At 44.7% G+C, this 286696-nt stretch overlaps 1 protein-coding gene across 3 annotated transcripts; it reads left to right on the top strand.

Annotated features, from left to right (window-relative positions):
• Positions 1 to 95895: 95895 nt before the first annotated feature.
• FGFRL1 (fibroblast growth factor receptor like 1) lies at positions 95896 to 262760 on the top strand. 3 transcript variants are annotated; one of them, XM_056489153.1, is made up of 7 exons: positions 95896 to 96547; positions 97851 to 97960; positions 176385 to 176657; positions 246150 to 246230; positions 251607 to 251891; positions 254320 to 254673; positions 257990 to 262760. In XM_056489153.1, the coding sequence occupies exons 2-7, from the start codon at positions 97900 to 97902 to the stop codon at positions 258388 to 258390; spliced, it is 1455 nt and encodes a 484-aa protein (XP_056345128.1). In that variant the 5' UTR covers positions 95896 to 96547; positions 97851 to 97899; the 3' UTR covers positions 258391 to 262760. The 3 variants fall into 3 exon arrangements, with proteins under 3 accessions (XP_056345128.1, XP_056345129.1, XP_056345126.1); XM_056489154.1 differs by lacking the exon at positions 95896 to 96547 and adding an exon at positions 96917 to 97146; XM_056489151.1 differs by lacking the exon at positions 95896 to 96547 and adding an exon at positions 96959 to 97718.
• Positions 262761 to 286696: the final 23936 nt, after the last annotated feature.

Raw genomic sequence — 286696 nt, 5'->3', positions numbered from 1 at the left:
GGACTTCAGGAGATCCTTTGAAAGTTTAAAAAGTATCTCTGTTATTTAGGCAGCTGGCTTTTCAAGCCGTCTAAACCCCTTAGACATTGAGTTGTACTGAGAATCAATGGGATGCAAGCTGTGAGATGCTTGAATTCATAGCAGTGAAAGGGACGTTGATTCTTTACCCTACTCCTCCTCCTCTTCCCGTGGTATGACAACCTAGCAGCCATCAGCACTATGTGGAGTGAGGAGAAGGAGCTTCTATTGACCTCGTGTAGGTCCGTGATGCAAGACGAGCTCTGCCTGATGACTCATTTCCTCTTGCTACTGTGACCAGGCTGCCCAGAGCAGACACTGCAAGGCTTTCTTCACGTGGAGAAAGCAGAGGTTGTGAAGAAAGTACTGGAGAAGATGTGCTGAGCCCTGGTTCAGCACCGTATCTGTGACAGCGGTGCTGCCTCCTCCATTCCATCCCGTGTCCCTCCATTGCATCCCGCGTAACTGCGGTTTTATTTTCCTTTGCAGAAGGACTTTAGGTGAGTCAGTTGAACCCAGAAGTGCCTGACTTCCCAGTGTGGGTAGCATCACTCCCCTGCCTTGTGGTGGTGCTGGCAAACTGCCCTGATATCCTCAGCTAGAGCCTGTGAATTGCTGCTAATGCTAGGACATGCCTTAATGACTATTTTCTCCATCTTTCATCTTAGTTCCTCTAACTTTCAAAGCTGAGAGCCAGCAAAGGGATTTTCGGTTGACAGTGTTTCTCCCAAGCATCTCAGTGAGTCGCAGTAGCACCAGCCCCTCCAGCAAGGTCTACATTCAGTGGGAGCCTCTGTTAAACATTTGGTGGCTCTTCTCATGAGAGGAAGACCTTGGCCCAAAATTACAGTCTCAGCCATTAAATTCTGCCTCCCCAAAATCCTCTTGCTCTTCCAGCTTGACTCCCTGAAGCAAATCCATTCAGGCAGTAAACAGATGAAGGCCATTAAAACCAAAGGCATTTGCAGCCATTTACACCATTTTTTTTCTCGTTTTGCCCCTAAGGCATGTTTATCTTCTCAGTGCTGGTTATGTAGCTGCTCCCTTGGCGGTCGCTGCGTTACGGAGTGCTTCCAAGAAGAAACCTAAACCTGAGTGTCCCTAGTCACATACCCGCCTGTCAGACCTTCCCCTTCTCTCCTTTTAGTATCCCTGTGGTCATGGGTATCACAGGATGGCCGGGGTGGCCCAGCTCAGGGCTGAGTCACCATGGGCCCCGTCCCTTGGTGTGACGCACGGAGCGGAACGCGCAGCCCGTCCCTGTGCCCTGATCACAGGGTGCAGCATGACAGCTGCCAGAGCAGAGCCCAGCCTCTGTGAGCACACAGACCTGCTCCCCCTGTGCTCACCTTCCTTTGCTGCCACAGCCAAAGCAGGGCAAACTCTCTGTCGCCGTCCAGTTGGGCTGCTTGAGATTGAAAATGAAACTTGCTTGGGACTAGATTGAAGGGAGAGATGATTTAAACTGCAGTGAAAGAGTTCATGCAACCTCTTCTACCTGCTTAAGTTGTTTAGATGAAGGTTAACTCTTTCAATTAAGCAAAGTTTAAACTTTGCTTAAGTTCAGAGTTTCCTGAAGAGCAAACCCATCCCTTCAGCCCATGCCATGGTAGCCCCAGAGCCACTGATGTGCCTTCCACATGCCATGGAGATGGGCAGTGATGCCTGAGCTCATCACCTGGCCTCTGGAAAGAAGAGCATTGTGGCTGTGCTGGCATTGGAATTTGGGCTAGGAGCAGTGTGTCCTCGTGCAATGCCACCAGAGAAACATGATTTTTGGGAGCAAATACAAAAAAATCTGCAGGTGGTGCTGACTGCTCTGTGCCATATGGATGCAGCAGCTCATCCTGCTACATAGTGCCTATGTGCCAAAGTGATGGCATGAGGGGAACAACAGATGGAGGGAATCACCTGGCTGTGGGGGAGTAATGCAGAGTGACAGGACCATGGCTGTGACTTGTAGTGAAACTTCTGACCTCTCCTTTCTGCAAACCACGTTATGTCAGCCTTCTCTGCACTCTGAGCTGTGTCATTTTAGCAGTCCTGCTGTGTCCTGTTGATGGCCTTGGGTTTTAGCTTTTATATTTTTCAGATTTTCTGCTGCTTGGTATGTAACTCTGAAACTTCATGTTAGGTGTTAGTAAGTTCTCTTCACAGGGTGGTTGGGCAAAATAATCCCTTCCCAGCTAGAGAATCAAGGACACCCGTTACCCAAAAAGCAGGAACAATGGCAAGGGATAGAGGGCAGAGGACAAGCCAGGGGGCTGAGGCTTCACAGCCTGGGGCTGTGGTTGGACAATGTGTAGATGAACCAAAACTTATAAAAGTGCGAAAACTCCTAACTGGAATCCATCTTCGATTTGATTTGGGTGTAGCCCCCCAGGCTCTTGCACTGCTCAAGGTGTATCCTTTCAATAAATACCTATTTTATTCCTTTTGCTCTGCCTAGTCTCTGTTCTAGGTCAGCCTTTCCAGGCATCACTATGGGTTCGTTTTTCTCAGATATGGGTAAGGCAGGTGCTTGCAGGACACAGACACACTCCAAGGAAGGTTTCATCTCTGGCAGAGCCAAGCTGATGGTGCTGCTGTCCTATCCCATTGCCCTTTTTCCTTCTTGCTGTACTCCCATTTCCTCCCTTGGCCAGCTCTGAGGTTCTCTATGCTTGGGGTGAGCAAAGCTGTTTGACATGCCTGGCATTTTTTGATGTGGTGGTGTGGCCATGGCTGCACAGTGGTGAGGTGGGAAAAGAGTTGCACCTCTGCTTTGAGACCTGCTGAAGAAATAACTTCAGCATAAGCACCAGCACCACTTGCCATGCAACTCTGCTACCTCTGCCTTCAAGGGTAAATAAAGGACAAGAGGAAATGGCCTCAGATTACTCCAGGGGAGATTTATGTTGGATATTAAGAAAAATGTTGTGACCAAAAGGGTTGTCAGGCATTGGAAATAAGGAAATAAACCCTTTGCCAGCCCTCTGTGAAGGACATAAGAGTTCTGGGTAAAAATCACCCAGAAGTGTTGCATTTGAGCTACAGGAGTGGCAAGAAGGATATAGCAACAAGGTTCTTTGTGCAATGGAGGAGCAGAAAGAGAGTTTTTATTTAAAAAAACACTACACTTATATGTAGTAGTTCTTGTAATACAGAACAGAAAAGGCTCATTGGTCCAAGAAGGCAACACCTCTTTGAAAACATGCTTTCTGCAAAACATCATGAGAAGTGTTAACCTCTCCTCCCAGCATCCTCTGTCACTGAGCTACTCCAAGTCTTGGATTAACTCCACCCATATGGGGTCAAGCTCTCCCTGGCACTGCAGCCCCATACCCAAATCAGTCTCTGCCTTCTGCCAGTGGGTGACACACCCTGTTGGGTGGCTCTCTGCCCTCATAAAAACTAATGTGGTTGTAAGAAATGACTCTGAAACCCCAAAATGTGTCTTTACACAATGTCTTTTTTTAAAAAAAAGATAAGTAAATAGGAAGGAATATGAAATGGAAATAATCTGCTAGGTGGCAAGAATTATTTGTAGGTGCTGGGATGTTTGAAAGGCTTGTTTTCAGAGCCCAGGAAAGACATGCTCCAGGTGGGTGCCAGGGAGATGCCTCCAAAGCAGTGCCCAAGGGACGGGACATTTTCCTTAGGAAAGCACCCTGAACATTTCTGAATAAGCTGGTAACAGCTTTGTACTTCTGAAAACCAGAACACACTCCAAATCCTGTGAAAAACCAGAGCTCTGCACTTGTTAAAAAGGAACATCTACTCTCATGTGCAGTTTCCAACATTCTCCTTAGGCAAGTGGAATTATTTTAAAATGCTGTTGAAGAGCAAAACCAGAAGTCTGATCACAAATGGCATGTTGAGGATATCAATGTAAAGTTGAATCATCAAAGTGAGACTGAGATGCAGCCTTAATCCTTCTTCTTTTAATGTTTAAATATGTGTCATGTAGTCTGACATTATCATTAATAGTCTGACAGCATGTGAGCAGCCTCAGGAGGTTTCAGTTTCAGTGTGTGTTTCAAAATGCACAAGATATAAGAAAGAAGAAAGGGAGAACTTTTCTTTTTGCAGTAAAAATTCCATTGGGATCACATTCTTTTATTGTGAAGTATTTAAATAACAACCAAAAAAAAAAAGAAAAAAAAAGAAAGCATAAGCTTGGCAGGCTGAAAGTTTTGTCCAGTCCTTAATCTGAGGATAAAAAAAAAAAAAAAAAAAAAGAAAATGAAAAAAAAAAAAAGAAAAAATGTATCTGGTTTTATAGTTCTATGAAAAATACATCTTAAAGTGCAGCAATTTGAGAATATAGGCAGGCTAGGAGAGGAAGAGTGAGGAAAGGCTGCTGAAACACATGTCTGTTATTAGTAAAGAGAAGTGAAATTTCTCCAGCATTAGGAAAACCCTGTAGCATTTCTAAATGCCCATAAAATGTACAGTGGGAGTTGTAAGAACCTGAAAAGTTGGTGGTCTCTCATCAGTGGGTTTTTTTAAAGCTATTTGGAGACTTGGCAAATGTGCATGGGCAGGATTATGGGAGTCCTCTTGGATAATATGAAATGGAGGAAGGATAGTGAAATGAGGTAGGAAATGAGAATTATTCACACACAATGTAATGTGGAGTCACATCTGTCATTGACTTAAAATTGTATTTCTTTTTAAATTATTTTTTTTTTTGCTTGGCACAGTCAATATGCATTCAGAGTAAAAAAAGGGTGAGATTCTTCTGCTCACATCCCCATGAGGAGGACATTGCTGCTGTCCTGTGGCTTTCCTGTCTATCAGAAAGAAGTGCAACAGTACCCAGAGGAGAACAAATAAGGCTTGTGAGAAGAGCAATGCAGTTATGCCAAACATAATGATCTTTGCAATGCAATACATAAAAGAATAGTGGAGTCTCTACTGTTTGAATGGTATAAGTAAAGACTGGACACATTTCAAAAATAGATTTTAAGCTGGGGACAAGGTGCAGGAGTTACTGTCTGAATTTGTGTGGAAAGCTGGACTAAATAATCATACAGGATCCCTCTAGCCCTACTGTCACTGGATCCCCAACAGGTGTCTGACTTTCTGATACAGCACCATACTTCTTGGTGGGAAACACTGGGTCCTTGGCAGTCCTGCAAATCAGTTTGGATGCACTCTGCTGCAGGTGGAGAGGCTCAATTTTATAAAGAAGCAATGTTGTTTAAAACTAAAAGAAGCCGAATTTCTCAGTCTAGCCCTAGTGGAAGTACTACCTTACCCAAACCAGGGTCTCAGTGCCTCCCTCCAGCCAAGGCAGGGCAATAGATGTCTCCAGTGACCTGTCAGGAGCTGGGCATGCTGTGGCAGCCTGGACAGTGACCCTGGGGCCATCAAAGCCACAGACAACTCACCCATGGACTTCAGCAAGAGCAGTGCTGGCTCCAAAATTGGTGTGAGATGTATGTGAGGTTGAATGGCTGGGTAAGGACCTGCAAAAACCTCAACTGTTTCTCCATCTGTGAGCCAATGCACTGATTTATGCACAGTTGCACTGGCAGCTGGTCTGGCTTCAGCTCCATCTGACCTCATATGTCGTTAAAACCAGTAAAAATTCTCCCATTTATTTGCTTAGGACCTGTCTTGAGGCTGGGAAGTTGTTCCTGTGGTCAGGAGAGGGGCTGTGTGTGGAGATGGACATGAGGAATAGTCCCAGCTCTGCCAAAATCCCCTGGTGGGCCATTCCCTGTAGTGTCCCTGGTTTCCTGGATCCTGGTGAGCAGCAGGAATGTCCTTCCTTGCCCCAGCCCACCTCCTCTCTGTGCTCCCTGGCCCCTACAGCACCAACAGGATGCCCAGTATCAACATTAGCTCAAACTTTGTTACCCCATGTGCATGCAACATTCTTTAGGCTCTTCTCTTTTGAAGTTTCAGGTCCCCTGAAAAAAAAAAGAAGAAAAAAGTGAAAAGGATGAAGTCTGAAGATATTAAACTCTTTCACTTAATATTCTTTTGTTTTAGAAAAAGGATCGTTGACCTTAAATAGGACATAGGTACAGGACAGACTCTCTTTTAGTTAAAACCTATAAATTTTGGGTGGAAGTTTACTTTTGTGGGTGAGGGCAATGCAAACATTTGTTTGCCAGATTTTTCAGTGTGGCTGTTGACTGTGGTCAGCAAGGTCCCAAGGATTCCCAGTGACTCTTAGTGGTTATGTAAATAGTGTGCAATTAGAGGCATGTTTATTCCAAAGTCTCTGGTCAGATTCTCCAGGTGTAAAAGAGCTTTTAATGGTGAAAAGGGAAGAGTACTATCACTGACAGCTTCACTTACATGACCTAATATGCCCACATCTCCAGTGGGCTGTTCCCACCATGGTGGAGAAATTAAGGTTTTGGGAAGGCAGAGGATGCTTAGAGAGGCTCCTCTTCATGCATTACCACCTGCTGAAGTTTATTGTTTTCTTCTATTAATCATTCGTCGGAAAGGCTGAATTTATTATTATTAGATTATACCAATTGTGTATTTTTCCACAAAATCCAGGTAGTACCTTGTCTCTGGTTAAGTTTGAACTTCACATTGGGATACATTTCTTTAGAGGCATGTTAGTGAATAAGGACATGGGGTCCAGGATCATGCTGCTATGACTCATCTTGAAATCATAAAATAGAAATATTCTAAGACACTGGGGAAAAGCCAGAACAAGTAAGAAGCACAGAGTGCAGAGTGGTGCTGCCTGTGGTGCATCATTCCAGCTCCTGGCAGTCAGCAGCTGAGGGATCTCCTGAGGTTGAGTTTGGATTGTGGTGTTTAACAGCCCTGCTGGAAAGAGCCACCATTACTCTTTTAATCCCATTTGTACTAATTTGTAATTTTTAGTGCCCACGACAGTCCCATAACTCATTTGTGAGAATAATGTCCTTTTTTTTCTGTTCTTAACTTGATGTCTCATAATTTCATTAGTTAGTGTCTGTCTGGCCCTTGAAGTTTTGAGAAATGGTGCACAGTTATTTCCTGTTCACCTTCTCCATGCAAGCTGTGACTTCACAGACCTCTCTCAGATCCCCTCTGCTGTTTTTTCTCACAAGACAAAGGGGTTTAGCCTATTCTGGCTCTTTTGTCTGCAAACTGCTCCCTGTCTCTGGTGTCTTGTTGCCCTTCCTTGCCTTTTGTAGTTTTGCTCTATCCTGTGTGAGATTGGTGCATTGGAGTTGTGAGCAAAAATTTGTGATATTGCTCTGAAGTCTTTTCCTACTAGTTTTTAATTTTCTCTTTGCTTTGTTAATTCCCATGGAGCACTAAGTTCTCACTTTTGGAAAACCATCCAGGGTAGCTCTTACCTTGAAATTTTTCATATATTCTCACATTTGTAAAGCCAAGAGAATGGCATCACTCACATCCCCATTCCCTCAGTGTCAGCCTCAAAAAACTCAATTTGTGAAACAGAATTTTGTCCCATAGATACAACCCTTGACTCTTCCCCATTACACCTTGCTCTCTGATGTCTCTAATGTTCTTTTTCAGAGTGTTTATCAGTTTATCTTACACAGAATCACACTTGTCTCTTTTCATTCCTTCTCTGGAAACTGCTTTTTCATTTTGCATCACATTTATTGCTTCTATTCTTTTGGCATAGGCTGCTTTAAACAGCAAGCTGGCTCTGCACCATGGATAACCATTCAGCAATTTCCTCTTTGGATTTCCATAGAGCTCTTAGGTGAATGCTGTCTGCTCTTGCAGACTGGTCTTACTCATTTTATCAGTTTGTTTGAAAATCTTTTCTATGGACGCTTCAGTCTGAGGCATCTCTTCACATGTGTTCTTGAGAAGGAAAGGCTGCAGTGTGGGATGATCCTCAGTATTTATTTGACTTTGCTATCACAAGATAATGTGTCTTGAGTGCTCATCTATCACATATTGATCATTATCAGTCTGAACAGCTGTCTGGAAAACTACTTGCTTTGAGGCAGCTTTTGTTATTAGTTTCAGAGCTTTAGAAAATTGCTCTTCAGAAGGTTTTTTAATACATTTATATTGACTTCTAACAGTGGCTTACCTGTGTGAATGTTTCTTCCATGTTCTCTTTCTGAACTTCATTCCCATACTTTGCTTCTGATAGACTTTATTCTGTTTTTCAGTCTACTAACATTTAGATACTGTTTAAATAAAGTCTGTGAGTCCTGAAGCCATTTGACTCCTAACTTTCCCTTTCAGCTTCCTTTCAGTACAACTCTTCAGTTTTGTGTTACTGCCTGTCAGCATCCTGCAAGTAGAGAAAAAGCTCAATTACTTAAAATATGAAAGATGTGACTGGTAACCGATACATCAGTTTAATGCAGGACTTGGGTTAGTACTATCCAGTAAATGTCTTCTTACATTTAATATGATATAAAATACAACCCCTGCCAAAATTCAAGGCAGTTCTGCAATACAGTTTCTCCACTTTGGCCTCCTAACATGTTTCACAGCACATAAATGCATACTCTGTGGGCATTATCAACTTTCTGACAGTTTGGTCTGTGAACTTCCCACTTCTATCATGATCAGGGCTCTGCTGAGCAGTGCAAAAAGAACACAGGGAAAGAGAATTAGGCTGAGTATCTCAGCAAGGTGGCCAGGATTGGGCAGGGCTCAAAAGAAGTGAATGAGAACAAATGTGGTCAATGGATATGAATTTGAAAAATACAGTGGTCTGGATAAGCAAGACGACAGGCCAGAAATTTGGCCAAAATACATCTAGGAACTCTTTCAAGAGGAAAATAAAAGTTTAACCTGGGATTAAGTTGAAGACTGTGAAGAGCAGTGACAGGGGGGACCCAGGACAAGGACAGATGGAATGGGAATGAAGCCAGGGAGGTGTGAATCAGGGGTGGGAGAGGTCATGCTCAGAAGATGCAATCACAACTCAGAAGGACAGTGAGGAACAGAAAGCAGTGAAAAGGACTCCTTGAACAGTGACTGGTTGAGGCAAACCTGCAATCAAACCTTCAAGAAAACACCCAGGTGCTTAGGCACTTCTTTTTTTTTTCCTCCCTGGCTTCAGACCTCAAAACTAAGGCAGAAGTCAGCACTAATATGGGAAATATTTTGGGATGCAGCCAGAGAGGACATGAGAGACAGTGACACAGAGACTTCAGGTTCCATGAATAACTCTGAAAATGGGCTGTGAGTACTTGCCTATGTTTGTGAAACATGTTGATATTTATTCATGATATCAGTGGTGTCACCCAAAGCAAAAATAGCCACAGATCTAACTCATATGAGTTTGAGCAATAGCTTGTCAGTGATATTTCTGGGCTTCTCTAAATGTGATGAGACCAACCTTTGCCTAGGTGCCCAGATGTTTTGTTGGAATGTGTTTGCTGCTGGTTGAGTGCTTGTTCAAAGGATGAACACCTTCCACCAAAGCTGTAGAAAGCAGTTTTTTAAATAAAGTCTTGCAGTTTTAGGCATGATCCAAAACTATCTTTCCATTGGTTCTCAAAGGCTTTTAGATTAACCTTCCTATGCAGATTTGCCAGTGCTCTCAGATGAAAAAACAGTGAAGGATATGAAGAGCCAGATGGCATTAAGTGGATTTTATTTGGTTTGGAAGTAACACAAATCCTAACCAGAGTGGACCCAGAAATTCTGGCTGCTGAAGTGTGATTCCCCATCTGTACTGAACATCAAGGTGGCTCAAATAAAGGTCAGGGACCCACATTACCATTCTCTGTTCCACTGGTGGCTTAAAAAATATTTTAGGATACATTGAGTGGGCTGTATAGGAACAGGCTGACTAGTTTAGCAGATGTCAGCACTAGAAGAATGTCTGCCATGATCTGGTGTCTTGTCCTTTGATAGCTGTTCAAAGAGCAGGCAGGAAATTGCACTGCTGAAAAATAAATTGGATATTAGCACACCAGAAAGAGCTGATAATGTTTCTCTTTGTGATACCAGGGCTGAGCTGATCAGAAAGCCAACCTCAGCTGCTCTGAAACAGGAGCCTGGTGAAATATGTGCTGTGGACCTGACTCCAGTTTTCATGTGGACATTTTTATTCCTGCTTTCCACCCACCTTTGAGCAGAGCCAAACATGATGCACAGTCAAACAAGACATTTAATTTTTGCATTTACCGTAACTTAAAATCATTTTCCTGCTACTGATTGCTCCTAATGACATCCAGAGCCCCTGATAAATAGTAATTTGCTTTCAAATCTACAGATATGTCATGATAAGTATCAACCTGGTCACAATCAAGGTGGAAATGGGATGGGAGGAAAGCATGGAATCATTATGAGGATCTATTATAGAGCTTACCTGGAAGGGAGGATGATAAAGTTTTCTCTACTTAAAGGTCCTGATGTCAGTGTTCCAACTGATATTTAAAATAGGTAATGTGCACTGCACTGAGCTAGGCAAAAGAGCATTTCCAGGGCTGCTCCAAAATATTTACCTCTCAAATGCTTTCTTCAGAAAAAGCCTTTGTGATTAAGCAATTTTTTTCCTTTAGAAGTGTCTGGTTTTGGCATGAAATGAAATTTCAGATGTTTACAGAAGTTTTATATCTAAAAACAGAAAGTTTATTTTTAGCTATTTCTATTTATTTTAAGTAAAAGTCAGAATTTTTGTGAGAGAAGGAAACTCAATTTTCAGACCAGTTGTAATCCACTCACTTGTCCAGATGAAGAAGACCCTGAATAATGCAATTTGGAGGTGTCAAGCTCTGTTTGAGCATTGGAAAGTCTTAGTGGGGTCTTGACTGTCACAAGATTTCACTCCCTGTAATGGGAGAGACTGAAGAAAAACAACAACAACTATTATTATTATTATTATTATTATTATTATTATTATTATTATTATTTCTGACAAGCTCCTAAAACTTGTCAATATAATGTGTGCATGTTAAATGTACGACTGCCCTTAATGTGAAATATTTTCACTCATGAAGGCTCTTGGAGAGGTTGGTTGAGTGGCTCCTGTTCTTGATGGTGGAGACTTGATGGGTTTCCCAAATTTGCCTTGCTCTCCTGTCACAAGCTCTAGGTGCCTGCTGCTGCTGCTCAGCCAAGTAATGCTCTTCAGTGCCAAATCTCATGAGGGCTGGATGAACCAGAAAATTAGTTTGGCAGTGTAGATACTGCAAGAATTTGAGAGTATCTTTCTGTTTGGAGATAAGGGCTTGTACAAGGTACAACGCCCTGTGGTGGGGAAGGGGAAACCCAGTTCTGCAATGGAGAGGAGTGTTTTGCACATCCTCACATGAGGGTGGATGTGTTATTTGGGACTGCTCAGTCACAAATCCTGGGGCAGTTCAGGTTTTTAAGCTCCTTCAAGAGCTCCTCATGGGAGCCAAGCCTCCAGCCCTGAGTTGAGATTTGCCTGAGGGAATGACTGCTCCTTCTCCCTGTCACCTCTGCTGCCCTCAAACACTCTCAGCCCCACAGATCTGCCCCCCGTGGGGTCCCAGCCAAACACTGACACTGCACCCAGGGCTGGGGTACGTGTCTCCAGGCATGGCACACTGGAAGTGCTCAGTCATTGTTTGATCGTTTGGTTCCACAAACAATCCTGCTCCCTCTGCAGGAGGAATTATCCTGTTTTCCATCAGTTGATTTTGGATCTTCCCACTGCGAAGCCATCCAAGCAGTGAGGAGCTCCTAAATCCCGTTACTGCAGAGTTCTGAATAAACTGGTACAAGAGGTAGGGGCTGCTGCTGCTGCTGAAAGGCTCTGCAGAAAAAGGAGAGGTTTAGTTCTCCAGGGCTGATGCACAGCCTCTGTTCTGTGCTGAATTCCCGTGTGACCCTGCTTGGTGCTCCTGCCCCAGGGCTGAGGAGGCAGCACCTCTTGGCTCTGCCTTGTGCAATCCTCTTGGCCACTGATGTGTTGGATCTGCGGGGGGAGCTGCTGGAAGTGATGTGGGAAGCTCAAACCTGAAGTCATCCTTCCCTGCTTGCCAGCATGAATCATTAAATCATTTGCTTTTGCAGGCTGTGGCCAGCTGTAAGCACCCATGGAAAGGGAGAATTCACTCTCCTTCTGCCTCTGCAGCCACACGGGGCCAGATCCCAGCCTGGTGCCAGTGGCTTTACACTAATGATATTTATTCTTTTCAAAACTAAGGAAAAAGTGGGTTTTGTTTGTTTATTTAGGTTTTTTCCCCCTCAAATATGGCCTCACCCAAAATTTCTTCAAGGTATTTTATAAAGTGCTATTTGGGAGGGGTCAAGGACATCTCTCGATGTGTTTGAGCATCTCTCCAGAGATTCCTCCCACTTACCCACCTTGGCAATGTAGGGTAAGAAGGGCAAAAAGAACATGAAGGAAGTACCTGCATGCAGCTGGAGCTCCCCAGAGCTCCCCAGGGTCTTTCCTCCCTGGCACCTGATGGTCTGCCAGAAAGTGTCCTGTGTCCACTGAAGATGAAGCTGGGCTGCCACAGCTGGCAATGGGTGAGCTAAAGCTGTCAGACCTGGTTTTGGTTTCTGTTGGATGATCCTTCTGGCAGTGGGAAGGAGGAACTTGTTGAGAAGATGATTTTGTTTAGATTCAACAACTTTTCTAAGCACAGGTTCCTTCAGAAAATCCAAAAATGGTGGCAAGCGGAGGCTTTGGTTGATTTTCTCATCTCCTTTCCTATTTTTGGGTGGAAACAAAGTGATTATTTTTCTCTCAATTACTGAGACAACTTTCTTTAATGCCAGACTACAAAGGTGGAAAGGTACAACAAAGGCAAAACATAGAAATACCCCAGCAGGCTATGGACACCAAAACACAGAAAAATCTCTTGAGGTGTAGGATAACCACAACTGGCACGTGACTTATGGATTACACCCGTCATATGATCACCCTTAGCTAGTTACAAATATTATATTAGAAGTATTAGTGAAACCAGATGGGTTGCAACCAGTCCAAAATGTGGTGAGCCTGCGGCCTGAAATAAAGAGGGATGAAGCACAATGCTTTGGCATTAAAAATCATCTTCATGCAAGAACCAAGAACTGATGAGGAAAAAGAGGAAAAGTCACATAGCTGGCTGTGCTGTGCACATGATGCTTGGGAAATCATTTTTCTGTGTCTCAAGGCACAAAATATAATTCCTGAGAGTGTGCAGTCTATGTTGGATGTTTCATCCTGATGCTAATTAGCTCTGGTAATTAGTCAGGTTGCTCTTACTTTGGGTGAGCAGTGAAAGGAGAGGCAGAATTTGAAGGCCATCACTCAGTGAATGTTTCCTGCAAAGGGACTGGACATAGCAGGACTTTTCCTCTGGATGTACAAGGATTGCTCAGGCTGGTGCCCAGGTTGTTCTCGAGGGGGTGATATGTATGTAAATGCAGCTTTCTCTATCAATGGAGTCCATAACCTCACATGTGACCATTCTCCATTGACAGAGAAATCTGTATTTACATATCCCCCATGTCTGAGAAGATTTTAGCCCCCAAACAGTCAGTGCCTGCTGCAGCTCTTTCCTTTTGGTACTAAACACACTTCACATCTTGTGTTAGTAGTCCTTGTGTTAGCACTTCTCACAGAAATTTATGCTGGCCTCATATTTGCTTGGAGGATCCCAAACATTCAGCAATGGCATCAGGAGCTGCATCAGCTGCAGGGGTTGGACCAGGAGCATTGAGACTCCCATGATCCAGGCTGGCTGCATGTCTTGGGCTGCAATACAGGATGTGGCCAGAAATGTGAATTCTGTCCCCATCTGCTGCAGCCGGGTGGGGCAGTGACCCTGATCTCCTGGCACACATTATCTGCTCATGGGCCATCTTTAAACCAGCTGGACAATCATCTTTATCTTTCCACAGCCCATCCTCCCTCCAGGAGATATCTCCTGTTAATGGCCACTGAGTCCCAGGGCATGACTGATAAAATTCCATCATCCCACTGGGAGATGCTCCAGCCAGGGGAGGAGCCAAGCCTTTCCTACCCAGATAAAAACTGAGATTTTGGACACCAAGGTACCTTCTTTGCACTGCATTCCAGAGGAAAGCCAGACCTTTCCACATCATCCCTGGAGCTTCAGAGGAAACTGCACCTTCTCCAGGAGCACTGCTCCAGCTGAACCACATCTGCCACTGCAGGAGGATGCAGCCACCATTGAATGGGACTGCTGCCAACACCCTGACTGAGTGACAGGATGTACTCTGACTGTACTTTGTGACTCTATGACTGTACTCTGACTCTATCAGGATTGAGATTGTTCTTTGTAATACTGTATTTCTATTTTAATTTTCCTAGTAATGAGCTGTTATTCCTAATTCTGATATCTTTGCCTGAGAGACCCTTAATTTCAAAATTATAATAATTTGGAGGGAGGGGATTTACATTCTCCATTTCAAAGAGAATCTTCTGCCTTTATTGGCAGAACCAGGACACTGCACACCTCGAACCCTGACGAGGAGTGAGCATTGGGTGCATTTAGCATTTGCTTCAGTCCTGGCTGCAGCAGAGCCCCAGGTTCTCAGAGGGGAGGCTGATTCACCCTGTGCCCCAGGTTCTCAGAGGGGAGGCTGATTTACCCTGTGCCCCAGGTTCTCAGAGGGGAGGCTGATTCAGCCCTTTGCCCCAGGTTCTCAGAGGGGAGGCTGATTTACCCCTGTGCCCCAGGTTCTCAGAGGGGTGGCTGATTCACCGTGTGCCCAGGACAGGGTGCCCAGCGATCAGAGCTGTGGCTGCTGTCAGTAGCGGGTGGCGCGGGGTTGCGCAGGTGCACGGCCAGCCCGTGTGACAGCCCACAGCCCTCACAGCTGACAAAATATGCCTGGCATCTGGCACTGTGCTGGTGTCTGGGCCTCCAGGCTGGCATGCCAGCCCTGCACAGCCGGTGCCTGCAGCACAGCCAGCCTGGATCCTTACACAAACACCGGGGGAGCGCTGCCAGCGGCGGATTTGGCCCCGCCGTGCAAAGCAGCTCTCGGTCGTGCTTCCAGCCCTGTTTGTGAGCTCCTCAGGAACCTCACCTCCCCTGCTTCCCCCAGCCAAATGTGAGTCACCCACCTGGTCCTCTGGAGATGCCCAGCTCTCCAGCTGGTCCCCAGGCAGGTCCCTCTGCTGCTCGTGTCCCTCTCCAGCCCTGCTGGGAGGCTCATGGAGCTGCTGGGGCTTGCAGGCTTGGTGAGGGCTGCTTGCTGCCATCCTGCCCGAGCCATCACAGGGAAATTACCTGGCAGCCTCTCCTCATTCCCCATTGCAAGGTCGAGCTGCTGGGTTGGGTGACTTCAGGCTGTGCCCTTGCTTTGGTGGGTTGTTGAGGGCTGTACGCACTTGCAGCAATACATGGATACAAATGACTAATAATAGGAAAGCATGTGCTGGGTCTATGTCCACTCCTTTCCGTCCCAAAAAGGAATGGGCTCTCTCCAAGAGCCCTAACCTTGTCTTGAAGGCCAGGTCAACATGCTTTGCTGATGAGGTGGCCTGAATTTCATCTCCCTCATATCACTTTTGGTTCTTGGCAGACATGAGAGTCCGTTGCTTATAATACAACTTACCTCTTTAAAAGGGCTGTTCATGTGAAAGGCCTTTAAAAAGAAGCTAAGATAATTATTTCCCTGTTCCAGATGGGGAAACTGAGGTATGGGAAACAAAAGCTATTTTCCCAAGCTACAGAGCAGCACTGAGGCAGGGGAAGCAAACAGCTCAGTCCTCTGCTGGCCACCCTGGCTTGATCCGCAGCCCTGGAGCACAGGGCTGGGTGGCAGAACTCACTGTGACATTTATCCTTGGGGTGATTGAGTGTGTCCTCACTTTGCTTCCTCACTGCCCATCAGTGCTCCCTTGGACCACACTGAGAGTGTTCTGGGAGGAAGGAGCCACTTGCAGGCAATTAAGTGTCAAGGTTGAATGGACAACTACAGCACCTAGAGCAGCTGTGTGGGCTGGACACACCTGTGTGATACTTTTTACAAGAATTAATTGTTTGGAAAAGGAGTTGGTGAAATGTTTTTTTTCCCCAATACATTGTCAGGAAGTTTGCTATTTTGTTAAATAATGGTTAAAGGTACTTTACAATAAAACCAAATAATTATTTTGCCATGCATACACTTTGTGTGAGACAGTCTCTTTCTTGAGACTAAAAAAGCACAGCAAGGAAAAGTTATAATATCCATTTTACAGTTGCAGGATCTGGGGAAATGAGATTCTTCTTAAGATCACACAAGAAACTGGTGACTGACCTTAGAATGCAATCCATTTTAAATAAAGCCTTGGTCCAGTGATCTAATGACAAGCTCTTGTTCAAAGTATGAATCTTAATAAGATGAAAATGGATGCAGAAAAGGAGAGTGATGGAGACCTTGAATGCTGAGGGCATTTTAGTTCATTTCCCCCATAGCTGGACCAAGAGTCAAAACCAGGATGAAAATGTTGATGGAGAGACAAGATTGATCAAGCTAAAACCATCCTTGCTGGACCAATGACTCTGGAAACCAAAAGTGGGGGGAAAAAAGCTGTTTCAAGTGGGCATTGTGTCCTGAGCTAGTGTTGCAGGTCAAAGCTTGATGGTCTTTGGGCTTGGGTGGGCTGGTGGTCGTGTCACTGGGCACCATGGCACGACAGTGTCAGGGCAGGAGACAACAGAAGAGGACAGATCCTGCTTAGGACACCCCTCAGGGATCCCTACCTGCTGACCAAAGCTGTGATTTGCCTCCAAATATCTGTACTTTCTCCCCACTTTTTTCATGGATTGATAAGATTTGTCTTTCGCCTCTCTTTCATCAGCATCAATCTCCTGGGTGACTTTTTCCTGTGGAGGGATGAAATTGTGGTGGAAATTGGGTGGGAGTGGTGAAATTGTGGTGGAAATTGGGTGGGTGTGGTGGTGGGATTTAGCTGTGGAAATGCTTCAGAGTGGGGCAGAGCCCTGCAAGTTTGGAGCCTCAGGTTAAACTTGGTCTTTGGATTTGGTTTCACAAGAGGTGCTCTCCCTCTCACACATTGGGTTTTATTCATGTGGATGGAGAAGGCAACAACGAGGGCAGTTTTAGGGCTCCTTTTTACCTCTGGAGAGCCGCCAGGGCCGGCATCAGCCCATCATGTGCTGGTGACTGCGCTGCATTCATCTGCTGGCTCAACATGATTCCCTGATGCTGTTTGCTGCTGGTCAGCCACCACCTCGTTTAGAGCCTCTCCTGCTGGGACACTTTCCCTCCTGGCCTTCTCGGGCTCTATGTGCAGCCTGGCACACAATATCAAATGATATAGAAATGAAAAACTACAAATGTGCAGACAAAAATGCCTGTTGGGTCTTTCCCTCCTCCTGTGCTGTGGGGAGTTAATGGACATTGCTCATTAGGGGAAATTTTTGTTTTTGTCTTTTACCTAATTTCTCCACTCCCATAAAGCATATTGACCTTGAAAAAAAAAAAAAATTCCAACTGCTTCCCGAAAATATAAACAAAAGTCTTTTCTGTAGTGTTTGATACTTGTTGCTGGAGGAAAAATTCTGGCTTGCTGAGGGTATTTTTGGAGGTGCTGTTACCCGATTTTTCTGCTCCATCCCCAAGTCCCTGGCACTGTGCTGCATCTGCTGCCTTGTGCAGCAGGCAGGGCTCAGCCTCATCCATCCCAGCGCAGCCACTTCTGCCAGATGTCACCGCTGTGCAGCTGAGCAGACCCACGGGGGTATTCCTGCAGGAACGTGCCTCTCAGAAATACCATTCCCCAGCTCCCCAGCCTCAAAACTGCTGGGGCTCTGTTTGCCTAGCAAGAAAAAAAAAAAAAAAAAAAAAAAAAAAGCAACATGCACACACAAGGAAAAAAAAAAAATCTGAAGGCATCCAGTTGCTCCTGGGCAAATTGCCAGTGATTGAGTGACCTGCTGCTTCCCCAATATTGCATTCCGCTGGCATGTCTTTAGCCCTGGCTGACGCCAGCCATCTAACTCACCCCCAAAGCAAACATTTCCAGTTGGCACCGCTGCCTTGTTTTTCTGAAGAACCGATTCATGCCTCCCTTAAAAAGTTTTACTATATCCATTTTTTTTTCTATTTTTTTTCCTTTTTTTTTTTTTTTTTTTTTTCCCCCGGTGTGTTGAGCCACCGGGGAACTGCCGCCGCTCCAGGGATTTCTCCTTAAAATACAGTAGAAATTAAAAAAAAAGAGAGAAGGGTGGGGGGATTTTTTTGCCACCTCCCTTTTTAGCAAGCATGATAAATCCATTCAGAGCGCTCCTTGTGCGCGAGTGTGGAAACCTTCTGCTAAAAGAGTTATTCTGTTCTCATTCACAGATAATTGCTCCCCGAGGGGCCGGGCAGAGAGCGAGGAGGAGAGACTGATAATCCGGGAGGACATGCACACAAATATCAGGCTGCGGCGCTGAGTGCCTGCTTAATTTATTGGGAACGAGCTGTTACTCAGCACTTCGCAGGATTAGACCCTCTGTAATTCTGTTATTTAAGGAGAGGCAGAGCCGAACGACAACAACAACCCACCCGGGGCCCTTGTGGAGACGGGGAGAGAGAGGAGCACATGCTGGTTTATTTTTTACGCTATGGAAAGAATGAGCTTTTAGGACACAAAGTCCTGGCGGGCGGCGAGGGGGAGGTGGGAGGGGATGGGGGGACAGCCTGGCTCCGAGCTGGGCTGGGGTGGCAGCCCAGGGGCTCCCCGAGAAGGGGCAGTCGTGCCAGGCAGGTGGGTGACAGCAGCCAGGTGACAATGCTGACCACCCCCGGTGCCGGCTGGCTCCTGCTTGGAGCGCAGAGTGGGTGTTGTGCTGGTTGTACCTAACTGTGTATGAGCCAGCATCCCTCTGGGGGGCTATTCTTACCTAGGACTTCACTGAAAAAGGGAGAATTCAACCCCCTTCCTCCTTCAGGTTTTCCTCGGGCTCTCTCTGCATCCCCAAAATGGGGGCAAATTACCCAGCAGAGTGCCAAGAAGCTTGAACAGAGCAAAGAAAGATGCCTTCTCTTTGCCTTCTCTTTGCCTTCTCTTTCTCTTCTCTTCCTTGTCCTGATAGATCTCTTCTTTCAACCTGAAACCCTTGCAGTATTCAATGCAATTATCTGAATTTTCACTAGCCAGTGACAAACCCCCACATTCTGGGAAATCAAAAGCCTGGAAAGAAATGTTTAGACTTGCTATTGGAAGTTGCAGTGACATTAAAATATAGTGGCCTTTTCTGCAGGAGATTTCTTTCTTTGGGGAAAGTGAATGTATTTATCTGATTTTCTATTAAAGCATCTAATAGAAAGAGCCTGAACATGATATGCTGGTTTTTTGTGGAGTGGTCAAACAAGGACTCCCTCTCTAGTAATTTGGGCTATTTACTTCTCCCAGGTTCTTGGGAATCTTTCTTACCTGACTCTCTGGATGTTTGAGTGCCCATTCAGCAGGGGAAAGAAAATCAAGTGGCTCTTAGGAAAGTTATTTTCTCCTCTGACACATCTTGACACACACTGTCAAACCAGAAGCTCCCACTCTGTCCAGCTTACAGGTGGGAAAACTGAGGCAGCAGAGATGAAATAAATTGCTTAAAGAGAATTCTGTTGGATAAGGCAGTCACAGAGCACTGTCAATCTTTGTTTAATACAGCTGTTGCAATAAGAGAACTGAATGCCACTTTAGGGTTTCTCCACATATCAAATTATTTTGGAAGAGAAGAGGTCTCTTTGTGGCAGAAGGATTAGAGAACCCTGGTGATGCTAGGATAGATGCTTGCTAGCAATTCCCTTGAATGTATTATTGGGTGAGATTAATGGTGATTTTCAATCTGGAGGCTGAGGGTTACAACCCTCAATTGAGGATATTTTCCCAGCTTTCTCCAATTTTCCCTTCGAAGATTAGCAATTGCTCCCCTCCTCCTCTGCTTCTTGATCCTTGAGTGGTTTTTGGCCAAAACGACCCTGTGCTCATTTCATAGTAGCAGCTAGAAGAAAAGCTGACAGCTATGAGATAGTAAAGACAAATGGTGGAAGGGAGAGTTTGGGAAAGAGGGTCTCAGGCTGTGCTTATGAGGAGTGATGACAGCAAACCCGTTTCTCCAGCAGAGTGATATGAAAAGGGGAATACTTTGCTCTTTCAGATTGCTAATGTAAATAAAAGGCACACAGAGGGACATGGGTAGGTTAACAATCAATTAAAAGCAAATTTCCCTCCCTGTGTGATGGTAGAAGGCTGTGAGTGATATAACATGAGACAGGGATGAGACACCATGGCCAGGTTCTTCAGCAGTGCAGAGACTTTAAGCACATTACTGAACTGGGAGAACCAGCCCAGCAGTGGGGTTTCCCCTTTGGTTTGCAGTTTCACCTTCTGTGAGTGCTCAAATACCTCTAAATTCATACAAACAATTCTTTTGATTTCAACAAGAAGAAAAATGGTAATGATTCCACTGATGTCTCAAAACAGGCTGCAGGTCTAATGTGATCTGACTGTGTCCCTTAAATACTGTAATAGTGCTGAAGCACAGGCTTAGTTCCCTGGATATATCATTCTTCAGCTGTTGTCTGATTGGTTGGTTTAGTGATGATGTTGTAATTCCATGACATCATATCTAAGTTCTTCAAAGCATTTCCATCTGGTTTCAATGGCATCATCAGGCAGGAGCAGAATGGGAACATGTGTCACCAACAAAACCAAGGTTAAAGGAGCCAAAATAAGTGGTTGCTTTCAGTCCTTGATATCAAGGCACATAAGTGCAGTGCCCATAATACCCACCTGGATTTCCATGATTTACAAGCCATGGTTTTTGCTCTGCTCTGCTCTGCTCCTCATTGATACTCCTGGTGGGGTGAGGCATGGCTTGCCCAGTGGCTGGTAGCCACACCACATTTAGGAAGAGCTAGCCACTGGAGATGTGCCCACCTTGTGCTTGGCCCCATCATGCCTGATCCAGCCTTGGGAGCTGTGGTTTGGTGGGTCCCTGGGCTGATCCTGCAGCCTGGTGGGATGGGGGAGCCGCAGCTGTGCAGGCTCCAGCCCCTGCTGCATGGGCAGCATGAGACCAAACCCTTGTGGAGTTGGCACCTGGGGAAGCTGCTGTCCTGCCATGGCAGGCAAGAGGAGGAGGGGTGCTGGCTGCCAGCTGTGTCCCCAGGACTATCCCCAAGGCTGCCCTGTGTCCCAGGACTATCCCCAAGGCTGCCCTGTGTCCCTGTGTGCCAGTGGCTGCTCCAGCTGTCAGCAGCAGTTGCTGTCTGTGGCTCAGTGTCACCTTGTGCCATCCCACACCTTGTTCACCCCATGGAGAGGCACAGCTGGGCAGCATCCCTCACAGCACCAGTGCCATGAAAATACTGCTGATTTGGATCACAGCATCACAGAATATTCACAGAATATTGGAAGAGACCCACAAGGATCATCAAGTCTGGCTCTGAAGCGAGTGGCTCACACAGGGTTGTACCCACAAGGTTGGTGTTAATAGCGCCAGGCTCTATGGCTGCCCTATAAACACCTGGGTCTTGTAGAGCCCAGTGCAGCCCCACAGCTGAGCTGTCACCAAGGGAAAGTGCCTGTATCATCCTTGTTGTGCTGCCAGCTCTGTGTGCCTTGGTTCCCTGGGACATCCCACGTCCTTGGGCACTTGGCAGGAGAAGGTTTCTCTCCAAGAGCCTGTCCTCACATGGTGCAGCTGCTGGTGACAAAATGACCCATTGATGTTGATGCCAGGGCCATCTCTGAGGTGAAGAGCAGCTCATGTGCTTTTCCTTTCTGCACATAACAGGACACATTCCCAGCCCAACCCAACTGAACCAGCTGAAGATTCCCTCTGCCCTCAATGACATGAGAAAACCTCTTGCTGGGTGCAGGCTGCCCTGGTCTCCCTGAAACCTTCCTCTCCCAGCATGTGCTCCTGCCAAAAAAATTACTCCAGTTGTTAGCAGACATAGAACTGTACAACTCCCTACTCTGTGTCCTAATTGTCTTTCTCATCTGGTGAGAAAGGTGGTTTCCAAGGATGGTTTCTGTCTGGTTTCCAAGGGTGGTTTCTTTACTTTGGATGGTTTAAAACCAAACTTCCATACTCTCCCTAGTCAGGTCTGAGCTGTGGTTTGAACTTTGTTGCTCAGACCATGCCTGGCTCTGATCTTTTAGTACCCAGCACTCCCATGCTTTCCTAGGGAACACATAAATAGCATCATAACAGTCCTCGGGCTTAGGAGCCAGAGTGAAAATAAAAGTACACTTAAAAAAAATTATATATCCCCTGTTTTTGAAGGCAGTGTCATGACCTTAGTGCTTGACTCGTGAGTGTGAAATCTTGCCCCTGGCAACAAGCAGCAACTTCTCATCACCCAGGGAGGAAGAGGGATGAGCAGTGCCAGCAGCCCGTCTGAAACTGCTGAAAATGGAGATGCTGGATGCAGATTTTGCTGTTACACTGTACAAAAATAAATGGTACATGGAGGGAATTTGTGGGGATGCAGCCCCGGAGCTGCCTAAGAGCATTCTCTAGCACCATCTAGTGCTCTGAGAGCCCAGGTTCTTTAGGAATGCAGAGGTTTAATCATCGTATAGATCAATACCATGGGCAATTTGAGCACCGTGCAGAACCGTGAAGTGATGCATGTCTTGCAATATATTACATGAAAGGGTGAGCATTAAATTAAGTGTTGGCCGTGAACCAAGGTAATAAAATGTGGCATGTATATATTGCAGACAATGCAGATTTGTGATTTATGCTGGCTGGGCTCTGAAAGCAAGAATCCATATTGTTAAAGTACGTGTTCAATCATTTCAGGGAATCAGAATGGATTAATACATTTAGACTTCAGGGGCTGGACCTGCATGTCCCTGAAGCATTAAAATGTCTTCTCCCTTTTCCCCTGGGCATTGCTCCTTTTTTCTCAATGTATCTTTGTCTCTCTCCAGACATGTCCTATCTTAGTATGATAGAAAGGTTTAGGTTGGAAGGGACTTGAAAAACCATTTAGTTTCAACTCCTCCCCATGGACAGGGACACCCTCCACTACACCAGGTTGTTCAGAGCACCATCCAGCCCTGAACACTTCCAGGGGTGTGTAATCCCCAGCTTCTCTGGGCAATGTGTTCCTTAATTTACACAATTCCTATAAAAATAAGAATTATGACTACCTTCAAGACTGATGGGATTAATTCCCAGAGAAGAACTGAAAGAAAAAAAAGAAATAGCAACAAGAAACCATCAACACTTCCAGCAGCTGGAAGGAGAGTTGCAGTGTCTGTGGCTGTTGAAGTGGACAGGACTGGGGACAATTAATTCTATAGAAGATACCAACTGTTTACTGAAAAGCCCAAAACTCAAGTTTGTCAGACACATTCTCAGTAGTCAATGAAATGCACAGTAGATATGGGGCCAAGTTTTGAGTGCCAGGAAGGAAAACAATGGCCCTAATGCTTTTCTTTAAATATTTAGTTTTCCTTATTCATTTGGTAGATGAGGTTGTGTGGAGATGTTGTTGAGCTGTGAACCAAACATGCAATTTTTCTGTTTGGTTTTATGCCTGAATACTTATTACATGATGTACCTTAGCTCAATGTTTTCAGGACTTGTCCAGCTCTGATGGAGGAGATATTTCTTAATAACATATGTCATTTCTCTGGCACAGTATTTACCCAACACCACCATTTTGAATGTGGTAAAACTGGTAATAGGGAGATGGTGCTAATGGTTCTTAGAACAAATCTTGTTAGTTATCAAGTGTTTTTTTTTTTTTTTTTTTTTTTTTTTCCTGAGAGTCCTTGCAGTAACAGAAGTAACCAATAGCCAAGGACAGGTGGATCTTGTCTGCCTATTTCCTTTGTTCAGCTGGTCATTTTCTCTTCTCCATCACCACAGCTAAGCCAAAGCAAGAGACTCAGGGGTGCATGCTTTACCCATTAAGCCATTACAGTCCTAATCAGTAAGTTAGTTCAACTCATCTGCATTCACTTCTCAGACTTTTGTTTATATATTCATTTTTTTTCAGGGTCAATGGCAGTGAAGTTTTGGCTGGAAAGTCATGAGTGAGAGTTATTAAGGCTTCATGAAATTTCAACACAAAAGCAAATCAGCCTCTAAGGCAGACACAGCAGCCTGCTGCATGATTTGTGCTGGTGCCAGGGGTTACAGGAGGACAAGGAGCCTGCACTTGAGATGTAGCCCACAATATTTTGGCATGCAAGTGGGGATGGGACACTGCACCTCCTTATGGCATCCCCATCACCAGCACTGCTGGAAGTCTCTCTTTAATGAAAACCCTCCTGAGCCAAACTGGCACAAAACAAAAGGAGTTAAAAAGACAGCAAGAGGTGTGTGGTCATGCAGGTTACTCTAACCCTCCCAACATGGGCTAGCAGTGTTCTGCACAGTAAAGAGTACAGGGTTCTCTTTATTAAAGTTAGGTGCCAAAATTATTTGCATGGACCCACACGATCATGAAGAAGAAATGGTGATAGGCTCAGCACACAAAATCCTTGAATGGTTTGTGTTGGAAGGTATCTTTTAAACTAGATGAGACAAAATGCATGAAATTGTGGTGATGGGGAGGAATCAGAGATGAGAAGCACATGGCCAGGCAGCATCCCATATGGTACAGTGGGTCTGACTGTCTGCACTAAGGATGGTGTCCTAGTTTGGACAAACTTAGGGGAAAAAAAACCCCAGAAGAGCTCCCCAGGGAATAAACCCCCAATTCTTTATCCCACTAGACTTAAGAAAAAAATACTTCACTCAGGGGGAAAAGTGGAAAAAACCTATTTATTAACACATACAAGGGAAACACTTCCCAGCACAGATCCAGATGAAAAAAAAAAATTTCACCGGGGGAGAAAAAAAAAACGTGGACGATTCGATCTTCACCAGAAGGACGAGATGCTTCTCTGGCCGGTGTCCAGAGGCAGCCGCAGGGTTCCTCCGGAGCGAGCTGGTGCTGATCCTCGGGAGGTGAGGGGGGGGGGGGAAAGGGAGAGGGGGAGAGAGAGAAAGGGAGAGAGAAAAAGGAAAGAAAAAACAGCCAGCAAGCCTTAAACAACAGCGAGCAGGCAACGAACTACTACCACAGCAGCGAAAAGCCAGCAGCAGCAGCAGCAGCAGCAGCCAGAGCCAAGCGAGCCACCGCAAGAAGAAAAAAGAAAAAAAAAAACCAAGGCCAGTCCACAGAGCCGAGCCCAGGCGGCCCCTCCCCCGGGAGCAGACAGCTTCATGGCCAAGGGGGGCAGGGTGAGGAGTCAGTCAAAACACCAACCCAGGACATTCCACCCCTTATCCCATATCGTGATCATTGACACACGATTGGGATATACACTCATTAAACACAATATGAACACTTCCTCTGACTTGCTCAAACCTTCAACATTTACATATTCCTTCTGTCTCATCCCACAGTCAGATCTCCCTGAGGTACACAGCGGGTTGTTCCATCTTTCTGCATTATCCACCAAGTACATCCAGGTCCTTGAGCAAAGGCAATCCCCCGAATGGGTTTGCCTGTACTCGAGGTAGGATTAATCCATACTGTCTTCCCTAGCAATCCTCTGACATGGGCCGCTGGGACTTTGTCTCCATCTACTGTATTAAGGCACTCAGATTGGGCAGGACCTGCTCGGTTGGTGGAACCTCGAGTGTTGACTAACCAGGTGGCCTTTGCCAAATGCTGCTCCCAATTCTTAAAGGATCCCCCACCCAATGCCTTTAAGGTGGTCTTTAACAATCCATTGTACCTCTCCACTTTACCTGCAGCTGGTGCATGGTAAGGGATGTGGTACACCCACTCAATACCGTGTTCCCTAGCCCAGGTGTTGACAAGGTTATTCTTAAAATGAGTCCCATTGTCTGATTCGATCCTCTCAGGAGTACCATGCCTCCAAAGGACCTGTTTTTCCAGGCCCAGGATGGTGTTGCGGGCAGTGGCGTGAGATACAGGGTAAGTCTCCAACCATCCGGTGGTGGCTTCCACCATGGTCAGCACATAACGTTTACCCTGGCGGGTCTGAGGCAGTGCGATGTAATCAATCTGCCAAACCTCCCCATACCTGTACTTGGACCACCGTCCTCCATACCAGAGGGGCTTCACCCGCTTGGCCTGCTTGATGGCAGCGCAAGTGTCACAATCATGAATAACTTGAGTAATGCTGTCCATGGTTAGATCCACCCCTCGGTCTCGTGCCCACTTGTAGGTAGCATCCCTCCCCTGATGGCCTGAGGCATCATGGGCCCATCGAGCCAGGAACAACTCTCCCTTATGTTTCCAATCTAAATCTATTTCCAACCCCCCTATTTTTGCTGCTTGATCTACTTGATGGTTATTTCGCTGTTCTTCGTTAGCTCTACTTCTGGGGACATGGGCGTCCACATGGCGAACCTTCACGGGTAGCTTGTCTAACCGAGTAGCTATGTCTTTCCACTCTTCTGCAGCCCAGATTGGTCTTCCTCTGCGCTGCCAGTTCGTCTCTTTCCATCTCTGCAGCCATCCCCACAAAGCGTTGGCTACCATCCAGGAATCAGTGTAAAGATAGAGCTTTGGCCACCTTTCTCTTTCGGCAATATTCAAAGCCAGTTGGACAGCTTTGAGTTCAGCGAATTGACTAGACCCTCCTTCTCCTTCAGTAGCTTCTGCAACCCGTCGTGTAGGGCTCCATACAGCTGCTTTCCATTTCCGATTTGTCCCTACAATGCGACAGGAACCGTCGGTGAACAGGGCATAACGGATTTCCTCTGCCGGTAGCTGGTTGTAAGGTGGTGCTTCTTCAGCCCGGGTCACTGGTTCTTGTTCCTCGTCTGTCACACCAAAACTTTCTCCCTCTGGCCAGTTGGTAATTATTTCTAAGATCCCTGGGCGATTTAATTTCCCGATCCGGGCGCGCTGCGTAATGAGGGCTATCCACTTGCTCCATGTGGCACTGGTGGCATGGTGGGTGGAGGGAACCTTCCCACTGAACATCCACCCCAGCACTGGCAACCGGGGTGCCAGAAAGAGTTGTGCTTCTGTGCCAATCACCTCTGAAGCAGCTTGGACTCCCTCATAAGCAGCCAGGATTTCCTTTTCTGTCGGGGTATAATTACCTTCAGACCCTCTGTAACTTCTGCTCCAGAATCCCAGGGGTCGGCCTCGGGTCTCACCTGACACCTTCTGCCACAGACTCCAAGACAGACCGTGGTTTCCAGCTGCAGAATAGAGCACATTCTTCACATCTGGCCCCGTCCTGACGGGACCAAGAGCTACTGCATGGGCGATCTCTTGTTTAATCTGGATGAAGGCTTGTTGTTGTTCTGGGCCCCAATGAAAATCATTCTTCTTCCGAGTAACCTGGTAAAGAGGGCTCACAATCTGACTGTACTCGGGGATGTGCATTCTCCAAAAGCCTATAGCACCCAAGAAAGCTTGTGTCTCCTTCTTGTTAGTAGGTGGAGACATAGCTGTGATTTTATTAATAACATCAGTAGGAATCTGACGTCTTCCATCTTGCCACTTCACTCCTAGGAACTGGATCTCACGAGCAGGTCCCTTAACTTTATTCTTTTTGATGGCAAAACCGGCTTCCAGGAGAATTCGGATAATTTCCTTTCCTTTCTCAAACACTTCTTCTGCTGTGTTTCCCCACACAATGATGTCATCGATGTACTGCAAATGTTCTGGAGCCTCACCCTTTTCCAGTGCAGCCTGGATCAGCCCATGGCAGATGGTGGGGCTGTGTTTCCACCCCTGGGGCAGTCGGTTCCAGGTGTACTGCACGCCCCTCCAGGTGAAAGCAAACTGCGGCCTGCACTCTGCTGCCAAAGGAATGGAGAAAAACGCATTGGCGATGTCAATGGTGGCATACCACCTTGCTGCCTTGGACTCCAGCTCGTACTGCAGCTCCAGCATGTCCGGCACGGCAGCGCTCAGCGGTGGGGTGACTTCATTCAATGCACGGTAGTCTACTGTCAATCTCCATTCTCCTTCAGACTTGCGCACAGGCCAGATGGGACTGTTGAAGGGTGAGTGGGTTTTGCTCACCACCCCTTGGCGCTCCAGCTCCCGGATCATCTCATGGATCGGGATCACAGCATCCCGAGTTGTCCTATATTGCCGGCGATGTACTATTGAAGTGGCAATTGGTACTCTCTGCTCCTCTACCCTCAGGAGTCCCACGGCAATTGGATTCTCGCATAGTCCGGGCAGGGTGTTCAATTGCTGGATTCTCTCTGCCATCACAGCCGCTATCCCAAATGCCCACTTGAAGCCTTTTGGGTCCTTAAAATACCCGCTTCGAAGGAAATCTATTCCCAAAATACACGGGGCCTCTGGGCCAGTCACAATCGAGTATCTCTTCCACTCTCCTCCAGTTAGACTCACTTCCGCTTCCACTATGGTAAAGTCCTGTGATCCACCTGTTACACCAGCAATAGAAACGGTCTCTTTTCCGACACATTTTGATGGAAATATAGTACATTGCGATCCAGTGTCCACTAAAGCTTTATACTTCTGTGGTTTCAATGTGCCAGGCCACCGAATCCACACAGTCCAAAACACTCGGTTTTCCCTGGCCTCACCCTGGCTAGAGGCAGGGTCTCCCTAAGCCTGTTTATCCTTTTTGACGGGGGCATAGGTCTTAGAAGTTCCTTCAAGTGAATCAGACATGTCGTCATCATCCTCCTCATACGTGGCACTGTGATTCCGGGCGACTGGAGCTGCTCTCTTTCTGATGGAACCTTCTTGTTGAGCCTTGTCTTCCTTCAAATCACGCACTCGTCGTGCCAGAACAGCTGTGGGCTTTCCATCCCACCTCTTCATGTTTTCTCCGCAGTCACGCAAGAAAAACCACAACTCCGCACGTGGGGTGTACCTTCTCTCCTCAGCAGAGGAGCGTCTGCATTGACTGCCAGGACGTCCGATTTGCACAGCTGAGATTTGGAGGAGATCCTCCTTGATTTCCTCTCTCAGCTTCTTATGGTTTTCCTCCAACTTATCCTCCAAGTTCTGTAAACGTGTTTCTACGGCTGCAATCCTGGCATGCGTTGGGCCATGCACAGCATCAGCGTACGCCCGAAGCTTCTTTGCCATATCAAGCACTGTCTCGTATATGTCTTCTCGTTTCATGATTGCAAGAGCTGAGGCATATTCAGATGGTCCAAGCCTCACAAGCTTCCTCCACATAATCGGTGTGCATGGTACCAGATCTGGATTTCTAGTTGTTACGTCATCTGAGAAAATAATTTCTGTCACGGCCATCTCTCTCAAACGTTGGACTCCCTGCTCGATGGTTTTCCATTTGGTCTGCTGCATGTACAGGTCATCAGCGCAGAGATATCTTTGTGCCACACTGTCCAATACACGTGACCAGAGGCTCTGAGGATTAGCTCCCCTCATCATACCTTGATCGATGACTGGATCTTGAGACAGGGATCCCAAATGTCTCGCTTCCGTGCCATCCAGGATGGTTGCCTCACCAGCCGCATCCCAAAGCCGAACTAGCCAACTAATTATGGATTCATCAGGTCGCCTTGTATAGTCTTTTCTTAGTCCACGAAGATCTTTCAGAGAAAGGGACTCATTATTAGTTTCTGATCTCCCATCAGTCACTTTAGCTTCAGATTTTACATCAGGGGGAGTTGAAGGTCCTTCTCCTGCATCCTCCTCATCCTCATCCTCCCCCGGCCGATCTGTTTTCTTTGTGCACTTTCTACTCCTGGTACTGGTAGCCACAGCCATAGGTTGAGGCTTGCTGTCTAATTTTGCCCCTGTCCTGGAGCCTGAGGAGTTAACTGCAGTCTGAGTAACTGGAATAGTGGCTACGTTATCTCCCTGTTCCCTCTCCTTTGTTTGTTGTCCTGTACTATCTAACAGGGTTCGATAAGCGTACGCCAGAGCCCAGCTTACTGCAGTGATTTTCTTTTCTTTAGAATTGTCCTGACACTTTTCTTTTAAGTACTTTGCAATCTTGACTGGGTCTTGAATTTGTTCAGATGAAAAATCCCAGATTATAGGTTCAGAAAACTCTTTTAGAATTTGGCCCAGTTCCTCCCATTTGCCACACCACTCAGAATTCTTCCCACTCTGCTTTGCTACCAAATCAGGGGTTGTAACACCTGCATCCCTAGAAATCTCAGCTTTCATTCTGTATAAACTGCAGACAGTATAGAAAAAACTTACTAAATTAAATACCAGAAAGATGGTTTCCTTTACACTCAGGGAGAGCTGAACATTTTCTAACAGAGATGTAAATAATTCAGGGGAGAAGAAGGAAAATAAAGGCAAGAAATCCTCTTTGCTTGCTTCTCCTCTAATGAATTGAGTGCACAACACAAACCACGACTTGTACATCCCTGAAGTGGATTCTAACACCTTCATAAACTTCTGGCAGATCATAACAACCAAGCCTAGCCCAATGAGTATTTTGGTTAATACCCCTTTCATGAAAAAACTACGTGCTAGAGACAACACTGGGGCTATCTCTGAGTAAGAGAACAGGCCCAAAGACCACAGGGGTATTAAGATTTCAAAAAACTCTAAAGAGCAAACATACAGACAGGCTTCCAATCCAAAAGACATCATGGCTTCAAAAAACATACTGATATCAATACAAGCAAATTAAAAACAAGATGTTATTAAAGTTTTTTCCACTTTCTCCTTCCCCGTACGGGCCACCAAATAAGAAATGTCCTAGTTTGGACAAACTTAGGGGAAAAAAAACCCCAGAAGAGCTCCCCAGGGAATAAACCCCCAATTCTTTATCCCACTAGACTTAAGAAAAAAATACTTCACTCAGGGGGAAAAGTGGAAAAAACCTATTTATTAACACATACAAGGGAAACACTTCCCAGCACAGATCCAGATGAAAAAAAAAAATTTCACCGGGGGAGAAAAAAAAACGTGGACGATTCGATCTTCACCAGAAGGACGAGATGCTTCTCTGGCCGGTGTCCAGAGGCAGCCGCAGGGTTCCTCCGGAGCGAGCTGGTGCTGATCCTCGGGAGGTGAGGGGGGGGGGGGAAAGGGAGAGGGGGAGAGAGAGAAAGGGAGAGAGAAAAAGGAAAGAAAAAACAGCCAGCAAGCCTTAAACAACAGCGAGCAGGCAACGAACTACTACCACAGCAGCGAAAAGCCAGCAGCAGCAGCAGCAGCAGCAGCCAGAGCCAAGCGAGCCACCGCAAGAAGAAAAAAGAAAAAAAAAACCAAGGCCAGTCCACAGAGCCGAGCCCAGGCGGCCCCTCCCCCGGGAGCAGACAGCTTCATGGCCAAGGGGGGCAGGGTGAGGAGTCAGTCAAAACACCAACCCAGGACAGATGGGAACTCCAGATTTTGCCTTACCAGCATTGAATAAGTGGCATCACCCCTCTGGACCTGCTGGCAGTGCTTTGCTAATGCAGCCCAGGATGCCACTGACCTTGACCACAAGAGTATATTGCTGGTTCATGCTCAGTTTGGGGTTCAGCAGCACCCACAGGTCCTTTTCCATGAAGCTGCTTTCCCACTGGGGTGGTCTCCAGCATGTCCTGGTAACTGCATTTTTTCCTCACCAGTGCAGGATTTGGCACTTCTCATGACTGAGCTCCATGAGGTTCCTGTTGTCCCATTTCTGCAGCCCACTCCAGGCTGGACTCCAGGTGTGACCCCTGGGGTTCAATCATTAGTTGTTACCCTCCAGACTCCACACCACTGACCACCAAACTCTGGTCCCAGCCTCTCAACCCCCTCTCAAGCCAAATCACTGCCTGCTTATCCATGATGCCTTAAGTTTTAGCTTTTATATTTTTCAGATTCTGTACTGCCTTAGTACATAACTCTGAACTTCATATAAAGCGTTAGCAAGTTCTCCTCACAGTTCAGTCACACAAAACAATCCTTTTCCAGCCTGAGAAAGAAGGACAACAGTGAATTGAGGAGAGCAATCTGGGAGAATGGGACTGCATAACCTGAGCTGTAACTGGACAATTAACCCCAATATGTAAATGGACCAAAACTTACAAAAGTGTGAAAACTCATGATTTGGAGTCCAACTTGGGTGTAGCCATGGCTGGGCTCTTGTACTGCCCAAGGTGAATCCTTTGAAGGTGTTCTAATAAATCCCTACTTTATTCCTTTAACTCTGCCTAGCCTCTGTTCCAGGTAGACTCTCAAGGCATCAACAGTACTTAAAACAACAGCTTCTCTATAAGGATCTTAAGTGAGACAGTGTCAAAGGCCTCCCTGGAATGCAGGCAATGTCTATCAGTAATGCTCTTGAAATGAGGCTTTCTTTTTCAGGGGTAACTTTTAAAAAAATCTGATTCAGAGCTGACCCACACTAGCTGTGGTTTAGGAGAATTCCAGTGGTTTGGGGATATAGGCAACTGCAGAAAAACAAGCATCACCAGAAATGCCCAGCAGAAAGCAAAATGAAAAAAATTGCAGTCTGAGTTTACACTCTGTCCGGGCAATTGTGCTACTGTCATAATGCATAATTACTCCATTTACTTGTAATGGAGTGAATGCTTGTTGAAAAAGGTGCCAAGCAAATGCATTCTCAGCTTTTGAGGTCAGACCTTCCTATAATGTAAAAACTCTCACTGAAGATCTGGGACTCAGGATTTCTCTTCTTGTGCCTGGTTCTTCAGATAGAGAAGAACCATCACCTTGGGAAAGCAGTCCTCTGCAGACTGTGATTGCTATTTAATTTAAAGAAAATTCTCCCAAATATTTAAGAATGTTTATTAAAAAAAGCACAAACCCCAAAACCTTCAAATCAAAATAATTGGATTTTCACTTACTGGAAAAAAATTCTCATAAACAGTTTATTTCTGGCTCCATTTTGGCAATATGCATCACCAAAAGCTATTTGAAAAACTTGCCAAAAATCCAAAAATCAAATCTGTTTAAAAACATTTTTATTCTTGTCTTTCTCTGCTGTAATTAAATGCCCCCTTTTCAACATTTAAAAACCTACATTTTTAAAATACATTTAAGGATGCAGGATACAGTGGAGCAGGTAGAATATTTTACAGCAACAGACTTGACCTTGGCTAGAAAACCTTGAGTCTGAATCTAAACAAGAATGTCTCCAAAGCTGTGGGGTTCGGGTTTTCTTGAAATAGCAGGTGGCTGTTCAGATAAGAAATGCTGGTTCTGCCCATTACACAGACAGGAACCAGGTGCAAGGTGCAGATCTGCACTGGAACTTCCTGAAAATTTGGGAGTCTGCAGCCAAAATGCTTCTTGGATCTGATCACTGCTGCACTTCCAGTTCCAATTATTGTATTATAGTGTGTCAAATTGCAACTGAAAGCAGAGGCTGAAAACATACATACTTCATTATGGCAATTAGAACTGTGCTAATGAACAATTACTAATGAGCAATGCTGTACTTTGGATATTGTTTGCCTTCAAAGATGAGTGCTGCTGTTTTGCCATGTGCTGTGACAGTCACAGAATCATGGAGTGGTTGAGTTTGGAGGCAGCTCTTGAGATCCAGCCCAACCTTGAGATCTAGTTCAACACTGCTCAAACAAGGTTATCCAGAGAGGTTTTCTCAGAGCTGTGTCCAGTCTGGTTTGAATTATCTCCAGATCATCACCAGGCAACCTGGTCCAGTGCTTGACCTTCCTCACAGTAAATATTTAATGTGTTTTAGTTTGTGCCCAGTCACTCTGGTCCTGTCAGGGAAGTCTAATCCCTTGTCTTCATTCTCTTCCATGGGGTATTTATAGACATTGATAAGATCCCCATGAGCCTTCTCCTCTCCTGGCTGAGCAGTCCCAGCTGTCTCAGTATCTCCTGAAATGAAAGATGCTCCAATCCAGTAATCATCTGGGCTGGGTCACAATAAATAAAGCTCCAATAAATCTGTCACTCTTGCACTCTTTTTCTGGGACACATCCTCAGTGATTTTCCTCCTACTTGGCTTTGTGTCACTGGTCACAGCCCCCTGGGTTTAGTGGTGCAACCAGCTTTTAATCCATTTTACTGTCCAGGTGTTGAACACATAATTTGCCATCCTATCTTTGGTGATATTATGGGAGACAATGACAAAAGTCAAAGTGAACAACATCCACTGCTCTCCCCCTGTGCATCAAGGGGAGAAATTGATTTTGGGGGAAATCAGGTTGGTCAAGCTTGTAAATCATTGTAAATCATTGCTGGCTACCCCTGAATACACTTCATGTTTTGAAGTCAAGGTGTGGGGGAGAGAAAAAAAAAAGAATATGATCTCCAGTGGGAGACCTTTGGAAATGCAAACATTCACTTGGGCCACTGAAGAACCTCAGCACAACCCCACCACTACAAGGAGATAATGCAAGGAGAATTTAAGTCTAAGAAAACACCCACAGAGTAGGGAGCTGAGAGCAATTTATGTGTGAAAAGGCTGGCTGCCAAATAAGCAAAATTGGGCTATGGACTTCTGAGGATATATTTGTCCTTGTGCATCCCTTGCCATGGCTTGGAATGGTGGTGAGTGCTGGATTCCTGTGCTGTCAGCCCCAGACCTGAACCTGGCAGCTCAGTCCTACACTGACCTTGACTTGTTTCATTGCTCTGTTTGCTTCAGCCCCATCACCCCCAACTAAATGTCAATTTGCATGCAGAGAACATTTTAATTATCATTCCTTCACCACTCACTCAACATATTTAACCAGGACAAACATTCAGAGGTGTAAACTTTCCAGTATCCTGTGCTCCTTCTGTGTACAGGGAAATCAACTCTGTTCCTGCCAGGGAGGAGGAAGAGGTAAGGTCATGAGCAGCTAAAAAATGTGCAGGGGGAATTCTCAGCTGGTGTAAGCTTGCTTTCTCCTCTATCTTTACAACTTATTTTTAAATAAATACTGAGGCCTCAGCCACAGCCCAAGAAACTCATCTTTATAAACAAATCATCTATTTTCCACTTGGAATGCACACTAGACAAATCAGATGATGTCTGGTTAAGCTGGAGCATGTATTATTTTTTAGAGTAGACAAGACATTAACAATCTGAGTGGGACTGCAGGAATTTGTGTTGTTCAGGATGTAGTTACCACCTGAGGATATGCAAAAGCCTCATCTGCAGTAGGTATTTGATGATGGTGTAACCCAGGTGTGTGATCAGAGCCCCACTGAAGTTTCCAAGAGGTCTGTATTTATAAAATATATCACATAAAATCACTGAAGATGAGAAGTAAAGAAACAGTGGATTTAATTCTGAGAGAAATCTTGCTGTGACATTGGATAGTCCATTTCACCCCATCCTCAGAGCCCTGCACCACTGAACCAGGCAGTCACAACCCATCTTCAGCCTCTGCCTCCAGATGGCTTTCCATTGCCTCAAGTGTATTTAAAGAGTTCTTCTGAGAAAATGGAAAAGCAGTACATGACTGACTCATTGCAAGAGCTTTCCAGAAATGGCTAACACCTCTGTTATGGAAAAATTCACATCCCTGGAGGAGATCATATAAAAAACTTTGACAAGACTTTATCCAGCTGAAATAAACTAACTCAAGAAATTGGGTGAAAGTACTGCAGATTTATACCACTTGTTTAAAATAATGTTTTCTTTAGGTTGTTATATATTATTTCACACTTCATCTCACTTTTGTACATCCTAACTTTAGCACTTTCTCATGTTTGTGGGTCTGATTTTACACTTACTGAAAATCAAACATTTGAATTTGCTATTAAACAACTGGAGCAGCATTTCCTTGGGTTTCTGAAGCAAACATCTAACTACCTAATTTCACTCAGCACTTTGCACAAAGGTCTGACTCATCTTGAGATTCAGATGAATGAAGGAGTTTTAAGACACTTTGGAGCTGGATAAACTCAGACCTAAACTCAGAAGAAACTTGCCACTTATATCAAGAATCCCCTAAAGTGTGCACCCAGTGCATTTATTTTTTTCAAGATAGCATTGAGCTAGGAGTCAAGTTTGAAGCTCTGAGCTGCTTTGCACTTCTGTAGAATCTGAAGAAGGAAGGGATCCTGTGAAATATGCTGGGCAGAGAGTTATTTTATTAACATCTGGGAAAAGCAACCTCAAAAATCCAGTTAGTGACTCTCAGGTTTTCTCTTCTGCTCCATCCTGCTGATGATCACATCACCTCTATGGGATTATGTTGGACACCTTGACCTCAAAACCAGGGCCAAACCCTGCTCAGCTCAGGAGGGGAAGCTCTTGACCATCCACAGGCTTGAAAGGCCTGGAAATAAATGGGGCATGTAGTGCAAGAAAATTTGCTTTTCCAGGGTGACCTGCATGGTTTTTCCCCCCTTAACTCCCTGCTCTCCAAGGCAGGTCACTGTGCCCCATATTGGTTCACATGAAACTAATGAAATCACACCATAATATTTTCCATACCTCATATTGTGTCCTTGCTACAGTGGCTTACATGTTGCTTGTAAAATATTGGCTCCATCTGCTTCAAGGGGAGGAGTGGGGGTGGAGAGAGAGTCCCTTTCACTTGCCTGATTTATATGTCAAATATAAAACTGAAATGAAACATGTGGCTGATTGCCTACAAAGTTTTATGTCAGGTGTAGAAGTCAGTGGCCCCACTCATAAATCACATTGCTCATTTGTAGCTGTTGCAGCAGATTTATGGAATTTATAACTGGGTTATTGAGCTATGTCATCAGTGCAGGCATTTTCTTATTAATAAAAGCACTGTAAATTGAGAGGTGGTTTGTAAAGCAATTGGCCATAACTTTTTTGATGGGAGGAGGGAGACACCTTATTGTTTGTAATCCACTAAAACAAAATGCTTGTGGAAGTCCTGGGCCCCTCCCTGATATCTCCAAGAGCTTTATTTCTTCTCTGGGGACCTGCAAAACAAGCTCCTTATTCATAACTGTGAGATGAAGCTGTGAGGATGATGTTTCCACTGGTGATTCATGTGATTTACTCAGAATGTTTGATTCATCCATGAAGAAAAACAACCTCTGGCTGAGGGACAGATGCTCATGGGGATTTGACATTTGATTTTAGCTGGGTTATACAGGGATATGAACAGGGATGGTTTTTCTCTATAAAACATCTTTCCCTGCAGCAGGAAGCCAGATTAATGCCCTAAAATTTTGCCTCTGGTCTGTATTTGCAAAGGCAAGGGGGCATTTCTGTAATATTTCAGTTGGGCTCTGTCTCCTGAAATTCCTCTTCTGAAGGTTTGCATTGTGCCTTAGGGTGGAAGATGCTATGTGATATTTGCTACATCTCAAGATCCTCAAGCCAAAGTGAGGTTCTGCACACAGATTGGGAAATAGAATGAACTGAAATTCCCAGGAGTGGCTTCAAAAGGGACCCAGCAGGTCCTCTGACCCCATAGTTAGAGTCAGACAATACTGCTCATAAACTGGAACTTCCTAGTTCTTATTCATAACAGGTAATTTCAAAGTCCTGGGTCTGAGCACACAGAGTTCTAACTGAGTTTGAGTTCAAATTTATGTTAAAATTTCACAATTGGGTGTTCTTTCTAATATCTTTCATTAAAATTTAAAAATGTGTGTAATATCAATCTTCTAATCCGAAAGTTTTTAAAAATAACTTTATGTTTGAAGCCTCTTAGCAAGAAAAATTACTGAAAAGGCACAGATCTACAGTGATTTGAAACTCCATTTTTATGAGAGCTTTCAAGAAAATGTCCCCCAAAGACTATATTTGAATCTTATATCATTATGATTATCTGTAAAAAATGAGAGAGACCCTCCTCTAGTGATCTCTGTCAGATCATTAAAACTAAAACTCAAGTCAGATTTCATTGTGGCTGCAGCTTGTACAGCAAATGAGGAAACAAAACTCTGCCCTTTAAGAGATGAGTTTCTGAGTGAAGGTTATGAAAAAATCTCAGCATGTTCATTAAAGCCTGTCATAGGTGACAATATATTTTAATGGAAATCTTAGATTTGTTTTAATTAATTTAATATTTTTTAATTGGAAATTGTTTACTTCGTTGTTTAGCTGGGAATATACACAGGGCTGGGAAGGGGAGTGAGGACACACAGGTGTTGGTGTTTCTCAGGGCACAAACCAAGGTTTAAAAACTTGGTGGAAGTTGGATTGGAGGTTTGTGGTCATGCAATGGTTTTGGGGATGTATCACTTGTGTTTCCTCTTTGAACAATGCATAGAATCACAGAATGGTTTGGGTTGGAAAGGACCTTGAAGATTATCTAGCTCCAACCTTCCTCCAGAATCCTATTCCACGTGTCTTGATCAATGCAGAAGAGGAAGGAAAGCAAAAAATCTTCATGACTGAGCCTAGGTCTGAGTATTTGGTCTCTGAAGTCAGTGATGGTGTTGGATCCAGCAATGAGGATGAGCTTGAATTGATCTAAAGCAAGCAGAATCCAAACACAAGCCTTAAAGGGAAGTGGCTGCATGCATGTTTTGTTGCATCTTGGGTGTAGAGAGGAAAAGCAAAACCTGGTTGGGAAGACAGAGAGGGAAATGTGATCCTAATGCTCCTGCTAGTTCCATTTATTGCAATGAGCAAGGCCAGCTTGGAAGTTTGGCCTGGCAAAGGGAATGAGGACCCTGGTGTCTGTGCTGCTCTGGAGGTAGGTTGGGCAAGATGTGGATACCCCCAAATCTTGAGACAGTGCCCACCATCCATTAACTTCAACTCCATTGAACTGCAGCCTTCCCCTGCCATGCACATTTTTCCTCATGTGCTTCATTGTTTGTGAAACATCCTAAGAATCTAGATTTTTGTAAAGTAAGAAAAAGAAAAAAAGCAGAAGCATTCCTCCCAGATTTTTCCTTTTCCATCTGGCAAACTTTGCTTTTCCGCCCCGCTGTTTCCTATGGAGCTGCAGCCAGCACAACTTTCCAGCTTGTTGATTTCCTTGTGCCATAATTTTTAGAATTGCCATAAATATCAGCTCTGCTCTGGGGAGTAGGGGCAATTCATCCTGTCCTCTCTGCTGGCTGCCTGTCCTGCTGCAAGAACAGAGTGAACTCCTGGCCAGACGAGGATCCACATCCTGCAGTCTCTTTGCTTATCATAGATAAGGATGGTTTCAATAAAATACTGGGCACTGTTCTCTTCCACTTTTAACATTTGTGGATTCTTTATGGCCTTTCTGGAGGCTGGCAGAAATAGCTTCTGCTCTGGCATCAATACAAGTCCTAGTTTGTGCTGGTGGGAAGGAGTTCAGGCAGCTGCCAGCAAGGAAGAGATCACAGAGATCTCCAGCACATGGAATCGTGGGGGGCAATCCCACAGGAGAAAAGGCAATGGAAGTCTTTCCTCCTCCTACCACAGGCTGTTAAAGTCTTTAGTATTGATTGCTAAGTGTTCATTTGCTCTACCAGAGAGAGTCCTAGGGAGGAAGAACTTGAGCTTTTTGGGGGAGATTAATTTCCCTTTGCATTCCAGGTGAATCCATCTGTCAGCTGCAATGTGATGTGTGAACATCCTCATTTTAAATGATTTGCCACAAGTGGATTTTCTTTTTTTGATCACAAAGTTAATGTTCTTGTAACTTTTTGGGAAAAGGGAGCACATCACATGTGGACTTAGACTGGGAAATAAAAAGATCTGTCTAAAACTGAAGCTAAATGCCCATGGCATCTTTGGGAGCATTGGAACGTGGGTCTTCACTGCAGAAAATATTACCTTAAATATGTGAACAGGCTGCTAGGGCTGCAGTTTGCAGGCTGCACTATTACCCCCTCTCCAAACAGGGGGATCATAAATCCAGACTTCCTTCTGTGCCCTGTGCCTCTGGTCTCTGCCTTCTGGCACGTTGCCATTTCTGACTACAAAAACAAGACATAAGCACACATATTTTTTTAAAGAAACTCCCCATTCCATCTTTTTAAAAAGGTTTGTGCCAAAGAATTCTGGAAAATGAGGCCAAATGACAGATATTGAGGAGACAGATTTGTCTTCTTCATTTTTTCCTACAGTAGAAGCAAAACATACAGATAGAACAGTGTTGTCATGAGTCTGATGATGGACTGTGAGGGGAAGGACCATGATCCCCAGTCCAGAAAATCCTAACAAGTTGCAAATTAATGTTAAATGCCCTGGACGATTTTAGCAACTCTTCACTCAAATTTTGAATTGCCAAGGATCAACTTTTATTTTCTATTTCACACTGGTCTTTCTGAGCACTAAGACCATGACTCCAAAATACCCTTTCCAGTGGCCTTTGTGCTGCACCCAAGTCTATGTGCCTGCTGTGCAGTGAAGTTCCACACTAAAGACATGCCTAAAAAGCACAAAATTCTCAATTATATTGCTCCCATCCACAGGACATGCCAAGAAGAAATGAAGAAATCCCCATGGAGAGGATGGTGATGTTCAGGTGTGGAGGATCAGGAGTCTGGGGAGGATTGGGGCAGAGGAGGGATGTGCTGGAGGTGGAAGACAGCAAAATGCAAAATGGGAGGGTGTCAACCTCCATGTGGCAATCTCCATCCCTTGTACTATTTAAATAGGAGCACAATGGAGTGACAATTCACAGCCATGTCAAACCCAGGGACACCTTGTGTGGTCCTCTCTCACTGTTTGCAGCTTCCCAGGGCAGGAGCACAGAGTTACTGGGGGGAAATTGCCTTTTAACCTGGCTGGCATCTGCTCCAGGCCCTCCAAGGTTTCAGAGCAGTGTTGCTCCAGAGGAATGGGTTCAGTATCAATTTCATTTTTATATATTTTATTAGAGCTGTTAAATAAACTAACCTAAGACCAAGAAAACATCTCTGAAGTTAAGCTTCTTATTAATAAAATATTGAACTAACCCAACAATAGAATCCTTGAACTACCAAATGGACTGGCTGGGACAAGACACTTTCAGAGCTGGGCTGGAGTTGAATTATCAGTGTTGAAAGTGTAGAAGAGAGTCACTCTTCTGTAAGTCTGAAGTGGGATTCTAAGAATATGGCTAATTGTAAATGGTTAGTCTGGAATTTTACCACTGTCATTCAAATTAAAAAAAATCTGATTAAGTCACTTAAATATCCCTTGTCTGAACCACAACACTTCCAGCTTTTTATATTTCAGTTCTAGTGTTCAGTTTCAGCTTCCTCTGCTCTCTCTCCCAGAAGAGATAACATAATTCAGACATCAACATTTTAGACAGGTGGCTCAGAACTTTTATTTGCTTTGATTTCAACCTCAATTCCAGCTCAAATTTTGAGAGCTTCTACACACAGGACATGTTTCACCAAGTGCCTGTGTTGATTTAGTTAGGAATATGGGATCTGGAGGACTTTTTAATCTGACACAACCTTTTCCCATGGCAGTTTCTGAGTGCCCTGGAGTGCACTGACATCCTAAAGCTAAAAGGGGTCAGAGGACAATTTGGGCAGAAGTTCTGGTGAATTTCTGGCAGATTCTGGTGAAGTTCTGGGACGTATCTAGCACACTGGAGCCCTGTAGCTTCCTCCAGTCAAATGTGAATTAGGTCACTGTTGGTCATCACTGAGCAGGAAAAGTCCTGCACATGCCAAGGATTTTTAAAACGTTTAGCAATTTGCATAGCAGAGATGACTGCTAGGTTTCCCTCCTAGTAAATAAACAAATAAACAATGAAATACAATATCTTGGGACATCAGGTCACTTTGGAGTAATTTTCCATGGCCTTATTTGAGTTACTAGCTTTAAGTTTTCTGAGAAGTTGTCACAACCTTCCCCAGGCAGGGCAAACAGGAAAATCCCAGCCTAGGTGGATCAGCTGCCCAAACACCCATTCATCAGCAAAACCAAAATAAATTCACAGAAGCAGGAAAGCTCAGCATCATCCTTCTGTCCCTTGCCTCTGGAGCTGACAAAAAGGCTGATTCTTTGTGTGACAGGGTGATATTGCTGCTCCTCTTCCCACCCCTTCCCAGCTCTCCACTGGTTGTGTCCATCTTTCCTCAATACCCACAAAATATTCCTTAATTTGTGAGCTGCCCCTTATTTAATGAAAGGCACTGTGCTGCTGCTCTGTATTTTGCTTTGGTCATTGTATAAAATCCCTTTAAAGGATGGGCTTATGACAGGAACAAAACCCAGGGCATGAATGAAGAAATCCCCTGACTGGTAAAGAAATCTCTGCAGTGCCAAGTGCTCAGCTGGCATTCATTGTGCATCCTCCCCTGGGTTTATTGCCTCACATATTGGTTTTCAGCTGTGATACCTGTTGGAATCCTGGAAACTGAGAATTTTAGACTTTCTGTGCTAACAAGCACTGACACCCAAGAAAATACTACTTTTAACCTGAGGCCGTTAAAAAGCTTCCAAAATGAAATAATAGAACTAAAAATTATAAATATATAGTTTAATATAAAAAAATATGTAACTATATACATTATATATAATATTATATTTTTATATATAAATATATAAATATATAATTTAAATAAAAATGTATATCACATAGTAAAAAACTTAAAATTTTAAAATATAGTTATATATAGATAACAAAATAAAAATTTTAAAACAAATGTTTTACCCTCCTTCTTCACCTTCTTCTTCATATGTTTAAATAGGCTTTTGTAATTAAATAAAAAAATCCGCATTACAAACCACAAATAATTAATTATTAAATTAAAAGTAAAAATAATTTAAATATCCATTCTTAATTAAACAATTTACCCTTAAAAAACCTTGTAGAAAAAAATGCAACTACATTTTTAGCTTGTTCACTTAAAGTAATACGAAACTCACTGTAATATTAATAAAATTTAATAAACATCTAAATCCAAGCAAAAAATACTGTCTCAAATATTTAATACCAACTCTAACAAAAAAAAAACAAACAAAAAAACAAAAAAACAAAAAAACAAAAAAAACAAAAAACAAAAAAAAAAGAACCAAGAAAACACAATAGCTGCCCACACAGGATAATGGCTCTGTCCCATCATAGGTACCACATGAATTGAGTGTGGTGGTATTAATGTGTATTTAGGTCAAAACCCAGCTGATGCATCATTTTTGTGTTTCTCCCTCACCCAGGCACTGTGGATAGGACCTGCAATGATCTGGACATCCAGGGTAGGTCAGACCTCCCAGAATTGGGAAGGTAGCCTGAGGTTGGACAAAACAAATAGAAACAGGGCTATGGAGGACCTGCCACAAGGGATGGGATGTCTGGATTTGGCTTGTTTAGTTTAGCAAAACAAAAGCTCAAGGGAGGATGTGACGACTGTCTATAAATATACCAGGGAGAAAAAGAGTTATTTCAGCCTAGGGACAATGTTGGCACAAGAACAAATGGGCATGAAGTGGCTGTGAATAAATCTAGGTGAGGATTTGGGAAGGTTGTTAGCAATTGGGGTAATGAACTCCCTCCTAAGCAGGAGGGAAGAAAACAGGTGTTGACAGGAGATGGAGCAGGGTTGATTTATAGAAGGATTTTCATGCTGGTTTTGCTTAGGATTGCAAGTGTCAGCAGCACAGGAGGTTCTCCAGTGCTGTGTCCCGTGCTCACTGGTTGGGGTGTGCTGGTGATGCAGTTGTTGGGCTGAAATGAAGTGCAGGTGTTTATTTTACAGACTTTCAAAGCCAAATCAGAATCTAACACCCAGCTGCTGTGACCTCTCCCCAGCCCAGGAGACACCTGTATCAAATTCAGTGTTTCTGTCATGAGCATGTCCTTCCTTCAGCAAAGACTCAGAATGCTGGGGAGTTCAGATGCCTGTGGGATCCTGTTCCTCAGGGTCACACACAAACCAGGCTGTGCTCCAAGGAGCAGCCCTGAGCAAACACCTCTGTGCTGGTCTTTGCAACAGCTGCTGTGGTGTCTCCTACAAAATATAAAGACTCTGAGGCTAAGAGAGGGCAAACAAGCTCTTCCTTGTGGATATTCTGCACTTCCTGGTGTGGTCATCAATTCACATAGTGCTTCCAGGAACCTTGCAGAGCACTAGGATCAGGACAGACAGTTTCAGGAACACTCCTGCCTGCTGCACTGATGGAAGGGTTAAGGTCTGATATTTCCTCCAGCTTGTTCTGCTGTGGCTCTGTACAGCAGCTGAAGGAGGGACAGGCTGGGGACAAACAGAGGAGGAGGTTATTTTTTCCTGGATGGTTTATCAGGCTCAGTTTCTTGCAGTGGAGGGCTGTTCCTGGCTGTTCCTGGCTGCTCTGGCCATGACTCATGGGGATGGGCTGCAATCAGCACCCTGATGGTTTTGTCCCTGCAAGTGGGGAGGTCAGGAAACCACTCAGACTTTTTTCATTCCTCCAGCCCTGGAGATGAGACAGGGCTGAAGGATGGGAGATGTAGTACAGATTTTGGAAACCGTGGAGGTGTTGGGCAGATTTGGGTTCTCTTGCAGGTCTGGAGCATGTAAACCCACTTGACAGCTCTTTAACAGTGGCTTTTGCCACTCAGCCTCATCCTGCAGCTGGGCCAGTTGTCACTCTGCAAACCCACTCATTCCTGGGTTGCATGAGGAAATCATGAGTGGGCTGTGACTGTGCCAAGACCTTAGAGCCCAACAAGAACATGGAATTTTTGGTAATTTCTCCTCCTAGGATTTCTCAGAGAAGGCAGAAGAAGCGATTGCTTTCAGGATGAAAACCCTGGATCCTGGGAAATGGTCATGTCAGCAGAGACAGTGTGTCCTAGTGATGCAAAGTTGACTCAATATTGATGTGATAACAGCCTGAAAAGGGCCAGAGCTGCAGATCAAACACCTTGTGGGCAGAGCAGCCCAAGGAAAGGCTGCACTCAGCTCATGGACATGGACTGAGCTGTGATTTTTCCAGGCATTCTGGTGGAAAATTAGATTTTCATTGTTTTCTATGTATCCTTACACAGCAAGTTGAGCGGAGGATGCTGGCCCCATGTGTTTCTGGAAGACAGAGAGATAAGAAGCAGTGTCCTGTGCTTACCATGGCTGTTTCCCATCTGTTTCCTTTTGAGGTAACAGCTCCACAGAGAAGGCTCTGTAGTACTGAGGGAGGTGCTGGAATATGGCTTGGAGCAAGCATATTGTGGACAGGTGAAAAAAAATGCCCCACATGATGACAGGAAGGTCAGGAGTGCATTGTGTCTCTGCCTTGAAATGTGCTGAAACAAAACAAAACAAAAAGAAATGTATTTCTGAAAACCCTGGGAGGATATCAAGGTTTAGAAGTGCTAGACAGCACTTTGGTGATATTTTTTCCACATGAGTTGTATAAAATTAATGTATTTGAGTTGATAAAAAGAGGAAAATTCTTTGAATAATAATAAAAAATGTTTAAAAAGCATAAAAGTTAGGTTTTTGTGGATCTGATGATGGAACACAGCCATTTTAGTCAGATATTTTTATCATATCATTGAAGCCATGATCAAACTATTTTGATTAAAACACTCCATCTTGTCAAAGAGTGTTCTCTGTATTTTCCAGGAAACAGGAGAGCTGAAAATAGTCTGCCTAACAGCAAGACCTTCACTGCTGTGTTTGTCTTAATTGTACATTTACAAAATTACTTTTTTTGATTCCCTGGACACGCTCCAGGAAATGCTGTCCTGAAAGCCATTTCTTGGAAGGGCTGTGGTTTTCCCATCTCTTGTTCTTCCAGTTCCACCCAGAGACCTAGGTCATCTTTGCAGGTGATGACTCTCCAGTTTGTGTCAGCCAAGCTGTGGAAGATGCTGAACAGACTCAGTGCACAACTGCTTCTGTTTCCAGCTCTGATCTCAAGATGGAGAGATTGTATTTCTCCAGCTTGTGAAAGCTGTTCCCATTTTTCCTTGTACTCTGAGGGGTTTTTTTTGGGTATTAATAAGCTTTTTGAATGCTTTTCTGCAAGGGCTCCTCTCTCTAGAGAAAAGCAGGGCTATGCTCTGGAGGGATGCACATAAAAGTGTAGGGGAAAGGGCAGCTGAAAAGTTTACATGACCTCAAGTGCTGGTTGAGCTTAACATGGTGAAGTTCTCCTTGCCCACAAGAATTTATATTGGGAGGAGAAATCCTGCCAGAATAACCTGGGGCAAAGACAAACACTTGAGTGCAAAAGCCAGTGCCAAGCCAAGCAGTGTGGGGTAGCAGTCAAGCACTTTCCAGCAGTGAAAGCAGTAGGAGTCTGTCCACAGCAGCCCAGCAAGAAAAAATTGTCCACAAAGTAAAGTAACCTGTGATCCAAAGAGGCTTAACTACAGCCAATTGACCTGGGTGAAAAGCAGGTTGTGTGCAAAAGGCATTTCAGCATAAACTAGCCAAGGAGGTTGTTGCTGTTATTTCCTGGGATCCTTCACAGTGAGGTGGTAGTTGAGTAATTCAGCAAAACTTCCAACTCTTCTCACAAAACAGAAATCAGCTGTCGCTGGACATTAATGGAGTGAGAAAAGTAATTAGGTCTAATTTCAAATGTCTAAGCCAATTAAATAACAGTGAGAAAAGTTGTGCAATTTAGCTCTGCTCATCAAAAATAAATCTGTCAGATTGTCCACATTTACAAATCCCATGCTGACTTCTTGGATGGCTTAGGGAGGGCTTGTTTGGGAAACACGCAAATTGTGCACAAGGTGTCAACACCGAGTGCACCTTGTGTTTTTCTGGTTCATAAAACTTGGAACTTTTGAGTTTAAATGCTTCACAGCTCAGCTCTGCCCTCAGACATTCCCGAAAAACCGAGGTGAGCCTGGCCAAACCTGGAGCTGTCACCAGGTCTGAGAAGAAGCCTTTGATTTGTACATGTGCCCCCCAAAATTCAGGTGTGTGTGTGCTCAGCTGCCAGTGGCTGGGCACTCAGAACCACTCATCCTTGAGCCAAACTTTACAATAGAGGTGTTTGCAGCTGCAGAGCCAGATCCTGGCTGTGGTTGTGCCACCTCCATGTGTGGTGCTGAATTTGGTGGAGGTGTTCAGATTCAAGCTCATGTAACTAAGGCTGGAGAGTGGCTCCCAGACTCCAGCCCTGCCTGAGGTCTGTGCTGGAGCTGGGCCAGCCCTGCTGCAGATATCTCAGATATCACTGTTTTCTGTTTGCCTGAAAACATCTTGGACAACTCAGAATAGCACTGCAAGGGACAAGGCTCAGTGTGCAGAGCTGCAGTGGAGAGTGTGGAAAGCCCAGGAGTGGAGCACAAGAAAGATTTGTGGTGCCTGTACCTTTGAAGGGACAAAGCCAGCAGCTCATGGGGCCTGCCACCCTTAAGGACTAGGTTGGCTATTTTCAGTAGATAAGCCTGGACCAAGTCTCAGACCCACCTTTGGGTCTAGCATGAGACCCATGCTCAGGACAGATCCACCTGCAGCTCCTGAGGACAGTGAAGATTTTATGCTCAGTAACAGGATTTGTTTTCCTTTGGCTGCCTGAAGGGTGTTCAGATGGGGGATTCACAGTGTAAATTTGCATGGCAATATCAGAAACTGTTCATTCTGTTGAAAGCCAGAGGATGAGTATGGAGGAGAAGAGGAGCTTGGATGTGTTTCTACTCCAGTTGATCAGTCTTGGCTGTTAAGCCCCTTAACCAGGAGTGCATGTGTACTGCTGGTTTTATGAAAATAAATTATTTTCTCAACACCTTTCCTCCTGGCCCTGCTGAGATTACTGGTGGAGTCATCCAGATGCAGTGGACTCAGGAGCCTGGCATCTGCCTGCTGGGCAATAAATGAAGGCAACCAAACTAATGTCACCTCCACCCCTGAGGGCTCATTGGATGAAGGCAACTTATATCCACTGTTTACCTGTTCTGGATTTGAATTGGTGACCCCGGGATGAAAGGCTTTCTGTCCCGGTGCCAGTACTTTGACTTGCTCTACTGCAACAATAAATATGCCCCAAATCCCTTGGAGCTCCCAAGCAATTACAGCCTTAAAATAAACTTGTAGCATAGGCTAGTGATTACCAAATGTTTCTTATTGTTTCCCCTCCGGGAGACATGTATCCCTCAGGAAATGAGTTTCTAATTACACAGGAGAAGCAGGGAAGTAACCATAGTGTGGGAAAGCTAAATTAATACAAGCTTCTAGGTGCTCTCTGACCACCCCTTTAAGGAAAATGATTAGATGTGAGTGGTCTGAGAGTTTTACTTTGTCTCTTCTTGGGATGCCTAGACCAGCTGTGGCAGAAGAGATTTGAGTAGGGAAAGAGAGGAGAGAAACAAAGATGCTGTTGAAGACCCCAGGAAAAAGCTGCACTGAGCAGCCCGCAGGAATTGCTCATCCTGAAAACCCCAGACCATGTGGTACCATCTGGGCAGGGCCTGAGGTTCTAATACATTGGGAAGGTTAATAAAACAGGTGTGCATCCTTTATCCTCTTGAGAGGATAAATACTGGGCTATTTCAGAGCCCAGTATTCCTTTTAAATATACAGTTTTAAGGAGTGAATCCAGTCCAAGCCTGTGCACCCATTCAGGGAGAGCTGGGGCTGAAACATTCTTTGGGCACTGTATGTCTCAAAGAGCCTGAGATCAGTGAGGCTGGAAAGCCAATAACACACAATAATAATAAATGTGATGGTTCATCATGCCAGCTGGAATCTCCAGGGCTGGCTTTGTTTCTCAGTGCAAGAGGAAGTCCTCTCCATCCCTTGCTTGTACTTGTTTCATTTCCCACAGTACACACCATTTATAAACCTTGGGAATGCAAGTAGTCCCTTGGAAAATATCTCACTCCCATCCATGCAACAGTGGTACCCAGAGCAGAAAAATGGCTCCAAATGCACTCAGTGCCTCTGGGAGTGAATGTCAGGCTCTATCCCCCACTCAGGTGCTGCCCTCCTGTCTGCTGCTGCTGGAGGACAAATCTTCAAGCTGCAGCTTTCTGGGAAAGATAAGGCTCATCCTTTTTCAGGAATTGTCTCCCTTGGCATGAAATGTGTTGCTCTGGTGGAAGACACACCAGCATAAGAAGAAATGTGCCCTAAGGTGGGAGCCAAACTGTGGATGTCACATTCCAAAACACCCATCCTGTAGTCTGCATGTTTGCAGAGTGGGTGTCTAATGTGAGATTGTTTATGGGGAGCCCCTCGAAGTCTTGCAATGCAATTTACTCAATATTAAAGAGTGGAGAAATCCCGTTTGTGTGTGTACACAGCTCAGAAGCAAAGAAGACAGTAACATAAATTCAGAACAAAATTTTGAGGAGAGAATAGGATTTAATTGTAGGTGAGAATGTTGCCTTTCTCTGGGCAGTGGAGTGCTTTATTTTGAGATTGAAAACACAGTAGTCCCTATATGGCTGAGGATGTTTTTATTCTGAAGTCAGGCAAACTATTTTTGCTGAATTTATGCTTAGCCTTCAAATTGAAGCAAATTGCATGGATCCCAAAACCTCTCATACTGAAGTCAAGAAGGACAAAATTAGCTTTGTTCTCTTGGAACCAAAGCCACAGGATCTCAGCCTGTCACAGCTGTCCTTAAGATAACTAAATATTTTGTTCTTAGGATTATGCTCCCCATTTTGATCAAATCCACAGTTAAAATCTGTGGTTGTTGCAAATTTAGTCAGTCAGTACCCATCCTAAATCCCCAATATATACATTTTTGTTATTCTTCTACTGCACAATTTGCCAGATGGGCCTTTATGCTTGAGATACACAGTGAGGAGCACCATCACCTCTCCTGGCAGTGCTAAACCACACTGCTTAGGAATTGTCTTTGGGTATTAATTGAATTTGAAATGGTGGTGCCAGCAAAACAACAGAATTTCAGCCGCATATGCTGAAATGACATCAATATAGGCTGTGTATATATAGATAATATGTTCAATCTGCCTCTTGGGGAATGAGAATTTAAGCTTCTGCTGATGCATTCCATCCCAAAGGTTAGGGTAGGATCAGAGAGCAAATCATCACATTGGCATATGACAAGGATTTACTCTCCTGCAGCTGTAATTATGTTCATCCTGGCTGGTGAGAGTGTAAAATAAGACAGGACACATTCATAATAGCTCAAGGAAGCCCATTTTACTTTGCTGCTGCTGCACATGAGGAGTTTTCATTATGTTAGAGAAGGGGTTACCTGTTCAGGTCACTCAAACCCCATTGCTCATGCTCTTTTGTAGTTCCTCCTAAATCATCCTGTCCCAGGGTAGGACTCTTCTCCAGCACATGAGAATAACAATTGGTTTTCTCTACTCTAGCTGTAAATAAGCACCAGCAATAAACACCTGCAGTGTCCCTGGAGAACCTGTTTCACAGCCAGTGGGGTGTTGCTATATCCCAGCATAGAGACAGGATTTTTATTGTAAGTACAAAGACTACAGTGTTGGTCTTCAGGAAGGATAAATTATTTGGAACAAGATTAGACACTAACACCAGCAGAGAACAAATGGAAAAATCACTGGACAGAAGCACTGAAAATTGCCTGCAGCACTGATTTGTGATTTAGTGTCCTCCTGCCTTGTGGTACCAACTTCATCTGTTTAATGTGCCCCAACAGTAACTCAAATTTAGCTGTGGTTGGATTTTCTCCCTCCATGTTTTCTGTTTATTGATTATTAACACAATGCACAGAGCACAAAGGGGAAAAGATGTAGCTGTGGAGAGCAGTGGTGCCTCTCCCTCTGTCCCATCCTGGATTGTTATTCACACAGATAAGAACATGTAGCAACCTGCCACTCCTTTCATGCTTAGACTGTCAGACTCCTGGTTCTGTATTTGTGAGACACAATAAACCAGCAAATAGCAGGGCATGACCAGCTCGATCAAAATCCACAAATGTCTTGAATTTTCATTTTGCTGGATTGATTCTGCTCTGAGTGTTACATAATCCTAGGCTGTAAGAGGTAGCTGTTCTTAGAAGGATCAACCTTCTTGAGCTATTTTCCCCTCTTGTTAACAATTTCCATCTCATTTCCTATTTCCGGCTCCAACTCCTGCCGATAATTCTGCTCAGCTAATACTGAAACCAAGAGGGAAAAATATATGAATAGTGGACATCCGATCCAAGCTTTGTGTGTGCAACTCAGGGATGGAATGTTCTTGAGAACAAGATGGGTTTTTTAAATAGCAAAAGAGTGCTTGTTTAGGAAGAAAACTTGCACTGACACCTATATGTGGTACAGCTGATGTTTGTTCCCACAGTGCTCTTAGGTCAAATATAGCCACCCTCTTGAGAATGATTTTTTTTTTTTTGGTGGTTTGTTTGCTTGCATCAAGAGGTTCTCCATGCTGTGTAGGTCTGCATGGGCCTTTGCTGCATGTCTGCATCTTGTACAGACATCTTCATGCCAGCTGAAGAAGGTGAACTTGCAAATGCCATAGCAGTCACCAGCTGTGTTTGTGATGGCATGCAGTGCTGTTCTTCAGTCAGCAATATTGGCCTGCCATGCCCTTGCCTCCTGCTCTGGCTCCTCCATCTCCTGCTGCTCCTCAGTTGGGTCAGCAGCATTTTGTGCAGTTGTTCCAAGCCACCCAGCCCCTTCACTTCCAGAAAATGCAATTTTTCTGCACACCTGCCACAGTTCTTGGTTGTGCAGATGTTCAGTTGCAGGTGGAAATGAGCAGCCAGGGCTATAAGTGCATGGGGAAGATCCATCCTCTCCTGTATAACTGCAGCTAGAAGACATTCAGAACTAATCTGGCCATTCCCAGGTGAGTTCCTTTTTGCAGAAGAGATAAAAGCAAATATATTATTTGTGTAATGATGAGTACCCATGCAGGAGGTGGGTGTGGGAAGTCCTCCCTGAGCAGGGATCATGTGAGGGTCTCTCTGTGCAGAAGTTTTATAACCTACACTGGAAATACATCAAAGAGACCTTGGCTATGAAAGGCAGGAAGGGAGTGTTCTGAGGAACTGCAGCTACACCAGCGAGTTGAGCAGAGCCAAGGAATGTCCTCAGGCATTGCAGCTCAATTGTGCTGTTAAATTGTCAGCAAAGGCCAGCACGGCCTGGGAGCTGGCTGGGGCTCAGGAGTGAGCCCATGGCAGCTTGGACATGTCCCTCCCTCCTGGAGGATGTGCATGAACATGAGTTGTGTGCCCCTGGGCTTCCATGCCAGGAGCCACCCTGGGCATGAGCACTGGGATGGGCAGCTGCTGGTGGGAAGGACAAACTGGACTTTGTGGATTCATTTCTTTGGTATTAATATTCCCAAGTTTCTCTCAAGGGAGAGGGAATATATGGCTCAGAGTCTGGTAGTGGAATTTGGAATTTACAGAGCCATCCAATCTCATGCTGTTTGAAGATCTGTCTCTCCTCTATGTGTAAGTCAGTGCTTGCTTGGGGCTCAGTTTTTCCAGTGGATATTCAGCTATTCCAGCACTGTGCTGCACAGGGGGAAGTTCTGCTTGTGTGTAACACTGCCCAGGTCTGCCTCTACTGCTGGTGGCCCTGGCTGGCAAAGACAGGTCCCCAAGACACAGCACGGTTCAAATTCAAATGTGCACCTTCCTCCTGCTGGGTCCTGGGCACCTACTCTCTGTGACTGGTTCCCTGGGGGACACTGAGGGGAGTGGAACATTTCTGGGACCGTGATTTCTAGAAGCAAGCCTTCATTTGGGTGTTATGCTTGATGTCCTCACAGACTGATACAACCCTGTGGGAAGGCTCTTACCCCTCAGCTTCACCTGAGCCAGGTGTTGGTCAGTGTGGAAGGAGGTGGGCCCGGGGCATCATGCCCAAACCCAGGTTTTTTACAGCCAGGGGAGGTTGAGTGGGGGCTCTTGGTTTGTAAATTGAGGGTCTGAGAATCTCATCTGTGAAGGTGAGTGTGGGGGCACAAGGCAGGAAATGGAGAGTTTTGAGCTGAGGTAAAGTTTTGCCTTGTGGTGGTGAGGGAAGATGTTTTAGGGTTATCTGCAGCATGTGTGACTGAGAGAAGACCCTGCTTAGCTGCCAGGAGTGAAAATGGTGCCCATTGCTGGATACTAATAAGTCCTTTTGATTTTTGTAAATTCAAACCCTGAGGAGTCTCATTCTGAAATTCAGCAGTGAATGTCAAAATCCTTCTCATGTGAAATGATTGTCTCCTGTTTTTTCCTGGCAAAGCACACAGGTGCTCCTCAGGACCCCAGGAAGCCTCCAAATCACTTCTTTTACCAGGTTGCTTTGGTTGCTTTGACACGAACACTGCAACATGCCCTGAGCCCAGCAGATCTGCCAGAAATGGACAGGGCTGAGTCTTCAGCAAAGCTCATTACTGAGTGTTCATTAGCCTATGGTTGTGTTCTGGTAGCTGGAAAAGGCTCTTCTTCCGGGGTAACAAGTGGTAGGAGAAGAGGAAGTGTCCTCAGGTTGCCTCAGGGAGGGTTTAGATTGGATATTAGGAAACATTTCTTCACTGAAAGGGTGATCAAGCCTTGGAAAAGGCTGGCCAGGGAAGTGATGGTGTCACTGTCCCTGGAAGTGCTCCAAAAATAGGTAAACATGGCACTTTAAGGACATAGTTTAGTACTTGGCAGTGCAAGGCTAACAGATGGACTCAATGATCTTAAAGGTCTTTTCCAAACTAAATGATTCTGTGAAAACCTTCCCTGGAGCCCATGGCAGGGGGAAAGTCTGGTTGGAGAGTGAGGGATGGGGCTGGGGAGGCAGTGGAAGACATTGCAGAGATGTCTGTGAGAAAGAGAAAGGAACTGGGTCTCCCCTGCTGGCCCAGGAAGGGCCCAGGATGCCCCTTCTAGAGAGTGATTGTTTTCTTGACAGTCCTCCCCAGAAGAAAGGCATTTGGGGAGCTTGAGCCTGAGCTGTGGGACAGGAGCTCTCTGCTGGGGAAGCTCAAAGGAGCTTGTGGACAGGCCTGAACTTTCTCAAAGGCTTTTGGAGATGTGTGGAGCTGAGTGGGAGAAGCACAAGGAGAGCTCTGCCAGCTGGACCAGCTCCTCTGCTCACGCTGGGCCCTCAGCCCTGGCAGCTTCCACACAGCCATGTAGGATGTCCTCTAGGAGAAGGCATCACCAGGTTGCTTTGCACCCCTGAAAGTCCAGAATCAGCACTGCTGGCAGGGATAAATACAATTTCTTTCCAGTACTCCTTTCATGGGCAAGAGTGGGCCTTTCCAACATCTTTTCAGATGCCTCAGGCTGTGAATGTCCCCATGAAGCATGAGAGGGGCTGGGAAATGACAGTACTTACTTTCAAAACAAAACAAAAAACAACAGAACAAAAAGTCCTCCTGAGACAGGATCAGCAAACCTTATATCTACCCAAATCCAGGAAAGAATCAAGACTGTGGATGCCTCATGTGAAACAACCCCAGCACAAAGAACAGAACAGAATCTTGGCCACAAGATTTGCAGCTGACCCATGTTATGGAAAGCTGAAGAGCAGCCAAGATGGGTGAGAACAGGGGAGCCCAAGTCTGGGCTCTGAAATTTCATTTTGGATACCTGAGAAAGCAAGAGGCTGCTCAAACACCCTGACTGCAGTGGGTGCTGGCAGTGCTCACTACAGAACTGCTTCCAGGCTGAGCACTTTGGTTTTTTTTTCCATCAGAAAATGCCAATTCCTTACAATGGAAACACTCTGCAGGGTTGTATCGCTGCTGACTCTGTGAGAGAAGCCAGGCTGTTTTCTTACCCAATTCCCTGGCTCCTCACAGCCCACCCTGGCAGGACCTGCAGAGCCAGAGCCTCCATCCTCCACATTAACCCTTTGCCCCATCCCACACCTTGTGTCCCTCCTTGCTCACTGGCCAAGCTCCTGCTGGTCTCTAAAGGTGAAGCAGTGGTGTAGTTTTCTGCTCCCCAGTTTGATAAACTTCTGGCTCAGGAGTTGGTGTGACTTTCTAATTGTGCAGCTTTTGGGAAGTCAACCAGGGATTAATTTCATTCCTGTCTTCACAGGGTGGTTGGGAGATGCTGTTTCAGGACTGCCTGCTTTCCTACTGGAAGCTGGTCTGTTTCCAGGCAAATGGTATGTAAATGGTGTCTAGAGGGATGCTATTAAAATTACTTAATCTAAGGAAATATTTTCATGAAATTGTCTTTCGAGGGGGAGAGCTAAGCTGTTGACTTGAAGCTTTCACAAAATAAATGTCTCCATGCAAAAATTACTTCTCTTGGGCCAGCAGTGGTGGGAAACCAGAGTATTTTTATTTCAGCAGGATGTCACTGCAACAGCTTGAGGATCTGGTTGGGTTGCTTCACACCTTTTTTCCCCTGTCAGTGACAAGATACCCAGGGCCAAAGACTCAGAGGTAAAATCTGAATTGCCCTGTTTTGAGATAGAGAGTAGGTGACTCATGTCCCAAACTTGCCTCCAACCAGCATTTCCAAATGGAGGCAGTTTTCTGTTTGAAACTTTCAAACCTTGAAACTTTCTAACCCAAACTTTGGTTTCCCTGCAGATCCAAAGGGCCTGAACAGTTGAAAGCCTATTTTGGCTGAAATTCAGAGCAATTCTGTTCACAATCACTTCTCTCAATAAACAGCATTGACATCTGGTGAGAAATCCCTGGGCTGAGCACAACATAGCTGCAGCACCATGCTTGAGCTGAGCTCAGCTTGATCCAGAGACAGAGCAGTGTGAGCTGAGCCAAGAGCAAGGAGGGGAGAAAACAGCAAATGGAAAAATTAATTGCATAGTAAAAAATTCCAACACTCCAACTTCCATCATCTCAGGAGTTCACAACTGGCAGGGAGTCTTTAGTAAACTAATTAGTGGCTATGGCAAATCGTGGAGGAGTCTGTAAGTTGTTGTAGTTGAACAGAAGTCAACAGTGTCTGATTTGCAGTAGCCAAACTCTTGCTCATGATTTTGTACTGCACAACCTTATAAAAAGTGGAAGTTATTTACCTTTTCTCTGTTAAGATATTGCTGGTTTTAATTGAGCCTTTCCTTTAGAGCTCTAATTTAGATAGAATTTTGTTACAGATATATAAAATTAAAACATATGTATTTAAGTTATCTGTATAATATATAAAAAAATAAGTTTACTCAGAGCCCTAAACTAGCTATGAGAGTGCAATCACCTCCCATGATTTAGGGATTTAATTTGCTGCTGCTTGGAGGGGTGCAGCAGCAGGTCAGGCTCTCCAGGTTGCATGGCACAGCACAGGACAATTGCCAGTGTAAATAAACTTTGCCTGGGTCTCCTTAAGCAACATTTCACTCTGAATAATCCTGGTGATTTAGCTCCCACTAGAACATTAGTTTTAGTTCCACTTTGCTTTATTGCTGCCATGCTTAATTGATTCAGCACCAGGATGGAACTGCATAATAAGGCTACTTAAGTGTAATGAAACCCTTGCATTGTCAAAAATGAATGTTTTGTCTACATATTCTGGAAAGATCTCTAATTATACACTTTAAAACTTAGATATATGCAGACATAGGAATTTATTTAGTCCCCTATTTCCCTTTTTCATCCAGGCCTTCTCCAAATAATTTCTTTGTTAAACAAATTTCAGAGGCCTAGTTTGGTTTTTTTTTTAAAGATCCAGCTGTGAAATTTCTCTGCTTGGAGATGTCTATCACTGAGACACTTGTTTGTAGGCTGATGTTAGCTGCCTGGTTGGCTCCTGACAAGTCCTTGGAGGCTGCTGTTTATTTTATTTTTGTGATAAAATAAAACAAGCTGTTTAAGAGGAGGCTGCTGGATGTTCCCCACCAAGGGTGTCTCTGCTGGCCACGTGGGAGTGGGTTTATTGTGGGAGATCTGAACTAAACTGCTTGGTCCCAGTGTGTTTTTCACCCTCTCTGAGCACTTCTTGAAAATGACTGGAAAATTCAGTTTCTATAGGAAAATATGCCTGAATAGTCCCGTTCCATCTTTATCCTCTTTCCCTGTGTTTCCTGACAAACCTTTGCAGCCCCACTCTGGAGAAGCAGAGCAAATTTGGCTTTCTCCACCAGGTGGTACTATTAAGCTGTCATAGAGGGAAGATTTGCTCTCTCCATCCCAATCCCCCCAGTTATCTCTGCCAGCTGAGGCTTCCAAATAATTTCCCTCTTGGTGTACTGAAGCTAAGGAGGAGCCCCGGTTAACTGCAGCTGAATAGAACATTCCTACCCTGTTCCCCTTCCCACTGCAGACCAAATAGGATCTTTTTTTTTTTTTTTTCCCATCCCTAATGAAAAGAATGGTCTGGAATCTCCTGGTGAGCCCATTCTCACAGTGTGCACTTGGGATTGTTGCTTTTCTGAAGATATTTTCCATATCAGCAGTGTAACTCCCTGATAGCTGTGGAAGATGCATCATCTTTAACGTGCCTGAGGACAGAGCAAGGTTAACACAAGTTTGTGCTCCTGATCTGATGTTCAGTTTCCCTGGGTGCAGTGGATAATGTCAGGCTCTGCCTGCAGGGATAGCAAGGGATGCTGAGGTCCTGTTTGGCTTCCTGGGCTTCTCTCATGCAGGACTAATATCTGTCCATATCTCAGACAGCTTTTGCTATCACCTAGAAATCCTGTCCAGGAAGACTCTTGAAGGTGTTTTTCTATGAGTTTGGTCCCTCTGATGCCTGCAATGGCTGAGTGGCTGTGCATGGGCTGCTGTGTGTCCTCAGCTCCCAGGCACAGCCACAGGGCACAGGCTTGTGTGGCTCTGTGCAAAAAGCCAGAGGCACTTGCACAATTATTCTGTCAAGTTGCAGATGTGTCAGATTTAGTGTTGGTATTGTTCACCTGGGAGGGAAGAGGACACAGGTACATGAAGGGGCAGCTGCCTCACTTCTATTGAACTATTAAAATGCTACAGGAGCAGTGCAGTTGCTGATGTCCCTGAAGACTCAACCCCTTAAAATCTGAGGGCATCAGCATTGTCTGATAGATACTGCAGCTCTCATCTCCACAGGTAAATTGCCAGCAGCGTGCTCCATCCACTGGGATTATTTATAGACTTGCCCAGGTAAGCATGATGCATATTTTTTTGTGCTTAGTCAACCATGAATTTGTGTATGTCTGAGCAAACACAGTTCTTATCTACTGCTGACTGTCCACAGTGCCCTTTGAACACTTCTCTAGTTCTCTTCTTGAGAAAAGGCCTTTGCATGTGCTGTGATGGGCTGGCTGACACAGGGTTTCTGCTGTGAGGCCAGTGCTGTTTATAGAGCTGGAGGTCTTGCCACAGGGGTGATGAAAGGACACTTAAACTGGAAGATCAGGTGTTTTCCAGGGCATAACCAGCTGGCTGGCAGAATTGGGATGGTAGGAGTATTGTCAGCACTGCTTTTGGAGAGTTGCAGCTCTGGGAGGACTTTGTTTTTTGAGCCACCCCTGCTCACATGGTGTTCATGGCACTGTGACAGTCACACAAAAGCCCTGTGATCAGAAGGGCAGCACAGGCAGCATGAGGGGCTTGGAAGAAAAAACTCTGCTGTAAAACAGTTTTGCTGAGCAGGGAAAAACTCCTCCAGATTTGGCCAAATGGTGGCATAATGTGCTAGGTTACCCCAAGAATCCAGATGCCATAACATAAACCTGTATGTTTCAGGACTGAGAAGGTTTTTTCTTTCATTTTATCAGCCATGCAAATAAAAAAAAAAAAAACTACCTACAAAGCCCAGTGGGCCTTGTCATGAACCACTGAGAATGGTCTTGCATCCTTAAAATTGTGGGTAGGGTAAAAGAGTCTCTTTTGTCCCCCCTCCTTCACCAAAGAACACACTGTAAGATTTAGGCTGGTAAATCAACAGAGGGGAATGAAATACTTCAATGAGAGTCTCCAAATTGGCCATTTTTTCCTGCTGTCTTGTGAAATTGTGGTAATTTGTAAATGAGACATCTGTTGCTACTCATGTTTGAGCACTCCATTCTTGCCATTGGCTGTGTGATGGTGTGACTGTGTGTGATGTTGGTCTGTGGAGAGAGGAGAGCTCAACCTGCTGCATGGGGAGATGCAAGGGAAATGGGGCTCTTGATGAAGGAGCAGAGGAAATTACTTGGAATGTTTTTGCAATGAATAGATGGAGAAATCTTCCTTTCCTTGGTCATTAGGGGTTTCTCAGAATGTGGTGCATCCCACGTTAATTTGGATTATGTTATTTTTTAATGGAGCATCCTGCTGGACTCAGCCCTTTCTCTTTCTGCACAGGGTGTGCACTCTTGAAGTGGAGCAGGGATACCTGCAGAAAGACAATTGCTGAAGGCTGAGAGCCCTCTTGGGGCAGAGAGTTCACAGCAGGAGCTGCCATGTCATCTGTAGCTGCCCATTCCTGCTTCCTCTCAATTTAATTTCTTCCTGGCTTAATTTGCTGGTGCCCTGTCCATAACCCCACTTTTCCCTGGTGTCATTTCTCTGTGTTCTGTGCTCTGGCTGCATCTCCTCCTCTGCATTTGTGGACCAGTGGAACGAGTTTCACAAGTTTCTGGCTGCACAATGCTGATGTGCCAAAGGGATTTGGTTCCCACATATTGAAATCTGTGTTGCAAGTGGTGGGGTCGTGGGGTTTTTTTGTCTTTGGGGCTCTTTCGTACCAGTCCTTTCACTCTCCTTCCACATTTCTATTCCTTGTGATCATTGTTTTAGAAATATCCACCTGCAGCACTTCTCAACATAATCATATTTGTGTGTCTGGCTACAGTTTTTCTTAGGGCTTAAACAGCACCAAAAAATTCCTTACAGCTGAAATGTTCCTTTTTGATCTAAGGATTTATCATGCTTCTTTTACAGTGCATTTCCCCCAGATATGGCAGGTGATCTATATAATCCCTTTTATCCTTTTTTTTCCCCTGCTTCTGTTCTCAAAAATTGAAAAGAGCTGGTATTTCTTCAGTGCACTTGCACAATGGAGGAAGGTGTTACCAGCATCTCTTGCAAGTATCATTTGGATTGCAGTGCTCAGAACATTGTGCAAAGCCCCAGTGGGCTCTGAGTGATGCACAGCTTTAACATCTGATTACTGGGGTTTGGTAACAAATGCACCCACATATTCCTACTGAACAGCACGTAAATTAATGACACTGATATTCACTAAATAAACACTTTTGTTTAAAGCCTTTTCCTACCTGGTGAAATGGAGTCTGGTTTTTTTTGGAAGAAATTCTTCTCTGTGAGGGTGGTGAGGCACATGGTGCCCAGAGAAGCTGTTGATGCCCCATCCCTGACAGTGTCCAAGGCCAGGTTAGATGGAGCTTGGAGCAACCTGGAATAGTGGAAGGTGGGAGGTTTGGAACAAGGTTGGTCCCTTCCAACCCAGTTTGTAATTCTGTAATTTCAGTCTGTTGCTCTGAAGCAACTATACAGGAATCATTTTTACCTGGTTTGACTGGGCAAATGCAATCACTGTTGCATCACTGGCAGTACTTTGAAATGGAACTATTTGCAGCCATGCTGGCCCTGAGCTGGTGCTGCATGGAGAGGGTGAAGGGATAAAGGGGGTGTGGGCAGGCAAGTTTCTCTGGTGCTTGGCAGGCTCAGGGGTGTGTCAGCCAGCACAGGGGCAGGAACTGCACAGAAACATTGAGGTTACCCTGAAATAAATAGCCTATAGCAAATGTAGGCGCTAGGAGGAAGATTTTACAAATGCTCCTAAGCTCTGTGATTCCTTATAATTTTTAGGAACTGGTTATCCTCTGCTTGCAAACAGTCTGCAGGATTAGCCATTACCTTCACTGGCAAAAGTAAGCATTTGGTATAGTAATAAAAGATTTAAAATGGGGACTGGAATCCCACCATGCATCTTTTGAAAGTGTGGCCAGGCCCCACTTTCAAAATTGCTTGTCCATCCCTGAAAAATCATGAGCATTTTTTTTCTTTTTCTCCCCAGATCTCATGTTTAAGCCAAATACTTTGAAAATTTGAATTTCACAGATCACATCCATCAGTCTGAACGTATCTATCAATATGAGAGTTATCAATCAAGCAGCTCTATAATCTGCACCTACCATGCATGTACATGTAGAATCATGGAATCATTGAGGTTGGAAAAGGCCTCTAAGATAATTGAGTCCAATTACTTAATTAACTTACCACTGCAAGGTCCACCATGAAACCATGTCTCTAAGCACCACATCTACATGCTGTCTGAACAGTTTCAGGGGCTGTGATCTCACCACTTCCCTGGTGCATTCTGTCCATCAAGACACCTTCCTGTAGATGGATGCTTGAAAGTTTACTTTATTCCATCAGAAAGTGAGTTTGTTGCAAGAGTATCAGGCTGCTGGAATCCCAGGGAGAGCACCAAGTTTAATCTTCAAACACAGCCTGTGCCTTCATGGTACAGGAACCTGTTACCATTCTGCAATGCTAATTCTGTAGCATAATTCACCTTCTGTCCTTCAGCCTTTCTGGCAGCACAATGTAACTGTAATTGCTGCTTTTTCCTTATTTTTTTCTTTCTTTGCCATCCATCTCCCTTGCAGGCTCCTGAAGGTGCTACCAAGGATCATGTGCTGGTGACCTTGCTTTGCTTGGGTACCCTTTGGGTATCTAAGGCAGTGCAGTGAGGAATATGACATTTCCCTGGGGTGGAGGGTGTCAGAAGAACCAGTTCTGGAAGGGCTGTGAGCTAACAGCCTGTGCAGCAAATCTGGGGCAGAAGGAGCTTTTCTGCAGTGTCACAAACCCTCTGCTCAGCTCTTTCCTCTTGAGAAACGCTTCATGGCTCACAGAATGTTTCCTAGAAAGTAGCTTAGAAAATCAGTTTTGCCGTTTCAAAAACTAAATGAGAGCTTTTGTGTGAGGCTTTCTGTGCCATTTTGGGAGATTGATATCTTGCTCACATCTAAGGAAAGCTGTACAAAATTACTGCTTCAACACACACAAACAAAATGTTTTGGCCAAACTGATGGATTAATGATTCTCAGTCCTACTTGTACGCTGAAAAGAGATTTATTTTTCCCCTGTAGGATAAACCCTGTAACTGAGAGGTGTGTGTTTTTCAGGAGTCTAATTGCTCTTCACAGCTCTGCAAGCTGTGGTCAACAGCTTGGGCAACACAGCGCATTACACAGAGCCAGTCTGCAATAATAATAATTAAAAAAAGAGGGGAGTTACGTGTCATATGCAGATTGCTCACTGGAGGTGACTCAGTGGCCTGATGATGCCTCTCCTTTTGGTCAGAATCTTGGCTCTCAGGATTGAGTCATTACAGGAACTGGCAATATTATGAACAGTGCCTGGAAAGGAGGAGGGTGCTGGTTGTAGAGTGCAATTCAAATTTTAAAGTTTCTTGGTAATGGATAAGCTGAACTATTTGAAGTTCAACAGAGGCAAATGGAGGGTCTTGCTCCTGGGGAAGAATAACCCTAGTCTAGCACAGAGAACTGACCTGCTGGAAATCAGCTCTGCAGAGAAGGACCTGAGTGTCCTGGTAGACAGCAAGCTGTCCATGAGCCAGCAGTGCCCTGGGTGTCAAAAAGGCCAATGGTGCATTTGGGGTGCATCAGGGAGAGCATTGCCAGGATTGCCTGCAGACACAGCCAGTTGTGGAGGAAGAATCAGCAGGTCCAAGGAGGAGCTGAACAAATTCATTGACAGTAGAAGGTTTCAGTGCTCACTGATGTGGCAAGCACTGGCTGGAAACATGAAATATATTTCCTCTATTTGTACAGCTAAAGCTTGAATGTAAGTGGAGCAGGAATCTGAAATGACAGCAAGATTGCCCAAGCTGAATTAATTCATAGCCTTCAAGGAAAACGTGTATGGAAAACACTTTGGAGCTGACCCACACCTCAGCCTCCACTCTGCAAACGGGATCTGCATCCTGCTGTGCTGTGGCCACATCTGTTTGAACTTGGCTGCACTGGAGGCAGCCTATGAGCTTGCTGGAGAATTGTGGGTGCCAGGCTCTTGCCTGGCCTCTCCTGTCCTTGCTTGGTGTGGAAAAGATGTAGGTCTGGTGTGGAGAAGAGTTATAAAGTGACTGGTTGCTGCTGGGGGCTTGTTCGTGCTCTTGCTGCTCTGTGCTGTGGGTACACGCTGTGGAAAGACTGTCAAACCAACAGCAGCACTAGGGGAGAAAGAACAGAGCTATTTTTCATCTGGCTGGAGTTATTTCTGTATGCACAGCCCCTCTGTTGTGCTTCTCTGAGTGCTGCCTAGGCATGTGCAAGCTATGGGGTGAAACTGGGGTGAATAGACCTGGGTCTCTTCTCGAATAGCTGCAGAAAATTCCTTTGGAGGTGTTATGTGTACACAGAGGCTATTGCAGGCTTCCTGAAGGCTGCTACACCTTCCCTCCTTGATGAATCCATGGGGTTTTGTGCACTGGATTATTGCAGGGTGCCCTTTTAGCCCCTTCTAACACGACACCATTTGCATTTGTTCTCCCTCTGGAGAACAGGAGGGAAAGAACAGTGAGATATTCAGGGATTTAAAACCCCTGCACTTAACACAAATGAAATGGGATCTCATGCCAACTGTGTGATTCGCACTTTCCTTGCTTTGTGTGCAGTGCTGGGGCTCTCCCCCCGTCCTCTTTTAGGTGATTAATTCCACCTCCTGCTAAATAAATTTACAATTAAAATGGGCTTATTTGTAACAGCCACTGAATTTCCACTCTCTCTCCCTCTCTCTTTTTTTTTTTCTTCAATATATAATTGAAAACACACCAAAACTCTAGTCGCCTGTAAGTATTAATTTTCATTTCCACAGAATGCTCTGTCTCCGGGGCAAGGAAGGAAATTCCAGAGAGTTAGCCAAGACAATCAGGGTTAATGTGCTCTTTGAAAAGTGTGGTGCAAGCAGGACCCTTGCTTCTCATCCAGAGGTCAGGCCTGCTGCTGGGACAATGGTCTGGGTATAGGATGGAGAGGGCATGGGTCTGGCCCAATGTGCCGTTTGCCTGGGATACAGTTTGGGAGACCATGTGCAGCAAGGATGGGAATAGTGAAATGAATTTTCAGCAAGGCTGTGGGCTGCTCAGGGGGAGCATGTGCTCCTTCACAGAGGAACAAAGGCTGTTTTCAGTTGTGTGGGGGTGCCTGACTTCAGAGCATGGGTGTTGTACATTCACAAGTGTAGGAAGCACTCGTGGGGCTGGTGTTTTTTGGTTGTGTCCCCTTGACAACAAAAGAATAAATGTAGGCTGTGGCCTTACCACCTTGTTAGTCTAAATTATATTGATCACTCCATGAATACTTATTTACAGAATCCCAGAATAAGCTGAGTTAGAAGGGACCCACAAGGACCATCCAGTGCAGCTCCTGGCCCTGCCCAGCCCCATCCCCAGAGTCCCACCCTGTGCCCAGAGCATTGTCCAAACCCTCCTGGAGCTCTGTCAGCCTGTGCTGTGCCCACTGCCCTGGGGAGCCTGGGCAGTGCCAAACACCCTCTGGGGGAAGAACCTTTTCCTGATATCCAACCTAAACCTGCCTGGCACAGCTCCAGGCCATTCCCTCAGCCTGTCCCTGTCACCACAGAGCAGAGATCAGTGTCTGTCCCTCCTCTTCCCCTCTCAGGAATTTGTGCCTGCACTGAGCTCTCCCCTCAGTCTCCTCCAGGCTGAACAGGCCCAGTGCCCTCAGCCTCTCCTCACACAGCTTCTCCTCAAGGCCCTTCCCCATCTCTGTTGCCCTCCTTTGGACACTCTCTAACTGTTTAATGTCATTTTTGTGCTGAGGTGCCCAAAGCTGCCCCAGCACTGAGGTGAGGCCGCCCCAGCCCAGAGCAGAGCGGGACAATCCCTCCCTTGCCCGGCTGTGCTGCTGTGCCTGATGTCCCCAGCACAGGGATGTCCCTCCTGGCTGCCAGGGCTCTGCTGGCTCATGTTCACTTGTCCCTGACAGCACCCCCAGGTCCCTTTCCATGGCCCTGCTCTCAGCCCCTCATTCCCAGTCTGTCCATCCAGGGCTGCCCCATCCCAGCTGCAGAATCCGGCACTTTCCCTGTTGAACCTCACATGGCTGGAGATTGCCCAGCCCTCCCATTTTGGGGTCTCTCTGCAGGGCCTCCCTGCCTTTGGGGGAGTCAACAGCCCCTCCCAGCTCTGCATCATCTGTGAACTTGCTCACTGTCCCTTCCAGTCCTCATCCAAGAGGTGACCAAGGGCACCTCAGTGCTCTGGATACAAGGAGGGCTGACTTTATGGCTCCTCACTCCATGATGCTCAAGATGGGTTCATCTTCCTTCGGTGCTGTGCTGTCCAAAAAAGTCATCCATGAGCATTACAGACCCTTTCCTCTGCAAATGTGCTTTTGCAGTGTTCTGTGAACAGTCAGTGCCTTCTGTCCCTCCATCCTCATCATACCAACAGATGTGATTTCATCTCCACCTAGAGACCACACTGCCAGAATTATGTTTTGAAGAGCACTAGGGCTTCTTTAAAATAAAATTTCAATAAATATTTTTAATGAAAAGACCCCTCTCTTCCTTCCCACAGCTGCTTTAGGCCTGGAAACCTAAATACAAACGTGTTTTTGTGCATTGACATAAAATCCTCAAAGTGAGACTAACTTACTGTTTTTCCTTCTCTTCGGTTAATCAAATTTGGTTTGTGTGTTTTTTAGGTCTCGCTCTGTTTCCTGGCTGGCTCCCCTCTCCCCCTTTGGAAATGGGTAGGAACACCAAGTCCTGATTGCAGGATAAGTTTCATGGTCATTCACCCACATTCCTTTTCTCCTCCTGGTCCCAATAGCCAAACTGCAGAGCAGTGCCAGTGCTTGTAAGGACACTTTCAGCTCCCCTGCAGCCAGCAGTGTGAGGGCTCTAACACAGCAACAAGGTTTTTTTCCTCCCTGCCCCTTACCTCCTGTTGTCAATGAGGATAAGGAGTGGTTTTGATCAATTACCAAATATTTTTCCCTGATGAAATCTGCAGTAATACTTAGATTGAGATAAGAATCAAAACTGCACTTACCCCATATCCCTCCATGCTCTGGGGTAGCAGCATTTTGAAATACCCTGCCTTAACAACAACACAAAGATTTTTTTGGGAAGTTTTGTAACAGTTTGGGGAAGATGTCCAGCAGTGCTGATGCTCTCCTGAGTGTCCTCCACTGCTCCCACATCCTGTGGACAAAGAGTGACTTTAGTTAATGGAAACTTTTTTAGAAACACACTGCCATGAAAGCCTTCTAAAACACTTTTTTTCCCCATTACAGTTTTTCTTTTGGACAGATCCACAGGCCTAGGGTCTAGATAAGCTGTTCCTCATGGGCACATTGCTCTGTTGCTCACTTGATTTTAAATGCCATCTTTCACCAAATCCCCAAATGGTTTGAGTGTGAAATGGGGACAACACCAATCAGAAATAAAAGGAACAACTTTTGCTTAAAAAGAGGAGTTGAAGAGGTGAGGAAAAGCAGTGTTACTGTTCAGTAGGGTCATGTGCAAAATCTGCTTTCCTGGACTCTTCCTGGAAGTGACAGCACTATGGATAAAGCTTGTAAAGCTGGTTTTATGCAGTTGCTGTGAGACTGATCTGGTGGCTTGATAATTAATAATCTAATTTAGAAACCGTTTATGTCTCTTGGAGAACTAAGAAGGAATGGAGCAGCGTGGTAAATTGGGCACGTTTACTCATATGCTCTTCAAAAAAAAAGAAACTTGTAATAGATCCAGACATTGATCTCTTGACCCCAAGTATTTTCTTATGTACAAAGATAAAATTAGACTTTGTTTCTCTATGAAAATGCAAATGGAAGCCTTCACTAATATCTGAAAAAAATTCTTGTTTCTCAATGCCTGCTTGTCTTTGAAATGCTTCAGGCTGTTTGCATTGATAGCATGTTGCCTGTGTGAAATCTTAAGACTATGTACACCTTTGACCAAAAAATAGTGTATAAATCACGAGTGTGCAATTATGACAATGAGTAGTTTTATTTCTTTTAATATGCAAAAACATTTAAACAGTAGAATGAAAGTGGGTTTGTTTTTTTCCCTTAGTCCCTTCTAGGCAGATGTTTTATTTGAGTGAAATGCTGAAGCCCTACTGGTGGCAAAAGAAAGAACAGACCTGCATACAGCCTTTGAGAAATGGGTTGGGAGAAGGGATCTCTGGAGAGAGAATGATGGAATGGTTTGGGCTGGAAGGGACTTTAAAGATCATCACGTTCCAATCCCCCAACTGTCAGACCTCCTGCCCAGATCTCAAAGCATCAGCCTTGAATTTTTTGGGATAGAACTGACTGCATCAACAGGTCTGTTAATTGTTACAGCAAGTGCAAAGTAGCTGAACAGACCAACACTGATTTCTTCCCAAATTCACTCATCTGAACTCGAGATGATTTAAGTTTGCTGTGAGGACCATTGGTGTGGATGTGGCTGCATTTTGGGCAGTTTGTGGTTCTCCAGTTCAGCATTCCTGCACCTTTAGCCTGTGTACATTGAGGCAGCTGTGCTCTTTCTCTAGCAACATTGAGAGCTCTGTAACCTGAAGAGGTTGGGATGCCCCTTGGGAGAAAATGCTGTCCCATCCAGAAAGTGACTATGCATTAGAATAAAATGTATCAGTTCAGTTCCTACACAGCACAGTAAAACTCAGTTTTGTGGTGTCAGAGCAGTGGCTTCAGGCAAGGTAATTTTAGCAGGGTTATTATTTTTTTCCTACCTTTGCAGCAGCAAATTTGGTTAGGAGTCTGGGGTATTGCTTTGACAATAATGAATAGTAGAACCTTATTCCTTTCAGGTCTTTACACAGAACCAATCAATCTAAGAAAATGCATATTTAGATAGCATGCCAAAAAGTGATTACGTCTAACACTGAACTTTTTTGTATTTAAAAAAAAATAAAAAAATTCCATGTTAGAAAAAGACTGGTTCAACTTTATAAAGTTGTCATTTATATCAAGCCAGGCTGATAAACTATGCTATGGGTGGGGTCAAACTAAACAGGAAAAAAATGAAGGAGAAATGCAGTTAGTGCCCTGCTCTGGTCCCCTTTGTACTGGGGAATCCAAGCCAGTTTGAGGATGAGTCTTCTTTTAAAGCATTTGTCCCCACGACTGCAGCCAGGTCTTTGTGGACCAGCGTTTACAAATCTGATGCAGATCTTCTAAAAAGCTCATTTGTGTTTGGTCAGTCTGTAGGTTTATTCCATTCAGATTCCAACTGTGCAGATCTCGCCACAGAAAAAGCCCTCCCTGTGAGAAGTGACATTCACCACCGTGAGAGCTCTCCTGTTACAAAACCCCCTCCAGCTGACTGGCAGAAACAACTCCCTTTCCCCCAGAACATGGAAAACTAAGGCAGATAACCCAAACCCTTCCCCTTAGGCAGGACTGTAAGACTTGCAGTAGAGATTTAACAAACTGCTCTATGAACTTCATGACAGCTGAATTCTACAAAAACTATCATTCCTGTTCATGTGCTGAGGGTATATATCAAGAGCAGCTTGTGCAGGAAACCATCTCACAGGCCTGGTGTGCTGGCCAAGGAGAAACACATTTATGTGGAATGTTTAAAATGCAAAAGACACTTTGGAGATGCTGTGTATTTCTCCCATCACCTTGTGGCTTTGCCTGTTGAAAGCAGTGAAACAGGCACTTGGAGTGGCTGCAATCTCTTTTTCTCCAAACTGATGTGGTTGAGGCGAGGGAAAAAAAAAAGAAAATTCTCAAATTGTCTTGAACAGCTCATGGGGAATGGGGTTTGAGGAGAGCTGGTCCCAGAGGCAGACCCAGCAAGCCCTGGCAGGGGTGTGTGGCCATGGAAGGGACAGCTGTGTGTCTCTGTGCTCTGCTGTCCCCCACGGCTGCAGCTGTCGGAGCAGGAAATGATCCGGGGGTCGGCAGAGTGGGATAGATTAAATAAACCCCTTCCCAGCCTGGGGGCTCCCAGCCCTGCTCTTGCTTGCTTGGTAAGAAATAGCTGTGGCCATTTGTTATCTCTCTGCCGTGTGCTTCCCTGTGGTTGTTGAAATGTGGCCCAGAAAGGCAAGTGCATCCTGGGCTGCTCCAAAGGACCAGCAGGTCGAAGGAGGTGATTGTCCTCATCTTTTCCTTGTGAGACCACACCTGGAGTACAGGGGTCCCCAAAACAAGAAGAGTGTGGACCTGTTGGAGGAAATCCAGAGGAGGCCATGAAGATGCTGGGAGGGCTGGAGGCCTATGGAGACAGGCTGAGAGAGCTGGGGGTGTCCAGCCTGGAAAACAGAAGGCTCGAGGGAAACCTCATGGAGGCTTTTCAGGGGGCTCATAAAACAGAAGGAGAGCTGGATTGAAGACAATGTCTTCTCCATTGTCACCAGTCCTGGCTTCATCTTGGTGAAGCCTACCTTCACTTTTTGTCTCATCCTCCCACTTAGTCCATCTTCTTCTTCCTTCAGATGTTGTTTGTGTGCAGATGAAGGGACCACCTTTAGCTTTGCAGGTCTGAGGGCAGGGAAAGCATTAATATGATTAAAACTGTAGGATTGCCATGAAAATGCCCCAGAAATGAGGTAAGAAATCTTGAAAAGTTTTGAGAATCATAAAGCCTTAACTCATCATTTCATCTTCTTCTTGAGACTGCTTGTCTATTAATTTCAAATTTGCCAGCCTTTTCTGGCACATTGGTACCCCAAGAACCCAGAAGCATGCTAAAAGTTAGAAAAATCTGTTGAGATTTCATCTGAATCAATCATCAAGCTATAAGTGACATTTCTGATAGGGATATTTCCTTTTCATGGTGTAACCAAGAAGACATAGGTTACAAAAAATCACATCAAAATCTCCCTTTTCTCTGTAATAAAGGTCAGATGATTTCAGGGGCTCTATCAAATCTCTGGATCAACAATTCCTCCTTTCCTATTCTCCTCTTTTCCTGTTGTACTTGCTCAGCCCTTCAGGTCAGCAGGTGAGTGATGGTTCCCAGGTCTCAGGCTCCTCTAGGAGATTTCCTTAGAGCCTTCCTGGCTTCAGGCTTGTGTGAAAGATGAACCCATCCACATCCCTGAGCACACAGACCTGTGTGCCTACAGTTGGGAATGGGTTTGTTTTGGCTTTTTTTCCCTTTATTCAGCCCCTGGTGACATCTAGTGAAGAGTTCAGTGTTTGGCTGTGACTGACAAATGGATTGCTGGTATGGAAGAAAGCAATTCCAATTGAGCTGATAAAATATACCTGCTACCTGTCATTTGTCAGGAAATATCCCAAAGAAAGGTCCAAATATTCATGCTATATTTTTAAATGGATTCTCAGTGTAAAACTGAGAAATGAGAGGGGCATTAAATTAACAGCTGCAGAATATTTTTCTCCTAAGTGTCACACAAAATGGGTGAAGGGCCCTGAAATGTACTAAGCAAGTAAGATTTCTCCTTCTCCTCCTCATGGCTGTGGTTGCTCCATTGCTCTCCTTCTTGCTCTTTGTGCCCACACAGAGGTCAGATTGAAGATGTGGAGATGAAATGCAGCAGTCCTTGCACTGTTTTTCCCCACCCTGATGGAACTGAACCCAAAATCTTGCACTGCACAAGCAAATCTTACACTTACCTTGCTCTAGTGGTGGGTGCCTTCTCCCAGCATTTCTGCCTTGGAAGGAGACCTGAGACTCTTGGGAAGAAAGAGCTGCAGAGATGATTTAGCACCTAAACTGGAGAAAGGGCTGGGGCTGCAGCTGTGTCCCTGTGCCTGGTGTTACCCTGAGCCCAGAAACATCAGATTCCTGCTGGCACCAAATTGTATTTCTCCCCTGAATTCAGGGAGGACACCTCACTTCCAGCCTCTGAGTGAGCTGGTCAAGGCAAGTGCCTATGTTATAGCTGGAATGTCTGAAGGTTTGAATTTCAGCTGATGTCCATCCTAAGGGAAATACCAAATCTCATCATCTCCCAGACCACTGAAATCAATTCTCCACAGATCCCTTCCCAGAAGTTCCTCAGCCTGGAAATGCCTTTGCTGGGAGGAGTGAGAGGTGGAACTGGGTCTGGTCTAACATGCTGGGTAGAGTGGGGATGAACCCCAGCTCATTTCATGGCTTGGAGCCTGTACTTGGAGCCTAGCAGAGGCTGTAATTCTGAAACTACTGCTCCACAAGCACAATCCTTACCAGTCTGGGCTTGTGGCACAGGAATCAGTGACGCTGACTCCTCTAGCAGAGGGCAGGAGGGAAGAGCATGTAGGAGCATGTAACTGCACACATGCACTCACACTCGTGTTCTTCACAGCCTGAAAATGAATGGAAGGCAAATGCCATTGCCTGAAAATGAACAAAAGGCAAATGCCATTGCCTGAAAGTGAACAAAAGGCAAATGCCACCCCACCTGGAGGGACTGCTGCCAGCACACTCAGAGCTCTGCAAGACCCACTGCAGCACTGCTGGTGACAGCCAACAGGTTAAAGCACATGGAGTGCCTCTAAAACCTGCTGTGCATTGCTCTGCCTCCCTTGCTCCACGCTCCAGGACACTCGTGGCATCAGGATGGCTGAAGGATGGCAGGAGGGGTGAAGGTCAGCAGCACAGGGCAGTAAAACACAAGGCTGGGGCGGGGTGGGGGAGGGAGTAAACTTCTAAATTAGGGGACATTTGGAAATAATTTCCTTAGCACTTTGCAATGTGGCAGATGGGAAGGGGCTCCCTGTCTCTGTACTTCCCCCACCAAACACCTGCTGAGCTCTTCAGAGGTCCCGAGGTCTGGAACTCACTTTTATTACAAAGCCAGGCTGAAGGAGCTGCTGGGCTTGGGGTGCTTACAATGAAGGTAGTGTCACCAATGCCAGTAAACTTGCCAGATTAGGCAGAAAAGCTTCCTAGAGCCTTATCTTAAACAAAGCTGCAGTTTAGTGATCTGAAATCATTAATCAAGCTAATTGCAGCTCATATTTTTTGGCCTGTAGCTGCTGTGTAGCCACGAACAGCTGAACACACTGAACTTATCAGTTGAGTAATTGTCTCTGATAAATGAATTGCCTTCAAAAGAAAACAAGTGATGCCAGCAATCCATCATCAAAATGTCTGCGGGAAACCACTGGATGTGCTGGTTTCATACAGGCACAACCCCACTTGGTGTTAAATAAGGAGCAAGGGCACGTTCCTACAAGGCCCTAAATCCTGCACTTACACCCTGAGGTCACAGGGCATTTGGTGCTTATGATGGATTCCTTCACAGAAAGAGAAAATATATATATTATTTATGTATCTATGTGAGTCTGACAGTGCCCTTGCCATCTGCTTTCTTTCTTTTATGCTTTTCCCACTGCATCTTCTGTCTCATAGACCCATGGGACTAAAGGTTTGGCCATGAGGGGCAAACACACAGGCAAAAGCTCTGGATTTAAAGAGGTGATGCCATAGCTTTCCCAGCTATCTCTTCTTCTTCACAGTGATTTTTTCTGGATGTCTACTTCAGCCTCAGAATCACCCCAGAAATGAAGGAGAATTTTGCAACTGTAAGTACTGACTCTCATTATGATTGTAAGTTTATTGAGTAATAAACCATGATACTGCAGGCAAATGTTATGGAAAGATAGAAATAGGACTTGGAGAGATGGAAGAAAAATGCCTCCCAAACCAAGAGAGCCCAAACCTAAGCAAACCTCCATCCCTGTCCCATAAAACTGCAGCAAGGACTTGTAGCTTGTTAGCAGCAAAGAGTGCAAGGGCTGGGTGTTTTTTTTCTTCTGAAATGGCCACATGAATCATGTGTGTGAGCAATGAAATAACTGGAAAAAGAAGGCACACATACCTGCCTGCAAAGAAAAGCCTGTTTGTGCTGCTAGCACACTGGAGGAAATTGTTGAAGAACAGTTCATCCATGTGAAAATACGAGCGGCACGAGGCTGCCAGGGGTAGTTAGGGCTGAGCGGGTTGGGCGTCTAAACGCGGGTCAGACAAATTATTGGTGTCTGGGGGCAGCTTTCAGTTACACACAGCATTTTTTCTGCCATCATTTATAAAACTTATGGACAGCAGGATACAGGCAAATGGCTCATTGGGGTCCCAGTTACTCCTTCCTCTTTCAAATTCTTTGGCCTCCTTGTGGAAATGCCCTTGCTATCGCTGTGTTTATCTTTAGACTTGGAGCAGTTCCTCTGGCTGGGCTGGGCTGGGCTGGCAGATGTGTCCTTTTTTTGGAAGAGAATTCACCTTTATGTTCCCTTCTTTTCCTCTTTAGTAATAGGGAGTACAAACAGTAACTTGCTCTGGTGGATTTTATGCCTTTAGTTAGCAGGAATATATCATAAACTTGTCAGACTGTTTGGAAGTGATGCTTCAATGATCTGCTCTCACTTCCCAGATAACACAGCACTCATTCCTGCAACAAGCCCATAACTCCTGCTATCACAGTTGTTTTTCAAATATGGCTATGATGTGAGAACTTCAAAAGGCAGCAAGTGCCCCAAAATGTCCACACAGTCAATTTCAAACAAATGTTCCAAGTCTCAAGATTAAGAATCCATATTTCTATTGCTGTCCTAATTGTAAAGCAGCTCAAATAAAAGGAAAAGTTGTGCTGCCACCCTTCTGCTTGCTTAATTTCTGTTTTATAGAGAAAAATGGTTTACAGCCATGGGTTAAGAGTCAAGACTCCTGGGTTCTTTTCCCAACTTAGCTACTGACTCATATTACATTTGGCAAGTCATTTAACATCTTTGCTTGACTTTCTCCTCCATAAGAGAGATGTAATAATACTTCAGCAGCTTAATTAGCTAAACCTTGCAAAGCACGTTGTGATCTTTGGATGAAATTGTTCTAAATGGCGTTAGAATATTGAAATGGCAGAAACAATAAGATAGCAAAGCACAGAATTTACCAGCTGGTGTGGCAAGAGAGTCTGGTGAAGGTACTGAGGATGCTTGGGAGGAAGGAGCCTGAAAAGTTCACCTCTGCTGCCAAGGAATTCTTGCCCTGGTGGATAGTGAATGTCATGTTTTTGGAGGTGGGGGGAAGATATTTAGGCAACTTAGAACAGTAGGGCTGAACCTCATGCCCTTCAATTCAGGTTCAAAGCAAGATGGAGCAGTTCAGTAGGGGAAGAATAGGGCAACTCTCCATGCCTTGGTTATTCATTTGGCAAAAAAAAATCTTTCCAAAAGCTGCTGTCCTTTTCCATTTTTGCAATTCATTGAAGAGATGGAGCAGTTTATGCATATCTGGTCCCTGGTCCCCCAGGGAGTACAGATGGCTCCAATGCATCCTTCAAACAAAGATGCTGGAAGGAAACAAGGGTGCTGGGGCTCCTGTGCCATTCAGTGCCAGCCCATAAACCATTTCCACTGTGTTTCCTCAGTCAGAGGACAGCAAAGTTAAAAATTGGGCTGTAGAGCCTCAGCTCCTCAACCAGGTCTGGGGGTGATGGATTACAGATGTAGGAGCCCTTCCCAAGGCACACCCTGTGTGCAGCACAAGGCACTCCAAAGTTCACACCATTCCAAAGAAGTGTCCCATGCTGTGCTGCTCCTTAATATCCATATTGCCTTGGACTTAAAAAAAAAAAAAAGGAGGCCATGGGGTCTTGCAGCAGTGATTATGTGCTGATGAGAGGTCCCACCATCCCCAAGCAGGACCAGGCACTACCAGGTGGGCACAGGGGAAAGCCAAGTGCATGCTTCCTATGCCTTTAAGTTTTAATTTTGACAAGGAATCTGGCCTGCAGCAAGGAGTGAATGAAACAGCCAACAGGGAATATCAGGGAGAGAGTAGGAGCTGTGAGGCATGTGGTTTCACAGACTTGCTGGGTGCACAGCCAGGGGGTGTTGAAATGTTTAAAGGGATTCAAGATAAATAAATCTCACTCAGGCCCCGTCTCAGCAATGCCTGTTAGTGAAACTCAGTGCTGGAGCAGAAAGCAACCTGCTCTTCATAAAGAGTGTGACTCAGAAGGGTTAATCCATCACTCACTCCCCCCTGCCCTCACCCTGCTCTGTCTGGGACACTCCTAATCAGTGCCTGGGCCCAGACATGGTCTCAGCAGCTGGCCACGACTCCATAGAGCAGCAGCCCCTCCACCCCTGCCAAAAGCAAACCCCATCCTTGCTTTAGTGAGCCCAGAGCCAGCCCCAGCCCTGCACCCAGCCCTGAGCCCAGAGCTGTGCTTGGCTGCCTCTCAGCCCTGGAACAGCCCCTCCAGACTCTCCTGATGCCCACCAGCAATGAGAGAGCTGCAGCCTCTCCCAGTTTTCCATGGCTGGTGGGGTCTGTGCTATGCTGCAGTTGGACACACTTGGTGCTGGCAGCAAGCTGAGGGATGGGGGGTTTATTTTCCCACTCCAATCTCCTTTTGGCAGTGTCAGGTGTCCCATAAGCAGAGCCATGTATTCTGTGTTAGTTTCAAGGCAAAACTGCCTCTTTGGGAATGAATTCTCCAGAACTTGCCCATTTTCCTGTAAAACTGACATGGCCCTTCCAGGCCCCCAAGGTGTCATTGCCTCCTGTGAGATGCCCAGCCTGGTTGGGGTAGGGTGCTAGGTAAGCAGGGAGGGACTTCAATGGACAAAGACATGCAAGAGAGCAGAGGACAGGGATGTAACAAGGAGCTGCTGGTTTTATAACTGGTTTTATAACAGGATTTATAACAGTTTTCCATACTCCCTTGCTTGACTCTCTCCTTTGAACAGTGGATGTGAAAGAAGGTACAGTTTTTTACATGTGATTTGTAAAAGCAGCACGAAATGCAAAAGATGGGTCACTTGGGCTCTGTAAATGGCAAACAGGGGAGAGTTATTGAGAGTAAAGTAATGGATGTAAAGCAAATGTTTCTGGAAGCAAAAGGGATGTATTCTCCCTCTTGTGCAGCTGCTTTCAAGGGCTCATTGAGTGCATCTCCCAGAAATATCATTGGAGCACATCTGGTTCTCTCCAACACAGATATTACATGGGTCACAGTGGAGCCAACATGACGTGGGTCTAATGAATTTTCCACCTCTGACTGAGGAAAGCCCATCTTGGCCCATTTCTTGAATGTTCCCACTGAGTCTTTCCTGTAATTTAGGAAGAAATTCAGCAAAAATTTCCAGTCCCCACTTCCACTGGTTGCCACCAGTTTACTTTGCAATGATCTGGTTCAGCCTTGAAGCATCCATACCCTCTGGATATCCTGGTCCATGGATCAGATTGTATCACTTGCCTCTTCATGGCAATGTTATCTCTGCCTCAGGAGAAGGATGCATTTCTCCACTACCCACTGCTCTGCTCCATCACCCTGATGGGCTGCAAGGGCATTTTCCTGCATCATGTGTGGGACTGCCCTGTCCTCCCATGGAATTCAACCTCTGTGCTTTTGAATCATTTTTCACCTCTGGGTGCTTCCCTCCCCTCACTCTGAATGCCACTACATGAGTCATTCCTCAGTTTTCTTGGCAGACAGACCCCTGAGGAGCAACAAGTCAGTCCACATTGCTGGAGAGTGTGTTGTGTGACTGAAATTGTGCTGAGAGATTCTCTGCCAGGCGAAAAAGGACAAACAGTCTTCCCCTGAGGATGCTTTGCCCTCCCCTCATGGATGGTTTCACTGTGAAGCTGGACTTCTTCCAGCATGATACAAATTGGACATGGGCTTTAGTGGGCACAACTCAAGTTCCATTTCACCTCTGTCCTGCTGGGAAACAGTGTCCCAGGAGAAAATCTTCTCTCTCTGCAAAATACTTGGCAAAGCAACAGAATTTTCTTGGTCTGAGCTCATTGATGGAGTTGACTTCTGTGGGATTGCACTGGACTCTCATCCCACTGGGCCAATCCAAAGCCCTGTGTTTATCATCTGGAGGTGTCAGTTTGATAACTACCAGTGCCATGTGGATAATAACATTTTCCTGATATATTTTGCTTCCCCTTTTTTTTCCTGACAAGTTATGTTAACTAAAAGAGAAAGTCTGGTGTACAAGCACTTAACCATGCATGTGGGTGCCCCCTTACATTTGTATTTTGTACATAAAGGCAAGAAAAGTGGATCTTAAGTGATGATTCCTGCAAAACAGGAGAGAGGAAAAGATGTCCCAGCCCAGGGCTGATCCATGTGCAGTAGGTGGGGAGAGGGTTGGGGCAGACACCTTTGGGGCTTGCACTGTGCAGGGAAGGCAAATCCCTCAGGTTGACATCCATGGTGCTGGATCAGGGGAGCAAGCAGGAATGATTTCAAGGCATGGTGTGGGATATCTTCTCTGCCATACACTCAGTGACCTTACTGAGTTATCTGTGATATGCCTGAGGGCTTGACTTGATGTCCAAGAGGGATTTATAATCATTCACAAAGAATACCTCAAGAGTATTAAAAAATTTTAATTCAACCCAAGAAGTTTTCACAGAGCCAGGGCTTGTAATGAAGCCCCTTAACCAGTGCCACACATTGGGAGTCATCCTTCTTGCCTCAGTGGAGTTGGTGAATTCAGTCTAATACACAGATTTTAACCAAAGGCTCCTTACGTGCTAGGAGGGGTCCTGCTGCTTTTAAAGGGAAGTTCACAGGCAATGAGAACCACTTGTGTTTGATGTCCAGCCAAGGTATCTCCCAACAGGATCATTGCCTATGTCTGCAAATTAAAAGTGCAAGATGTAGAAGGGTGAGTGCTCTGCTCTCCATCTGACCTCTCATGGGCATCGTGTCATGCTAATTGCAAATAACTTTTGTTCTGTGAGCAGAGTTTACATTTTGTTGGGTCCTATGGTAATATTATTTTAAGAAATATCTCGGCGTTCTTGCACTTTCTCTTGTTGTTCACACAGATCAGATCCAGGTTGGCTTTAGGAAGCTGAATTTTTTTAAGATAAGGAGGTTTATTTTGGCTTATTCTGTGTCCCCACTTATCACTTGGTCTGAGTGCAGAGTGTTGTTTCTGAAGTGAGACGAACATTTCAGGAACGACAAGACCATTGTGTCTTCAGCCGCCTTGTCTTTTCACACTTGGCTGTTTTTGTTTCTCCACCAAGGCAAAATAACCATTTCTCACATAAATCAATAGATGTAATGCACCTAGGGGAGCTAAAAAAAGCCAGAGCTGTGTCCTCTAGCCCTAGATCAGCCAAAATCCTCTCTGATGCCAGTGGGAATTGGACAACATGAAAGGATCACACATCTAGTGAGAAAAAAAATGCCAGAAAAAATCAAGGCAGTGAACCTCCAGGTCAAAGACATCTGAAGACTGGCAGCAAACAAATATGCCACCTGCATTTAAGAACATGGTGAAATCAGGTCTTGGCATCTTCTGTGTAATTAGCTTGTTTGTTTTGGGGAAGTGTCCAGACTTCACAGTATGTTGAAGGAGTTTGTGCAACAACTGCCAGGAAAGTATCCAGTGGCAGGCAGACAACATGGGCACTTTAAAACCAAATCATGCCAAAAATAATGTACAGTTGCCTTCCCAGTTTGGTAGAGGCAGTGAATCCAGTGCACCCATGACGTATTTGGGATTTGTCAGGGTATTTGATATCGCTCTGTGCTAGAAACTGGATAAAAATGCCCTTGCTCAGACTATATTTTCCAGAGCAGAGAGCTGCTGCTGCTGGTGAGCTCCCCTGGGCACAGCAGGGTGCCAAGGAGGTCAGCAGTAGAGGTGACTCTGATTTCAGGTCTTCAAGACCATGCCAGTGCCTGGTCATCTGGGGACTTGCTCCTGTTCTTGGTCCCAGAGAGCATCAGGGAGATCCATGGGCTGTGAGGACCATCTGCAATGCCTGGGGACAGGGAATGGGGTCTCACCAGGGATATCAGACCAGGATCTGGTGACAGGAACTCCCCTGTTTTGGAATGCTGGAATGCTGCAGGTGATAAGCAGCGAAATGGCAAAGAGAAGGATGGGTCAGAAACTCCAGCCACAATCAGAGCAGTGAATGGAGACAGAATGAAATGGGATAGTTCTTTAGGAAGGGGAGCAAGGCCAAGGGACCCTGTAAAATGCACAGAGTGCTAAGGACCTGGAAGAAAACCTTAACTGTCAGCTTGTAATGCCAGAAGTGTGGGAGGACAGAACCAAGCTGGAGTGGAGAGGAGGAAAACTGTTACAGCAATGAATGAACAGCTACCCATAAGTAGATTCAGTGGAAAAAAAAAACAGTTCAAAGAAAGTTTGAAAGTTGCAGTAAATAACAAAATAATTACATGTTTAGATTGTTGATTTCAGAAGCCCACAGCCCTGACCTCCATATGGAATATTTGAGTCAGTCAGTCTATGCAATCATAGAAATGTAGGCATAGAAATGATCAAAAGAAAAATGCTGTGAGGTTTAAAAGCTGATACTTAAGGGGGACTTATATTTGGTACACTTGCAAGAAGAAAAAGCACTTCATATATTACTACCAATGTGTTCAAGCAATGATGCAATGAGTAGGGAGGGACATTCTTGGGAGATAACAGCAATGGTCAGACCCTAGCAAAGCTCAAAGCTCCTTGCTGGGAGATACTTGTGTGCTTCATTTCTCATTTGTACCCACCAAGCATTCAACTTCAGACCCCAAATGCTTCTTGTGCTGTTGGTGATCTGGATGCAAGTATAGCTCAGGCCCAGAGAGCATTTCCTGCTCTCCATGCAATGCCAGAGACCTCAGGCAGGGCTGGGCTCAGCACGCTGCAACCCCAGCTCCCCATTGTGCCAAATCACCCAGGCACAGACAGAGGGAATCACTTCCAAACCTGGACAACTCCCAAATCTCCTCCTGGTGACAGACTTGAGCAAGGAGATACATGGCATGTTAGGAAGTGCAGGCAGATTATAAGTGGGCAGACCAGGCTGAAGTAAAAATCTCTGCTTCTCCAGCTTCAGTTAAACTAACAACAAAACAGTGCCTTGACACTGGCTGATACCTGTGTGTAACATCATCAGACTGCTTTCATAACAACCCTGATTACTCCAAATTTCAGAGTGCTATAAAAAGACATTTTGAGACTAAACACATTTGCAGAGCTCATTACAGAAAAGTAATTAAATATTACTAGGATGGCAAATGCAGCCCCAGGTCTGTCAGGTCCCAAGCTGCAGGGTCTGAAATGTAGTGGCTATTTCCCTTTCTTGGAACAGGAGGTGATTTCATCCTTTCACACTATTTCCTGTAGCAGCATCATTATGTGCCAGCTTTTTGGTGGGGGCTGCTGTGCACCTAATTCATCCAGCTCACACAAGTGCTGCTTATGACAATCCTTAGCACGGATCTTCCCTGAAGCTGTGTTTGCTTAACCAGTATTTAGTAAAGTCTTTGTTTCTAATTTGTCTGTCTATGTGCCTAATTAGCTCCTTTTGAACTCATCATCCTGCACACCTACTTCTGCAAAATGATCCTGTAGGTGGAGAAATGCTGCTGTTGAAATCGAGTGAGCTGTGTTGGTGCAAGTGAGGTCAGAATTGGGTGGGATGTGGCTGTGCTGGAAATTACTCCTCTTTCAGGAGCCATTTTTCAAAACTTACATTATAAATTGTGCTGCTGAAAAAGCAAGAGGATTTGTCAGTTAATTTTTTTTTGCATCAAGTCTAGGCTTGCACATTCAGACCAGTTATTTCTCTGCAAAGAGCTCTCTTTCCAAGATCATATATCCCCCTGCAGTTTTGTATCTTCATTTTTCTGCAGCAAAGGGTGGGTTGGGAACATCCAGTTCCCCATATTCATGATCCACATGAGTAATTGGCAGTGGCTCTGAACATGTGTCCTCATGCATTTATGGATATTTATGATCTTACTGGAGAGATGAACATGTCCTGTCTCTGAGGACCCTGCTGAGTCTACTTCCTCTTTGACTTTCCTGTGGGTTTGCTCATCACTGACAGGTGGTTCATAAGTGCACAGCCAGCCAAATGGGTATAAGGGTATCTCAATGTCTCACTGAAAAGACATGCCCAAATGTTATTTCTCCTGCAGGCCAGAACACCAGGCTTGGCAGAGCAGGGCTGTGCTTGGCAGCTCCTACATCCCCATGATCCTCAGGAACTGCCTTGGGCTTGTGGCTCCTTTCTGCAGGTGATGTTACACCACAGCACCGAGCTGCCCAGACAGCTCCAGACCTCACTTCTTCAAGGCACAGGAAAACATCTTTCCTTTTGTGCCGGAGGGAAGCAGGACTCTGGATCCAGAGGAGACCTCAGCCTTTAACCAGAAGATGGCACAATGTAACTGCAGTATGAACCTGGACCATCGGGAGCTCTCTAAGGAAGAGTGGAGAGCAGCTAGGAGGAGAGCTGAATGGCCAGGCATTTTCCAAAGGCTGTGGTGGCTCTCAGCTGATGGCTTCTGTGTTGATGGTCACTCATCTTTCTTCCTGGGGTCTTCTTGTGCTTCTGCAAATGCATCCAAGCCAGCACTACACTCACCTTTTCCCTCTCCCCATGTGTTTATGTGCATGCACAGGTGAGGATATTGCACATTCATCCACGTGCCTGCATGATTTCCATGGGGTTGCACCCCCTCCAGTCTGCCTGAACCTGGCAGGCATGCTGGACAGCCAGCAGCCCAGCTGCTCACTGACCCCCACAGCAAACCTCAAACCCTCCAGCAGATGTGTGTGAGACCCCAAAAGTTGATGTATCAGGGACCCTGGGCTGTCAATGCTGGATAATGGCCCCTGGTCCCCCTGCTGCTGTGGTGCACTCCTGGCCTTGCTGGCAATATGGGGTCCCAGGTCCTGTCCTGTCCTGTCCTGTCCTGTCCTGTCCTGTCCTGTCCTGTCCTGTCCTGTCCTCTCCTCTCCTCTCCTCTCCTCTCCTCTCCTCTCCTCTCCTCTCCTCTCCTCTCCTCTCCTCTCCTCTCCTCTCCTCTCCTCTCCTCTCCTCTCCTCTCCTCTCCTCTCCTCTCCTCTCCTCTCCTCTCCTCTCCTCTCCTCTCCTCTCCTCTCCTCTCCTCTCCTCTCCTCTCCTCTCCTCTCCTCTCCTCTCCTCTCCTCTCCTCTCCTCTCCTCTCCTCTCCTCTCCTCTCCTCACTGCCCTTGGAAAGGCTGAAAGGCTGAAGTTCCATTTACAAATGGGAAACTGAGGCTGATAACAAAACCTGGGGCTGGGCATGCAGAATTAGAGCTGGAGCCCTCCCTCTGTTCCTCGAGCAGCCTGTGACCACAGGCAAGCGTGTGACTGTCTTGTGGCAAACACAGCTACCCCTCTTGTGCCTCTGACCAAATTCTTGGGCACAGGGTATTGCTTGAGCAGTCAGGACATGCAAAGCCTCTGGAGTCTTGAATGAACAGGCCCGTAGGAGTGCGAAGAGCTGTGGAGCTCAGGATGGATTATTTTAAAGGCAGGGCACAATTAGTGTGGTTGATGGTGATGGTCTGACAGGCAGTGGCATAATAATCCTAGAGCTCACCAGGGTGAATGAGTGAGCAGAGGCTGGACATGCCAATAATTCCCTTCAATTCCTTTTCTTTTAGCTCAGGACTGACACCAAAGTTGCACTTCGGTGTCACCATGAGAGACGTGTGCCAGAGGTTTTGTGTCTGTCTTCAAGGACAGAGCTGATTCCCAAGGTTTCTGATTGCCTCTGATACTTTGCATCATACTTAAACACAAACTCTTTGCCTATCTAGTGCAATTCAAATCCAAGAAAACTGTGGTGCCAAAACAAGCTTGAAAAAGAAAAATTAAAATTATTCGCTCACATTTTTTCTTGTATTGGGGAAATTTGCTTTTTGGTGTGCTTGATAATATTTGCATTAAATTATCCTCCTCTGAACAGAAATTGTTGGGACTAATTTAGATTTCAGGGCACAAATCCAAACTTAGAAGACTATAATAACGTGGCAGCTCTTTGCCATTGAATTACATGTTAAGTATCTTACAGTGGAACTGTAATTACATGCTCACTCTGAGCATTGACAAGTAAACAGGATTATAACAGTCTCTGGAACCAATGTTTGCATGAATACTTCAAGAGAAAAGAGATACTTGAGGACACATATGGGGTTTATTTTCTGGCTGAAAGCATATCATTGTTATTTATTATTCACACACTACTGCTGTACATGGCAGAACAGAGGCTGTGCAGCACTTATTAGCTAAGAGGGAGAGGTGGATAAAGAAAGAATAAACAAAAGTAAATCTTGGCATTTTCAGTGTTTCCTTTAGCTGTGAAGGGAAGGGAGGGATAATCAGACATTGACAGGAATTGAGGTGGCTCTGGAGTGCACTGGGAGCACAATGGAGACGTGCCTGCACAGAGTCTGCACCAAGCCAGCACTCCAGGGATCATCAATACCCATCTCAGCACATGTGGAAGGCTCTCTGCAGAGCTTCCAACCTGCTTTTCCTTTTGCTCACTAGCACTTCAGGCTGTCAGAGGACTTATTCCCATGTGGCATCTTGCCAGTAAGTTTTGATGTGGCCTTGGAAATAACTCAGTTCCCATGGTAAGAGATGTGAGGAGCAGAGGGGTGGCATAATGCCTCTGATGGAGCTCAGATGGATGTCCCTGCACCACAAGGAGAGCTCAGCACCAGAGGAATAAAACACCCCTCTGTTGCCCTCCCATAACTGAGACTCAGAGGCATTTATTTCTCCCTTTCTCTTTTGTCTTAATGCCATGGGTAGCTCCTTATAGCCTAGAATAATGTCATTTCCTAGGCCACCTTCAGGACAAACTGGGATGAGGAAATAAATTCCCAGCAAAGCTGAGAAGTGTTTGCAAAGCTTCTCTAAACACAACACAAACTGAAGTGAGTTGGTGAGGACATGCCAGGACAAAGGGAGGGGAAGAGGAAGATGCTGGCAGGGCCATGTGCTCACACAGGTACTTGGATCAGGCACTAGAAACCACTGTGACCCAGTGTCTCTGTGAGACTGTCTGTCTCCACAGGATGAAGGACAGCTCCAGGCCCAAGTGCTCCTGAGTGTGGAAGAGACCTGGGCCCAGAGATGAATTCTGTGGCTGCAGCTCACTCTGCCCAGCAGTTTGTCAGCCTTATCCCAAATGCTCAGTCTGCTCTCTGTGCAAACTGTGCTTGTTAGGGGTTGATGGTGCCAGGCACTTGCCCTACACCTACACCTTTCACACCATGTGTCCTGCACTCTGTGGTGGCATCTGGGGCTTCACACAGGCATTCTCACTTCCAGCTCACAACAGTGGTGGCATGAACTGCTGTAAATCAGGAGCCTGCATGTGATTGACATCTGAAGTGGCAGCAAGAGGAAAAGGGCAGGGATCTGCCTTGCCCATGATCTGTGCTGCAGCTTGGGTATATCCTGGGTGGAAAACTCTCCTCCAGTGAAAACCTGTGCTGCCCAACTGACCCAAGTACATGGTTCACTGCTCTGATGCCTAGGACTCAATTACTAAATGGACTCAATTACTAAATTACATTTCCAGGTCTGTGGACAACCACTCTACCAAAGTTCATCACTGTAATCAACTGCAATTCTGCCTTCAAAGGGACTTATCAGAAATGGCACTGGGATAACACTTTGAGTTTTGTGTCACTTCTGAGTGGCCCACAAGGCTTATTTAGATCCAATAAACATGTTTTAACTATTAAGTTACAGGACACCTCTGAGAGCTGTGTGAAAAGCAGCTACTAATAACTAAGATGTTCTTAAACACGCCAGACTAAACTTCTTGGGCTGTATCTTAGGAAGAGCATGGACCCATGTTTAGGAAAAGTAATTCTACAAGGATACATGTGCTAGCAATAATGTTTCTCTACTCAAATAGAAGGTCTTTTGTTTTCTTCTTATAGACACCATTCCAGATGCTCTCCTGTTCCACTTTCTCTTGATAAGCCATTTTTCACATAAAAAGCTTTTCCTGGACACCTGAGTTTCAAGCCATGCAGCCCTGATTCCTGCACCCAAATTTCCTCCAGCCGATCTTGAAGCACCTTCCAGGGGCTTCTCATGAGGCACAGCTTGTGCTGCTTGGAGTTTTCAGCAGGAGTGTGCCCTGCAACATCACACGAAACACATTTTGGGAGTAAATCTTGGCCAGGTGAAAGCAAGGAGTCACTCTAGGACTGGTTGTAAGGAGCTTTAGGCTGGTGAAAGCAGCAGCTCTGGCAGGCCCTGCTTGCACTAATGCCCATTTTCCCCTGCACAGGGGCTCACAGAGCTGAGTGTCCTGCCAGAGAACACCCCTGGCATGGCTCTTCCCCCCAGGAGTCATGGTCAGGGATTTGGAAGTGCTGACCTGCAGTTTTAATGCTCTCTTTGATTTGAATCTTTTCTGAACTGGTGCCCTGAGGACCCTTTCACACAGATGACTTTGGTGTCCATAACCCAAGTCCCTCACCTTGGTGCTGGATCACACAACAGAGTCACACCTACTCCACTTTGTTGGAAAATATGGCTGAGTTTAGGCACCTTGAATTATTCAGATTGATCATCCTGCTAATTCAGCCTGGCCTTGAAATGTATTCACTTTTCCCCTAATGCCTGGCCTGGATTTCCTTGTCTGAGGCTCAGGATGTTGTATTCCTTGAAGAATTCTTTTGCACTGTATAACTTTACAATATGTGGAATTCCTACTCTCCATTTATTCACTTTAAGTGCTGTGCACAAGTAGGAGTGGTTGTGTCTGTGATCTGGGTATCTCAATTTATGGCCACATCAGGACTCAGAAATGTTCAAACGTTCTTACCCTTTTCATAATAGCAAATGATTTATGAAGAAGGCACTTAGAGCCTGGTTAGAAAAATGCCTGCAGAAAATTGTGTATTTTTAGCCTTCCTGCACTTGTATGTCTTTCAGCTGAAATGATGATCCCTATTCCCTTGTTAGCAGAGGAGAGGCAATACATCCATAAAGCTGAGCCAACACATAACAATGTTGTGTATTGTCAAAACTCTTTGTTAAAGCCCTGTCACTAATGTCACTGTAGAAATGAGGAAGAGAACTTCATTTTTGGCTCCCAGATTCACTGTGCCATTTTCCCCTAGGAGGGACCCTCACACCTTTAAAGTGCTGAGAATTTCCTCTGCAGCTGATGGGAAACAAATGTCCCCACATCATGCACAATGTGCTTTTTCTGATGGCACTGCATGAAAATGTGGATGTCAGCTCTGAAATGAGACTCCACATATGCTTTACCCCACTTGGATATTTAATGCTCATATGAGCAGTATGAAAGTTGATTTTGATTTTTTTTCCCCTGTTCTCTGCAGGCCAACCCAGGGCTGGAGACAAACCAGGATCCACCATGGATTATACAGGAGTGAGCACAGCCAAAATCAGCCACTGGCTTGCAAACAAATGTTTTTTCTTCTTTTGGTCCTGGAGAGGTGAGTGCCCCATTTCTCTTGCAGTGCTCCTGGGGTACAAATTCACAGTGAGCAGAGGGGGAATGCAGTGCTTTCAGCTGCTTCTCAGCTTTTTGCTGGGGGTAAAACTGCCTGTGAAGGAAGGCAAATCAATTGACTTTACAGCTGAGCTGATTGATGATGTCAGCTCACCATTCCCAAAGTCGGAAACTTTGCACTCAGGCTGCCAGGGAATATTGAATCTTCCCAGGTCTCTCTCCTGCCTTAGGACATTGTGCTGCTGGCTACTCCTGTAGGATTCCCTGTGCTAGGAAAATCCCCTTACTGCTTCAAACATCAAATATGCTCCTGGCTTTGCCAGAGAAGTGTGGAGGAAAAGGGGAGGTGAAGTTGAGAACTCAACCTGCCACTCCAGGTTGAGCTTCAGGGCTGGCAGTAAGGAAAGAAAATAATATTTCTGCTGCTAAACAGATTTGATCTAGAATCAGTGAGAAACTACCTGGAGCTAACCTGGCTTTCTATACACTCATCTTGGGAAACTTGTGCAGATCATTCAGAAACTGGATGGTTTCCACCCCAGCACAAGCTTGGCTGCTACAGGGAGCTCGTGTCTTCTCTTTTCTTTTCTTTTCTTTTCTTTTCTTTTCTTTTCTTTTCTTTTCTTTTCTTTTCTTTTCTTTTCTTTTCTTTCCTTTCCTTTCCTTTCCTTTCCTTTCCTTTCCTTTCCTTTCCTTTCCTTTCCTTTCCTTTCCTTTCCTTTCCTTTCCTTTCCTTTCCTTTCCTTTCCTTTCCTTTCCTTTCCTTTCCTTTCCTTTCCTTTCCTTTCCTTTCCTTTCCTTTCCTTTCCTTTCCTTTCCTTTCCTTTCCTTTCCTTTCCTTTCCTTTCCTTTCCTTTCCTTTCCTTTCCTTTCCTTTCCTTTCCTTTCCTTTCCTTTCCTTTCCTTTCCTTTCCTTTCCTTTCCTTTCCTTTCCTTTCCTTTCCTTTCCTTTCCTTTCCTTTCCTTTCCTTTCCTTTCCTTTCCTTTCCTTTCCTTCCTTTCCTTTCCTTTCCTTTCCTTTCCTTTCCTTTCCTTTCCTTTCCTTTCCTTTCCTTTCCTTTCCTTTCCTTTCCTTTCCTTTCCTTTCCTTTCCTTTCCTTTCCTTTCCTTTCCTTTCCTTTCCTTTCCTTTCCTTTCCTTTCCTTTCCTTTCCTTTCCTTTCCTTTCCTTTCCTTTCCTTTCCTTTCCTTTCCTTTCCTTTCCTTTCCTTTCCTTTCCTTTCCTTTCCTTTCCTTTCCTTTCCTTTCCTTTCCTTTCCTTTCCTTTCCTTTCCTTTCCTTTCCTTTCCTTTCCTTTCCTTTCCTTTCCTTTCCTTTCCTTTCCTTTCCTTTCCTTTCCTTTCCTTTCCTTTCCTTTCCTTTCCTTTCCTTTCCTTTCCTTTCCTTTCCTTTCCTTTCCTTTCCTTTCCTTTCCTTTCCTTTCCTTTCCTTTCCTTTCCTTTCCTTTCCTTTCCTTTCCTTTCCTTTCCTTTCCTTTCCTTTCCTTTCCTTTCCTTTCCTTTCCTTTCCTTTCCTTTCCTTTCCTTTCCTTTCCTTTCCTTTCCTTTCCTTTCCTTTCCTTTCCTTTCCTTTCCTTTCCTTTCCTTTCCTTTCCTTTCCTTTCCTTTCCTTTCCTTTCCTTTCCTTTCCTTTCCTTTCCTTTCCTTTCCTTTCCTTTCCTTTCCTTTCCTTTCCTTTCCTTTCCTTTCCTTTCCTTTCCTTTCCTTTCCTTTCCTTTCCTTTCCTTTCCTTTCCTTTCCTTTCCCTTCCCCTTCCCCTTCCCCTTCCCCTTCCCCTTCCCCTTCCCCTTTCCCTTTCCCTTTCCCTTTCCCTTCCCTTCCCTTCCCTTCCCTTCCCTTCCCTTCCCTTCCCTTCCCTTCCCTTCCCTTCCCTTCCCTTCCCTTCCCTTCCCTTCCCTTCCCTTCCCTTCCCTTCCCTTCCCTTCCCTTCCCTTCCCTTCCCTTCCCTTCCCTTCCCTTCCCTTCCCTTCCCTTCCCTTCCCTTCCCTTCCCTTCCCTTCCCTTCCCTTCCCTTCCCTTCCCTTCCCTTCCCTTCCCTTCCCTTCCCTTCCCTTCCCTTCCCTTCCCTTCCCTTCCCTTCCCTTCCCTTCCCTTCCCTTCCCTTCCCTTCCCTTCCCTTCCCTTCCCTTCCCTTCCCTTCCCTTCCCTTCCCTTCCCTTCCCTTCCCTTCCCTTCCCTTCCCTTTCCTTTTCTTTTCTTTTCTTTTCTTTTCTTTTCTTTTCTTTTCTTTTCTTTTCTTTTCTTTTCTTTTCTTTTCTTTTCTTTTCTTTTCTTTTCTTTTCTTTTCTTTTCTTTTCTTTTCTTTTCTTTTCTTTTCTTTTCTTTTCTTTTCTTTTCTTTTCTTTTCTTTCTTTTCTTTTCTTTCTTTTAGACTTCCTTTTTTTGGGTACTGTTTCTAGTATGGATTTGTGGATAGCTCCAGAGCATCCTCTGCTCCCCTCTGGGTTTTGTTGGTTCTCTTTCTTGCAGAGACAAATACCCATGTGCAGATTTTAGTGAGGGCACTATTTCCTCTTTGATTTACCACGACCGGAGTTATTCCATTATACCCAGACTTGTCTATTTACTCTTTAAAGCATGTTCCTTTTATTTACTCCTCCAGAACTGCCTGTTTAATCCAATCTCTTTTCCACTGAATTACACTAGCACAATACCACAGGCCAAACAGGTTCAGCCTGGGTCATGGGTGACAGAGTGAGGGCTATATTCTCACCAGATAATAACTGTAGTGTTAAAAGAAAATCAGTATTTCCTCGGGCCAGTGAGATTTACAGCTAAAAAGGGAGTTTCTATTCCCAGTATTTGTAGTGGTTCTGCAGCACATATCTATGTAAAAATGAAGCAAATGATCTGAAAATTAAAGTGAAGTCCAGTTCATTTTTGCAGGAAGCCTGAGATTTGACAACTCCGGCAAATTGGTAATTTCTGGTCAGTCAGATGTAGGACGTTGTGGAGCAGGCATGCCCCAAAGCCCCACCAAAGCTCCACACCCAAACCCTTGGATGACATTGATCTGTTGGAACTCACAGTTGTGTAGAACGTGGACAAAAGCACCCCAGTGAACAGACCTTGGAGTTCAGAGCCAGCACTGCAGTGGGTGCTGTGCCTTGTGTCCTGACATCTCTCTTCCCTCTGGCCTTGGGTTACAAACTTTGTGACAGCCAAGGACACCTTTTTATGTATTTATGCCACCTTTTGCCCTCTCACTATTGCATTACATCTGCCTTGCCACGCAGGATTTTTGTGTTTATTATTCTTTTTTGAGTAGCCGGTTTTTTTCATTCTTCGTTATTAACACTGTATCTCAATAGCTCTCTCAAGTAAACAGACACCTGCACTTTACAGAAACCTGAGAAGGTAAGTCCTCTGGCCCATGGGGGTTAAGTTCTTATTTATTTCTATCATACATGATTTACTATCCAGCCGTTTTTCTCATGAGATACGTTGTCACCTCCTCACTGCCCCGTGTGCATCTGCTGCTCACCAGGACACCAGCCAGCCCTACTCTGCTCTGTTATTCTGGAAACCCAGAGCTGTGAGTTTCGTAAAGGCTGGGTTAAGTAAGCAACAGATTTATCTTTGTCGAAAGATAAAAGTGTTTGGCAGCAAACGTTGGCAGCTCCTTGCATATTTCCAAGGCTCCTTAGCGTGCTCTCTGCTCTTCCCTTTGCTGGGGATGGCTGAGGGGGCTGCTGCCCATCCAGCCCCCAGCAGACTTGGTGTGGTTGAGATTTAACCCTCCCTGTGCCTGGGGAGGGTGGCCCAGGTGCTGCCCAAGCAGTGTCTGGTGCATCATGCCATGGTGGATTTTTATTCATCCTCCTTGGGCAGAGCTCCTCAGATCCACCAAGGTTTGTCCTGTTGGTGTGAGAGTGCCCCCAGCCTTGCCTGCTCACCCCAACAGTGCTGCTGGATGAAGCCATGGGCACAGCACCAGGACAAGGTCAGATGAACATTTGAGCAACTGCAGGGCCAAGAAGACCCCACTGAATTCAGGGTTTTCAACCATCAGGAATAAAACCAGGGCTGAGCCATTGTGGTGGCATGGGCTGAGGTCACCCACAAGCTTCAGGAAAATTGCATCTCCGAGAGGAATGTCCTAGACTGAAAGTATTGAGGCGATGGATTCATCTTCACTGCAAACTCTATTTCTGTACCACAGCAGCCCTGGCTGGATGTCAGTTTGAGGGAGAGTTTTTCGGACAAAGCCTGGGCAAAGCAAAGCTCCTGCCAGTCCAGGCAGGCTGGAACAAGATGCTCACTGGGAGAAGGCAGCACAGCCCTCCCACCCCATTTCTCAGCAAGCATCCCATTCCAGTGTCTCCTATTGTTTCTACTTGCATACAGACAGAAATTTCCTATGAGGATCATTTCCATGTGGTTTTTACACGTGAGAGTAAACAAGACATAGCTGTTGACTGTATAGTTAACATATTTCTGGTGATGTTCCCATCCAGAAAATGCAGCTGCATTATATTCCTGATAGAGTGGAACTAAAGTTTGTCTTCAGCAAGAATGTTAATAAATGAAAGACATTTCAAACAACACTGAAAGCATCAGCCCCTCTTGCCCCTACCTACCCCCCACAAGGCTTAATTTTTTTGCAGGGTTGCAAAAACTCTGACATCTGTCCTGGAAATCAGCAAATTTCTGCTCCTGGTTACTCTTCTATGAATCTGAAGTGGCTTTATTGGTTTCAGAGAGTGGCCAGCACCATGGGCACTGAGAGCAGGGGCTGTGCTGCTGCTTCACTGCAGGCTTGTCCTTCAGATAATTTGGTTTCTCTTTGTTATCAAGAGGCAGCCAGAAAAGGGGGAGGTTGTGCTTGTACCACCCAAACTTAGTCAGTGCCCCTGACATGATGCATGTGGCTCTTGCCTAATCTGCCATTGCTGACAATTAAAACACAAACATATAGTCATATTTTTGGATGAAACTGTACAAACATTTCAAAACAGTTTATGCATGCAGATTTGTATGTTATCAGAGAGCACCACACATGCACATGGAATTTATGGAAAACGCTGAGAGATTTGAAAGGAAATAGTTTGGGAAGTTGTCTTATTTTTCTGAACATAAATCCCCAAACAGTTTCCCTTAACATTCCTCACGTCTGTTCAGCAATTAATACTTGACATTTCTGTTTTTCATTCTGTCTGATGATATTGGCCTTTTTTTTCTTTTCTTTTTTTTTTTTTTTTTTTTTTTTTTTTGTTATTTTTCACAACTCTTCTTTCATGTTTGCTACATTTGTTTGCTAAACCCAGCATCAACATGTACAAATTTCCTTCAACAGAAGGATGATGTGAGGAAGCAGTTAAAGGAGATTTAGGCCTTCAAAATTGTGGTCTCCTCCCAGAATGAGATATTTAGATTCAAAGGTTGCATATTCAGTCTTCAGCTCAGCCTACCTGGGCTGAATAGTGGCTGCTCATGTGAGTCTGTTGGTTTGATCAGGTTTTTTTTCTCACTTAGAATGATTCCAATGGCTCCAGTGGGATTATTCTTGTTCTAGCCAGATGTAGAAGGAAAGCAAAATCAAATCCTTCATACATCAGTGTCAGACTGACTCCAAGAAACCAGTGTTGAGTGATATAAAGGATAAGGGGCCTGAGGAAGGATGTGTTTATGGAGAACATTTGGAAACTTTAACTACTTGTAGTTTGAACAACCGCAGAGTTACAGAACTGCCTGCAAATATTTAAGAGTGGAAAGAAGCACGGAGTGATGCAAAGGGATATGAAAAAGAGGAATGAGATACAATTAACAAAAGGAGGAGTATAAGTCTTAAACAAATGGTGACCTAGTCTGCCATAAGCTTTTTGTACCATGTACTTCATCCTGAACAGGTGAGCACCGTTCAGGAGTGTGAAATGGTGCACAGATGTGGTTTATTGCTGTGATCATTGTGCAGTTGTTGGGTAGAAGGGAATCAGATTTTGTTGGGGATGTAGTATCTTTTCTTAGATCTACTGAGAGCAGACAGAAAAAGCAGATGAGGTCTGGGCCCATGTGTCTAAAACCTGTATGATTTTCCATCTAGATTGCTTGATCTAAACCTCTTCCTTTTTCTTACCTTTCCTGCAAGGAAGGAGAATTTTGCATGGATGCAGTGTTTTATTACACTAGGACCTTCTTATATACCCTTTTGGGGCAGAGAAGGTTGTTTGAAGCTGTCACCCAGGGAATGTTGGTTTGTATTTTGTGCTGTGCTCTGGGATGCTGTTTGCCTGTACAAGTGAGCTTTGCCTTCAGGAGGAGAATTCAGCTTAGCCTGGAGCAAGGAGTTCTCTTCTGCTGTCACCCACCTTGGAGACACAAGCTAAGCAGCTGAGTAGAGTGTCCTAGACTCTGAGACCTTGAAATTCAGTTGGCAGGTGCTGGGAGGGCAGCATGAGGAACTCACACTGACAGTGAGATGCATCCCCTGGGCTGGGCTGGGCTGGGCTGGGCTGGGTTGGCATGCCCTGAGCACCTCTTGGACTCTGCTCAGGGCTGTCATGTTTCCCTGGTGCCAGGGAGTGCTGACACAGCGTGCCTAACCTGGCCAAGAGAGACAGGGCCTCCTGCCCAACTGGGAATGGTGGAAGTGATTTCCTGCAGATGCCGTCATGGGCAAATTTAGCACCCATGAGAAATCCAAGCATGTTCTCCAGGCACAGTGAGCTCTGTGTGCAACCAGTCCTCGGTGAAAGGGCTGGGAACTGTCTCCTGGTGGTGCTTCAGACCAACACAGAGAGCACAAGGCAGCAGAGGGATCATTTGTGCCTGTGGAAAGCCCTGGTACAATGGCCATGGGCAAGTGGGACCTCCCAGCATTCTGCACAGGACCCAAGGTTTGGATGATAGGACATCTAACCCTGTTACCATCCTTTCCCTCTGTCAGACACTGGCATTCATGCTTCATGTATAAAAGTGAACCATCTGCATATGACAAACCCTGTTTCTTTGCAAAACCGCTTAGAGCAAAGCAACTCCAGGGGACTAAATGTATATTTACATGACATAGATTTCAGTACTGTGTCACCCTGTTTGATCTTTCCATCTGCCTGTTCATCCCCCTTGAATATTATCTAGGTTATAGCTAGGTCTCAGTTGCCACATATAGAAGATGGTGATTCTGCTCTCATACAACAGTGCTTTCTCTGAAAAACACCATTTCAGCCTTAACTACAGACCCAAATGGAGCAGTGACTGGAGCTGGGCAAATGGAAAAGTGAGTTTTGTGCTCCTTGTCTTCCCAGCTGTGACATCTTCTGTGCTGCCCTGCCACAATGCCAAATGCTTTATCAGAACTGATCCACCCAGGGAAACCTGCCCTCTGCCCCATCAACCACTCACCTTTCCCTTGATCCAGAGCACCCCCCTGTCCCAGGCATCCGGCAGGGATGCTCAGGTTGGCCCCACGTGGCTGGGTAACCAGAGGAGGGCTGCATGGACGGGGTGGCAGGTGGAGGGAATGTGCTAATCCTGGCCATGCCCTTCCACCACCTTCACGTGCTCCGTCAGCTGCGCGGAGCCGCCCAGCCCCGCTGGCATGTCCCCATGGACCTGTGCCACGGGCCCCGTGCTCCTGGGGCAAGGCACTGCTGCCAGCACCAGCCCCTGGGGTCACTGCAGCCCTGTGGAGCGCTGGCTGTCACCTGCAGTTGGAAAAGGAATCACTGGAGCAGGTTAGGAATTACAGTCTGGAGGTGCTGCGTCTCATCTGCTGGGGAAGAGAAAATGCTGAACAGTCAAGCTGGAAGGGAGAAAATGCAGGAAAATGGAGCTCTGTGATGGTAGAGGTGAGCAGCTCCTGTGAGAAAAGAGGTAAAAAAGCTGGAAAAAGTCCAGTTTGTGGTTTTGGAGACATAAGGAAAGTCACCCTGGGGATGGATGTTCACTAGACCATCACAGCTATGCAAAATTTGAAAAGCCATGGTCCAGAAACAGGGCTTTGGGGACAACTGGGATACAAATGGACTGTTAGGCTGCTTCTCAGGCCATGTGGAGACACGTATTTCGTTGCTTAGCATTCGTTTTTGTTTGTCAGCTCCAGAAACTGCTTTCCCACAGCCTTGTCTCAGGACTGTGGGGTGCAGGAGCAAACTGGAGCTGTTGACTTTCAGACTACTCAATCATCCTGCAAATTACAGCCAGCCCAGAAGAAAAACACAGCGCTGCGTGTTTCCTATTTTAGGTAGAAGTGTTGAGAAAACAACATTTTGAGATTTTGTTTCTGATAAACTAGGAGCTGTTTTAGAAATATTAATTATTTTTCTTGTATCAATATTTTACATTTATTCCTCTGCTATGGTGTTGGTATTGAGATGGATGAAGCCTACAGCATGGTTTCAGACTTTCTTTCAGGCTCTCACAAGCCTGTGAAAAAAAAATTAAAAAATAGTGCTGACATTTTGATGTCAGGAAGGTTTATTTTCCGGTTACTTTAGCCTGGGGTATGGAAGTTGTGGGCTCCATGTAATCCCTTTGCAACATTACTTGGAATCAGATTCTTAACGAGTTTCTGTAAGCCTAAGGAAGGGGCCCAAAGGGCATCTGAAGGTGTTGAGGCACCTGAATGATTTTTAACATCTTGTGTACCACCTCTGTAATCCTTCATCTCCCAGAACTTCACACTGGTGGAAGGCAGCAGGAGAGATTTTGCTGCTTTATAATTGCACTGTGAGGAGAAATTCTCAGTCTGGGAGATGCTGGAGCCTCCAAAGGCACACATGTGATTTTCAATCACGAAGAGAAGATGGGAGGAGTGGTACTCCCTGAGGGGAGTTTTATCCTCTATGTCCAACCTGAGCTGGGTGCTTTGTGCTGGGCTTGGGCACAGCCTGGGTTGGAAGAAGATCTTTTCTTCCAGAGCTGACTGAGGCCCAGAGACAGCTCACCCAAATCTAGACAGTCTGAGACAAGATATTCATGGTGTATCTGGGATTTAAGCTTTGGTCTCTGAGCGTGACACAAAAAACAAGATGAGGAGTAGGAGCTCAGTCAGGTCCCTCTAACCTGGTGGGAAACCTGCCTGTGAACCAATGTCCCACATCTGCACCAGAACTGAGGCTGCTTTGGGCTTCAGTCTGCACGGAAAGAGAGGTTGTGTAGGTAGTTTTAGTGCTGGATCACCTGTGTGGTGATGTCCTTGGGACAGAGACCTTGACTCCTTTGGGGTGCAATGGCTGGAAAATGTTACAAAAAGGTGTTTTATATCTCACCCCCTCAGATGCAGCATGAAGCTGAGCTCTCATTCTGGTGCAAGTTAGAGAGATTTTATCAGAAGGCATGGCATGAACACGACGATGTAGGTTAGGTCCTGAAGGTTTCCCTCAGTCAACACTGTCTTTGAACTCAATGAGGCTGAAGTTATTGCCTGATAGGAGGAGGAGTCCATCTGGGATTTCTCAGCTGAATTGACTTTAATGATAAAAATGATGATATAAATATGTGAAATATAAAAACAGTGTTGTCAGCCACTTTGTTTCTGGCTCAAGGGGTTTATATGTTTAGTCTTATGTATTTTTCACATTGATTTTGTGTATCAAGATTTTATGTTGTCAGGAACCACTCAGTAAAAATATTTAGTAATAACAATAAAAACAGAGGGTGTGATTTCATAATACTAACAAAATAGAGAAGATAGATGTTCAAACTAATTCTTGGCTTGTGTTTAGGCATTCTCCTGGTGCCTATCACATTGAATTAGTATTGAGACAACTTTGTTTTCAAGGAGGTCTTCATGCTGGAGCATATCAAGTGAGAGATCTAAGAAACTATAACATCAACAGTAATGATGTTTCTTTTGAGGTACAAAAAGTTTAGCCATTGAGACAGTATTTTTTCTTGTCGTTTGTTTAGTCTGTTTGGTGAATTCTGCCAGGTTGGTTTTGATCCTGTGCGAAGAGTGATTTGCTGTAAGAGCGGATGCATCAGCCGAGTCACGTTTGAAAGTAAATAATAAATAACTGTAACAGTTAATATAAGGAACCGACATCTCCGCAGTTTATTTTCCACTTGGCTTAGTTTAGTTCAGGCCAGCTTCTTTCTGGCATCATTCGCCTCCCAGCCGAGATACCAACACGGGGCAGCCGCCCCCGTCTGTGCCCGCTGCCTGCGCGGTGGGTTCGCACGGCCGGGGGAGGGACCTGCTTCGGCAGCACGTTTGCTTTTGGGATGGTTCTGGGGTGCGGGGGGCTGCGGGCTCGGAGGTCTCCACCGCCGCTGGGCTCAGGGGGGTGCGGGCAGGGGAAGGTTCTGGGGCGCGGCGAGCTCGGCTCGGAGCGGCGGGTCCGGAGCGCGGCGGGGCTCGGGAGGCGCTCCCGCCGCCGGGCGCTCCGCCGCCGCCCGCAAAGGGTTAAGGGGAGCGGGCCCGGCGGAGGGCGGGGGCTCCCGGGGGCTCCCGGGGATTGGTGCGAAGTTTGGAGCGGGGCGGCCCCGCACCGCCCTCCGCGGCGGCTCGGCCCCCACCGCCACAAAGCCCTGCAGGGAAAGTTGCTTTATCGTCGGTTTCTCTCTCCCCGGTTATCCCCCCCCCTCCCCTCCCCTTCCCCAGCCCCTTTCCCCTCCTCCCCTCGCTCCTTAAACGGGATTCCGGCTGGGCGAGCCGCCGGACGGCATCACCGGGCATCCCGCGGCGCCGAGCCCCGGAGCCTCTGGCAGGTCCCCGCTGTCCCTCCCCGCACACACACGCTCAGCCCGGCCCGGAAAGCAGGAAAAAAAAAAAAAAAAATTTACAAGGTTTTCCCGTTTTCCCTGACCTCCTCGCCCGTGACTCTCGAGTGGAAAAAAATCGCCCGCGGGGGCGAAGGGGGGGAGGTTGTTAAAAAGCCGGTGAAGGGGCAGAGCCGCTCCGTGGGGAGGGCACCCCCGGCACCCCCCGGCACCCCGGGGAGGGGGGATGAGGTAGAGGCCGGCCGGGATGAGGAGCGCCCGCCGGGCGCCGTGGCCGCGGAGGGCATGAGGCGGCGAGCGGCGGGGATGGGCTCCGGAGCGCGGTGCTAGAGCCGGCAGCAGCCAAGGTAAGTGTGCCTCGGGCCGGGACACCCCGGGCAGGGACAGCCCCGGGTGGGGATACCCCGAACCGGGACAGCCCGGGCAGGGACACCCCGAACCGGGACAGCCCGGGCAGGGACACCCCGAACCGGGACAGCCCCGGGCGGGGACAGCCCGGGCAGGGACAGCCCGGGCAGGGACACCCCAAACCGGGACAGCCCGGGCAGGGACACCCCGAACTGGGACAGCGCCGGGCGGGGACACCAGCGGGCCGGGACACCAGCGGGCCGGGACACCCCGGGCCGGGACACCCCGAGCTGGGACACCCCGAACCGGGACACCCCGCCGTAGCACAGCACAGCTGGGAGCCGCCAGCGCAGCCCCGGGGCGCGGGGCAGCACCAGGTGGCATCGCTCCGGGTGTCCCCCCGCGCGTCCCTCCCTTCCGCGACCCCGTTCCCGGCGGCGAATGTCCCGAATATCCCGTTACCGCCGGCGGCCCCGCTCGCCCCGCTCCCCTGCCCGCCGCGAACGGCGGAGCGGCCGCGCTGCCTTTGCTGGATGCTGTACGCGCGTTGTTGTGTGTCCTGGGGGCACGGGGTGTTTAAACCGGGGAGTTTACAAGGGTGAGGAATCCAGACAGTGTTTAGAGAGTGAGAGTTTTAGGAGGGGAATAGGGTGTAATTAACGTAAACCTGATCTTCCCCGGGTGTGCGTATCGCAGCGAAGGCATCTTCAAGAATCTGGGTAATTAAGTGCGGTTGCGCTTTGCGACGCACCTCTGGAGCCCACGGAGTGGGGCTGTTCGTGGGGGGAGACGGGGGGAAGAAGAGGAAAGGAGGAATCAGTGCTGTGCAGAGAAGTCTCGGAGTGGAGGAAGGAGCGTACCCAGAGTAGAGCCTGGCTGAGGGGCACTGGAGCAGCAAAGTTTTCTGGGCTGCTGATGGGAGAGGTAACTTTCCTCCTCCCCCTTCCACCAAGTTCCTCCGCAAATTGTTAACCTGAAATCTTGTTTTATGGCCACTTGCTAGCGTTTTGTTTGCCTTCCAGACTGGTTCTGTACAGGATACCAAAGAATTATGCATTAACTGTAAACTTAGAGGAGCTTACTGGCCTCAGTGGGTTCTTGATTTATATCAGGCAAAAGCAGAGAGGAGGGCAAAGTTTTACTCACTGAGCACTAAGGAATGAATTACAAGTACGTTGCTCTTTAATTTGCTGTTTCTTCTTGTCAGTCTTCTCAGTAGGATTTAAAACTCTGCGAAGTTGAGGGCTGTTTGGGATGTTTTCCCTCCAGTAACTATTTTGCTCTCCTTTTTCCTGTCTCCAGGTCTGAGAGGGCAGTAGCCTGTGCGATACGGCGGGATCTGATTTTCAAAATGGAATTGCAGCTGGCGCTCCTTCTCGCAGGGATAATTGCATTTTCGGACTCGGCGAGAGGTAAGGGGCCGGCGCTTGCTGCGGCTGCCCTGGGACTCTCTCCCTTCCCTCTGCTCTGTGGGCTCTGTAAACGCCTGTGGCACCCCTGGATGGACTTCCCAGGGGAGCTGCTGTCAGCAGGGACTCATCCCCTGCACATTTTTATCTGCACAGAGGTGCAGGCTCGTGCCCACTTGTGGTGCTTCCTTACCTGCATGGTTGGGGGCCGTTGTTTGGGATGGAGCGCGGTCGCTGCGGCTTTGCTGAGGCCTCTTAGGCACAGGTGAACTTCCAGGGGCTTTTCTTGTGCCTGTGTAAAAATACACAGACAATTTTAAAGAAAAGCAACTGCATTCCTCTGTGGATCAGAAATACCTCTGCCCTCCTGTAATCCCTCCAGCCTCTGCCCTGTGTATTCCCACTTACAAACTAAACAAACGCATCCATTAACTTCCCCGGTGACAGACAAATGACAGTTCCCAACAGCGAGAGCATATTTTAGCATTGAGGCTCCAGCACTTGATCAGATTTCAATAAACAGGTTACCCTTTCAGAATAGGTTGACCTGGGAATGATGGGGGTAGGAAAAAAGAAGTTTCTTTATGGCAAGGTGCTTTTAGCAAAGCTCTGGGATCAGAGTGCAGGGAGTGGTGGCGCTTCCTGCACTTTTGCCCGTGTTGTACTTTGGTGGGTGCTGTCCTTACAGAAAGCCTGAATGGGAATCCAGGCTTTCAGCTCTCCCACCTCTGGTCACAAAGTAAGGGCTGCATTGTTCCAGGAGAATGGGGGTTCAACTTCAGGATGCAGATTGCTCCAGCTGCAATTCCCAACAGTCTCACAGTTTTTAGAATTGTTGTAAGACCTGCAAATTGCCCAGCGTGATGGACTTGCCAGTTAAAAGGTTTAAATTTGCCCTTTACTTTGGCTGTAACTTGCCAAAAATAAATATTGGGGGATGAGGGTGGGAAAGGAGAGGGGGAGCATTACTCTGAAAACCCAAGTTTGGTTGAGTGCACTGCTTTTTTTTTTTTTTTTTCCTTCTTGGCATTGGCTCCCAAGCAAATATTTTATGGAGGCAAAAGCGCTATAAAATTATTTGGCTGGAAGCTGAATGAAAAAGAAAACAGTATATAGGCTATAATTCCTGCAAGTCTGAATTCCAGGCAAGGCTTACAATGGAGACTCAGTTTAAGTTGTGGGCGATGGGCAGCAGTGTATGAATTAAGATGACTTCATGGATGTATATTATTGCAATGGACCTGAGAAGTTGGTGGAGTTCCGGAAAAGATCTGAAGTGGGCAGGAGAAGACAAAAAGATTCTTGTCTCTGATGTGAGCTGAGTATCGGCTGCTTTACTGGCTGACCCTGTTTAAATTTGGTTTGCAATTGTCTTGCTTGTGGGCTGTTGTAATGAGAAGAAGTGACAGAAAATTAGCAGCAGTAATTTCAGGACACCATTGTTTTTCCTGTGGAAAGGTCTTTTAAATATAACTTTGTTAGCATCATGTTGGTAATTGGGTTATTTGAACACTTTTCAGAGCTGGAAAATCCCATCCTGTAAGTGTATGGGGAGATGGTTCTGGTTATTTAAAATTATCTAGAAAGAGAGGTTAAAAGCCATGGCCAAATCCATGAAAAGTGTCATTCATTCATGTGCTGATTTAAGAGAGGGGAAGCAGAGAAGCAAAAGGAGTCATTGCTGTGAAAACAGACAAAATTCTAACATTTAAGTCCTGCTTTAGACCTCCTTAAGGAGAACATTTTTTGATAGTGAAGGAGGTAGATGGAAGATCAAACTTGTGAGCAGAGATGAGACACTTCCCAGAACTTTGAAACTTTGTGCTGACAAATATCTCCAATTATTAGGTGTTTACATTGGGGAAATTTCAGGTTCTTGGAAAAATGTGCCAGGCTTTTTCTGTGCCTGCAGAGTTTTTTTGGACGCCTCATACGAGGGCTTTGGCCGCTGGAGATGTGTAAATGTTACCTGCTGCAGTCACTCAGGTTTTATAGGCAGTCCTTCAGCCAAATCTCAGCCTGAGGTTGGGACTCTGCAGGAAGAAGGGCTCTTTGTTTTGGTCAAACAGCATTTAATATCTGTGTCCTGATTGCAGATTAGACGTGAGTGGCCTGAAGTGTGCCAGCACCTCCTGCTCTGAGGCATCAGAAGTTAAATAGGTGCTTGCTGGCTGGTGGTCAAGTGAGGAAGGTGGCTGAGGAGGCTCTCTGGGAAAGTGCTAGTCCTTCTTTTCTACCCATTTTAGGCAAAAGCAGGTTATGCTGTAATTAGGGAGTTAATTTGGAGCCGACTGAATGCTGTGCCTGTGCTCGGGGTAGGGCTGTGCATCTGCACAAGGGGGCAGAGTTAAGTTGCCCACGCGCTCCAGCTTTGATATTTCCTGACACTTGAATGCTCAGCTGCAATCTTGCATTAAATGTTACATTGTATTATTTTTACATCTTTATTTAGGTGACACCTTTTAAGGCAAAGGGCCCTGAAAGGAATGACTGATTGGTTTATGTGGCAGGGTTGTTTTTTTTTTTCCACCTCCCAGCAAAAAGGGGCATTTTTCCAGGGTCGGATCTGTGCCTGCTGGCTCTGTCCCACCAATGTATCTCATCACCGATGTAGAAGACATTGTAAAAAAGAGAATATCTTAGCAGACCAAGATAAACTCTTAAGAAGGAGGCAATACTTTTGAAGCATCCAGGCAAAACAGAGAGCATGTTTGATTTTAGGGGTACAGGTGGTAGAACTGTCTGTGTTTGAAGGGATGAGGTAGCTCTGGCTGTGTTTGAACCAATGCATTTGGGGTTGAAACAGAAAGACTTTGACTAAAGGCTTGTGTACACCTGAAAATGAACTGGAATAACCCTTCCAAAAAACTTAGTCTGGAATAGCTCTCAGTGGCCAATCTTATTCCAGGATAAGGATCTCCTGAAGGAAGCCTGTCCCATAAAAGTCCTTCTTGGGAGCTATTTCAGTAGATATCTAAGCCCCTTCTTTCCCTTGTGGCTAAAGACTAGAACGCCTGTGTGCTCAGAACCCACTCTTGGAGAGCAAAACCCGTGTGCTGTGGTTTTTCCAAGAGGGACTGTGCCTTCCAGCTGACAGCCAAGGCGTGGGGTGGCAGCTTCAACCTGGTTCCTGCCGTGACAGAAAACGTCTGCTCTGAACCTGGGATAACAGCGCAGGTCCAGTGGCTCACCCCCCGTGTTATTCCATCCCTGCTCTCGCCAAGCAGCCCCATACTGGGCATAAAAGTCTTCAGTGTCCTGCCCTGGCCCTCCTCTGCGGGGATTAATGCCATCTTGGGTCACTAACCTTTAGTGACTACGTCCTGCAGCAATGTAGCTCCTGCCACGCCACACCTCCACTTGGACACAGGTAATACAATCTGATATTTTCCTGCCTATGTTATCTCAGTGACAGACAACGCAATATTTGTTCCAAATCTGTCAAGTTGCCATCATATTCACGTTGGTGACCGTATATGGTAACATTGGGATGTGCCTGGCTTGGGCCCGTGGCTTAAGCAAGATTTTGTATGGTATGTTTAGAAGTTTTTGGTAAGAGCAGTAACCACCCTCCTGTTAGCAAGTAAACTGATATTCTGCTGGAAACTAATTAGTTTGCATGTTGATTTCATTTTCGGTGCATTGCGTAGGGAGGGGAGGAACGGGACTTTAACTGCTTTCTGTTCTGGCATTCTCTAGGCGACCTTGGCTTGCAAAGCTGCTTGGTGCCTGCTTTACAAGGAATTTGCTGATTGGGCCACCTCAAAATTCAATGGTTTCATGCAGAAATAATGTTATGGGCCATTTTGGTTTCTCATAATATTGAAGACAAGGGAATAGGATCGTAGAGGTGTTTTTTTGTTTGTTGGAAGTTGAGTTCTTCATTCTCATGAACAGAATTCCCATTCTGTAACTTTGGGGTTTATAAGAGTTCTTCAGTAAGCACAGAGAATATAAATAATGGTAATGTGGGAGAGATGGTTATTGGTTTCTGTTTTACGCCTTTATTCTTGTTGAGTGGTTGTTACCAGATAGAACGATTAGGTAATTTCTCGCTTGTGAAAGAGAAGCATGTTCAGATCTAACAGCCTGATTCAGATTTTATGGATTCACAGCACATCTTCTGATGAAGTTTGGGGCATTTTTTGGATCTTGTTCTTGGGGAACTTGTTCATGAATAATCTGTCAGCATGACTTGTACCTAGAGTCAACATGACGATCTAAGAAAATCCTGGTTGTTTTTTTAAATGCTAGTTCCTTCCTTCTTCTGAGGCTGCTTTAAATTGTGGCTGAGTTTAAACATAAAATTCAGTGTGCGTCATACTGGAAAATTAGGGTTGATTTTATTTGTTTTTAATTAGGAATATTACAAAACTCAGCAAGTTGCTCAAATACATTGAGATTTTCCCTAAAGTTTTTATGAGTCTGTTTTCCAAGTCCATATGTTTCTTTGACCTTCATTAAAAGACACAAGCAGCAAATCAAAATGTGTCTTTTCTGGGATGAACTTGCACACAGCAAAGGCTGGACTCCAAAGCCTGAGTCTTAGCCACAGAAGCAACTTCATATGCCATGAGGTGGTGCTTGAGATATTACAGGAAAGTGTTTTTTTCAGGAAAAGAATATCACTTGAAATTGAAAAAGAAGTGAAACTTGCTAGCAAGTAGGAACTCCCTTTTCAAGATTTGGGACCATTGGTGCCAATTTATTAACTAAAGCTGAAGTTTTTAATTTGACATGAATTGGCTGATAGAGCTGATCTTTCCCACTATCCTCTCTGATGATTCCTTTTTGAGTGTCTGTCTCACCATAAGAGATGCTGAAACATCTGGGTGCAGAACACTCGTCATGGAATAGTGTGAGTGCAGTAGAGTCTGTCTGTGCATTTTTGGATTAATTACTGGAAGAGATAAAAATTTCCACTGAAACTGGAAAATAATGATGCAGAGATGCTCTTGTGCCTAGGCTGAATTAAAAAAAAAACAAAACCAACAACCTTTAGTCTTAGCTTTATTTATTCAATGAGATTGGAACTGGTGCAGCTGATTTTCCTAAGGTGTGAAGGTCCTACTTGTGTCTGCAGTCTTGTAAAACTAAGCTGCCAAAAGGGTCTGTGCAAATGTATCCCAGCAGTACAGGAGTTGGTGGAAATGCTCTTTTCTCACATTTCTTTCATTACCCTCCTCATTTTGTCTTGTTTCAAGTAATTTGTCTTTCATCTGACCTCTTCCTGTATTTTCTGGTGGACTGGTCAAGCTAAAATGCGTTTGATATTGTTTGGATATTTAATTTGGATTTCTGTTCCTTGTCTTGTTCTCTGTAATCAGGCTTTACTTTGAGCTTTCACTAATAATAACACCCCTACCTATATAGCTGTGTTCACCTGTTCTGATCTTTTGCTACAAGGTGAAACATTTTTGGTCATATAAGGGACTTTTTAAGAGTGGAGCCAGCAGAAGTTGCTGTCTGATGCAAGTCTGTTCAGTCTGCTGCTCTTTCTTAGCAACTATGGCACTATGGTAAAAGAAAAATATTTCCAAAAGCAAGCTTGATTAATCTGATGGTGCTGTCCTGATGTCGTATGAGATAGGCAGATGTTGCCCATGCCAGTTGTGGCAGGTTAGGACCTGATTCAGAGCCTGTGAGTGCTGGTGCTGTGACTCCTACTCACTGCCAGAGGCTTTGGATCCATCCCTGAAGGATGAGTTACACAGATTATCTGTGATACCCACCTCAAGTGTGACAGCAGAGGGATGTGGGCTAAGTGTGCCACTTGCCTGCTTGACTGCATGCCTTGGACTCACTTTTTTATGGTAGAAAAGCACCTTTTACTGCTGCTGCTGACTGCCAGCTCTGGCTGGTGGGTGGAGTGTGCACTGCTGGGGCTGAAAACGTTTGGAAATTCACTGCTTGGACTTTGGGTTGCTGCAGAGAGGTTTATCCCCAAAGACAGAGAGCCATCCTGTGGGCAGTGTTCTGGGTGTGGAGGGGCTGAAGGCTTGCCTGAGTGCTATTTAATAAATGAGTGTATGCTGTTTGTTGCCAAATCCATTCCCATCTCTGATTTTTTTCACCCCCTTCCCAGTCAGCTAAACCTGGGCTGTGTGGAGTTTGGTTGGTTGCTCTGATTCCTCAGTGTTCCCTCTGTATCACAGCAGAAACACAGCATCCTGCAGTGCTGCAAGAAACCTGATGTTGCTGTTTCATCCCAGCCACTCCAATTTTCATGAAGAAATTCAGCCAGTAACTCCAGGCTACTTCTTCCATTAAGTGTTCAAACTTAATTTTGAGCTTCACTAAGGAAAGAAGAAAAATGTAAATTGGGAACAGAGGCTCCTTGGAGCAGGTTAATGTTTCTCAGGATGGCTGCACCTCTATGCTCAGCTTCTCTACAGGTGGTTTCCAGCATGATGGGACACAAAATAATTTCTTCTCATATGTGGTAAATTTATTCATGAGAGATTCACACAGTCTTGGGTATCCTGTCAAGTGAGTAATGCAAGAGGTGTCATACCCTAGATGCCACTTGGGTGGCATTGACCTGGGTGGGTATTTTAGGAGCCATCAGTATTTGTGCCTGTCTGATAAAAACACAGCAACAGCAGATGAGTAGGGAAATGTGGACTTAATTTGTGCAATAGGCATTTTAAAAAAATATGTATTCTCCTTGCTGGGTTTGCTCCACACACCCCCTGAATTGATGACTCTAAGGGTTAGGTATTAGTGTGGACTGGCACAAGATCTCTGTGGTAACTTTGTGCTTGTTAGCTCTGCCCAGGACGCTGGGAGAGGAAAAAAGCTGGAGAGGAGTGTGGAGGGAAATGTGCTAGCCAACCCCCAAGAGAAAATTTAGTCCAGATTAATTAGTAATTTAGTCCAGATTAATTAGTGCAGCCCTGCTCTGAGGCCTGCTGGTGCCTGGGAGAGGATCATGAGCTGGCAGTGTGTGACTGAAGGGGATGTTGGGATGCAGCTTTTCCAAGTCTGTGCTGTAGTTCTCTCATCTCCTGTGTCTTCCCAGGTGCCCTCATGTACAGGTGTGAAACTCAGTTGGCTTTTGACCAATATGTGACTTTGAGTAAAAGCCTTGTAATGTAAAAATGTGCTAGCCACTGTTTTTCTACTGCTTTATATGGATTTTAATCTCCTTTGTTGTAGACAGCAGTGAATGGGGTGAGGCCAAATCAAGCACAGAGGAGGGAAAAGGGAAAGCTGCTCAGACTCACCAGTCTCTCAAGGCTGCACAAACCAAAGGACTGGAGTGAGGCTGCTGTGGATGCTGGAGCAGTGTGAACAGGGTCCTTTCCCCCCTTCTTCCTCTCTAGTGGATTTGTGTGCAGTAACAGAGGAAGGTTTTTTTCTCAGTGGCTGTTCTCAGCTCTGTTACTCAGACCTGTGACTGACCTGTACCTGCTGGTTAAGCAGGGTGAGTGCCAGATGAGCTACAGGTGTGTGAACTGCGTGTCAAGGATGGAGGAGTTAATGAGTAACAGGATGAACCTCTGAACATTGTGGAATATCTCCCCAGGGATACTCTGTGCAAGGAAGGTGCTGGTTTGTCATTGACCAGTCAGTGTTGAACTGGTGGCTCTGACTGCTGCAGGGTGTGGATCCCTTCAGAGAGAGGGTGCTGTGAGCCACCCTGCTCACCTTCTGGGTGAATCTAAATCCTCCCTGTTCTTCTGCAAACTAACACAACATTTTGGTGGCAATAAAAGTGTCTCTTTATCCAGATGAGTAGTATTGGGGAGTGTTTAATGGATTTTTGGGCAGTCTGAAATGGAAAAACTGGGGAGGAGTTGACAGCTCCTCTAGCACAGGGAGATCAGGCTCCATGCTCTGATAAGTCATTTCATATTTTAATGTTCAGCATTGGATTACAAAGGTGATAGTTCCTTTAGGTTCAGTGAGTTGTGGCTGAGTAGGTGTGAGTAGCATTTAAATATATAATCCTATCAGAGAGCAGAAACTGGAGCCTTGTAAGACCAGGCTGAGTTTCAGTTCTGTGCAGGGTGGCACCACACCATGGGAGGGTTCATCACGATCTGCAATAGTTAATATAAAACTAGAATAACAGATCAGAGCTGATGAGTATCTTTCCTCCTCCCTGCTATTCCCAACCAATCAGAAATGCAGTATTGCCAGGGCTAATTTCATTAGGGGCTAATGAGAGTGAAACTTTCAACTTAATCATGGCCAGGACAGTAAGCAGGTGTTTACTTTGCCTGGTTTGATTGACAAGGAATCATAAACCTGTTGTGGATATATTTGCATATGCAGGGAGCTGGCTTTGGACAGGTGATTGCTAATTGCTGGATTTGTTCTTTGAAGGTGTTCCCCACTGCTGTGAGCACACAGCTATTGTTTCTGGGATACAAAGAGGCACAAAGAAGTAGTAGAGGCTGGTGAGAGCATTTTGCTCAGGAGCTGCAGAAACCATTAGGTGGGGATGGGTCAGTGTTTTATCTAGACCAAAGTCCTGCTTGTATTCCTAAGGCAGAATGCTTTTCCTGATTTCCTGCCTGCTCAAACAGGAGTAGGCCAGAGGATTTGGAGGATTTCAAGCAGTATTTTGTGATGGTGATGTGCACAGGTTTATTCTTGTCCTTGGAAATTCATTGGAAACATCAGACTGGTAGTCCTTGTAAAGTAGCCTCTGGATATTTAAATTGAAGTTAAATTCAGGGCTTTCTTCCCCTTGAGTGTTCCTGTTTGGAGGAGGATGGTAGATTCACAGGTTTAGGAATCTGTCCCTTACTTTACTATCAGTACCAAAGAAGAAAAGTACTGCAAGGTGCTACTCAAAAGTAATCATAGTAATTAAACTGCATATTTATAATAATTATGAGTATTTATTGAGAGTTTCCAGTACTTTAAAAGAGACCCAAAAAGTGCTGCTCAGCATAGGCAGTCTTCCTCTGTCAGGAGGATACTGTCAGGAGAAAAAGCTTGTCTTTCTGAAGGCCACAGACTAAATGGAGTTCCAAGCTTATTTTTCTTTTATCCTAGAAAATCCAATAAATCCAGTAAATTCTTTCAGTGTGGTCTTCCAAGAGTTTTTCAACTTGGTCTGACTCACAGATTATTTGAGTGCCATTATAGACTAGGGGTCAAGCAAGTTAATTCCCAGAACAGTATGCTGCCCTGTTTTCAAACTGTGCTAATCAGGGTTTTGAGTCAAAGCATGGCAGTTTGCTCAGTGAAATTATTTTCCTGTTAGAAAATCACAAATGGGCTCTGACTATTGGTGTTGGCTTTGGTCACTGGAGCACTCACATCACATGCAGTGCAAAGCCTGCAGGGATGCAGTCGCTGTGGATCAGGGCACTGGTGGGGGCTCATTTCCCATTTCACAAGATTGAACTCGTGAAAACAGGCTGAGACCTTATGAAAGGGAGGAAAGGAATCGTTGCTGTTACATTTCCACCTCCACAGGACGGCGGGAGGGCTGTGTGGGGCTGTCTGAGCTGGACGTGCATGTCCTTCCCCAGAGGAGACATTTGGTGCAGTTATTTGGTCACCTCTCCCCCTCACCTTTTTGTAATGGACCCTTGTTTACTTTTCCCTCCTCCTTTCCTGAAGCTTATTAGCAGTGTTTAGGCAGAGGAAATGAATTAACATAATTTACTGTTGTTCAGAGCAGGACACATTCCCTGCATGGATGTACACACAGGCTGGCATTCGCCCTCCCAGAGTGTGCAGAGCAGCTTGTTTGCAGAGTCTGGCTCCATTTAGGGAGAACAATACCCTGATTATAGAGGACAGCCTTTCTTCCCACAAACCAGAAGGAACCCTTTGCTTCGAGCAGCTACTGCCCCTTGAAGGTGCAGGCAAAGGGGGAATAAATCTGCTGTGGACACAAACCCCCAGCATTGTTCTCCACGGAAGTTGGTTTAGGGCTGGGGGTGAGGAATGGTGTGGGGATAATCCAAATGCCAAGTGTAAGATCTGCTGTGTGCAGTGAGGTGTCCTGACTTCCAATTTAATTTTCACATAACAGCTGTGAGGCTTCATGGGGAGTTATTTGGTGCTGCTCGAGCTGGGGAGGCTGGGTGGGAAGAAAATGGTAATTGAGTCTCAGAGTGGTTTTGGATGGGCTGAGTTGGGTTGAAAGATGCTGTTATGTGTGAAATGCTGGTCATTTCTAATTGCAGTCGTGCACCTGTGCCTGGTAGATAATGCTGGAGTCGTGTCATACAGAGCATTTGCTTCACATGATGTTGAGAAAGGTCAAGCACTTGGTTTCTGTCCTGCTGAGCTGGGTCATTAGATGCACAAATAGGACCCCCCTTCCTTTGCCTGACTGCAAAGGTCCTGGCAGTAAATCCTTCTCAGGTGTGATTTCATGGCAGCTGAAAATGGCTGAACTTGACCCCATCACTGGCCTGTCCTTGTCCTCCTTTGCTCCCAGCCTGGTAACTCCCCTGTGCCAGGGGAAGAGCTCCTCTGACCTTGCTGGGGATGTTTTGGGGAGGAAACTTGGGCAGGAAGCCAACCTGGAAAAAAGTGTGATGGTTTAAATTCTTAGAGGAGCATGGGCTGAGCTTGTGGAATATCACAGTGTCTCCAAAGGCAACGAGTCCTTTCTTCCATCCCTGCTTGTCAGGAAGGCTCAGTACTTTGAAGGACTGGATATTTATGGGAACACTTTTATAAATGGCTCTTTAGGAATCTCAAAAGCATCAAGGTCCACAGGGCAAAATGTAACATAGCCTGGGGGCAGTGAATGTGAAGACTGAAAAGTCATATTTGGCTTTTGGTTCAGCTCAGGGGAAGTGCATTGCTGGACCTTCTGCACTGGGAGATTGCACCTTTCACACTCTGCATCATGACAATCTTGTTTGTCTCAATGATCCCTTGAAATTTGGAGTGTTTTATAGGGAAATGGGTGACATCTTCCTTCCTCTGCCTCTGCTTGTGTCTTCTGAGGCAGAAGGATAATTTTGGGGAGGTGGAAAATGGCAAATTAATTCTGTCAGTGTTTGCTGGCCTGTCTGTGGCATTGCCTGCTGCAGGGAAGGAGCTGCTCCACAGTGGGCAGCAAAGGTGGCACCAGTGCTGCTGGTGACCAGGAGCACAGTGTGTCTCCACCCTGGAGCCAAGGTGAATGTGGATGACACCCAGAAGTTTCTCCTCAAGCTTGGCTTTGTGTCTACAAAACTTCTGGCTACTGACACAGATGCAGCAGGTTGCAAAAATAAGGCAGATAAAACAACTTGGGAAAAATACTTCCTGTGGGTGAAAATATTTTTCCAAGGAGGGTAACAGGGCCAGCAGGCTAAACAGGTAACACTGCAGGGCTGCATCACCAGCACTTTTAGGGGGTTTCTGGAAGGGGCTGTCTATGTTTGCAACCATATATGTGGTGCAGGAGTTCTGTCCAGGGATGACTGACACATGTCTAACCTTCTGAAACATGACCCAGCACCCTGGAGAAGCTGTGACTTTTGCCTCTTGACCCAGTTTTTTGTAAAGGGGGAAGGATCCTGGTGTGTGTATCAGTATCCATATGGAGGCTGCTGGGGTTACTCTGCCTTGGAAAACTAAACTCTGCTACAGGTGTGAAAATTAACACCTGGCACTCAACTCTACTTATTGAAAGAAAAAAAAAATTTTTTTCTTAAATATGCTTTAAAATCTGCCAAACCTGGACAATGGGTCCCACCTGGCAATGCAAGAGGGACAAGTGTAGTTCCCATGTTGGCTCATGGACTGCAAGGACACAGGAACAGGGCAGTAAGAGCCTCTCCAGGGTCCATCCCTGGATCTGTGATGGCTTTAGCTGAGGGTGTGTGGTGATCTGGGGAAAATGTGAATCTTGTCAACAGTCCCTGATTCAAAATATCTGGGAAACACTGAGCCAGGAGGTTGAAAATACATCTCTGGGGTTTTTTCTCCAGAAGGAAAAACAGCATCAGACTTTCACTGAGACAAATGTTTGAAAGGAAAAAAGGGAACAGCTTAGTTATCAGACACTAACTGAAATAACAGCAGTGAGAAATAACCCTGAATGAATTTTAATGGCATTTTGATTTGGATCTTTTTCTTTGTGTACTCACAGGTGCTTTCCCTTTTACCTCTGCATGGGTAAGGCAGATACTGTAAAGTGCAAAATAACCCCAAACTGAACACCCAGTAACTTGTCTGATGGAGATGAAAAATGCTACAAACTAATTGAACAGGTTTTCTGCTGTAATTAACTCGGTGTTAGAACTGACTCAGGGCCTTCTGTCTGTGGCATGTGTTGGAGGGTATTTACAAGATAGATATTAAAGTGGAGCTTGAGGAGGACTGAAACATCTGAGATATTAAATATTGCTCCCAGAGAACAGGTCAGCAATGAGCAGTGGTTTTGGTTGGTACAATGAACACAGCAGAAGGCAAAGTTGTTATTATAGCTGGTGTGATTTCATTATTTTATTTTTTTTTAGTTTGGGGTTAGTGCCTGGAAGTCCTCATTGCACCAAAGCACTGTCATTGTGGTGAGGGCTGTCAAACTCAGAACAAGAGCTACAGTGTTAAATTCAACTTTGGGATAGAGACTTTGTTTTACTGTAACAAAGGGCCCTTCCAAAACCAGAGCCGTTGTTCAGCTGAGTTTTATTTGCCGTGTACCCCCACAATGGTGACGTGCCTTTGCACCCTGTACAAAGCAGATGTTGCCCTGACAAGGATTTCTTGCTGCTGCTACAATGCAGAGCCACCAGGCAATAATTCTGTCCCCAAACCTTGTTTCAGTGCCCAAGGTGAAACAGAAGCAAAGGTTTGTTCATGCCCAGGCTGGAGCACTGAGCACCCACCATGGTTCTTGTGTGTGAATTGCAAGTTCAGGTGTCCCCTCTCTGCTGGGCACAAGGCATCACTGACTTCAGGGAGAATGGCATCACACCATGCTTGTTTTTATGGAAACAACCATCAAAAATCCTGAAATGACTACAGAAAATTACACAGATTATTCAGGCATAATTACTATTATTATCACCCTTGTCATCATCAAAGTGTCTTCACCTATGCTACCAACAAGGTCTGGCTGCTCCCAAGTGTTGCTCCACATCCTGCTGGAGCCCACCATGGGTTTCCACCTCCTGGAGAGGTGGAAAGAGCAACCAACCTAAAATATTGGAGTAGGAAAGAGAGTTGAGAGAGGCAAATTTTGACACAGTCACAGAAAAAAGAGATCTTCCAAAAGATTTCATTTTTCTTGCAAAGGCTTCTGGTGGTTGTTGAAAGGGCATTTCAGTGGAAAAGGGCCAAGCAGCCCTAGGCAGAACCAACACCCTCAATTGAGAAAGATTTTTTTTCAAACAGCACTACTGTTAAGAAGTAATTAAAGTCAAATAAAACACGGAAAATAGTGTATGACACATCTATTTGAATTCATCCCAGTTTGGATCCACTGAAACCCATGTAGCACAACACTGGAGGCACAAAGGGGAGGTCCAAACCCAAGGATTTCAATGCACTTTTGCAACTAGAGAAGTCTCTGTTCTCAGACACCATTTTCCCAAGCTTCAAGCACCTGGAGATTGCTTGTATTTAAAGAAATACTTGCTGAGGGCTTTCCACTCTTGCAGTTCCCTTTGCAGTGTTGTCTTGGGCAAAACTTGAAAATAAAATAGAGAAAATGGTCATTTTGGGAGCCCAGCTGTGTCACTTGAGGTTTTGCTAGCTGTTGAGGAAGGCTTGTGAGGACTCTGGGGGAGAAAGAATCGGGTCAGAGGTAGAAAGCCACTCACCCTCTATCAGAGAGGCTTATAATGCCAGGGCAGCTCTCCAGGGAATGTCTGTCTGTCTGTCTGTCCTTCCCTCTGGGGTTGACAAGAGGATGATTCCTTCCCCCAGCTGTTCCCTCTGTCACATTTCAAATGAGACTGAAAAGCAGCCCTTGGCCTTGCTGACATGTTTTACCCATCAATTACTGTCAAGTAAAGATGTTTTATAACTATTTTATAATTTTTTCAAGAGCAGGACCTTCATGCCTTTGCATAGGAGAAGTCCAACTCCTGTGTGAGGTGGCTGCCAAAATGCACAGTGCACAGTGAGTAGGTGTGGGAGCAAACAGAACTTTTGCTTTTCATGAAAGAAGTGCTCCTTAACATCCAAATTCTTCCATGGAGACCTTATCCAAAAGGAGCATCTTCTTTATAAGTGAAGATGAGGACAAAACATCTTTGTCCTCCCCATCAGGACAGTGGCACTTAAAACCAGCATCAGCCATGATCAGAAGATCTTCCATTTTTGATGAGCTTGAAAGCTTGGTGTAAGGAGCTGGTGGCTTTGCCTGGATTCTATCCTCATTCCATTCCACTCTCATTCCTAATGTGAGCAAGCAGCATTTCGAGCCATTGTTCACCCCTGTAGCTCTTGGCCTGTGCAGTGGGTGTGAAACTATGGAGGAGTGAATTATGAACAAATAATTAAAAATCTCACATGGCAGTGTATTTCCTGAGAGGGAACAGCAAGACCATAGTGGGGGCTTTCAGACCATCCCTGCCCCACTCCCCCTTTCCTCTTGTACCAACTTCCAGCAATTTGGCTGCCTGTTTGTTTAGGAACTAACTTCCACCCAAAGACTACTGAATTTTTCTTAAATGCCAGGTTCTGTCAGAGCTGATAAGGCAGCAGCCAGCCTGCAAAGATAACACAAGGTATCAAGGCTGCTTGGGTTTGTCTTTATTTGGATTTTTTAGCAAGCATTTGACAGACGCTGAAAGCTGTCTGGAGACTTTGGGTTTAGTGGGTCCTCTCTGCTTTTCTTTTTGTCTCTAGTACCAAAATGCTTTTAGGTTTATTTGGAAGAAAAAAAAAAAGCCTGATGGAGCTGGGGAATTAGTAGTGTTTACTGAAGGAAGTGGGGAAGGTGGGCAGTGGGGGCTGGATGCTGAGGGTGGCTCTGGGATCTGTTGTTTTGATGTCTCCACTTGGAAAATATTCCCCCCAAACAGGTTTAAAGGGGGTCAGGAGCACAGAGTCACTCTAAATGCCTGATCACTGGCAGGAATGTGTTAAGGTGTATGAAAACCTGTGATTAATTGTCTCTTCAACTTCTCCCTGACTCCCACTCTGCTTTTCCTACAGAGTTGTCCCTGTTTGGGCTGCTGGCTTTTGTTAACCTCTGAGGCAGTGTTTATGCTTGCCTTATGTTAAGCAGAAGGGAAAATTTTCCAGTCAGATCTATCTGTTGATGCTCATAACTTTGTAATAGGGAGTTTGGGGAGCAAAGCAGACGTGGATAGAAGACACAGCCCATGCCCTTAGGCAGAGATGTCTTCTGTCACCCTTAGAGTGAGATATTAGCAGCCATTTTTAGCCCAGGTGAGCCCTTAGGGAAGGAAGGTGCTCCCCCCATGCCCACCTCTCTGTAATGACCCCATGTGCCCCCAGTTTTGTAGAATCATAGAATCCTAGACTAGTTTGGGTTGGCAGACTCCTTAAAAATCGTCTTGTCCTAACCCCCTGCCTTAGGCAGGGACACATTCCACCAGGTTGCCCCCTTGACTTGCCCTTGAACACTTCCAGAGATGGGGCAACCTGTTCCAGTGCTTCACTACCCTCACTGGGAAGAATTTCTTCCTAATACCTTGCCCTCTGTCTGATGCAACTCTCTGGGTGGTTGTACCATGGGTCAGATTAGGACATAGATATGACTGGAAATCTTATTTAAAAAAAAAAAAAAAGGAAAGACTAAAAGTCATGGCATAGCCCTACAGCACTGGATTTTATATACCTGGCTGTTGCTTGTAGTACCCCTCAGGTGCTTTGTACCAAGCAGGCTGTTACTTGCTGATATTTAATATTCATTGTTTTGTCAGTGGTGTTTCACCATGGCTGCAATTACAACGCCAAACTAAGTCCCCTTTTCAAATTTCAGTGCAATTTGTGGGCATGCTTTAATTAAGCCTCACAGAACTGCTTGGAGGAACATATTTTGTGCCTACAGACCTCATAGAGGGTCAGGAGCAGTATGGGGGCACTGGTTTTGTTACGTGCTTCTGCCCAGCAAATCTTCCTTGCTCTTTAATGCAACCTGTCACATATGAAATTAATTTCCAACATGCATTTGCTTACAAAATAGCATTCTTCACACCAGAAATCTGTAGCAGTAGAAGAAACCACTGCCAGATGTCTATATTTATAGAAAACTGGCGTGTTCTGTCTGGTGATGACAGAATATTTCAGTGTATTTATGAAGTGCTCATGTTTTTAGAAGTATTGAAATCCAGTCAATATCAGTAGAATCTTGCTTTTCTTATTGTAACCAGCAGAACATGTTTCTTTAGTAGATACAGCACTAAAAAACTAGGGAAAAAGCTTTCCCTGCCCCTCTGTTGTCACTGGTTTGTTTGTTTTGGTTTTTTTTTCTCCACAGCTTCACAGACCTCATTTTAAAGGGACATCTCTGTCTTTAAACAAACATTGCTAGAATCTCATGCAGCTTTGATTATATATTTCTTCACCAGGCATTTTCACTTGAGAGATAGCTGTTCATAAAGCTGGAAAAATAATTTTCACTCTAACAGTAGGTTATTTTTCAGTTAATTATTTTGAACAATGAATTAATATTTTCAATGATTAATTTTTAACATTTTTCAGTTTTCAGACTGAGGTATTTCTTTTGCTTAGATGTCCTTCTTTTGGGTTGTTATCATGCAAAGGTTCTCACATTTGGATCTGAACCCTTTGAATGTTAAATTTGGATGAAGCTAGAATTTGGAGGTTGCAGAAGCCCTGGCATGGCTGGTGGCTGCATGAAGCCCATCAGAAGTAGTGTCCTACAGACAGTTCAGTTGTTTTCCAGACTGTCTGTAAACAGCTCTGTTGAGCCACTCAGTGCCTCAGGGTCAAGGTTTCTGTTTATTTTCCTGACATGGACACTGGAGAGTTTTCAGAACTAAAATCTGCAGGGATCTGGGCAGATCCTGGTTGGAAGGTGCTGTTGGAATCCAGGGCTGCATACCTGGCAGTAAATAAATGGAAGGGATTTAGATAGGTGCCTTTACATATTCAGGTAACAAATGAGGAGCTGTACAGAATGTAAGCAAGAGGGGCTCCTTGTGGGATTTACCACTGGAACACAATTGCTAATCTGTGCAATCTACAAATCAAATTAATTGGGTTTGCTCAGGCTGTTGCTCACACGATTGCTGAGCACAGTAGCTTGAAGGCAATGAGAGTTTGGCCTCCCAATCTCTGCTGTGTACTTGGTTTTTTTTGCAGCAAATGCCTTTGATATATGTAAGTTATATTTCCCTACATTACAAATGATAGATTCCTCCCCCATATCCTGTGACAGCCTTCCCTGGAGACAGACAGTCTGTGTTGTTTTAGTGAGATGGAGGAAGATTAACGGGAAAGGTTTTGCTAGTGTTTGCAAAGACTTTTAGCAAAAGGGAAAGGTTTGGATAGAGGATTTAGTGAGAATGAAAGTGTTTCTGAAAAGTCTTGCCTGCCCACAGGGCTCCCCTCTCTGCCTCCCCTCTTGTGCTGCTTTCTGCCTGCAAGGAGCATCAGGACAGAGGAACCCACGGGCTTGGCTCCCTCCCTGTGCTCCTGCTCAGGGAGAACAAATCCCATTGCATCTGCAGGTCTGCAGGTGATTTTCTGATCCAGCTGTGCTGGTGCTTTGAGTTTCTGGGTGGGCAGGGAGCCTCTGCCCCACTGGGGAGGGTGAGGAGGTGGGTACAAGTGGGGAAGGGGCTCCAGGGGATCCCTTTGTCCTCTCCATGGGGCTCACCCCACCAGGCATGGGAATGCTGTCCTGCAGCCTGAAGCCAGGGCACCACGAGAAGTGTTCAGCTCATGGATAGAATAATTTATGTGTGGGTGTCTGAGCTGATGGGGATGTTGGTAAGCAGGGCATTGAGCCAGAATTGACCATCTCTCTGCAGACTGTAATGGGAGTTTGACACCTCAATTTAGATGCACCCAAGAGCTGAGTCCTGGCCATTTTAAAGTTCCTGGGATAGCTAATGGTGATACTGCCATAGTCATATATAGCTCATGTATATCTGCATATAATACTGCACTGCCAGTAATAAAAGCCCACAGGTAAATCACAGGCAAGCCCCCACTGGAATTTTTGCCCCCAGTGAGTTTTTAGAGCTGGATAGGCTCTATCTCACTCCATAGCCATTGATATCCTCAGCCTCTCTTACCCAGAGCCCCCAGCTCCTCCCTGCCAGGTGTGCCTGAGGACACATCACAGTTAAACATCCAAGGATGTTCCTATGATATGTATTCCTGTGATATGTTTTGGTCACTGTCCACAAAACATCTGTGTCTGGGAGCTTCACACACAGTCTCCTATGTGTGTAATATGTATTTAAGGGAAGAGGTGGTTTTCCTTCCTCCTGGTGATCAGTTTATACCCCAGACTGGGAAGGACTGATAGCCCTTGGGGCTTTCTCATCACCATGCAGGAATTAGCATCACAAGAAGGAGGGGCTCAGAGGGCTGACCTGCAGCCTTGTGTGGTGTTTTCATTGTGAAGTACAGACAGGATGTACAGTAAATTAGGTTCAGGCAGTTCTGCTTGCTGAAAACAACATCATTTCACAGTGACCCTGAAAACAACTTTTTTTTGGAGTCCTAGCAGAGGGATCCAGGAGGAGGAGTTGTGGGTGGTGGATCAGTTTTGCTGGGTTAGTGCTGCAAATCCTGCCCTTGCTGACAAGGCTGGTGATGCTTGCAGACCTGGTGCCCTTCACTGTGGCCTGATGCAGGGCTGATGGAGCAGCTCCTGCTTCATGTGGACTGAAAGAGATGGGCGCCATGGCCTGGAGTCCCCCTGTCACAAAAGGAGGCATCCAGTCGTGGCAGCAATTGCAAAAAGCCACCAACAGAAAGTGCTCTGTGCAGAGCCCCAATGGTGCCTCCAACAATGGGAGAGGGAGAAGCTCATCCAGCCCCTGCTGGATTTATTTATCCCACTCTTTACCTGCATGGGACTGAGATGCTTCATGCCCTGAAAGCACCTTTCCCTCCTGTAAGGAGAGATGAGGACCCCTCAGTGCCTCTGCTCTGTTTGTCTGAAGTTAGAGTGAAGGAGGCTTGTTGTAATCTGGTATTGAGCATGTTCTGGTGTAAATCAGGAATGGCTTCTTTGAAGTGGAAAAGGAAGGGCTAATTTAAAGCCAATATATGTGAATTTGCCCTCAGGCTTCAGTGAGAGTTAGAAGGATTAATATGTGAGCCAGACCATTTCCTTACACAGACAAAACTTTTCCTTATGGCATGAGATTCAGCTCATTGCAGGATGCTCAGGTACCACCAAACTCCTCTCTGAATGGGAGGCATAATGTCTGTAGACATTGTGTAGCCTGTCTGTCTGCACAGGGAGAAGTGTCATGGTAAATGAATCCATTATTCATGATTGTTGATATAACACCTTTCTTCTACCTCTGAAAGAAACTTCCTTTTAGGTCTTTAAATCTGTGTTATCTTCAGCTCCCTCGGTGTAATTGAGGGATTTGGGGATTAGAGGATGGAGCCAACGTCACTGCTGCTTTTCTGCATTTTTGGAATGTGAGGGAAGAGGCTGGGGGTGGAATGGTTCTGGGGTGTGCAGTTTAGTGGTGTGTCTTTGGTAGAGCTTTATGGCTTTGTTAAAAGACGTTGAGCTCTATGATTTATTAGCCCTGCCAGAGAGTGCATTAATGATTATTTCACATTCCGTGAGATCTTAGTGGGTCCTGCCCATGGGAAGGTCAGAACGAAGGGGCATTTGACATGCTTACAATAACAACTGATAACCAGCCTAGAAAATAAGTAAGTTCCTTTGACTTCAGGCTGTGTTATCTTGCAGCAGATATCAACACAGCCTTCCAGAGGGAACTGTTGACCCTTTGCTGTGTGTTGTCAGATCTCTAAGAAAGTGCCATGGCAAAACCTGCATGCACATGTGCCCTTGGAAGTGCTTTTACTTGCTTAGGAGCTGGCACTCCAACATCAGCAATTATTCCTGGCAGATGCAGCACTCTGCTAAGCATGCAGGATCATGGTTGGGAATGGACAGACCCAGCTGGCATGAAAAAGGACTTGTGAACATTCGCTTTTCTTTTTTGGGGGTATTCTCTAGTAAAAGTCAACCTGGCCCATTTGGTGCCTTCCAGAGCTAAAGGGCCAGTCCCCAGTCTGGATCTTGTTAGTCTTAGCTTTATATCTGGTCCATTGACTATTTCTGGTGCACGTTCAGAGTTCTCTGAAAAACATGGGTGTTTTTTGACTGTAACTTCTGCACTGCACAGCAGCTGGAGCTTTAAGAAAATCAGTGATTATTACAACTCTGTTAATGAAAAACACCCAGACATCTGTTTGCAGAGAACTCTGTTTTGGGTGATGGCCACCCAGCATTGCAGACCCATTCTGTTGTGGATTTGCTTAGGCTGTCTCAGAGTGACAGCTGTCTGTGGGTCAGCCTTGCCCTTGCAGCATCTGTACTGGTGGAGATAAGACAGCAATCACCCCTCAGCTCTCCCTGCTTCCAAAGCCGATTTTACAATGTTGTTTTAATTTTTCACAGGCTACTGCTGGCCAAGTGGAGACATTCCTTGTCTGTTATTCATGGGCAGAAATGCTTGATTAGGGCTTCTCTTCCTGGAAACATCAGTGAAGTTGATGCACTGGATCCTCTTCCACAGATAAGATTAAGAGCATGGAAATGGGCACGCTTCTGGCAGTGGTTTTCACTGGCTCCAGGTGGTAGCTGCAGAGAGGGAATTTTGGATGATCTGTATCATTTGTCAAGCACCATTCGCTGGTGAGTGGTTCTGGAGGCAGAGAACTCACCAAATTGACACAGATTTTTCTTTTTCCACGTTGTTTCTTTGGCTGGCAGGGGCTGTGAGGGTTGCTGCTGTGAAGGGAATGAGTCACTCGTTTGTTTGAAGCAATGAAAAAAGGTTCTGCGTGTTCCCATTGATATTAAACACGGAGCTGTGATGGTGGTTTCCTTTTCTCCTGCTTTCAGTGTATTTGGTTTTCATATCAGGGAGGTCAGGAATTTGTGTTTGCTGCCTCTGAGGAGGGAGGTTTTGGGTCTTTGGCTCTTTCTGGCTGCCCATCCCAAGCTGCTGCCATTGAAGCACAGTGGAACCTGTCAGCTGGGGATATTTTAGTTGCTGTTTTTGTGGGGAACCTGTCTGAGCTTTCAGCCTCATGGATCTATTTTACTTTGCTTGTTTTTATTAAAGTCAGTGACCAGTGCAGCCCTGGAAGGCAGCCAGGCTTTATTTCATGGCATTACAATTTGAAGGATGTGAGGATCAGCGTGTGCCATTAGAGTGGCTGGTTTGTCCTGCCTGGCACAGAGCTGGGAGCTTCATCTGCTGGATCTCTTATGGGGGCACAAAGTTTTGTGTTTGATCCATTCTAGCATCTCTCTATATGATTATTTCCCTGCAGGCAAGTGAAGGATATAAGTGAGCCTCATATCTGGTAGTCTTCTCTCAATAAGCAGGAAACCTAATTTCCCAGTTTTTCTTGTAATAATCCCACTGACTTTACCCCAGTGAGTTTTTCCTCTTTAGGGTGTCTTGTTCAGGAAAATGCAGAAGTGATTCCCCTGGTGCAAGGATGGGAAAGCTGCTTTTCCTGACCATTGGTGATGTAACAGACTGCATCCTCCTCTCTTTCACTCCCCACAGGTAAATTTTCTTCAGAGTAGTCACCTGGGGACACATGTGTGCATATTTAATATAAGATACAAACCCCAGACACTGTCTTGTAAGTGCTTCTGTTGGCTGCTAAAAGCTGGAACAGCAGATTTCACTCTCCAAGTAAAATTGGTCCCCTGAGGGGCACAGCTCCACCTGACATCAGCAGCACCCTATGGTTCCCCCATTGTTTTTACTTTTGCTGTGTCTGTAATTAAAAGAGCAAAACCAATCCCGTCCTCACCCCCACAGAGACCATATGTGGAAGTGCCTCTCTGTGCTTGATGCAAATGCAGAAAATGGGTCTGAAAATAGATTTCAAGTGATGTAAAAGCTGTGCTCGTCAAAGGAGAATGCCAACCCAGTTTGCCCTCGTGGTTCTGGAAGGGATTTTTTCTTGTGCAGAATGTGCTTCCCCCTCGTCCCCCTCCTCTCCCCTGGAGCTCTAAGTCCCCTTTTGTTAGGCCACTGTCAGCAGAGCTAAATCCTGGAAACGTAATTTATTCAAAGTGTTCTGCACACATGTAAATGGGCAAAACTTATTGACAGCTGAGTTAAAGTATCTCTTTCTTTTGGTAACAAGGCACTTCTGCTGGATCTTTCAGCCCCTGGCTTTGTTCCCTGGCGGGTGAAAGGAGCCTGTGGGGGAGAAGCAGGCACACAGCAGAATGGCTGGGCTGTGCTGTGTGTCTGCACAGCCCCAGGTTTGTGTGGGGACAGCCTGGCAGCCCCTCTCCCCACGCAAGAGCAGGGTGGCACACAAATCTCAGCATGTTCTTGGTGTAAGAGGATGCTGTGTGTGTCCCTGGTCCTTTGAAAGGCTGCATGTCCACCTTTAGCTGTGGGAAATGACAGGTCCCAAAAGGAGCTTGGTATTTGTCTATTGAATTCCAAGTACACAGCAAATTCAGCTGAACTTTCTGCTGCTTAAGCACTACTCTTTCCTCCTCCATACAAGGCCTTGAATTAGCTAATTAAAGTCTAGGGGAGAGAGGGAACAGCCTGCAATGGAGTGAACTCACAAGATTTCTGAGGTCATTGCTGGTACAGAGTTCCCTTACTCTGTCCCATGAAAAGATTTTTAAGTATTCATTGGAAATCTCCCATGGATTTAACTTCTTCCTTTGTTTTCCTTTGCAGTAAAAGCTTGATTGAAAGTGGCTGTGGCAGCAGTAATGCCTGGCTGAGTTTGGAGAAAACAAGCTCTAGGCCCATTTAGACATTTCATTTGAAAGCAGCTTCCATTATCTCCTGTTAGGAGCTGTGCTTAGTAAGGAGCAGGGTGAATGCATATGTGTGTTCATCCATTATGACTTCTTTATCATTTTTTTATCACTGTTTTTTAGGAAGAGTGAGATTATTTTTTTTAATGTAGGTATTAATGTCTGATAAACCTGACTCCAGTTTTCTTGGAATAATCTTGGATGGAGGATCCTGGCAGTATTAAGTGAGTTGATTCCAGAGTTAAAATACAATCTATTCTATTCTATTCTATCAATTAATCTTTTAGGATATCATCCATATCCCATGAAAGAAAACTGACAAAAATTTGGGGTTTTTTCCCCCCCACACGTAAGATTTTTTTTTTTTTTTTGGGAGATACAGTTCTTAAAACTTAATTTATATGCTGGAATTTAAGGTGTCAATTACTGTGGCCTGATCAAAGCTACATCATGTTTTATCAATGTTTCCTGAGCCCCAGTTAACGCAGATGAGGCTTTGAGGAGAAGAGTGGTTCTGCCTGAGTCCCAGCAGTGCAGCCCCAGTGGGACTGGAGGAAGGTTTTGAGTTTGTCTGAGCAAAAGTGGAGCAGATCAATGCACAAAGTGGAGAAGTTTATTTATGTAAGGACAGGACTGGAAGTGTTGTCTTCACCCCAGAGCAGGTAGGGCACATGGAGGCAGCCCTGGCTTCTGCAGCAGATCTTGAGCAGGGAATTGCGTGGGGGAAATTCTGTCTTAGCAACTCATGCCTGAAGCATGCTCTTTGTGTTGGGACAAAGAACTATTTGTCAGCAGAGGCTGTTTCATATAAAAATGGTATTTTCCATTGAGTTTTGTTTTGGAGGCCCTTCTCTCCTTGCATCCTTTCCTGCTGCTGGCTGCCCTGCTGCACCTCACTCTTCTTTGCCTGCACTGGGCCAAGCAGACTCATTGCACTACTGAAAAGTAATGAAACAAACTATTTCTGGGTGATTTGGTGATTAGAATCTTCCTTCTCACCACATAGGAATGACCACACAATGAGGAGAGGAAGGAGTCTGTTTTTTGCTTTAGTGTTGCTTTGAACTTAGATCTCTCCCAGTTCATAGGGGCATCCAAATGTTTTTGTGGTGCTGTTGGGGGTTTCTTGTTTTCATCTTTGCAGCCTGAGCCTGAGTGTGGAAGAGCCCAGGCCTGAGTTCTTTGTGGAAGTGAGAGGTCTGACACTGTGGTGCCTTGTGCTTTCTATTTTTGTTGGGCTAATGATAGGGAAATGCCACTTGCTCTTCAGATTGATAGGAGGAAACAGCTCCTAAAAATACCGTTTTTGTGAGGGTTTTCCCAGTCTGCTGGAGAGATGTTGGGAAGACTCTCTGCTGGAACAATATCTGTGCTAGAAGTGACCTGAAGTGTGTGGGGACAGGCAGTCAGTCTGCACTCCCAGAGTCTGCCCAAGGCACTGGGAGGAGTGGGATGAAACCCATGACAATTGTAGGTTCTCCTCTTGGGTCATCCTTGTCTTGACCAGATGAGGTGGACTTGGGATCATGTTAGACCTTGTTCACCAGTCACACAGAGTGTCCTTGAACTGGAGTTACCTTTGAATTGTGTAAGGATTTCAGAGTGCTGGGCAAAGCAGGGAGCATTAAGAAGAGACATAAGGCAGGAAGGACCTCCAGTTTGGGATGGATCGGATTTTAGTCCTACCCCATGATGGGCAAGAAGATGCCTGACTATTGTCTTATGAATCAATCTTTTTTTGACTCTTTTCAAGAGTGAGAGACTTGGGCTCACCAAGCAACAAGCTCTGAGAATTGATTGTAGATTAGCCCAAACCAAATGACTTAGTGAAGCCTCATTCTTGAGAGGGTGCTGATGCTGTCAGGCTTGGACAGGGCCTCCCTGTGGCTGCTCTGCCTTCTGTCAGCTTTATGACTGCAGCCATGAAATCAGCCATTTAACCATGTCATGACTTTATTTCATTTAATCTTCCAAAAAGCGCTATTTGTGCGCAAACGCAGGGAGCGCCGTGGTTTCTGCTCTAGCCTGTCTCTGGCTCGTTTCCTGCCCAGCTGTTGTTCTCTCTGCACATCTGCAGGGACACCTCAGGCACTGCAGCTCGTCGTGGAGCTGGAGCTGAGGGTGCTGTGACCATTGCTGGCTTCCTTCAGCCGTCATTCCCTCCCTTTATCAAAGCTTTATCTCTGGACCTGCTGTCTGATGAGGCCATGGTGGGGCAGGAGCACTTACTGGAAAATGATTTATACTAATTAGGCAGCCTGGAGGTTTCTTGTGGAACAGTAGGAGGGAAGACACAGAGGTCAGTTGTCTTTATTCTCCAAAAAGCCATCATCACCTGATAAAGATTCAACTGCCTTAGGTTTTGAAGAGGATGTTTCATGCTGCTTCAGCCAAAGCAGGGAGTGAAGACTTCAATCTAGTGACCTTTGTTCTCTAAAAGAGCGTGTCAAGTTTTGGCTGTGCTGCTGGCCTTGACTTTTAATTGTTGGAGAGGATGTGAGATCAGCCCAAAGCCTTTGTGCTGCAGCTTACCCGGTGAGAGAGGGGAAGTGCTGTGCTTCTCTGCACACCACTGCCACAGTTTAATGGGGAAAAAACAGAGGCAGCCTCCCCTTCCCCCCAAATAATGAGCTAGCTCTTATCAGCAAAAATTAAAGCAAGAGAAGAGCAAGATGAGCGTTAGGGATGGGAAACCTGATTGTATCAAGAGCTGTGTTTTCATGCAGGTTGTTACACCATGATGCACAGGGGGGTTATCCTGACTTTACCTTGTCTTTAGCATCAATTTCATCCCCATGTGAAGGGCTAAATCCCTGTTCCCTTGTGCAATGATGGCATGTGCTTGTGAGGTATCTGAATTTGACCTAATCCCCCTCATGCCTCAGAACCACTTCTCACCCTGTGTGATCCAGCTGAAGCTGATGGAGCAGGTGCTGGAGAGGGAGGACAGAGTGGGAAGGGTTTTCACAATTTGGGGAAAAGGACCTTGTATCAATATTGATCTCTGAGACTCATTTCTCTGCCTTGCTGCCTGCCCATCATGTGTTACTCTGCTGGAGGAAAGACACCTGTGGTGGTTTGCAGTCCCTTTAGAAGCATGTCTATAAATGAAGGCCCTGCAGACCACATGGGCCACCCACTGATGCTCCATGGCTCTTCAGAGTGCCATCCTCTGGTTCCCTGGCAACCTGCCCTTGTCTCTTGGGCTGGTGTTTGCAAGAACCCTTGGAAGGTGCCCTGTGCTCCACTGTCTTTTCTAGACAGCATGGATGATTTGCACCCTTTTTATGCCTCTTTGGCCCTTCTACTTGACAGAAAAGCACTAAAACATGACTCAAAATTTCTGTGCTCCCCTGCAAAAAACAGCCAGGCCTAGGAGGTGCTTTCTCCTTCATCCCCAGCATGGCAGCCCTCTGACTTGTGGTGGTGGGCAGTCATTTCTGGCTGACCTCACTAAGGATAGTTCACAAAGTGTTGACTAGTTACTATCTTGGTTTCAGGGTTGCTGAGATGTGTCCAACAGGGAACAGCACTCAGGAACTATTTTTTTTCTGGACAAATGTCTCCTTACAACCTTGCTGCTCACGTGGGTTATGTGATTTCCAAGCTGGCTGGGAGCCTGGAAGTGAACTCATAGGCCTCAAGGAGCAATAAGTGCTGTGGTGTTTTAACCAGCCCAGCCAAATTCAGCATGCATGTGTGTGTGTGTGTTTATTGCATGTGTGAAAGCACTTTCCAGCAGAACATCTATCTGTAATGATAACCTAGCTCCACTCAGTTGTGATATCAGCAGCAGTTCCATGCTCCCATCAAAAAACCCAAGCCAAACAAGGAAATATACTCCTGAAAACAGCCTGTTCTAAACTGCACATGTCACCTGTGGGTCTGTGTGAATAGAGCAAGTCTCTCAAACACAGCTTTTGGTGACAAAAGGTCAGCTGGAAAAGCTGAGCTCTGAGCTGGTACCTTTACATCAGTGAGGTGTGTCCAGGAATCCATCCACCTCTGAAATCAGCTCTCATTCCTCTTCCAAGTGCTGCCCTTTTTGCAAGGGTTGTGGCAAGGAGCTTTGAAGGCAGCTAATAAGCCTGTGATGGATTTGGAGGTTCTCTAAGCAAAGCCTCTGATGTGTGGTTGTAAACAGAGTCTGTTCTTTTGTGCTTGTGTTGTGCTCTCCTATAACTGGCTCTGCAGATGCTGGGCTGGCTTCTTTGAGAAACCAAGGAACTTGCAAAGGTGTTGAATGGTTCTAGTAGGAGCTGAAAGGAGCTGTGAGTGCTTCACAAGCCCATGAGGAGTGAAAAGTCTGTCTTAAGGTACCAAGGCAGTTTCATAGTTGGCTCGAGCCCAAGAACGAGAGAGGAGAGAAAAGCAAAGTAATGTCTTTTCCAAAGGTCTCTTAGAGCTTCAAATTGTAGGACTGATGAAGTCTTTCATTTGGGACCAAATTATTTGACAGAGTGTGCCCTTTTTGCTTTGTTGCTGCCTGAAGAGCCTGTCAAATGGGGGTGTGCTGGGCTGTGGGCTGAGACCTGGTGTGGCAATCATCTGCTGTGGGATGAGCAGAGTCCTCTGTACTTGTACAGGGAGCTGAAGGGAACTGGCTTGAACATGAACAGCTGCATTGGGGAAATCTGGGCTTTTGTTTGCTTTTCTGAGCACAGATAACTGTGCATGGAACTTTTTCCCAAGGCTCTGTTACCCTGCAGGAATATAGGCATTCCATAGGTTCAGGGTCCTGTGTGCCAGCTCCATATGGATGACCTGCTGTGTCTTCTGCTGCTCTGGATGTCTCATGTTTGGAGTGACTCAAGGCCCTGGAGCCAGAAGACCTGTTCTCCATTTCTGCCTCAGTCCATGGCTCTGCCACTGATTTATCCTGGCATGGTGGCAATTCCATCTAATTATTGTGGGTCTTGGAATATTCCCTTCTTTTATGACCTTGTGAAAAATCGAAGAAATGGGAGTAGATTAAAATCCTCTGTTTCATATTTTTAAGTATTTTTTTTAGACCTGAAGCAAGACAGAAAAGTTTTGTAAGCTTGCTAAGCTACAGGAACTCCAAAGCCTGGAAGATGAGATGCTATTGGGAAACATAGTTTGTGTAAAACTGAACAGGTGAATTTTGGACTGATGAAGAGTGACAGCCTTTCATCTGTGGCTTCAGTGCTCTGCAACCATAGCCATGACCCTGGCTGACAAAATCATGCACTGAGGTAAGGCAGGGCACTGCCCCTGCCCGTTCCTGGGCATCTCTTGCAGAGCTCCCAAAAGAAGCGATTTCTGAACCACCACCTTTCTGAGCCTCTGATCTCTACCCACCTCCTCAGTCTATACAGTTGAAAAATACAGTGAAAAGGCTGGAAAATGCTGTTCAAGAGAGCTCCAGAATTCCCCATTTACCAGGACCAGCCTGCCCTGACGAGCCCTTGAGCTGTCGAAGCTTTTCTCTCTCAGCTTCCTGACAGAGGGTGCGCAGCGTTTCCCAAAGAGACTGCTGCCAGTGCCAGGAAAGGAGACAGTGTTGCTTTGCTCAGAGTTGTCCTTGTGCTTTTTCCTCCCTCTTGTTACTGAGATAAGGAGTCCGTGAAAGACTGTGCAAAGCACCATGTCGGTTTAATCAGTGTACGAGGGAGAAACTCGATATGCCCTGTTAGTGTAGTCACAGTCCAAGCATGAAATTAAGTGGAGGTGGGGGTGGATGCAATGGAGAGAAATGCTGTCCATCTCCCAGGCATGAGGCTGAGTCCACAGGAAGGGAGAATTGAGGGAATGCCCTTGCAGAAAGCCTCCTGGAGCCTGGCAGACCGGGACTGTGGTGTCTTATAATTATTGCACATAATAACCCAAAGTGGGTCACGAAGCAGTTTTGTGTGACGGTATTAAATGGCACCTTGGGAGAGTGTGCATGCTGATTACAGCTGGTGAGGAATGCCATCACTTTAAGAGGGGTGAAAAAGAAGTGAGAATGAAAAGATTTTCTTTGTGCCTTGGGGGATGTGAGGATAGTGTTTTCCCCATCACTGCAGGGATCGGTGGAGAGTTACACTCACTCAACCCAGACATCAGAGCCTGAGGCTGCATGTTGACATGGGATTTAATGTAACCTGTCTGCTTAAACTCTGCTTGCCTGTGTCCTGGTGGTGGTGCTTCCTAGCCTGAATTACACTGAGCAGTGCTGTGCACTACCAAATGTTATCTGTCCTTTGGCCTGGAGCTGGCAGTGTTTAAAACTGGTACTTTCAGCCTCCACAGACTGGCACTGCTACAGAGAGAAGTGGTCCCACCTGCTTGCTGCCCTGTCCTGGTCTATCTCTCCCTGGGAGAATGTTATTCAAGATCTCCACTGCAATCAGAAAAGGCTTTCTTGGGACACTAATTTTGCCATTGAGTCTGACTTTCTGTGTTTTCTGCAGGGATTTCAATGTGCTCTTTACGCTTAGAAATCGCAAAAGTTCCACTACTCTTACTAGATGTTGTAGGTCTGACAGTTTCTGACATGACAGTTATATGGGGAACCTGCAAACAAGACTGTCAAGATGGCATTCCATGCTGCCCTGATCTCTACTGTTTAATTATACTTCATCTTGTTCAGAATGAACAGATTAAGAGAATACTTTTATTTGTATCTTTTTGTTTGAAAGCAAAGGATGATGTTAGTAGCCTCTGGTTACCCTCTGAGCTCTGCCTTATTCAGGCAACAGTCCTGCTAAAATTAGTGGGTATTGCACCTTGTATTGGAGAAGTCTTAAAATGCTTTAGAGAGGTAGTTGGCACCCTTGTCCCTGCTTTACAAACCCAAGGCACAGAGGGAAGAGCTTCCACCAAACCAAGCAGCAAGGGAAAGATAACATGACCTAGCTGATAGTGACAGCACTGTAGCTCAGTGTTGGATTTCCCCAGCTGTGTCAATTTGGAGATATGGAGTCAATTCCCCAAAACAGGGCCATGGCTAGGTAAAATTTCAGAGATGAGTGAGGACAAGGATGCTCTGGTAAATAACTTCTCCTGAGTGCTGGAGAACTTGACATTCTCACTGCTGCTGCTCACTTGACATTCCTACTGCTGTTTCACTGGGGAAATCATGCATGTCTTTTTTTGTTTCTTATTCTTAGTTATTCTTGTTATTTCTCTCAGAGCTTCAGTCCAGCCCTGGCAGGATCTTTAGTCCTGCTGTGGGATTGAGCTCTCTGTAGGCTGTATGAAACCATGGGGTGGCTGTGCTTGTTCTGATCACCCTCACTGGTGATCTCTGTGTTTCCCCAGCCTGCTATCCTGAATTCCCCACTGCCTGCCTGCCAGGCCTGTACATGCAGTGCAGGGGTGAGCTGCAGGGCTGGGCAGAGTGCTGCTGTCCCTGCCAGCTCTGGGGAGTGCTGCTGTCCCTGCCATGCTCTGGGGAGTGCTGCCAGCTGCCCCTGGTGCTGCCTTGAGCTGGGGCTGCTGCTGGAGGAAGTGTGTGCAGGTCCCAGGGGGAAAGGAGAGCCAGCACTTTGTTTCACTTGAGAGGAAGGCCTCTGCTGGACAAAGGAGCACTGCTGACAGGCTCCAAAAAGCAGCCTGGGGCTTACATTTCCTGAGCCAGCAAGGCATCCCCAGCCTCAGTGCAGAGGGTTAGAGAGGTGGGAGTGAGAGTGGGGTCTGTGGGTGTCAGCAGAGTGTGACAGGTGTGTTACTGACCTGTGCATGCTCCCAAAAGGTGAAGCTGCCACCCATCCCTTCCAGCCTCTGGTTCCTGTGCAGCCACTGGGGATGCCTGCAGTTTGGGGAGCACTTGCCAGATTTTTCACTCCCCCCTCTGCTCCCCACTCCCAGGCTCGCACAGCAGTGCAGGAATCTGTGACATTCAGACAGCGGGAAGGGGAAGCTGCTGCAAAATAAAATAACAGCATCAGGAAGCAGCACTGTGCTTTTTCCCACTCCCAGCTGGGAAATGACAACACTTCATTCAGCTGCTCAGAGCCCGGCGCCAGTGCAGCCCTCGCCGAGCAGGGCTGGCCAGTGTGCCTTCCCTGGCCAGCCAGTGTACCTTCCCTGGCTGGCCAGTGTGCCTTCCCTGGCTGGCCAGTGCACCTTCCCTGGCTGGCCAGTACCTTCCCTGGCTGGCCAGTGTGCCTTCCCTGGCCGGCCAGTGTACCTTCCCTGGCTGGCCAGTGTGCCTTCCCTGGCTGGCCAGTGTGCCTTCCCTGGCTGGCCAGTGCGCCTTCCCTGGCTGGCCAGTACACCTTCCCTGGCTGGCCAGTGTGCCTTCCCTGGCTGGCCAGTACACCTTCCCTGGCTGGCCAGTGTGCCTTCCCTGGCTGGCCAGCTCAGCACTGCCTGCCCAGTGGGCTCAGGGGCACCAGGAAGATGAGACAGGCGAGGTGCCAGCAGAGAGTCACTCTAACAGCAGGCACTGCACAGAAACACCTGGCAAAACAGTTCCTGTGTTTATAGCTTCTGTGAAGACCCTGGAGGGTGTTTCTTTTACATTTTAATTCTGCTAGTTACATTTTGCAGGATACCTGGACTTTCTCCCCTTCCTTTTCTGGTGGCTGTTACTTTTACAGATGTATTGCAAGGTGAAGTTTCACAGCCCAAATCCAGTGTGTGATGTGCCAGAGACTGCTGGAGGCAAGCTGACTGCTTGGACAGGTGGCGTGTGAGTTTGGAGACAGGTTTCTCTCTCTTCTTCCCATTCTTGTCACAAAGCAACCCCTGGGTGGAAGGCACTGCCTCTCAACACAGGTGTCTGAGTGCAGGAGCTTGGTCCCTGTGCTCTTTCCATTTTTAAAACATTAGGTGAGGGGAAAAAAATCAACCTGGCACATCAGATCTGATGATGGCACCAGGCAAGCACCTTAACCTGGACAGCAACATCCACAGACTTTAAAACCTCAAAAGCAGATTATATTCTTTGTTTATGTATGACTGGAATGTAAAAATAAGTAAGGCAGAGCCTCCCTTTTAGGGCTGGAGTCCTAAACCACAGATCTGCTGTGGATTTAATGCCCATTCTCCTCATTGGTATCTGAAGGGACACAAAAGACCCAGCACCTGCTGATGGGCTTGAAGGTCATGGTGAGTGTTAAAGTAATTTTGTGTTTTGCACCTGGTTTTTATCACCCAGAGCCCATCACTGTCAATCCTCCTGCAATTGTTTAGGTTAATCCTCTGGCTGGCTAGTTCTTTTCCTCTACCCAGCACTGGTCTCCCCAGGCTTCTCATGCTTCAGTACAGCTAAATCCTGAGAGCACTGGTCCTGCATCCCAAATAAACAAAAATGCCTGCTGTTTTTCTTGGCCAGGTGCACTAAGAATGCAAAGGTATTAAATGATATCACTATCTACTGATGTTCTTTTGGCCCTGATTTGCCACAGAAAGCAGGAGTGGAGCTGTGGACTGTAAAAAGGAGGCCCCTGGCACATATATCTGAGCTCTTGGTGCCCCAAACTCATGTCTCCTTGTGCAGTGAGTCTGATTTTAAAGTGTCAGTTGTGCAAAGCTTGGTGTGACCTGCCCTTGGGGTGACTCCTGGCCCTAGAAGTGATCTCCTGTGGCCAATTAATTTCATAGTTCTGTTCATCTTCCTGATTTGTTTCTGGTCTGTCCATTTGGACAGTCTCTCTTTTTGTGTGTTTGCACTGTACCTCATTCAGTCTGGGGCTCTGGTCCTGACTGGGACCTTGGGAGAATTGCCACAGTAGTCATGTAAAATCTTGCTGTGTTCATGTGACAGAGATCTAACCTGTTTTACATCACTGCAAATGACTGCCCTGGGCATCAAAGAATGACAAATATACACGCTTCTATTTTCTGTGCATGTAATTACATTACCTCTGATACAGAGAGTAAAAAAAATATATATAAAGGAAAATAACTATTTTCCTTCAGAAATTGCAATCCTATCCCATTGAAATTAAAGCACCTCCCAGAGCTGTGTGGACTTTGCTGAACCTGAGACATAGACAATCCTATTGAAAATCATCACAGAATTGTAGAATGCCTTGGACTGGAAGGGATGTTATGGTTCATTTCATTCCAACCCCCCTGCCTGGACAAGGGTGCCACCCATGAGACGAGGGTGCTCAAAGCCCCATCCAACCTGGCTTTGAACACTTCCAGGGATGGAGCATCCACAGCTTGCTGGGCAGCCTGTTCCAGAATTTCTTATTAACATTTAATCTAAGTCTCTCCTTTTTTTTTAGTTTAAAGCCATTCCCCCTTGTCCTATCTGCCTGTCCAAGATTCTTTTTTAAAAGTGTTTTTTATTAATCCCCTTTAGATACTGGAAGGTCTCCAGGAACCTTCTCTTTTCCAGGCTCAACACCCCCAGCTCTCCCAGCTTATCTCCACAGCAGAGGTGCTCCAGCCCTCTGAGCATCTCTGTGGCCTCCTCTGTACTCTCTACAACAGGTCCATTGTTTTCTAAAGGAACATGATTTTCCTTGTAAGACAATTTCCACACTTCACGTGTTGCTGCTGCTCCACTTCTGTCCGGGTTTCAAAATCTCTGAAACTGTGTGTGGAACAAACACCAAACCCTGGGTTGTGCCAAAGCCTGGATGGAGGAGGCTCCCAGTGCCCTGTACAGTGTGCTGAGCTCCTGAGGGAGCAGCTGGGAGCAGGGACACAGCTCAGGGAGCCAAGTGCTTTCAGTTCTGTTCCCACCTCGGTGCAGCTCCACGTTCAGCCCGGGTCAGCAGCCCTGTCTGCAGATAAAGAGCTATTCTGGTGGAGTGTGCTGAGAGGGCATGTGTAAATGCAATAAACCCTTGCATTTATGCAATATATCAACTCAGCCTCCACTCCCCTGCAGCTGGAGCTCCTGATGAATGGGCTGGTGTGGCATGGAGAGGAGCTCTGCTGTGGGGACACTGCCTGCCCCCGATGGCTCCAGCTGTTAATCTGGAACCCTGTGCCAGCCTTGGGACAGGTTTTAAATAGCAAGTCAAGAGGGAAGCCACGTTTGTCTGGGGCTGAGGGGGAGCCAAGCTGAGGTAGTGCTGCTTGCCAGTGTCTGGACAGCAGGGAGAGAAAAAGGCCCCTCTTCCCAGCATCCAGCCCCCAAACGGGGTTTGGCTTCAAAGGTGACTTTTTCAGATGGATGTCTGCTGGTGAGGAGGTTGGGGGAGGCAGAGAAGGGATTGTGCTTTGTTGTGTGTGCTGAGGGAGTGATCTGGAGTGCTGCAGGGTGTGCTGTGAGGGGCTGGCGTGGGCAGGGTGTGACATGGGGAGATGTGTGACATGGGGAGATGTGTGACATGGGGATGGAGCACAGGGAAGGGCTGCTGTGCCCTGTGTGTGGGCATGGCCAGTGCTGGTGGGCAAGGTGGGCCATGACAGAAGAGAGAGAGGGGAAGGTCCTGGTGACTGGGAGCCAGCTCTGGAGCTGTGAGCAGCGAGGACACCACGGGCTTCAGGAGGAAAAAGGGATGGAAGTGTGGTGGAAGATTTCTGTAGAGCAAGATTTCTGAGCCACTGCAGTTGGAGCCTTTCTTTATCGTGTTTCTGGCCAGGGTCAGCTCTTGTCCCATCATTACTTTTATTTAATGGGTGTTTATGGGATTTGTGCCAGCATAAGTTGCACTAGTGAATTAGGCTTCAGAAGCAAAGCAGCTCCAAGAGGGCCAAAAGAATAGGATCAGTTCCTGCTCCTGGAAAAAAATGTGGAGTGACTGTTTAAAGTCATCTCTTTCCAAGGTGAGAAGAGACTGTGGTGAACCCAACAGCCAAAAGCAGTCCTCAAAAGTGCTTTTACTCGACCTACATAGTGGCTGTTTTCACATGAGACTGTTCTCTCCCTTCTCTCAGGGTTTGACCTTGCAGCAAGGCCAAGGTGGGAGCTGGAGCCTGGTGCCTGTCTCAGTCTGAAGGGTGCACTGGGGTCCCATCCCTGGAGGTGTTTGGAGAGACTGCACGTGGCACTTGGTGCTGTGCTGGTGCTGGATCTCGGGTTGGACTGGGTGATCTCAGAGGTCTTTTCCAGCCTCACTGATGCTGTGGCTCTGTGCTGTGTGGCTGGGTGCTGCATGCCCTGCTGCTGGCTGCATCCTCCCAGATGTGAACTGAGCCATTTGGAGTTTATATCCACTTCTGTGGGCCTGTTTGGACCGAGCAGATCAGAGGGAAACCTTTGGCCAAGGGCGCTCTCCTCATTTATTAGAGCCTTGACAAGTTAAATAGAGGTAGAGATTAAATATGAATGGCACTTATGTTGGAAAGCTCAGCCTTAGAGACATTAAAGAAAGGGAAGTTGAGTCAACAGGGCTGGCAAACAGGAGGAAAATCTAAGTATGAGGGGGATGCTGATGGTCCCACTTCCCTTGTGGAGCAGGGGAGATGGGGCAGAACACCTGAAAGGTGCCTGGCAGATGTGGCATTGTCCTGCTCAGGGGAGAGCTGCAGCCACAGATAAGCATCATCATTTTAAACTCTCTTATAAGTTTGTCTTTCTGAAAAACAAAGCAGTAAAAGCTGTCTCCTTTTGCAACTTATGTGCAATGCAATTAGTGGATCCTTTCCATGTGCTGACAGATTTCATCTGCCTCTGTCTTTAGTTATTAGTTGCTTAAGATTTAAGCACAAGTTTCTCATTCTTTATCTTTATTTATAATCAATACTTGTCTGATGGTATGAATAGCTGTCAAATTGAGCTAAGTATTACCAAATCATGGAAGATTTGTATATTATTTGCATGAGAACAGCTTTGTGCTGCCTGTGTAAATTAGAGTGACTGAGGAGTCATGTTAAGGACAAGATCAGGATGAGTCCAACTTTGTGTCAGCCTAACAGCAAAACTTGGATTGCAAGCTATTTTTTGCCATTGCATAGGAAGGTGCTTTCTTTTTTTCCCCCCTTGTAATTGATGGTCTATTCTGTTTCTTTTTCTAAAGCATTTACTGAAAATGTGAATGCCATTTTAAGAGTGTTTCTTTAGCAAGGAAGTGTGTGATAAATAGAAGGCAAAGTTCTTCATTCCAAGAAAGCACTGCAAATCCACACCACATCTGCTGACTTCAGCAGAGTCTCACCAGGTTTGCACAACACACACATTGCAGCTGGGCTCACATTGTGCATACTTAGGGAAAGTTCACTTACCACGAGAGATGATGGAAATATTTTTTGGGAAATGAGGCTTTCCTGAAATTGTTTTAGTACTTTTATTGAGACCAAGATACTTGTATAAGAAGAAAACATAAATAGAATTATCTCCAAAAATGCCAAGACACAGGAAGAACAGGATGGTGAGGTGCTCCTCATCTTGAGTTCAGGTTGCTGGCTCAGGATATGGATCTCCATGATCAGATCTCTGATCTGGAATGAAATGTATTTTCCCTTTTTTAAAGGAGGGAAAGTGAGAGACAATTGACCCTGCATCTTGGACAGGTGGCAAACTGTGACCTTCTTCCTGAGAAAAAGCTGAAATAAAATGAGAGAAACAGGAGACCAAGGAGGCAGCTGTCCCTAGCTGGTGTGTGTGCATTACCTGTGCTGCTTGTGGAGACACACAGCCTTCCTTCTGGTCTCCCTGTCCAAATATTTTTCTCTCTCCAGCATGGAAAACATGAGGTTCCCAAATATGATTGATTTCTGTTTGCAACAAACACTGAAATAGTGTCATGTTTATGGGGGACTCAGTCCTGCATTCAGGACTCAGAACCAGAACCCTACAGGGCTTGGTATGTGGCTTTTCCACTGTGCTGATCACGTTGTTCATATTTTATTTTATTTTATTTTTAAATGAGCAGTTAAAAAAAAGATGGCAAGAGAGTGATAATTCTTCCTCACCCCTGTTGTTTTTTCTGTGGAGATTTTCCACTTGGCGAGGCAGGGGCTGTCTCTGGAGCACAGAGAGCTGCTGATTCTGCTGACATCCTTGGGAAGATGTGTTATAAACAGGAAGGAAGGAGGGAAGAGCCCAGGTCTTGTTGACAGGGAGCATGTGGCTATTTTTGTGGGTGGGAAACCTTACCAGACCCAAGTTTGGAATCCGGGTGTGCTTCTGAGAGGTAGCCAACCTCTCCAGCACTGTTGCTGTTGAAATCCCCATTCTGACATCCTAACCCTGCTGCAGTGCAGCCTTTTCATTTCTTGGATGTGCCAGCAAGCTTTATTTTCCCTTCCTTTATTTTTAAGTCTCCCAGTCAGTCCATTCAGTCCCTCTTGGGACAGGCTGTGCTGCTGGGGTGTTGCACTGCAATGAGATGTTAGGAGTCAGGAGCAGATAATGGCCAGGCACGTATCAGAGAGGATGGCACTTAGCTAATCACTGGCTCCATTTATCTTACAGGCTATTTTAGGGAAAAACAACAACAATGCAAGAAAGCTGCCACTGTGTGTCTGTGGTTGAGGTTGGCTGCTCTTGCTTTGGGGCTGTGTTGGCATTTCCACTCTGGCTTCATGTGGTGCTTTCCCAATGGCCTTGTTTTCACAGCTGCCCCATGACCAGGCAGGAGCCCAGAGGCAGATGAATTCAGCCACAACTCTGGCCAGACCTCGTTGTCAGCACTTCTGGCTTCTGCTGGATCACTTCTGTGTTGCCTTGTTTTTTTACTCCTGGAAAGGCAGGAACCTGGGTGTGGAGGTGTATGGGAAAGGGAGATGAGCTTTAGTGATAATTTGCATCATCCATGAAACTTCCACATTTTATATGCCTGTTACATCAGAAGCTTTTAGGGTTGAAGTTGCATCTTTAGCATTTTAGTATATTTAACACTTGACTCTCTGAATCTCCAGCATCTGCCTGGTTTGGGTGTCTTACATAATCTTTCTGGAATCTCTTTCAGCAGCAGAGAAGAAAAAAGTACATTGAACAAAACATAGGATGGCTGACCTTACATACACAGATTATTTTTCAAACATTCTTTGCCTGAAACTAATTACCCCATACTAATTAGCCCTTCCTAAGTGGTGCATTGCTGGGCAGGCAGCTGTGAATGTTGTCAGTCTAGCTCCTGGTGAAATGAGAGCCTGGTTGAGCCTCTCCAGTGTGCATGAGGAGTGTTACTCCAAGGATTTGCCCTGGGTACCTCATCTGGTTGAAACAGTGGAGAAAAACCAGGGTGAGCTGTATATGTGTGACAGTTTTGGGAAAACAGCTTTGAAGAGAAATGGAAATTCCTTCTTGCTGCTTGCTGCTGTCCCATGCAAAAAAGAAATCTTGCCATGTAACCCCTGAATTGCAGGAATTCCTGGAGCCCCAGCAAACCCTGTCTAATCTCTGCCAGTCCCTCACGTATCGCCTCTGAATGTTTTCAGTGAGTTCCCAGACCTCGTGCTTGCTTGCTCCTGATAACTAGCCATTGCTGGGATGCCAGAACCACTGCACTGCATAGCTCAGCTATCAGCAAAAATATGGTGAGATAAAGGGGGTGGTTAATACTAGAGTGTCTGTGGTAGTGCCGATGTCAGAGATACTCAACTGGCTTTCCTGGAGAAGTTCTTTAAATGAGTCAAGTTACTTTGGGAAAATAGTATCTAGCCCTTTTGACTGTGAACATCCCTAAGAGCATCATACAAACATTTCTTCCTGTTGAAGAGTTAGGCGGCCATGAAATGGGCACTCAGTGCTTCAGAGTCTTGGCAAGGTAATGCCACCTCCCCTGGGACTTCCCAAAGGTGGCTCTTGGGTGCTGAGCACATTTGGGAAGATCACAGTTGCAACTGAAAATGAAAATCTGGCCTGAATGATGGGCAGTGAGTTCTTTTCAGAATTATGCCCATAAAATAATGAAACCAGGTAGAGGAGCTGAAGGATTTATTGAAATGACTGAGCAATTGTAGGATCACAGATGCCAAAGAGGAAGAATAGGGCTATTGGGTTTTCCTGCCAGGTCAGGACTGCTGCCTGTAGTGTCTAGTCTAGCAGCCTGCTCAGTTGTTTTGAGTGATCATTTCCATTGCTTCCCTTCTGAGACCCTTGTATTTCCTGAGAGGAAAGCTTAGTAACAATGAGACCTAACTGCCAGGCTAAATTTTTCTTCTGTCTAATTGCTGGTTAATATTCTTACCCATTTAATGGGAAATGCATACCAGAAGAGAGAGAAGAGATCCCATGGGGTCCCTTACAAGACATGCCATTGTCCACAGTGTTTTCTCCAGCACATCACTGGGGAGTCCCTCTTGGCATTTCTGTCCATGTGAGGATTTGGTGGCTGAGACATTTTATACAGCCTGGTGTGAAGAATGATGTTTTGGGTTGAGCTTTGTGGCCTGTGAGGTTAAATAACACAGGAGTGGTGGTCTTGGTGTTGAAACTGATTTCTGGGAACCAGTCTCTTGCTGACCTTGCTACTAACTTGGGCAAATATCCTTCAGCTATGTTGAACTCATGATTGAAATAAGGTTTTGTTCCTCCTGATGCCCATCAGATGGATACACAGTCTCTTGGCACCCTAAATATCAATGTGTAAGGCACTCCTGATGTGTCTGAGCTTTTGGCACGTGGGAAGAGCAGTGCAGTGTATCCACTTAATTCCTAGTAAAAGGAGCTGAGAGATCTGCATTTGAGATGTCTGTGGAGCAGTGTTCACCACTGAGCAGTGGTGGATTGATCATTGCTGGGAGTTTGTGGCTGCTCTGGGCAATGCCCAGGGAATGATTGGAGCATCTTGTGCTGAAGAAGATCTGCAAAAATGCAAAAGACAATGATTACACTAGTCCAGGGTTTTATCCATGGGTCTCTGGGTCAATGTGGGTCTTGTATGCCTTTGTGCTCAGTAGGGGAGGAAGCAGAAAAGAAGGGATTGCAGCCACCTCCTCCATTCGTGGGGATGCTGAGCTTCCCCATTTTTGGAGGGGGATTGGCCTCAGCTGTGAGGGCAGCTCCAGTCTGCCCCTCCTGACCAATACTTAATGCTTGCTGAATGAGCACAACCTTTAGTTTAGGTTCAGCATTTCTCTTGATAGCTCTCTGAGCAGCCACTGGTGCTGGGAAAAGGGAGAGGAGAGGAATCCCAAGAGCAGAAGAGGGACAGAGGAGAATAGTAAGGGGAAGGGGAAAAAAAATATAAGGCCATTGTTTCTAACAGCACTTAGTGGCCTAGATTTTCCTTTCACAGCTATTTCCAAAGTGTGCTCTATTGCAGATCCATTCAGCTTTTATTGGTATTTAGTACACTGTGTAGCAGCAGCCACTGTTGTCTGCTCAGCCCTTAACATGATACTCTGCCAGATGGCAAGGATATAAACCTGCATTTGTACTCTGGGCTTGATCAAAGTTTTTTTGCTATTGTCATCCCTGCAGCATTGTCACAGATGTAAGGCCACTTCACCCCAGCTCTCATCCCTGCAACCTTCCCGTGCAAAAATTCAGTACAGTGCCCCTTTTCATAGCAATATAATGTCCACATTCCTGAAATCCCAAGAATAGCCCTGTGTAGGGGAGGATGCACAGCGAGGTCTTGCCAGGAGTTTTCTAGAGGAGGCTTGTGCAGGGTGAGCCCAGGGAGTGGAGCTGGCAGGGAGGAGGGAGGGTCTCCAGGAGATGTAAATCAGCAGCCCAGTTTCAGTAGCTGGGCTGATTTACTCCAGTGGAGAGCCCAGCTTGGGATCTCAGCAGGAATCCTCCAAAGGAAAGGCATTTGGAAATGATTAAAATAATACTCAAGGCAATGATTGTTCAGTGGTTTTGGATGAGCAAAACCTTGCAGAGGAGAAAAGCTGTTTTGGGAGGGGATGTGGAGATGCAGGGAGATGACACAGGGGTCCTGCTCTGTGCAGACTGTTTGCTCAGGGCAATTTAATTAATCTTTAATACATCTTTACCTTCCCATCTGCTTATTCCCAGTCTCCTATGGCTTTCACTCCCTATTCTGACACCCTTTTTTTTTGTGCTGAGGGCTTGTGTGTGCCAACAAGCTTCTGCAAAGACCTGTAGGATTTTTGGGTGGCTGCACCATGGGCTGGACTCAGCTCCTTCCCCTAAGGCAGGGGAGGTTTGGTGTCCTGATCCCCCTCCCTGCCTGCTGGAGGGACAGCACTTGCATTACAGCATGAAAACCCAGGGATATGGGCTGTGCTCAGAGAGCAGATAGTCTTGCTCTAAGAGAAGGAGGCTGACCTGTGGCCAAAGGTCATGTGCCCACACTGGACAGGGAGAAGCAGATGAGAAGAGAGAGCATCAAGAGCAATCTTCCTCCCCCTGCCCTCTAAGGAGACTTCTAGTTGTGAATAGCAGGGAGAGGGAAAAACATGTCCAGAGGTCTGTAGGGCTGCAGAGAGAGCAGTGGGCACTAGGCTGGAAATTAAAGGGGTCTAGAGAATTGAATCAGATGCCAGTACCCAGGCTGTGCTGGAAGAAGTTCTGGGACTGTTACTTTTAATGGTTTTTACAAGACTACACTGTTTTAATCCTGCCTCACTCTGCTGAACCAGAGCCTCACTGTATGGCAAGGGCAGATGAGCCCCTCCAACATATTGCTGTGTATGAATTCCCTCTGGGAAGCTCGTGCTGATGCATTTTTTGAGAAAGGTTAAAGCTGCCAGTTTTGTCCTCCTGACATTCACAAAACTGGCAACTTTCTTTTTTTTTTTTTAATTTTTATTTTAAGTTTGGGTTTTTCTCACATTGGTGGGGATGAGGGCAGAAGCAGCCCAGTTTGGGATGATTTATGGCTCCAGGAGTGGTTAATTTTTGGCAGAGTTTGCAGGGAGAGCCCCCTGAGCGTGCCAGCTGTAATCAGCCGAGCTTTCGAGAGACACACGGACAGAGATAACGTGTTATTTATCCTCACACACACAGGCTGATGGAAAACGTGCATGTCCCAGACAAGGAAATTCTCCCTCCTCCCTCTGCCCCCTCGCCTCAGTTCAGGCTCCCCGGGAGCAGCTGGCCTCTCTTACTCCTGCAGTCCCCAACAGCTTCAAATTCACTTCCCTCAGCGCCTTCAAAGGAGGTTTTGATAAATGCACTGCACTTTGCAGCCAGCCAGGCTCTAATTGCCAGGAGGATTATGATAAGCTTTTTTTCTTGTTGTTTCAAAACAATCTGGAGGACAGCGTGCCCTCCTGGTGCAGACAGCCCCCAGCCCCGCTGGGCCACGAGGTGCCAAATTCAGCCTGATTATTGCATTAAATGGGGGTGGCTTGGTGGCAGTCCAGCCACAGGGACTGACACTGTGGGCTGGCACTCAGTGCAGACCCGGGGGTGACCTGTGCTGGAGGGGAGCCCTGTGCCAAGGCAGCTCCTCTGCTGTCGCCAAAGGTCCTGGCACCCCTGGGCAGCGGGAGCCCAGCAGCAGAGCTGCCTCGTGGGCCACTCAAGTGGAAACTCAAGAGCTCTGTCAGCCCCTGCCAGTGATTTTCTTTCTCCAGCCATGTGGTTATTCTGCTTGTATAGTGGTTTGGTTTTTTTAGATTTTTTTTTTTTTTTCCCTTTAAAGGGCGCTCTTGTTTCTTTGCCTGCTAAGTTTAATAACCATGGTCTGGTTAGAAAATAATGCAGGGGAAAAAGCAGAGCTGCCTTAATTTGTGATCTAAAAATAGGGAAACCTACACCATTAAATTGAGAGGATTTAGAAGCATAACCATAAAGCCAGGAAGAGTTTGCCAGGAGCTATCGAGTGACACAGATTTCAGCTCCCCCCTTCTTCTAGTTTTCTTCTTTTAAAGGTGAACTGAACAGGCTTAGATTACTATTTTGCTGCTTTTTATTACAAATGTAGTTTAGGGAGTTCTCACTGTGACAGTTATCAGTAGAGCTTCCTTTGTAATTTTAAAAAATTTATTTGTAATAGATTTTGAATGTTTTACCACCAGCAGAGAAAATGCTTTGTAATCCCTATTTAACCCTTGAATATCCCAATGTAGGATCTGTTCCAGTAGAGGAGTTCAAGGAGAGAAAGACTGATGGTTGCTGTTCTCATCTGACACTTGACAAACCATCATTTAAATCTTTGTGAAATTGTCACTTTCCTGCTGATCTGAGAGAAATCCCTTTTGTCTTTGCCATCAGCAGCACATGGATGAGTTTCTCAGGTGTGAAAAAAAGATAATGATGCTTCATAGAAATACTTCTGGTGGAAAATGGCAGGTTGCCTGTAATCAGCTTTCTCTGGAGAGATGTGGCATCCAGCTCTGCTCCTGGAGTGCTGAACGGGTTGGAGACCCTGACACAGAGTCTTTCAGCCTCTAAAAACTCTGTTATGCTCTGCCAAGAGTGCTAGTGATTTCCTTTAGCAACCTTTACCTGTGGATCATTTGGAAGGACTCTGCTGGGGAAGGTCCTGGAGGTTGACCTTTATTCCCTGATGCTGGGTGGTTTCCTGCCCAGGGACTGACCAGTTCTCCTTGCTGGTGCCCATCTCTTCATGCTCACTGATAATTTCCAGCATGGCTCTGTGAGGTGCTTTCAGACAAGATGAGTTCCACTCAATTTCTCTGTGCCAATGATGCTTTCTTCAAACTCAGCACCACCTTTTCATATGTACAAAATCAATCAGTTTTCATATCAAAAGCAGGTTCATGGTTAGCTGGCATCTTTGATTAAGAAATATTGCATTTTACCTGATTTTATTGGCTAATTAACCCTTTTGGATTGCTTGGGGCTTCAAGATCTGCTATAAAGCCCTGTATGGTACTGAGATGGTTTCCTTGGTCTGGTGCTCACCTCAGATGATACTGTCCTGGTTTCACTAATGCTGTGTTTCAGATAGCTTGCTGTCCAGGAGAGCCTCATCTGCCTTCTTTTTCTTTTCAGTGTCTTAGAATAGTTGGAATCTGTTTCTTGGATGCCTTGAGTATGAACAGAGCTGTCCAGAAAGCCAAAGGCAGCCTGACAGACAAACAAGGAAATATTCAGGGAACTTTGAAGGTGATGAAAAGCAAAGTTATTCCAGATAAACTCTGGAACACACTGCCATGAGATAATACCAGGACCACATGCTGATTGGGATTAACAAATGTGTAGATATGTTGATGATGGGAATATATGCTCTCATATTACTCAGATTTTCTTTTTTAAGGGATGTTAATCCTGATGCTTTAAAGGCATATGCTGAATCCTGAGGATACAGTTATTTAAGGAGCACTTTGCTGGTAAATAAGGGGAGGGTTAGTGCCTGGATGGTGACCTGGCTGAAGGGACCTTCAGGCTGTAGATGTGAGACAATACCTACAGACCTGATCCATGCTGAGCATTCTCACACTTGCCAGGAGTGATGAGCTTTGCTTAGTGTGCCCTTGCCAAAAACCTAAGGGAGCCCAAGCACAGGATAGAACCATGGAATTGTTATGGGTGTGGAACAGCTCCAGCATCACTGAGCCCAGCTGTTCACCCAGCACTGCTGTGTTCACCACCAAACCATGTCCCCACATCCACAGGCCTTTGGGACACTCCAGGGATGGTGATTCCAGCTCTTCCCTGGGCAGCCTGTTCCAATGATGTGGTGCAGGTGGTACTGAGAGTCCAAACTGTGATGTGCAGGAATGAACACACCATCAGATTTAAAAACACCTTTCTATCCCCCATGCTTGCCAACTGGGTGCTGTTGGGATGATTAACTTGAATTTTGGTGGAAAAGAGATTCTTAAATATAAGCTGCCCTCCTTAACCAAACTGTATGGGTGAAGCCACTACTGCCTGCATGGCTGAAGTACCTGGGCATTTCCAGAGTGCTGGAAATGGAGATGAAACAGGAGAAAGAGCAGTATGGCTTGTCTGGGTGTTTAGGAGAGTGCTTCAGTCTGAACTGGAAACATGAACTTTGGATAGCTGTGTTCTGCATGCTTGAAAACTGGGTCAGAGATGTCAGAAGAAGGTTTTCTATTGATTCAAAGGGATTTGCCTCTGTGTGCTGACCCACAACAATCTCTCTGGAGTTCCTCTCACTACTCTCATTTCAGCACAATCCCATTGTTTCTAACTCCCCCTCCCTGTCCCCATCACACCAGCACTCAGCAGTTTATTTAGCAGATGTTGGCCCAAACTTTGGAAGCAAGGGTAAACAGAGCTAAGGTCAATCTGAGAAACACAGCACCCCAGGAGAGCTGCTGCTTCTCACTGCTGCTGGTGAGCCTGGATCCAACTGGAACTGGAGGGAATCTGAAAAGACATGGATAGAATTTGTCCCTGCAAGGATAGCAGGGTTTACGTATTAAAAAAAAATAAAAATCACACAGGACAAAAGTGTGGAACCTTAAGGTGAACTGGGTGAAACTATACCCTTCTTATATTTCCTCCCTTTGAAGACATTGCATTGTGTGTTCACAGCCATTACCATATGAATCAATGATTAAAAAAAACCCAAACCCAACATCTTGATAAGAATCCAACTTTGCTTTACCAGTCCATCCTCTGAGGTAACCAGAGCGAGCTCCTTTCACTCCAGCCATTGTTGGCAGCACAGATTATGTTCTTCAAAGACTGTCTGTCTCGTTCAAACACAAGGTCCATATCTCACTGAGCATTAATGTCACCTGATAGGCCCCATGTCCAGCTCCACCTTGCCCTTCCCAGAGAACCAGGCTTTATAGCAGAGCCACAGCACGAGCAGAGGGAATAAAGAGCCTTTGTGCTCCTCCTGGGTCCATCCCCTGGAGCTGGTCAGGCACCAGGATTGATTACCAGGCAGGTAAAGACCTGATAACCTACCAAATCTGCATGAAGACCCCTCTCTGACGACTTCTTCCCCTGATTTGCATTTCAGGCCTCCTTCTCATTTTAGAAATGATTTTATCTGGCTTTCACTACAGTCCAGACTGCAGGAAGTTCACATGAGAAGAGGCAGCAGGGAAGCTTGAAGGCTGCTACTCTGGTACCATGCAAATAGAAATGAAGGACATAATCTGTTACTTAATGAGCAGCAATGATTGAATCAACTCCTCTGCTTGCCAAACAATAGGAATTAGCATTCACTTCCCATCACATTACCAAATTAAATAACTTTACAAATACATAAAATCAAACTGAACAATTTAGCAAGGTTGCAAAACAGAGAATTGAAGATGTCCTTTTCTGCCTTAATTCAGCTCGTGTGTGAATATGCCAAATCATAGAATTTCTAATTAGATGTTCTCCTGCTATTTTTCTCTCATAAGAATGGAGTTATACATCCCAGGCATTGGAAAGTCTTAGCCCAAATGGTTGTGTGGCAAAATTGTGAGCAATTAAACTTTTGTCTTCATCAGTATAAGCAATATGTTGATTCTCACCACAACCACAGGGATTTGTGTGGAAGTGCCATATAAAACTCCTCAGTTTCTTTTGTTTGGGAGAGCAATAGCCCTTGAAAAAGATTTGTATAGAAAGGGTAGGTTTTTTTAAAAAAAATATATTTATTTTTAAAAAGGCCACTTCAGTTTAAAAATGCTGGGGTTTTTTTTATGGATTTATGGAAATCCTGGCAAACAGTGATGACTTTTGTTCAGTGCCTCTTGTCTGTCTGCAAAGTTGGTGCCTAGTGGCTCCCAGAAATGGGCATGGTTTGTGCAAAGGGCTGTGAAAGTGGGACTGTCCTCTGTGCTGTTTGTGTCAGCCTGCTGCAGGATCCCTGCCAAAACATGTGAAAGAACCCAAGGAAAATTTCTCCTATTTTCTCTGTTTGGGAAGTGACCCAACGGGCCCCAAAGCTGCATAGCAGGATCTGTAAGAAGAGGTGAAGCCTCTCTCGCCCAAATCCAACAATTATAAACAAGCCACTTAGCCAGAACATAAAAGATGGTGTAAATGGAAGCTATGCCTTCCTTCCCTTAGGGTTTTCCATCAGAGGGTCTGTTTCCCTGACATCCAGCCCTGGGATGGGTGGATGACATCCAGCCTGCTCTTTTGTGAGCGATTCCTGCGGGAGGTCTGAGGAATTTTGAAGCTGTCAGGCTGTAATACCCCGGGTTTAGCTTTTTGGAGAAAGCACTCTGTTTTCCAGAGAGCAAAGCCAGATTGCTGGTTTAAAGCTGCTACATTTCACCAAAAGAATGCTGATTATTTCACAGTCATGCGAGCGCCTGACCGGTAAAACGTGTGGGCAGTCTGTCCACTTTTTTTTTTTTTTTTTTTTTTTTTTTTTCCTGTTTTCTCACCAATTTGGCTTCTTAATACAATGCCTGAAGATCTTTTGAGAGGGCCAGAAAAATCTGCTGACGGCTCATGCAGCTGATTTGACCCAGAGAGCCTGCTTGGCTGAGCAGAAAGATGACACTGCAGCAAAAATGTTACTTTAAGGGAAAAGAAAACAGGCACAATGCTCCTGCCATTGTTCCCAGGCTCTGTTCTGGTGCCAAGCTCTGCACTTAGGAAAACAGAGGTACCAGGTTTTAACCTTTCGCCTGCTTCCCGCAGGTGTTGTCCTTTGCTCTGAATAGGCAGGATGAGGTCCACAAATCACAGTCGAGCCTCTAGCAGCCCCTCTGGCTATAAAAAGACAAATTTAGTGGGTTTTGTAGGGAGGAGCTTTACAAGATTTTCAGCAAAAAGTCATTTGCTCAGTTTTATTCTTTCTAGGTTTCAGTGTAATGGGTGAAGCCCATGGGTGAAGCACTGTTGCCTTCCCTCCCAGCACTAAAGTACATGGAAATAGTTTAGTGCTGGGATATCAAACCTATGATGCAGTTATCTCTTTTTTTGTGATTTAACTATACTTTACCGCTGACAAAGAAGTTAAAAAAAAAAAAAAAAAAAAAAAAAATCTGGAATGGCTTTGGTGAGGCTCCCACTTAAATAGTTATTGTTCTGAGTGAAAATGGTTTGTGGAAGGAGAGCAAAGTGCTCTGACTTCAAAGCTTGTCATTGTAAAGAAATCTGATGGTGAGTGGTCACGCATACCTGAACGTCACTCTTACTGCAGCAAAGCCAGAAGTGCTGGCAAGCAGCCTGGTCGTGTTCCCATTGCAGGCAGGGTGAGAGATCCTCAGCTGGTGTAAATCACAATAGCTGGATTTAAGCTGGAGATTTCTTTTTCAAAAACTTACTGCACTGGGGGCTGGATCAAGATCCTTGTGTGAGTCGATGGGAGCGTCTTAAACCCTTTGATCCTATTACTTGTTCAAATCTTAGAGAAACCCTTTGAGACTAAGAAAATTTGGTACAAGCACGAGCAGGACTTGTGTTTTGATTAGTTTTCCAGGCTGGCTTGCCATCCTGTTGCTCTTGACAGGACATTGATAACTGTCCAGGTGGTGTTTGTGCCCCTCATATCAGCTTCAAGAAACTGAAACTGCTCCTTCAGCCCTGTTTAATAGTCCTTTTTTGGCTCTACCATGCACATTCCTGAAACTCAGCTTGTGCCATTCTGGGCTGTTGGGGCAGGGATTAGAGTTCAACAATGTGTCTCCCTGCAATATCTGAGCAGTCTTGGTGTTCAGCTTGTTATAGACACACCACAAACTGTTTTTTCCCTCCCCAGTAGATACACACACAAGGTAAGAGGCATGCACACTCCCACCCTGCAGGTCAGGCAGCTCCAGCATGCAAGGATGATGCATTTTCAGGGATAATGCAGCAGTGATGACAAATGGGTGCCTCTGAGTATTTAGAGAGTGCCTGGAAGGCAGACAGATTATCTCAGAAGCACCTCAAGCTAATCCTGCTCAAGAAAACCAGTTTTTCTTAGCCTCTAATTTAACTGCTGAAACTAGGGTGGATTTGGTGTGCCTTGTTTTCGAAGAAGTGGGAAGTAAGATGACATGCAAACTGTCAGTTCAAGTCTGGAGATTTGATTTCTGGGTGTGGAAAAATTGGAAAGACATCTAACAGTCATTGACCAGTAGTCATTTTTAGTGTGAATATCCTCCTGTGCACTTGGAAGAGAGAGCTGTGGATGAAAATCCACTGCCACAAAGCAGTGCTCAGTGAGGGCACTGTGTATCATTCTGCACTGGTCATGCTTTATGAGAGATTTGAAATTATTCAAATTTTGCTTCTCAGCCTCTTTTTTGAGCACAGTCAATGAAAGTGTCAGAGGTGATGTTCACCCAACTGGGAAGATGGTACAGGAGGAGCTGTTACTACAGCAGCCCAAAGGATGGCAGATCTATCTTCCATGGTCTCTTTTGGTCTCTTTTCTGAGACCAAAAAAACCCCTACTGTTCTACACTGGAACAAACCCAAAATGTTTCACTTTATTTTCCCCCCACAAGATGGAATGTCAACAAAATGTCTCTCTTGGCCTGAAAAATCTTGACCTTTTCCATTCCTCCTGGCCACTGCACAAGCTCACTGAAGCACACAGTTACTTATCCCAACTTCTTCAGGAACAATCACCTGAGGCCATCCTGGCAGTAGGAGGCTCAGCTGTGCCTGTTCAGCATGTCCTGGATCCCAGTGACCTCTCCTCTGGTAACAGTGATGCCTTCCCATGTGAAGCTGTAGCTCAGTTTTTTGTCAGAATTCTCCTTTTTTGTAGATGAACCCATTAATTGTCACTTAAACACCCCTCGGCCCCCACCTGCAACTTATAGTTTAAATAAACATGAAGTTATTTCCCACCCACTAAAATAAATCTTCTAGCACTCTAGCTGGCTCATTCAGGGTTATTTTTGTCCTTGCTGGTTTTGTTGTCAGGTCATGCTAACCTGACCATAAATATATATTTTAGTGGAAGGAAACTTGGGGCTGATTCTTCATCTGATGTTCAAGGCTGAGTTAGAATTGATTAGCTGCACAAATTTGCTTTAAACAAGCGTCTGTGACTTTTTAAAGAGACCCAATTCCTAAGGAAACAGTTTCAAGAAACAAGATGTGTTCACACCAACCTGTTGAGGTGGAGGGAGTGGAAAAGAAGAGAGAAAAAAGGCATAACCTGTGCTGCTGCAGAACTCTTTGGTAGTGGTGTTAGCTGGGATTGTTCTGGCGCTTTCCCTTCGTAAAATCTAGCCACTGAATTAAAAAAAAAAAAAAAGGAAAAGAGAAATGCCACCATCTCCATTATATAGATGGGGAAATGAGGCAGAGAAAGATGAAAGGACTTTGGCCTATTCATCCCACCAGGAAAACAACAACATCCAGGTCAGCCAAGTCCCTGTCTTTGCACTTTGCTCCTTAGGCTTCCCTCGCACCTGTGCAAACAGGGAGGCAGGTGCAAAGTCCCTGTGCTGGGGAGGGCAGGGACGCCCAGAGACATCCCCAGAGGGTGGCTGGGCAGTGTCCTTGTCCTCCCTCTGCCCCAGACAGCAGATCTGTGTCCTCCCGGGCAGGAGGCACTGCTCTGGCACTGTAGTCAGCACCAGAGATTTCATGCTCTGTCTCCTGAAATCCAATATGAAGCAGTTGCCTTCTCTCCATCCCACAGGCTCATTACACAGCTCTGTGTGTGGCCTCTCCCCATAATTAACCTGAGGGGGTTACTTTCCTTTTCTAATTTGTAGGAAATGGCTCATGACATCTGTTGCAGCCCGAGGCTCCTTCCTGCAAACCTTTAGCTGGGTCTCGTTGAAAGAAAAGGCAGCACAAAGAGGTGTAACAATTAACTGGGATGAGTCCTGGCTTTGAAAGCAGCATCTCTCAATTGCTTGATAAAATCTGCTGAGAGCAGAGGACAGTGAGTATGCTTTTTAAAGGGAACCATGGGCTTAAAACTCATGACTAAGTATTTCTCTTCTTCACACTTCAGGGAAAACTAATGTACAACAAAATCAGCCGACCTAAGAAGAGTTTTAATGTGTTTTGCTTTTTTATTCTGTTTGTCTCAGGGTACAAAATTATAATAGTGCTCTTCCCCACAGTTCAGCCTTTCTGCTTTGGAGACTTGCACTTGTTGCATTTTACCTAAACTGGGGCTTAATACTGCAGGGAACTCCCCTATAAAAGCCACTATAGAGTTTGATCCTGAAACTTAAGTTTGAGCCTAAGATTTTTGGAAGTGAGAAACATCTTTCCTAGATTCTAAAGGAAAAAGAGATCATTTGGGTTCTTTTATCACAAGAAAGCTTCTCAGTTTTTTCATTTTATTTGGAGTTAGGTGATGTTCTGGCAAGGAAAAAAGCCAAAAGAGACAGAAAGGTGCACCAGCCTATTCTATGAGAGGGAAATCACTGGGGTGGGTGGGAAGCTGGTTCTCACCAGCTAGTTTGAGGTGATGCTGCTCTTGCAGCTCTTTATTATTCTTATAAAGTCAGTGTTCCTCAGGGCATGAAGAGAGGAAAGCTGTACAGGTGCATCTGTGTGAATTAGAGATGTGAGAACATATGTAACTCTTATTGTCACTGATTTATTACAGGGCTTGCAATGAGATTTTTCTCATCTGGGCTTTGGCTGTTCTGAGAAACATAAATTTCTATCCTAGACCTAAAACATTTTTTACAGTAGATGAATTTTGATGTACTTTCATACCAAATTTGTACTTCCCCTCAAATTGACATCTTCTGACTGAAATGTAGGCAGCTGGAAATGGTTGACTGTAATCTCAGCCCACCTCTTGCATAATGTGCTGCACAAAACCTCTCATGGTCCTTGCTGCAGCGTTTCTGTTGGGCACATGAGCTGTGTGCAGATAAAAACCCTTTTAGAAAGCTGTCTGCCCTGTGTTTGAGCAGGCAGCTCTGACCTCAGCCAAGGCTGGTGATACCTTAACAGCAGTTGTGTGTGTGTGTGTGCTGCCCTAACAGCAACTGAATGAAAAAGGCTTTGAAGTTGCTGGCTGGCTGGGGAGCAAGAGTCCCTTCGTCTTTCAGCACCAGTGGTGCTTGCCAGGCCATCCAGTGCTACTGGAAACCCCCTCCCTGCTCCTGATTGTGAGTGTAATGAAGATTGATAGTCCAAGTGCCATTTGCCTCCTGCCCTCCACGCACAATGGGAGCAGCCTGGTGGGTCCTGCTGGGATTCCCGCCTCTGTAGGGCTTTTTAGGGTGATGGTTCTTGCTGGAGAGTTTTACAGGAAAGGAATCCCTTCCTGCATGGGCTGAGCTCTTGTGTGAGGGCTTGCAGGTGCCTGAAGTTCAGAGTTTTGTGAGGCACTTCATGCTGGCTTGGTCCAGAGCAGTTTCAGATCCAAGAGCAGTGACTCCAAGAGCTGAGTGCAATTCTCCTGCAAAATTAAGAATCATCCAGTGTGATGAAGCCAGGTCTGATAAGGGTGGACTGTGCCCTGCCACATCCAGGCCATGGAGTTGTCCTCTTGGGAATGGAGCTGTGCCCCCACCCTGCTCCCTGTGCCCTGGGATAACAGCAGCACTATCCCTGCACAGCCCTTGGCTCCCCATGAGCAAGGCTGGAGCTGTACCTGGGCTACAACCTGTGTCAGGAAAGAAACATTTCTCCTCACAACACTGCACAACTACAAGGGCCCTTTTAGTTTTAACACTGTGTGTTTGAAAGGTCTGCTTGGCAGAGAGCTGAATGGCCCCATGAGCTGTCTGAAGGGGAAACACACTTGGCAGGAAATATATGACTCTGTTAATAAATAACAAGGGTTATGTGAATGCTGTGTAGGGGGCTGCAGCAGGACCAGGCTGTGGGGATGCAGAATGGAGGGTTCTGATCCAAGAGGAGGGGGGCTTTTGTGTGGGATGGTGATATGGAGGAAGGGGAATCTCTGCCATGTCCCTCAGCATGTCACACTTTGCTTTTGGAACATCAGAAAATTATTTTGTGAGTTCCTCCAGAAGTGCTGCTTGCTTATGTTTTGGGAGGAGAGGTGAGGGTGGAGGGTCAGGGGACAGTAAAAAGTACAGCTGACATGTCTTCAAGTGATGTGATAACATTACCTATGTACATATAATGATAACATTACCTTGTTACGTTGCTGGTACAAAATATTTCATCCACTGCTCATCTCATTCAATTTCAGGTTACTCTACAGGCACTAGAATAATTTCATGATGCTGTGGTTGAGACATAGATTTAAATTTAGACCTGAGTGATATGGAAGAAATAACATTAAGAAGCTGGGGTCCAAGCCTTCAAACTCAAATGTTTAATAGTAGATGCCTAAATCTGAACAGGCAATTAAATGCATTGACTTTTCCTGATTTGTGAAAACTGTTAAGCACTTAATTCTATTTATTTAATGTGAATTTAATAGGCAGGCATCCTCTGCTACTTGCTGGGGACCATCCCCTCTGCATAGGGAGCACAGGCTCCAAATCATTACAGAAAACCTCTGATTTCATCCCAGCCAAGTCTTGCAGCAGACCATAAAGCTGTAATGTTACCCTTCCCAGAACCATGACTCAGTCTCCAATACTCAAGAGGATATTAAGGTATTTAAAAATTCACATTTAGGCATTGGTCACTTGTTTTCTGGCTAAGCATTCAAATTCTCAAGCTTTCCACAAGCTTGTCACCACCACAGCTAAAACATTCCTTCAGGTTTATCCTTTTGTGTCATCCCATGACTCCAGAAGCTGTGACTACATGAAAACATACTACATACCACTAACTCAGGGTGAAAAGAGCACAGTTGGCATCTTGGATGGTTTTATGTAAGCCTTAATATTACCAGCTTGGCTCTGCTCTTGTAAACTAAGTTGCACCAAGAAGTGGCACCTTCTTGTTCAGTTGCCTTTTTTCAGGAATTTTTTAAGTCAGAGCAGCTGAGAGGGGCTGAGATCACTCCTCCTCTGCCTTGTGCCCCCATCAACAATAAAAGCATGTGAGCATTGACTGCAGATTTTTCTTTAATTAGGTGAGATGGTCTGGAGAGAAGCAGCTGCTGTTCCTCCTCGCCAGAGAAGGTTTTGGGCTGACATAACCCACAGCAGGGGAGGTGGGTAGGTGTGGGAAGGCAGAGCAGGTCCCACGCCTCCCCAGACTGAATTACACGTCTGTCAGTGCCTGCTTGAAGGAGATGGCTCAGGCAGCAGTTGACATGGGTTAAGCACTGCAAGAGCAGGACAAGTGCATGTCTCAAGTGTCAGCATGGGTCTGGGTCAGTGTCACTGTGGAGGCACCACATCCCACCCTCAAGGCTCCCTGGCAGCAGTGAATGCTCCTTTATCACCCCAAATAAAAGTGTGGCTGTGCAGTCACCATAGAGCTTGGCCCTGGCTAAGCTTGGTGGTTGGTAATGAGGCTCAGGGAATTCCAGGCACAAGTGCTTTGTCATCTCCCTGTGCTTTTATCTGGATGCCAGAAGCAATCTGTGCAGAGGAATGGAAGATCTTGGAGACCAGGCAGATAACTGTGCCCGGGGCAGCCTCCAGGTGCTGCACAAGGGAGGTCACTTTGCAGTGCTCTCACTTTCCCTGGAAGGGAACTGAGGGATAGGGACTTACCAAGGGAAGGGGTGCCTTGCTGATGTGTTCATCCATCTCTGCATGCCAGTGAAATGATAAGGTGCATCTGGAATGAGGGCTCAGAGCGTTTCTTCCCCCCAGCTGATGTGAGGAGCTGCTGTGCTGCCCTGTGTCACAGCTCAGTGGCTCTGGCCGTGCAAGAATTCAGTTAATTTCATTTCTCATTCACATTGCCACGTAGGGGAAGGGGTTCCTCTTGCTTTTTAAAGTCTGATGTGCATGAAATCTTGCATATTCTGTGTTTTAGAGGAGCAGCCAGTGGCTGTTCCAGCGCACAGCTGCAGCAGCACCATGGAATGACATAACAGCCGTGAACTGCTGTGAGACATGGAGCTTCAGGATGCTCCTGCATCACCCTTGGGCCTAGCTGAGAATTTTTGGAGGTAGCACTTCCAGGGTGCAAGATGTCAGCTCATCATAGCTAAAATTTTGAGGGAATGATTGATTTTGGTCATTCATCAGGTTCGTTTTAAAAACCCAGCACTTGGCTATTATCATGTTTCACAACTGTGCCTGGGGGACTTTATCTTGGATCAGAAAAAGGCTAATTGTTGTACAAATAAAGAATAGTAGGAATAAAATTGTCTCCCAGGGAGGTTGTGATTGCCATTTACTTTCTTCAAATGAAATTTAAGATTGTCTGATTTGGCATGGTTTAGGTTTGATCTGCAATTTAGGTTACTTTTTACCAAAAAGCTTGAAAAGATAAAAAATGAATAGCAGCTGCCAGGATTGAAATTAAACACTCCCAAACTGCTGATAGAATCTCTGACCAGATAGAAAAATATTCACAGATTGAAGTTTTAAGAAAATGCTGAGGTTCTTACTTTTCATTATTTTTTTGTTATCACTTTTTGTAACAGAATTTTTCTTTTGACATTTCACCAAAATATCTGGGAACTGTGAAAACTTTTTGCCCTCACTTTCTTCAGGGCTGCTGCAATTAGACTATGGCAAGGGTTTTTGGGGTGTGGGAGCTTTTTCCCATGGTTTTTCTTACCCCACTCTGAGCAGAATTAGATGATCCAACACTAAAAACAGCTGAGTTCAGTATTGCATTAAAGTGCTGCTCTTGCTGCTACTGGCTGAACTGCACTGTTATTTTTTTTTTAAAATATGGGCCCAGTTTTTGCAGTGCAGACATGATTATTCTCTGAATGTGGGGGTGGTGATGTCATGCTGTTGCAGAAAGTAGGCTCTGCCTGTGCTAAAATAACCATGTACTTCATGATACAGAGAGAGAGCCCTCGTGGCTGTGGAGTAACACCACACTTTTCATTAATACAGTGCTAAAGCTCTACTTTCACAAAATATGTGGCAATACACACACATGGATTTTTTTGTGTGTATGTTGATGTCATGTCCTGATTTGCAGAATTTTTACATGCTGTTCATGTGTGCATACATATACATATGCAGAGGAGCCAGTGTTAAAATATTAAGCTTTGCAATAATTTTTTTTTAATTTATAAAAATAGATTTTAAATAATTGTTAGTATCTTTGTTGCATTGTTTAAACATCCCCTTTTGCCTATGCCCTTTCCACTTTGGCTTCACTTCCAGCAGCAGCCACCATATTTTAGCAGAGCCTGGATGGCTCATGGGCATTTCCAGGGTCAGAGGGGTTGAGTGGAGATCAGCAGGAGCCTCCAGGCTGTGCAGGAGCAGCAGTGTGTTGCTGCATGGGTGTATCAGCAGAGGTGCATCAGCACCAGCCAGAGCACAGTGAGCCTTCCTAAAGGCACTGGAGGGTGGGGGAGAGAAGGTGCACTCTGTTTCTTTCCTTGAGCACCAGCCAGAGGTTGTCCAAGGCACACATTTTGGCTGCTGATCTGTGCAGAAGGCCAGCACACCTGTGCCATGTCCTGCAGGTGCCTGGCTTTGTGCACAGCCCCACACTGCAGCTCAGAGGGGCCCTGCAGATGTTCACCCTGCACTGGGTGTGTTCCTGACACCCTGGGCTTGCAGGATGACACAGCCTTACTCACCAGGAGCAGCGTGTTCACACAGGGCAGAGGGACAGAGCCACTTCTGTATGAAATCCTCAGGGGCTGCTTTGCCTTAAGGCTGCTGCACAAAGTTCCTTCCAGGTCACACTGCTGCCCTTTAGTCCAACCTGGCTCTTGCTCAAGGGTGAAAATAGAGGGTTTCTTGTTCCAAAACAGCAGCAGAGCTGGTGGCCTCAGTCCAATGCACCTCCCAAACCAGAGGTGGCACTTGTTTTCCTTACCTATTTAGCCATGATTTATCCCACAGCCTTTTCCTGCAGTGCTGTGTGGGTCTGGAGTTCTGCTGTCCTGTGTGCTCTGTCACCTCAAGCCAGGCAGGGCTGAACTCTGTGTCCTCCTCCTCTGTCATACCTGAGGACACGTTCCCTGTCGTGGCAGGGAAATGCACAATCTCTGTATAGATGCACTTTTCACTCTGCTCTCAGTGATGTGAGCTCTGTGAGTACTGAAAGCACCTTCAAATACAAATAAATAAGAGAATAGACTTAGCTCTTGGCAGTTTGTGAGCCACTGGGAGTCTTCTTTACACAGCATGCTGTGTCTTCCTTCTTTGCTCATCTCTTAAGTCTGAATATTTTCATTTTGCTCTTTCCACTTCCCTCCAGGAAAAAAAAGTGCCTGGAGGTTACACAGCCATGGAGTCACCCCCTTCCTCCTTACAGTACATGATTTTCTGCCTTACTTATTTTATTGAAACCACAGAAGATTAGGTTTGTGATCAGTGGCTGACTAGAAAAAGAAAGGTTTGTAGTACAGTGCTGGGGGAAAAAAGAGATGAAAAGACAAGAGAAGAAAAAAGAAAAAAGAAGAGAAGAGAAGAGAAGAGAAGAGAAGAGAAGAGAAGAGAAGAGAAGAGAAGAGAAGAGAAGAGAAGAGAAGAGAAGAGAAGAGAAGAGAAGAGAAGAGAAGAGAAGAGAAGAGAAGAGAAGAGAAGAGAAGAGAAGAGAAGAAGAGAAGAGAAGAGAAGAGAAGAGAAGAGAAGAAAAGAAAAGAAAAGAAAAGAAAAGAAAAGAAAAGAAAAGAAAAGAAAAGAAAAGAAAAGAAAAGAAAAGAAAAGCAGCTTCACATTATTTTGAAAGTCACTCCAAAGAAATCCCTTTCACTTGTACAATGATTTCTTCTCCTGGGACATCTCTCTGCAATAGTTGTCCTCTTCCTTTAAGTGGTTACATGTTGAGAATGTGATATCCTGCCAGAAGAGTCTTGATTGCTCTACTTCAGGCTAAATGAACTGGAAAAAAGAAAGAAGCTTTATAAGATTGGTGCTTTCTGCTAATTTTTCTGCAGAGAGGCTCATGCTAGTGCCAGTCTGTGTGCCAGGTAAAAAACTCTCGTGGCACAGTTGTATTTCTTTCACACTTCTGTACTGTGTGAAAGTTTTTCATGCTTGCAGTAATATTGTCAGGGATGCTTCTCTTTATGGTACCTGAGTGGATTTAAAGATGTGCAGATGTGGCATGTAGGGACGTGGTTTTAGTGGTGGACTTGACAGTGCTGGTTTAATGGTTGAACTTGATCTCAAAGGTCTTTTCCAACCCAAATTGTTCTGTGACTGATTCTTTGTAGTTGTGTCATCTTGAGCACATTCACAGGCTGAACTCCTCACACTGAGCTGGCTCCAGTCCCTGCTGTAACCCTTGGAGTTGCAGCTGACATTTGGTGTGTGCCCACACGACTTCATGTCATGTCACTGTGTCCCTAACTTCCTAAAGTGATGGATTTTTTACCATGACCTGCCATGCTGCTGCTCCATAAATCAGTGGTTTCCTTTTCTGTCTTTCACAAGAGAAAATCTTGCTGGGAAATATTTGGGCACCTACTGACAGAGCAGACTGAGCTCCTCATGCAAGGCCATGGTTTCACAGGAGGGGATTTGTCTGGAGTGGGGAGGCATCACCTGCTTGTCCCAGCTGAGCCCTGGGAGTCAAAACTGGATTCCTGATGCTGCTGCTACAGACTCACAGGGCAGCCTTGGGCAGGTCTCTCTCTCTCCCCAGGGGCTGCATTGTATTTGCAGTGCAGCTAATGTGAGATGAGGCAGAGATGACAGCAGGGATCCAGGCAGCAGGCAGTGTGTGATGTAGATGGACCTGGTGTTTTCCTGTCTCTGATGTGTGTGAGACCACCAGACAAGCTTTTGAAGCCTTTAATTCATAATGTGTCCTGTGTCATCCTTACATAGACAGGCTGTGCAAAATATTATTACTCCTGATTCTTGTATTCCTGAAGGGAATAGGGAGCAAGAACATCTTCTAGAGAATTACCCATGCACAACTGAAGTGGAAGGAATGAAATTGTTAATCTTCAAGGTGGTGTTTCCCCTTCTTACCTAAATTTTGGGGTTTGGATAGTCTGAACCAGCACTTTTTTATTGTTTTGCCTTAACTTCTGTATTTGGAACACCAGATCACTATACCTCCTCTGTGCTGGATGTGCTCCAGCCTAAACAATCTCCATTCTGCTTGCTTAAATTCCTTCCTATAGTTTCAGCTGAATGTGGAATTCTTTTCTGCTCCTCTGTCTAAATTGCCATGTGCCATTCCTCAGGGCTGTGGGACAGCTCTTGTGTTCCTCCCTGGAAGTGGCAGCATCTCAGTAGTGTGTGAAGCAGGGTCTGTGTAATCCTTTGGGATTTTTCAGGATAAAAAGTTGCTCTATAAATACTATATAATTTTCATTGTCATTCTGGATTCAGGAGTTAAATGATCCCACTTAGTTAAAGCAGGATGAAGTGTCTATTTTCATATTTGTTTAATTGAACCACTCAGCACGTCTGATAGTAATGGCTTTATTTGAAGCATGTGGTTCTTATGAGCTGTTAAGATACCAATAGCATTTGGATTAGTCTTCTTGCCAAGAAAGCCAGGTCAATTCTTCAGGAGAATTAAAAAAACCCAAAAAAACCTAAAGCAAACTTTATTTTAACAGTGTCTTGAATTTCATTTTAGGTTCCATAAATATTTGTCAGTGTTCCTTTTGTAATACCCCTGAGAGCCCTTGGCAAGACATGGGGTCTATCTCCAGAACATGGAATATAAATAAATCCCCCAAACCATGCTGGAGAATTGGAGGTAACTTTAGCCCATGCAGGAGACCTGAAGCAAAGTGAAGGGGTGATTGTGGTTCTTGAATTACTATTTGTAGAGAGAAAAGGGAATGAGAGGAGAAAAGGAGAAGTACTGAGAGAGGAAAATCTCAATATCAGTAAAAGGTATGTGGGAGCCCACACCATCCTGTGCAGGAAGGTGGAGGTGATTTACCAAGGCAATGACAGGAAGGTGACTTTTGCTTGGATTGCAGTTGCTCTCTCCTAATGCTTCCAGAAAAGTCAACAAAAATTTCTCATGCCCTAGAGTAGAAGGGAGGAAATTTTACATTTTTGATGAGGACTGGTAATGCCATCTATTTCAGAAGATCAGGCCAAGAAAGCACTGGGGAGCCACCCTCTGAGCCCCCTTACCCCAGTTTCCTCTGAATACCTTTGATAGTCCTGAGATTTTGGCTCATTTCTGTGCTTTTCAGCACTATATTTAAAAACAAGGAAAAAAGAAGCTTGTGATGATTTCAAAGACTTGCCTATAGTTAAGTACTTAACCAGAGGTTTAGGGTGCAGGGCTTTTGATTTAAGAGCAAGCCCTGCTCTGTGCAGTTGAGGGGGGAAATAGCTGAAATTTTATCCTATCCCTGACCACAGATTGAGATTACCAAGGCTGTACAAAAGCAGGGAGTCAGGATGAAGGAGGTGTATTGAAGGAAGCGGGACCTTGGCTTCTAGCAATGTGCTCTGGTAGCTGGATCAACTCCAATAAAAATTTAAATTCAGACAAGCTGAATGCCTTATTTGTCTGGTTAAGGGGGAAGAAGGTGGGAATGGGTGAAGTTTTTCCTTTACCTCTGAACATTAAAATAATAGTAGTGGGATGTGAGAAGTGTATATTCCTTAAGAATCAACTATTGTATTATCAGATAGTTCACAACTGTTTTCCTTCTTTATATGCTTAAGCTGGAAAATTTCAAAGCATGGATAAATAGAGGTGTGAGAGGGGTTTGCTGGAGGAGAACCTGTTTTATAGTGAGATGGGAGCCCATCTGTCTATAGATTTAGAATACCCTACAGAATGCTTGACAACTTTGATCTCCCTTAAAATGAATGGGAATTGAGTGTTGCTGACACTTCACAAGATCACTGTGTCTCTTTGCATGGAGAATTTCCAGCAGTGATCAGTGATCTCCATACCAGTCCTCAGTTGTCTGCAAGTACTAAAAGAAAAGTATAAAAGAACCATTAACCCCATGTTTTCTGCTTTCACAGACAGCTGTCTGGGGCTGTGTAGCAGTTGATATTCTATAGCTTTCTATTCCTGCCACACTGTTCCTATGAATGGTTTTGGAAATGTGGCTGAGGTTTGCCAGCATTTCCTTAATCTGGTTACTATGGAAGTTAAGGAAAAAAAATCAGGTAACAACCTTCATCTGCAAAACTGCTTCTGGTTTTGTGACTGGGATTCATACACAGTCAGCACAGTCAGATCATTTTTTACTTAAAAATACCCTCTCTCCCTCACCAAAACAGGAAGCATCCTTCCAGGAATGCTTGGGAAAGTGTTTGACTTTTATGTGACTGAGATAACTGGAAAACCTATTAAGGCTAGCAAAGGTTTAGCCAGACAGAAATACCCATCATACTCGACAGATGTATTACCTGTGCTCAATCTGTCGTAGTCCTAAGTTACTCACATTTTTCTTTCCAGGATGGTTATTTTAAAAAAAAATAAAATATGGAGTTTCAGTTATCCTTTGGAGCTTCATAAAACTTTCTTAAGAAAGCTTTGCAGCCCATTTCTTAATCCTATTCCATCATGCAGCTCATGCCAGCAGTACGGTTTGGCAAGGGGCTGTTTACCTTTCTGCACCATGCCCAGAGAAAGCAGAGGAGGGGCAGAGCCACAGCCAGTGTGTGCTGGCAGGGTGCACACAGGCACTTCCCTGCCTGCAGCAAGAGCTGCACTACTCAGGGTCTGTGCAGCATTTGCAGCAGCTGAGCACCAGCTCCTGGCCAGCAAAGGAGGGGAGGGATGCTCACTTTGTTCCTGTAACAGAGCTCTGGTTTGCACAGTTTCATTGCCTTGCCTTCCTGCCCTGCAGCTTGACTTGCTCCGTGACAAATTATTCCTTAGTTACTGCATGGCAGAAGAAAAGCTTTACAGCCCTGGGGTTATTCCTAACAAATCAGGTTACAGAAGCCTTGAAAATTATATTGAGCAGAAAAGCACCATGAGGTTTCCTTGGGTGCTTGGGCTGTGTTAAGCTTTACTAAGGCAATGTGCTAATGAGGCTTGTTAAAATGCAATTATACATTAATGCTGTGGATGCAGAAATGAGGATAATCAGCAGAGAGGTGCTAGTGAAGCTGTTGTGATTAGCATGATTGGTGTGTGTCACTGCTGTGCTCAGGGCTCACCCCACTGTGCAAGGTGTGTGAACACAAGAAGGCTGTGCCTGAAGAGCCACCTGAAGGAGGATGGCAGGAAGATGGGTGGAGCAAAGCAGCAGTGAGATAGTAAAATCTTACAATCTCAGAATGGTTTGGGTTAGAAGGAACTTCAAAGATAATTTAGTTCCAACCCCCCTGCCATGGGCAGTGACATCTTCTACCATGTTGCTCCAAGCCCCATCCAGCCTGGCCTTGAACACTTCCAGGGGTGCAACAGCCACAGCTTAACTGGACAGCCTGTTCCAGTGTGTGCTGAGTAACGAATTTCTTCCTCTCATCTGATCTAAATCTCTTCTTGTTTTAGTTTTAACTGTTCAGTGGTGTTGGCCATGAGGACCAGCAGGATGCCAGGCTTGGCTGCTGACCAGTGATGGTGGCTCCTGCTGCAGAAAAGCTTTAAGAGCCATGTGCAGGGAGAGAGCCAATGCCTCAGCCAATGCCAGTGGGGAGCTGCACCCACAGGAGGCAGGGAGCACCTGTGATTTTTGAAAAATGTAAAAAGGCAGGAGAGAGCCTGGACATCTGGCACAGCTGGAAGAGAATAGACCTCTGGTAAGGAAGAGGTGATAGAACAATGATGGGGAAGAGGCCAAGAGGAGCCTTGACAAGTGAAGAAAAGTAGAAGCTGTTTGAAGTGGCAGGGAAAGGGAAAGGTAGATGTGAGGAGAGGGAGAAGTGGCCAGAGGAGTGCCTAGAAAAACATTCATATGGATGAGGCAAGAGTGTGCTTTGCCAAGGCTGAAGCAGGGGAGTCTTGATGAAATAGGATGGGAGTCTGGATGCAAACTGCAAGGGAGTGGACAGGCAGCCAGGGCTGGGCTTATCAAGGAGCTGCAGCAAGACTTTGGCTCAGGGTCTGAGCCAGGATGGGGAGAGGCAGAGGGAGAGCAAAGCAAAAGAGAACAGCAGGGCTGTGGGCCTGAGCCACAGGCAGGACAGTAGCAGTGTCCACAGCAATTAAGGAAGAAGGTGGGGAGGGGGAGGAAGATTAAGAGCTCTGAGCTTGAGCTGACAGCTTGACATCCAGGAGATGTCAGGGACACAGGCAAGGGCTTCATCCGGACAGAGAGAGACAGGATGATGGGATCAGACAACTGGGGGCACTGATTTATGGGAGAAGATTAAAAGAGCTGCTTGTAAATATATGTATAGCTTGGCTAAGTGACACCTGAGGGGACAATAACTGTCTGCAAGTGTATGAAGGGATTGGACACTGGAGCCAGGAGGAGGGGGAGGGAGCGTGGATGAGGAATTTGACTGGAGGCAGTGGGATAAGGTGGAGCAAAGCTGGCTCTATTGCCTCGTTGGGGAAAACAGCTCCCCTGGAAAACTGCACAGATTCTTTGGTGAGTCTTAAGACCTGCATATCCATCTAGGTTCCCATCTGCCTGTGATCACAGGGTGCCTGGCAATCTGCTGTGTGTCCTCACAGCACCGCAAGAGAGGAAGATGTCCCCAGCTTTGTGCAGTTTTGTGGCACTTTGGTACCTTGTGTGAACCTTGTTCTCTGACTAACAAGGACCTAAGAAAGTACCTTATCCATTAGGTTCTCTTCCCTTTTATTTGTCTCTGTTTTAAAGGGCTATTTCTGCAGGCAGTACAGAGAGATGGATGGGAACCAGACCTAATGGGGCTCTTGAACCCACATTTTGTGAGATTTTCTCTACATGTTCCCTACAACTTTTTAACTTAGAAAGTTTTACTCCTCTGTGGAGCCAAGGGAAGGAGGAGCAGGAATTAATTTGTTTCTGCTGGGCTCATCCATGGGCCAGTGCCAGCCCAGTGCCTTGTCTCTGCCCTGTTGGGTATTTCAGAGGGAGATGCTGGGCATTTGCAGGAGGCAGCTCCAGAGTGAGCTGTCTTTTGGGAGACTTGGCTTCCTAACACTGGTTACAGCCTTTTGCAGGTCCCAAGTTTCTATTTATTTTGAGCAACATTGCTCAGAATATGAAAGGTTTTCCCTAGGAAACTTTGACCTAGGACACTGAGAAAAGTAAAAGGAATGAGCATTAAGTGGATCCATCCTAACGTTTGTTATTTGATTTTCTGGTGGAGGTTCTGCTGTGATACCAGATGGGAGTTATATCCTAACATAAATCTTTCAAAGAAAGAGCCCCACTTCCAAAGTTAAATACCATCTGTCTCCTTCTGTCTGAGCACTCTTTCCATACCTATCCATGTCTGGCTGGTCTTTACATTGATGTCCTAAAGAGATGAAATTCATGTGGTGACATTTTTTCAGGGTCAATCCATCTCCATCCCTTCTAGTAGGTTTTAAGCTTATAAGCCAATTTCACACACATTGTTTGAGAAGGAGTGATGTGAGAGATACTAAATTCAAACTCTGTGAAAATTGGAAGTCATGTGGAAGGGGTTGCAACTGTGCTGCATCCCACTGCCACCATGCTTGGGGCAAAGGCCATTGCAAGTCTTCAGACTTTTCTAAATATTTAGATTAATTTTTCCACGTAGAAAGACATTAATGCAACAGTGACAAGCAAGCAAATAAATAAATGAAGATGTCATCAGATTCTTGCCCCCTAATAGGGCCTGGGAAATAGCTCTACAGAATTAGGGCCAGCTTTGTTAATGAACTGGCTGTCATTGCAAACTGCCCCATCCCCAGTGTGGGGCTGTACAGGTATCAGTGGGAGATGTGAATTGCTGGTGGCTGTTGCACCTCTTTCTATGCATGAGGTGCTCTGGGTGTCGTCCCTTACCTGTGCCAAACTGAGTCTCATTGAGCATCAATAAAAAATGTAGAACCAAGTAGTATGGAACCAAATTATACAGACCCTAATTTATTTTCCAGCTCTTTGTGCAGACTATTGCTGCATTCTAATTCAACTTCAATAGAGATCAGAGGTCTCTGAGCTATGAAGGTTTCCTTTTCCCTGCAAGGAGTTGGTGTTTGACCTTGGCAGTCACAGTCTCAAGCAGAGCTCCCTGCTCTGACTTTCACTTCTGTTTCAGCAGGACCAAAATCTGTGGGGTCTTTCTGAATATTTCCCTCCTCACCCAATATTGCTGAAAATGAGCCTGAAGTGTTGACAGACAGCAGCACTCTCAGTGTGTAGGAATTCAACATAAACAGACTTGCTGGTTGTGTACTTGGACATGTTAAACGAGGTCCCTGCTTTGATCTTCCTTGCACTATCCTAAAGCCCAGCAAGCAAAGGCTAAGTAAACAGACCTTTGATTTCAGGGCTGTTTGGAGCAGAGGTCTTGTAAAACTTTTATCAATGGCAGAGCTGAGCTACTGAAGTCGCTCTTGGACTGTAGGTGCTGCAAGAGTAGCAATATGGTTTTATTGACCCTAACATCTCCCTGCTTCCCATAACGACAAACATCTGGGAATATGAGCCAGCTTCCTGCTGATTGTAATGCACCAGTTTCTCTAGGAGAGACACCTGCTTATAATCTCCTGCATGGTGAATGGAGCATAAGCTATTTCAGATCCTACAGCTATTGGATCCCACAGCCAGTGCAGCCTTTTGTTAATGCACTTCATAAAGATGCTTAAACAAATCACTTGGGATACATCCATGGGAAATGCTCATGTTACTAATCCTGTGTGTTCAACACTCCTCAGTCAAACCCCACAAAAACCAGTACTCTGGCTGAAATAGCTTAAATGTTCCAACAAACTGGATTTTATTTGTTTGTTGCCTGTTTTCAGAGCATTTAGTGATTCCTCACAATCACAAAGGTCATAAATTTCCTTTCATGTTTAAATAAATAAGAGATTCTCCTTCAGGATTATGCTCTCCAGTAAGAGACAGTAAGAAACAAGCACCTAATATCACAAGATTTAAAAGTTCAAATTGTATGTTCTGGAAAATTCCCCTCAATGGATGAAACACAGAAGCTGGATTGGCCTCTGCTTTCTTCTAATTTAGTATTCTTCTCTGTCTTCTGGTGAATTACATGAAGGAGGCTTTGTTTCCCTTATATTCACTATAAAGTGATGTAGGAGAGAGAGAGAGATCTTGCCAAGGTATTTTATTTTTTAAAAGCATTATCAAATTGTCATCATTTTCAACACTGAAAACCACTGTACTTATAATAATGGAGTCCAGGCTGTCCCAATGGGCCAAAGCTCTGGACCCTCTTGGTGGAGCCATTTCAGGCAAAGCTTGACTGAGCTCAGGACCAGCCCTACCAATGATTATTGCTTCATATCAAGAGAATGCTAAATGACAAAATAATTGACCATCTGTTCCATGCCAATAGCACTCCTGCTGTACCTTCTGGAAGTAAAGGTGAGATTGTTGGTGGAGTACATTGTGAGTCAGAGTGCATCTAGTCCCTCTTTGTTCCACCCTCACGCTTTTACAGTTTGTCCTTAAATGACAACTTTTCTTACCTTGCCTGTTCTGCCTTAGTCACGAACTGATCCTTTACTGTCAGTCAAACAATGCAGCACTGTTCTCCCTTCGGAAGTGAATTTAGTCTTTTGTCAAATAGTCACATCCACTATTAGATAAGAAGTGTTTTTAACAGCCCTCTATTGGTTGCTGTTTGATGGCAGTTCTTTGATCCCCGAGGGGTTTGTGGCGCTGTTTGTGATACATGAAATCGATTTTACACATCTCCATCTTTTATCGATGAGTCTTCCAAAGGGGTTTCACCATAATCAGACTGGAGAGTACCACAGCACAGACATTAGGAAGGGGTTGGAATTTACATGCAATAAAGATTAGGGGATTAGTGGCTGATTAGCAATGTGCTGATCTCTCCAGCCTCAGGTACAGCAAGGGATCCTGCATGTCTGCTGTTCTCTGACCTTGGGCTTTGACCTCTCGACTCCTTGCTCAGAAATGCCAGCGAGCAGCACAGGGTGACTCCTGACGTGGCTTCCCTCAAGAACAAGTTCAAGTCACTTCAACAGTAAAACCTATTTCTGTGAAGGGAGAAACCCAGAAATGTTTATGCAAGTGTGCAGCCAGGAATTCCTGCTGGCAGCTGACGGGCCGTGCGTGTGCCGGTGCCCGCACGTGCGCCGTGGGACGTGGGATATTCCCCGTGCACAGCTTTCCCTGGATAGCACCCGTGCTCTCAGGGCTTCTCCCCCTTCCACTTGCAGGAGGGTAGCTGGGGCTGCACATTACCAGACACTGAGGTAATAGGATTGCACATTAATTGATATTCCAGTGTCTCTATCTACCTGCTGGATATGATGTTCCATTCCAGAGCGCAGCCAGCGGGATGGCGTCACTTTAAATCCCGGAGCAATCGATGTCAGCAAAGCTCCTGAGTGTCTCTGGAGCTGCTGAAGTTTGGGCAGCTCAGATAAAGCAACAGGCTGTGCTGAGAACAGGGGGCTGGTACTTTGATTGTGTATCAAATAATAATTAGCACCATCTTGCTGCTGATGCGGATGCACAGGGATAAAAGGCAGGCAGTGTGGGATTTTTAGCAAAGGAGTATTTCCAAATCCTTTGGATAGTTTGGGGAATCTTAATGGATTTATATTTAAAGTATTTGTTTTCAGTGGTTCAATTTTGGCAGAATATACCCACTGCTAGCTGCTGGTTTGCTAATACCATTCATCCTGACTCATGCCACGCTGGTGTGCAGTAGAGGTGTAGGAGGAATACCTTCCTCCAGGTGATGTGAAGCAGCTTTTGAGCAGCAAAGGGTGCAGAAAACCTTTGGACATACCACATCAAATGCAAATCTGATTTTACCTGATTTTAGAAGCTGAACAGTCCCAGGACTGTACAGCACAGCCTCTGGCAGTCCTAGGTGGTGCAATTGGACATAGTAAGTCTGACAGAACAACAAATCTTCACTCTCTCCTGATAGTAAAATGAATAAAGCCAGGTAAGAGCGCACTAACCCTGTTGTGAGCAAACCAGAGAAGGGGCAGAGGACGTGGGTCCATTTGAAGCTCTCCTAGATGCAGGCAGGCTGCAGAAAGCACCACTTGCCTCTGTCCTGGTGTGTTGTGCTTTTACATCAGGTAGTGTGTGCTTCAGTGTCTGAAGAGCAGGAACTAGATGGGAATGCTTTAGAATTCAGTGATAGTTTCCCTGTGCAGGAGACTCGCTGTCTCTTGAGTTTAAATGGAGGTTTTCAATGAATCAGCCTTAGAAAAACTTTATTTTAAGGTGCATTTAAGTATTTTCACCTCCTGGAAGTGCTGTACAGGTGTGTATAAGCTAGTCTGTAGAATGGCAGAGGACAGCGTCTGCTTTTGTTTACCCAGGCAAAATTTAAAAGTGAGTTTATTCTGGATCAGCTTCAGTTTGGTTTTCTTTTGGAGCAAGATTTTTTTTTTTTAATTTTAATTTTTCTTACAGAGCAAGAGAAGTTATATGTATAAATATACACACAGACACCCATATATATATATATATATATATATATATATATATATATGTTTGTTTATTACTGTCCAAAATCAAAACTGTTTTCATATTTTAGGTACACAACAACCAATTAAAAATGTTACCATTGCTTAATCAATATACTTTTAAAATAACTTTTTTGATTGCACGTGTTTTACTTTGGGCAAAAATTTTTACTCAAAATATTTCTCAAGTTGAAAAGGGGACAAAAGCAGTCAAAAGTCAAAGGGAAAAACCACGTAAAATGTTTTGTCTTGACAAAAATGTAATTTTCTCATAGAAAAACTGTTCTGCCAAAGGCTCCATACTAAGCCTGCTATGCAGCCATTCAGCTGGAAATGCTTTCTGTTCTAGAGAAGCCTCTGAAAATATCTGCAGTTCTTAAATACCACGATGTTTATCTCTTTGTGGTCACCATCAGACAGTTGTTACCACGCTTTTGTGGTGACCAAACATAGAAGCCCCCAGGGACGAGGGCAGAGGAAAGGGAGGGCTGAGAGCAGCCTTGCCATGCAGGGCACTGCCACTGATTTCCCAGCAGCAGAAGGCTTAGGGATATTTTGGCAGTGTCCCATGATCCAGAGTGAGTGTTCAAGATGGTTTTCTTCTGAGTCCTTAGTGCACTAATCACACCTTTTCCATACTGGGTATTGGGAAAGGCCAGTAGAAACCAGCAGCGGATGGAAGAATTTAAAGTCTTACCCATTTTTATACCTTAGAGTGAATTCTAATAAAAAAGATTTAAAAGAATATTTTGGGGAAAACCAAATCCTTGATAAAAGTGAAAAAGGTTTCTGTGTCAGTCTATGGCTGGACCAGCTATTTAAAGGTCTGTGTTCCCATCATTCCTGAGCATGGCACAGAGTCAATCATCGTGGTTTGCGTTTTCCTGCAGACATAAACAGTGACACTTACAATTTCCTGCTTGCACAGTGCTCACACAAGCTCCTGTCCATTAGGGAAATGTCCAATTACTTATTAAACCCTGCACAGTGCTCAGGCTGGGTTAAATATTGACTACCAAAGTTCAAGGGGAACCTGTGTCACCAAACATGAACTTGGGCAACCTATTTTCTAGGAGCTGTGACAAAATGCTGCAGGGAGGGGGGACAAAGGAGGGGACAACAATCAGGGCAGGTTGTCTCAGAAATAAGCACCTATCTCTGGAGCCTGGGGATTTGGAATGTGGCTGCTATTGGTGGCTTGAAGGGGAGTTCTGTTACCAAAAAAAGTGAATTAAACTGAATCTTGTGGAGTGTTTGGTTTGTTTTACTGAAAGTCTTAAAGATGTGGGCTGGAAAATCCACTGGGCTTGTGAAGCAGGATTTGCATGGTTGGGAAACAGTTGGAAGGGCATAGTACAGTGGTATTTATGTTAAAAATTGGGTAGATCCATCCCAGAAGGTAATTCAGGGCTGCCTGACTGGATTGTTTCCCAGAGATTATGGGAAGCAAACAAATGCCTTGTGTTGGCAGGAATGGTCCCTCTGTGACCTGTGGTGGAGATGGTGGATGCTTGGGTTAGGTTTGGAGAGAGCAAGTTGGGGCTATGGAATTTCAGTTGGATTCTGGATCTTCCTTCTAGCTTTCTTCCAGAATTAGGCAGTTTGTCCTTCCTGGAAATAGGAGGCTAAAAAAAAAATAAAAAAAAATCTTCTGATTTTAAAACCTTGAAGCCATGTTTTAAGGCCATTTCTTTTGAAAAAATGCCCAACAAATTAGGAATGCCATTTTTAGATGGGTTTATCTTCTTGAATGGGAATGGAAGAGGTAGATTGTGTGCCAACACACCTTTGTTGCACTTACCTCTTCTCTAGAAAAAGTTCTCTGGTTATCCATTGAGCTGCATACCTGAACTGTGCTGTCAGTATAATTTTAGCATTTGAGTGGAAATATTAGTCCTCTCCTTTGGCCCACACTAAGCCCACTGGCAGCACTTGAGAAACAATAAATAATATATTTTCTTCCACGCTAGAAGCTTTCCAGCATATGAAGTCTGTTTCTTCAAAAGCAATTTGAAGTAATCCTAACTCTCTTTTGCATTTGCTACCTCAAAACCTGAGGGATAAAGTTACTATTTTCTGCTGCTGAAAAAACGTTCGGCAACAATCGAAATTGAATGTCACCCATGCACATTTAATTTAATAAGATGGTAATTTCATGTTAAATAAATACCAACTGATTATTGAAAACATATGCACAAAGGATTTAGAAACCACATAAGAGATATGTATCTCCTCTACTGTTGTTGGACTGCAATAAATCTAAGCAATAATCAAGTGCCAATTGTTTAACATACAATAACTATTTTATTAAATGTCAGTGAAATGTGTATGCAAGGCACTTAATTAAATGGAACATGTTCCCAGATATTCTATTTTTCCTAGTTTTGGAACACCTAGAGTAGGAAATTTACTGGCAGCCTTCACCCAAGGGGCTAGTTATTACTCATGTAAAATATGGCAGGTACTTTTTGTGCTATCAATAAATATCCATTTCATCAGGAAAGCAACTCCTACCACAGAGGGAGGGAAGAAAGAGAAAACATGGCACTTCACTTGCTGTGAAATGGATCTGCAAAGCTGTTTTCTCCATCAGGTTGTTGGGCTGAGCCATGCACCCCAAGCCTGGAGCTTGCTCATGATTTCCAAAATCTAAGCCTGAGCAGCCATCAGGACTGGTCAGCAAATACTTGTGGTGTTTTTGTGTTCCTCACTCAGAGTCTTTGTTCTACAGAGATGCTGTTGGTTTTTTCTTTAATCTTTTGATTGTTTTTGATAAGCATTGTTTTTGTCTGTGGGTGCCAATGTTTTCAAGCCAAGAAGGACCCATTAGCTCATCTAATCTGATCTCCTCATGTCACATACCAAAGCATTTGGACCAGTTACCCCCACGCTGACCCCTACTTTACTTGGATAACACATACCTTTTGGAAATGCAAACTGTTTTGTTTTAAAAATATGAAAAGATTGGATTGACCAGTCCTTTGAACTGCTTATTCCATTAGTTAATGGGATACATGGGCAACACACTCGTCCCTTTATCTCTCTCAGAAAGCATTTTTATCAGTTCTGCTCTCCATGTAATGGCTTTCCACTGTGCAGAGAGCCAAGAGTTCCCCTCTTTCAGGAACACCTACTCATGTTGATTGAAACTGTCCCCAACACTGCTTTGTAAAGCCTTCCCTGTGGGATTTGCTCCTTGGTAGAGTTTGTCCTCTGTCCATTGATCCATCATTACAGCCTGAATGCCAATACAAATAAATGGTAATAATGATATGCAGAGAGTGTGAGTGCATAGTCCTCATGCTGGTCTTGCAGAGAGGGTTAAAGAGTTGTAGAAAAGGTTAAACTCTGGTTGTAAGCAGGAGTGGTCCAGCCCATCTTTGTGGCAGCAGGTACCCTAGGATAGGTAGCTCTGGATGTGTGTTTCAAACATGGCTTTTAGGTGGCTCTTTCCAGCTGCCTGTGTACGTTTTGAAGCATGGGAAAAGTAAAGGAAATCCACTTTGCTGTGAGCCATCCTGGCAGTAAAGACTTTGGAAGCTCAGGTTTTACAGTGATGAGCTTGGTGAAGGCCAAATATTGCCTCAGGTTTTGGTGTAAGATATTGTGTTTACATCAAATGAGCAGTTTGGTTGGTGACCTTTTTCCAATTCCTTCATCTCACTGTTGCAATGAAACATTTCTGTGTTTAGCTCTATTTTCCTCACTGTCTGTGGTACCCCAGCTCCTCATGCTAATTCCATGTGTTGATGGGTTGTTTGGGTGCTTCATTGTAAATGACTTTGCTAATTTGCTAACATAGCACTTCAAAAGAAATCTTATCTACATGGAAAGTGAATGTGTTTGGTATTAAATAATAAAATATACATAACCCATGGGGCTCTTAAAACTTACTTAACTTCTTTATAAACTTTACAATACAGTATCTGGATATTATAAATTACTCTCCATTCCAAGAAACTGTCCGGGCTTGTTGACCTTCCTTGGAATTTCCTCTTTGTAATTATGTTTAATGTGTTAATAAAGTTCACTTTGAACTGTATGATGGCAAATGGTCTCACAGGACGTGGGTCAGTGCTGGTGCGTTCACCATATGTGAAGCTTGATGTTAGTGTGCAGTTCAGCTGAAGGAATAGTCCAAACCATTGTAGAAGCACTATCTCCTCCCCAGGTTAGCAGTAAAAAGGGGTTCATGGAAAGTTAGGAATGTGGAGTGGGAAATCATTTAGCTTTCACTGCTAGGTGTTAGTAAATTATAGTGCTGGGTTTGAGTCACTATCAAAACACCATATATCTAGAAGGTTTTCACACAGAGCTGTAAATCATGTTTACTGCATGTATGAGTTGAACGAGTGCATGAACTTTGCAATGCAGCCCAGGAAAATATAATTACATGTGTGTGTGTTTTTGACTGTGAGAAATATGGACAGGAAGCTCCAGGCTATTCCACTGTTGCATCTTAAATACACTTCTAGAAATTGTTTCTGCTGCTTCCCGGAAATAGTTATTTGCTAAAGCAAAGAGGCTTTCTTGGGTTTTACATAACTCCTTTTGCCAAGAAATGGCAATCACTACCCCTTCCCAAGGCACTGGGGAGGAGAGCAGGAATGCTGGTAAAGCAGAGTCAGCAGCAGAGCAGCAAGTGGGGCTTTTCTGTGGTGTAGGATAGTGGATATAAATTGAAAATTGCCCAGCTGTTCAGTAAGACAGGTGTAGAGTCTGTCTTTTATATAACAGAACAGAATGGAGATTCCAGTTGCTTGTATTCGTAAATGAGGCAAATAAATCTGCACACTTGTCTGCATGTATATGAGCAGAAATATTTAAAACAAATGAGGTGACCATAGCATTTCCTTGTTAATGTTTGGCTGGGTTTATGTAATCTTGAACAGAAAACTTGGCTTCTGGCTGGGCTTGTTGGTTTCTTTCTGGTTGTGTTTATATATATTTGCAGATGGTGAAATTACAAGCAAGAAAATAACTCGGTGGAAAATGTAGGTTCTGGATTGTTTAAATTATATTTTAAGCCTGATTGCACCCTGGCCCTTGGAACTCCAGGCATGATCCCTGCTAGTAACTAAAATGATTTGAATGCTACGGGGCAAAGTTATATTTAGTTTGTATTTGGAGAAAGAATAACAACGAAGCACGGGGGGGGAGGCAGCTGCATTCTCATCACTTCTTCCCAAGTCACATCCTCAAAGTCAAATCCCACCCTTCTCCCTCAGCCAGAGTATTAAGAAATTATTTTCTCAAATTATTGGGTTGAGGACAGGGGGACTTAAGAAAACCTGCCCCCACTGGGCTTGTGTCAATGTTGGGCTTAACTTTCTGGGAGAGCTGCTTCTGTTCAGACAGACTATAGAACCAGCTGTGCCCTCTCCACTGTGATGGGGCTGAAAAGCAGTGCCCCATGGCCATAGAGAGCTGTCCTTGCCTGGTGCAAAATTGCCAGAGTTCCCTCTCTCTTCCTGACTACAAAAATGCCTAAAAGTCTTGGATGGAATATCTACCTAGGGCCTTGTTTTCATGTCCTTCTCTCATAACCCATGAAAAAATGCTGCAGGAAGTAATTGCTGTGGCCAGGAGCATCACAGATTGGAGATTCTCAGCACGTAAAAAAGGCTGATGTTTCCAAGAATCACTGCATAATGACTAAGAAACTGGGGGGAGCACTGTGCTGGGACTCCTCCCCAGGGCCACAGGGCTCTTGCTCTCTGCAACTCCACCTTGAAAGGATCCAGCCTGGAGCTTTGGCCCGTGAGTGCAGGCACATGGCACTTCACAGGATTCATTCCCCCCTAGCCAGAGAGATGATATATATTAGCATTAATTTTGCATTGGTAAATATATGAAGTCACTGATTTAACAGTCTGGTTTAATGAAATGTGTTCAGGTTTCAGAACAATCCCTTACGGTGCTGCTCCCCAGTTCTTGCTGTGCTGCCTTGCCCACCAGCAATAGTGAGCAGGCATAGGGTCTTGCACTCAATTAGGTAATTTCTGCTCACACAGGACACAAAGCTGGAGTCCAGGATGGCAGAGATGGTGGCACTGGCTGCCTGAGGAGTAATTTCATCTGCCTTTAATGCCCGGGACAGACGCCGGCAGCAGCGAGGGATGGGGGCTCAGCACTAGAGCCAGGGTTCAGCCTGTTTTTACCTCCCTGGCAGCTGTAGGTGAAGCAGCAGGTGCTTTCCTGGGATTTTGCCTTGCTAAGCAGCTGTAGAAATGTATCCAGGCTGCAGGGCCTGTGTGCTGGGCTCTGCTCCCACACCACTGCTCAGCTGTGAGCACAGGCGTGCCCCAGCCCTGCAGGGTCACACTCAGGGACATCCCAAATCCGCCCCTGCAGGGCCAGCTGGGCACTCTGCTCTCCTGGCCACCCCCTGGCCTATCATGGGCCAGCTCTGGAAGGTGGGGAGCTCCTGCCAGTAACTGCTGCACACAGGGAATTGGAGGGCTCAGCAGGTTTTTACTGTGTTTGCTCTGTTCATGTAGCTGGAGATGGAACTGCCACAGAGAAACCCTGGACATGCATTTCCAAGAGACCCTGAGTGGTGCTGAGTGTCTGGATTCAGAGGGGGAAGATGTTTTTGCCTAGTTAGAGCGTGAGGCAGCTCTATGTCAGCAGCTCCTGCTGCCCAGAGGATATTGGAGAAGGACCTTGTGCAAAATAAACTTACCCCTTGCTGCCTCCCCTGATGCCTCTGATGCTGCAGAGTGGTGAGATGTGCCAAAGCATGGCTTGACTGGAGAAGCACTCATCCATCACTGTTGCAGTCCCAGGGCAGGGCTCTGCAGATATGTAGTGAAATAAGACCCAATTAATGCCTGTATATGAGACATCTGTGATGATATCAACATTTTGTTCTTGCTGTAGCCCAGCTTCAGGAGGTCCAGCTACCATTGGCTTGCCAGGGTGTCGTGAAGCCTCTGGCATATGTGAAGGTGCTGAATTTTATTGTGGCTCTTTGTAAACACAGTAGTAAATTCCAATATTGTAATAATTATCATGGTGCTTGATATTTACATCAAAACACTGATTCCAGAGAGTACTGCTTGAGCAGAAGGTTATTGATGCAAAGATGATAGTTAATAAAATGGGAAGATTTACAGCACTAAATTAACAGAAACAAGGCCTTATCATCTTTGTCCTAGAGCTGTACATTTCTGAGAAGTGCATGCTGTGTCTGGCAAAATTCACAGCAGGAAAAAAGAGTGAGGGCAGACTTCTATTCCTGTTCCTGAGAAAGCTGCTGGAGGAGCTAATGAGGAGCTACAGTAATGTTTTTAGGCAGAATGGCTCTAAGAAATGCACCCTTTTCAAAATGTCATAAAGGTCTGCAGATAGATCCTGTGACAGGGGCTGATCCAACAATTCCTCAGAATGAAAGGTCAGTCAAAGGAAAATGGCATTTAGAAGGACCAAGCTTACCAGTGACCCAAACATGTGACAGATCCAGAGGCAGCTCTGGTGCCATCAGGAGCAGCGCTTGTGCAGCCTGCCCCAGAGAAGCACATGACGTGACTGGGAAACTATCTGATTCCTCCAGGTCTCAAAATTCATCAGGAGTCAACATGAATGTCGGAAGGAAAGGGGTTTTGAAGGAGCCTACAGCAGGCTTCCAAGCTGGGAGGAGGGTGCTCTCTCTCCACTGTCCCTGCTTGCCCTGCTTACCAAACGTTTTTTCCCCAGTACTAATTATAGATCTGTTTTTGTCATTTGAATATGCATGAAGTGGTATCCTGGCTTACAAGCAGGTTGCAGTGAAACTATTCTTAAAGTTTGACTTGGTTTGATAGGGCTCTGTGTCAGAAAGAGCCTCTCCAAGGGCCAGCCCAGGATTTCAGCAAGTCTGTGGACTTATCTGGGCATTTCTTCTCCTTTTCACTGAGTGAGGGCACCATGTAACAGAATTTGGGGGTGGATTCTCATCCAGTGTTTGTGAATTCTGCCTTATCAAAGCCAACACACAGCCCCTCTTCATGGGTGGCTTTTCACTTTAGTATATTCAACAATGCAATTTGTGTCAGACCAGCATTCAAAAGGTCTTGGGGTTATCTTTCCATCCACAGAGATGGTCGGAAATCTCATCTGATGAAGAGCATAAAAGTGGTTTGGAAATTTTAGAACACCTGGACAGGCAGGATTTCTCATGGTGTTTTGCCAGTTCCCTTGGAGGGTGGAAGGATGCCATCACCTCTGAGATGCTGTCCCACAGGAGACTGCAGAAGATGTGAAGGAGGGGGGTTTTATCTTTGCTTTCTGTATTATCTTTGTTTTCTCTGACTTTTTCAGAATAAGTGCTCTCAAGGTCCTTACCTTGGGTCATTAGAAGTTCATCAGAATCTGAGTTTGTCTAGGACCCATTGATTTAACCAGCCTCTCAGTTAAACTCTTCATGAAGTTTGAACTAGTTCACCACTCTGTTCTCAGCTTGATCAGCATTTGTTTTCACCAGCAGAGCTGCAAAATTCACGGGTGAGATTCAACATGAGAAACTGCAACAGCTCTGGAGTCATTCAGGAGCTGGACTGTATGTACTGCCTTAGTCATGCTGAGGAAAAATCAGACAGACTTTGGAATAATAGGAATTAGTCATGAGGAAGTGCAAATATGAGCTCTGCAGTTTATCCCCCGTTGGCCCAATCCTGTAAAATGCTAGGAACAGGAGTGAAATATGAGGGAACAGTTCCAAATCCCACAAACATCTTGTGGGTTTTGGGTGCAACTCAGCATCAGCAATCCTTAGCAAAACATTTTGTCCTTGTGCAAGAACAGGGCACTCATTATCACACCCATTAATAGACTATTCTGGGAAGAGCACTGCTATTGCAATCTGTGTAGAGAACTTGTGCAATTAATGAGAAGGCAGAAAAAGGCAGATGCAGGAAAAAGACTCAACTTTTCAGAGCCTTGAGAAAGAATTTCAGTTGGAATTCAGCTGTGGGACCATTCCCACTGTTGGAGTCTTTATCACTTCTTTTTTTTGCTGATTGTTGGCCTGTCCAAGTGCATCCTGTTATCATGTGGCAGTGTTTTTACTCTGACATTCCAGGGACACTCTCTTTTGTGTAAAATTATCACCTTTTACAAAGAGCAAATATTTGTCAGGTGGGTCAAACCGACAGGGTTGCTAAGGAAATTTATTAAAATATCCTTTTTTGGGCTACAAGCAATGTTAACATGCCAGGCTAAGCTGGATCATTCATTGAAGCACTACCCAATGAATGTTCTCTGTTCAACAACTGCAGGCTTATGTGTCTTGGATAAAGCCCATCTGGTGACTATTAAAGGGAATTACTGTACCTACAACATGAAAGGATTAAAACATTTGGGAGTGGGGGGCAGTGTTTTGTTGTAAGTACCACTCCTGTTACTAATTTTACCTTCAGGTGTTAAGTTTAAAACAACTAAAACATTTTCTTTGCCAAATACAGTAGAACAGTTTGTGCATGGGGCTCCTTCCTGTGATGGGAAAATGCTGGAAATTTTGGAAAAGCAATAGAGCCTCAGAACCAGACTTCCCTGGTGGGTTAGTGTTGGAGTCAGTGAGTCAGAGGTCTCTCTGAATTTTTCAGAGAGAAATCAGAGTGTAGGGATTGAATTAAAGCCTTTGGATGAATTGAAGTATACTAAGCTACTCACACATAAGTTTTAGTGTAAGTTTAAGTTTTAGGATAAATAAGTAAGTCAGTAAGTTTTAGTATTTATGCTTTTAGTGAGTAAAAGGTTTAAATACCAAAGTAGAAGTGTGAGTTCTAGTGAGGGTTGAAAAACATAATAATGTCTTCAGTAGAGGCTCCAGGACTGTAGTTGTAGACAGTGCTTAGGCATAATAGAGCTGTAGTAAGGATATTACTTACATTTTTCAGAGAGAGAAAGATAGGTTGTACACATAGTCTGTACATAACCTGGAGTGTTAAGAAACTGGAATTCTAATAGGTTAAGGAGTGATGGTCCGGGTTTGTGTTGAGAAGATCCTATATAAGAGTTTGTATTGGGGACAGTTTGTGCTTTTTCTGTTTTTCCTGCCATTGCTTTTCTTTTCGCTTTTGGTCACCTCATCAGTCAACACCCAAGAAGAAGATAGGAGCTGCTGCAGTAATAACAGCTTCCCAGGACCCTGACAAGTTCAGCTTCTGCTTCTATTTGGGACTTTATACCAAAACTAAGCATGGACTTTAATGTCTGTGACTGTGCCTTTTGAGACTGATGTGCTTCTGCAATAAATAACCCTTTAGCAACTATTAGTTGCTTTGTTCATTTTAAAAGATAACCTAATGAAGTTGGTGCCTTGAGCACCAAAAGTCTTAACCTGACGGGTTAGCTTGAGCTGCTGCTGGGGCAGGGCTGCAGCTTCAGGTCTTGCTGCATCCCTCTGTAACTGCTGACACTTGCAGCCTTGGTTGTGAGTGATTTTTGGTAAGCACCTTTTATTCTGCATAGCAGCCAGTGTAATGGCCAGATGACTGGGCTTTGAATCAGTGCTGAGTGACTGGCAGAGGTCATAACAGCAGCTGCTGTCTGTGTTGTCGCAGGGCCCCCCAGGATCGCGGACAGAGTGGTTCACCGGCAGTCCGTGCGGCTGGGCAGGACCATCAAGCTCCTGTGCCCGGTGGAAGGCGACCCCCCGCCCCTCACCATGTGGATGAAGGACGGACGGACCATCCACAGCGGCTGGACCAGGTTCCGCATCCTGCAGCAGGGGCTGAAGATCAAGGAGGTGGAGAGCGAGGACGCGGGGACCTACATCTGCAAAGCCACCAACGGCTTCGGCAGCGCCAACGTCAACTACACCCTCATCGTCATCGGTGAGTGGGGCTGGCGAGGCAGCCCTGGGGGGACACACAGCGCTGCTTCCATGCTCTGTCAGGGAGTGCAGTTTGCTTTGCTGACCATTCCCTGGCCTCCACTCCCAGCTGGCCCCTTCCAGGGTGTGAGCATTGCCAGAGCTGTGCTGCTGCGCATCTGCTGCTGCAGCCCGCTGCAGGCAGATAAGATTGCAGGGTGCCAGAGGTTACACACAAACAGAAATGATGCAATAGCCACCGGGGTCCAGATCACAATGAATTCCACACAGGAAAGGCTGTGTGATAAGGAGAGGTCACACTGATCTTTGTGTTTGCTGTTGGAACGGGATAGCTCTCCAAACAAATGTTGGAGCACCCATATGAAAACACGCAGCAAGGAGATTCATATTGGATGTTGGATGAAGCATGGTGTCTTCAGGAATAATAATATTTGGGTTGAAACAAAGCTCTGAGCTGGCATGTAACCCAGGGCTCCTGAGAAATCTTCTTGAGGGAGGCAGGATTAAAAAAGCTTCAGATGCTGTCTCAGTGACCATGGGTTCAGTGGAAATGCTTTTGACCATCTTCAAAAGGCTTGCTTGGCAGAGCAGTGAGATTTTGGGGCCACTTGCTGGGTTGAGCATTCCCAAAGACTCCCAAAGACATTTCTGTGGGTAATCAGAGATTCCTCTGCAGGGGCTGACACAGAAATGTGCTCATTGGTGCTTGGCTGGGAGAAGGAAAAGAGCTGGGTGAAAATCAGTGTGCTGGAGGATGCTGAGGGAGCCAAGGGGAAGGTTACAAAGCAGGGGGTGAAATCAGATATCTTGCTCACCTTTTACCTGACCAGCATCCTGAGCATCTGGTCTACAAAGTTCTGTTTCTCTGAGATGGTGGAAGTGAGGACAGAGTTTAGGGCAGTTTCCAGCTGCCTACTGGTTGGCTCTTGGCCTGGTTTTGTCCTATTTCTCCTTTTTCCTGTTTGCAGCAGGAGGGGAATCTGCTGTGGACTCAGGACATGTAGCAGACACTTGGTGCTGCTTGATGGAGGATTATCACCCGATAACAGGGAGGTTCTTGGACACTGCACTTTGCTGCACAGCCAGTATAAGAAAGGGACCAGAATGTAAATATCTTATCTGGAAAGAGATGCTTCTGTGAGGGAAACCCTCTGGTGAGAGGTGGTACTCCTGTAGCATCGGTGGGATAGAGCTTCAAAAGTTGTCTTATAGTTTCCATAGTCTGAGGATTTGGCTTTCCTTGTTCACCTCTTTCTTAATGCATTCATGTATTTCTCTCTGCTACACTGAACAAACAGGGTGAAGTGGAAATAGTTGTACAAAATCATGTCTATACAGACTCCTTTGTGCTTTCCAGACTCTTTGCTGTGGAGAAAGGAATGCTATAGGAGACTGCTTTAGTCCAGCTTGTGCTTTTGCAGTATGAGGAGGTTGCCAAAGTCTTTGATATCCTGTGTCATCCTGTATCTTCTATAAAGCTCAAGCCAGATCCCATGGTTCCAGGGCAAAAGCATCAAGGTATCTAGAAGTCAAAGAAGGCTCTGCCTATTCTTGGTACCACAACAGAAGCAAATGAAAGCAAAAAGCCAGGAGGCACAGGGTAAAAGTTGGACTAGAATTCAGGTTCAATTCAGTTGCTCAGGGAAATTGGATTATCAAATATAATTGTGTTAAGAACAATAGTGTTCATTATATTTGGCACTGAAAAACCCTGGGCACAAAAACTAGTTATTTAGAGCCTCATCAGGCATCTATGGAAGGAAATGACAAGCTCCCACTGGCCTCTGTGGGTGTGAGATTGAAAACTGTGCAAACAAATATTGATCCCTGAGTGCCAAGAAAAGGGTAACTTTAACCTAAATCTGTGTCAGACATAGGGCTGAGATATCATTCATTTCCATGCATCCTTGTAGTAAATACTGGCTAGACCCAGTACTTACACTGTTTTGCTCCCTCTTTCCTCATCTCACAGTGTGCCCTTGTGCATTCTTGCTGCTCATACCATTTTTGATGGATTACTTACGTCCCCAGTCTCTGCTGGTACAGTTGTGTTCACGTAGCGTTTCAAACCAATTGCTTTTCACTGGAGCAGCCTCCCCTGAAAACAAATGTTCCCCTTGTGTCTTTCTTGTCAAGCTCTGCAAGTAAACACAAGGTATCACTGACTTACTCTTTCAAAGGACCCAGACATTTAATGCAATGACCAGATGCTCTTGTTCGTCTTGGTGAAAATACTTTTGGTTGAGAGAAAATCAATCCCTTGTTGGTTTCTGAGAAGGAGGCAGTGTTTTAAAACCAACTGCATGTCAGTTTTGATGAGGAAGATTGAATTGATGGAGCTGTTTTGTTTGTGCTCTGGAAAGCACAAACTTCATTAGGCTTTTTGAACCATATGGCTTCTCTATTTTCCCACTTCTTCAAAGGAGAAAAACCCCTCTTATTCCAGCTTTACTGCTAACACCAAACATGTAAAACCACACAGGTGTCAGACATGGGCAAGGTGGTTAAGATATTAGATCTAGAACAGCATCAAATGATTCATGAAACACTAGGACTTGAAAGAATATAATTCATATTTACATGAGAGCATTCTGGAAATTTAATCAACAATACCTGGAAAATATTCAGTAGCTTATTGAAAGGTTTTGGAGTTATGCTGTGGAACTCTTAACTGAGCTCTGCCACACCACTGGCAAGTGAGGAACTGTCACCCCTGTGTTATTTACATGGAGCAGAATAAGGGGATGGTTTACCCAAATCCTACAGAGAGCTGTGGCAAAATCCAGCAGTATCCAACCTCACTGCCTGCTTTCAGTGCTGTGTAACTCTTACTAATCTTAACTTTTACTAGCCACTGTGTTCCATAATAGTACAGAGAGCCAGCAAAAATCTGGGGCATTGTACAAAGGAATAAAAAGGTCAGTGGATCCTCCAGCACTGGTGGGGGCCAGCAGATGTGGCAGAGATGTGAGATGTAATAATTCAGCTATAAATAAGACTGCTTGAATGTCCCTTTGTGGCTTCAGGACAGATCTTGGTACAACCAGCCAGCTCAGTGCAGGAGCAGAGCAGATTTAGGTGAGTCTCTGCATCTCTGGTAGACAGGACCACAGCTTGCCTGGCTGGAGAACCTCTCAGTCTGGAAGTGCAGTGATTTTACAGATGGTAACTGAGATAAAGAGACCAGGTGATTAGGCCAAGACCACGTAAAATAGGAGCTGAGGCTCAGAGTTGAGTCTAAATCTCTTCACTCCCTAAAAGACTATTCCTCCTTCATAAAACATACTAAAGTTTTTTCCTCCTAATCTTTCATCTTCCTAGCTGCTCTTTTGGAAGTGAGTATTCTCTTATTCTAGGGTTTTGATCTTCATTCTCAAACAAAGGTCTTGCCCAGATGGTAGCAATTGGTTTCTGCCTCCTTATTTCCCCATCTTCTCAGACTGCAGGGCCTGGATCCCAGAGATCCAAGGATTCCTGCTGTAATGCAGCCCGGCATAAAATGTAAGCCAGTAAAAGCAGATTACCAATATAAGTCAAAACTACAATTTCCTCTCTTAGCTATCCTTAATAGTTTTTGTGGCTCACCACAAGATTTGGGATGCCAATTACACTGCAGATGGATTTACAAATGCTGGAAGAGGAACTTTAATCAGTATTTAATTACATTGCAGTTATTAAGTACAATGGTTCCTTATTTTGGAGAATTATGTGTGGTGCATCAAAACAAATGTGCTGTACCTTCCCCAAAAATTATATTTACAATGATGCCCATGAAATCTTAACCTTTTTTTCTCATCAGAATTAATTCTAAAGGTGTGAAAAGTAACTTTATTTCATTTATGGGTGGTTGGTTGAAACTTGTGGTTTCTTTACTGCATAATTAAAAAATTCCTTGCCAGTGTGCTCTAAAAGGAAACTTAAGGCTAAAGAGGAAGAAAGAAAGTGCTGAATAGCTACTCCTTATTTGAAAACTGTCCACCTTGTGTGCTGAAGGGAGGCATGTTCTGCAGGGAAAAAAAAAAAAAAAAAAAAAAAAAAAAAAAGAAGAAAAGCAGGTGGTGGTGTAACTGAAGCCTCTGTTGAGCTGTGTGAGTTTGCACACATGGAGCCACACTCCAGCCACCAGGCCCTCCCTGGGAAATCCTAGCCCAAATGGGTGAGCTTTTCCTGACTTAAAAATAACTTAGAAAACAAAGTATTCTAACATGGAAGTGCTGGAGGACCTCCATTACTGCTCTCTGCAATAACAAACAGAATCCCAAGTTCCAGAAGTCTGGACATTCTCTGAAGGGAAAATTGTTTGTGAACAGCTGTAGGAAGGACTATAGGTAAATATTTATGCTGTAACATAATGACCTCTTTCACTAATACACAACACAGAGGACTTTTCACTTGCAGAAGTGTTGTGGGCCAAATCCTGCAAGGTGTGCCAGCATTACAACATGTGGGGCTATTGCTACAGGTGCTGCCAGAAAATACTTCTTGCATCAGTTGCTCAACCAGGTGATGAAAGATCAAACTGTCTCTGTTTTCACATCTGCATCCATGTTTCTTACTGCTTTCTGTAGCAAAGAGAAAAAAAAAAGGCAGCAACAAGAGCAGGGTTTGGGACTGTCACCTCCTTGCTTCACTTGGTGTTTGCAAACTGCCAAGGACACATCTTGCTTGGGTGCAGCTCAGCACAAAAAATAATCAACATGTAGGTCCAAGAAACAGCTTCTCCTGAATTTCTTTTTCATGCCCTGTATCTCTTACTGCTGCAGGTTTTTTTTTGTTTTTGTTTTTTTGGTTTTTTTTTTGTTTTTTTTTTGTTTTGTTTTTTGTTTTTTTGTTTTGTTTTGGGTTTTTTTTGTTTTTTTTTTTTTTTTTTGTTATTTTGGGGTTTTTTTGAGGAGTATTTTGGTGAAGAGTCCAACATCTCTCCAGTTCATAATCCCTTCTGGTGCCTGGCCCTCTCAGCTCCCTGGCCCCATTGGGGCTGTAGAGTAGTGAAGTCTTGATGCAGAGAGCAGCTTGTGGTCCTAAACCACTGATGGGCTGTTCAGAATTTCAGCTGCATCTCACTCTCAGACAAATCAAATTTGCTGTTAAATGTCTGCTGTCTGTCTATTGCAATTGATTGCTTCAAGAATCTGTCCTGACACAAGATGATTTATCTTTAAAGTAGCTTTTTCCTGCTGAGCCAACTGCTATTTTATGCTTTTTTACAGCTTGTCCAAAGACAGCTCTCTTGATAACAGGCATGTGTGAAAAATTTGCATTAAAATAACCTTTTTTTTTAAGTAGTCAGCATAAGTATCCTGAAAAAATTCATGGCCTTGTCTGAATGGATATTTATTCTTAGGCTCGTTTTTTTGCTTGTAGCAGTAGAAAATACTGTGTGAAAAAAACTGAGTACAGTAAAACATGGTTTGCATTACACTTCTGCAATGAAGTCATCAATCCGTGTCTCAGAACTCATTTACAGTGCAAAAGCTGAGAAAACATTTCTAGCCCAGCGTCAGGTGCCACCAGCCATCTTGGAAAAGCATGACAAATTCATTTATGTTTGGGTTTTGGCCTCTTAAGGAACTCTGGGGACCAGAGAGAGATGTGCTCAGCAAGAAGATGTGAATCAACCCCGAGTCAGCAACGTGTGCACCAAGGGTCTGCTAATGCTAAGCAAAAATTGAAATGAGTCAACAATTCAAAAATAAAGGGAGAAAATATGCAGTTTGTGCATTTGAGAACAAGGTGGAGTAGCCTGTGCTGATCATGGCATGGAGTTAGTAAAATGTCCTTAGTGCATTTATTCAGCATGAAGTGCAAAGGTCAGTCCATCCAGCGTGGGACCATTAACACAATCACAGGGCATACAGTCCTGGCTAATGATGATTAGCCAGTCATTATATGGAAATGAAGAGTTCCTTGTGACAATAAACAGTTGCAAAGCTCGTGTTTAATTTGTTAAGGCCCCAGTCCAGCAGCTGGATCCACGTTGGTGGCCTCCTGTGCACACGCAGGGTGATTAACACCAGATGAGGATCTGGCCATAGCCACTGATGCTTAGCAATGGTTGTGTTGCTAATTAAAGCTCAGATTGGTTTGGGCCTTTGGGAGCTGGGCAGAAAAGGGGAGCCTTCCCCAGACCCAGCCATTGGAATCAATGTGTGGTGAGGTGTCACCGTGTCACACTCCCTTAAGGTGTAGGTTGGGTTTGGTTCTTAACAAGAGCTGCCCTCCTGGTGTTCCCAAGTGAGGCAGTCCTGCAAGCCAGCCTGTGGGATGAGACTGGGAATGGGCATGAAGGGACCCCAGTGAGCAGAGGAGTCAGTGGACTTGTGAGTATTTTCATGTTTTGGTGCAAACTCGTAGCTGAAAGCTCTTCACTTGGAAGTGAAGCTGCTTTTCCACTGGAAGTTGGAAAATTGTTAGTCATTGTTGACTAATGATGCCCTCACCCAGGCAAGGGCTGTCCCTTCTCAGTGTTTATTAGCACAGGCATGAAGACACACACCCTGACCAAGCTTGGTGCTGCTCAGGGTCAGCACAAGCATGTGAAAAGAAATCTAAAAACAGTCAGTGTTCCTACCCCCTGAATTTCAGGGGTTCTTCACTTCTTCCTCATTTGAGAGATCCAGCTCAGAGTCCAACAAACATTCTGTCCAGTGTGTACAGCATGTTGAGTCCTGTAAAATGTCCACTGTCCTGGGAGAGAAAAGGAGGAGAAAGAAATACGCCAAACTGAAAAGGTGTGACCATTGCTGGATTGCTACAGGGAAACAATTTCACTAGTTTTCATCATTTTGATGAGTGCTGCACTAGACTGATGTCACAACAGCCCATAACAATTTGTTCTTGAAAAGCTTGCTGTGTAAAAAGGTGATGATGTGAGTGCCAGTATTAGCTGTAACTGTCCTAAAAATGACAGATCAAAAATGTGACACTGAGTGGTTTGACTGATGCTCTTGGTGAACGGGTGTAAAAGTCTGGAAAACACCACAACTAGGCAGCAGTTTTGTTTCTTCCAAGTCCAGATCTATAATGTAGCTCAGTGCTAATGCTGTATAATGTCCACAGTTTTTACAAGATCTTTGTTTGGTTTTATTAGTTTCATTTGATTTTATAACAAACTTTACAGTATGCTTATCAATACATCATGTTCTGGCTAACAAAAGCCTCACTGTTTCGGGTAGATCTCTCTTTTCCCTTCGTGAAGCTGTAACATGGAAGCCAAGTTAAGAAGGTGACAACACCTGTTCACAATTTAAAGGAAATGAAAAGATTTTTTTCCATGGATGTAAGCATGAAATTCATACATATATGTATGGATATATAATTTCCCCCCATACTCCATCCTGTGGCAGACTGTGGCAAACCAGAGCTGCAGCCAGTGTAAATCCCAGGCATGCAGGACATATGGATGCATTTAGCCCACAATCCTTTGCAGATGCTTTGGAGCGTGTAGTGGCTGCTACACCCGTGCAAATAGCAAGCTGCAGCTCTGCTTGCTGCGTGGATATTGTTTGGGAATGAAAGCAGCACACAATACCAGGCAGGCTGACATTAAAACCGTGTTTGATCTGAGCAATTTATGGCTTCCTTCTGTTAAACGATATTAATAGAAAGAGCCTCTGATCCCAGCGAGTTTGTGGTGTTCATGTTGGGTTTTTCTCGTCAGTTTGTCTGAGGCTAAAAACATCTCTTGCCTCTGACTATATTAATCAGATCTGTCTTGGTGCAATCCTCCATATGGGCAGTGGGCAGAATTCCTCTGTTGACGTACAATGCTGATGTGCTCAGCCAGAGATTTTCCACATCTGCACATCCACAGTGCTGAGAAATAGCTGTGTTCATGAGGAAAGCCAAGGCAGTCCCTGCTCCAAGCAGGTGATCTCTGTGTGTGTGGAAGGCAGCCTTTTCAAAGGTGGTCTAGATTCCCAGTCAAGGTTTGCTGGCTAGAAGTCTTTTAATTATTAGCACCCCAGGTAATGAGGAGCCATCAAGCTAATTGGGCATCAGCAGCTTTGAGACATCTACCACCTTGCCAAGCATCCAAGATGACTTCTCCAAGCAGCAGGGTCTTGCTCTTAACCTCCCTACAACTACTGCTGTCCTCCCCTATTCCTAACAGCTTTTTCTTGGAATTTGTGTTCCTCCCTCTGCTTTTTGCTGAAGGCTGGGACTGATGGATTTATCATGGCCCCACTGCTCTCAGAGGACCACTGAGGCTGTGTTGAGCTTCATGGGCACGGTGTCTCCAGGAGGTCTGTGCCAGAGCACCGTGCCCCATTCCCTCATGCCACCCTCAGCTCTGCTGTCCTCATGTTGCCCAGTAAATACCACAGACAGTGAGGTTTTAGCCAAATTTCCCCTTTGGTATCAGTTAACTCAGAAATACCCAAAAGGCACACTTGTAAATTAAAGCACAGTGAAGAATATTTATTATAGAGTGAGCAGCGCCAAGTTGGACCAGTTTATAACGTGTGGCTTGAATGTTGTTTTTGGAGACTGCTTTTTTATGTGTGAGTGCACGTACACAGCACCAGTTGCTCACATGCTGCCTCTTGATCCATGCATGTAGGTATGTTGCCTGTTAAAATGTATGGTTCTGAGGAGCTGTATTTTTACATTCCTGTAGGGTCTGGTCCTCTGCCTTTCCTGTGCTGTCTTTGGCATCCACACCAAGAAAAAGATGAAAAAAGGGGCAATAAAAATCAACAAAACTGCTGAAAATTAGTGTACAGACCTATTTTAAAATCCAATTTATTTTTGTTTGATGAGAGGAGGAACATATTCTGTGTTGTCCTTTGTGAATAATATCATTGTGCTAGAAGGCTTTGATTCTTCCTTCTTTCTAATAATGTGGGTTTCATAGTCAGAAAACCTGAGTGTTTACATTATACACTTCTTGGCAATAAAATTGGAAAAGAAGAGGAAAAAAAAGTACTAATCCCAGGAGTTCTGAAACCTACACTCCTTCTGAAACATACCCTGTTAAAGACATTAAGTCCCTTGCAAACATCCATCTATCAGCAGTTGAGAGTTTGTAAAAGGCGTACTTTGTTCTGAACTCCCTGCCCTACTGATTATGCACAGTTCCTTTATTTTGAGAATAGGATGACGACCCCTTAGCCTGGTAATGATGACAGATTTATGTATTTTAACACCCAGACTGCTGTATTTGTTAAGGGCTGCCAGACTCCAGCAGCGCGGCGACCGTGGTTTATTTTCATTGTCAGCTTGTGCTGCTCTTTAAGGTGTTCTGCAGCCACTGGAAGCAGCACCACTGCTGCTTTCAGAGGTTGAGATGTCAGGATGTTAAGAGCATAAGCCACCATCCCTGGACTGCTTCCACTCATGAAATGTCAGTTTTATTCTGGTTGCTCTGGCGGGATGGAACCTGTTCCTCACACCGGAGCCAAGGAAAAAAGGGGAGAAATAAGCAGTAAAAGGAATCAGATAACACAGAATTTATCCCTTCACTTTCTACTCCCATGATGTATTTTGCAGCTCTTGAGTTAATGTTTTAAGGAAAATCTTCTTTTAATATGCAGCAAAAAGCAAAGAACATAAACACACTTTGCAGGCTTAGCTGTTAAAGTGCTGTGTGGGTCAGCACATCTGTCCTCTGCACAATGCATTTGTCTGTGATTTTTCTGGGTTGTTTTAAATTACTGCAAGTGGCAGAACAATAGGCAGACAAACAGTGAAAACAATGCTGTTGTTTAATATCAAGCTAAATTATTAACAGGCCTGTACAGAAAATATTTTGTGTAAATTAAGGGGAAACAAATTATTTTATTTTCCATTGCAATGATCCAGTGCAACAAAGGCAGTTGATGTCTTTCTTCTTTTCTTCTTTTCTTTGATTTTGCTTCAGATGTGTTTGTTCCTCTGTGTGTCTATAAAGTTCTTACAGACACACTAGATGTTGTTATGTTATAGCGCAAAAAATGTAGAATATGGATGGTTTTCTGATCTCTTCATGCCAACCAGGCCACTAAGTCTAAGTTTATCACACAATTGAAATTATGCATAGGACTTTCATCACTTTTTTTTTTCCTTCCAGTTCATTGCTTCCCTGAAAAATGTTGTCAAGTCATTTGAACTATTGAGTTGAGTCAGTTTTCTGCTTGATTGTCAACAAAAGGCTTTGAAATATTTGGCATTGAATCCTCCATTGCAAAACTATTTTGATTTGTAAAAGCATCACCACCAAATTCTCCACTGAGTTTTCTTTAGTCCAATATTGAATGTTTCTCTTCTTAAAGAGAAGCCATGTGACCTGGCATGTTGGTTTTGTGTTGAGTTTTTTCCCAAACTGGAAGAAGCTTTGCACTGAAGTAGATCTTCATCTCACCTTTGCTGAAAGTGCAGCTAGCAGGAGAGAGGAGAGCTGGTGACAGTCCACCTTGGTCACTGGCAGGGCACTGGGGGACTTGGATCCACTTCAGATGCAGGCTGGGATTCCCTGCTGAGCAATCCCAGGAATCTGGTGGAGGAGAAGGACGACGCCTCCCCAATCCCCAGCACAGCCCAGTGTTTGTGCTCTGTTTGCAGTGTCTCCTGACAACTGCAAGCCCACTGCAGCTCCTCCTGGTAGCCCTGGGTGGGCTTTGGCAGGAGAAACTCCAGCCCAGGAGAAAGTTGTGGCAACAGCATCAAGAGAGTTGTGTCAGCCAAGGTCTCTTGTGAGCTGCTTTGGTTTGAGTGTGGTTTTGTTAATCCCTTTCCTTCAAGGAGGCTGGGGAGATGCAGCAGCCTTCACTTCCAGGAAGTGAAAATATTGGTGGTGAATTTTGAGGAGCTGGTCTGTGCATTTGATTTGAAATGCAAGCAAGGTGCTGAGATGCTCCTGGCATGGGAACCATGTCCTGCTCCCACTAACTTCATCTCCATCACCCCCTTTCTTCTGGGATGGTTTTTAGAGTCTCTAGGGCAGTGTCTGAGAAACAATGACACATTGTGAGAACATGCTTGTGTGCCCTTCAAAAAGATAAGGTCTTTTTCTGGGTGCTCTGTCCTTGAATAATTATGCAGAATTTTGTGGTGGCCCTTTGAGACCATGATAAACAGACAAAAGAGCAACATCTTTCAGGGGTGGATGGGTGGAATTGCATGAGAGAGGAATTTGATCACTGAACATCCTCAGTACTGTCAGCACTCCTGTGTATCTCATAACCCTTTACAAGGAATGATTTGGATACATTTTACCCTTATTCTAGGCAAAAGGTGCATCATGGACATATTCAAGTATGATTTAATCTGTTAAATCTTAAATACACAAGTTATGCCTTGTATGTGGTTATTGCTATTTGTTTTTTTGACCTTTGTTAACTTTTTGTCAGAACTTTTGGCCCTGCCTGTGTTCAAAGCTCCACACTCATCAGGAGGATGGGCTGCACACTGGGCTGCTCACCAGTGACATTTTTACCACCTTTCACTATCTTCAGTAAGAAGAATACTGCAGATCCTGTGACAGCACCTCTGTTCCTCCAAAGCCATGTCATATCCTTGGCATATCCTGAGGAGGAAACCCTTTAAAAAACTTTCACTAGCTCCTTCCCACTTGTACTTGGACAAAGCACTCTTCTGTGTTTTAGGCCAAATCTATTAATTTTTTCTCATATTCTATGGACCACAGAAATGGTTACAGACATGAGGAATAAAAGTCAACAAATTGCCTGCTAGTTACATTCCTGTTAGTTGTGCTGTAATCTTTTTTTAGAGCATTTTACTGCTTTTCTTATTGACAACTATCTCCCTGGAGCTCTGTACCAGCTTTTATGACACTTGGTACGGGGAGCCTGCTTCCTGTGAAGAAATAACCACTTTGTTTATTCCCATATGGAGTTCTGGCTTGCTTTTTTATATTGCAGATGTGACATGACTTCTGGTGCCACCTCAGCACTCTGCAGGATGCTCAATGATAACGATTAAACTTTTGGGGGTGGCATTGCTTTTGGGCCTTGCTTATTTATGGTCCCATGGACTTGGAAGGTATTTTCAAGACTGTTTGCTTCACTCTGCCTATTTTGGGGAATTTGCTATTGTAATGCAGTGAGATTTTTTTTCTCCCTCCTCAAATGCTAAACCATGGCTAAGGGGAGATGACAGGGCCAGCTCTTTGCTGATACTTTGATCTCTGCTCTGAGTAGTAGGTGGATTTTTAGCCACTGCTTTTCTGAAGCCTCTCTACAAACATAGTGTGACTCAGGCCATGAGTGAAATGCTTTTCATGCCCTTACTGAGGGGAGAAGTGGACCCCACTTAGAGGCCTGTGGTGTTAAAGGAGGATAGTAAACTGAACTTTCAACATTTTATCTGTGGGACCATCAGAGATGGAAGATGAAGGGGAGTTTTTCAAAAGCAGTCAGCCGAGGCTGAGTCAACCCCTTTTGAAGAATTCCCATGAACTTCCATGGGATGAATATTGCCATTGCTGAAAGCTTTTGAAACCTTACCTAACCATCCAGTGACACTTCTTGAAAAATGTGTGTACTAAGCACACATTCCTGGGAAAATGTAAGGAGGGTTCACATGTGTTGAATGCTGAGGTGCTTTCTCAGAAGCAGGTGTTTTGAAAGGAAATTGAGAAAACGGTTTTCAAAAGCAATTTTAATGAGCTGTAGTGTCTGCCCTAGTCAGCAGAGACATGGTACTTAAAAGCTGTTTTTTAGAATAGTTTTCTCTCCTGTAAGCAAGGCCTGACTGATAAGTTGGCTGTGGCAATAAGCAATCCTCTAACAATAGCCCAGCACATTCAGCTGATGTGTGAAGTTGTGCTGAGAGCAAAACCATTGCAAGGTTTGCTGGTGTCTGACTTGGAGCTCACATGATGCTTTGGGATTCAGGACAGGAAAGCCATTTCTGTACCACCTCTGGATATGAGCTGTAGCAGCTGAATACAAGCTAGGAGGTATACAGAAGCTGAGAATGGAGACAGTCCCAAGGTTGCAGTAACCAATTTTTTTTTTTCTGGTTTATGAGAACTGGAGGTTCAAATATCAGGAACGCTGCTGTTGGGTGTAGTCCATGTATGCAGTTACCATTGGCTGTGGTGGGAAATTGGAGGAGTTACTCAGAAGAAATGTATGAATGATGAGCAGGATGCCCCACCCATGTTGCAGGACTGCATCCTGGTACCTGCCCTCCTTAGCTTTAGGACTCATCTGGAAATTCATTGGACTCATTTGGAGGGAATGGCAAGTCTTGCAGTTTCATGGGAAGGAAATGAAGGGCAATAGGAGCAAAAGAAAAAAAAAAAATTAGGGGAGGGATTTTAAAATAAAAAAACTTTCCTCCTTTTTGCATTGTGGACATGATAAGTACTTAACATTTTAAGAGCATCCCCTGACTTAGAAAAGCTGGCAGAGATGGGACTCAGTGTGAGTCTGCCAGATTGATTTACAAATCAGCCTTACGAACTCCTGCTGCTTAAACATACCAGAATGCAACAATTAAAGCCAACATCTGGAATTCATTGGTGGAGCTGATCCTAGATAAACATTAAATGAATGTCCATTTCCTTAGCATTGGATTTCCTCTGGCTACCACAGCTTAAGCAGTGTCATCCTATCAGATAGAGCTGATGCTGATAGCAGAGCAAATGTCAAAGTCATGAGCCAGATCAATTTGTTCTGTCTTTTAGCCCTGAAACAAGGACTAAATCTGGGCTGAAGACACCCACTGTTTTTTTCCACTAGACTGTGGGAATGGATTCCTCATCTCACAAACCTGGGCTGAGCTGGTTGTGTGACTCCCTGTCTCTCCTGTGCAGAGTACTTCGGATTGCTTGGGTTAATCTCACTTGAGGAACTTTGTCTCAATACTTTCCTCTCTCTCTGTTTCCTCCAAACCAGTCAAGGTTACAGAAGTCTCCCTTCAGTCTACAAATCCAGGGAGGGATTTTGTTTGTTCATTTGTCAGAAACACAGAAAATCAGCTAATGAATTTAGGATTAACTCCCAAATTAGCTGCAAATCACATGAGTGGAAGCCAGCCACAACAAATACACAAATGTCTTCCTTTGCAATAGATCTCCAGTATTCAGGATCTTCCCACTTTCACCAATCTGACAGTCAACAAATTCTTTTTCCCACCTTTTGCCCAGTCATTCAGCTTTATAAAAGCAGTACTTTGGTTTCCCTGGGGAAAAAAATTTCATGAATCTTTCAGTTTTCTTCCCTTCTGTGTTTTCACACTCTGCCTCCCCTCACTTTGTGGAGAAGCTGTATCCATGTGGAGGTCATCCTGGCTTGGAAGTGAGTTTTCAGGAGGCATTTGGGTTTCTCATCTCTTGTTTCCATGTCAGCAAGGAGCAGCACAGCCATGAGGGCTGTGCTTAGCATAGCCCAGAGCTCTCAGTGTCTCTGTAGCACCTCCAAGGCTGGTGCATTTCAGGAAGGGATCCCAATGGGTTCCCTGAACCACCCTACTGACCCAGCAGGCTGCTGCTTCTGTCTGAGCTGAGGATGCAGAGCAGGCTCAGAGCCCTGGCACTTTGCACTCTCATCATACAGAGCTGCTGCTCAGGGGGGGCTCAAAGAGGCAGAATTATTTTCCTTGCTGGTTGGTCTTTTTTCCCTTATGGCTCTGCAAGTGTTAATCTGTGAGTGGAAACTGAAACCCAAAAGAGCTCCTCGGAGAGGAAGGATTCAGGTGAGTTTACAGCTGTGTTATTTTGCTTTTCTGGTGACTTCTGTCTGGTGGGTTTTCCAAAGCAGCTGATAAATATTTTTTTTCTGTGTTATGGTGCCCGACAGTAGCCTGGAGTCCCAGTTTCTCCCTATAGAAGATAGACCTTTGAGGTCTATAAAATTTATACAGTACACTTTCTGATTTTTATTAGCCTAGTAAAAGAGATCATATTTTGTGTGCTTCTGTATCTCTGGAACGTGTGGCTGGGGAATTGTTCTGCAGGGCACCAAGCTGCATGTTGTGGTAGAAAATGCTGATTTATCTGAGCTGTGAAAATGGTAGACCAAGCAGATAATGAAAGTCCTTGAAATGTTTCAGACATACACAGCCATTTTAGAATATCCCACAAGGGGGCTGTGGGTTACATTGTCATTTAGCTTTTAGTTGTTGCTAATTAGTTCCACCTAAACACTGATTTCCCCAGCCCATTCCTTGTCTCTCAGTTATAACATCCCAAAGAGTGAATTTGCTTTATTTTCCCTATGTTTGAAAACAGTTTCATGGCAAGTGATCTGTTTGTGGACGTGCAGTGAATTAAAATACCTTTAAAAATACAATTATTTTTAAAATACACATGCTTCCAGGCCCAACTATGAATGGGGAGATTTGAGCACAGCAGAAGGCAAGTCCCAGACTTTAGAGTCTGAAGAGATAAAGTTGATCAAGGTCTGGTGGAGTAAGAGGTACTAAAAGGTAGAGGAAGTTTCTAAACCTTGTGCAGGAATAAATGGCCTCTTTATGCCTCCTATTAGTTTTTTTCTCTGCATTGTTTTTCTTATCTGGACAGCTAAAAAAAGGAAACAAAGTAGTGGCTAGTGAAGCACATGTTGTTTAATAGCCTGTTTCTGTTCAAATAAAAGTTTGTACCAAGATCAGGCAAATCATGGTTCTTGTGACAGGGCTGGAGAAGAACATGGGCTGCAAGGTACATGTAACTTCTCCCTGCTAAATCAGCCATGACTTTTACCTTGACAATAAGGAAAATGGCATTCTTCCAGTGAAGGAGAAAAAAGAGTGCTAAAAATGTGCATGAAGAAGGAATAAAAGGTTTTTTCCAATGCTTGGCCTAGGCTGGAATATTTATAGCTGCACACATCCTGCCCAGTCCCTTTGTTTGCTGGTAGAGGGCATCCAAAATGCCCTTCTGCCAATACACTGACAGGTATGGGAGGGAAGGGATCATAGAGAGCCACTTGGGTGGGATGCTGGGGACATTTCTCCTGGGAAGATGATGGCAGCTGCACACCCCAGACACAACCTAGAGCTTGGTTTGTGCCTCTTGCAGTGGTGGGGAGGCTGAGCATGGAGGTGAGGAGGCTTTGGGTCTGTGTTACCTCTGCACAGTCCCAGAGGTGCTGTTGGAGGGAGATGCCACATCCTCCTTCTTCCCTGCAAAACCCCACTAAATAGCTGTGTCTTCACCACAAACATAGGTGAGTCCCCTTGCCACCACATGGAAGAAATAACCAAATTCTTTGGCTTTTTGTTCACTAAAGGCGAGTGGAAGGTAACTCTGAGGTGACTCTGTTTCCTTCTGCATCATTTTTCTGACCTAAAAATAACACTGTGGCCCTTGTGGTTGCCATTAGGGTTATTTAGTGCTGCAGCCTTTTTTTTTTTCCTTTCCAGAACACTAGTGCTGCTGAGCAGAAGAACTGCCCCATTGTGCAAGCCCAAAGGAAACACTGCATAGAAAATGTGAGGAATTTTTGGGCCATGATATGTTTGGACTAGGAAGCAGGGGACTTGGAGGAATGTGGAGTACAGTTCCAAAAATATTCCTTGCAACAGGGCTCTTGGTCAGTGACAGTTATTTTTGTTGGCCAGCAGCTCCCTGGAGCTGGGCTGATGTCATTCCCCAGCACGGTGGAGGTGGGAATACAGAGAGTGCCCTGTGGTTTTGCAGGGTGGACAGCTGAACCAAATGCCTGCTCCTGTCTCAAATGCTCTCTCTGTTTTGAAAAAGAAAATTTAAAGGCAGCATGTTGTAGGGGATTGTGGGGGTAAAATGTTTAAGAGCACCATGGAAACATTTTCTGTAGTTGTAGTCTCTTCTTCCCTGTGAACTCCCTTCCTCTCTTAGATCTTCTGCTTTTCTCCTCTCAGTGATTTATGTGCTTTGGAGTGCTTTTTGGGTTGTGTTTATGATGTTATATTGCTTTTGTTATTAAAAGTAATCAAATAATAACTTAGAGTGCTCTGGTGTCCTGAGCATCCCTGGCTGAGATACAGGCATGTGAACATCTTCCCAGTGATTAAATAAGCTGATAATACACCCTAGAACACCTCTGGAGCAGAAAACCAGCTTTTTTTTTGTAATAAACAGGAAAGAGAAGTAAAAAGTTGGGAACTTTTTTCCTTGCTGATGGCTCTCAATGCTCATTGTGATCTTGCTGATGCTGATTTGACTTTGATTTACGTGTGAGGAAGGGGCCAAGAAATAGAGAAATTGCATTTTTCATAAGAAGTTTATCTGGTAAAAGCTGTGTGCATCCATGAGTGGCATGAACCCAACATGATAACTTCACCTCAGTCCTCCATGATCTGAATTATGGTCAGCACATTACCCCAGAGACAGGGTGGCACTGCTCACTGGACACGAGGCAGGGGTTTAAAAACCTGGATTTTAATCCTGTTTCTTGTATTTAGCCATGTGTGCCACTGGTTGTTGCTTTCTACCTGGCTCTTATATACAACACGTGCACCCCTGGAGGGACTGTGTTCATCCCCCAGGGGCTCTGATTTTGGTTTGGTGTCTGGATTTAATTACAGCCACACTTGGCTTCTTCACAGCCCCAGTGAAAGTTGTGTCTCGTGACTTGACATGAAGGGAAACTTATTTGAGCTGTGGGAGCGGTCCAAAAGTCCCCTGTTCAGAACTTTATTGCATCCTGTTTTATGGGGAAAGGAAGAACCTGTAAAAAACCCACAGTGCTGCCTTTCCTCAGCCAGGTATCTTGGGGCTGCACAGGGAAGAAAACTGTAAAAAACAACCCAAAAGCATATGAATGCAAAGGTTTCCTAATCTTGAAAGTTAACTTTTGGGTTGATAGAATCCATGCAATGCTGACAGCTATACAGTGGCAGGAAATTATTAAAGGTGTCAGGTTTTCCATTTTAATTCTGGGAACACGCTGGCTGTAGATTTTCTTGAAAACATTGCTGAAATGGTCCCACTTTCTAAATTGGAAAGATTTACAATTTACCTTTTCTGTTAACCTCTTGTTCCTCAAAAGGTTAAGTAAGGGAAATTCCTCTTTTTAACACTGTAGTTTGACAGGCTTTCCTCAGCAGTGGGTAACAGTGGATTTCTCAGCAAATGTGCCAATGTAATCATAAAAGAAACATTAACTTGCAAGTTGTCCACAGCAGTCTTAGAAATCTGCTTCTGTCATTTAATTCAAGCACCCTGTTCAATTTTCATATTGCCTAATGTACCAGAATGGAATAGCATAGAACAGAACAGATTATTTCATTTGAATGGGACCTCCAAAGATCATCTCAGGAATTCAGGGATGACCAAGTTAATGTGTGCTGCTAAGGGCATTGTCCAAATGTCTCAGGGCATCAACCACTACTCTGGAAAGCCTGTTCCAGTGTTTGGACAACCTCTGGGTAAAGAAATGCTTCCCAGTGTTCAATCTAGATTTCCCCTGGTGCAGCTTGGAGCCATTCCCATATGTCCTGGCACTGGATACCAGGTAGAAGAGCTCAACTCTTCCCTCTCCACTTCCCCTCCTCAGGAAGCTGTAGAGAGTGATGAATTGCTCCTCAGCCTTCTTTTCTCATCAAAGTGTCTAGGTTGGAGAAGATCTTTAAGATTATTAAATCCAAGTCACAACTCTGTTCCATTGCTTGACCACCCTTGTGGTGAAAAAATTTTTCCTAATATCCAATCTTAACCTCCCCTAATACAACTTGAGGCCAGCAGGACAGTCAACTTATGCAGGTCAAAATGAATATAAATAAAATAAGTATAAATAATAAATAAATATGTATAGAGGAGAGTGGAGTCTAGCAAATTTTGTGTGAGCATGGGGCATCAGGCTCACCTTTAATCAGGACATCTTTCCTCAAGGTTGGCTGGGGAAAAGATGGAGCCTTGGTAATGTGAGATAGAGGCAATGGAGGCTGCTAGTTCAGGTGCAGGGTGGCTGCTGAGTGCTGAACTTGGAGTCCAGAAGAAGGAAAGGATGCTCCAATGTGATTGAAATATGTGAGTGAGGTCTTAAGCAGTGGTGGGATATGCTGGGAGCTAATTTGAATTAAAACTAGAGCATCTGTGGGAGGACTGGAAAGCTGATGTCTCTCTAGGAAGGAAAAGATGATGAAGCTCTTGGAAAGTCTGGAAAGGTTCTCCCAAGACTAATCCTTGTTTCTAGATTTCTGTCTATAAGAGCTAAATAACCAGCTGTGTCTTCCCTGCATGGACTTAGTTGGGACAGGTTAAAAAAATCAGTTGTGTCTGGTGTTTCATCAGAACTTCTTGTTTTATCTGTGAAGCAGCCATGGAAGGCCATGGGGAGATGATGGGCTGGGGAATTTGTCAGGGTTAATAGACCAGTCAGTCCCTTGCTTAGCTCTACCCTGGCAGCTGCCTAGCCCTCAGCTTCCAGTATAAATAATCTTTCAGCTCTGGGGTTGATATTTCCAAAGCTTAAAATATGAAGGCCATACTGTGCTCTTTCTCAATATCATGACCTTAATAGGTTTCCAGTAAGAGCTGTAAAAGCTGTCCCCAACCCGCTCTGCTGTGTGCAACAGGGCATGGCTCACTGTCCTGGGCAGGACTGAATGAAGAGCAGAGCCTAACTGGAGAAGGAAGCTCTTTGATGTGCCCCAGATGAAAGACATCAGAGGATCTCTCTAATTAGTCACTGAAGCAGATTTGGAATTCTGAAGCAAGTAGAATCAGAAGCATTCATGGTCATGGCTAATTATTTTTAGAATAGAATAGGCTATTTTGATTGGAAGGTACCTACACCAACAACCTAGTCCAAGTGTCTGACCAATTCAGGGCTGACCAAAAGCCAAAATATTGTTGAGAGCATCTCTTAGAACACTGGCAGGTTTGGATATTGGCTGCCTCTCTGGGAAGCCTGTTCCAGTGTTTTACAACCCTCTTGGTAGAAAAGTCCTTCTTGATGTCCAGTTTAAGCCTTCTCTGGCAGAGCTCTGGACCATTTTTGTTTCTGTTCTTCAGTCAGTCAGTCAGAGAAACTGCTGTGACTGGGTGTAGTGGCCTGTTGGGACACATCCTGGAGGAGACAAGCAGGACAAAGGAAGCAGCAGCACATTATCCTGCCCTGTGAAAGGCAGGTGGAGAAGGTTTGAAGACAGTCATGTTTAAAAGGTCCCAAGTGCTTCTTTTTGAGGAACTCAGTGGGGCAGGTTATGGACACCTTATGCTAACACCTAAAGCATCAGGGCTTTATTGATAAAAACTTCTGTGGTATCCACAGAATTTACCAAAACACCATGACAATTGAAACAAGGCTGTTCAGAGGCTGTTTTATACTGGCTGGAGCACCAAGGGAGGCTCAGACACCTCTGGACTTAAGGAGTCCTGGCCCTTATGAAGATGGTGAAATGGAGAATGTGCCCACAGTTTGCTGCAGAGTGAAGCCCTGTGTGTCTCCTAGAGCCATGCCAGGCTATTGATATGAAGGTTTACTGAAACAGGGTGTTCCCATAGTCACTTCCTCACACTGTCACTGCAGCACCCTCCCCCAGTGAAATTCCTGCCTTTATTTCAGTCATTAGCAGAGTCCCAGTTTTTAGCCAGCTGTTTCCCCAAGGGTTGCACTTTAGGGCAGGTCACTGCTGCCAGCACCCTCTAAAGAAGATTTCTCTGTCTGGTTGTACTGTGAAGCAAAGCCGGCAGTGAACACTGGATTCATTTTCTGTGTTATTGTTAGAGTGAGCTCTTTATAACCATTCAATTTTCTTTTAAATAAATCCCATTTGGAAAAACAAATCCTGCCCATAAAAGCAGCTCTCTGTGCCGGGTTAGTTTTCAGCATACCATACACAGCTGTATATTTGGGTTTATGTCTCCAGGCTAAATTCTCATTCCTGTGTGCAAGCAGCGTGCTCATGTTAAAGCAATGGTAAAGCTGTTTCTTGGGACTCTTGGGCTTTCATTGGCATTAGGAAAGATGGAAGAGAATAAGTTAGGGAAGTGAATAAGCCAGACAGTTTGTGCCAGGGAGTTGTGTGTGGAAGATTAGAAAGGGACCAAGTTTCTACCCATGGAGTCTAAGGTGGCAGAGATCCCTTGACAGCTTTTCCTCTCTCTTCTGTGCAGTAAATCCATGCTCTCCTTCTTCCTTCATGCTCATCCTAGTCCCTTGTGCATTGTGGAATGAAGTATCACCTCTGACCACTTGCAGAGGCAGGAGGGGCATCTAATGAGGGTGTTCCCACTCCAGAGCAGAAGTGTGATTTTTCTCTGGCCATGACTTTCTGTGCCCACAGGGGATGTGGCAGGGCTGAACAAGGATAGATGCAGCTGCTCTTTAAGGTCCCCTCCAATCCAGGCCATCCTATGATTCTGTGATTCATGCTTTCCAAAAATGTGCAGCTTGCAGTTTCAGCTTCACACAGGCTATCTCTTTAAATTCTTTCTTCTCCTTTTTTTTTTTTTTTCCCCCCCAGCAAGAGGGAGATGTGAAGAAGCAATTGTCCCACAATTGTTGCCAATTCCTCACTGACTGACATTTAAATATAAGGAAAAGTCAGCAAAATATAGAGTCTGTGAAGGGGGAGAGAGAGATCTCAAAAGAAACCATGGGAATGTTTGAAACAAAAGTGCTATTATTCATTGTGGACTTCATTTTAGCATTTCCAGTGTGTAAGGCACTGCAGACCTCCACTGCTGGGACACAGAGTGGGAAATTTCAGCTGGAAAGAGCCATCTGAAGATACAGTTCTGAAGGAGTGTGAGGCACCCTCTTCCTTTCCATCCACATTACATCTGGAATTATTTCACACAGTTATTTATGCTACAACAATGGAGCTATTAATGCTGCAACAACAATACTTTGCAGTTCTTTAATGAGGTTTCTAAGAACGTCATTAGGGTAGGGTCACACTTAAACTACGGAAGATTATTTTAAAGTATTTTTCTTTTAATTTCTATGTCTAATTCTTGAGACAGAGCAGTTTATTTCTGCTTTCTATTTGGATGGTAAATAATTCAAAGACTTTTTTTTCTGGATTTTGTCTTTGCAGTGAGGTTGAGGCTTTTTTTTACAGTGAGCTTTAACTGGTGGAAGGAAGCCTGGTTTAACACTTTATCCAGGGTGAAATATTTTACAGCAATTTTTTTCTTCCTCTAGAGACTATGTGCCACTCTTGAGGAGGTGGAGCAGGATTTGGTACACTGAAAAGAATCTGTATTACTCTGTATAAGGCAGAGCAAATTGCATTGGGACTTCCTAGACCTCAGCACACAAAGTTGGCCAAAGGCTCCTGTTCCTGCATTGCTTTTGACCTCCTGTCATCCTTCCTTGTGTAAAACAATGCAACAGTCATGGGAGAAAACTTCTCCAGTTCCTGTGGATCTTCACAGCTTGCAAAAGGTTCAGCATTTGCTTGGCTTCTGCTAAAACAATTTCCTTGCAAAAGTAATGTAATAGAAATTGAAAAAGTAGTCCCTTTATTTCACGTGGCAGATCTCGGGCTCAGGTAAAAGCAGCTGAGCTGAGGTTTTCATTAGAATTCTCATGTTTTAGGAGATGGGTGAAATGTGGGTTCTGGTGGTCTGGCAGGTTAGAATCAGTTGAATGAGAGGGTACAGGGAGAGGAGTGATGTTCAGACTCGTGCCTGCAGTGCTGCTGTGAGCCCACGGCTCGAGCTTGCCTTTGGGCCAGACCCTGAGCAGCATTTCCACAGCAATTCATGTCACACCAGCAACACTTTGCTTTTCCTCAAGTATATGTTTTACAAGCTGAGTTCGTGCCCTTGGGGAGAAATAACAAGTGCATGTGATTAGGAAGGTGATTTGATAGGACTGAAAAGGAAAATAGCCAAAGTTTTAAAATGGAGGTAAATATTTAGTGCTTGTGTCAGTGGTGCACAGCATTTGATTTCCTTAGTGCATAAGTTCTCCTCCCTCCCTCTCCACTTACATCTGTCACTTGCAGTTTGGAATGAGGTGGAGAACCTGATAGAGGTTTGTGAAGTGGAGGCTTTTGCAGACCTTTAATTTGAAGTGTGGTGATATGATGGCCAGAAGTGTGTTGATAAAAAGCTGCCTCCTGCAGTCCCTTGAGCTTCGGTCTAGCCTGAGCTGTCTATTTGCTTGGGAATATGGCAAGCAATATTTGCTTGGGAATTCAATTCTCCAGTTTTGAAATCTGCTTTCTATCTGTGGGAAAAACCTTGCATGTATTTTTTTCAGGATCCAAGATTACACCATGGGAGCTGGGCTCCTGGAATTATCTTCTTCCTGCCCTTTCACACCTCTCCCATGGTGAGCAGCAGACAATTGGGTGCATTGGGTGAAAAAGGGGAAGGTGATACCATAGACCCTCTGTGGGGGATTGAGCAAGGGGGATCTGCCAGGATAGAAAGATCCCAGGAATCTACTACCTGATCCCAGCTGTGAACTCTACCTTTCCTGCATCAGAATTGATTTGTTTTGTTGGTTTTTTTTGTTTGTTTTATTTGTTTGTTTGTTTGTTTAATTATAACTGTCTTGTCTCCATTAGCCAATTTTTTTCTTTTTCTCCTGAACATCTTTAAATACATTTGGATTATTCCTTTTTAATGTCAGAGTGCACAGAGGTGCCAAGAGAAAGCAAAGCCATTTTATGCTGGTCATTTTTCTAACATGTAGCAAGAAATAGATCTCACCTCTATGAAGTTACAGGGAAAGTCAACTGCACAGGCAAATAATGAGTGACAGGCCTTGTCCCATTTACTGAGGAAACTTGCCTGAAGTCCCAAAAGAAGTTTGTACAGAAACTAGAAACTGAGCCCCTGTGTTACAAGTCCAGATGCCATAGTCAAAAGTCTTTCCTTCATTTCCAAAACTTAATAAGAGATATTATTTTTCTCAAGAGATGGGGTTTTGGGTTTTTTATTTCATCATATAGAACATAAATATTTACTATTTTAATTTCATTTTGCTAGTTTGAAGTAGACATACTTTCAAAAATTCAATATCCCCTTTTGATTTGGCTTTCTGCTCTTAGCTGCACATATACCTGATAGAGAACAATGACTGTCAGGTTTGCTTTTGCACACAGATAGAAGATCTGGTGGTTCCTCAGGAAACTTGTCTAACTCATGTGGAAGACACCATGTGTTGAAATTTGCCAATCAGGCTTATGAAGTATGCTAAATCAAGCTAGAATGTCTCAGTGTGAAGAGGAAAATACATGGGATGAGGGTACCTGCACCAACATGGACCAGATATGGAAGTTATAACCTTCTTACAATTTGGAAAGTTCTGCTGCCTAAACTAAACCTTGACTATGATGGATATTCTCCATTTTAATTTGTATTTTAGTTTGGTGGGTTGTTTTTTTGTTTTTTTTCTCCAAATTAATTTTACATGCCTGGGGTTTTCCATATTTTTTTGTTAAGAAGGGTCTGTTAAGAGTGTGCCAGTCCAGTGAAGGTGATGTAAACCTTGCAGACCCTCTGCAGCAGTAGTTTGGTTTTAGCATTTTACAGCCTTTGAAACTTTATTACAATGAATGAAATATAATTTCTGTTCCCTAGAAATTTTGGTTTTTTTGAGGAGTCTCTGAGGTTAGAATCTGTACCAGACACTGTGAAATTATCTGTACTATGGCTGATAATGATATTATCACTGAGTTAATGTCCTTAGATGGGGTCTTACGTGCTGGCCTCAGGAATGGGGCATCAGGGCATGAACATGCTCAGCCCAATCCCCTCTCTGTGACTGCCAGGACAGTGGGCACCCAGGGAAGTTTGGTATTCCCCTGGCATGAGTGCCCAGACTCCAACAGTTTCAGGGAATTCCCTGAAACAAATACTGTCTGTACAGAATGCAAAGCACTGGATCCCAACCTGTGCTGGTTCATTAGCAACCACACAGAGGAAATAGTGTCATAATTTAAAACTGAGTAAATGTCCCTGTTTGTGCTGTGTAATTCACTGGCTGTGAGAGCAGCAGTGGACTTCACTCTGCTGTCAGAATGGGTGGCAGTGGCTGAATACTCCTTTCCATAGCACCACTTCTCTCAGTTCTGGGTGTCTTGTAGCAAAAGTTGCTCCTTCACCTCCTACAAGCCCTTAAAGACGAGAGTACTGGTCATTCTGAGAACAAGCCCTAGATTTTCTTTTCTAAACTTTTCTAGAGGTTGAACCAGAATTTTCTGTGAGAATACAGTTTCTGTGACAAAAAACCCAACCAACCAACCAACCAAAAAAAAATCAAAACAAAACAAAAGGAAAAAAAAAACCAAAAAACCAAAACTTTTTCATAAAAAAATGGCAAGGGAAATACTTCCATAGATAATGTCATTCTGAACAGTGTGTTTAGTGCCTGAAAGACCTTTCTGACCAAACCCTGCTCAAGGGAGATGGGAAAAAGCTGATATCCATTAGGGACCAGGATAGGGTGAGATCTCCTGGGAAGTCTGTGCCCCATGCTCACCATGGAAGTTTTTAGCTTTGCAGCAGAAAGAAGTCATATCAAAGTGTGCCAGATGTTTTTCTGTCCTTGTTCCTGCACTCCAATGGCTTGCTCCACATTCAGTGCTTATTTTTCTCCTGCACATCTTGTATGATGCTTTACCCAGTAGGACTACATAGAATGTGTGTAAATATGATTTTATATCCACTTTGGATAGGTGACTGCACATTCTTCAAGAAAGTGAAGAGTGAAGGTTGTTTCCTCTGATTAGAACATATTCTAGAGTAATGCTTCTGTGATTCAAAGGGGAGTTTTTTAGGCATGCAAGGTACAGTAATTACAAATTGGAATTTTGGCTAGAACAAGCTCCTTTGCTTTTTTTGAAAACCTGCAATGAGATTTTTAACGATGATGGATGATCAGCATACTGGTTTTATGTTTTGCCCAAGAGGGATGAATCATAGATGTAAGAGCTGGAAAAGACTTACAGAAAGAGGTCATCTAATCATCCCCAAGAAGACAGGATCATATTAATTTGTTATGGTTGAAGACACTTGAAGGACACTTCAGTAGTAGTGTCTTAGCTCTTCTGTTCATGTGCTTCTTCCTTGTGCTTTCAGGTTTTCTTTCAGTTCCTTGGCATTTCTGCTAAAGAGGAAAACTCAGCCTGAGGCTTTCTCATGACAGATGCTTAGCAGTGCTCAAATCACATAAGCCAGATCCGACCCACAAGTTTTTGGTAACTGCCAACCAACCAAGAATTTCATAGTTTGAGCATTTTTCAAAGATAACAACCACTGGATCAGTCATTTGCACTGTGCCAGGAAAATACTATGTTGGTTTTTACTAGTCACAAAGCTGGCATTTTCTCTGCAGGCTTTTTATGATGGTTTAATTTAAGTTTAGGAGGTAGCTCTGTCGTCTTTCCCCTTTAAAAAATGTGTACATATGGAAATAGCTAAAAGTAAAGCAAATGGGTAAAAAAATGACATCTTTTTGTAGGTAGGACTAAGCAGCCTGATTTAAAGGAAACTTTTTTGACAAGATCTTCTAAATATAGCCTTTCAGCTAGCTCCTCTGGAAAGTGATGGCAGCTCAGGCTTTTAGAGTTCTGCCTGAAAATAAAAGTCTACAGAAAGCATCCCCAGGATTTTAAGAAATATTTAGAAAGCCATCAACCCAACATCATCCTTTATTTTCAGAGTTTCTATAACTTTTTCCTTTTATACCCTTTGGATTAAGGACACTTAAATTGCACCAGGCTAGGGGCTGTGTTGACAATTTGCCAGGGTCTTGAGAGCCACATGTAATTTTAAAAATATGGAGAAAATTGCAGCTGGTGCTTATTTGGAGCATGGAAGGTTTCATTCAGCCATGCAGGAGTGTTTCTATGCCCACAGAGGGACACATATTTTGACAGAGCTGTGGCTGTGCCAGGCTGTCCTGGGTGTCCTAAAAAAAACACTCTTCCTGTGTCCTGTTTTGTAAGTGGGGATTTCTGAGTAATTTCTGGGCAGGAGACATTGCATCATGGGATGGTGTTAGGAAAGTTGTCTGAGCAGCTGCAGCTGGTGAGTTCTCAGCACTGGGTGCTCATCCAGACCTGTGCCTGCCTCTTTCTGAGGGTCCTGAAAAACACCTGCAGCAGCCTCTCAATACATGGAGTGGAAAGCAGCAGAGAATTCAACAACCAGATGGTACAAACTGTTTTTGAAAAAGTAAAGGTAGTTATGTAATTTACAGGTAGAGAGATAAGCTCGTCCTTGACTTTCCAGAAAGCCTGAGCCAAGACAAGGTTGAAAATATCAACATGGGTTTCACTTGGGTTTCTGTGAAATACCTGAAATCACTTAATGTGCTTTTTAAAGCAATAATCATTGGTCAGAAGGACAAATAATGTCATATGTTGTGCTGATAATTATGTTTGCTAACACAAGGTTTTTCTCCTATGCAGATAGGACTGGAGTATTTTGTTGCAGGTAGCCAGAGGAGGGAATTGTGCATGTCCCTTACTGAAAGCAAAACCTGGGCTGTGCTTATCACTCATGTGGCCAGGCAGGTGCCAGGAAGGATGACTGATACCATTGCATCTTATGGTTAATTACCCAACAACAAGATAATAACAACAACTCAAAACCTGCAAAGCAGACACCAGACTTGTTTGCATAACCATGTCACCTTGTGCTTTGTGCTGGCCTGTGTCTCATGGCCTGAATGTAGTATTTGAGCAATAGTTACAGAGTAAATAACAAATAACAAAACCAGCAGTCATTGAAATTACTGTGGTCCTACACTGTTAAAATTGACAGGCTACCCAAAAAATTCAGGAAATCATAAAGAAAATTGTTACTCCTGTGGAATAATTCATATTATCCCATTTTCTAGCTCAATCCAGTAGACCCTACTAACAAAATGTTCTATTTCTGAGACATTACAATGATTTCAATATCTGTCTGATGCATATCTCTCACACAGCAAGATCTTCCCATTGCCAGAGTTGGAGCCAGCAATTTTTTTCTTTAGGACTTTTCTCAGGGATCTCTCAAGATCCTTTGTCTGTGTGTTTGCAGTCAGGGATGTTGCAGATACTGGGACCTACCTCAGGCAATTGACCCTCTTCTTCACCAGCATCTGGAGTGAGTGTTGAGCATTCCTGGTTGTGCTTGTGGTGGTTGCTGGAAATCTGAAACGGTGTTAAGTAAGATTTTTGCATTTCCAGTGGAGAATCTAGGCAGTGTGTCATGCCATGTATGCAGGTTTGCCTGTGATCTCTCCTGACCTTCAGCTACATCTAAATGTACAGATTCTGTGGGGAACACTGGTCTGATCCCACAGGTTTCTCTGTGGTTGCCTCAAGAGAGCCTTTCAGCTTCTGTGGGCAAGGATTTGTCTGAGTGCAGAGCAGAAAAGTCAGGCCACCCCTATCCACTGCAAAATGCAGTAGCTGCCTTTACAGTGTATAAAGAATCTTGATCAGGAGCAATGCTTGTGGTTTAAAAAGGCTGAAGACAAGTGGGAGATTTCACTGAAAGCTGCAGGAGTGGGAGGCTGACAGCCCACATGGTTTCTCTGCTGAAACAGCCTCTAATAACAGTGATATCAGCCAAGGCTATGGCCAGAGAGCCAAGTGAGGGCTGCTGTTACCTGGGCATCACTTCCTTTGTGTGAATCTCTGCTGGGACTTTTTCAGGGCAAATGAAACCTTAGACCAGCTGCTCTGCTGGGATAAATCAATTTTACTAACAATAGCAGGATTTGGTCCATATGATAATTTTCTGTGCATGTTTGAGCAAGGAAGAGTCTGGCAATAAAGCAATGCAAGTATAATGTTGCTGCTGTAGATGAGGCAACAGTAAAGAGGCTGTGCTGGAGACAGGGTGGATTGTTTGCCAAGTGGATGGAGCCTGTCAGGGAGATCACACCTCCTTTTAGAAGCCTGTGTACATCACTGTCCTGTCTCACAAATGCTTTTCAGATGTCTTTCAATCAAGAACAAAATGTTTTTAAAAGGAAGAAAGGTCAAGCTTTTCTAATATTGTGTCCACCCTTGCTATGTGGTTTTCAGCGTGAAATTTGATTTTGCTGGGTCAATGTCCCACACCTGGACTTTGACTCTCCCTATTTACTGTCCTTCCCCTCATTTTGTCCTGCACTGTCCCCTTGAGTTTGCTAATTACTGATCAACTAGCAGATGGACAAAAGAATCACAAGGCCTTGTTATCAGTTTGTACTCACTTTAATGAAATGCTCTCATCAGACACTCCTGGAGGCTTAATGAGGCACAGGAAATCAGTGAGTGACAGAGTAAAGTGCTACTTCACTGTGCAGTAATTACAGACAGTGGGAGTATCTGAGATCCTCTGGGCTGCATAGGAAACCCAGAAATGTTGTAGCTCCAGAAATGGAGCTGGATCTGACATTCTCTGCTGGGAAAAAGAAGATGCTTTCAGATTAACAGTAAATGAATAAGATTTGTGAAACACTGTCAAACTATGTACTGTGGTTTAGTGCAGAAACAAGCCCTGTCTTGTTTGCTAACTGAGCTTTTTTTTTTTTTTTTTCTTTCTCCTTTTTGAGAAGAATCCCTCTGTATGCCAGGACTTTTGATTTCACCAAACTTGTGGGAATACACAATGCATAGTTGAGCCTGATACAGTGCATGTGAAAATACAGGACTAAAGCACTGGCTCCCTTCCATGCCACTAGGATTTTTGCAGAGTAGCATAGGCAGAGATCTTGTTGATGGTGTGAATAAGCTCCTTGCCATTCAGCACAACTTCTCAGAAGGCAGATTAACCAACCAGAGTCTGAACATGTTTTCAGCACAGGGAGAATGCACCAGGGGGACTGTAAACATTCACATTTGTTCCTCTTCAAAGAGATGGTTCTGCTCTCATTACTTCCCCTCTCTCCTCCACCTGGCCCCAGCCCTACCCTATTTAGACTCATGATTTACTGGGCTTCCTTGAACTCTGACCTGTGTCAATAGGACCATGATGTAAACATCATCCTTTGGCTACAAAGCTGTGACCTGGAGGAGCAGGTGGGGGGTGAGAGCCATGTCATCTGTGTGACCCGATTTTTGGCCCTCAGTTCCTTGCTCTCCAGGGCAGCGAGAGCCAAAGCCTATGGGAGTCAAGAGGAGCCTTTCTGCTGACTTGAATGATCTTTGGATCAGGACATATGTTTGCTGTGCAAAGTGGGAGATAGCCCTCATAAACCCAGCAAGGGAAGGAGGGGGATTCCCCCGGGCACCCGGAGGTCCTGCTCGGTGGGTGAGCCAAAGCTCCTTGTGTTGCTGCACAACAAAAGAGGAGCTGCCATTGTGAAAGCCAGGCAGGAAACTCTTGGCTCCAGACACGTAGGCACAGCTCAGGGCCTGGCCCAGCAGAGAATTCTTTGTGTTTTGTTGCTCTCATCAGTGCAGCTGCCAGGACCAAACTTGAGTCCACACGGGAGGATGCAACGCTCTTCTCCAGGGAGTGGGAGTGGAGGGAGAGTGGGTGCAGAGAGGTGTTGTTTTTGTGCAATTTGTGAAGGTTTTGGGAAGGAGTCAAGTGTCAGTCAGTGGTTATGGCATTCCTTCCAACCTGTGTTGTGGACATGCCAGCAGTGCTGCTCACTTTTCCATGGTGTTTAGTTTGAAATCAGATTTCAGCCTGGCTGCAGGACCACTATGACTGTCAATTAATATTTTATATTATTTATTTATGGAGATGAATATTGCAGTTATTGTGGGTGCTCTAGGTGCTTACTTTTCCACCTGGAAAATGGTTTTGTACAGCACTGCATCTGTTCCTGATATGTTTGTATTTGTAACATGATTTTCTCCAAGAGCCATTCATGGAGCCAGTATTACAAACATGAAATAAGATCTCAGGCTGAAAAACTTGGATAACATGGTCACTGTGGGACACTCAGATACTGTTATTTTTCCCTGAGAAGTCTCTCTGGTGAAAGAAAGAAAGTGGAAAATTTAATTTAGTTTTTTCTACTGATCTCAACTTCTGCTGAGCTGCCCTACAGAAAAAAAACTTAAAACTGAGGATCTGAAATAAATAGGTTCTCTTGAATTTCACTGGAACTTTAAATAATTGACCTTAATTTCTTGTCCTCACCAACTTCAGCCAGTTGGGAGGGCTCTGCAGACAGTGGGGACCTGACAGAAGGTTTTGAGGCACTATCACAGCACAAATGGTAATCAGCATCTTAGTGGACAGCCTCTGTCATGAAACTTTCTTGGAAAGTGCCATAATAATTCAGGATGGTTTTTAGAGTAAAGCAAGGACTTACACACCTCTTTGAACACAATTTCAGTTTGTCTCAGATGGTGGGTGAAGGTTTAGGTCAGTGCTCATGTTCAGTGTCCCCATACAGCTGACAGTATTTGCTGCCCTACCCAGACCAAAGCTGAGGCAGAGGGCTCAGTCTGGATGCATTTGTGGTTTTGTATCAGTAAGCTGATAGTGGATCTGCAGCTGAATTCAAGTAACCTAAAATCCCAGGCTTTGGTTGAACAGTGCTGATGTGATTGCCATTTGATGAGCTGCCCCTCATCAGCTGAACTTTGGAAGCTGAAACAGCATTTTTATAAAACTCTGGAATCATGGAATGGTTTGGATTGGGAAGGACCTTAAGACTCTCTCTGCCATGGGCAGAGACCCCTTCCACTAGATCAGGTTGCTCCAAGCCCCATCCAACCTGGCCTTGAGCACTTCCAGAGATGGGGCATCCTCAGCTTCTCTGCACAGCCTGTGCCAGGGGCTCACCACCCTCACAGCCATTTACATGTTTGATTTCCACTGGGACATCCTGAGTGATTATTTACTGTGACAAAGAGGTGGCAGGAGAGGCAGCAGCTCTGATGATGGTCTGATGTGAAGAGCAGAGGTATTTCAGCCAGGTGAGAGAGTGAGACCTGTTCACCCTTCCTTGGTAAAACTCCCATCAGGTTTGGCAGCCTGGCAGAAAGCTGGGTTTGCACATGCTTCTGGGGAGGAGCAACTGTTTTGGACAAAGGATGCTGGAATCTCTGCTGACCTAGAGAGGAGACTGCAAATAGCATTATACTGGCATGCTCAGCATGTAGTAATGATTCCTGGGAGTCCTACATCTCATTTGTTGGGTGGGGTTTTCCCCATCTTTCTACCTATCTCTACAGTGTATATATGTATATGAGCCACAGCTGTTGACAAGGAAAATATGCAGTTGCTCTGCAGCAGCAGGAAGGAAAAATAAATCATCCTCCCCCTGCCCCTTCTGTTACTATTGACTTACCAGTGACTGTGCTAAGGTTAAAATCACACAGAGCTATATGTGTAAATGACAAGGAATTTGCTCTGAACTGGATCATGCTGCCACTCATGACAGATAAATTCTTTATTTGTAGTTGCATTCCCCTTGGCAGACAGCTCAGCTTTTTGGTAGAAGGGCCATAATGGTTATTTCAGCAAAGGTGCTCACATTTTGTGCCAGCACACTGTTGGGAGAGCATGGCTTTAATGGGAGTTTGCCACAAGAGGGTGAGACCTGGGCATTGGAATGACAGAGGGGTTAATTGTCCTCTGTGCAACTGAGGGGGAGTCTGCTTCTTGAGATGTTTAATTTTGCTTTTTACACAAGAGCACTCCCCCTGCCCCTCCTGATTCTCCCAGCAGATGTAGCTGCCCACATTCCCCAAAAAATCTTGACAGATAGTAAAATTTGCCCCATAAGGCATACATATTTTTGTGAATAGATCAGATGTCACCAAGGGCACAATTTCAGTTTGTCATTTTCCTCTGGCTTACACTGTAGATGCTCCTTCTCATTAGTGGAGTTACATTCATTTACACTAACTGACAGTGTAGCCCTGTGTTTTACATGACTTCTGGGATATATGTATTTTTCTTTTTTGAAGTCTTCTGCCCTCAGGCTCCCATTCTGCCTGGCAAATGAATGTTTCAAAAAGACACCCAAAGCCATCCTGTGGTGAAAGCAAGACTGACTGTATTCATTCCTGCTTGTCACTGTCTAAAATATGTCTTCCTGATTAAGTTAGTGGACAAGAGCTAGTCACACACTACAAAATGATACAAAGAGTATAAAGATACATACTCTGCTCTCCATGACCTTTCTCCTTTCATTATCAAATTTTTTAGGTTTTTTTGCTGTTGTTGTTGTTGTTGAATACCTTCTGCCTTGAGAACTTTGCTTCCTTTGGCTGATCTGCTGACTTCTGTGTGAGCAGATCAGACATGAGCAAGGACAGGATTCCAGTCCATCTTGCACAGACAGCACATATTTCTGGTTTGCTGTAACAGTTTATATCAGAGTAAGCACACAGCAGACACGTATAAAATCTGGATCCAGTGTACTACACATCGTACAGCAAATTTGGTTTCATTGGCCTACACTGTCTTTTATTTGCCTGCTAAGCCTTTAAAATCAAATAACTTCACAGATTTCAAATCACACAGTCTCCACTCTCCAGCTGGAAGACTGAAACAGGATTATAGGCTAATCTCAAATGTCATCACAATTGCTACCTCTGCTACACTAGTTCCTTTTCTTTGAAAAATGGTGAAACATTAGGGCTTAGTTTTTTGGTGTTTTTTTTTTTTCTTGCTCTCTTTTTTTTTTTTTTAAGAAGATAGTGTTAAACATTGCTATCTTCAGAGGTTAATGTTAATGAAAAATGACAGGTTTAGGAATCCACAGATTTACTGGAAAGGACAATCTGCTTCTTTGGTCCCATATTACAGCTCTACATCTATGTGTATGTGTCCAGGAAAAGGTTGGGAAATTCTTTACTCAGGGTCATGAAGATGCTTCTGAATGATGTTGCAAATGCTCCTTTGCCATTTGTAAACTCCCATCACCAGCCACTGCCTGATATTTTGCCTCATTCACCAAGACTGCAGAGACACCAATTTTATGTGTTGCTTATGCAGTATTAACTTTTAAGGAGGATTAACTCACTTCTCAGCCTTCTTTCTGACTGTGGGGATATATTGAGTACTTTAACATTTACAAGCTTTTCCTCCTATTCTCTTAATTGTTTTTGGCTTACTCTTACACTTTTTTTTTGGTCTCATTTTTCTCATTTAATTTTTGAGCCATGACATGGAGTCTGGCCCCAGATGCTGTCTCAGACACCATGGTCTACACAGCCAGATCCTACTCACTTCTATGTTGGATTCTCCTCGTGTCTAAAAAATGCATGAGCTGGTTTTGCCACATATTTTGCCTGAGAATTCAGGTTGAGCTGGTTATCCTGCAGTCTCTGCTTTTGAGCTGAGTCTCACAGCCTGAAGCTTTGCTCTCTTGCAGACTCACATACATGAGCCCTGCATCATCCTGCTGGATGGTGAACTGCTGTTCACTGAGTGATGCAGTTTATGCTCTGTCATCTCTCTCCTCAGGCTATACATTCCCCACAGTTGGTTTTGCTTCTGTCTTTTCTGTGCTACCACTGATGGCTTTTCCTTCCCCACACAGCAACAGGTTTATCCTGAACTGGAAATGGATTTTTAACTGCTGCTTTATTGATTTTGGCTTGATGAGTCTCTGGTGTTTCACTCCTTTAACTTGACTTTTTTGCAGGCTGTGTTTTTTAAAGATTAATGACATTCTTCATCATTAATCTTCTCCCTGTTTTTCAGGGAACCTATATATATGTGTGTGTGTGTATATATGCTATATTTTAATGTTTTAGTATAACTTTCACACATCATTTCAGCCAAGTCAGTTTTTTGCCACCAGGAAGGTCAGGCAGCATGGGCTACTCAGGGAAATTATTCCAGTAATCCCTGGAGATTTTTTTTTTTTAAAACAAACAAAACCCACTAAAATTAAATCCACACATGTTATTACTAGAAGTTTAAGGAGCAATCATTGTCTTTGTTAATGGCAGTGGATAATCTGCCAGTGAAAGATGCTCTTGGAAAGTCCTCAGGATTGTCTCATCCTTAGCTCAGCACTGAGTTTACTGTAGGTAAAAGTTGTCTCTGTTCCTCCTTCACATATTTATCTTGTCCTGCATTGCCCAGTGCACTGTGGCATGGCTATTACAGTCCCTCCACCCTTCCAGGCACAGCTTTCTCTATGGAGGACACTACATGTTCAGTTCAGGAAATCCCATGGAGAGTGAGACTGCTGGCAACATCCTGATCACCCACAAGTTATCCAACACAAGTTTTCTGCATTTTCCTGTTTCTGCTGCCTCATCAGCTATAGAAACTGGGGTCTGCACTTAAATGTGGAAGCCACTTTAGGTTCTTCGTTTGTGAAGTGTGAGAACTTTGGCTTGTCTGCTCTGTACTAGAAACTAGGATGACATAGACTAGACAAGTCAAGCTGACAAGGTAAATTTGTTTTGTTTTCTGAAAGAATACAAATTTCAGTGCTAATTAGCCTCCTCAAGTTTATGAAGTGATTGACTAGTATGCCTTCTCCTTTACTTCCCTAGTCATGCAGTTGGTTGCAGAGGACAAGAGAGACTTCACAAGTCTCAAAAACATCATTCATAGTGCCCACTGTTCTTATTTTCTCTGAAGTTTAACATGCATCAAAAATTCATGCTTTCTACATTTTGTTATAAAGCCATGGAGATGGAGTTAACTTCCCCCAAAATTTGTTTTCTCATCTAAAGCAGAACTTACATACACTTTTAGCTTGAGTGAAGAAAAAACGAGTGCCTAGTCTTCCTAATGAGGAAGCTGACCAAGGTGTGCCTGTGGTTTTATTCAGTGCACTGTGTAAAAGGATGAAAGGGCCCATAAAAGGGGAGAGTTTTTCTGGAACCATGGTCCAGTTGTTTGGCCAATAGGGCATGCTGCATTTTCCATTCCTCACATTGCCAGTAGGCACATGAGTAATCGTGTGGTAAGGGGAAGAAAAGAAGGGACCGAGAAGAGTGTGTCAGGCTGCAATGAGTGCCGTGCCCCAGCCCAGGTGCTCCTTTCCAGCAAAGTGTCTGTATGTCACTTATTATTTAGAGTCCCTAACTCTTGTTCAAGGTGCCAGAAAATGGAAACAGACGCTGACAGGCAGCGGGCACAGGATGGAAGTTGGCAAGCATGGCGGGATCGCTTTCACCGAGCCGCGCTCCCAATGAGCCGTTCCACACGGGCTCACATCAAACAATCCCTGCTCTGACTCGTGTGCTGCTTCCACCCATGTGTGCTGCATTCATGGAGGGTTCATTGATCAGGCTGCTTTCCTGATGTGCTTTGAGCTGTGGAATTACAAATCCCGCATGGCGCGTTACCATGTTCCACCCATGCGCTTGGGGAGGCACATGGGAGCCATTCATCCTGAGCAGTTACTGTCACATACTCACCCCCAGGCCCAGAAAATAACTTCTCGTGCCTGGAGGAGTAGGTGTGTGCCATGAGAATGAAGCCCAGCATAAAACACAACCCTTACCCGCCTGCCTGTGGGTTGCTAGCCACAGGCGACCAATTTGATGGTGTGTTGGTAAAGTACAAGAAATCAATGTGAGTCTTCTGTGTATTTTCATAGTAAATTTGGCATTTGAGCCATGTTTAGTAAAGTTTTGCCAGGGATAGTAAGCCCTGCCAGCTTCTTTTGTGATCCAAGGACAAGTTCTTTATCTGGCAATGCAAGAAACTTCATGAAAGCAAAATTGACTGATGGCTTGGAGATGAAAGTAAAATGCCACAAGAAACCAAGAAAGCTGTTGCAAAACAAGGCAGTGGGAGTGTATTTTTTCTAGTATTTAATTATATTGGCAAAAAGAGAACATCTAAGAGCCAGAGCTCAAAGCAGGACCCAGTGTCCAGTGAACAGAAAGATGGTTGCTTCCTCAACCAAGAGCGTTTACAAAACCCATTTGGAAACTTTTCCCAGCAACCTTTTCTGATGGAAAAATGGAATTTCCAAAACATGATAAATCAAATAATTCAGAAGGTGTCTGATTATCCCAAAAATATTGTGAAAATCGCAACAGAATTTTATTTGAGTATGCATAATTCAAAAGATATGTTATTTTGCTGAATCTGACTCAATTTACTATGCTCTGAGTCAGCTCAATAAGGTATTAAGTTGCTTCAACTAATGCAGCAAGAACCTTCAAATGTTGAAATTACATGTTTTTCTCTACTCTTCAGTTTGTTCAATTCTGAAAATCTCTCTCAAGAGCTTCATGTTAGTTGCTCTTGCATACTTTTAACCTACATCTTTGTAAGGTCACTAGGCTGTAGTTATTTATTCCAAGACATTCTGTGTATTTCTTCCCTAAATGTTTCCATTTTCCTTGTTTAGTTTAATGAACCTAAAGGTTTGCATGGTGCTTGCATCAAATATGACACACAAGTACTGATAGAAAAGCCATTTAGCCTAAGGAAGGGCTTTGCCAGAATTTATGCCGAGCTCAGGGGAGGAAGGGGTCCCTAATTTCTCTGTTGCAGTGTACCCTATTAATGTGTTACTGTAAACTGGCTTTAGTTCTGTTGAATCCATGTGTTTTCACAACCTGAATTTTTTTAGATCCTGAATTTGAGCCTGAGCCAATCTTTGAGTAGATCTGTAATGTATGGAAAGGGCAGCAAATGTATTTGCATGTTATATATACAAGGGCAGCCTCATTTTCTGAGTTTAAGCTGACTGCCTTTGGTGAAGAGGGAATAAAGTCTTTAAGACATGGAACAGATTTTTCTTTTTTAGATAAATACCTAGAGATTTGAAAGATTCTGCAGCATTTATAAGTGATAACACTGCTGTGATCAAACAGCTGTGGTTTTGTGTTCAAACAATCCTCTTTCTTTGTGATCTTGTGCTGTGGGTGTGGCACTGAAAAGAGGGATTTGACAGTAAAATCCATCTCCAAAGGGAGACCTGTCTTCTAAAGCAAGACTTGTAAGCAGAGCAAGTAGGGGCAGTGATTAGAATCTCCTCACACTGCTGTGATGGCAGAGAGGGATAGTGTTACACCAGGACAGTGCTCACGAATTACTTGTGCAGCAGATGAGAGAAACCTCACCCTTTCCACCAGCAAAGAAGACAAATATTTAATTTGTGTCTCCAGAGAAATTATTCTCTTTTTTTGCTGTTATTGTGGAAGCAAAAAAAGTTACTACATTTTCTTTTGACTATTGTAATCAGAGTTTTCATTTAAGAGATCCCTTTTGCCTTCATTACCAAGAGCAGCAGCTTTAAAGGGAACTTTGCCAGCTCTGCTGTTTTATAGCCTTGAGATCTCTGCTGTGGATGAAGTGACCACATTTCACACCTTCATCTGCTGGATGGTGAGAGGTAGATCCAGCAGCCTTGTCCCTTTCCTGGGTTGAGTGTGGGCCATGGCAAAAGGAGCCTTTGGTCATCCCTGATGGGTCAGGTCCTGCCTGCAGGGCAGAGCCTCGTCAGGCGTCTGCCTGTCTGCAGCTAAAGATGACTCCCATCCAAATGGGAGAAGCCAAGCCAAGGCAAAAGTCCTGGAATCACCAGCAAAGAGCATCTGCCAGGCCTGGCTGTAGCTGTGTGTTGGAAAAGCCTCGTCTGCATGGGGAATGGCACACGTTCAGCAGATGACAGCCAGCACTTGGCTGGGCCCCACCAGCCCTGACCTTTGTGGCAGGTGGGAGGGCAGGCCAGTGTTTACCCTGGCCAGTCTAGCCAGGGTTTATTCCTCATGGAAATGGAAATAAACTCTTGAGTACTCCCTTCTCACAGCCCAGTGTGCATTGGTGGGGTACACTGTGTGTCAGGATCTCACCCACTAACTGTGCCCCAGACTGCAAGTGGTGACAGGTCTTGCTGCTGAAGTCACCAGTCCTGTTGGAAAAATCCTTAGTGTCAGGTAGCCTGTGTGCATTATTTACTTCCCAGCAAAGTCTTAATTGATTGACAAACACAGTGTGAAAATGCCAGATTTTGGAGCACCTGTACTGAGGGAAAATTGTGTAAAATGAAGCCATTGTGTATAAATACACACACCATTCTATGAATATACACCATATATATGTGTCTGTATATATATGGCATTAAGTAGTGCTAAATTATTCAGGTATTTCACTTTCTTGTGTTTGCCCTCTGCAATGAAGACAACTCCTGCTGGAGTCTGGGCTTCCTTCAAAAATGCAGGGCAGCACTTATGGGAGAAGATTCTCTTTATCACACTTCTAAAAATACAATTTTTGAAAATACTTTCTTGTGGATAATTGGGATTATACTGAGGCAAAGGTGCAATTCTGAAATGTATGTAGATATTGTACAGTGTTGTACAGTAAAGCTCCAAGGCTATTTAGAGCTTTGCATTCTCAAGAGAGACTGGAAATCCTGCATTGCTCTGGTTGGAAGATGCTGGAATAGAAAGAGGTCAGCATGTGGTTGAACTGACAACTGGTACCCCAAATCTGAACTACTGTAAAATACTTACTTTGATTTAACATTTGGCCCACTCATTAGGGTTTTTTTGCTCCAGGTTGAAATCTATATCAGTAAACCTTATATATGTTCGAGTGGCAGATTTTCCCCTTCACTCTTGGAAGACAAAGGTCATAAGGAACTTTTTTCTTGTGATCATAAGCCAGATCCTGATCTTGTTTCCACAGCTAAATATCTGGGATAACATAATGTGTTTAATAGATTTGCTTCAGATCTTTGGCCATGTGAGTGATACTGTGAAGGACTCTCCCATCTCATCTAGTGCACATTGCACTGACCCACTGAGTCAAATTACAGGCACATCAAGGAAAATGTGGTTTCAAAAATGCATGTGCAAGCCACACACTGGTTCAGCACGGTGGGTGCAGCATGTGGCTTGCTGCAGTTTATTGTCAGAGCATTTCATTAATTAAAGCCAACAGCAGAAGCTGATGCTTGGACATCACCCAGTAAAGAAACTCTATCCTCTGCAGAAGGCACAGGGAGTCCTTGGGAGGACTGTGGGGATAAATATATGCACATTTGCCCATCCTGATACAGTAGCTCCCATCTCCCAGGCTTTCATCTGACTTCTGCTCTGTAAATACCTCTGGTCACACAAGGGAAAGGTTATACCCAGTAAAATGGGAAGCCAGTGCCTTTGCCCTCCTCAGTTCACGCTTATGTGTGTTGTCTGTCACCTTGCAGTTAGAGATACGATAAACTAGTAGCTGCTGGTAGTTATCAGGAATTTAATTGAGAGCCATTTAACATAAGGGTGACCTTGTGAATGAAATTCTGAATGAAATAGTTTCTTAGACACTCACCACACACTAAATAGTGCTGCAGCTCTCTCTGTTCTCCCTTGCTGTGCTGCAGTCACTATTCCAAGCACTCAACAGTATAGATGATCATCCTTCAAATGTTGTACATTGTTTTATAAACTCTTGAATCAAAGAGTCTTGAATCCTTGCGGCCAGAAACCAGAGGGATACCAGATGGAGAGTCCAGCACACACACCAGGCTCTATGAAAGGGAAGAGAAGGTCTGTGAGACCTGCCAGAGCTGCTTCAATCCTACCTGGTCAGAGATGTAAGTGTTCTTTAAAAAAAAAAAAATCAAAAAAAAAACCAAACCACAACAAACCGGTTTTAGTTTCTCCTTCTTGAACAGGCATAGACCACAATGGGTTTTTTCATTTCCCAAACTTTTGTAAACCCATTAAAAGACTATTTTAATTTTCATGCTATTTTCATGAGGTTTTCCCTGGTCTCTGAAGCCTTACTCTCAGATAGTACATTTTGACTCAGATCTGCTGGTGCCAGCACAGCTGCACTGATTCACAACAGTAACATGATCTAGTTACTTTTTCTAGTAACACATTCACAAAACCTTTCGATCTCCTTCTCCAACTCTGGCAGGGCAGAGTACACACAGGCAGATTAAATCTTCATGAAGCCTGGACTCTTCCCTCTTCAGGGATGCCTACATTTTGATGACTGTCACTACAGGTTTTTACTCTACCATCAAGTCCATAATCCCAAGCAAAGCTCTCCAGACAGGCAGTCGTTAGCAATTTCTAATCTGCTGCATCACCATCTGCTGCTTTGCTCTTAGTTCAGTGCTGCCTGAGTCTGGGGACTTTGCTATAATGTGCCCTTGCTGATACTTAGCAAATACTAAGAGGAATAGTTTATGGTTTTTGCATTTTCCACTCTGTTTCTTCTCCTCTTGCTTCTATTCTTTTGCCCTTTTTTTCACATTATTGGGAATGATGTCTGGTTTCTAGTAGCATATTAGTAATGTAGGAAAAATGAACATAATTGCAAAAATACCACACAAAAGACTCATATGTTGCTTTCATTGCTTAATCCGCTTGCTGGGAATAATTGAACGGGATTCCTTTTGTTTTGTAGCTGCTTGATTTTCTGAGTAGAAGTCCCCTCCTCCCATGCTCGACCCTGCAAGTACTAATGGGCAGACAGGCTTGAGAGAAATAAGAGCAGAATCCAGCCCTTTGAAACCGAGCCTGCTCCAGGGAGTCAGAAATGCATGGCTGAAAGCAGTACTGCTTGTCATTTCTCATAGCCCGTGTGGAGACATTGGCAAAGATTCACCTGGGCTGGGGTGAGAATTCAGCTGCAAGCTGGTGATGATAAGCCCTGTGCTACTGGAGTAACACAGATATCAGGGGGTTCTGCCACTAGAAGGGGGAGACCCTCTCCTAGGAGAGCCATATTTCAATGTTGTTGTAATGGGAAATGCCCTTAGAAGAGACCTCTTCTGTCAAAAGCGTGTTTCCCTGGTTCTAGTTCAGTTTAAAGCCTCATTCATCCAAACGTGTGTCATCACCCTTGCTTTAGATAAATGTGGTGGTTCAAGGTGGGCTCAAAGCCACAGAGCTGCTTTGCACACCATTGGGTTTCAGCTTCTCTCTGCTCTGCAGCACGAGGTGATGTGGAATTGCCTTGCACAGCTCTGAAGGTGCTGCTGGTCCTACTTGTACTGTCCTCAATTGTTTCTGCATTTTTTAGGGTTGTCCAGAGCCCAGGCAAAAGGAGTAGGAGAGCAGAGCAGGGGCAAGAGCCACACTGAAAAATTCATCTGTGTGTTTGCAGACAGGCTCTGGGCTGCTGGTGAGATTTCCAAAGCCCTGGGTATCGACACAGGGGTATGTCAGGAAACTGTGCTGTTGCTGGGATGGTTTGTACTAGGAAAGGAAACACTGAATGTGTGCATCTAGTGTGGTCTGGTACATTAGGACTGAGAGGTTGTTTTGCCACGTGAGCAGCAGTGGTGAGACAGAGGAATGTTTAACACAACCAAGGGCCCATGCATTAAAGAGCACATTGTTATATCATGGGGATTATACAAAAAGTCACTAATATGTTGACAAGATGAAGATAGGGCCCTGAAGGAAGAGATTCAAAGACCTTTAGCTGCAAACCTTATCAACAGGAAGATTGAGAGGTGACTTAATTGCAGTCTGCAAGTACTTCATGGGCGGAAAATACAGGATATTAAACAGCTCTTTAATTTAGGAAAAGAGAGGCATAAGCCGATAGCAGAGCTAAAAGGTGGGTCTGGACAAAAGCAAGGTAGAATCTAGACAGGCAGAGGAGGTGAAAAGCCTCTGGGACAAACTGCTGAGGGAAAGCGTGGATTTTCCATCTTTTGATGTCTTCAGCTTATTTCTGGAAGCTTTCCTGGAAAATGCTTTTGCCAAATACAGCAGCACTGACTAGATGGGAGTTCAGATTAGATGTTCAAACAGTCCCTACTTGTTTCAAGCCCATACATCTTCTTGTCACACAGAAGTATGAGACAGAGGACATAGCTCTGGAGAGAGGCTTGGCAGACCTGGCAGATTCCCGGGTCTAATACTGGTGGTGTGGTGTAAACCTGCACAAAACAACCTTGAATGGTCATCTAAAACCACATCCAACACAAAAGATTCATACTATATTTGGAAGGTCAGGCACTAAAATAAGTGGCCTGGTTTCATTGCTGCTTAGCAGAAGTGAGCACTGCAAACACTTCATTATCCTGGAAAAAGGATAATTATTTATGTACCAAAATAAAATTTGGGTGCTCAAGGACTCTGTATGCAGTCAGACATTGCATCTTCTTGTTCCTATATGGAACTGGCAATATTTGAGCTCACCCCACACATCGTGAAGTGACAAACACTACAAGTCATGCCTGCTTTTTTATTTGGGAAGGAAACTGAAAGCTGTTGTCCATACAAAGCTCAGCACAGGCTGTGGCAGCCGTGTAACATTCCTACCAGTAATATATGTGTATGTAGAGACAGGGAGGGCCGGCAGTAATTGTTTCACTGACAGAAAAGATATAGACAGATGCACAGAAGCATTCTGGAACAAAAATGGGGCTGCATCCACTGAAACAACAGATGCTGCCTTGTGAAAATATTTTTTCCATTATAGCTCCAGTGTCATCTCCCACTTATCTCCCTCAGAAGTGCAGAAGGAGCTCGTTTCAAGGGTACCTATTCTTGCCAGCAGCATTCCTCCTGCCCCGCGGCCTCAAAAAAGGGAATGGGTTTTTAACAGGCATGGTGGTGGGGGGACCATTTGTCCGCGATTAGGCCCGAGAAAGGAAAGAAACTTTTGTGCGAGTGAAAGGGAAGCTTGTAGCTCATTAAGCGGTGGAGGATTAGCCGTGTCGAGAGGCCTGCTCTCCTCGGGCCGCCGAGGGGAGGGAGGGAGGGCTGCTTGTAAGAACTTTCTTCCTTTTCTCTTCTCTTCTCTTCTGTGGGTCCTTAATGGCTTCCCCGCGGTGGGGCACGGCGTAAGGAGGGGATCCTGCTCTGATTAGTGGGCTTTGGGTCCCCCACCTCCCTCCAGCCCAGCATCTCTTTATCATTCTGCCAGTTCATTACAAGCCCCAGCCGAGACTTCACTTGGGACTGGGCTAAAGAGAGAGAAAGAAAAGGGACGGGGGAGGGAAGAGGGCGCAAAGCAATTAATTTGGGAGCATTCAGGCCTGAGAATGTAGGCCACTCCAGAAGAAACAGTCCCCCCGAAGAAAAGAGAAAAAACCCAACCTTTAACAATGTTTTCTTTCAAGGTTTTGGCTACTGTTGCATAAAACCCTCCAGTGCTTTGATATTTTTCCACTTCTAATTTGCTTGCACTGAGGAGTTTCTCTATAGAAATGCTTCCTTTCGTTAGAAGCTTTCAGATTTCCCCTTGAATCCCAAATGCTTCTACTTTGGAGGCAGAAAGGCTTTTGTTTTATTGTTATCAATAGTTCCCTTGAGGCCAAAATGTGACATTTGTGGGCAGGTAAGTTCCCTCTGTCCTTGCTGGGAATCTCAGATGAGTACTGGCCGCTATAGCAGGAAAGTCTAAGGCTCCATGATTTGCCTCCTGCTGTTCCTATGGAAAATTCCTTTTGCAGTCAAAACAGTTCTTGTTCTTTCAGGTGGATATGATCAAATGCAGGATTACTGTAGGTCTCACTGGCACAGAGAGCCATCCAGGGAGCCCACTTTGCCTCCCTTGCTTGGAAATTCTGGAAAAGATATTCTGGCATAGATTCATTGTTAAACATCAATTCTGGAGTGGAACCCCTCTTTCCAGAGGTCTTAGCTCACCAGTTATTCCTCATCTGGACTGAGAGCTCGTGAATGAGAATATTGCCAAGGGACTGACAGCAAAACAGTTTTTCCAGCAGCAACTCCAAGCACAGATGCTCTCAGAGTTATTTCCTCTGGAGCAGTGGGAGTTTTGGTGGGCCTGGAGGTCCGGTCTCACTGCCTCAGCACTCCAGCCAGCATAGAGAAAGGCATCTGAATCATTTAGCTTAATGAGAGAGCCACAAATGAGTAATACAAAAAAATTCAAGTTAGAAATTCCAACTGCTTGTTTTTGCCTGTGTGTACCCACTTGTGATTTCCTGGCCAGTAAGTGCACACTTCTATAGGTAAGGGGATTTGTGTGCACCCTTCTGTGGCAAAGGGGATTTACAGCTGACCATAAGGCAGTTTAGGCATTCTTCAAAAATATTTGGATATGTGGAGGTGTGTTGAAGTTGAGGAAGGCTGGCTGAGATGAGACCATGTTGCCTCTCCTGCAAACCCATATGTTTCTCTGGGCTTGCATTTCTGCCCTAACTGCACTCACCACATCAATAATCATGGCTGAAATACTCAGCCGTGTGCTGCATTTCCACTCTAGGTGAGCCACAGTTGAACCACTCTTACGACAGTCTGACTAAAGAAATCTGGCCTGATTTGGTGCTGTGTTGGCTCCTAATTTTGGGTGCCAGTGTGTTTGCTCCAGGCTGTTTTGCTTCCTCAAAAGGCACCTTCCCATGTGCTGGTGATCTTACACAGTGTAGAAGAACAGCGTTCACAAGTCAGTGCAGGAGATCTCTGTTACTAGAAATCAAAATTCAAATATTTGTTCTAGAAAAGTCCCATGGTAACACTGACATTTGATTGCTGACAAATGCAAAGGTTGTGTCTGAGCCAGGAGGGACACAAACATTGGTGGGAAAGGGCATCTGCATTGTGTTTAAATCTACAGAGTGGGATGGTTCTGGGATGATCATGAGATCATTAGACTCCTAATGAGGCAGATGAGAGAAAGCCTGGAAGGGTCAGGGCACCAGCCACACCACTGGCATCCCATCCTGTCAAACATGAGCAGCTCTTCATCACACCTGGAAGGATGCAGGAACACGCAGTTGTCTTAAGAGACTGAGATGAACTGATTTTGCTCCTACTTTGTGCTGCCTTTCGTGCTCTTCCACAGAGCTTCTGGGGTGTCCTGGCCCCTTGGAACAGCCCTGGGGCTCTGCATCTTTGGGAAATGACCTTTTCCAGTGCTGTCAAGGGCAGCAAAGATGATTTGCTTTGCCGTGACCTGTGGTTAGAAATGTGGGTGCCAAATTCTTTCCTCAAGCATTTGTTTAGCAACTGGGTTGCCTGTTTCTGTCAGAGGGCAGGATTTAGGCACATAAATTAAATGGATTATCAGGAGTGCTATCTTCACTTATTTTTTTATTTCTCTTTTTGCTTCCTTTTTGGCCAAGGTTAATTCAGAACTCTCATGTGGTCCCCCTGGAATGACTGGAGAATATTGCCCAATATTTTCCAAACTGTTTTCCAGCAAAGGCTGTTGGTAAAAGGCATGATAAAGATCAGCCCAAGGTTCACACTGGCAATCAGCAGCTCTGACTTCTCTGTCTTACCACAGGGTGAACCATAAACCAGGGGGTGGTGAGTAAATTGAGAATAAAGTTGTGGTGGGTAAGAGCTACAGGCAACATCTGCCTTTCCCATCAGTGCAAAGGCAGAGCAGTTGCACTTTTTATTTTTAGCAGCTTTATTTGCAAACATGTGATATTCCACTGGATAAGAGGTGGTCAGTTAAATGGATGTTTTGGCAAGTTACTTTCCTGCTGGAGTCTAGTCTTGATGGAGAGAGGCTGAGCCCACATCCCATCCTGGGCTGTGCCTCCTGCACAGTTCTCAGACTCGTGTTTTGATTCAGAGCCCATGGGGAGGAGAGCTGGGGTTTAATTATGGATGGAGCCCATCAGTCAGATAAAATGACAACCCACTCAAGTTTTTTTGCACAGAACTCATGCTGCATTTTTTTTTCAGTGATTACAACTCAAATCCTCCCATTTCTCTGCTCCCCACCCCCAGATGTGTATTCTTCAGTATTTCTGGGGTTTGGTCTGGTTCAAAAGCAAAAATGCTGAGCGGTAATAAAAATCAAGGTTAATGTACCATAATATTGAGTCAAGTGACTTGTAAAAATTCTTGGTTTAGTTTCTATTAGTTCACAGACACAAGGTTCAGAACTTTTTCCAGCAAGATTTGCTATTGCAACATGCTCTTATTATGACAGCTCTTATTTTTAGAAATGTTGAGAATCTCTTTGGAAACTATTTATAGGTTTGCTGCACAAGTACACTGGAGCTTTTTATTTTGTTTAATTATTGCACACATAGTTTTGCTTTAATGTTGTTTTTATTTAATGACATGGAATATATATACATTTTCTTTTTTAGCAAAACTCAAGCATACAAGCCTTTCCTTTGCTAATGTATATATTGGAAGAGCTTGGGGCCAGAAGTGAGTGCTTCTCAAGATTTAACTGTGGTAGTTAATTAGGATAAATTCACATGGGTAGGCCCCCAGATTAAATTGTCAGATGCCCTGGGTGAGTACTTAATTGTCAGGGTTTTATGCAAACTGTAAAGAGGCAGTTAGTTTAAGGGTTGAGGATGACTCCCTGCAGAGGGGATGCTTTGCTTCATCCTTTTTCTGATCATCTGTCCCCATCCTGTTCTTTTGGGTAAGTCTTCCCCATGCATCCCAGCTGCTGAGTAGAAAATCAAGGCAAATCACCTTGTCTATTTTTGTATCTCTTATTGCCTAGAAAGTAACTTCCATCATCATTTCAAATTATGCAATTACTCTCTTTTTCCTTCACTAAGATCTCAATATTTACAAGGCTCATTGCCACACTTTATAGGCCAATTTAGGAAAATATCAGCATGCCTGTGATTTTCTGAGGACTCCACAGTGGAGAAATTGGATAGATTTGTGTCCAAGTCAGAATGACAGGGTCTGAAATGCATGGAAACATTTTAATCTAGTATGTTAATGGTCTTTCCTGTCTCGGAAATGTCCATTCTCTACCCAGGCAAAAGAAATTAAATGCTAGAAAAAGTTATGAATAACATCTAATCAAAAAGCCATCCCTGTTTTTATTTCTTAGAGCAGAAATTAACCATGACAGCTGCTCCTGGAAGGTTATTTGTCCATGCTATTATGCAGAATTCTGAAAATTGCCATTTTTTCCTTGCAGACTGTTATCAGGAACAGTTATGTGTTTTGCCTAAAGACTATTACTTCCATTGTTTTTGAACTTTACACCAGACATAGTCTATCACAAAAATAATCACTTGTCTTGTGACAAAACAAACCATTCCATTTCTTCCTTTTTTCCAAGGCATCTCATTATCAACTTTGGAAGGAAGTTGAATTTATAAAAAGATAAGTCATGTAAATAAGCTGGAAGAAATCTAATCAAAGTCCTTTGTCTTCTTTGGCAAGCACAGCTCCATTAAACTGTGATTCTCCTTTGAAGCTTCAATTACCTGACTTACCAGAGCTGGAGCAGGGGAGAAATGGCTAATATTTCTGAACAATGTGCATGTGTGTATGTTACAGGGGGAGGGGGAGTTATTAACTTTTGGGGGGGCAAGGAGAAAAAAAGTCTAAGCAAGTTTACAGATTGCAGCTTTATAGTTTTGGCCAGCTGCTTGGAATCACAGGATGAAATTTATCCCTGATGTGTCCCCACTGTAAGCAACTGGAGGTGCAGGGACAGTAAATTCTGTCTTTCCAATGCTCCATTCCCTTCCTCACATGAAACTCTCTTGAAGCCATTTATGTCCACATACGTTTGTGTTTTATGTTTGTGGCCCCAGATGCTGCTTTTACCAAATGCACATCAGAAATACCTTGCATTGCTCCCCCGTGAGCACTCCCCAGTCTGTATTGCACAAAGTTCTATTTACCACTGTGTTTATGTCAGTTCTTCCCATTTAAAGGTAAATGTCAAATTCCCCCTTGCTGGTTTTTTTTTGAGTGTGCATCCATAACTGTCCTCAGTGTTGACAGATGCAATTAGACCAGATCTCCTGGGGAGCAGCATCCACCTAGTCCTGGTGGTGTGAAAGCCTGTGTGTCTTATCATGCTGTTAGGCAGAGTAAATCAGAATAACTGAGGAATCTTGAGTATTTGAGTAAAATCACCCTGCTGGGCTCTGTGCTGCTGCAGCTGAATTTCTGCTGCCTGGAAAGCTTTTCATTCATCCAGGCTCCAGAAATTGCCACAGAGAGCACAAGACAGTAACACCTACCTTCCTTCTCCCAAATGACAGAGACTTTTTTATTCTTCAGTCAAGCATTCAGCTGATGCACCAGTGATCTGTACACATGCAGTTTGCCATGGATTTCTTACAAATAATTTTAATCCTTCTTACTGCCCCCATCATTCTAGGTTGTATAAATAATCTAAAAATTGAGGGCAAAAACCATGGATTTTATGTTCTTTGTTGGAATGCTGCTCTGGTGTAACTGAGAGGAGAACTTGACCTCCTGTATCCGTTTTTGCAGAGTTCAGACTGTAATTCCAGGCCAGATTTAATCTGTGCTTCTTGCTCATATTTCACTGAAGCTCTCAAAAAATACACATGCTGTGGACTGCAGTGCAGCATTGCAGGCAGTGAGTGACTGTTATCTGGCCTGAAGGATCTTCTGGAAATAAATTTGAAAAAAAAAAAAGATAGCGATCAAATTGCTGAAGTGAACAACTGATGGGTGTTTTAAGTCTTTAATTTGTTTTCATTTGCTTGGAAAAGCAGACCACGTTTGCCTCCAGAGCAAAAGGCAGTTATTGATAGCACTACTTAAGTGAGCAAAATAAAATGCTTGCAATGACAGTTATCAAAGGTTAGGTCCTTGGAGATAAAAAGCTTTTGTGTCCATGCGCACTCCAAACCAAATCTTTCTGTGGGCCTACATAAAGTACACAACAATGTGCTTCCCTTCTGAACTTTTTTGGGACATGGCATGGAAAGACTGTAGCAGTCTTCATGAAGTCAAATCCCAGATGGGTATTGGTTTCAAAGGGAATGATGACTAGCCAGTATGTTAAATATTTTAATTCAGTAAAGCCTCCTGTTCTCCTTGATGTTTGCTAAAGTTACGTTCAGCAGCTGTAGAGGAGAATGTGCACAAGAAACCGAAGGAGAATCCTGTGTGCTCTCCTCCTGCCTAACCAATAAATTTTAGCACTGAGTAGGCAGGCACAAGCCCTCCTCACCTTGGCCCGTGGGGTGGGGAGATGAGCAGAGAGGGGTTTAGAGGGAGGCAGAGCTGTGAGCAGCTGGACCAGGTGCCACTGGTGCTCTGAAATGTCACTTTAAAGGCTATTAACATAGTGAAGGCTTTTGAAGGTTGCTGAGCTGTTTGTAGCATAATCCTTCTGCTTTTGTGCCACAGCACTCTCTGCATGTTGTGCTAATAGACACTCGTGCTGGGGAAGCCCACCATGTACAGGGCTCCAGAGAGAAAACCTGCTTTATCTGCACTCAGTGGCAGATAATTGCTGCTGGTGCTGTAAGCCTGATACAGGCAGGCAAGTCTGACCTGCCTCATTCCTTTAGATAGATTTGAATTTTCCCAGAATCCAGGGTTATCTGGTTCTGGGCAGAATCTCTTGGAAGATAGGAAATTATTATGATAGAGGTGAGGAGTTTTGGGGGTGGAAGGTTTGTCTTGAACTTCTTCACCTTGCCAATGCTTTCTGCAGTAATAGAGAAAAATGCTTTCTGCAATATTAGGAAATTATTTGCCAACAATTTTTGGAGAAAGAGGCTGCTTCTATTGGCAGCCAGTAGAACAAACAGCCTTTCCTCTAGAGCAACTGCCCTGGCTTTTGGTTTCTTTTGCTTTCTTCTGCTATTTTTTGGCTTCTGTAGAATTTGTCTAATCTTACCTTGTTTGAACTGTGAATCAGAGCCTTTAGACCTGCTAAATTGTTCCAGAGGATTTAAGGCAAGTCTTTGTGCAGCTGATTTCTCACTGAAACCCCACTTCTCTCTGAGCATTCATTTGGCTCTGAGCTTGGCTAGACAGGAGTGAAGGAGGCAGGTACCAATTTCTCACACTATTATATATATTAATATAACAGTTGAGGCATAGGAAGAAACCTGTACTCTGTCCTGCCATTCATGGACCTGGCTTTGCTGCTGAAAGTGTTTTTAGCTGTGACTTTACACTCCAGGTGTCTCTGCTTTTATGTGCTGTAAGTTATGAGGCATTTAGCTCATTTTCCAGGAGCATCTCCTTCACTTTCCATGGGGCAAAGCTCCTGTGTCACAATGCACTGCACTGCAGATGGCTATATCAGTCCCTTCTTGATGACTATTTTAGTATTTGATCTGCTTGTTGCTTTTTGTTTTAATTTATTGCCAATTATGCTTTCCTTGCTCAGAAGCAGTAATGTATGACATAAAAGCCAGCTCTCTACCCTTTCTGGCTACACTTGTCAACTGTGTTCAGTCATAGCTGCTGCCATTTTAATAACCAGTTCCTACTCTTGGATCTTGAGAATGTATGATCAAAAAAAATCCATCACCTGAGATCCTCAGTGAAATGTAGGGATTTTACTGGAAAAGACAATCTTTCAACTTACCTTTCACCCTGTGGAAATTGCAAAAGTGGGAGGTGTTACACTGGGGTCCAGTATCTCTCCTTGCATGGAGTAAGGCTGTCTAAATAATTACATTCTCACTAGCACTAACTTGCTGAGTTACAATCTTAGCAGCATTTCATCTGTTCCCAGTGGAACCTTGCCTCCTTGTCCCTTTTGCAGGATTGTCATCCTTTTATCAGGTGGATTGCCTGTGCTGGAGTGGCCTCACACCATCCACCATTCTAACAGGATAATTGCAGCTGAATGCAAAGCACTTGTCACTTCTCCAGCTCTGGAAGGCAAGAAGATTTGGATGGGTTCCTGAAAAATACACTTTTTGGGCCATGGCAAGGATGGTTTAAGAAATCACGAGCACAGAGAAGCACTTAGAGGTGTTAATCTGGTGTGTCCCTTTCCCAGTGGCACCCTGTTTGTGTGCTGTCTGCTTTGATGGATGATGCTGGAAGCTTAACCTTTGGTTAGATGACAGAAGCACAAACCTGGGTCTGCTTTTCCACTATGTGCAGGCAAGCCATTACATATTTAGACAAACTAGCTAACTTTTAAAGCAATGTTCCCTAAATTCCAGCACAAATTGCCTATGGGTCAATTGACTGCATGTAAGGATCAGGATTTATCATAAGACCTACACTTATTAAAGTCAAAAAAATACACCAAGGTGTAGATCAAATCAGGTATCAAAGAACTCACACAAATTACCAGCTCAACATATGTTGTCCTAAGGCAAACATGTTTCTGAGCAGATGGGTTTGCACCTTTCACTGCTGCTGTTTGCACTGCAGCTGCTCACAAGGTGTTTCACCTTCCCATCCAGCAATACCCCTGTGCACCAAAGGTGTGATTTAGATTTGGTTTCAGGCAGTAACTTTGAAGGATGAAGGTGGTAATTTTATCCAGGCTTTTTTCCTAAGTAATTTGTATTGTTCCTTTTCCTGGGACCTTTTACAACTTGTGCTTTCCATGGCCTTTTTTTTTTTTTCTTTTTTTTGTGGCATTGCTTCAGTCTTGATATAATCCCTTAATATATCATGGAGAACAGTTCAGCCCTTCAGGGAGATGCCATTGGAGACCACTTTCAGGTTATTGGGTCTTTCAGTGTTGCTCACATCCATCCTTAAACATTAATATTCTTCATCCATTCTACTTTGAAGCCAATGAAACATTTTAATTGGCTTTAGTGTCCTTTGATCAGGCCTGTGATAGTTATATGATGTTGCTGTCATGCTGTACAAGTTGTTAAAAGGAGTTTGTATTTAGCCTTTCCTCTAAAGGAGTGCTAATGTTGCTCTTATTTCTGGCTCCTTTTAGAGGGGTTGTGTTACTCAAATAGCTGGGAACAGTTGTGCAGTCCTTACCCAAAAAATATGTAATTTTGGCAACAGCAGAAAAGGCAGAATTAATAATTCTATGAGTAAAAATTTTACAGGCAGGAAAAGGGGTAAATATCTTCCTCATTTTCACTCAGAGGCATGGGGAGAACTGAGAAGCCATCAGCTCTCTGTGCCTTATACCTGTGCCTTATCCTGCACCAGTTGTTCCTGACCACACCAGCTACAGAGCAGTGGAAACACTGAAAGTGCCTGAAAACAGAGTCTGGCCTTTCATGCAGCAATCCATTTGCCCATCCCTGTGGAGCAACCACAGAGAAACTGTTCAACAGTACAAAACCCACATTGTGTGTGAGATTAGGACAGGAAATATGGGATTGCAAGCTGAAACTGCATGGTAAATTTGAGTGAGTTATACACACTAAAACAACACTCTTCTCTCTCTGCATCCCTGCCTGTACCAGAGGATCTCACAGTTTGGCTCTGTTTATCCTCATGTTACTCCCAGTTGGTGGGAACCCCTTGCTCCAGGGTTCACAGAGGAGCTCCTGGGCCATCAGCAGGGAAGGTCACCTCTCCCAGGGTGGAGGAGAGCCCAGAGCCTGCTGGAGCTGTGCTGTCTGCTCCTCATCTGCCCCTTAAAGGAAAGGAAGAGGCTTTGATAGCTCTGAGATAACAGCTCCTGGAGGCCTCTTCTGAGATGTGCCCTGAACAGCAATCCATGGTGTGTTTACCTATGAACATGGGTATGAGCCTATGAACGTGTTACCCAGCTTTACTGTCCCCAAAAGAGCTACTGAACTTTTTTTTTCCAATTACTAGCCAAAAATGCTTTTCCACTTTTTTCCTTTTTCAAAAAGGCTAATGGAAAAAAAAATCTGCTTTCACAGGTGGTTTTTTTTCCCTTTTGATAAGATTAACCCATTGTTTGCAAAGCAGAAAACAGATATTTTTTCCACTGAGCAAGCAAAACCACAATTGGTGTAATGAATTTTGGGTAATTAACCCTTCTCTTCTGGAGGAGACAGCACATAAGATTCAGTGTACTACTTTCCCTGTGGAATCAAGTAGCACTGGTATTAATCCAAGCCAAACATTGAAGTTTTACAATTGGTTGTATTATTATTGCAGTTACAGCATTTTTACAGCCAGAGCAGAGGGCTTCTGAAATTAAGGTGATATTTAATCTTCTTAAGACTGCTGGGCACCAACTAACTGCTCATGCTATAGAAGGGAGACAGCTGCCTTCTGCTCTGCTTCATACAGAATTAATGCCACACCTCAGTTTCTGGGAATTTTCCAATGCAGTTTTCATTTGGAATAGCTGGTCACTTGGGTAACGTGTAGCTCAGAAATAAAATAGAAGCAATTTTCTGCTTAATTAGAAACATAATCCTGAATTCTGGCAGTTCAGCAGAAAGGTTTCAATATGGGATTGAATGTCATGTTTGCATCCCTGCTGGACTGACAGTGTGACTGCATTGCCTTCTGCTTGGGAAGGGGCAGTGTGGGGCATCACCTCCCAGACAGGGTCTGTGGAGAGCCCCAGCTTCAGGCCAGGCATTTCACATTGGCCAGGAGTCCTTAGGGATCAGTGAACTTCATGTGGGCAAGTTGGAATGGAAGCAATGGAAATCTTCCCTCTGAGCTCAACCAGCTGGGTTGTGCAGGGCTGTTCCCTCTGTTACAAGAAGCCTCTTGAAGAGACTTCTCTCTGTGTGAAATGCTGACAAATTATGGTTCCACCAGCCAGGAGTCAAATTAAGGAAGGCTCGTGCTGAGGCTGAGATAGTTTTCCAACAGTATAATTTCTGAGTGCTCACAGAGCAAGGCCAGCACAATCAAACATTGTTTTTCTGCTGTGTTATCTCAGAGGGAGTTTGCCAAATCACCCTGATTTGCAGTGGGACTCCAATGCAGCACGTGGGAGTCAGCTGGGGCTGAGCTAATACAGGTTTGAGGATGTAAAGACAGTGGGGTCCCTGATCCTCAAATGGATCAGGCAGCAGATCTTACTCCAGGAGTTTAGTAAAAAAACAGTGACAAATCTTTACCTAGATGAGGTTGGCTTGGATGTAGACAGGGATGTGTGATCAAACTTCCTTGCATCAGGATGGTGATTGTGCAGTGAGATATTGGGCTGTTCATTCCATGTCACACTGAAATCCTGATTGCCTTGTACGTCTGGAGATCCAGGCTTCCCCAGGGACATGCAATATCTCAAACCCCATCCACAGATGTGATCCAAAACCCTGTGCTCTTCCTGCATTCTGAGTTTACCTTTTTTCTTTTTCACAGAAGTAGCACTGCTTTGTATTTTTTAGATTTTCAGAGTTACTAGACTTCCTACATCATGTTATTTAGCGCAAGGATTATTTGTTTTCCAGCCTGTGGATTCCCAGCTTTTCCAGACAGACAAAACTATATCAAATAATTGCAAGAGCATGGCTCTTTGACTTGTCCTCAGTTATCTTCCCTGTGCTTTTGGAAGCACTCATGGATACACAGACCTGTGTGACATCACAGCCTCCATCCCATTGCTTCTTCTCACGGAAATTCTGTTTTTATTCAAAGTATTCCTCTCCGTGGTTGCTCCTTCTTCCTTTCAGCGAGTCTTCTTTGGAGCAAGCCCTCTCTGGCGTTCCTCCCATCCCACTGCCATGAGGCTGCCTTTATTCCTGGTCGGATTACTGCAGCCTTCCCTCCTCCCTGTGGCATCCAGGCGTCCCAGCCCAGGGTTTACCCCGGGCTTCCCATTGCGTAGGGCTCTGTACTGCTGCCAGGCGATCCTCGCTGTATGTGCTGTGGCTGATTCTCCCAGCCTCTGGAATGAATTATTTTATTGCTGCCAGCTTGTCAGAGAAATCAGCTTGAAAGCTGAGCCAGAGAGCGGTCCTGGGTGTGGAAGCAAGTCAGCACTGAGCAAAATAAATCGGGGGGTGCATCAGCTGGATAATACAGGTGCTGTTTTATAGCAGAACTTCCAAAGAACCAATTAGGCTTCCACACTAAATGTGAAGCTCATAAATATATATATATCATGATATTTTAATTAGGCATTGTTTTTTCCCCAGTTTTGGGGTTTAAGGGTGTAGTTTCCTTTTAACTGCCATCCTTGTAAAGATTAGGCATGGTCTGGACATTTTTCTCTGCCCATTTACCTCCCAAGGAATTTGCATTCCCGCTCTGGGCCTGCACTTGGGTGTGCGTGCTGCCACTGAAAAGGCTGTGAGCCATAAATAAAAGAACAATATGACCACAAGCACCCCCTGCAGAGGAAAAAGAAAGACATGAGTAAAATAATATGCCAGAGAAAATCGCAGGCCAGATAATTTATCCACTCCTAATTATTTCTGGGCCAGAGTGAAGTATTTCAGATAGTAAAAAAACACTAGTTTTTGGGTTTTATTCCTAGTGATTTCAAACCATCGGACTACTACAATTTGATTCAAACTTTAGTTGACTCTTTGACAAGAAAAAAATCACCAAAGGTCACTCACAAGCACCACAGAATCCACTGCATATGTTTCTGAAGCAGAAAGATGATTTTTTCATGCATTTCTGGTACTTTCAGCCATTCAGACTCCTGTGTCCTGAAAGAAAACACATCTCAGGTGTCATGTTAATCTGGTTGGTATGAGATTATGGCTTGCAAATTGCTGATTTTGGATATGGATGCCTGGCCCATTTAAAAGACTTCAGCATAAATAGGAATAATAGACTTAGAGTGGTGCAGCCTTTCAGAAGACGAGACAAAAAAGCTGTGCTTGTTAAAACAAAAGATACCCCAGAAGCAGGAAATTTAATATTATTAATGAAAACAGAAGGAATTATTAGGAATGTTTTCACATGATAGAGCTCCCCATTCAGGATGTATTGCCCTGGGGACTGCACCGAGGGGTCTTGCTGGACCTTTTTTCCCGAGTGTGTCTGCAGCACTGTGAACATTCCTCTGCTCCAGCCTGGGATGTATTTGTAACATTTGCATGTAATCTGTCAGGCTGGGCCTCTGCTCTAGAGCGTGGGAGTTTCAGGCCCGTGGGATTTGTGAGGCTGCAGATGCAGAAGTGGAAGTCAGTCAGATTTGTGGCATGGACAGGGGTTTCCCCAGTGCTGGAAGGAGTAAGCCCTGCAATCCAACTGTGCACAGACTATTCTCACAAGGTTTCCATTTTCAGGCTCTGGATGTGTTTTGACATTGGAGTTCTCCTTTCCAGCTGATCCTCCCCAATTTTTCAAGATTCACCCACAAGTCATAATTGCCCAGGGGGATAACAGCACATGGATGCAATGAAATGCATTCATAAAAGTGCTTGTTCTTGCACTGACGGGGCTGTGACTGCTTGTTATCTCTGAGCATGATTTAGAGGGACATAAATGCAGCATCTCAGCCTCACACATTCATAACCCCTTCCATCAAAAAATCTTGAAGCATTCTATGCACAGATGTAAGCAGATAATATGTCCTGTTGTCTGTGTGGCATCTCCAACATCAGTCATCATCATTCTAAACCATATGCCAGAGTCTAGAGTATTCCCTGAAGTATTTTACATGGGAGGAATCATGTAAATAGAATATCTGGCAATCTATGAATGGCTCACAGGATTTCAATCAACTGCACAGTTTTAAAATTGGCATTTAAATCCCTCTCACATCTGTTGTTTAAAATAGCCAACAGCATGTGGAATACATTCAGAATGAAATATTCATATGAGTATGTCAATAATAAAATGCATTATCACTGGAAAAAATAAGGTGTGTAAACAGTGCTTGTTAGAATAAATATTTAGAGATTTTAGAGAAAGCACTGTTTACTAGTCAAAAAAATAAATACTTTTCCTCCACAGATAACACTGAGATGTTTTCTGTTTTTTGAATACAGGACTTAAATGTTCCCAGTTGCCCCCTTGGTGCAGATTGTGGCTTCCAGTACTGTCCAAGAGCAGCCCATAAGGGGTAACCTGCATAGGAAGCTAATAAACTGCACCTGCTTTAGCTTCTAAATATCAGAGGGTGAAATACCTCTTGGAAAAAAATTTTTATGGATCATCTGGGCAAGGTCCTGGGTGACAGCTCACTCTGGTTAGGTGTTAGGTGGTTGTGGTTCATTGACAAGTGCTGAATTCCATTTGCAGCCCTGAGTTTGTCTCCTCAATGCATTTTCCTATCTGCAAACCAATATTGTTTATGGAGACTCCCTGCCCCTGCTTTGTCTCAGTGAATCCTTTACATGAGGTTCAAGGTGTGAAGTGCAGTAACATAGATATGTTGTATAGAGGATTCTGAGTATTGGGGAGAGCTGTGCCCTCAATCTGAAAAAAAAAAAAAAAATGCAGAAACTTTGTTACTGAGCACTCAAAATCTGTTGAATTCTACCTAAAATAATATTGAGTTTCATATGCTTTTAGATCATCTTGAAAGGCCCCTTTCAACCCAGGCTATCCTATGATTTTATGATTCTGTGTTTTCTTAGGTAGCTTCTGTCTCTGGTCCTTTCTGATTCCTAAGATGGTGGTTGTTCTTATAGGCTGTTGGTCATGTGCCAGGACAGGCACTAAAAAATTCAAAAACACACAAAGGAATTTAATTCCATCCCACAGGAATGACTGTACTACACTAGCCATTGTTTTGAAGCATGTTTTAGAAATTTCTAATGACAGCATTGGGATTATATAGTTAATCGTGGAGCAACCATTTTTACAATTTGTTTTTTACCCCACATGGAAAGCTATAATTTACTCCATGTAATTAGGTTAGGTTTAATTTTGGCAAGACACAGGCCAGCATTATCCTGTGTAATATACTGTAATCCTCACGTTAGGTAGGGTGCCAAGTATTCAGTTTGTTTTGGGAGCCAACAAAATTGCCACTTGTCCAGGGTTGTTCTTGGACAGAATTGTGAAAGTGGTAACATTTTGCTACTAAAACCAGCTTATTATTAGTCTGACAATGACCCAGAGATATAGGTATCATTCACTGAACATTATGCAGAAGGTAAATGGCACTTCATTAATAAAATTATGTATTTAACAGCATATGGGGCAATGTTTCATGTCTTGATATCATCAGACACCAAGGCTACTTTTTGTCTTTCATTGAGCCCAAAATCTCAATTTCTTTACCTTATTGTCATGCTGTAAAGTGTAGTGGTCAGAGGGATTACACCACTTCCATATTGCTGTTACACAACTGCGTATCGGTTTGTCTATAAAAGATAAATCTAAGTTTGAAAAGCTAATTTTTTTTTCTCTCTACCCTTTCAAATGCCTTTTCTTTCAAATTCCTGACTTAGTGGTTTACCTAACATTTAGAAAGTCTGTTTATCAAAAGAGATTTGAGTATAAAGTTATGGGATGGTGACTGATGAGGGGCTGACTGCTGCTGGTGACATTTAAAATTCGTATTTAACACATATAGAAACTGTTTCCTGAAGTAGCAAAAAAATGAGAAGAAATAAGAGGAAGGATTCCCTAACATCTTGTGCCCGACTGAATATAATTAACATCTTAGACACTTAGACTGCTGTATGCTCTGCAATGTCCAATTAAAAGTTGTCATCCTCTGTTGATGTCTTAGCACTTCCACAACTTATGGGTGCTTTTATTTCTTGAAATCAAAGTTAAACTCTAATAGCCTATTGACGTATCTTGATGAGGTGTGATTTTTCACCTCAAGCAAACACAGTTTTCCCATTAAAGATGTTGACCAGCTGTCCTCTGAGATTTTGCTTCATCTGGTAATTGTCATAGGATGTTGCATTTTCTTCCATAGGAGGTATTTTTGCTTTTCTACCAGAAGACTATGAAATATGTAAGCCCATAAAGAATGTTTCAATAGTTTTCATACTGGGGTGGAAGAAACAGCTGGATCCACATTCCTGGCTGTAAAGCCCAGTATTGCAATTCCCAGTTCATCGTGATGGATTGGGTAATTCCACACTAAGGAATTATCTCAGTGTTTGGAAGGCACAGGACTGTACAATTGATTATTTTTGTTTGATTATAAATGCCATCCAAAAAAAATGCCTGTGCTCAGTCACTGCCTCTCTTTTCCTTCCAGCCCCTCTGGAAATCTCTTTGTGCTGGCCTGTTTTGGCCATGTGAATTTTCAGGGAGCTGGAGCACATATCAATGATGTTTCTACACGTTTTGGTGAATAAAATAATAAACATCAATCAGTGCTAGTAGGGAGGGGAGTGATAGAGGTGTAATTTTATGGGGGACAGCAGCTGTGTAGTGGTTAAAATAGAAGGCTGGGAGCCAGGTCTTATCAGTTTATCCTCGGCTCTGCTGTAATCTTCTTCTTATCATTAACCTTGCATTAGTCCTTTCAGTGGCATGCCTCCCTCCCCCAACCCTAAGAAATTTAGGATTGTAGAAGATGGAATTTTGGCCTGTGTTTTTGGGTGGAGTGTTCATACCACCTCTCTTTTGGCACCCAGTCTACGTAGCCATCATCTCTTCTGCAGTCAGGGAAGGGAGGTAGGTGTCACCCTGACCTTCTTTCCCTTCTCTGGACTTGGGCACTAGAGTTAGGTTTCCTAAGTAAGGACTGTTTAAACTTATTTGTCAGATAACACTTAAAATCACAGAATTCTTCCCAGTGTTTATAAACTTTCTGTAAGTAACTAGTGATTTATTCTTATAAATAACAATTGCAGTGAAATGGTTATAATTCAAAAAGGCTGATTGGTGTTATAAATGAAGCTTTTCTTCTCAACTCTATAACGTGCAAGACCCCCTTCATTCCCCCACCAGGCCAAAATGGGTGGATGCTAAAAATATGTTTTTCAAGGAACCTTAATATGTGTGAGATCCACTCCATGCCTGCACCACATGCAGTAAACTCTTTCAACAGAATCTGTCTTCTGTGCTATCTGTGAACAGCCTCTAATATACTGGGACCCTGTCTCTAAGAAAGCCTTGATGCTAGCATTAAAAACACTGGCAAATATTACCAATTTGTTCTGGGCCTGGAACAGCTGGCTGGTAATTGCTGCCTTTTGGGGGCTGCTGTTTCATGGTGACAAGGCAGAAGCCTAACCACTCATCTTGTTCTCTGATTTCTCCTCCCTTTCATCCTCTGCAGTAGCAGATCAGGACTGCGACCGCAGACTGGTGCCTGTGGTACAGAGCTCTCGGGGCTGCTGGCTGTGTGTGCTGGAGCATGCTGATAAAAAAAGCACCCTCAACAACAACAACAAAGGAGGAAGGATTGTTTTCTTGCCCCCTGTGGAATGGAGACCTGAAGTCAGGCAGGAGGTCCTGGTGTCTGGAGGAGCCAGCACGGCGGAAGGGCTGATCGCCTTTGCAATGTAATTGTTGTAATGGCAGGCCAGGGAATTGCAGTGGTTGAGTGAAAAACTCCAGCTGTTTCTCCTTGTGGTTATTTGTGTGGTTGCAGCAGGAGCTGGAGCATCCCCATGTGCAGATGGAGAATGTGTCTCAGATGGCTTTGTGAGCTCTGTGGGCAGCAAGAGACCACAAGGGGCAAGGAAGAGCTGCACTTCCAGAAAGGCTTCTCCCTCCACAGCTTTATGGAAAGTGCTTGGGGAAGGAGGGGAAGAAGGTTATGAAGTAGGTGCAGATCTGAACCAGATACAGAGTCATGGGCACAGAGAAGGGGAGGAGAGAGGTGAGTGTGGCAGGCACAGGCTATATCCTGCATGAATGCAGAAGAAATCCAGATGTTCTCTGTGTAGAAACAGACAGAAGAGAATATTTCACCATCTTAAGGACTCCATTTTCACTAACATCCTTTTCTGTTGTGTGTTTCCTTTCTTATCAATCATACGATACTCCAGGAGTTACTAAAGCTCTCTTTGAGAGCTACATGAGCCAACTTTGGCAAATGGAATTATAAAATCTATAGTTCAGCCATAGTTAGATCATTTCACATGTTCTAAAGCTTGAGGCTGGAAAGCTGCCTGGCAGAAAAGGAGCTGGGGGTGTTGGTTGAGAGCCAGCTGAACATGGGGGCCAAGAAGAGCAGTGGGATCCTGGCCTGGGTCAGGAGTGGTGTGGCCAGCAGGACCAGAGCAGTGATTGTGCTCTGTGCTTGACACATCTCAAATCCTGTGTTCACTTTTGTCCCATCACTGCAGAAAGGACATTGTGGGGCTGCAGCATGTCCAGAGAAGGGCAATGGAGCTGGGGAAGAGTCTGGAGTACAAGTGTGATGAGGAGCAGCTGAGGGAGCTGGGGGTATTTAATCTGGGGAAGAGGAGGTTCAGGGGGAACCTTCTGGGTCTCCACAATTCCCTGACAGGAGGGGGCAGCCAGGTCGGGCTCTTCTCCCAGGTAACAAGGACAGGATGAGAGGAAATGGCCTCAAGTTGCACCAGGGGAGGTTTAGGTTGGATATTAGGAAAAACTTCTTCATGGAAAGGTTTGTCAGGCATTGGAACAGGCTGCCCAGGGAGGTGGTTGAATCACCATCCCTGGAGATATTTAAAAGACATGTAGATGTGATCCTTAGGGACATGGTTTAGAGGGACTTAGCAGTGTTAGGTTTGTAGTTGGACTCAACCATTCTGTGATTCTGTGAAATAGAGCTTGTTTCCCTTCTTCTGAGTGACTATCCCATAGTCAAGCAGATGCCCCTCTTGGGAAGCTTTCACATATGTTCAATTTAAAAGCTTTCATTTTTTATCTCAGTTTTTTTTATGTATTAATCCCTTTATACCCTTAAAATACCCCACTTTCCTGAAGTTCCACCTCTCCACATTTACCTCTCTAAGGAAATACATGATCCCTTTCCATACCAAAGTTTTTAAATCAAGCCCAAGCAATAAACCACAGCATTCTTTATGCAAGAGTACAGAATAGGGATATGTCCATGTTGGTTTCCCAGCAGAGGTTGCAGTATTAAGAAGGAATTGGTAGTAAAAGATTTAGTCCAGCAGCTTATGCACAGCAGTGAAAATTCTCTCTGGGATTGGTTTGTCTGTGCTGTTGGAGCTCGAGGGTACCAGCCTGTAAAATAAACCACTTTTCACAAGTCTGTGCTACCCCATAGTCCCCCTTTTTCTCATTCTGTGAAGAGAGTGAAGTCTTTCTTGGTCTCAAAGCTGTCACCTCTGATTATGTTCACCTGCTGTTGAGGTGTGGGATGCAGCAACAACCTCCAGTTCAGAGCTTTGTCACTGGCAGGTGATGCAATGGGTCTGTGCATCGTCACAGCTCAGAAATGGGAGTTTTGATGCAGCTCTGGACAGGAGCCTCATTTCTCCATTACCCAGCCAGGCCTTTTGGCTGCTGTCTGTGGAGTCTCTCCAGTGTTTCAGGAGGCAGGTGGCCTGCAAATGTTCCTTTTGCAAAACATCCTGCTTACAAGAGATTCTCTGAGCCTGAAGTGAAATCCAGGAAAATTTTTGCATGGAAATTCTCATGAAAATGGCCAGAGCTGAAAATACCAAAAAAAGCCACCAACACATACTTTTTTATTTTTACTGTCAGGAAATTCCACTTTTAATACCTCTGGTTATTTTTTGCCCAACTGCAGTTGAAGGCAGTAGGTGCTAAAGTCTCCAGTGCCTGTCACAAAGGGAAGTTCTCTGACAGTAACCTTTTACTTCATTGGTTTTGGTTGGTTTTATTGTGGGTTCTTTGGTTTTAGTTTGGTGGTTTTCTTTTTTGTTCTTTTTTGTTTGTTTTTTATTTGGTTTGTTTTTTTTTTTTTGTTTTTTTTTTTTTTTAGAAAAGTAGAGTGTTCCTTGACTATGCACTCCTCTGAGTGGGATTTTTCTTTTCCATCTTGAGGTCTTTTTTATCCAAATATTCCTGATACCTTTGCTTTCACTGAACCCTTCCAAAAAAACTCTAAAACATATTTCCTGTTTTTTCATGACATCAGCACTGTTAATACAGTAGGTGAAACTGTTAATATAGTTAGGCTAAGGATTGGTGAGCATGAGATGGAGGGTTAATGGAGGACCTACAAAAAACATTCAAAATAGTATCTAATATTTATGCCAGGTTTGTGTCAGTGGGATGAGTTCATTGGAGTTTGGTCCTGTCTGCCTCTGGCTGGATAGAGGATTCAGAGTGGACACTTGCTAAATTAGACCTCAATGATGGTAAAAAATTTCAGAATTAGTCAAAGTGAAGGCTTTGCATCTCAGTGATTTCAAGTCACCCATGGGATTCACCTGTCTCAAGGGTCCTGAAGTATAGTTCAGACCTCGAAAAAAAACACAAAACAAGCTGGAAAATCACAATAATTCAAAAATTTACCCAAGATTTAGAGTGTATTTGCACAGAGTTCTTCAGAATCACAGATGTTAAGAGTTGTTATTCAGTAACAAAAACCCCCTGTATTTTAAAGTAGTGACTTCAAGGTCAAGATCATGTTCAAGGTTTTCCAAAAACATCCCAAATATCACAAGATGAGCAGTAAAACCCTGTCAGCTGGCAGTGGTAGCTCTCAGATGGGGTTTTTGTGCTAGCCAGTGAGTTGGGCTGTTTTTCCCTGGCCTTTGAGGGTTAATACCAGCTGAAATTCTAATGAAACCTGGAGTGTTAATCCACATTAAGGAGATCTGGGGAAAGCAAGCACCATAATCCTTGTAATATCCCAGAGATAAAGTTGTTGCTGCCTTCCTACACATATACACATGGACAATTCATCTGGACATCAGATAAACCAGTTGGGATAGCAGAAGACTCCCTAAAATGAAGTACAGACTGATCTTTGCCTTGTGTTTCCCTTTATTACAGGAAAATCTGAATGCATTTGAGATAAACTGCAGAAAATTTTTTAACCTACTTTTTAAGATTGCACTTGTTTTTGTGTGTGTTTATCTGCCATCTACTGCACCTTCAAGGCTGCTGAAAAATAAATCCAATCTTCTCCTGTTTGAAGTTTATGGTCTAAGTTTTCCTTGTTAGGCTCAACAGAAAAAATACTGATATAACTCCTAGAAAGGCCCAAGATCCACCTCCCACAAGCAAGTTTGGTCACTCCCCTAGACTTCTGCAGCAGGGAAGGACATGGGGGAGCAAATATGATGTGTGTGGGTAAAAGTGAGAGTCAGCTCCTAAAGCTGGAGTTCAGAGAGATTTCTTCCATTCATCCATGGGAGAAGGAGAAGGCCTCATTATAATTGTTCAAGCCTGACTGGATTACATCACTTTCCCCCTCGTTTCACTCCCTCCTTTGACTTACACCCCTTGTTGAGCAGCAGTGTGGTGGGGGTGCCCTAATGATGGATGCTGATCGCTTCATTCCCCACTGCCCCCCAGCGCCTCCCCCAGTGCTTTGAAGTGTGCTCAGGTCTCAGGCTCCAGTTCAGAGGTCACTTTGTTTATTTATGCAAAGCTGGCTCATCTGTGAAATGGGGCTTTCAAGGCCTCTGACATCAAAGACTCCAAAGCTGGTCCCATCAAGTCAGAGCAGGGACGGGCCTTGCATTATAACAAATTGAAGAAACTTTGTGAATCATAGGGAAATATGATGGCTAGATTTTTGCTTCAAAAACTGGGCTGTTGTTTTGACTTGTGGTTGGACTCTCAGCACATGGTATTGGCCTGAAAACCAGTCATACCCTTTAGGCTAAAACACCAAGCCTTCATGGAGAGCCTGTGGCTAAATAAAATTTGATCCTGACTCAGTAACAATCTGAGTATTTCCCATCAGTTGCTCTCAGAGCTGGACCGTTATGCAGAATTTTCCATGTGCTTTAACTTTTAAGAGGGAATGGAACAATTCTGCTATGGTAATAAACAGAAACCATATCCCACTGATGTGGCAGCCTTTGTCCCATAGGCTCCTCAGTGGGCTTTGTCATTTGATGGAGTTACACACAGAAATCCCTTTTCTGCAGAAATCCAGCCTGCTTTGGGACACCACACTCTTCCCCAGCAGCACCAGCATCTCTGTCCTGTGGCATCTCAGAGCTAAAGGCCAGCTTGGAATGAGATCCTGAAGCAAGGGAGAAGCGATGCTGGAGAACAGCTGAGGGTGATGCCACAGAGGTGACATTCCTGCAGACTGGGCTGATGCCTCTGTGTCCATCCTGGCCCTGTTTTGCATGGCCATGTGTGATACTTGGAAGGGAAGGGCCTACACGAGTTTGTCCCATGTCTCCAAGTCTGTCACCTGACACGATATTGGAGCCTTGCCCTTCAGGTTTCTCGACCAGCCAGCGTGCTCTGTAGCACCATGGAGCCAAATTGTACATTAAGGACACCTAAATCATGTGTGTGTTTCCTTAGCATCAGATACTCGTGACATAAAATTAGTCAGTGATTGCTTTTCAAGGCAGGTTTTCCACTTCATCTTCCAACTGGCTGCTATCCTAAGCCTGTGATACTGTCCAAGAAGTCCAGTGCAGAATGACCTTCCAGTATAGGTCACAGAAAAGAGAGCTCGTAGGAAACTTCAGCAGTCCATCCTTCTTAGCACTGCCTCTCATGGTAATCAGCTGGCAGCAAATTTGGCAGGGCTGCATAGCTGGTCCCTGCTGCCCTTTGACTGCAGGCTGATTTTTCTGTATGTGCTTATCACCCCGAGCTGCCCACCTCTGTGGGGAGCTGACAAGAGCATCAATGAGCAATCGGCTTATTAGGTCATTTCTTGAATATAGCTCAGACTCATGATCTCTGCTTCTAACTCATCATTTTGTATGCTGCTCATATACATCTGAATGTGGCTTCTTCCTCCAGGTCCTCTCTCTGTTTGAAAAGAATACTGTCAGGCCAGTTGTGTTTGTGAAAGTTGGGGTGAAATGCAAACAGCAGGTCTTCAGATCTGACACTAATAACCAGGCTTCAGACTGCAGGTGCGGACTGAACCAGATGCCTCTGAACTTTCAGGAAATTCAGCTTTGCTTTCAGCATCACAGACCCCTGTTAAACACTGCAAAAGTGTTTCTCTACCCTTGGAAACCACGTGATATTAAAATTAAAAAAATAAGGAAGTTCTTCAAAGCGTGGAGAAACAAACTCCATGCAGCCACAGAACTGACTTTGGTTGAGGCAGGTGGAAGTCAAATATTGATGATGTCTGAATTAGACAGGGTGTTCCATCCTCAGGGTGTTCCTGAGTTATCTCTCTCCTGAAGTAATAAAGCAGCTCTTTTTTGGTTCTTTGCAACCACAGGTCACCACCCAAGGTGCAAAAGGAGAAATTCAAATCCCTCTCAGAATGCAGCAATAGAGAGACCTGACCCTGTGTCACTCACATCACAGATTAGCACTTTATCTTTATATCTCTGGCTACTCTGCTGCCTCACTCACACTTTTTAAGTTCAACTGGAGACTCAAGGGAATCTTCCCCAAATGAGCTTCACCCAGTTTCTGGGTGTCATGAATCAGCCCCTTTTGGTACAGCTGTTGTTGTGTTTCTTCAGATACAGGAAAGGTTGGAGCCCAGATCCCTGCACTGCAGCTGGAAGGGGAACATCCCTCACCCCAGGAGCAGCTCTGGGGATGGGAAGCAGCAGTTTTGCTCTACAGGAGTTTCCATGTTTATGGCATTTCCCCACCTCAAGACTTTTGCTGTTGTTGTTAATGTTACACATTCCCAGCACATGTGAAGCAAGTTCCAGTGTATCTAAACCAATGTGCCTAAATGCATGCAGTTATTTATTTCAGTTTTGCTCCTCCACCAAATCATCTATTCCATTGGCTCAGCATAGTGGCATGAGTTATCCAGTTCTCTTTCCCCAAAAATATTTTTTCAGGGTTTGGTAGGTGACTCCACAGGTTTGTGATTTTTTAGGATAACAGCTGACAATGCATCTTCAAAGGATCAAACGGATTCAGAGCAATTTTCCTTACATCAAAAGCTTGGCAGCAAGTCAAGAGGTGTGGAGTCCAGAGTCAGTGGTTGTGTGTCAGCAGGAGGAGGGCACAGGGGCTGGCTTACTGTGACACAGGGCAGCAAGGGAGATCCCTGCTCTTTGTACATCAGACTGAGCAGGGTTAAGGTATAATTGACAGAACATCATCACTTGAACCTCTTAACCACTTTTATGATATTCAGCAGTTAACAGTGGACAGGAATCCCACATCTCTGACCACAGTTTTTCCTCTCCATTGCAATACATTTATCTAATTGTGCTGAGGGATTTACTATGTTCTCTTGTCAGACAGCATCCAGGAGTTCATTTGTGACACTGTGCATATTTATGAATAAAACTGTACAAGTGCCAGGAGATAGTCAGTTTGGTATTTTGACTGAAAGAAGACAATGTCATATGCAAGCCATCATGTATAATGTGTATTTTTGTATTCCCTGCATTTGGTTTGCCAAGTTTGTAAGAATAAATTTGCCAAGTGCAGCTGAGGAAGCACTGGCCTCCCCTGTAACACAGGCTGCAGGCAAAGGGTGCACTGGCACTTGGCTCTGTGTGAGACCTGGTGTTCCTGAGTGGGACCTGTTTCACCATGGTTTGGGCTGGGAGGTGCCTGGGGCACCCAGGAAAGGCTCAGGGTGTCCAGCCATGGACAGAGGGTGGTGGGAGGTGGGATGGGGCAGCCAGCTGCAGGAGCTGCTGAGGTTTGAGCACAGTGCTGCTGCCCAGAAAGTTTTCTTTTCCCCTTGGAGTGACAGCTGTACATAGCTGTGCTGAAGTAGCCAAAAGGAGAAGAGAAAAACCTCTCAGGGTTGAGGGGGGACAAACTCATGTGGCATTGCAGCCTCTCTGCTTAAGGGACGAGGCTAATGAGAGCACAGCATCTGTTGGCATATAATGCCCTGTGCTGAGGAGATGGGATGATTTTCCAAAATAGCTGAACCTGGGGTGAGGATTGGGTTAAAGACAATTCTTCTCTCTCAAAGACTGCACACAAGTTTACACACCAAATACTGTTTTAAGTACAACCCAGCTTGTAAAACAACTATAAAGAGAAGTTTTACCATTTGCACCTTTTTGGGGTGGCATGCTTATATATAAACTAAGTTTTTCCTCTCTGTTGCAGAGATTATGGAAATAATTATCCTGTCTTTTGCTCACAAGATCCTTTTCTTATGAGTTTCAGGAGTTGGTCTTTTGGGGAGGTTCCTTCCTTAAATTCGATGTTTCCATTTCTCTTTATTTGTCTGGGTTTTTTACACAATTGTGTTCCTTATTGAGGCAAACTTTTTCCCAGCCTTTACCTGACCTGTCTCTGAAAATCAAATTCCACTAACTCCAGTGCACTTTAGCTAGGAGTTAAGGAGCTCTTGGTTAAGATTGTCACTTCAAATCCAGCTGGGGCTGTGCCAAATCTGGGTCTGTGCCACCTTTTGGAGCACAGAAGCAATCTTAGAAGAGAATGTTTTGTTTTTGTGAGGGTGCCCAGAGTGCCCAGGTGGAGCTCCCTCCTGGTGTGAGCCACTGCTGTGTGAGAGGCTGCTCAGAGCTGAGCTCTTGTGCAGAAGAGGTCAAGCTGGAGGAGCAAAAACTTTCACATCTGGGTGCTGCAGATGTGTGAGGCCATCTGTATCAAGGCTGTAGAAGGAGGCTCAGGGCACTCTCCTGCCCCCCTGGCTGTCCTGGAGACCTCATAGGTGTCCATATCACAGCAGCAATTGGGGGTGGAGGCAGCTGTAGAGATGGAGGTTTCACCTTGTAGAGATTCTGTTTCTCCAGGACAGAGCTGAGATTGTGCTGTGTGATATAGTGATATATAGTGATGGTAGTGATATAGACAGCAAGAGTGATGAGGGACAAAGGGGTGTGTTGATACAGGTGGATGGGTGGTCTTAATTAAAAAGAAATACCCACAAGCAGCTTTTAAAATCAATATTGTTTTTGCCAGCCGTAAATCTGCATTCAGTATCTCTTGAGAGCTCATTTCACCCCAGACCTGCTTGCTCTCCTGGTCCTGTGTGGAAGCTGAAGGGTGAATTAGTGGCCACAATCACACTGCTTGTGCTCTGTATGGCTGATCACATAAGTCTTCCCCCATCTCCTAGGTTTAATTATCTCTAATTTTGATTTATATGATTATTTGCATAGATGCACAGTTCAGCTCCCCTAGGGAACAGCAACCTGTAAACATAAACAGAGAGGATTTTGTCAGCTATTAACGGCAACATTGATTAAACTCCCATGATTTGGTAGCCTGCTGAAAAGCTCATAAAACAGAAAACAAAATTGTTCATTGAACTGGCCAGGCTGTAGGTGCCTGGATGTTGACTTTGCTTCAGCTGCATGATGTCTCCAGCAGGAAATGCAAACTCCTCTTGTTGTCCTGTTGTGCTGCAGGAGATCTTCTTAACATCTTTCCTCTCCTTTCTTCACAGATGATGCCAGCTCAGGGAAGGACAGCCAGGTGCCTGAAGGCTCCCATGGGGAATTTGAAGACCATTCTGGGAAGCAGTGGGGTAAGGAGCAGTGTGTGTTCTGTGGTTTTCCTCAGCCCTTGGTTCAGTGCTGTGCATGTGGCACATTTCTCAGTTGCTGAAGGAGAGGAGAGGCAGAGTGGCTGGAGTGAGCTCTCCCCACATATGGTCAAATAAACAGAGTGTCAGCTGAATGTGTTGGTGTGAATGGATCCCATCCAAGGGTCCTGCAAAATGCAGCCTGTGGTCTGCCCTGGGGCCCCCTGCCATTTACCCCAGCATGGTTCTCCTTTGTATTTGTTTTTCTGGGCAGAGACTTTTCTTCTGCATGTGCAGCTATTACAGCTTTCATAGACTCCCTATAAAAAGCATATTGACTTTTACAGCAATATTTCCAAAAGTCTTCAGTGCCAGTATAACACTGCTCCCACTGAGGGCAAATGGGAGGTCTGACTTCACTTCAGGAGAATTAGCACCAAGCCAAGATGAGTATTTTTTAAGATCACCCTCTCTTTCAGACACCTGCCTGAACCTCTCCAAGCTATGGACTGTTCAGGCATAAGATTTTGTTGTTGTTACAGAGCTTTGGGGAGCTGCTAAAATCTCACTTGGAACAGGCTCTGAATCACTGCAAAACCTGCAGGTCCTGTTTGGTCCAAGCTCTCCTTGAAGGACAATAAGTTGTCAGGCTGGTGCCAAACAGATTTTGGCCATTACTGACAGGAGTGTGATGTGAGTTTATGAGCTCAGTAGATGAAGCACAGCATTTCATTTTGCTCGTGCAGTACATCCCTCTCTTTAATTTTATAATACAGAGATGGCTTTGCACCACATTTGTGGCCAGGGAGAACCTCACAGCAGTGGTGGGGGTGGAACCTGACAAGCTTTTGCTGTATGTGAGTCCCCACCACTTAAGCTGAGGCCAGTTTTCTTCAGCAGCTGGCAAACAGGGATGTGGTGTGCTGTGCAGTAGTCCAGGCTGCACTTGAATTGCATATTTATCTGAGACTGAGCTTGTCTGGGGAGAGAAAGGCAGCCTCAACTCATTCTGGAAAGGGATGACAACATTTTAGAGCTGGAGGAAGGGTGTCCTAGATAAACTGCAGGTCAGGAGTACTTCAGGAGAGGTTCAGTAGCTAGTACAAAGCTGCCATCTCTCCACTTTTCATTACCATTGTGCCCTGGTAGAGCTGCTGGAGGGTAGATCAATACAACAATACTATTATAAAGAAAAGATGTAAGCCCTACTAAAATTATTAGACATTGACAATCTTGTCTCAGATTGTGTCTTACTCTGTGCTGCCCTGGCCCAGTCTGTTGTGCTGCAGAGTGTTCCTGAACCTCTGCTTTTTCTTCTTTTCATCCCTCCACAAGCAGAGTGTGCCTGGGGCTGGCCACACACCCACCTAAGCCCTTTCCATCCAGCAGTGTTCACCTGTAAACTGCTGGTGTGAGCTGGTGTGCAGGGAGGGTCAGTGCGTGTCTGCAGGTCTCTGGAGGATGATGGGTGAAGGAGCAGTTTGTGTTGTCACAGTCCTGGACCCTTGGAGAAGTGTGAGAGGAGAAGCATGGTTATAAAAAAGCTCCACTTCACTTTCCATCTACCATCACAGAGTGGTGTCTCTGGGGAGAGCAGGGAACTGGTGTGGGGAAGGATGGAGACCCCCACCCATGTCTTCCCACAACTGACTGAGCTCTTAACCAGAAGACCTGAAAGTATTTCAATACACAGTCCTAGTGTGACACTTTGTTTGGAATTGTCATGAGAGCTGGAAGTGGTTAGTGACTGTCACTACATGGAGATAATGTGGTGCATCACAGCAGAGAACAATTTTCAGATAATCACCTCACTTTGTGTGACAGGAGCCTCAGGGACTGATCCATGCCTCTCAAGGTGTCCCACAGGGACAGGACCCCACTGAATTCCTTTGCAGGTCTTTGTGCTGACATGCTTCCATTGCATTTAATTTTCATTAGCTTTGAATAAATCTTCATGGTAAACTGCATTTCAGCCAGGAGCCTGTACACCACACTGTCTCTTTGTCCCCATCCACTTGTGCTTTCCCTTGCTCTTGAGTGGGACATAATTTATACTGTACAAATGTGTGGTTGATGTTTATGAAGCAAATGCCAAGTGATGTGGAGGAGAACAAGCATGTGAATAACACAGAGGCACTTTGTAATGGCCTTTGCTGGCACTCCAACAAGCAAAACTTCTGTAAATGGAACAGATTTGGGGACAGACATTTAGCATCAACTCAAAAGACACCTTTTCTGCCTGTCTCTCACAGTGCTGCTTCTCTTTTTTCTCCTTTGTGCTTGCTGGGTCTCTTTTTCTCTCTAATGTGTGTGTCTCTCTCTCTTTCTCCTTTTCTTGTTAACTGGCTTTTCTAAACTTGTCCAATTCAGGCTTTTGTCAAGGAAACATTCAGGGCTGTGTAAATGGGATCTGGTTTCAGCATATTGCACACAGCCTGGAGTAGCTTTTGAGACCACATAATCACTTAACCTTTTTTTAACAGAAAAAGAAAGAAAGAAAGGCTGAAGTATCCAAAGGAGTGTAGCTTTACCTGTAGTTTAGTGTGTATTTGGGCAGCCATGTGTGAGAAGTGAATGCAAAACTCCATGAGAGTCACAGTGGGAGGAAAACCAGAAATGTTAAAGACCTGCTTTTTTTGGGTGGAAAGAGTTTCTGTCTTAAAATGCCCTTACTGAGCAGGGATGCCAGCAAGTCCTCTGAGAGTTCAGTCATTCACTTGGCTTTTCAGTCAGCTGAGGGAGTGTGACTGTCCTGGCTCCAACTTGCTCTTTGGTATGTTAGTCCCAGCTCAGGAATCCTGTCCAGGAGGATCTCCCCTCTCCTTAGACCTGGAATTTCTGGTCTGGGAGTAAATTACTGCCATATCACAGAGTAACTGTTCAGACCCATTTCATGGCTGATTCCTGACCTCTCCTTGAGCCTTGCAGACATTTTCTCAACTTCCACAGTGACAGCTCTTATCAGCACGTCTCCCTCGGCTCAGACTGAAACTTGGGATGCCCTTGCCCAGCATGCAGCTCTGACAGGGCTCATTGTCAGGGAGGGGGTTGTCTCTGCTGTGAGGGGCCTCCTGCAGCAGATCCCAAAGGGAACACCCAGCAATCCAGGCACCCAGACCTGTGGAGGGGTCAGGATGTCACACTTGCTGCTCAGCTGTCGCAGCAAAGACTTGCAGTGCCGGAGTTACTCCGGTTCATTGGGTTACACATGAAAGCCTCTGCAGAGAGCAAAGCATTTCTGAGCAGGAGTTTGAAATAACATGGGATGGCTGGGACCCAAAATGACAGCCAAGGGGGGCAAGGGAAGGCTGTGCAGACAGATGGTTTCCCTATGGACGAGCATTCTGCGGAGAGGGCTGTGCTGAAGGGTGTTCTCTGCCCAGAGGGAGGGATGTTGGCCAAGGCTGCAGGGGAGTGAGGGCTAAAGGATGTGCTCACAAACCTCAGAGGGCAGTGGCTGCCATTCCCCAGTGCTTGCAGACAGGAAGCTGCAGCCTCTTCCATTCAGGAAAGCTCCACTATAATGCACATCCCAGAGCACCTGGCCCTCAGCCCTGGCCAGAGCTGGCTGTCAAGTGAGGGCTCTCACCAGGCCATCCTGTATCTGGCCAGGGAATCCCTAGAAGTACTTAAAAAGTGTGTAGATGTGCTGCTTAGGGACATGGTTTAGTGGTGGAGCTGCCAGTGTTAGAATAACTGTTGAACTCAATAATCTTAGAGGTCTTTTCTGACTTTAACAGTTCTATGATGGGCTCAGTTAGAAGTGCCCCTGGACTGGCACTGTGTAGTTAAAGTAACTGTGAGAAATTTGTTATTTCTTTTAAATTCTTCATTAAATTTCAGATTTTTTGCAAGTTGAAGGGCTTGCATTTCTCTAAGTTTCTTGTCTCTGTTGTTAGAAATATCCTGATTTCTTGGCTAAGACAATATGACTGGCTTAACCCACACTTCTATCCACCAGCAGCTATTGCTTCAGATTCTCCAGTTTTAGGATGAACTGGCATGGGGTATCCTTAAATAACAAACTCACAGAGTTTTATTGGGTCTTTCCATTTCTTTGTTTGCTTCTTTGGACCATTCAACGTGAATGTTTTGTAAATTGAAGCTGAATGAATTGCATACATTTAAGTTCAGATGAATGTACAAAAGTCTGTCACACTTCTAAGACTTTCCTATGTATTTAAAAGATGCTGACTCTTCTTAAGTCCCAATAAAGCCACAGAGAGCTAAGAGGCAAAACATCTTCAGGAAATGATGCTTCATGTGACAAGCAAAAAATTGAGAAAATGGTCAGCGTGACAGGAATCTGAGTTTTTTCCTTTGGTCTTGGCTAAGGAGTTTGTGGAATATGGTAACAATTACAGTGTGATTATGGGGCCACATTTTGCCTTCAGCTGCAATAGCGTGATTCTGGTATTATTTTGTGAGATGGCCTGGTGCAATTGCCTTACAGACTGTCCTGGTTTGAAGGACAGTTATCTGCCAATAAAGGCAGGAGCTTCTCTTTGAAATGGAGAATGTAAAACCCCCTCCCTCCAAATTATTATAATTTTGAAATTAAGGGGCTCTCAGGCAAAGATATGGGAATTAGGAATAACAGTTCTTTACAAGGAAAATTAAAATAGAAATACAGTATTACAAAGAACAATCCCAAAACCCTGCCAGAGTCAGAATCCAAGCTGACACCCGTCAGTCAGTCAGGGTGTTGGCACAGTCCCATTCAATGGTGGCTGCATCCTCCTGCAGTGGCAGATGTGGTTCAGCTGGAGCAGTGCTCCTGGAGAAGGTGCAGTTTCCTCTGAAGGCCCAGGGATGGCTTTCCTCTGGAATCCAGTGGAAAGAAGGTACCTTGGTGTTCAAAATCTCAGTTTTTATCTGGGTAGGAAAGGCTTGGCTGCTCCCCTGGCTGGAGCATCTCCCAGTGGGATGATGGAATTTTATCAGTCATGCACTGGGACTCAATGGCCCAGCAGCAGATGATGTCTTCCTGGAGGGAGGATGGGTTGTGGAAAAGATAAAGATGATTGCCCCATCTTGTCTTAAAGATGGCCCATTAGCAGATAATATGTGCCACGGAGATTAGGAATCACTACCCCACCTGGTTTTAACAGATGGTGATAGAATACACATTTCTGGCCACATCAACCCAACACACAGACACAGAAATTCTGCAGTTGCAGGAGGTAAATGCAGTGTCCAGAGCAGTCCAGTAGACATTCATATGCATGTGGCTGGGTGGTGAATCCCTCCTTAGGAGAAGAGTTTGAGCTGATATGAGTGAAAGTGATAAACTGGTGTGTATGGGGCTGCCTCACCAGCAAATCTGACTTCTTTGCTCGTGTCCTGTGCTCACCACAGTCCGTTCTGATGCCCTTGCAGCCCGGCCCAGGTTCACCCAGCCTGCCAAGATGCGGCGCAGGGTGATCGCCCGCCCCGTCGGCAGCTCCATCCGCCTCAAGTGCGTGGCCAGCGGCAACCCCAGGCCTGACATCACCTGGCTGAAGGACAACAAGCCCCTCACTGCCCAGGAGATTGGGGAGAACAAGAAGAAGAAGTGGACGCTGAACCTGAAGAACCTGAAGCCGGAGGACAGCGGGAAGTACACCTGCAGGGTGTTCAACAAGGTCGGGGAAATCAACGCGACGTACAAAGTGGAAGTGATCCGTAAGTGCAGAGAGGGGCCTTGGAGAGGGGATGGCTCGGGCAGGGCAGTGTGCTGGCAAGGGTGCAGTGTTGAGGGGGGGAAAAGGAATTGGGGACATGCTAAAGATGTCAGAGAAAATACATGCTGAAACTCTAGAGTGAAGCTGGAACCTGTAGACCGAGTAGCAAGGAGACAATTGAGGAGAAGCAATCACCTCCACAGGCACCTGCATGGTGAAAGTCAGGCCCAGTTCAGTCTTGTACAAGAGAGTCAGTTCAAGGACAGACTGAGAACTAACAGAAAACCCTTTCTGGTACCCTAGGGGAGAGGAAGAGATATCTAGGATAGCCCAGATTATTATATCAGAATGGGGGAAACCAGTCAATTCAAAATTTAATCTAGAAGTTTCCCAAGGGAATTAGCAGGAATCTTGTGATTAGAGTGACTAGCCAGACAAGGCTTTAGGGCCAGATTCTAAAACACATTTGGCCATCTGAAGGTCCAGGCAGGTACAAATGAGTTACTAAAACAAAAAACAAACCCTAAAAACAGCCACTAGGACCCTGTCTGTATCTTTAGATGCCTACATGGCTTTAAAGATTCAGTCCTTAGAAGATGAGCTGTGGGGGATTACCCTGCATTGTGGTGAGGTAAATTGCTCTTCTTACTATCTAGCTATTCTGATTCTTGCTCTTTAATCTTCTGTTTCCCCTATTATTGCTGAGGATAATTATACTCAAATCCTTCCTAAGTTTACCAGAGAAGAGCTCTTATTCTCAAATCATTATGCTTTGCCTATGACATCATCATAAATTGTCATGGAAATGATTACAGAGTAGCCAGCTGAAGAAAGAGGAGAAGATGAGCTGAGTGGAGGGAAGATTGAATAGCTTTCATTAATGAGGAGCAGGGCATGGAGGGCTGTTTCCAGCCACTTGGAAAGCATGTTGTTTGTCTGTGCATATGTTTTAGCATGAGAAAGTTTATCCCAGTGTGAAAGATTGTTCTTATAGGTAAAGATCTGTTCTCTGATAAGTCCTTTCTCTAGAATCACTGGAATTAAAAGCACATGTGGGAAGCTGTGTTGGGCTCTGAAGGCACAAACCTGCTGGACATCTGGGATTGATAAAGATGCAGCTGTGTGGAGACAGTAAAAACATGTGTTTACACTAAAACCAGGAGCAGAGGCAGGGAAATGAATCAAGCCCCATCCTAATGGCAGCTGTGGCATTTTCACTTCATCAAAACCAGACAGCACCAGGAACAAACCCCTTTCTGTGTCCCTGTTTATCTTGGTTTTTATCAACTTAAAGATGTATGTAACCTTTGTTTTCATTAGCTTTTGCTGGCTAGGAGTGAAAACAGTAACCAAAGCTGGAACCAGAGTCAAGGAGATAAGGGCATTAAGCAGTTTTCAGACATCTTTCTATTTTTAACATCATTCTGTGGAGCATTACAGGTTTTATTCAATTTCCTCCTTTTTTTCCCCCCCTGAGCCTCCTCTCCTAAGTCCTGCTTATCTGAGTCTCAGTCTCCCCGGCTGTGATTGCTGCTCACAGTCCCAAGGCAAAGCCTACAGAGACCACTGTGGTATTTTTGTTTCCTAAGCACATCTTTAGAGCCCTCAATATTGAACATATCCCAGGTTTTTGAAAGAGGGTCCATTGTTCCTTCCTCTCACTCCAAAGGCAGTGCTGGTGGGAGCTGTTTTGTTACATGCTCAATCCAACAGTGTTTGCCATCAAAAGGAGTTGATGATTGCCAGCAGATACCACCCACTCTGATACCATAATTTCTCCTGTGCCTAGGATAGAGGTTTGTAGTACCTCCTTGTCTGGAAACTGTGACTGATTTATCTGATCCTAACCCTAAAAAAACCCCAAACATTCCTCAGAATGAGGTGTACATTTTTCCTTTCACTTTATGTGGTGTTGACACAACCTTAGACTTACGATCATGCTGGAAAGGATGGTCTTGTGAACCTCTCCCAAAATATGAGGGCTCAGAGGGAAACCATCCTTCTCTCCAGGTCTGGTGCAGGTAGAAGAGAAACTTCCTTGTTATAAACAGGAAGATTCAGGCTGAGCATGAGAATAGAATTGCTAAAGCCTCAGAGGGAAACCATCCTTCTCTCCAGGTCTGGTGCAGGTAGAAGAGGAACTTCCTTGTTATAGACAGGAAGATTCAGGCTGAGCATGAGAACAGAATTGTTAAAGCCTCAGACAATTTAGGAGTTGCCTGGAGAGACTGGAGATCATCTGCCAGTGGAGGCTTTGGCAGAGGCTGGCAAAATGTGTGTAAGGAGAAGCCTGCAGCAATCTCAGCCTGCCTTGGAGCAGGGAGTTGGGCTAGACTGTGATTTTGCACCCCTCCTACGCCTTTTCCCTCTGCTTCTGCAATTGCAAGTGACTGAGGCTGGCCAACACCTCTGCCCTGTGTTCTGTGCAGAGAGGACGAGGTCCAAGCCCATCCTGACGGGGACACACCCCGTGAACACCACGGTGGACTACGGCGGCACCACCTCGTTCCAGTGCAAGGTGCGCAGCGACGTCAAGCCCGTCATCCAGTGGCTGAAGCGGGTGGAGTACGGCACCGAGAGCAAGTACAACTCCACCATCGACGTGGGCGGCCAGAAGTTCGTGGTGCTGCCCACGGGGGAGGTCTGGTCCCGCCCAGACGGCTCCTACCTGAACAAACTGATGATCACCCGAGCCAAGGAGGAGGATGCGGGGATGTACATTTGCCTGGGGGCGAACACCATGGGCTACAGCTTCCGCAGCGCTTTCCTCACCGTCCTGCCAGGTCAGTCGGGACATGCTCCCCCCTCTGTTAGCAGTTCTCTGTCTCATGGTATTTATTAACCCAACTACTGATGCCCATCGGTTCCCTGGCCCTCTGTGATGCTGTGCTGATTTAGGCTAGCCCAGTTCTGATAAGAATGAATGGGGGACTAAATCAGTCCCTGCTGAAATCATGTTGATGATGTTTCCTTTTCTCCCTTAGTAGGGAATAACCACAGAATCACAGAATGGGTAAAGAAGGGACCACAGTGGGTCATCTGGACAAGCCTCCCTGCTCAAGCAGAGTCAGTCAGAGCATGTGGCACAGGATTGTGTCAGGATGGTTCTGGAATGGCTCCAGTGAGGGGGACTCCACACCCTATCTGGGCAATCTGTTCAGTGCTCAGTCACTGCACAGTAAAGAAGTTATCCCACACATTCAAGTGGAACTCCCTGGGCTTCAGTTTCTGCCCTTTCTTTGTGTCCTGTGGTCAGCTCATGGAGCAGAGCCTGTCCATGCTCTGACACCTCTCTGTAGATACTTGCAGATATTGTTGAGGCCCCTCTCAGTCATCCAGGGGACATAAATTGAATTATCTGCTCATGTATGAAAGAGGAACAAGCTGGGAAAAGGTACTGTAGTTACAGACACTGAATCTCTTCAGTGATAGGCTGCAGGATGGGAGAGGGAAACTGAATAACAGCACAGTTTACAACCTCATTCCCTAAAATTCCTCCTTTCTCTTGCCCTTATTTATATTGCTTTTACTGGTAAAAGGAAACAATGATACAGGCCCATAAAATGAGAGAAGAATAAGATCTGTCTGGGTCACAAGGAAATGAAATGAATGAGTGTGAAAACCAGGATGATTGATTAGTTAAATTTGTACCCAATGGTCCCCTGGGGCCCCTGTACCAAACTCACAGCTGCTGCCTTCCCTCCCAGACCTCAGAGCTGGTGGCACATCCAACTGAGTTTATCATTTGTGTTTGAGACACACCATCCTTGCCTGGTCATTTGCTCCTTTGTCTCCTGACTAGCAGTTCTGCTCTGATAAACATTCTGGATTTAACTAACTGAAAGGCCCATAAATACCAGGAAAATGCAGCATGGGTGGGATATAACTCAAAGCCTCTGGGAGTTCCTGACCTATGAGAGTCTGATCCAGCTCCCACTGAAATCAGAGGGAGACTTTCCATGGATTTAACTGGGACTGCAGTGAGGCCTCATGCCAGAGCAGAGCCTGCAGGGCTGTTGTTTTTGGCAGTGATGAAGAAGGAGAACCCAGCTTGCCCCAAGATGCAAAGATGTGGTTGTAAAGCCATGAGTTAAAAGAGACCATTTTGCTTGTAAATCTACCAGATTTGACATTGACAGCTCTGAGGAACATGGATGAATATCAAAACACTTTTTTCAGCCCAGCTAGGACTTCTGCCAGGTAGCATGAAGACTTCTGTTTTCAGTCAGAACTGATGGGTCAGTTCTCTGATCGTGTCATGTTTTTAACAGGGGGCTGGACCAGACTCGCCTTCCAGCCTAAATTATTCTGTAATTTCCAGTGTTAGTGAATCAAAAATTCATCTGTTGAGGTCAAAGTATAGGTCCTCCTAACTTCAAACAGACCACATGGTATATATTTAACATTTCAAACTACCCATAGGATTATTTGTCAAGGAGAGAAAAAGACATTAGTGTCTTAAAGAAGTTTAGCTTGAAAGTTAAGTGATACATGTTTGAATAGAACACATTGAATGATTGAGATAGCCTGAAGTTTTCTGGGTGTCTCCCTGCAGGCTGACTTCTGTGGTATGTTTCAAGGCATTGGATATTCCAGCTGGTAGCTATCTAGACAAGGATTTTCATAGCTGGAATCCTGCCCCAGGACTCCTTTTGGGTCTACAAATCAGATCAGGCTGAGAAACTGGAGTGGCTATCCAGGGATAGCCACTGACTGCCAACTGCAGAGAGATAAAGGAGGAGGTAGTTGTGAAAGATGATGTCTAAAGCATCTTATCTCCTCTAGTAGCTGAATTTACTGCCCTTGGAAAGCCAGCTCCAAAGAGATTAGTGGAGGTAGAGCCCATTTGGTGTAGGAAGCTGGGGACACACTTCAGTGCTGAATGGACTTTCAGCTCTCTATGCCTTGGGAACCAAGGAGGGGCCACCAGCTCACCTACATTTTTCCCATCCTTCAGCCTTCCTCCCAACCACACAAGAAAGCCGTGACAACACCTCCAAAACCCCACATTCATTCTCCCTGCCATGGTGGAGCACTGATGGGTAGTTCCAGAATTGCTGGACAGGATTGCTAGAGAGGGTCTGAAGCCCTTGCAGGCAGAGCTGCACCTGGCAGAGGTGGATGGGCAATGTGCTGTGGCTCTGTGCAACCTGATTGTGCTTCCTGAGCTGCTGACAGGGAGGTTTTACTGACATGCCCTGTGTTGTGTCCTTCAACCTGGGCAGCAAAGCCCATTCCATCACAGAGTGAGAGTGCTAAGAAACTCTCTCAAGCTGGCTCTAGTGTTCATCCATCCATTAAAGCTTGGATAAGATAGTTATAAAATCCCCCAGAGATGCCCCTCCTGACCCCTAAACCAGAGAAAATGAGTTGCTTGTCCTTCCAGGAGCACTGAAAAGCAAAGCAGTCACCAAACATTGTGTGCTGGCTTGTTTTCTCCCTTGTTACTTGGTCTGGCAGAGTTGCCAGACAGCCTGTATGTGAAAAACATGGTTCACTGTTTTGGGAGAATTAAAATGTTTAATAAAAAGACAATAGGAGACATACATAAAGCCAAGGGTTAAAATGGCCAGGTGCTTGGCATGCTGCCGAGAGCACACTGCTGCTTTGGGAACACCCCTTTAAATAGGTTTTATAAGCTATCTGTTTGTTACATATTTATAGACCTTTATGCATAGTTAACTGTTTCTGGGAACTTTTAGCATGGCCACTCCTTCGGTCTGCCTTTTTAGAGCATGCATGTTTCTTGGCTTGTGATTTTATTCTTCACCTTATCCCTTTTAATTTGGGTGGTGGTCCAGCCAGTGCGTGTTGATAATTGTCCTGTCAGCTGCAGGGGTCCCCATCACATGTTCACCAGCTGTTATCTTTGACTAAGCAGGTAGTTTAAGCATACTATCTCTAAAAAAAGACTTACGTCTAACTTCTGCTATTACTCAAGACTATATCCATATAGAAATGCTATTTTAACATTATACATATAGCATTTATCCAATACTTGCAAAGAGCCAACAATATTTCATGCATCCATAACACTGTGCAACCACCCCTCACCCTTTGCCTGTGTTTAACTAACTCTTTCTGTCTCCCCCGCTGCAGACCCCAAGCCTCCCAGCGCTCCCGTGCCCCCTTCCTCGGCCAGCAGCCTGCCCTGGCCCGTCATCATCGGCATCCCCGCCGGGGCTGTCTTCATCTTCGGGACCATCCTGCTGTGGCTGTGCCAGTCCAAGAAGAAGCCGTGCTCGCCCGCGGCCGCGCAGCGCCCGCCGCCCCGCGAGCGCGCCTGCGCCGCCCCGCTGCCCGACAAGGACTGCATCTCCTCCATCAACTACGAGGAGTACGTGGCCCAGCAGCAGCATTTACTGTCCCAGGGCCCCGCCCTGGCCCCTGCCATGGCCTCCAAAATGTACCCAAAGATGTACACGGACATCCACACCCACACCCACTCGCACGTGGAGGGCAAGGTCCACCAGCACCAGCACATTCAGTACCAGTGCTGAGGGTTGTACTCTGGGCTCTTCCTCCTGGTACCTCAGCAGAGACTGCTTGCACTGCCAGCAAGGGGCAAAGCAACAGAAAAGGTTATATATGTAATTTTAAATATATATATATACATATATATATAATTGTATATGCGTGTGTGTATGTGTGTATATATATATGTGTATATATCTATATCTATCTATATAAATATATATATAATAGAGAAAGACAGAGAGAGAAAAGAGATTTTTTTGTTTTTAATTATTGCAATCAGGATGTAGCCAAGGAATAATGAAGGAACTCCAATTCACAGCAGAGAGGCAGCTGTCTCCAGCAGCAGAGCCTTCCTGGATATTTTAATCAAAGTGGCAACAAGTGAGATGGGACACAGGGATGTGGAGCACCACCTCCTTCCTTGTGTTACTGGAAGAAGCAGGTAGAGCAAGAGGTGTGTGTGGTACTTTTCTGGATGGGCATCACTTTTGGTGGGAAGCCCCCCAACCTGTCCTGCTCTGAGTGACTCAAGCTCTAACATACTTGAGCTTTAGTGCCAAAGCACCAGGAGAAGTAACCCATTCATCTCTTCCAGGGAAAGGAAATAACACAACAGGGTCTGGAAAAACCAATTTCTGTTCACAAAGTGAAATGCCACGTGCTTCTCAGTGGTGGTCAGCAAAATCAGCTAACCAAGCTGATTGGTTCGGTTTTTGCAAGGTGAAGGCATTATGTTTCCCGTGGGATGTTCTGCAGATCAGCTCTGCTCCCCTGGTCCTAGGACTCAGTGCCACTGCCAGGAAAAAGGAAAGAAGGAAAGAGGAACATTGTACAGAACACCTTTATATTTATATTTAAGAAATAATAATAAATAATAATAATAATTGAACTGCTGATGGTGAAGAAATACAAAACACACTGTCCTTCTCTGATGGCTTAGAGTGACAAGCTACTGGATCTTCTGCATCAATGCAAAATACATGAAAGCATTAGAAAAAATAGAAGCAAAGAGAGTGAAATAATCTTGTAGGAAAAAATTGCATTTGAGAAATATCCATCTAGGTTGTGTGTGGTTGTCCCCTCCCCTCAGATATCTCTTCATAAGTGATAAAACATTGCAGTTCAAACAACAATAAAAACAGAAAGAAGAGAAAATAAATAAGGACCATATTAAATACCTATATGGACTGGGAATGAATCCAATTGCAAAATATAAAACCTTTGTAATTCTATATAGAGTTTAAACAGAAGTCATGTATATTTAATTTATTTTGTTAAACAAGAAAAAAAATGTATGATATTTTCCTCGAAACAGGCATTTCTATACGTATTTTTGATCAAAGAAAATAAAGATTTTTTTTTCAGGTTCTGTAGATGCCATGCTCAGAACACACTTGATGTAGCTTGTGACCAACTGTGCTTCTCCTAAGCTGGAAGCCACCTGTCTCTGTGCCTTTTCACACTAGCCAGGTGTCATCTCCTGTCACCTCAGGTGCTGCTGGTGCCATCCTGTCCATCAGAAACTGACCTTTTCCACTCTCTGTGTTGTGACTGTGAGAGTCTGCAGTGGCCAGATCACTTCTCATGGACCCCAGCCATCTTCAGTAGCAGAGTTCTTCTCTCACAGGGAAAGTTGTTTCACTGTGCATTTCTGGGGGTGTGGGGAGGATGATTTATTAGTTTTTTTCAGCCCAGACCTGCAGTGGTTTGTTGGTTTGGATTTTTTTTTTTTTTTTTTTTTTTTTTTTTTTTTTTTTTTTTTTTTTTTTTGTTTTCTTTTTTGTTTGGTTGGGAGTTTTTTTATGAAAATTTTTTGTAAATCAAAGCATAATAATTTGTGAGGCTGTAAAAGGAACTTTGGCCTCAGGGTGCTTGGAAGAGGAAATCATGAAATGCAGGTGAAACACTCAATTTGTAACTGCAGCTGCTTTAGGAGCCAGTGGAGGGTGAGCTGGGCACAGTGAGGAGAGAGCACAGGAGCTGCTCCCCTTCAGGGGGGCTTGAACTTTCCTTCTGCTGCACACCACAGAGAGGCACCCAGCTCTTCAGAGGCCAAAATTTTCTTTGGAGAAGGCAGGTTCAGCAATGGTATAACTGTTTCTCTTCTTCTCATTTACAGTCTGATGGTAAAAAAAAAAAAGAAAATTTGAAACATGCTAATTTTTAAATTTGGAATTACTTCCTTCTCAAGCCTGTTCCATGAAAGAGATCCTCACCAAACCAGCTGCTGCATTTACAAGTGAAACACTTTATTTAATCTGAAACAAAGCTGTGCTTTTAGGCTTTGCTTTTCTCTGAACGTTTCTGGAGGTATTTGCTCTGTGTTGACCCGCAGTGATTTTTTCTGGTGGTTTGTTTGAATCACAGCAAACCAAACAGTCCCTGTTTGCTCAGCCGTGGTGCTGTGAGATGGGGCCCCCATCCAGTGAAACACGTCAGCTCCTGCTTTCTTTACCAATACATTCTCCAAAAAGTCCCTTCCTTGCCTCAGGAGTGGTTTATCCATGCGGTAACCCCTAGAGGAAGCCATCCCCCAAGATGGTCCTTCTGTAGAAGTTGTAGTAAAGCAACCCATTGATGACTATTTTTCAGCAGGAGGATTCAATACAAATTTATGAAATCCCTAGAATTACAATTAAGGATATCTTTATATGCATCCTCTCAGCTTCAGGGAAAGCTGAGAGCAGCCTAAGTGTGAGCACTGACTTGAGGCATGATTTAGGCAGGAGTTCTTAATAGTTGTAGTATACTGAGTAATTTCATTTAAAAAATTAAAAATAAGACTCTATACACTAAGGGCATTGCCTTCATTTCAAGGAGACAGTAAGTGTATGTTTCCATGAGAAATATTGATGTCTGCATCTCATGTCTTGTGCCTGTGGGAAGCTGCTCACTGCACTGCAGTACATCCCAAACTCCTGCACATTCCAGCAGCAGTAGGGGCATGCAAAGGGCAGGATTCCCCTGTAAGCCCGTGCCCTTCTCTGCTCTCTGGGCCAGTGCTGCAGCAAGGAGACACTCCTGACCATGCTCTGTGAGCAGCACTGACACAGCTTGAGGTGGAGGTGGGCACTGGGTGTGTGGAGCTCAGCCCTGAGCAAACCCTGAGAGATTTTCTACCAGCACCAGTGCAAGGGGCAGCTCTGTCTCTGAGCCTCAGAGAGGGGGTTGGTGGGTTAAGAGGAGCACTCCTGCATTTCCCATCCAGCACAGAATTCCAGGCTGTGCACAGCACTCTCCCCCAGTGCCTTCTGCCCTTTGTGACCCAGCAGGCACAACCTTTACATTTTGTCAGATGGCTCAAGTGGAAGGAGTGGCTTCTTCCTGCCCTTCAAAGCTCCTGAATCAAAGATAAATCTCTAGAGCTGCTGACAGAGCTCTGCAAAGGCAAACATTGCACTGAACTGCCCCGTGTGGATGATGCATCAGCCCAGGGCAGCTGCAGCTCTTGGCTGTGGCACTGAAAATGCAGCTCTGGTTTGGATGCACCATGAGAGATGCTATAAAAGTCTTGATTTGCAGAAAGCGTGGGGATTTCATCCTGCCTTGGGTGTCTGCTCCATCCTGATCACCAAAAATGGTGTGAAATTTCTCCCTAGGGAAATGCCATCACATGTCCTGTTTAGGGAAGGCTGTGGTTTTTTACCTGGGCTTTGCACTGGCTTGCTGTGCCTGGGTGGATTTCACATTTTTGAGGAATTATTTTTCCTTCACAAGGTATCTGAGACATTTTCTGAGTCACTCTTTCCTAAGTCCTACTGCATGCCATTGAATTTTAGGGCTTGATTGTGCCTTGCATATATTGCAAAGTCTTCCATGGTTTTAATAAATTCAACCAGGTCATACTTGTTTATGAATATGTTTTTTATTCATTGGGAAAATGTTTGAATGCATCTTCATTCCTAAATAGAGTGTGTTTAAAGAAAACCATTGTCTTGTTTGTGGTAACTGACCCTATGTTGAACACAGAAGATTTTTTATTTTATGTATTTATACATAAGCATATAGGCATACAGATATACATGCCAGGCTGTGATAGAGAAGGCAGTTGTACTTTTAAAACCATGGAGCTTCAAAGATCAAAGGAATTTTAGGCTTAAAACTCACTATCTTTGTTAATTTTATTTGCATTGCAGATCAAACATGGCTTTACCTACCAGTTTGTGCATGGCATTTTTTAATTATGTATGGACAATCTCTCTGTGGTTGGCCCCTTTTGAACTGAAAACTTATCAGACAGTGAAGATAAAAAAGTGTTCTGTGGTTTTCATTTGGTGACAAATACAATAACTGAACACATCAAAGGAGACAGAATGGCACAGTGTGTCTGTGGCTTTGTAATAAAAGTTGCAAAAAAAAAAAAAGAATAAAAGCCTGGATTTGTGTTAATACATTTTAGAGTTCTGTGTTTTGAAGGGAAGAATGGCTCGGTGTGGGTGTGTATTAGCACACATCAGGAGTGTGTGCTGGCAGGGCAAAGCAGACAATATTGTAAAGTTACCTGTGTGCCACAGCTTGGTCTGATATTTTGTGTGGGTTCTGTGAATCAAGCAGAGGCATTATTTTTTAAAATTATTTGGGAGAGGTTTCTGGTTTTTACTGAAAAAGGACAGTTTTTAATCTGTTCACCTCTACAGCCAATGCTATAACTGCACTATGGGCCATATTTTCATTAGCAAGATAAAATTTTGGAGTACCTGGAGTGGACCAGGGATTTCAAGGTGAAGCTCATCACCTGAACCTCTTTTGAGGCAAACCTGTGAGTGTCTCACTACTCACTCCAGAGGCAGAAAATATCCAAGCTGTGACATCTTAAGCTCAGGAAAGTTGGCCCTCACCCAAACTACATCTTGACCTAACCTGGGCCTCTGACCCAAAAATCCCTGTGCAGAAATTGCATACTTGGGGTAGGAAAGAGGAAATATTTCTCTGTTGACTCCATTGCTGTGGCTTTCTGAAACCCTTGAGAGGTTTGAAATATTGGAATAAAGACCTGGGGAAGATGCAGAGGTGAGCAAACCCTGAGAGGTGGTCAGACATTAATGGGAAATTTATAATGGCTTTCCTACCTGGGCAGCACCTCTGCCTACATGAGGAACTTTGAGCTTGCCCAGGACTCCAAATTTCTCAAAGCTGATGATTAATAAGTTTTGGAATCATTGGAGAAGATCCGTACAATCCTTGAATTATTACCCATACGGAACTTGTTCCAGGTCTTGAAGATGCCAGTGGGAAAAAAATCCCTGCAATGTCCAGTGGGAAATCAGTTGACACATGGAATCACTCTCAGTTTTTACATCTTTGCCCTGGCTGGCCCATTGGCAGAGAAAGATGGGACAGAAATTAATGACCCCAATATGAAGCCAGACACACATAAATAGGAAATTCACACTTTGGAAGGAGCTATCAAAGGAAGAGGTAGACAGTGCATCTCTCAAAATCTTCAAGGCTGGTGCTTTGTGGAAAACATGTGGTTGAATGCAAGATTTTGGGAATATTACTGGGATAAAGGGATTCATGGAGCCCAGATGAGGTAATCTAGAAGTGATTGTGGCCCTGAGAAAATGCATTTGAGCTGCAGAGAAATGGAGATGTCAGAGCACGTGCACTCACACCCCTCCATTGTAGGGTCTGTCACCCAAATGTGCTGGCAGGGCTTAGGGGCTGTCATACAGTGTGTTGGGGTGGGTTAGAGTCTGTCATCCTACATGTCCTTTGATGACCATCTGTCCTGGTTTGGAGGGCAGGTGTCTGCTAAGAAAGGCAGGAGCTTCTCTTTGAAATGGAGAATGTAAACCCCCCTCCCTCCAAATTATTATAATTTTGAAATTAAGGGGCTCTCAGGTAAAGATATGGGAATTAGGAATAACAGTTCTTTACTAGGAAAATTAAAGTAGGAATACAGTATTACAAAGAACAATCCCAAACCCTGCCAGAGTCAGAATCCAAGCTGACACCCGTCAGTCAGTCAGGGTGTTGGCACAGTCCCATTCAATGGTGGCTGCATCCTCCTGCAGGGGCAGATGTGGTTCAGCTGGAGCAGTGCTCCTGGAGAAGGTGCAGTTTCCTCTGAAGCTCCAGGGATGATGTGGAAAGGTCTGGCTTTCCTCTGGAATCCAGTGGAAAGAAGGCACCTTGGTGTTCCAAATCTCAGTTTTGATCTGGGTAGGAAAGGCTTGGCTCCTCCCCTGGCTGGAGCATCTCCCAGTGGGATGATGGAATTTTATCAGTCATGCCCTGGGACTCAGTGGCCATTAACAGGAGATATCTCCTGCAGGGAGGATGGGCTGTGGAAAGATAAAGATGATTGCCCAGCTGGTTTAAAGCTGGCCATGAGCAGATAATGTGTGCCAGGAGATCAGGGTCACTGCCCCACCCAGCTACAGCAGATGGGGACAGAATTCACATTTCTGGCCACATCCTGTATTGCAGCCCAAGAGACCATCTGAGGGAACAAGGTTTAGTCTGGAGAAGAGGAGGCTGGCTTGGGGAGACCACATTGCTCTCCACAGCTACCTGAAAGGAAGCTGTAGTGAGGTGAGGGTTGGTCTCAGTGAGGATGAGAGGAAATGGCTTTAAACTGCACCAGTGGAAGTTTGGATTATATAACTGGAAAACATTTTTCACTGAATGAGTGCTTAGGCACTGGAGTCAGTTTTCCAGGGAGGTAGTGGAGACTGCTTTGGGAAATGTTCAAGAGGTGACTGGATGTGGTACTTGTGGAGATGGTATAGGGGTGATTATGGTTGTGCTGGTTTGACAGTGGGACTGGATGATCTTGAGGTTCTCTTCCAATCTCGGTGATCCTGTAACTACAGAGAGCACCAAGACACAGAACCAAACCAGAGAGATAAATTGCAAGACCCCCAACCAATTATACCCTCTTAGTATCTTCCAGTTAATTATTGCCCTCTAAATCTTTAAATCTCAAACTAGATATAAGGAAAAAATTCTTTTATGATGGGGATGGTGAAACACCAGGTTGCCCAGAAATGTGGTGGTTTCCCCATCCCTGGAAACATTCATGGCCAGGCTGGACAAGGCTCTGAGCAACCTGATCTAGTTGAAGGTGTCCCTTCTCATTGCAGGGGGTGGTACTAGATGACCTTTAAAGCTCCCTTCCAACCCACTCCATGCTGTGAATCTATGATCTGAGTGTGCTGAGATGGGTTAGGGTCTGTCATCCAAATGTGCTGGGATGAATCCAGGCCACCTGCCAAGTCAGAATACAGAACCTGCCAGTTCTGTATTCTGGACCAGGCAGAAAATGCTGGCAAGCAGGGAGCTGTAGGTATAGACTTTCTCTTCACCTTATCTTCCCAGCAGAGCATTTCTTCACCCAAGATTCTCAGCTTTTAAAAGTTTGCTACAAACGTAAAAAATCCCAACACCAAAAGTGTGGATTAATGTAGTTGGAAATAGGAATATTGCTGATAAAATCACATTTACAATACTGGTATTTTATTGACTGTTAAATGGCACATATATATTGTCTGTTCATGGAGTGGAGTCTGGAGAAAAGAGAATGCCCACTTTACATTTTGTTTAGCCAAGGTGCCTTTGTGTGTATTTAACAGCTTCAGGTCTTTGCAAGCAATATTTGGAGCTATGACCTTTATTTGTCCTCATTTTAGCTTATGCAATTTTTTCTTTCTTTCTTTTTTCTTTTCCTTTCTGTAATTAGGATTTAACATATCCTCCAATATGCATGGACATCAGCAAAACAATGAATACTCTTTTTTTCCCATTTTCACTAACCAAATCCAGTCCAAAGTGCTATTTCTATCCCAGCTGATCTATGCTTTAGTGAAAGGAGTAATAAATAACATTTTAGACCAGACTTCAAAATGCCTTTTTCCTTTGATCTGAGTAATTAAAGTCAAACTGCTGTTCCTGAGTGTTTTCTGATGGAATTACACGAGTTACACAGCTCTTCATTTGTATCTTATTAAGCATTATGTGTTATTGATGCTGTTCAAACAATTAGCACCTAAATATGCCCCATATTCTCATAAAGAGGCAGTAGCAGTGTTAATGTTAATGCCCTGGTTGACAGTTTGCTCCCATCCAGAGTCCACCATCGTGCTCAAATGCCATTTAATATCAATCAGCTCTTTCCTGATGCCCTTCTGAAGTTGTTCTCCTCTTCTGCAATCATTTAACTGTGCAGCGAAGTGAGAAGAAGTCAAACAATAACGTTAAGTAAAAATGGCATCTCTCTTAAGGCAGGAATTTTTCTAAGTTCATTGCAAGTTTTGGTTATAAAAAGGCGAGCGCTTGGTGGTGATCGGTCATTTTGACGTTTTTATGGTGTTTTTATTACCCCTGGCTCATTTCCATACTAAAGAGAACATTTGTAACAATACTTGCTCGCTCTGTTATGATTGGGATTGCGCTTTGTTCGGCTGTTGCTGCGCCCAGTAATGCTCTTGGCACACGTCCTCCCAGACCCTGCGGTGTATTTATTCAAAAGGAAGGAAAAAGAAGTGTCTACTGAAACAATAAACTACTACTGCTTGTGTTAACGTGGCCACAGCTTCCTTGTGCTGCAGACAATCAGTTAGAAAAGCTGTTGGGTAAACTTGCTCCTTCGTTGCTGAAAAAATAAATATTCATGAAGCTTACAGCCACTTTTTCCTGTGCTTTATTATTGGGTTGAAAACTGTGAAAGACTTTAAAGCTAATGATTTAATCAGAGAGATAAGGAGGTCCAGATCCTGGAACCAATGGGAGCTCGATCTGAAATACTAATGAGGAGCTGGGTGAGGGTTTAAGGCAAATTTTGATGTGTTACTTCAATATTAATGTTATCCTGCATGTAAGGGCAGGTTCAACCCAATATTGATTTTATTAATATTGAAAATTGAATACACTAATATACTCACTAATGCTGTCTAAGACAGGAGGTGAATGTGAAAAGAGGAGTCATGAATGGTAGGGAGGGGCAATTAAAAAAAGAGAGGGAGTGGTGTCATGTCACCAGAGGTTTCCAGGGCCAAGTCAAGGCTTTGGCCACTCCACGTGTGTGAGGCAGCTGGAGCACCTGTGGGGGCTTCCTCAGACCCAGGGCAAACCAGAGCACTCAGTCCCACTGTCTAACAGGCAATTTCTCTTGAGCACATCACTGCAGAATGCCTTTCCTTCAAAGCGTGTTCATGTCTTGTCTGACTTGCAAAGGAAGGATTTTTAAAGTTTTTATTTGTCTTTTTCCCTAAGCGACTTGGCAAAATTAACAACAGAGTAATCATAAGCTTCCTAAAACAAGGAAGAGAAACTGGCACTTCCCAAAGGTGGTTTGGTTACTGGTGGTTTGGTGGAGAAGAAGATCCCCAATGTTTTTTCCTCTTCCACTAAAGGCAACAAGATAAGCTCAGTTTGATACCCAGGTACCATCAAACAAAAAGATGAACCTGGCTTTGACAATGAAATACAATGCTTGAAAAAATACAGAAATATGCAGCAAATGGATGAAGTATCCATTTGTATAATCTTTGCCCCAACCTGGTAGAGATGTCAGCAAATAGAGGTGACTTTCCTTACCCTGCTGTGTTCTGCAGCCTGGGAGCCTGGTGGTCTCCTGAACTCTGCCTGTCTGTAGGAATAGGAAACAAAACAAGATGATGAGAGGGTAGAGGAGGGCAGGGTGGGATCTCCTGCTGGTCCAAGACCCAGCTTTCATCGCTCTGCTGCAGCTGACCCAAAGCCCTGGGCTGCTGGGGAACCTGAGCTGGCCTCTGCCATGGTTCAGTGAGAGCAAAGAGCTCTCCCACTTGACATCACAAGAGGAGTGTTTGGATGTTTATCTGAAACTCCCTTCCAAAAGTGCAGTCATGGTGGAGGCTGCATGTAAGGACAGGTTCAACTGCTATCACAGAGAAGTGATAAAACACTTCTTTCTCATTTTGGTTCTTAAGCCTAATACTCCCATATGCCAGAAAAGATTTGTAAGGGGCCATAAAGTCAGCACAGCTCTGTTTGCACTTGCTTTTTTGGTTCCTTGACAGTGCTGCTGGGGCCTCTGTGCAAACATGACTCTGCAGTCAGCATTTAAAGTGCCAGTCCCTGCAGCATTCCATCTGATTTTCCATCTTTGCTGGAACGGACCCAGAAACCAAAAGCTGGAAAATCACATGGGCAAATCAATGTCAGAATAGTACTTAAAAATAACCTACTCATTAAACAATTTCATGATAAAATATGATATACATTGTGTAGGTAAATGGTAGCTCTCCATTCCTAGAATGTCTTCACTCCACACATTTTTGACCACTAAAAATTCTACATCCCTGCAAATCATAGCATTCATCACTCTCACTGTATAGAAGAGACATTGAAATTAAAAGGTTTTTATAGAGGAGCAAGAGCAGAAATTTGAACTTGGATCCATGCACCAAATTAATGTCTGTCCAAAGCCATCACCTTCCTCATTATGTCAGCAGTGCTTGCTTTGATACTGAGAAAACTCTGGGCATCTGTGGTCTCTTTCTGCAGGTTTCAAGAGACAGGACAAAAGGAAATGGCCTCTAGTTACAAAAGGGGAATCTAGATTCAATATCATGAAAAATTCTTCACAGAAAGGGTGGTCAGGCATCCCTGGAAGTCAAAAGATGTAGATGTGGCACTCAGGGACATGGATTAGTGGTGGCCTTGGCAGAGCTGGGTTAATGGTTGGGCTCAATGATCTCAGAGTTCTTTATCAGCCTTAACAATTCTATGATTCTGTGTTTTGCTGTCTTTCAGAGCATCAGGAGTGGCAAAGCAAGACTAAGATCAATTGTATCCCCAAACTAGAGCTGGTGGCAAAATGGGGATACTGGAAGCCCCACTGGGGAGGCTGTGTCTGAGTTCCAAACCTGGTTTCTCAGTCAGTGGGAGGCACAGTCAGTTTGTTTTTCTGTTCAGGGTCTTCACTTGTCCTTTTTTTCTTCCAAAACATTGTCTAAAAGGTGAAGCTGTTTCCCCAGGTGCTGGATGAGGCCATCAGAGTGATTTGGGTTAAACTTGGCTTCATGGAAGTCACTGGGATTCTCATGCTGAACTTTTTGGGAGGCAAGCTCATTTCCTTTAAGAAGCTGGCAGCTTCCTGACAACTGCTGTCATCAGCAATGCAGTATATAATTTTTTCCTTTATTTTCTGGACAAGTATGTACAAGAGAAATGCGAGGGGAAATTTGTACCATCCTGGAAGAACTGTGCAAGATGTGTCAACATCAAACCTTTGTCCTGTAGCTACTAGAGAAATTCAGTTGTGTGTGGTTCCAGCTTCTATCCAAGACCATGTGTTGTCCTTAAGAAAGCTGGGGGGAAAAAATAATCATAAATAATTCAGATTTCAACTAGCATTGAATGAAAATTTTACCAAGCAGGTTCAAATTATTTATTAAACACTGTTAAGTCCTCCCAGGAGTATCAGGCAGCAAATGATAGACAATATTTTGGCAGTAAAGAGAAGTGGTTGCTTCCAACAATTATGGATGACCAGGCTGTCCAGGAAACATGTTTGGATTGTTAATCTTGATAGTTTTCATTGTTGAGATTGTGGTTGAAGATAGCAGTACAGGGACAAGTATATCAGGTGTGGATTTTTTTCTAACTATATGTTAAATTTTGAATGTTTGGCTATTCAGAATTCTAAAAAATGGTCATGAAAGATATGAATTTCCCAAATCTTCAATGTGTGTGATATTAAAAATAATTTAATATAAAGATATGTTCCTGATGCTTTTTTAATTTTACAGAAACCATTGAAGAGAGTTTATAGAGACAAAACCTATTACTGCTGTATTTAATGATGAAGTTACAGTTATTTTATTATGATTAATATATGTGTCACAAGTGTTGGTCAATAAGGAAAGCCATTTTGTTATTTCCAAGACTATCAAATATTTGACCTATTTTTAATACTATCAGTCACTGTCCCTAGGATATTTCACAGTATTTGGAACTCAGAAGCCAGATTTTTTTTCAAAGTTAGCAGATTAAATGTTTATCATTGGAGCTGTGTTTTGGTCTTTTCCTGTGGCAATGCCTGTGCAGTATGTAAGGAAGACTAGCCAATAATTCCCATTTTTCCAAGGCAAAATATGGAAACTGGAAGCACCTGAATTGCATGAGTCTGCCTGAGGTGCTCTTCTGTCCAACCTTTATTTGAAAATCCAATCAGAGTTTCCTTTTAAAACACACCCAGAGGGTTTGACACCTTTTTACATGACAATCAGGTGCCTGTAACTCTCAAGGTGTGAGAGAAGGGCTGTGTCCATTGCAGCCCTGGCAAATTTTCCACCCAAAGTCCTGCAAATTTCTCCAAATCTTGACTTACTGAGCACCCTCAGCCAGGCATCCTGAGGTTTTCCCTTGTGTGGGGGTGAGAACAAATGCTGTGACAGGCAGGGAAAGGAGGCAGGGGACTGTCACAGCCACAGAGAGCTGCTCAGGTTCACCCCAGCCCCTCCACCTCCCCCTGGACCCACAGCAGGATTCTGTGGGATGGGTTTGGAGATGAGAGGGGCACTGTTCCCCTGGGGCAGGCTGTCAAATCTCTGCCATGCACCCTGGAGCAAGAATGTGCTGCAAGGCTGGAGGAGATGGGCTGGAAATGGCTCCATCTAACATATCTAAGGCAGGAATGCTGGGCACAGAGCAAGTTGCCAGGACCCATATTTGGAAGTCTTTCATGGCCATCATCTGCCATCATCTCAAGCCAAGAATCATAAGCATTATAACAAGGAGATATACTTGAGCACAGAGGATTACAGTTTTCTCAAGGATTGTTGTCATAAACCCCATAGTGGGTAGAGCTTAACATAGTTTATGATAATAACTGAGTATCACATAGCCCATAGCATCAAAAAATGACAGCAAAATTCAGCAGCAGGTGGGCAGCTTTAATTATATAGGCTCCAAAGGGAATAAACACTGGGATGGTTTTTACTGTCTGTCTGGTATGAGTCAGTCCACAATGACCCTACTGGTGGGATTTGGTGAGAATAAAGCATCCAGCCCATATTTAACCATGCAAAGTTTCTTTTTTCTTTTTTCCCCCTTCTCCCTGCGAGAACAGAGAAAACAGGATTTGTAGGAGGAGCTGGTGATTTGTCAGTGATTTGCACATATCTGAAAACAGGGCTGAAACAGAGGAAGTGCCCCAACAGCTGGGACTGCAACAGATGTTCTCCAGACAGCTCTGCCTCATGAAGATGTAGTACAGCAACAGGTCGTGTTACAGAAACAGAAAATTAAAAAGAGTGATTTTGCATGCATGAGCACTGGCTCCCCAGGCCCAGCAGTCTGAGTGACACTGAGCAGGGAAGGCAGCTGGGACCCTCTGAAGAGATCATTGTGTCCCCTGCCACCACTGCCTGTTTTCCCAACACACAGATACCTCCAGCAGAAATAACCAGGCTCCCAGCAAACAAACACAGGAGGGGTGAGTGCAAAATCTCTTTCTCACCATTTCTGCAATTTAAGGGTGGACCCTCAATTTCTTGGTGTCTCTGCTTCATGGCTTTTAGCCTCTTCCTCAGCCCCTCTTCCTGAAGGTCACAGAGTGTACATTTTCCTTTATACTGACCTAGAAATGAGAATGGCTGCAGGGAATTCTCCAGGAATTTCTGGAGATGATTCTCTGTAGTCCTCAGACAGGACCAGCAGGACCTGTTGTGGTGAAACCAGGTGGTGATGTCCCAGCTGGAGCTCAGTGCAGTCTCTGCCATCAGCCACTCCAACCCAAAACTTCCAGAGAAGGTCCCAGAGCGTGGTCAGGACAGCACTGCCCTTGCAGTGTCTGCAAAGTATAGGGACAAAGAGATTTTAGGTGATCTTTGAGGCCAAGAGGCACTAAACCTTCCTTTCATTCAGATGGTGTCATAACCACCAGGTCATAGGGTTTCTTGAGAGACCTCCAGTATTTTCCTTGAAACTGAGCTGTTTGGCAGTCAGGAATGCAATAGTGATGAGGTCAGATGGCAAACTGGGAGCACAGAGAGCAATATCTTGTACTATTATTATATTTTTTTCCAAACTGGGCATCAATTTTTTCCACAATGAGTGTAAGAAAAAAAGAAACTGGCCCTCTTCACTGTTTCCCTTTGGGTACACAGAACAATTTTCTTACCTTCCTGTCTGGTGGCTCTGTTTTAGTGTATCCCAAAGGTTTTCCTCATTTAATTATTTTCATTACAAAACTGAACATTGCCCTCTTACACTTTTCAGTGCTTTCAATATGCTAAAATTTTTTATGTCTTTCACAGGTATCTTATTCAGCTTTGCCACTATGATGCTCTAATAAAGCTCCATCACTAAATGTAAATGGACTCCATGGGATATTAAATATATTTAAGTAAACACATTAAGCAAGCATTAAGAAAAGTGAGCACTCCTAACTCGATGAAATGAGACTGCAAGCACACAAGGGCCCCATAATGGCAGTTTCATTACAAACAGACTCCTGTACACACACTCACATGTTCCAGCCCTCTCTCCTAATATGAGAAAAGTGTGATCTGTCATGTCTTTGCATGATATCACTGCTCTGCTGGCATTGAAATAATTACAGTGAAGTGCTTGGGACCAAAACCATTGTGGCCCCAAGTGGAAGGGCCTCGTTTTGTTGTGTCTCTCCAAGTTCATCAGGTTCCCATAGAAACCCAGAGCCCACCAAATAACAAATATCCTACTTGCAAGCACATGGGGCAGCCACTGGGGATTTCTTAAAATACTTGAATCTCTTTAACCACCCATTTCTGATAATAATTTCATTCAGCCTTTAGCACACCTCATGCTGTAGGACTGCATTTTACCACTGAACTCCTGTGCAGGTGCTGCTGCAATATAGGATGTGGCCAGAAATGTGAATTCTGTCCCCATCTGCTGCAGCCAGGTGGGGCAGTGACCCTGATCTCCTGGCACACATTATCTGCTCATGGGCCAGCTTTAAACCAGCTGGGCAATCATCTTTATCTTTCCACAGCCCATCCTCCCTCCAGGAGATATCTCCTGTTAATGGCCACTGAGTCCCAGGGCATGACTGATAAAATTCCATCATCCCACTGGGAGATGCTCCAGCCAGGGGAGGAGCCAAGCCTTTCCTACCCAGATAAAAACTGAGATTTGGAACACCTAGGCATCTTCTTTCCACTGGATTCCAGAGGAACATCTGACCTTTCCACATCATCCCTGCACCTTCAGAGGAAACTGCACCTTCTCCAGGAGCACTGCTCCAGCTGAACCACATCTGCCCCTGCAGGAGGATGCAGCCACCATTGAATGGGACTGTGCCAACACCCTGACTGACTGACGGGTGTCAGCTTGGATTCTGACTCTGGCAGGGTTTGGGATTGTTCTTTGTAATACTGCATTTCTATTTTAATTTTCCTGGTAAAGACCTGTTATTCCTAATTCCCATATCTTTACCTGAGAGCCCCTTAATTTCAAAATTAGAGCTCAGAGGGAGAGGGTTTACATTCTCCATTTCAAAGAGAGTCTTGTGCCTTTCTTACTACACAGCTGTCCTCTAAACCAGGACGTTCTGGGAGCTGTAGCAGCCACTCTGGCTCTGCAAAGGGCAGCATGGTCACCTCTTGCTGGGAAATTATGTAGACAAATCTAACAGAGCAATTCACAGGTTTCCCACTGCCTGACAGTCACTACTCAAAATCTTTATTGAAGGTTGATGAATAGAAACCACCTATGCAAAATTCAGGGAATGGTTTGTGAGAAAAGGAAAGAGGAACTGGGACTTTTACACATGTTTTCTATATCACACTCATCATTACTAATTGCTTCCTCACTTGGGATTACAGGCTATTATTATTTTAAGCTTCAGAACATCCGTGACATGATGGGACAGATTGATTGCAAATCTCTATTTTTCTTATTTCTGAGTAGGGATTACTTATAAAACCTGGATATTTTCCTTACCTGAGAGATTAGGGTAAGATTGCCATTCCAAGTTGTCGTGTATTTCTGCTCCAAACCAGTCCCAAATTGCCAACTCTTTCTGTTCCTGACCTCCTTTCAGTTTCCACACTTCCCTGCTCCAGTGGGACCATCTTTGCAATAGTGTCCAGAAAAGTCTCTGCAAAGGAAAAAATGCAGTACTGAAAAGGCAAGTTGGATTTTAGAGATTTATTTTCAAATATTTTCCTGCTGCTCATGGACCTTGCTGGTCCTGTGGACAACCAAAATGACAGCAGTGAAGAATGACCAATGACCAGAACAGGTCAAGTCACTGGGTTTCATTATTGATCATTACTGCTCACAGGACTCCTGTGGGAGCCTCAGCTCCTCCACTGCCCAGGATTATAAATGTCAATCTGCTCCCAGAGCACTGGATGCCACTTTACACAGCACTGACTCCTCCTCTACAAATATGGCAGGACTTTTGGAGCACAGCCTGGAGTTCTCCAGTCACATCTGCCACCTGGAGAAGCTTCCATTGTTTTCTGTCCCATCATTTTGCCCCAGGTGCTGTTTCTGGGCTGGTGAATCTCTTGGCAATATGTCCTTGGCTTCTGACAAGTCACTTTCTTTCTGACTGGAAAACCTGAGACAGGCAGTAATAAGAAGAAGCTGTATTGTAGTTCTCTGAGCAAAAGAAAATTCAGGAGGGAAAGAAAATACTAAAATAACTGTATTCTTCTGTGGTAACACAGGAAAGAGACTGACATCAGCTTTCCAGCAGCTCATGAGGGTGGCAGACAGCCTTGCCCACACTTCTAGGACCTCACAACCCTTTGGAAATTCATCAGTCATGTCCATAACAAAACTGAAGGCTTGAGTGCCCAGTAGCCCTTGCTAAGCACCTCCCAATATCACAAGAGAAGGGGACCAACAAGGCACTCAGGACTGCTCCTCTTGTTTTTTTCCTGCTGAAATCACTGTTTTTTCCTGACTGCTGCAGTAGGGCATGACAAAGAAACTCAGGAATCCACATGGTGAATTCCTGGATAATTTACTGGGCTGCAAAGATGATACAGCCCAGAGTCCAAATAAAAAAAAAAAAAAATAAAAGGTGTGAAGAGGAACGGGGGGAGAGCAGGGGAAACACTTGAATCTTCTCTCTGGGAGGCTTTTCTAAAACATCAACTTTGGCATGGTCTGGGATGCTTCAACTGGAAAATCTGCAGATGAGGGAGGCACAAGAGGCTACTTCAGGAATTGAGAGGCCTTTTTAGGGTGAAGTGCTATGAATAAATGACCAAAGCCAGTGACAGTGGGAAAAATAAAAAGGAACCATAAGAGCATGAAAAGCAGGGGAAGTTTGGGGTCAGTTGCTGTAATTTAGTATAACTGCACCCTTCTCTTTGACCACCACAAGAGCTACAGCTTTCATGCTTGATTCTAAGCAGGAGATGTACAACAAACCCAAATTAATTTGGAGGAAGAGGAGGAAGCTGAGTTTAAAATGAGAGAACAGGTTGAACATCTGGCTTGATCTATTCAACAATTTTCATTATACCCTCCATGACCATTTTCCAGTTGAGAGGGGATTGTTTTCTCTCTATATGTTGATGGAAAAAAACCTTCACAAGAACTGGTTTGCTGTGAGAGAAGTTCTGCCTGGAGAACTTGGCCCCTCAAGTCAGTAGGAAATTTGTTCCCCATCCTGTGAGAGGTTTCAGAGATTTTGCTTTTCCCATCCTGTAATAAATAAGAACAAGTAAAATTCTCCATGCCAAACTTTTCCCCTCCAATTTCCACAGATTTGTTCCACAGAAATTTTTAATCTGAAACATATGGGACCAGTTTATTTCAATTCTAATAACTAAAGATAAGGAAAAACTCTTGAAAAGTGTAAGTGTATTGCAATTTCAAAGGTACTTTAAGATCAAAAGAAATTCTTCATTTAAGGAAAAAATAAAAAGAGACAGAGTTGAAAAGTATATAAAGTATATTTTTTAAATGTTTGGTCTGGAGATTCCTCCTTTCCCAAATGTTACTCTGAACAGTTTGGTTCTGACAAAGAAATTTCCAGGAAATGTGTTTTTTCTCGTGCCAGTTCCCTGCACTGTTTGGGAGATCCTCATCTCTGGATCCATGGCCATGACATTGCCCTTAGACCTGTGTGGAAGCAGCTCCCACTGAGCTTTCTTTATTCAAAATCTGTCCACTTTCATGGGCTGGATGAGATGAACTGACCAGCAAGAGGGATTTTTTATTTTGCTGGTGGTCAGGCAACACATGTGAGCTGATGAGCAACTTTTCAGTGACTTCATGCTCTTTCCCCACTATTTTTTTTCTTTTAAAGTATTGATGGGGAACTGGAATAAACAATCTAACATCCAAAGGTAGAAGCATGAGAACCAGACACTCTCTGTCACAACCTGGAGCAGCAGGCAGTCTGGTATATCCAAAATATAAAGTACCAGGTATTCTGGAGACTGGGAGAGGACCCAAAACTGAGTTAACAGGGCATTCAGATGAGAATAAAAGAGACCTTATTTGAGGAGCTATAAATTCACTGAAATATGGTCCATGTATAGCAGGAACAAGAGGTCACAGAAGTGGCCAGTTTGGCTTGCACAAGGCACCGAGGGCAAAGTGCTGGCAGAACACTCTCTGGAGGATGCCAAAGAAATCAAATGTAGCCTGCTTCAGCTTAGGGAGGCCAAGGGACCAATAACACAAAGAGATGCAATTATAGCTTGGCCAGTCCCCTGACGCCAGCGTGTTTCTGGAGCTGGAGATGAAGGTTTCCATCCAAGAGAGGGTTCATTGTGTAGGACCCACAGCTCACCACGAAAAGCTGCCTCCCCCCACTCTGAGCTGGGGTTTGGGCTTTCTTCAGCCACAGATGGGAGGAGCATGTGAGAAAGGAAGGGCATGTTCCATGGGCTACTGCAGAGAGACCTTCCCCTCTGCCTGCTCTCCTCACCACACCAAACCCCCTTCCCCTCTGCAGGAAAACCCTTAATAATTGCACCAGAACAAATATTGATCCAGCTATAAGGTGGTCTTCAGCACAGGATATGGACATTGAAGGGGGTCTCTCATGTCAGAGATGTGCAGGTTATAATTTGGGGCAGGAGAGTTTTGTGCAAGATTCTTCAATTCTAGCATTCTTTGAGGCAGGGGAGGGGAATTACTGACCTGATTTAGTGTTTACATTTAACAAAAAGAACCTCAAGCTGTTAATCCCACATGAAATTTATCTCCTTCAGCATTTTAAAATTTTTTTTAATAGAGGCAGTAGGCAGAGCTGTACTCAGGGTGCTGGGGTTTCTGAACTACCTTGTTCAGGAATTGTCTAATTAGGATTTAGGAACGGGGTCTAATACTGATCCTTAAATCCTTCCCCTGAATCTAGTACCATTCATATGCACATTTGGTCTTTGGCACTAATCAACACAGCCCTACAGAGTCTGCCTTTCCTATCTCTGCATGTTAAATAACAACACAAGGTAAATCCTGTCAGAGTTGGGCTCTGTGTTGGTTTAATCCCCCTGGATTGCTGTTTCTAAATATTTATGTTACCTGAGATTTTGTTTCAAACTTAATAATCGGCAGGGCTACAGCCCAGTAAGCAACAAAAGCAGCCTTTGATATGCACAATGCTGAGAGAAGAGACTAATCTTGAGTGTTTGGAAGGCACTTTGCCCATGGCAATGCATAAACATGTTAGTGTGGGGTTTTGTGCATGTAGGAATAAATCACTTTTGTTATCACTTCTGAAAAGTTAATCTGGAACACAGTTTCCTGTTCAAAAATTGAAGGGAGACTTATCACCCACACAACCATAGCCATGACTCTGTAGGCTGTCTGACTGTATTTTGTGGGTGAAGTGGAGAAATGTCTCATTTAAGACTATTTTCCTTCTTCTGTCTGTCTGCTGTTCTTCCCATTTCCCTGATAACAGCCCCTATTAATAGACATGTGATTAGGTCACCAGTTGGCAGCTCCAGGTCATGGTGCTAATTGAGAGAGGCATATCTGAGACATGTGGAGTGCTTTGTTCAGCTTCAGACCCTTCAGCCTAAGTAATGGCTACTCCAGACACACCAGATCCAAACCACAGGAGAGAAAATAGAGGGGAAAAATCACTGACAGGAGGTTTTTAAGAGACCTGAAATAGGTGAATCAGGCCTTGATCTGAGCTTTCATAGACACAGCTTTTATTTTCTTTTTTTTGGTTGCCTTTAAGAGAAATTAATAGAATCATAGAGTCATTAAGGCTGGGGAGGACCTCTAAGATCACCACATCCAGCCATTAACCTAATACTGCCAAAGCCAGCACTAAACCATGTCCCCAAGTGCCACATCCATGAGGTTTTTGAACACATCCAAGGATGATGACTTTACCACTTCCCTGGGCAGCCTGTTCCATCCTTGACAATCCTTTCCATGAGTAAATTTTTACTATTATCTAATCTAAACCTCTCCAGGTGCATCTTGAGGCCAGTTGTATTCCTGATTTAAACTCAATTCAGATTAGACCTTAATAGGCTATACCTTAATATGGCATTTCAGGACTGACAACAAATGAATAATTCAAACCTTTCTGGATGTATCTTCCAACCCTCCTCTGTGATTAAAAGTGTGTGGAGATGAGGCTGAGCACCTTGGGCTGTAACCTAATGAGTTCTAGCTTTGTTCAGGGCATTGGAAAGCTGGTGAGTAACAAAAGCTTCATCTGAAACCTCAGATACATGGAGCAGATGGAACTCTCCTGAATTTATGCAACAGGCAAGTAAATGTTCTTAGTACACCACACACAAACCTGATGAGAAGAGTTTTTATTTCTATTTTTCCCCAAGGCATTTCTACAATAAATCTGGTAAGTATATTTTAGCAAATTAGAGCTAAATACCATCTCTTCTCCCTTAACTTCCCACACTTCACAGCCAACACCACCCTCTTCAATCTTCTTTAGAAGGACCTTCCTTCTGAAGACATTAATTTTACCTCAAATGGGATCCTGGGCTCCTGTCAGTGTTTTCTATGGTGCTGATTGCCACCAGTCCCCATGGATCTGTCCTGAGCCCATGGCAAGAAGGAATTTGCAGTGCCAGCACCCTCCTGCTGCTTGTCCATCCCCATGTCCTGTGGATGAGCTCTCTGTGAAATGCTCCAGACCCACCAACATGTGCTTCTCATCAGCAGCAGGGGAAGCTGGGGCTCCTGGGGTCACACTGCATGAGGTAACTGTTTGAATCAACAAGTCCCTGAACACAAGAGAGGTGCAGCTGCCTGGACCATGCAGTTGTCCAGCCAGCTCGTGGGAGAACAGCAATTAGCTTGCTGAAATGCTAATGAAGAGGTAAAATTGTTGAAGCACTGCACAGAGCAAGGCATAGAGAAACTGGTGCAGAGGAGCTAGGGGGATATGGAAGAGGAACCTGACTCACTGATGGCCACTCAGCTTGGGGTGTGAGTAGTCCACAGGTTCAGGTGAGAGCCAGACAGGGAGAAGAGACTGACCCAGGGCTGACCAAAAGCTTCTACCTTTGGATGCAGAGCTTGGTGCTGGCCTGTCCAGTGCTCTGCCATGGGTTATTAACACAGCTCTTACACAGATGAGGCTTTTGGCTTATTAAAGTGTCCCAAGAGGATGTTTCTCTACCACTAATTAATCTCTTCTCACTCCTCATGTCTCACTTCATTCTCCTTTATGATTCCCCATTGGCCTCTGACTCTGGAAATCTCATTACCACAAACATCATCTCCTGCTCTCTTCAACACTCACATCATTACAGACCCAACTGTTCCTGCAAGGGAAGGAATGGCTCCACATGAACCTTCTCCTGGGCCTTCCCAGGCATTTTAAGCTGTTCAATTATTTGCCCATCAATTACATGAATTAGGCACAGCAGTGAAATCAGGACCCACTGTCTGAGGTGCAAATGAGGCAAACAAACCTCAGTTCTCTCCCCAGAGAACTCACAATCCACCTGCAAGTGCAACATGGGCTCTCCAGGGCCTCTTGTTGGAAAAATATCCTTAAAATGGTAGGAAAATTAACCACTCATTGAAAGAAAAATGATCCTAAGCAGCACAGAAACACATGGAAGGGTATTGGCTTGGAAGTCCATGAAGAGTTTCTGTCACTTCAGTTTGTTTGCAGGGCTTTTTTTTTTTTTTTTTTTTTTTTTTTTTCATTCTAGCAAGATCTCAGATCTGAGGTTTGAGAAAACATTACTGAACATCTGGTTGCTGACTGGATATTGGAGGGGCCATCCTGCAGTACCCCCAGAACCCCCTCTGGGAGATGTGTTGCACAGTCTAAGTTCAAGGACTGAGACAACAGACCTTAGTTGGGACATATAAGATGGAACTCACTGGGAACCTGCTCTAACTTCTTAAAACCAGAGGTGGAGAGCAAAGTGGGGTGTCTTCCCTCTGCTCCTGGCAAACTCCTCAGTGCTGGTGACACCCACCACGGGCAGAGGGGACATTTTAGTGTCCCCTTTGTCCTCTCACCATCCCTAACTTGTTGCCCATAGTCCACCCACCAAAGGTGTGGAATCTCACTTGCTGGTTGTTGTGCAGGTGCTGTGCTTCAGTCCCTGTTGAGTTGCTGAGCTCCTGAGCTTTGATCAGGGCTTCCTGTGCATGGTGTCAACTTTTCAATTAAATGACCTCACACTGATCACCAAAATATCTTCTGTCCCCCCTCTCCCTCAATGTGTCCTGAGGTGTGTGTTCAAAACCAGAAACACCTAGGCTGAGAAACCTTGGCTTTACTGGATATCTCCAAGTTCATTTCTGCTTAATTCAGTGGGGCTCCAGCAGTGATGAATTCTGACCTTTACATGAAATCCACGGCAGAGCAAGCAAGACTGTCTCTGTATTCTCATTTAAATTTTACACTCAAAGGATACACATGCATTTTCAACACAGCTTTTTAATCCTTGCAGCTGAACCATTCAGCTGTTGTGTTGCCACTGAGAATTCAGGCAACATGTTTGACAGAGGGTGAGGGAGCTGCTCTGCTTCATTAGGGAAGGGAGAGGTGTGGGATGAGAGTATGTGACCTCTGAGAGAAACAACCTGCACTGAATTCATCAAACAGTAAAATGTTGCCAGGAATGAAGAGGATTAAACCCCTTAAACTGAGCTTGAAACCATATATGCCTAGAAGTAGAGAAATTCCTTCCTAGCTTGTTTTTTCCCTGTATAATTAGTCTTCAAATGTGCTTTCTGGAGTGAGTGCATTTGTCCCAGTCTAAGGAAGCAAATGGAATGATGTAACTGGTTTCTTTCAGTTCCCACTTCACTGCAACTTCACAATACCCTTGGACTTCAGGGGATTAAGTTCCTGTCTTGGCCGTGGTCCAGTTACTGGTCATTGCTATTTGTTGATTATCCTAGCATTCCAGAAAACATTTTATCCCCTTCATTAACTCACAATTGACCAATCACATAAATCAGGTTAAGGACTAGTGGACATGTGTACAAAGAAAAGAGAGATTCTAAGAAAGGCCGATTAAAGAACAGGTTGAATCTGATTTTGTCTTCAGATCTCTATTCTTGAAATTGCAAATAATGACCCCTGCAAAAAAAAAAAAAAAAAAAAAAAAAAATTAATTCAACCTACCATTCTTCTGTTAACAATTTGAAAAGATGAAAAAAAAAGCATTGTTTATCTAAGAGAAGCCTCCACCTTCTTAAAGATACAGGGCGGATTATTTGCAAATGTCACACCTATGAATGTGTGAATATGTGGGTGAATAATTGTGTCTGTGGTGGACTCACCTTGTCACCAGTGCACAGGTGTGCTGCTGTGAGGACTGGGGGCACTGGGGACACGCTGATGTCCTGTTGTACTCGAGGATCTCTCCATGAGCCTTCATTCAATAAGAGTCAGGAGGAGCCCTGGCACTGATTTCACTCAGAACAAGACTGAGTCCTGTGTGAAATCAGCTTGCCATCTTTATAGGTGACATGCTGAGGACAGCTCTGATGCTGTGCCCTCCTCCTTAAGCCCAAGGACCCTCAAGTCTCCTCTGAGGTGACAATGAGGGCTGCAGTTCTGCATCCTGCCCTTCCCAAGCCTCCCTCTTCCTTTGGCCATGCTGCAACCCTGGAGCCAGAGAAGAGTGAAGCAGTTCCTTGTGCCTTTTGTTGGTGTTTGGAACACGTATTTTCTTGGTTTGACTTTGGGGACAATGGTTCCAAGAATGTAGCTGGGTGGGTTTTAAATTGCACACTTTGCCATGGGCCACTCTCTGAGCTCTCTGGGCTCTCTGAGTGTGACCAACATGTCTGTGGGCAGGACCAGTAACTGCTCCTGATGATGGGACTGGTGTGGCCACATCCTCTCCCTCCAAGCCTGGGTTGCTGTGGGCTTCTGGAGGAAAGGAAAAATATGTGGTTCCCTCTTCTGAAGTGGGTGGGGTGTGATTTTCTGTAATAAAGCATATGTGTTATTTTTATGCCCAAAAGCTGCTCTACCTAAGGGATTTGGACCCTACGAGAAGACATTCTTGTTGCCATATTCTCTTCTTCAGGGAGGAGATATTTAAGCTAACTAATCAGTGCAGGACCCATTTTCTTTTCTCCTGAGGGAGATAGGGAGCATCATGAACCAGCATGGAGATAATAATGGAATATTTTGAATTGGAAGGGACATCTCTGCAGACCTCTTGGGGACCATGGCTCCAGCTCATCCACCACCTGAAGATACAGATCCAGTGTTCATATCACCTCCATGTCTGGCTGCAGTACCAGAGGATCTGGCAGGCCTTGTTTGGGGAAAAGATGCTGAGCTATGAACTTTTTATTTGGCTGGGGCTGCAGTTGAAAATGTATAACCCAAAGGCTATGAGGGCTCCAGAGGGGGGCATAGAGACCACAACTCTGAAAAAAATCTTTTGAGAAGCATCACTGGTCTTGAAGTAATGTGAATCTGAGTGGTGGGAAGTAGGACAGGAGAGTCTCATCCTCCTCCTTGGTTCAGTAGGAGCCTACTCAAAGGGAGGGCAGAAAACTCTGCAGTGCCCCAGCCCCAAAGCCTTTAGACATCCTGCATTGCCTTTGGCCACACCACCAGGCAAAACTGGGTCACCTATCAGAAGTTTTTGGTGGGATCATGACCCTGTTCTTTCTGGACCTATAACCCAAGCATAAGGAAAGGAAAGAAAACAGAGACACTGATACTGCTCACTTTCCTCATTTTACTATTCAAGGTTTTTGAGGGTGGAGGAAAACTGACTTTGTAATGTAGAAGCACCACTGATTTATACAGTGGCATAAAAGCATCAGCGTGACAATATTTATCTAGTTAAAATGTTTTGAAATGTGGCAGGGAAAAATTCAAAATAATATAATGAAGAGAGTATTCAGGGTCTAAATTTACAGCAGCTGCCCTGACATCAGTAGGATTTAAGTCAATCCTCTCAGTACCAGTGGAAAAAGCCCAGATTTATGCCTTGTAATTCCTCATCATATTGGGACAGGAAAAGATGGAAGTCAGCATGAATTAAGTGCAGAAGTTCTAAGGAATGGAAGTGGTCCCTTGCTTGAGATTCATTGAACTTAGTGAATAGACAGTGATTTAAAATCCCAAATGCCATTTGGCATCCATCTGGTGCCTCAATGATGCCTAAATAAGAGCAGTTTTTTACCTATTACTTTTAAGCAGTCTTCCTGGCAAAAGGACAATGGCAGATTGTGCTGCTCTTGCATTTGCACCAGATTTTCACTAAGTGCAGATTTATGTTTATTTAATCACCGTTGCTGGTTTATAAGTTATGCCTCATTTCTTTAAACAGTATGATTTCCCACCCCCCCCCCAAAAAAAAAATCTGAGTAAAGGATTTATGATGGAAAATCCATAAAAGGTCCCTTTTGTTCCACCTAATTGAATTTCACCTCCCATTACCATTACCTTATTCCTGTTCACAGCACAGAGAATGAAAAGCTTTGGCAAGTTTTGGGGTGAGTATGTCCAAGAAGTCAGAAATCTTGGCCTTTCTTCTGGAAGGTATTGTGTAAGGCAGACATCCTGAACATATCCCTGTATTTCTTCTTTTTGTGTCATCCCAATATTCAACCTGAAATTGCAGCGTAGCTGCCTTCAAGTGTTCTGTAGGGTAGAGCTCCTCAAATATACATTAACTCAAAAAGCTTTTCTAGGTCTGTTTGGCATTTAAATCTTTAAGAAAGGGTTCAGGCAGCACTGGCAGCCCTTAGCCTTAGATTCCCTGGACCATTGGTTAGGAGTGATTTCAGCCCTGGCAATTACCTGGCAGCATCACATTGCAGCTTTGTGTTGTGCCTTTCCTGTCCCATGTCACTGTATGCAGCAGCTTTTCAGTGACTTCACTCTGCTGAATTTCCATGATTTCCTGCCCAAAAAGGACCAGTTTCCTTTATGGTTTTGTTTTTAACCATGCCATTCTTACCTTCTACCCATTCTTGTTCTTCTACCTATTCTTAACAAAGAAGTGATCTTTGTGTGGTAATGAAACAGCCAGTCTAGATATAAACTTTCTTCTGGAAGGAACTTGCTGCTCAGAGAGGTCAAAGGCCCTCAGCTGCCAACAAAAATATGATTTCACAAGAAGAAAGCATTTTGGAAAAGAAGTATCTGTGCTCTTGCCTTCACAAAATGAATAGGAAACTCCCTGTAGTCCTAAGTGTAAAAGTGAGATCCTCCAGCCCTGGCTCAGCTGCTGTCTGTGTGTGCAGCTGAGGTCTGGGGACATGATTTTTGTGGGGACTTGGATGTGTGAACGACCTCAGAGTTCATTAATGGTACGAGTTTACAGTGGTCAAGACGTATAGACCATCACAGGGAAGGAAGGGTCCCTTACATGAATATTCCTTGTGCCTAGGGACACTGGAGAGCTGAGAAGCTGGGATAGATCTATTCTGAACTTCCTGGCACATGTTTTGTGAGAAGTTAAGGATGGTTTACTGGACAGTGTCTGTATATAAATATATATACACATATATAAAAAGTGCACTCTGAGCACAACCAGATAAACTTAGAACGTGCTGGACACCAAGGCATCTCACCTACAGCTAAATCCTGCCAGCCTGCACACAAGAGACATTTCTCTGGCTGTTCCGCCAGCAAGGTGTGCACGCACTGGTGTTTAGGCACCTGCTAGGACCAGCATTTTACAAAGCCCAGCCAGCAGACACAGTACTGAAGGAAGATTTCTCTGGGAAGAGGAGTTGATGTCATTAACTACTTAAGAGTTATGAGGTCACTTTGGTGGCTTCCACCTCATATCACTCTTCCAAAGAACACAATGATAAAATCATTTTGCTGGATTAAAAGCACAACTTTGTAAGGTATAAATGAGGTTAGGTCCCCTCTGCAGACATTAGACTTGGCAAAAGTCTGACTCATCTCAGAGGTAAGGGCATTCTTATGGATCCAATTAGAGAAAAAACACTATCTGGCAAGAAAGAACAAAACCTATAATACTTCTGATTATACAATGGCAGCTGGAATAAGATTTTCTCATATGGGAACACATGAGCTCAATGTGTAAGGAGAAACTGGGCTTGTCAGCCTTAATTAGAGTGAGGAAAATGGCCCAGGGTCAGAAACTGCACACGTTGTCCACTCTGGCTGCTGGGGCTGAGCCAGACCTGCAGGTCTGTGGGACAGCACCCTGCACCACAGTCCCAGAGACAGGAGTTCACACCAAGGGCTTCTCACTGCTGGTGCTGAGAAAAATGTGTGCTTTCATTAAAATGTTGTCTCATGCTGGTGACAGAAGGATAGAGGCTCCACCAGAGAGTCTCAAAGCACACTCTAAATAGCTGTTAGTGATGGGATAGGGGCCAGCCTGTTCCAGCACAGGCTGGAGGCTGGTTTGGACTGCAAGGGGACCATCACGGGTAATACATCAGATCCGTCCACCTGAAGCACAGAAATAGAAGCAATTACATCAGCAGCCAAGTGCCTCAGCACTCCTCTGAGCTAGAGATTTCCTGTTATTCCCAATTGATGCAGAAGCCTGGGGGACAAGGAGGCTCTAGGATTTCAGTGGGGTCCAGCCCTGCCCTGGGGGATGTGTCATGGTGCAGGAATGGGCTCTGAAGGGCTGCCAGCCGCCCCTGGCGCGGGCACGGGGGCACCAGAGCTCTCACAGCCTTGGCAGCTGCTCCACACTGGGGAAATGGGTGCAGGTTTTGGGACAGAGGAGTGGGTGGGAGGGCTGCAGCACCCTCACCATGCACTGGGTCCAACATGCTCCTGCTCTTTGAGCCAGCACCTTGGGTGATCATTTCCCTGGTGGCAACTTCCCAGGTGACATCAGAACAGTTTTGTATTCCTTAAGCTTTTGCTGAACTAAGAAAATCAACTTGAAGTACAATCGTGAGGTGCTGGGAAAGGTTTAGAGAGAAAAGCAGCAAAAGCAGCATTTTTAC

Source organism: Oenanthe melanoleuca, chromosome 4, assembly GCF_029582105.1.
Source record: "Oenanthe melanoleuca isolate GR-GAL-2019-014 chromosome 4, OMel1.0, whole genome shotgun sequence".
In the NCBI taxonomy this organism is placed as follows: Eukaryota; Metazoa; Chordata; class Aves; order Passeriformes; family Muscicapidae; genus Oenanthe; species Oenanthe melanoleuca.
The sequence above is the reverse complement of the archived record's forward strand: the minus strand, read 5'-3'. Positions and strand labels throughout refer to the sequence as shown.

Coding starts and splice junctions, on each gene's coding strand:
- FGFRL1 (XM_056489154.1), top strand. CDS start 97,082: ATGCTGTACGCGCGTTGTTGTGTGTCCTGGGGGCACGGGGTGTTTAAA. Junction 251,892..254,319: donor GTACAAAGTGGAAGTGATCC/GTAAGTGCAGAG, acceptor TGTTCTGTGCAG/AGAGGACGAGGTCCAAGCCC. Junction 254,674..257,989: donor TTTCCTCACCGTCCTGCCAG/GTCAGTCGGGAC, acceptor CCCCCGCTGCAG/ACCCCAAGCCTCCCAGCGCT.